At 38.1% G+C, this 288,358-nt stretch overlaps 2 protein-coding genes and 1 long non-coding RNA gene across 8 annotated transcripts; 2 read left to right on the plus strand and 1 right to left on the minus strand.

The window, feature by feature from the left end:
- Window positions 1–6,500: 6,500 nt before the first annotated feature.
- ATAD1 (ATPase family AAA domain containing 1) lies at window positions 6,501–70,843 on the minus strand. Of its 3 annotated transcripts, none has more exons than NM_001205581.1 (10): window positions 47,321–47,381; window positions 43,909–44,083; window positions 33,251–33,349; window positions 31,314–31,434; window positions 29,281–29,481; window positions 24,585–24,691; window positions 18,763–18,852; window positions 15,611–15,661; window positions 10,182–10,315; window positions 6,501–8,503 (listed from the first exon to the last, which is right to left on the minus strand). In NM_001205581.1, exons 2-10 carry the CDS (start codon window positions 44,068–44,070, stop codon window positions 8,383–8,385), a joined length of 1,086 nt encoding a protein of 361 aa, NP_001192510.1. In that variant the 5' UTR covers window positions 44,071–44,083; window positions 47,321–47,381; the 3' UTR covers window positions 6,501–8,382. The 3 variants fall into 3 exon arrangements, with proteins under 3 accessions (NP_001192510.1, XP_024841301.1, XP_024841302.1); XM_024985533.2 differs by lacking the exon at window positions 47,321–47,381 and adding an exon at window positions 70,684–70,843 and having other exon boundaries at window positions 6,856–8,503; XM_024985534.1 differs by lacking the exon at window positions 43,909–44,083 and having other exon boundaries at window positions 6,856–8,503; window positions 47,321–47,452.
- Window positions 47,478–63,210, plus strand: LOC101902784 (uncharacterized). Of its 2 annotated transcripts, XR_001495154.3 has the most exons (3): window positions 47,478–47,566; window positions 48,056–48,159; window positions 54,117–63,210. It is a non-coding gene; the product is annotated as an uncharacterized lncRNA (long non-coding RNA). The 2 variants fall into 2 exon arrangements; XR_003032767.2 differs by lacking the exon at window positions 54,117–63,210 and having other exon boundaries at window positions 48,056–48,948.
- Window positions 70,844–93,497: 22,654 nt separating the features above from the next.
- PTEN (phosphatase and tensin homolog) lies at window positions 93,498–194,710 on the plus strand. 3 transcript variants are annotated; one of them, NM_001319898.1, is made up of 9 exons: window positions 93,498–94,086; window positions 122,770–122,854; window positions 156,946–156,990; window positions 163,623–163,666; window positions 165,450–165,688; window positions 180,489–180,630; window positions 186,014–186,180; window positions 188,541–188,765; window positions 191,222–191,407. In NM_001319898.1, exons 1-9 carry the CDS (start codon window positions 93,498–93,500, stop codon window positions 191,405–191,407), a joined length of 1,722 nt encoding a protein of 573 aa, NP_001306827.1. The 3 variants fall into 3 exon arrangements, with proteins under 3 accessions (NP_001306827.1, XP_005225461.1, XP_015316082.1); XM_005225404.5 differs by lacking the exon at window positions 156,946–156,990 and having other exon boundaries at window positions 93,773–94,086; window positions 191,222–194,710; XM_015460596.3 differs by lacking the exons at window positions 93,498–94,086; window positions 122,770–122,854; window positions 156,946–156,990; window positions 163,623–163,666; window positions 165,450–165,688 and adding an exon at window positions 176,274–176,984 and having other exon boundaries at window positions 191,222–194,710.
- Window positions 194,711–288,358: the final 93,648 nt, after the last annotated feature.

Raw genomic sequence — 288,358 nt, forward strand, 5'->3', positions numbered from 1 at the left:
GCCAACTGAAAGGTGCCTTTGTTACCACTTTATCTTTCTCTCCAGATCTTTACTTGCTGGCTCCTGGACAAAGCAGAGCAGGGAATGTGTAAGTAGATAAAGACAGAAGTGGTATTGAGGGAGTAGGCCAGACCGTACAGGGCTGTGTGGAAGGCACATGTGAATCACTCATTTGTTCCGATCAGCATTTACATCAAGCCTACAAGACTCCTTTCCAACCCATCTTTCTTGCATGAAGAAACACATCTTAGTGATTTGAGAACAGTAAGTTCACTTCTGCTTTTTCCTCATCTTCCTCCTATTACCTTTTAGGTCTAGTATAGATCTTCAACATACTTTCCTAATAGGTAGGTAATCAGGAAATCAGGTGAGAACAAGAACAATCAATTGTTTTTGTGCAGCTTTTGTCTTTTGAGATTTTGAATGATACAGGTTTCTATTATATATGCATATTCCCATTACCAATAATGCATAAATTATCAAGAATTAACTATAGATTACTGAAAGAGTAAACCACTAATTTTTCCTTCCCCATGGCATGCATTTAATTTTTTGGTCAATATTAACTATTATTGGGCCATTCATTATACATACTCACCAATGGTTAAAGCGATGTATATAAGCAATTCACTCCAAAGGTGCCTATTTTAATGTTTTTTGCTTATATTTTAATTTTATTGAATTTATTACTAAAATAAATCGGCCACGGTCTAGAGTTTGGACATTTTTATTTGATAAAAAAAAAACCCAGACAAAATAAATACTTTTTTTATGGAGCTAGGCAAGAGTGATAATGCAAAGAAGTCTTGACAAACTGAGAAACAAATCTTTTACAGGTGAGTCTTCTATTAAATGGTTTTTCGATGCCTTATCTTTTGTTACTGAGGTACTCACCCCTCCTTGCCAAGCTATTACCGTTTCCATAGATTTACTAATTTGGATTAACTGTAGGGAAGACCACTTTCAATTAGAAATCTAAATTACAGAATGTTTTTTAAAAAATAATACAATTTTATTACGCTCAAATACATAAGCCACAAATGGGCACAGCTTTTTAAATGTCATAACATGTATTTGTAATTGCTGCCATCAGTAATACAGACTTTATTTGGTAAAGTTCTTCCATATGGTTGGCTTGTTTCAGAAACTCAAACCTGCTCCGCACTTATTTTACTAAATAACTTTTGTGAAAGTTCTTATATGCCATAAAACATATTATACACTTTATGGGAGGTAAAGAAAAACCTTGATTTATTGCATAAACCTGCTTTCCATAAACAGTTGAAAAGTACAGTTCAGATCAGGTTCAAATAATAATGGCCTGTGTGTCTGTGCTCAGTCACTTCTCTCTGCAGCCCATGGATTGTGGACCTCCAGGCTCCTCTGTCCAAGGAATTTTCCAGGCAAGAATACTGGAGTGATTTGCCATTTCTCCTCCAGACCCAGGGATTGAACCTAGGTTTCCTGCATTGCAGGCAGATTTTTTACCATCTGAGCCATGAGGGTAGCCCCAATAATGGCCTGCTGCTGCTGCTGCTAAGTCGCTTCAGTCGTGTCCGACTCTGTGCGACCCCATGGACTGCAGCCCACCAGGCTTCTCTGTCCATGGGATTCTCCAGGCAAGAACATTGGAGTGGGTTGCCATTTCCTTCTCTCAAGTAAATAACTCCAATACCGATCTGGTCTTTTAAGCTAGTTAAAAGAACAGCCTCTATGAATGTATTCACTGAGAAGAACCTACATTTATAGAGGATAATTCCATCAACTACTAAAGAGGTTGTACCTCACATCTTATCCTCAAATTATATTAAAAAAATTATATAAAGTACCAGATCTTTGGATATTCAAAGTAAACAACCAAGGAAGAGCTTACAGCTTCAAAAGAGTCAAAGAAACACGTTTAATAAGCAGAAACACCAAATACATGGAAGTGTCTATGACCTGTCTACCTAATGCCATGTTTTATAATTTAACAAGTCTATTTACAAGGCTGACACCTGTCAGTAGCTAACAAAGTAGCCAGTTTAAAGTTCCGATTATCAAGTCAGTATTGCTAAGTGCCCAAAATGTCTATCAACATGGGCACTGGTGCATCAGTGTGCTGTTCAGTGAAAACTGGAGTGGGAACTTACAGCACATCTATTTCAGCATCTCCATTATTGAACAGATAAGGAAATGGAGGCCCGGAAACGTGAGATGACTTCCCTAAGGACACGACAACCTACAGGCATATTCACTTTCTAGTTCCCAAAGCGTTTTCATTTGATGCCTAAAACCACCACAGAAGGTATCCATTATGATTTCCATTTACAGATAAGGGAACAGATGCCCACAAATGTAAAGAGACTTTGCCCAAGGCTACACTATGTGTATGCTCTCCACCACACTGTTAGTAAGAGTCCCACAACTGCGAATGGAAGCCATAAAGCTGCAAGTGGACTTTACATGACTTGTAATAAATATCTGCACAACTTCTTTTGCTAGAATGTAGAAAGATGCAAGACTTTCACTTCCATAGTAATAAGAAAAATCCAGACAAAAGAAAAATAATACTTTTCTATGAAACTAGCAAAGAACAGTGGACGCAGAGTCTTCTTCATGAACTGACTTCCAGGGAGAAATAAGCCCTTCCGAGGGAGCAGAGCGCCTTGGTCCTTTTTTATACCTTTTTTATACTCAGGGTAGACTCCTGAGTCTGGATATATTGTTTGGAAGAGCAGGCCTGGCTTAGATGGGAGTCTTTGCAGGCATGAGGAGAGTTCAGTTAACACTCAAGACAGTAGTGACTGAAATCAGGAAAAAAACATTTAAAAACAAACTGCTAGGCTAGGCAAGTACCCTTTCTGGATTGTATAGAGAAAATGGCAGAAGAGGGGTTGGAAGTCTTATACAGTCTCGTGGTGACTGGATGCCAGAACCCTGTCAAACTGAATACAAAGAACCACAAACATCTGACCATCAGAGGAACGGACTTGTACTTCCTGGAAATAAAACAAAAATCCATGTTATACTTCGGTGTCCACTGTTCTTTTTTACACCTACTATCTTGAAAAAAATAAATTACAAGTTAGAAAAACAATCATTGTGCTGAAGAGTTTGGCATGCCAAGTAGCATTCCATCCCTCATCAAGTGGTAAAACCTATGGGATTGCACCAAGCAGTTTCTGAAGGCCTGTCCACACAAACTGGAACGTGTGTTGCTCGTATGTCCAGCATGCCCACCTGAGTCGTAATACTGCCCTTTACTCAGCAGTACAGGTCTTGTGTGGCCAGCGGGTCATTTACCTGCTGTGTCTAGCCACAGTACAGGTCTTGTGTGGCCAGCGGGTCATTTACCTGCTGTGTCTAGCCACAGTACAGGTCTTGTGTGGCCAGCGGGTCATTTACCTGCTGTGTCTAGCCACAGTACAGGTCTTGTGTGGCCAGCGGGTCATTTACCTGCTGTGTCTAGCCACAGTACAGGTCTTGTGTGGCCAGCGGGTCATTTACCTGCTGTGTCTAGCCACAGTACAGGTCTTGTGTGGCCAGCGGGTCATTTACCTGCTGTGTCTAGCCACAGTACAGGTCTTGTGTGACCAGCGGGTCATTTACCTGTTGTGTCTAGCCACATTCCCCACAATATTCCTTCCAATGAAACTCCACTCCTTTTGTAGTTGACCAGTGAATCAAGGTAGAGTTAACCCTTGAATAAAGCAGGGGTTAGGAGTGCTAACACTCCGTATCCACAGTTCCCCTATACCCAAGATTCTAAACCTGCATTCAACCAAATGCAGGTAGACTGTGTAATACTGTAGTACTAACTGTTGAAAAAAATCTGAGGATAAATGGACCAATGCAGTTCCAAGCTGTGTCATTCAAGAGTCAACTGTATTTGTTCTCAAACCATTTAAGCCAAAGGAGTTCCTGAAAGGTCATTCTCTTAAAGCTCCAGGATTGCCAGGAGTGACTTTTTAGTTGGGTTTGCACACTTCTAGGATTCTGAAACTTGTGTAGGGCAATTTAAACATTTGGAGTTCATTTAATCTAGTAGAGGAATAAAAGCAACTTTCTTAAGCAATTCCTGTTTAAAAATAAACCTTCTGGAGCTTTCAGAGTTCCTAACCTAAGTCCACTTTCTTAGCCTCCTATGATCTTAAGAGGCTCCTCATATCCTTCAAATAAACCCTTTATTGCTTAGGTCAGCTCGAGTCGATTGCCTGCAACAGAACCCTAAGGGGCACTCTTCCTAAGACTGTGACTGTGGCCCAGTGGACAGTGCTCATCTCCCCAGACATGTCTGCAAAGAATTTTGCTTACTGGACGATATACTACCAACCCGTTTGAGTATCTTGGTCATTTTTACAATTTCTGGAAGCTGCGTATCCTCAGGGCAGTGAGGCATACACCACTATGTTCTATTCTCAGCTCCAAATCTTGCATGTCAGTAATTATTTCAATGTTTGGCTCTAGTTTTACCAACCTATTATGATGCGCAAACCTGTGTCCTGAATGCATTCCATACTGGCCCTAACATTCACTGAAACTATATCACAAAGCACACAAGCTCTTATCTAAAATTGTTCTCAAGTAGATTTATAACAGTAAATGTTAGACAATCACAAAAATATACTCCCAGTTGAGTATTTTGGTAATGAGACCCTTCTGTTCTGTTAGTATTAATAGTGTGTACACCAGTGTTAAGGAAGGATGTTGTGTTTTTACTCACATGCTAAATGGTTTCTTTTAGGTTTGATCTTGTTTGCATTTGGCATCTGTGCTACGCAGGCATACCTAGGACATTACTGTGCCTTTTGCTGCAGACCATTGCAATAAAGTAAATCTCTCAATAAAGTCACACAAATTTTGTTTTCCTAATGCATAAAAAAAGTTATGTTTACACCATACTGTAGTCTACTGAGTATGTAATAGCATTATATCTAAAAAAGCAACGTACATACCTTTAAAAGTACTTTGTTGCTAAAAAATGCTAACCATCATCGGACAATGCGGGGTTGCCACAAATCTTCAATTTGTAGAACACACACACAAGTAAAAGCACTATCTGTGAAGCACAATGAAACAATGCATGCACTTTTACCTTCTTCTCAATACAAGAGCCTACTGTATACCATAGGGAACTATATTCAATATCTAATAATAACATACAATGGAAAAGAATCTGAAAAAGATTTTATAGACCTATATATACTTATGTATATAAGACATATACGTATATGTTAAGTATATATAGATCTATAAAATCAAATGTGCATGTGTATATCTGCATCACTTTGCTGCACACCTGAAACTAACAAGAATGCAAATCAACTACACTTCAATTGAGAGAGCGAGCGAGCACTGTAACCTTTGAAATGATTAGTAAACTATCTTTGGTAACTAAGTTGATAATAATTCTGGTAAAATCATTCTGTCAGCTTTAAATGGAATGATTCTGTGGCTTTATCTGAGGCTTCTAATTGGTGTTGGGGTTTTAGTCTTGCAAGTTACATGCTTAGCATATTAGAATTCTAGTCAATATTCTGACATTGACCTTAAGAGAAACTAAAAAAGGAATTACAAAATATATACATAATCCAATTCCTTTCCTTTATCCAGAAGCTGTATTTGTCTACAAATAAAACAATTCCAGCTGAAAAACAAATTCCTACTGACGAATGTGTTTATTCAGGCACACTCAAGGCTTGAGACATCTGCAACACCAAATCTTCCAGTTATAGCTACTAAGTAATGTTAGGTTACTGTGATCATATAGGCTATTTAAATTACTCCAATACAGCTACTGATCACATGGTAAGTTCTGGATCACCCTATAAGTGGGGGACTGAATGAGAAAGGAGATAAACTGGACAAGAAACAATGAATTGATTCAAATATTGAGTTTCTAAACTCTATTTTAAAAAGGCCAAGGAATAGTTTGAGATACACCAGACTTACCAGAAGTCTTCCACCAATGAGGCTTTTAGAGAAACACCACAGCTGATCATTTCATCTCAATCGCTAGAATAAAGATCTAGGGAATGGAAATAGGTTAAGCATGAAGAATGCTCAAAACTGAGCCTGGCCAACAGATGTGTACATCAGTGTGTAAAAGTAGTAAAATGTGACAATGAACATTTGAACATACTATGCCAGGCTCCATGCTGAGTGTCTTACAGGCATCATCTCATCACATCACATCATCTCATCACATCATCACATCATCTCATCACACCGCCTGTGAGTGCCGCTGCCACGCCAGTTTACAAACGAGCGTTAGGTGACTAGTCCAAGGTACAGTTAATTAACGGACAGTCTGCATTTAAACTCAGGCAATCTAACTCTAGATCTAGTACTTCTAACTGTTACCCAAAGTGAAAATATACCTTAGAACTTAGAATCCAATGCATGCCAAAAGCTTATGTCAAATATGTCTATAGCAGAAGGATCTATTACATAACACTAAACATTCTTTAAAAGCACATAATAAGGTTTCCTCAGTTACTTTAAGACACTAAGATACCTAGATGAGTCATGTGGTAATGGCTTTGTGGTGTTGGTTAGTGTATTTTTCTAACTTCATCCGATGATTAAAAGTGTGATAAATTTAACTACTACTATTGGTTATTCTGAATTTAAAAGAAAATAAAAGAACATGAAGAGAGGTATATTACCCCTATTTTTGATCAATATGCCATCAGAATTAAAATTAAATGACTACTAAAATAAAATACTAAAACAAAGTAATAAGTTAGATACTAGAATGTATTCTATAAAAATTACACAGCAAGATGAAAATAGTCTAAGGGCAAGTTTTATAAACCAAAGCAACCCCAGAAAATTTTATGTAACTGAAATAAAGGAGTAAGTAGAGAAAACTCAATTAAGAGGGACCTCTTTATTGCATATTTATAAAATAATAGTATAATAGTTATTAAAAATGGAGATGAAATATTTTATTTTTGGTATCTTGTGTTTTGCATCAATTTTTCAATCATCTTCACAATTTTTCAAAACTTGAACCTCTGCCCCATCCACCATTCAAAGAACAAATGATGAACAAACTATCCAACGGGTTCTTGTGAGAGACTTATTATCGAAGAGATTAATTAATAACTCATAAATAAACATCAGAGTTTTCAAAGAATACAATAAAAACAAAAGGTCAGAAGGCACCTCAAGATCACATCGTGCCACTTTCCTCGTGCTTGTGTTTAAGTGCCTGTGACAGAATTCTGGTTAGTGACACTTTGGACAAAACGTGTCGTCTTTTGTGCACACAGCATCAGACTACAGATACAACAGGGGGATTCTGATGTGTGTATCCATACTAAGTAGGGCATAATTGATAATATGCTAAGAAAACAAAAAGTCAGGATTACAAAATGGGTATTTTTAGCACATTTAGTAACAGCTAGTTTTAAACTATCATTTTTGATGACCAAATTATATTTGACATAATTAAGGAACATATACTTTTAAAATATTGAAAACCCACGGTTACAACAGAACTGTTACATTAAACGAAGAAAGGAAAAGTCACATACATGGGGCTGAATGGCACTGAGGTTTTTCAAAGTCATTCTTTTGCGAGGCTTTCAGCCCACCTTTACATACATCAATAAAAAAAAAGTCTCTACTCAGCATGCTTGCAGCAAGAGGTGAAACAGGTGTCGATCACACAACTGCCTGACAACCATTCAGTGCTGATCACCGAACAAGCATGTTTATTTAATTATCCCAACAACCATAATTGAGCCACATCTAAGTTTCTGATGTCACTGACTTCAACTATTCAACTCCAGATAAATACTCAACTTAAAAAAAAAAAACCTGAAATAAGTGACAACTAGAAATGGCTGAATCATTGTACGTTTTAGACACAACCATTAATCTTAGTTTTGCTATATGCTATTTGGTACTTTTTGATTCAATAGTTGGGATTACAAAAAAAAGTTTCTGTATTCAAACCTATCTACAGAATGTCAATATAAAATGTGTGACTATATACATTTAATACACACATACACACATACACATACTCTCACATATCTAGAAACCAGCACTTAAGCACGTCTCCAATTCTCACTAATGACTCAATAAATCATTTGTTACCTTAAGACCAGCTTAGACACTATAAGGCTGCAACATATGGCTAAAGAGGTCAAACACAAGCACCCACAGTCAGGCTGATTAAATTGTTCCTCCTCATGATTTTTCACAAGTAGTAATACCATTTATATAACAACTATGTCTCAATAACTTAGAATTCAGAGTATAAAACCAGTGTCATGAACATAAAACTCTCTCGCTGTTGAAAGAACACTCCTCCTTCAGCTATTTCCACTGATGATAAGAGGGCACACCAAACTAGATCGTGTTGAGCTGTACAAATGATCTTTACTCTTAATCTAAACAAACGTGTGTTAGAACATTCTGAAATGCTGCATCCTTTGACTTCTTCATCTTTTCAATTGCCCGATGCAGGTCCTGTTGTTGTACAGGTCGAATTTCATCTTCATCATGGCTAAAATGTAAAAAAAAAAAAAGACAAAAACAGAACAACCCACCGATATTCACACAGCTTTAAAATACATCTCCCTAAAATATTTTACCAAGATTAAAAAATGAAGTCTCTTTCCCATCCAAAACAACCACAATTAACAGCTTAAGGAATTAATCTACACAGATAAGTATCTTAAAAATTTTTAGAAAACACGGACTGCCAAGAGGTAGGAAGCTTAAATGGCTGACTATAAACATTATAGCTTGGTTACAATCAAATACTTTACACTAAGAATATATAAGTGTGAAATTTGATCTAAATAGGATTATAATTCTAATGAATGAATAAAAAATTATTCCCATGAAAACTGGAATTAAAAAGTAGCAGTTGTACGTATCTATTACTCATGTATGTGTTTGCTTTTGACGAACTGAAAAAAAATTCACTGCTATTAATAAAAACCAACTACTCTAGGTTCTCCCCACTTCAGGAAGAAGGAAACACAATCCAATATACAATGTCTCCTCTGTCATTTACAAACACTTAGGGAAAAAAATTCAGGGAAAAAGTTATGATAACCTAAGTACATTACCCACATTTTTCATACTGAAATGTAACATTTTCAGGGCTTTAAGGACAGCAGAGAAACAATTTTCATTAATGTAATTTAGGCAATAAACAGATGGAGTGACCCTCTCCACGAAGGGGCCCACGGAAACACTGAAGATAGGTCCAGAACTAGCGCAAGGAAAAACCACAGGTTAAAAGGGCGGCTTTCATATGCGCCTCTCCACACCAAGAAACCTTTTTTGGCAAAGGTTGCTATGGCGATACAGTGTAATTAAGTGCATGAATAGGACAGGCAAATCCAGGTCACTTGGAGTGACAGCCTCAGGGGATGAATAAGGGAGACCGGGAAACAGCAGGGCAAGAGCTAGAGAATTCATTCCACACAAGCCCCCAGGGGACACTGGTTTGCTAAGAGTCACAGAAATTCTTCATTAGAAGGTTGATATTTTGAACAGGGGTTTAGAAATGGTCAGTGTTATACCAGTCTAGGGTGAATGACCTTATGGGAAACACAGGACACTGGTTTATCAGGGCTGAGCTATTCCAGTTCACTAATACAGCTGGTACAAAATTGGTTTCTTAAGCTCCAAATACTTTGAAACTGGATTCAAGTAAAGTTTGCTGCTGTCACAAATGACTTCTTTTTTTAGTAAATACATTATTAACAAGTTGAAGTCTAGTCAGCAGCACTGTCCCCATAAATGTGAAATTTCTGGAAGACATGGTACTCATTTCCATATGAAATGAAATTTAAAATTTTAAAAATAAAAATAAAAAGCAATCTAGGGATATCAGAGCAACAGTTTTCATGGTAGAAATGGGCAAGCCTCCATTTCTGTGAGCTTGATATAACCCAGTTCATGGATGTTCAGAGAAATTCACTTTTTACTTCTTTCTCTTCATTCCAGGTGCTCCCCATAACCACCCTCCCTTGCAAATTCATTTCCAGAACCCCCTTCAGAAAAAAGGCAATAAAGTTGGTGAATTTTTTATTTCAATTTATCTTTTTATTTCGTAAATAGAGCTGGTATTATAAAGCAAAACAGAAGACCTAGCCTAACCTGTTAATAACCTAAAAGCTCTAAAAGGGTTTGACAAATATTAAGAGATGAACTCTAAATATACATACCTTTCTTCCGATGTAGAATTAACATATTCTCTGACACAGAGGAGGGCAGCATCTCGACACATTTCTTTTAGGTCACTGCCTGAAAACCCATCAGTTTCCTGGGCAACTTCTAGCAGGTCCACATGCCTATCCACCTTAAACAAACATAAAACATACTTAAAAAATATATATATAAAATACATGGCAAGAGATATATCCAAACACTTCTTAGAATTAAAGAAAGTTAAAGCATACTGGAACAGCAGGGGAGGAGAATCATTAGAAATTTTCAGTTCTAGAAGTTTTCTTTTTTTAACCATAAAAGTTTAAGATTTGAAATCTACTTTTCAGTAATTGTCACTATGACCAAAACTGAAATAAGTCTCACGAGACACTTCACAGAGTGATGGGGAAGAACAGGCATTCAAATATTGTTGGGTTGACTTTGGTACCTCTTAGGAAGGTCCCACGTTCTATAGAAAAGGGGCACTTTTCTATAAAAAGTCAACATACGTGGCGAACAGCCCGGATCATTAAGTCCTGAGTCCATTACGAAAATCATATTCCACTGACACACTCTAACCCTCATTTGAACTGTCATGCTGTGGTATTCTATTCTAATTCCTCAACACTCATTAAGCACCTATGATTTTGCTCCCCAACTAAGCTTATATAGTGAAGCTAAGAAAGTGATCCTCCTGGGCACATAACAGACTTATAATTACGCTTATAAAAAGGTTAAGAAGAGAAAGTCAATAGTTAATTACAGTAACTAACAGTAATAAATGATTCTTATGTGTCATTTGCTGTCCTAAGTACTTTACATGGATTATGCTCATTTAATCCTGTCAGGGAAGCATTCTCATTTTTAATTTCAGATAACAGTAAAACCTGTAGAGGTTAAATAAATTGCCCAACGTCACACCACAGACAGAGCCAGCATTTGAACACTGTGCAGGGAGATCCAGCTGTGTTTCTCCCCCTACCTAGCTAACCATTTGTCTTAACATTTATTTTCCCCAAGTTGATATGAAATGCCATCTTTATCTGTTACTAAATTCCCACTTGTCTTTGTGGAAAACTCAGTGTAAGTTAAGAGTAGCAACTCTGCACAAGGACAAGAAGAGGCTTGGAGGTAAGACGACATGGAGTCTACTGTTAACTCTGCAACTGGGACTTCACATGCCAGTGTTCTCACTCCTAAATGTGGAGATTAAGTAGAGAGAAATCACATACTCATACACTCTCTGATAGAAAGAAAACTGAACCCAGAAGGGAGGTGTGAAGGAAAATGGTAAACTATATACAGATAAATGTAAATGAGTTCATATATAAACAGTAATAATAATCATTTAATTAAGGGTAGAGAACTAAGTGGGCTTCCCAGGTGGCACTCGTGGTAAAGAACCCGTCTGCCAATGCAGGAGCCATAAGAGACGTCTCACAGGGCAAGGGTCTCACAGAGTCAGACATAAATGAAGAGACTTAGTGTGCAGGCACCTAGAGAACTAAGTAGCACTAAAAAAGAACGCGTAACTTCCAAGTGACTAGAGGAAGAGGGGAAAAGAATGAGGAACACAAGAGCAACACTGAGAATGAAGGCCTGGGGCAGAGGTAAGTCAACTGGAAGGTGGGAGCGGATGGTCTGGGTGGGCTGAGGGTGCGGGGAGTCCAAGGAGAAAAAAGGCTCAATAAATGGGAAGCACTAAAATAAGAAAGAATGAATCCAAATTTATCAACAATCACCACAAACACAAACAAATCATTACATAATGATAAAAAATAATTCACCAGAAAAATATAACAAACGGACAAATCTACAATAACACTGGGAGGTTTGTCACTTAACGTCTTACGTACTGATACATCAGAGCGTGAGCTCCTAGGGCTAGTTATAGTAATAGCTAGATCCGTGATGCGCTGAACAAACGCACAAGTTGACAACCTGATTACAAGAGTTCTGTGTACTTAGGACATTAGTCTCCTGTTGGTTACAGGGTTGCAAGTATTTCCCCGGTGGCCTGTCCTTTCACTTTGTTCATTTTATCTTGTCATACTTCTAGAAGTCTTAAGTCTGATTACAGTCAGACTTTTCTAACTTTGCAGTTTAACTTTTCTGTGTGTCTCAGGAATTCTTTTTTACATGTGTACTTAAGAAATCAGACATATCAGGATGTAGTTTCTCTATAGTTTGTAAAAGTGAGGAAGAAAAAAAAACTATACAACTATACCTATACATGAATTATGTCTCTATCCACACATATTTATGGAAGTACACACTACCAACTTCAGGACAGTGCTGAGAGCTCTCCACAGCGCGCTACCAATGACGGTGTAGGGTGGAGAGAGAGGGGAGGGGGTGTGTGAAGCAAAATATGTCAAGATTAACCTTTTAAGTTCAGGTGCTAGATTTAAAGTTATCTGTGTATGTGTTTACAACAAAGGACCTTCCAAATTATTCTTCGAGATGTTAAATATTAGTTGTCTTCCTCCTTCAAACAATCAATACCTCCACCCCATCCTTTGCCCACTCCTTTGCTGAGAAACACTATGCTCTCACCACTCACAAATCTTGTTCATGGCAGGGTGAAAATGCCACAAAGATGAGCAGAACAAATATAAGAAAATAAGAAGAAGAAGATTCCATTCACTGAGAGAGCAAGATTACTAACATAGCCTTCCATAAAGGTTAAAAGAAAGGCTCTCTCACTACTCTATGTAAACCTGTGTAACTTATTATGTAACTTCTCTGGATTTTGGCTTCCTCAAGTGTAAAATGGTATTAATATGCACTGCTTAAAATGAGGATTAAATAAAACTATGTATCACCACAATACGTGGCACACAGTAAGCACTGTAGAAGTAGCCCTTTTTAAGATCATGGTTCTAGACAAACCATGTAGTGAGAATTATTTTCATTAGGCAAGTATGAAGGAAATTCCCAAGTTAAAAAAGGTTTTGAATAATAGGAGCAAAACAGGATATATAATAAATTAATGAACTGCCAAAATAGCTTGAACACTGGCTGTCCACTGCATGGTAATCCAAGCATCTTATATATATATATATATGTATATATATACACACACACATACATATATATATTCACACACATTTAATATAAATTATCAAACCAATTCTATGAGATTGTTGACATCTTCAATTTCTGAGTGAGAAAATGAGGCATAGAGATGCTAGTGGTATTTGCCCAAGGTCACACAGTAGGAAATGGTCAAGCCAGAATGGAATCCTCAAGTGTCTCTTCTAAACCCATGATTTTAAATTTCCACTGTTACAGAAAATATATACATTCAGGTTAGTCTGTATGGGGGAAAAAAAAAACAACATTCTTACTGTAGTGTCAGATGTGATACTTTATTAGGTATAATGTTATTAGTTCTAATTCTTTCATACTTAACATTAAGCCAGAACCAGTATATCTTTTTTAAGAGAGTGAGCTGTATTAAGGATCTATCAATAAGGAATGTGAAAGACTGGAAAACAGTATCATTACAAAAGCTTCATTTTTTCCTTCAGAGAAGAAAAAACTCAAAATATAAGTCTATTTGTATGTTTGCATCAAAAACTCTAATTCTGCTCAGGGATGAATAAGCATGATAGTGCTCATCTTATTAAATAAATTTGTGTGCTACTGATTTGAAGCATCTTTTCGCACAATTACTTTTTTTTCATATTCTATTAAACAATATGCCTCCAGCACAGTAATAGCAGCTAGTAGGAAATCAGACATTCCTATGTCAGCAATTATCCAGAGAGCATTCATATTCTGCATTATAAAACTGACTAAAGACTCATCTGTACTTTCATGAGTAAGAAACTGAATGCTAAAAATTCCCTGTACCAATGACAAACCTAATTCTAAAAGAATTTCCAAAGATACTACAGTTAAAAAAAGGCAGAATGCCCTATTATGTTGGCACAAAGTTCCATAACATTTGCTGGCAAGGCTACAGGGCATGAAGCACTCTATCTAACACCGCTGGCATAAAAGAGTAAATTGGCATGAACAAATTTGGCAACTACTACCAAAATTATAAGTGCTTCCCAGGTGGTGCTAGTGGTAAAGAACCTACTTGCCAATGCAGGAGACATAAGAGATGTGGGTTCAATCCCTGGGTCATGAAGATTCCCTGCAGGAGGGCATCCATGCCTGGAGAATCCTATGGACAGAGGAGCCTGGCAGGCTATAGTCCATAGGGTCGAAAAGAGCTGGACATGACTGAATTGACTTAGCACAGCCACACCAAAATTATAAATATCATACTCTTTGATCTGCTGCTGCTGCTGCTGCTAAGTCACTTCAGTCATGTCTGACTCTGTATGACCCGACTCCATAGCCAGCAGCCCACCAGGCTCCACTGTCCCTGGGATTCTCCAGGTGAGAACACTGGAGTGGGTTGCCATTTCCTTCTCCAATGGATCAAAGTGAAAAGTGAAAGTGAAGTCGCTCCGTTGTGTCAGACTCTTAGCGACCCCATGGACTGTAGCCCACCAGGCTTCTCCATCCATGGGATTCTCCAGGCAAGAGTACTGGACTGGGGTGCCAGTGCCTTCTCCGACACGCTTTGATCTAGTAACTTTTTTTCTAGGAAATTCACCCCACTAATGTTTCTGGCACAAGTGCCAAATGACACATGTACAAGGTTGTTCGATGCACCGTTTTTTTAAGAGTGAAAGACCAGAATCAACCCAAACGTCCTTCAGTGCGGCACTGATTAAAGAAACTATAGTATACCCATGCAATGGACCCTATGCAGTGCAAAGGAAAAAAAGAGAACAGAATGAGGAAACCATATGCTACTATGGAATCTCAAAGATTAAGTGAAAAAAAGCAACACACAGAACACTGGATAAGCTTTATTAATGTGGCTTATGTAGAAAAGGCGAGAGGAGTAATAGTATATTCTAATTTGCTTGTATAGGCATAATGCCATCTGAAAGGATACATAAGAAACATAAGAGAGAAATGAGACTTTTCCCTGTATATCATTTAATATATGTACTTTAACTTTTGAAACATGTGACTGCACTATTTTTAAAAACCTTAAATTATTAAAGATTATGATTATCATATATTTTTAATTCTAATTTTCAACTTCAAAAAGTATTCCAATTAAATGAAAAACAAAACCTCCCCATACTTCTCTGCAAAAACAAATGTATAAAACTTGAAACTGGTCTGAAAAATATCAGAGGATTTTAATCTACAGATATGAAAACACAAGGTTATTTAAAAAACCTTTAATTATCTTTAATTAGTTCAAATATGCCATGGTGATTGAGTTATACAAGCAGCCAAGAGTTCTACAGTAATTTACAAGTTCAAAACTATATTATTCTCAGGTTCCTTTTTCATTTCTAAAATGATTTTATGAACATAATTTTTTCTTTATTTATAGGATGGGGAAAAACTGTAATTTTCTACTTACATTTTCATTTTTCAAGATGAGTTTCAGGATTGCTTCTCTTTGTTTCAGAGCCTAAAAGCAGGATAATTCTCAATTAGCATTAAAAAAATAAGGATCAACTAATTTTCCTACTATTTCTTCCTTTCCTTGTAAACTACCCAATACCTACAGGAAATGACAGAAACTCTGACAGGTCATGGAAACTTTTGACTAAAGCAAGGTCTAATTCTAGACTCTAGACTAATCATTTATGGTTCTTGTACTGAACTGTAACTTCTTATTCTGAATCCCCAGTGCCTAGCACATGCCTTGAAATGAATGACCAATGTCTTTCCTCTATAGCTCTGCAAATCTCCTTTTCTACATTTAAGAAACTTCTGAAAACTCATTACTGCCATAAAATTTTTACCAGTAACTGGATGAGATGGCAAGAACACCTACTTGGTTCTTCCACTCAACATGTAACTTTCATGTCCACTGATTTGTGTTAGTGAATTTTATTTAGTGTTGATAGTGTATTTCTTTATATGCTTGTATGCTTTTGCCTCCAGTGATGCTGCCTAATACTGTACTAGGAACAGGAGTTTTTCAAAGAATATCTTGCTGCTGCTAAGTCGCTTCAGTCGTGTCTGATTCTGTGCAACCTCACAGACGGCAGCCCACCAGGCTCCCCATCCCTGGGATTCTCCAGGCAAGAACACTGGAGTGGGTTGCCATTTCCTTCTCCAGTGCATGAAAATGAAAAGTGAAAGTGAAGTCGCTCAGTCGTGTCTGACTCTTAGCGACCCCATGGACTGCAGCCCACCAGGCTCCTCCATCCATGCGATTCTCCAGGCAAGAGTACTGGAGTGGGGTGCCATTGCCTTCTCCGAAAAGAATATCTTACACATATAGTAAATACAAATGCTTTTAAAAATTATTGTGGGTGAACTCCTCCTGCCTATTCCCACAACTGCTAAAAAAAAAAAAAAGGAGAGCCAGTTACCAGGAGTATCAAATTAAATGATGTGAAAATCAAAACCAAACCAAACTGCTATTTCTGTAACTCAACTGTGTTAAGTATAAAGGTTAATTTGGTATGTTATGTGATCACCAATAAGTACTTGCTATTAATCAACATTTAACTTGGAAAGGAATTTTAAGGTAAGGTTTATCATATACTTCGATATCACAGTTATGCATAAGAAAAAAATCACCCTATAAAATGTGTGTGTGTTCACTAAAAACAGAATGAAAGGGAGATTAAAAAATCGTAGTTTCTGCATTAACAGTATACAAATTTATGGCAAACTTGATAAAATGTGTTACACAACCCATTCTGAACTCACACAATAAATATATTAAACTTACAACTTTAGCAAGGGCTAATTTACAGGCTGTTGTACCCTATGTTCTATTCTACTACCGTACATCAAAACCCTTTGTTTGCTATTAGACTACAAGCAGAGATTCTATCAATGTAATCTTTATTTTCAGAACCACTGAAGTGAACTAATTATTTCTAAAAATATTCTGATGTTCTGGTAATAAAATCACATATCTTGTATGAAGCATATAAAGGTCATCTAAACCTTCAGCAGTCAACCCTTTCCGCTCATAACCACTGATTTTCCTTGGCGCCTTGTAACTGAATATCCCCAAAAGTCTGCATTAAATATGGGCTTCCACACCTCCTTGCCTTTGTTCACTGTGGCAAAAAAGCATTTCCTTGCTTTAATTCAGTTCAGTTCAGTCGCTCAGTCGTGTTCGACTCTTTGCAACCCATGAACCGCAGCACACCAGGCCTCCCTGTCCATCACCAACTCCTGGAGTTCACTCAGACTCACGTCCATCGAGTCGGTGATGCCATCCAGCCATGTCATCCTCTGTTGTCCCCTTCTCCTCCCGCCTTCAATCTTTCCTAGCATCAGGATCTTTTCAAATGAGTCAGTTCCTACCATCCTTCATCCTTCAAGCCCAGCTGGATTCTGTAAGTTGCACTAACTCCTCGGATAGAATTATTAGTTTTCATCATCACCTCAGGTCCTTGCAGTTGGTTACACATATCTTTGTAAAGTACATATTGCATTATTTATTTTTGTGTCTGGCTCCCCCTGCAATACAGAGTTCTTTTAGGGCAGGGGCCATGTTCTATTCATCAGAACCTAGTGGGTATCTGACATACAAGCTCAATAAATATTAATCAAATTTTCCAGTCTCCCGTATCACATTAAAAAATCTCTCCACTGAATTATCAGGTAAATTCTCTAATAGACTGCCTAAGTAAATGTATACCCTCCAGAGGAATCAGAGGCTGTAGCTGTAGCAAACAGTCGACCAGAGTAATTTTACAGAGATCACAACTACCAATTTTACATAACCATGTTTACAGAGACAAACTGTTAGGTTAAAGAATATAAAATAGGGCAAAAGTTTCCGGCCAGAGATTTTAAATTTGAAAGGAGTGACAGTGGAAGTTCTAAACAGCGATCTGTGTAACATGATGTTTGCACGCTGCACAGTCTAGTACTAACCCTGTTTGTTTTTTCTTTTTTAATCTAAAAGCAGACAAAATTCAAGATTTGGGGATTCTGTGTAACAGAGTATCAGCAAGTTATCATCCTCTACTTGAGGGTACTTTTAACCAGCAAAAAAGAGTGCTGTAAGTTACAACTGGATCAACACCAATCTCAGATTTTCATTCTTATATTAAAGTGCAATATCGTACTTACTGGTTACTCATTAATCCTGTCAGAGGAAAGCACCAATTACAACTACTAATAATTAATCAAATAAATAGCAGATATTCTCCCTGTCCAGCCTTCTGAACAGAACAGTTCTTTAACCCTAAAACCCCTAATTTCATCCTATCCTAAAACAAATCGATAATTTACATTTTCTTGCTACATTCTAAAGAAAATCACTAACATGTCTAGGGAAACTTGAGGTAATTCTATACACTGAAGAGACGCAAATGTATACAGACGTAAACAACACTGATCTCAAAGACAGTACAAAGGCAAGAAAAGGAGTAGAAAGGACACCAGTAATTATGGGGTTCTTGCTCTATTCCTTCCCTGCCTGTGATAAATAATAAGTCTTATTTTTTTAATCATTCCCTTCCTGAAATCACAGATAAAGATCTGCAAAAAATGAATATATAACTGTTCATAATATCAATCAAACCCACTTACAGGCTGGTTGATATGGAATCTCGTGGGCATTCTCCTCATTATAGCTGAATCCAGATCCTGAGGACGATTAGTAGCTCCCATCACGATGACCTAAATATATAAAGAAAACAAAGCTATTAAATATACCAGTAATACTCCTTTTAAGTTGTTACTACTAGGGCTTAGAAGATATAGAAAATTAAGTGGGGCTTATACTAAATCTTCTATAAGAAATCTGTTTTAATCCAGTATTACTCAAATATTTATAGATACAAATCAAAGTTAATCCTAAATAGATCAAATGATAGCAGAGCTGGTAAGACTGTTGCATTTCACCAGACTTCTAGTAACTAAAAAAATATACTATTCAGTTATGAAGGAATTATAAAAATTTAAAAAAACCTCCTCTATTTTGCAAAATATGGTCACTTGATCGCTACATGTTGAATAACTGAAAGCTATTTATGTTATAACAGCTTGGCAGTATATGTGACAGAATAATTCAAGTCCTTTAATAATATTAAGGAGAGAATCGTTTCCCTACCAGAGTCTGAGGATTCTGGTAATAGTAATATACATACTGTGTATTTTTTCCTCTAGAGTTCACACCATCATTTCATGGTACTATCAGCACTGCAGGTAGAATCTTCTTAATAATAATAGAACCTCAAGCAATCCAACTTTACACAAGGGCAACAAAATAAAAGCAGACATCAAAATGCTGGGTAGAATATTAAAAAAATAGAAAAGAAAAAAAAATTGCTGGCGGCCCTACCAGCCTCTGAGTCTATGCCACTTATGTATAAAGGATATAGAGATGAAAAATCAACAAGAATAAAGACAAAGATACACAAAACAATTTAATTTCTGAAGGGCTTCAATATTACTATTATTGATATTTCTGTATAATACAATAAACATATACATCTGCTCTCTAAAATGAAATTCATTGGTATTCTAATGAAAACTTTTATTTCAGCCTGAGATGTCTTAGGTTTTTGAAATAGTCTGAAATCTAACTCCAGAACATGTTGAAAAATCCACTAAGTTTTATATTCTACTTCTACTCTTTACATTAAATGTCACTCAACAGCCAAATTACTTTCAATTAACCAGGAGAGACTGCCATCTACAGGGAAAAAATATAAATACAAATTTGAGAAAAAGTTCCAAAACATAATACAATTTTATAGTTGGTTTAACTGGTCCTCAAGTCAAAATATTAATGCTCTTACCTGTTTCTCTTTATTGACTTTCTACAACTCTGTAAAACTAATAAGGAAAATTTCTACCCAATGTAAAACAAAATTTATCTTTAGAAGTGATCAAATGAGTTCGTTTTTTATACGAGCAAATATCAACATTAAGTACGTTCTGAGATAGAGTATTCATAAGATATTGAAAGAGAGACTCTAAGTGACATGGAAGCTTGTTGAAGATGACTCTATTAGGTTGAGAATCACAAAAACCATTGTGGTTGAGGAAGTACCGAGAAAAAACTCAAAAGGGGGCTGAAATTTGAGAAATATTCTAGGTAAACAAACAGCCTAACACAAAAGCCCACTATGAAAGAGTAAACCCTAAAAATTAGGATCAAGGAATACAGACAGTTTAGCACAACATGGTCTAATGAATACATGTAAGGTAACAACAGATATCCATGATGAATAAGCAAAGCAAGAGTGACCAACATTACTTACAGAAGCAAATTTTAAGTGGCAAAACCGATAACATTTACATATATATTAACTCTAGTGCAGATAAGCTAAAATTAAAAATGGGAAGCAACAGTAATTTTTTTGTATTTATGTAGCAAAATTAACGCACATTTTAGGTATTAGTTAAGACTGAACTGACGATTTTAAAAAAATCTTTAAAACAAAATATTAAAAAATTTTTTTAAATTATTTTACATTTAAAACAATCAGATCTAAATATACATCTCAAAAGTTGAACTATGTCAATTAATCCCCTAAAAACAATGTTAGCTTTTGTGTCTCATGTATTTCAAGATGAATATGTCATCAGCCAACTTGGATTTCCAGTAGCAGTGACAGGCTTAATGGGGTCATGCAACTATTTCAGTTTCCTCTGTGGCAAGAACCCCACCATGGGGCTTTGGATGAAGCAGCTCTGAAGTATACTTCATTCAGATATTATTATTTCCTTGGTTTTAAAACTATACTCTGATAAGATATAATATTAAATTATTTTCTCTTACAGGCACTAACTAGTCAATTCTCTGCATACTATAAATACTATTGCTTAGGAGATAATTAGTTTTTGGAAACCTGCACACCAATCTCATTGAATAGATTTACCAGAACCAATTATTAATAAAAATCATTTCTATTAATTCACCTACATTTATCTCTGTTGTGCTTTCTTGTCTAATCATCCAACACTAAAGGCAATTTCTTCAAAATGAAATTATATTTTCATAAAAGGGACTTTCCTGGTGGCTCAGATGGTAAAGAATCTGCCTACAATGCAGGAGACCCAGGTTCAAACCCTGGGTTGGGCAGATCTCCTGGAGAAGAAACTAGCAACCCACTCCAGTATTCTTGCCTGCAGAATTTCATGGAAAGAGGAGCCTGGGGGACTATAGGAGTAGCCTATAGCTACTCCCTATAGGAGTTGATAGGGTCACAAAGAGTTGGACATGACCGAGCGATTAACAAAAGTGACGTAGAAGGAGGATATGAGGCTTAATTTTCTTCCTGAGAATTATGTCTCAGGACTTTTGATCTGTGGTAATGTGACAAAGGATATCCTTAAACTCTGGCTACAAAATATTTAAAAATTAATAATAAGGTATTAAAAAGAAAACCTCAAATTAAACAATAAGTCTGCAAAAAAGTAAAGGAATTAAACTGACAGGTTTATTTATCAGTAAAGCTTCTCCATATAATGGAGGTAAGCAGGGGCAGAAGTTGACTGCATAACATGGATGTGAACAGATCTTAGACAGTGGGGTGTGCTGGACATCTGACAGGCTAGAGGGCCTCATGAGAGCATTCTACATAAAGCTGGACTCATCAAGTACTATCACCTGAGAAACATGGTGAAAAATAAGGAAACCTACTCAGCAGAGTCAAGCCTTGGTTCCTGGTAAGACACAAACTTACACATATAAACATATGAACATAAACAGCTACAGTGATCAAAACAGTATGTTACTGGCACAAAGACAGATTTATAGATCAATGGAACAGGACAGAAAGCTCAGAAATAAATCCACACACCTATGATCAATTAATCTACAACAAAGGAAGCAAGAATACACAATGGAGAAAAGACAGTCTCTTCAATAAGTGGTGCTGGGAAAACTGGACAGCTTCATGTAGAAGAATGGAATGAGAACATTCTCTAACACTATACACAAAAATAAACTCAAAATGGATTAAAGAACCAGATGCATAAAACTCTTAGAGAAAAACATAGGCAGAACACTGACATAAACTACAGCAGTTTTTGGATCCACCTCCAAGACTAATGAAAATAAAAACAAAAATAAACACATGGGACCCAATTATTAATTTCCAAAATAAACAAACAGCTTATGTAGTTTAATATCAAAATAATAAACAACCTGATAAAAAAAATGGGCAGAAGACCTAAGTAGACATTTCTCTAAAGAAGACATACCGATGGCCAATAAGCACACAAAAAGATGCTCAAGATCGCTAATTATTTAAGAAATGGCAATCAAAACTACAATGAGGTATCTATCACTTACATGGGTCAGAATGGCCATCATCAAAAAATCTATAATCAATCAATGCTGGAGAGGGTGTACAGAAAAGGGAATGCTCCTACACTGTTGGTGGGAATATAATTCGGTGCAGCCACTAAGGAGAGCAGTACAGAGGTTCCTTAAAAACTAAAAATAGAGCTAACATATGATCCAGCAATCCCACTAGTGGGCATATATCTGGAGAAAACCATAATTTCACAAGATACATTAACCCCAATGATCACAGAAGGACTATTTACAATAGCCAAGACATGGAAGCAACCTAAATGCCCAATGAGAGAACAACAGACTGATTCAAACTTGGAAAGGGAGTATGTCAAGGCTGTACACTGTCACCATGGATATTTAAGTTATATGCAGAGTACATAATGTGAAATGTCGGGCTGCATGAATCACAAGCTGGAATCAAGACTGCCAGGAGAAACATCAACAACCTCAGATATGCAGATAATATCACTCTAATGGCAAAAAGCAAAGAGGAACTAGAGTCTCTTCATGAGGGTGAAAGAGGAGCTGGCTTAACCTCATCATTCAAAAAACTATGATCATGGCACCTGGTTGCATGACTTCATTTCAAATAGAAGGGGAAAAAGTGGAACCAGTGACAAGTTTTCTTTTCTTGGGCTCCAAAATCACTATGGACAGTGATAGCAGCCATGAAATTAAGACACTTGCTCCTTGGAAGAAAAGCCATAACAAACCTAGACAACATATTAAAAAGCAGAGACATCACTTTGCCGACAAAAGTCCAGACAGTCAAAGCTATGGTTTTTCCAGTAGTTACGTGTGGATGTGAGAGTTGGACTACAAAGAAGGCTGGGCACCAAAGAACTGATGCTTTTGAATTATGGTGCTGGAGAAGATTCCTGAGAGTCCCTTGGACTGCAAGCAGATCAAACCAGTCATTCCTAGAGATCAACCCTGAATATTCATTGGGCGGACTGATGCTGAAGTTGAAGCTTCAACACTTTGGCCACTTGATGCAAAGAGCTGATTCGTTGGAAAGCACTGGAGAAGGGGGCAGCAGAGGAAGAGATGGCTAGATAATATCACTGACTCAGTGGACATGAGTTTGAGCAAACTTCGGGAGATAGTGATAGACAGGGAAGCCTGGCGTGCTACAATCCAAGGGGTCACAAAGAGTCGGACATGGCTGAGCGACTTAACAACAACAGAGGAATGGATAAAGAAGATGTGGTACATACATACAATGGACTATTACTCAGCCATAAAAAGGAATAAAATAATGACAACTGCAGCAATACAGATCTAGAGATTATCATACTAAATGAAGTATTTCAGACAGAACGACAAATATCACATGATGTCACTTCTATGTGTAATCTGCAACAGAAACCGATTGACAGAACATAGAAAACAAACTTAAGGATACCAAAAGGGAGAAGTGTGGGAGAGGGATAACAGAGTTTGGGGTTACTACACTATTATACAAAAAAATTAAGTGACAGAAGAACTGAGAGTAAAGACTAGAAGGACTTAGGGTAAGAGTCAAAAGAAATGTACAGAATACTCAGAGCTAGTCACTTCCTTTTCTGTGACATAATACCTGGTTTTTCTCTCTCCTGTTGTATTTGTTTTGGGCGTTTGGGAAATCTTTTTTAACATTTTATTAATTATGAAGCCCTCAATGGATGAGGGAAAAGGCAACAGCACCCCACTCCAGTACTCTTGCCTGGAAAATCACATGGACGGAGGAGCCTGGTAGGCTGCAGTCCATGGGGTTGCTAAGAGTTGGGCACGACTGAGCGACTTCACTTTCACTTTTCACTTTCATGCATTGGAGAAGGAAATGGCAACCCACTCCAGTGTTCTTGCCTGGAGAATCCCAGGGACAGGGGAGCCTGGTGGGCTGTGGCCTATGGGGTCGCACAGAGTCGGATACGACTGAAGCGACTTAGCAGCAGCAAAATGGATGAAGACATAAATAAATCATACTCTTTCAGATTCTCACCATTTATGGATAAGTATAATTTATGAAAAAAAATTGTAAAAAAGCTTAACAAACAACTGGACACATTTTCTACCACCATCAACAATAACACAAAATAAGGCAGATTTCTAATACCTGGCAGCTATGATCAGTATCCAATCCATCCCAGAGACTCATAAACTGAGCTTTCATCATGGCTGTAGCTTCATGGTCAGAACTGGAACGGTTTCGTAGAAAGGAGTCTAGAAGAAAAAAAACGTTAACCTTAGAAATTAACAATAAATTATTTATTCTTTCAGTTCAGTTCAGTCGCTCAGTCGTGTCCGACTCTTTGCAACCCCATGAATCACAGCACGTCAGGCCTCCTTGTCCATCATCAACTTCCGGAGTTTACCCAAACTCATGTCTGAGTCCGTGATGTCATCTAGCCATCTCATCCTCTGTCGTCCCCTTCTCCTCCTGCTCCCAATCCCTCCCAGCATCAGGGTCTTTTCAAATGAGTCAACTCTTCGCATGAGGTGGCCAAAGTACTGGAGTTTCAGCCTCAGCATCAGTCATTCCAATGAACACCCACAACTAATCTCCTTTAGGATGGACTGTTTGGATCTCCTTGCAGTCCAAGGGACTCTCAAGAGTCTTCTCCAACACCACAGTTCAAAAGCATCAATTCTTTGGTGCTCAGCTTTCTTCACAGTCCAACTCTCACATCCATACATGACCACTGGAAAAACCATAGCCTTGACTAGATGGACCTTTGTTGGCAAAGTAATGTCTCTGCTTTTCAATATACTATCTAGGTTGTTCGTAACTTTCCTTCCAAGGAGTAAACATCTTTTAATTTCATGGCTACAATCATCATCTGCAGTCATTTTGGAGGCCCCCAAAACAAAGTCTGACACTGTTTCCCCATCTATTTCTATTATATAATCTCAAATCATTAATCAAACCCTGGGCTTGGTAACGAGTTTTTACATATAACACCATAAGCACAGTCCATCCAAGAAAAAAGTGTTAGTTGGATTTTATTCAAAATGAACTTCCTGTTTTGGGGAGGACATGGTTTAAGAGGAGACAAGCCTGAGAACACGAAAAAAATATTTATAAAACAGATTTGACAAAAGACTTGTATACAAAATATACAAAGGACTCTTTTAAAATTCAACAAGAAAATAACCCAGTTAAAAAATGAGCAAAAGATATGGATAAAGATCTTACCAAAGAAGACACACAGATGGCAAATAAGCATATGAAAAGATGTAGCCAGGAGTTTCGGACAGAGGAGTTTGAGAGGGATAAACATGTAGAGCACTGGGGATTTTTAGGGTGAGTGAAAGTATTCTGTCCGATATTGGGAAGATACATGATATTATATTTTTGTCGGACCATGGAACTGTACAACACAGAATAATGAACCTGGACTTCAGTTATTAATAATAATGTTTCATTAATTATAACAAATACATCACACTAACACAAAATATTGATAATAGGGAAACTGTCTGCTCAATTTTAAATTTGCTGCTGCTAAGTCGTTTCAGTCGTGTCTGAGTCTGTGCAACCCCATAGATGGCAGCGCCCCAAGCTCCCCCATCCCTGGGACTCTCCAGGCAAGAACACTGGAGTGAGTTGCCATTTCCTTCTCCAATGCATGAAAGTGAAAAGTGAAAATGAAGTCGCTCAGTCGTGTCCGACTCTTAGCGACCCCATGGACTGTAGCCCACCAGGCTCCTCCATCCATGGGATTTTTCCAGGCAAGAGTACTGGAGTGGGTTGCCATTGCCTTCTCCACTTTAAACTTGAAACTGTTCTAAAAAAATAATCTTTTAATTAAATAAAAAAAGAAGTGTTAATATCTGAGATTTTAAGAAGTAGAAAAAAAGGTGCCCAAAAGGATGTACACTTACAGAAAGTATAGACATGAAAAAAATTCTGCTCATCACTACAGGGAGTTAAGGAAGCTTGTTCTTCTGTGCCTGGGCTCTGGAGGGAAATATGTAGCCCGTGAAAAATTAAAAAACCAAGATCACAGGGGCTCTCTCTCAGGTTTGAAGTCTAAATTCGAACCATCTTTCAGTCTAAGAACATCCATATTAAGAAATTAGATCTTAAAAGCTCTAAGTGGAAGACACAGAACAACTCTGGATCATTTTAGGCAACACAGAATTCTCATACAAAACCAAGTCAAAAGCAACGTAAAGTGAGAAATGACACATGGAAACAAACTACTGTGAAAGAGTTAACAATATAAAGGACAAGTAGAATTTCAAACAGAACAATCCAAAAAACTGTATTATAATAGTATGCGTTAAATTCTGAAGACATAAAAAGGACTGAAATTCTAACAGAACAGCAAGCTATAGTGAAAACAGCTAAATCTGAAAAATAGAACTTCTACAGTTCACTTTTAATAGAATACAAACCCAATGCTTATGAGACTAAATATAGCCAAGCAAAGAAATGCTTTTTATAACTTACTCAATGACTGATATCATTTTATGCATCAAAAAATTTTTTAAATGTTGCCAAGTAAATTATAATACTAAAAGAAGAAAAAACTCAGGGCTTCCCTGGTGGCTCAGTAGGAAAGAATTCACGTGTCAATACAGGAGACATGGGTTCGATCCACATGCCGTGCAGTAGCCAAGCCCACGTGCCCCAACTGTTGAACCTGCGCTCTAGAGCCTGGGAGCTGTGACTACTGAGGACAGGCGTCACACCTACTGAAGCCCTGAGCCCTGGAGCCCCTGTTTCACAGCAACTGAAGCCACCACAATGAGAAGCCTGCACTCACAATTAGAGAATAGCCTCTGCCTTGCTGCAATTAAAGAAAAGCCCATGCAGCCATGAAGACCCAGCACAGCCAAAAATAAATAAAATTATTTTTTGAAAAAGAGGAAACAATTCTGCCAATTAAATTATAACATGCTATCCCAATTTCAGATATTAAAATATAAAAAACTAAAATAGTGTGTTTTAGAACTGATGAGATATGGTAGAGACCTAGATGCTAAAACTATGGAAATGACTCAAAGTTAAGAAAAGAGTTGAACAAGTGTGTGTGTACATACATATATATATATAATAGAAATCTTGTAATTTGAATAGCAAGTAACAGAAAATATATATTAAATTACAAAGAAATATTGGGCCATAAGCAGATTTCTCAAAAGCAACAAAAAGAATGATAGACAGTGGATTTCTAACTTTAAAATATTGAAAGGAAATATAATTCTGTTATCATTTAAAAATAAAAACACAGAATGAACACATTTCACACAAAGACAGAAGCTGCTATACTCACAATCTCTGCTGAAAGAATTTTTACTTCAGAAACAAGGAAATTAAATCCAGAAAAGGCAGGTTCAAGAAGTAATAGTGAACAAAAAAAGTGGCAAAGTAGATCTCTAAACAAGCAATGCCAATATAAAAATAACAACTCACATGGAAAGTAAAAAATAAGAGAAACTCTTATCAGAAACATGTAAGAGATGAGAGGAGTGATTGGTATTCAAGAGCTCTGAGATCCCTGTCTTATTTGGTAAGAGGGGAGAAATAATTAGCTTAGACTTTTAAGATGAGTAGCTATGCTAAGGGTCTTCCCTGGTGGCTCAGATAGTAAAGAATCTGCCGTGATGCAGGAGACCTGGGTTTGATCCCTGGGATAGGACAATCCCTTGGAGAAGGGGAAGGCTACTACAACAGGGGAAAGGGAATAAAAAGAAAAAGCACAAAAGTCCACTAGATTGGTAAATAAAAGGCACACAGTTAAGTGGTAAAAATAAATCTGTCAGCTATCAAAATAAAAGCAAACTGACCCTACTCCTTTATAAAAGAGTCTCATATTAAATATTTTAAAAATTTAGCAATATGTTCTCATGCAAAATTTAAAGCAAAAATCCAAAAAAAAAAAAAAAAAGGAATAAATTGGTAAGATATACAAGGCAAACATGTAACCAAAATACTTCTATCTATACCTATCTTTCTCTATGTATAATTCTATACAGCTTATTATATTACATATAATAGTAAAATTAATTCCAAGCCAGTTTTAACTAATGTAGCTTTATTTAACTTACTGTAACGAAAATGTAGATGATCCATAAAATGTTAAATAGAGAAAAGTTCACTAATATAAAAGTCACGACAGAGAAAGATGATCTATTTATGTTGACAGTCCATATGGCAAGGAATTAAACTAGATTCTTACTTCACATTATATATTTTAAAAACAAGAGCATTTAAGGAGGTAGTGAGGGATTTGTAAACCAGACACACAAAATATAAATCATAAAAGAAAAAGACTCACAAACGAAACTACATTTAAATATTCATAAAAGAAACTATCATAAAGTGAAAAGACAAGCCAGTCTAGAAAATATTTGTAATCATATTAAAACATTATCAAAGAATTACTAAGAAAAACACAAATAATCCCAAAGAAAAACTGGCAATTTACACATAAGGAAACCTAAATCGCTAATCAACTTGCTAAAAGATGCACAAACATACCAGTAAGCAGCAAACACAAAACAATGAGATGATTCTTGCTCTTTAAATTGACATAAATTAACGTTACTGCCTGAAAAGAGAAGTTTTGGGGAGGAGTATGTAAGGAAACAAACTATTTACTGATGAGAGTGAAAATGGGTATAACCACTTTGAAGAACTGGTGTAACACAGTAATTAACACTAGTGATCTTAATGAAGTTGAAGATGGACATATCACACAATCTGCTGGTTCAACTTCTAGGTGCCTACCCTGGACAAACATATAAGCAGAAGGAAACATGTACATGCAAGTCCACTGCACACTGTTTAGAAAACAGCATACCTATTTCATCTATAAAGATGATGGAAGGCTGTAGCTTTATGGCAAGGGAGAACACAGCAGCAGCCAGTTTCTGAGATTCCCCATACCACTTATCCGTCAGTGTTGAAGGCTGAAGGTTAATAAATCGACAGCCTGCTTCTTTGGCTGTGGCCTTGGCAATCAACGTTTTACCACAGCCTGGAGGCCCATAGAGAAGCACACCTGGAAATTAACATGTTATTTTATTATTATCTCTTTAAGATAATGAGATTTGCTAGTTTATGGGATAATCAACATAATATTAATTCTGTTCATACTAAAATGCTCCATAATATTCATTTCTATTTTTATTAATCTTTTCTCATAGTAGAAAGGAAGGTGCCACATCCTAAGTTTGTGTCAGTGCTGACATCTACTTGGGGTTACAGCACCCTCCTGCTTCCTCCCTTCATCAAACAGTCCAGTTCAGGAGTACGATCTTCCACTAAACTGGTCCCTGGTGCCAAAAAGGTTGGGGACTGCTGCTTTAGATCACATAATAAGGAAATACTTATGTAACTTAGAAAAATTTGGAACCACCCTTAGTTTCAGATGATGCATTTAAATAAAAACCAGATTTACAAAAGGCTGTTAAAGTACCCCTCATAATTTGGCATCTGCTATGCTAATTGGGATTTTAAACCAAGTCCAGTTGGTTAAGTCACCCAATTACCTAGCCTAAAATAAAAATCACTGATGCGAAAATTTCCTACATTCATTAGCATTGTGAAACTGAGACATAAAAATTCACAAAAGTTCATTCTTCATACTATAAACAATCTGCAAGAAGGTAGGGAAGAACTTAATAATCCAATTTCTACCTTACTCTTTTGATCTGGGCACAGATAAATCATTTGAAATTTTCTTTGGGGAAAACATTCTCTTAATCACAATAAACTAAATGCATTTTGTTAGGGGAAAAAAAAGCAGTTTTGCTGTTTCAGAAAAAAAAAGAAATACATAAAAAACAGATTTGTGGTTTTAGTTAATGAAAAAGTATGCGATTTTTTTATAACTGTCATCCTCTATTTACCAGAAACAAAACTTTTCTACTTCATAAAAATGTACAGCTATTTGTTTCAATTTAATGCACTTTTTGATACAGCTGTAAAATTAGTTAAGATTATAAACAACTACAATTTATACATGTTATTTTGATATTTTTAAAGATCCTACATTTTTGAGAAATGTTATTTATCTAATAATTTGATTTCAGTCTTGACTAACAACCTCGCTAGCTTTGATAACATAATAAAGAGAAGCTTCTACTAGATGGCAATAAATAAGCTACACTACAGAATTTGTATCTGAAAGCCAGGGCAACACACCTCTATAGATCTCACTGTCAATTATCAAGAAAGCTACATTTGAATTGCCTTCAATAAACCTTAAACATGATCAATATGTGAATGATTAATAATAGAAGTACTGCATTTAAGGATGCATTTATAAATACTGTCGATTCTTGAGTTACAAGGCTTCTTCAGTTATTACTAACTAGGAATATTAAAATATTCCCCTTAAAAATAAGTAACATTTAATTCCTTAATTTCTAGTTCATCCATTCACTATTCCTTCTAAAAAAACAAAAACAAAAACAAACAAAAAACACTACTGTAATCTAAAAGTAAACAGAAATACCAAAAGGGAAAAAAAAATCACTAGTATAGTGAAAAAACAAAAAAGAAGTCTTATCTTCTTTTTGACAAAGACCCATATTTTTACTTTGAATCTTTTTTATCACTGATTTCCCTAATTTCATTTTCTTGTAATAAATATGAATTTGAAATAAAGGGATTATTATAACATGTAATATCTATACAGGGGGAAAATTATCCAAATTTGGTAAGCTGAAGAATGAGCAATTATCTTAAAATTATTATTTATAAAATCATTCACTGGATCTCAGCAATCTCTTAAAAATCCAACTTCAAAAACGTCAGTTCTATAAAGGCAGAAAGTTTCTGTGTTCTCCAGATTTTTAATGTTTTCACAAATATAAACTTTTAACATACCTTTTGGAGGCTGTAGAAGCCTGGAATTTTCAAACAAATGCTTCTTTTTGATAGGTAAGATGACTGTGTCTTTCAGATCTGTAATGACATCATCCAAACCTGCTATATCACTCCAAGTAACCTGGTAAAAGGTAAAGTCAGCATGAAATTTTACCACTAATGTATATTCACTGAAGTAAAAAAACAAACAAAAAAATCCCAAATGATAAGACTTGATTATACCTAAATAATAAGTTTAAAATGATATATTAATGTAAGTATTCTTAAGCAACACTGAAATTATTCAACTACCGTGAGCTGCAAAAAAGCAATTTAATAGTCAACTACCTATTATTTAAACAAAAAAAGCACTAGGTCTGGCAGGGATCTAATAAGCTGAAGTCATTCTATTAAGAGGAGGAAATACTCCATGCCAAGACGATTGAGAGCTAGCTGAGACAGATAATTTAGCACTATCTAATAGGAAGAGCTCACCAGGAGTGTGCCTAATTCATACATGATGCCGTCAAACATAACAGGAAGGAGTTTAGAAACAAGGCCTAAACCCACCAAACTGGGCTTTCGAACTTTACTGATCAAAAGGAAACTGTGTCAAAATTTCTATATTTATAAAGAGTAACAGGGGATATATGTGTTCAAAATAGATACACCTTGTGTATTTTAAAGCCTTCTGACTCAGCTTTAAAAAAAAAAAAAAAATTGGAGGGAGTTGGGGGTGGGCAGTCAACAAACTAACTGAAAAATATCTGAAAAACAAACAAAAACAACCTAGATTTGATTTAGAAGAGTAAAGGGGCTGGAAGTGGGGCTGGTCAAAAGCAATGTTTACAACAGATTTATTTATTCTCCACCAATCATAGCCAGAACTGAAAAAAATCATCGCTTATTTTCATTGTAACTATAACAAAGGATCCTCATTTCAAATGGAGGATTAATTCTGGAAGGGCATGTATGTCTCTGTGCACAAAGATATTAATAGACCCTGTACATTTGTATTTCCTAAATTTGGAGATAAGCGTATCATATTTCATTCTATTTACTTATTTATACCTATGTTACAAAATATTCACCTAGGATTTCAGAATTTATAAATTACATTAATCTGATGCTCAAAATAATCCTTTAGAAGTAAAAAGAGCAGATATTACATTGTCCCTGGATTATTTATGAGGAAATTGAAACTCCAAAGAGGAAATAATTTGCCAAGGCCATAAATGGAAAAACTGGGATTCAGAATCTTGTGCTTTAGATCATAAAAATTTAGATTTCAACTCCAAGTCAAACATCAACTTACAGCAGTAATTTTACATGCCACAAAGGTGAATATATGAAAGTACAAGCTTAACTAAACAAATGTGTGCTAAAAAGGTTACTACAAGTGGGCCTGAGACTAGTATCCTTAGAGAGGCCTGCATGCACAGCTAGCCCTTGGCTGAGGTATGGGAGATTAAAGACTTCAGGAGCTTCCTCCATTCTCCAGATAAGAACAGCTTGCTGTGTCTAAACTGTGTAAACAATATGTTTATGGTGGACATCTATTTTCCTTATGAGAGTCTAGAATTTTGATACATGTTAGGGAAATGGGACCAATTCCAATTAAAACTCTGGGCCCTAAGTCTCTAATGAGCTTCTTTCATGGAAAGCATTTGATATGCGTTCTCACAACCTTCTGATGAAAGAATTAAGTGCATTCTGTGTGACTTCATTGGGAGAACTCCTGGGAGCTTGTCTGATTTCTTACAGACTTCTCTACATGTCCCCTCTTTCTTTGCTGATTTTGTCTTATATCCTTCTGCTGTAGTATTTTATATTCATAAATATGACTGCACTGAATTCTGTGATTCCTCCTAGAGAATCATTAAACCTAGTCACGGTCTTTGGGACTCTTGATAGAAAACGTTAAGACAAAAAAAAAAAATAAGATTAAGGATACATACATGCATGTTAAGAGGGTCTACTAGATGAGCAGCAATACTCATTTCATATTCTGAAAGCTTCACATTTTTCACACCAATTTGTTTCATTAATTTTTCTGCCTAGAAAGAAAAAACAAGCAACCTCCTTTAGTTTGATATTTAGACACTAGCACTTCATAACATGTATCTGTGAAGTCTACAGAGCAATGAATAGACATGCAAGATTTTCCAGATATTCTACACCAAAGGATTTCATCCTTCCCCATTGTTAAGTCCTTAGGTTTAAAAAAAAAAAGAAAAAGACTTGAAAGGCGACTCTACAGAAACCAGGGCAATTTAACTCAGATCTTGGGAAATGAGAAAATAGAGCACATGACTGAAGAAATATAATACACAGCCTCTCAGTGCTACAATGAGACTCTAAGGTCCAATCAGATTTCTCTTTCCTAGGAGGATTATTATGACAGATGCAGATGAAGCCTTAAGACGAAAGATCAAGGAGTTCAGGATATTAAGAAATGGACAACTGAAGTTTCTTTCCTTAAATTTGTAGAGTATCTGAAAACAGGTGTCTAACTTTCCTGAAATTACCTATATATCTACAACAGGTGTTCTGACCTACCTAATTTCAGATTGTTCTCTGATGCTACCCTTTTTAGTTAAAGTCAATTCTTGAGGCTAGGCAACCAGAGACAATAAAAGTAATTTTGAAGTAGGAGTATGCTTGCATGTATTTTTTGGAGAAGGGAATGGCAACCCACTCTGGTATTCTTGTCTGGAAAATTTCAGGGACAGAGCCACCTGGCAGGCTACAGTTCATGGAGCCGTGAAGAGTCCCACAAGACTGAGCAACTAACACTTTCACTTTCACATATTTTTAGAGCTGGGCAAAACCAGCCTTAAATTGTAAGCTCTAGTAAAGCAACAAAGCTTTCAATTAAAATAAGGATAAGGATAAACATTTACTGAATGTGCCATACATCATGCCAAAACACTCTAGATGGATTAACTCACTGAATTCTCAGAGAGATCCTATGAGGTAGGTACAATTTTTCCCCAAAACAGAAAAAGCAACTGAAGCTTAGGTCAGACTAAGTTATCTGTCTTAGTTTAAGTTAGCAAATGGAATAGACAACATGTGAATCCAGGCAGTCCCAACTTGAGCCTATATTCTAACCATCACATATATTATTTTGGTTTCCTCAATTATAAGATTAGAGTTTGTGGCCACTAGAGACAACATATTCACATTTCAATTAAGTGAATCTTTTTAGAAGTGAAGGTGCCCTGATAAATCACATTTACTTAGACTTTTGCTGTTACATTTTCCTAGAACACTTCTGATTACATATAATCTTGCTATTTGTCAGCAATATTGCTACTCTTAAAAATATTCATATCACACAGCATGGTTATAGATTAGCCACAGGATTAGGATGTGTGTTGATCATATCATAGTATTATGGCATTTTTTAAAAAGTGCTATGAACCACATCATTTTTCCTCATTAGCCACCCTCTATAAATTTACTGTATTAATGGATAAAGCAGCCTTTTCCAGATTCTTCTCTTTCTTACAAATAACTTCTCTTTCACTGACTTCAAATGTGTCAGCTGTAAAAGGTATCCTATTTTCTGCACCTATAACAGCATTTAACTCTTCTTTTTCACTGTACTTCTATAAATGTGAAGCCATTCCATATGTGTTCTTTTTAGGCCATGCTCTGAAACAGTGGTTCTCAATCAGGGGTGACTTTGTATCCCCTGGGGACATTTAGCAATGTCTGAAAATACCTTTGGCAATCACAACTTAGGTGCTAATATTTCATTTAAAATTTTTACATTCATTTTAAAGTTTTGGAATTGTTGTTACGCTACCCTCATAGAAAGGTTTGGTGTTTCCTTTTTTCCTACTCTCTAGAAAAGTTCATATAAAATTGTTATTATTGTTTCTTAAATCTTGCTAGAATTTGCCAGTAGAATTCTACGAGCTTGTAGTTTTCTTAATGGAAATATTTTTCCAATATCGATTTATTTCATAGTTATGGAACTATTCTAATTCTAATATGTATTCTAATTCCTAAGTCAGCTATGGTAATTCACAATTTTCTAAGTTTGTCTATGTCATTTAGGTTTTCAAATTTACTGATATAATTATTAACTGTCTTAGTTTTTAGTGCCTACAGCATCTGCCACTGCATTGTCTTTTATCATTCTTAGTTATTGGTAGCTTCATTTTTTTCTTGATTGGTCTTACAAAAGTGTCAATTTTATCAGTCTTTTCAAATAACCAACTTTCTGTAGTACTGAGTTTTTCTATTATATATTCATTTTCTATATTTCTATTCATTGTCTCATTATTCTACTTTTTACTCATTCATCCTATCTTTATTATCTCCATTTGTTCACTATCCATGGGTTTACTTTGTTAAAAACATTTTCCTCAGCCCAAGTTGGATACTTAATCCATTTTCTACCTTCTTTTCTAATAAAAATACTTAAGAGCATAAATTCTGCCTGTGCTGTGCTTAGTTGCTCAGTTGTGCCCAACACTTTGACTAGCCCGCCAGACTCCTGTCCATGGCATTCTCCAGGCCTAATACTGGAGTGGGTTGCCATGCCCTTTCCCAGGATATCTTTCCATCCCAGGGATCGAACACAGGTCTCTCACATTGCAGGCAAATTCTTTACCGACTGAGCCACCAGGGAAGCCCAAGAATATTGGAGTGGGTAGCCTATCCCTTCTCCAGAGGATATTCCTGACCTAGGAATGGAACCGGGTCTCCTTCATTACAGCCGGATTCTTTACCAGCTGAGTTACCAGGGAAGCCCCATATTCTCCCTAAATACTACCTAATACTTTAAGTTTAACTAAATTACAATATCATTTCTATGTGTTCTTTTATCTAAGAGTTATTTAGAAACGTCCCCTACTCCCCAAACTTATTGGATAGACCTAATGATCTTAGTGTACTGCAGTACAGCCAGTGTGTGTGTGTGTGCTTTGTCGCTCAGTCGTGTCTGACTCTTTGCAACCTCATGGACTGTAAGCCGCCGGGCTCCGCTGTCCATGGAATTTTCCAGGCAAGAATACTTAAGTGGCTTGCCATTTCCTACTCCAGGGGATCTTCCTGACCCAAGGATTGAACCCGTGTCTCCTGTGTCTCTTGCATTGCAGGCAGACTCTTTACCCACTGAGCCATCAGGGGAAGCCCTGTAATAAATATGCTACCAGTAAAATGAAACTTCGGATTTTGCTTTATAAACCAGCATTTGGTTTAATGTCACAAATCTTATAAGCATGCTTGGGAGATGCACTTAACATTTGTTTTGGGTACAATGTACAACATACAGGCACAGATAAAGCTTATTATTTGTTTAAATCTACATTCTCTAAAAATGTTTCATCTACCAATTACTGAAAGAAATGTTTAAAACCTTCCACCATGATGATGAATATGTTATTTCTCTCTGTAATTCCATATATTTTTGCTTTATGTATTTTAATGCTACATTAATAGATGCACATAATATAGAAATGTTATATTTCTTGGTGAATTGAATTTTTAATCATCCTGTAGGGAACCTCATTTTCTCAATTAATATTTTTACCTTAAAGTTAATTTTTGTTCAATCAGCTTTCTTGATGCTTTATGTGCATTTTTCAACTTATGTTAAATACAACTTAAATTTCTTTTTCTAAACCATAACTACAGCTTTGTCTTTAGTTAAATACATACAGTCTTTGGGGGTCAAAGAATATCATGTTTGAGGCCTTGATGGGAATATCATCTCTGGGACTCTCTACATCTTGGATTGGTACTATGCTTTGTACTCTGACCTCCTCTGGATCATAAAAGCAGAAGCTCAAATTATGTAGGTTTAGCAAATTCCACCAACTGTAAAAGTTAGCCATGAAACTCAATTTACCTTTCTGAATTTTTGCTTTACGTTTTTTATCTGCATATTTTACTTTCTTGCAAGCTCATGAATGCCTTTATATCATTTAAAATATGTAGATTGTTTAGTTATTTTCAGCAGGAAGGTCAGTCCAGGTACTTACCATACTGACCTATTCATTCTCCACTTGGTGTGCACCATCTTCCTATCCCCTAAATGAAGGTTTACTCTTCAGCCTATTATTTATATTATATAACATCTCCTCTAGAGACCTCCCAGTCACTAGTATCTACTGTAGTGACATATTACATATGCTCAACAGATATTTCAATGTATAAATCCTAATGGTTGAAGAAGCAAAGTGTAAGAGTAATTTGGTTAAAAAAACCCTCAAATTTTACTGTGGAAAATTCTTAAAGAGACGGGAATAACATATCACCTTCCCTGCCTCCTGAGAAACCTGTATACAGATCAAGAAGCAACAGCTATAACCAGAAATGGAAAAACGGGCTGGTTCAGAACTGGGAAACCAATAAGACAAGGCTGTATTGGCACCCTGCTTATTTAACTTATATGCAGAGTATATCATGTGAAATGTTGGGCTGGATGAATCACAAGCTGAAATCAAGACTGCCAGAAGAAATAACATCATCATATATGCAGATGATATTACTCTAATGGCAGAAAGCCAAGAGGAACTAAAGAGCTTCTTGATGAGGGTGAAAAAAGAAAGTGAAAAAGATGGCTTTAAACTCAACATTAAAAAAACTAAGATCATGGCATCCAGTCCCATCACTTGGTGGCAAATATAAGGGCAAAAAGTGGAACCAGTGACAGATTTTCTTTTCTTGGGCTCCAAAATCACTAATGGTGACCGCAGTGATGAAATTAAGACACCTGCTCCTCGGAAGGAAAGCTATGACAAACCTAGACAGTGTATTAAGAAGCAGAGACATCACTTTGCTGACAAAGATCCGTATGTATTGTCAAAGGTATGGTTTTTCCAGTAGTCATGTACAGATGTAAGAATTGGACTCTAAAGAAGGCTGAGAGCTAAAGAATTGATGCTTTCAAACTGTGGTGCTTGAGAAAACTGTTGAGAATCCCTCAGACAGCAAGGATATCAAACCAGTCAATCCTAAAGGAAATCAACCCTGAATATTCATTGGAAGGACTATACTGAAGCTGAAGCTCCAATACTACAGTCACCTGATGCAAAGAGCCGACTCACTGAAAAAGATCCTGATGCTGGGAAAGATCAAAGGTAAAAGAAGCGGGCGGCAAAGGATGAGACAGTTAGATAGCATCACTAACTCAATGGACATGAATCTGAATAAACTTTAGAAATGACAGTGAAGCCATGTGTGCTACAGTCCATGGGGTCACAAAGAGTAGGACACAACTTAGGGACTCAACAACAACAATACACCAACAGCTCAGGGGCCTACCTTATCTTACCAAGACTCACTGCTCTAATGAGTCCAATTACTTAAGGGCATCTGATAAGCAATCTCCAAAGACTGTTGGGATTCTCTGGTGGCTCAGACAATAAAGAATCTGCTGCAATGTGGGAGACCTGGGTCCGATCCCTGGGTTGGGAAGTTCCCCTGGAGAAAGGAATAACTACCCATTCCAGTATTCTTGCTGGAGAATTCCATGGACAGAGGAGCCTGGCAGGCTACAGTCCATGGGGCGGCAAAGAGTCAGACACAACTGAGCAACTTTCATTTTCTTTTTGGCTTCCCTGGTGGTTCAGGTGGCAAAGAGTCTGCCTGCAAGGTGGGAGACCCGGATTCGGTCCCTGGTTCAGGAAGATTCTCTGGAGCAGGAAGGAAATGGCAACTACTCCAGTATTCTTGCCTGGAGAATCCCATGGACAGAGGATCCTTGTGTACTATAGTCCAAGGGATCACAAAGAGTTGGACACAACTGAGTGACTAACACAAAGACTGATCCTGCCCCTGCCATTTAGACCTACAATTCAACAACTCCATGAATGTTTTCCCTTGGATTCCTACCACCAACACAATCTCAATATGCCCAAATCAAACGTCATCTTCTCAAGTACTTGCCCCATCTACAGATTCTAAAACTCTATAAAAGACACTATGAGTCTGAGGATTCCAGACAAACCTCATTTCACCTGTCCCTTTTCTCGTCATCACGAACTCCTCTGAACGTTTACCTACTTTACCCACTCCACTCCTTCTGTCACTCCTTTATTCTAGGTCTCTGCCAGCATTACTTGTCTGTAACCAACATATCTTGGTTCTAGTTTCCTTTGTCAGTGACATATTGGCACTTGCCAAGGGCATTTGCCTTCTGTCCTTGAGAGCACTGAATCCTGTGCTGCCATAGCTGTTGACCTTCGACATGCCCTGTAGGGAATCTAGGGTTGAGAATGAAGCATTTTGTGCTCCAGAGAAACTGCTGGAACAGGTCTTCAGACAGTTACTTTCAGGAACTGATATCTTCTTGGGCTCCAAAATCACTGCAGATGCTGACTGCAGCCATGAAATTAAGACACTTGCTCCTTGGAAGAAAAGTTATGACCAACCTAGACAGCATATTAAAAAGCAGAGACATTACTTTGCCAACAAAGGTCCATCTAGTCAAAGCTTTGGTTTTTCCAGTTGTCATGTATGGATGTGAGAACTGGACCATAAAGAAAGCTGAGGTGCCAAAGAATTGATACTTTTGACCTGTGGTGTTGGAGAGGACTCTTGAGAGTCCCTTGGACTGCAAGGAGATCCAACCAGTCCATTCTGAAGGAGATCAGTCCTGGGATTTCTTCGGAAGGAATGATGCTGAAGCTGAAACTCCAGTACTTTGGCCATCTGATGCGAAGAACTGACTCCTTGGAATAGACCCTGATGCTGGGAAAGATTCAAGGCAGGAGAAGGGGATGAAAGAGGATGAGATGGTTGGATGGTATCACCAACTCGATGGACATGAGTTTGAGCAAGCTCCAGGAGTTGGTGATGGACAGGGAAGCCTGGTGTGCTGCAGTCCATGGGGTCACAAAGAGTCCAACACAACTGAGCAACTGAACTGACCTGAACTGATTCTTGGATCTCCTCATATTTAGAAAAGCACTAAGTAAGTCCCCTCACGGTGACATCACCTCCTTGGAACCAGTAGGAAAACCTTTTTGTACAAAAAGTGCTTGACTGCATGAACACTCCTGCACCAAAATCATGTATATTGACCACCCTCAACCTTTATAAACAGCAGTTTCTCAGAGGTATCTGAGGTGCTGTCTCCTAGGCTGCAGTCCTCATTTTGTCCCAGATAAAACTTAACTGGCAACTCTCACGTTGTGCACCTTTTAAGTTGACAGTTATGGTGACTGATGAAAAGACCCAGGGTGGACTTCCTTCCTTTGCCTGAACTCTCTGAGAAACAGAGCCTTGGTACCAGCAGTGGCCCCTTCTACCCATCCACCTCCCCAGGTAAATAAGACATATTTCCTGTCCCCTTAACAAAATCAATCCCATTCCTCGTACCTTCTTTAATAGAAAATCACATCACACTTTCCTAAACAATCATGAACTAACTGTCCTTTATATTAGTATTCTGTAGATTGGCAAACATAAATACCAGTGATCATTTCTAAAAACAATTGCTTTCTTATAGAGGACATCTCAGGATGGCACTGAACATTATTTATCTGTAGTCCAAAATCTCTAGTTTCTTTGTAAGAGAAAGTGTTCAGTAATTCATATTTCTGAATCTTATTTTTTTTCCATAAAACAAAATTTTATATAACTGAAGGATCCTTCCTGAGACTAGTTAACTGCCTTTACAAAAAAAGAGAAAAGAATGAAATTCCAGTGTTCCAAACCAACTTGTTACACATTTATATAAACCTACAGTGTCCTGGCAAACAACATGCTTTCATTTTCTGTCTCAGAGCTAGAATCCTGATTCATTTCAGCAGAGACTCCACAGGCAACAGGAAAGATTGTGGCATTAAAATATTCATTTACACTTTTGTGGTAGTTCAACAGTAGTTCTGGGAAAGCTTGCAAACCATACAAGGTTGAAAGCATCATAAGTGGGTGCTAAGACTCAAATGAGAAAAAGGAAAAAAAGAAAAAAGTGGAAAGAAAAACCTCTGGGGATAGCCAGGGGTATTTAAATGAACCATAAGAATGGCAACAATATTTAAACCCCCTTTTTTAAAAAGGGGATTTTTCTTTTTTGACTTAAAATATTTCACTCTAAACAAACTTATGTCCACTGTCAATGAAAGCATCTCACTAATATACTGTGGACGTCTTTTGCCATGTATACCCATGTATATCCATGCCCTTTTCTTTTTCACGTGGGGAACTTCAACCTAGCAATTATTACAACATATGTTATAGTCTAAAGCTCAAAAAATTTTTAGCAATTTTGGAACTGAATTGCATACAAACCAAATAAAATTTACATTATAACAAGCATTTCCACCTAAGACTGTGGGGACACTGGAGCCTTCCGCATTGATCGCAGGGCCTTTTCACCAGGTGCTTTTCTAAGTCATCAAGGTTATCTTTAGCCTCACTTTCAGGCTCCTTTTTAGGCTCTGGCTCTGCCTCTGGTATTTCCTGTGCTGATGTGGTTGTGGGAGCAGCTACGAATGCAGGGGTTATAACACATGCAGTAGCGGCAGCTACAGCCTCCTTTCTGAATCTTTATTTTATTTGGAAATGACCTAGCTATTCAATAACTTCCATCGCAATCGTTTAGCACAACCCTAGTAATTTAGACATCAGCTCCTTGTGACCAGCAGAAAATCTTTTTGTAAGATAAGTGCTTGATTGCATGAACTCTCCCTTCACCAAAATCACAAACACTGACCTTGTCCCCACCTCTTTGGAGCACTTTCTCAGAGCTATCTGAGGTGCTGTCTGCTGGCCTGTAGTCCTCATTCTGCCCCCAATAAAACTTAACTCACAACTCTTATAGTACATCTTTTTTAAGTTGACACTGATTCTAATTCCTGTTATATGCTACAGTAAGGTGAATTATTCATAAAACATTGCTATGAACATCACCTAAAATCTTTAATATATGATGGAGAAAAAAATAGTCTCTTTGGCAAGTGGTGTTGAGAAAGCTAGACAGCTGCATGTAGATCAATCAAGTTAGAAAAGATGTTCACACCATACAAAAAATAAACTTAAAATGGCTTGAAGACCTAAATACGAGACATGATACCATAAAACGCCTAGAAGAAAGCATAGGCAAAACATTCTCTGACATAAATAATAGCAATGTTTTCTAAGGAAATAAATGGGACCTAGTCAAACTTATCAGGGTTTCCTTGATAGCTCAGTTGGTAAAGAATCTCCCTGCAATGTAGGAGACTCCAGTTTGATTTCTGGGTCGGGAAGGTCTGCTGGAGAAGGGATAGGCTACCCAGTCCAGTATTCTTGGGCTTCCCTTGTGGTTCAGCTGGTAAAGAATCCGCCTGCTATACGGGAAACCTGGGTTTGATCCCTGGGTTGGGAAGATACCCTGGAGAAGGGAACGGCTACCCACTCCAGTATTCTGGCCTGGAGAATTCTATGGACTATACAGTCTGTGGGGTTGCAGAGAGTCAGACACGACTTCTACAGTCAAACTTACAAGCGTCTGCATACCAAAGGAAACCATAAACAAAATGAAAAGACAACTTATGGACTGGGAGAAAATATTTGCAAACAATGCTACTGACAAGGGCCTAATTTCTAAAATATACAAACAGCTTATGTGATTCAGTAACAACAACAAAAACCAAACAATCCAATCCAAAAATACACAGAAGTCCTAAATAGACATTCCTTCAAAGACACACAGATGGCCAATAAGCAGATGAAAGGACATTCAACACTGCTAATTATTAAAGAAATGCAAATCAAAACTACAATGAGGTATCACTTCACACCAGTCAGAATGGTCATCATCTAAAAAGTCTACAAATAGTAAATGTTGGAGAGGGTGTGGAGAAAAGGGAACCTTCCAACACCGTTGGTGGAACTGTGCAACCACTATGGAGGACAGTATGGAGGTTCCTTAAAAAACTGAGAACAGAATTATCATAGGATCCAGCAAGCCCAGTTCTGGGGATGTATCAGGAGAAAACTATGATTCAAAAGATACATGCACCCCAATGTTCACAGCAGCACTATTTACAACAGCCAAGACCTGGAAGCAACCTAAAAGTCCTTGGACAGATGAATGAATAAAGAAGATGGGTGGAGTACATTCTTAACAATGGACTACTCCTCAGCCATAAAAAAAGAATGAAATAATGCCATTTGTAGCAACATGGATGAACCCACAGATTACGGTACTAAGTGAAATAAATCAGAGAAAGACAAATATCATATGATATCACTTATATGTGGAGTCTAAAATATGATATTTATTTATAAAACAGGAACATTTCACATGTTACACAAAGTAAAATGTATACCATTACTGAAGATAAATTTTTTTGTTTAGTGTGTTGAAAATGTTACCTAGATTCCTTCATTTATAAGCTGAAAAATTATTCTAACTAGGATATTCATTAAAAATACTGTAGTATTTTTATTCTTCACTTTTTCTCCTAAGTTGCCTACACAGCTGAAAAGGATTTAACAAAAAAAATACCTTTTTAGGAATAATGAAATTAAATATTATATAAAAACATTTCCACATGGGTCTTATAGAATTTTTCATTAATTTATAATTCTACTATATCCTCAGTTTTATGAAAAAGTATTTGTTAGCTACAAGAAAAATGATCCTCAAACATTTTAATCATACCTGTTTCTGGGCTTCTACTTTTTGCTTTCTGGTTGGATCAATTGCATCTACCATCCATTTAATTGTAAAGTATGTTACTGCACCAAATATTGTCAAACGGAAAATTAAACCAACAACTTCATTCCGACTCAAGGGACGAGAAAAGGTTTCAGCATGTACCATCTTGATTGTTAACCTTAAAAAACAAATAGAAATGTCAGTAGATAATAACTAGACTCATTAAAATTGGGAGACTGATAGGTAGCATAAACTAAACAAGAAAAACTGACTTTTAGTCAAAGTCAACATTACCTACCTTGTAAATGTTTTAGTTAAGGAGAAATGGATTTTTAAATGTTAAGTAAACAAACACATTTTAAGCTCCTCTTGGAAACAGGCTTATTTATTAAATTTTTTAATAAACTTTCCTAAAAGTTCATATAATTTTAAGTACAGAATAATTCTATTGAAAAATGCAGTACATGTTTTAAAGTATTTATTCTTTTAAAGAACTTTTAAATAACTATTTCAGGGAATCTAGATAAATGATGACTATAACACTTATACAACTGAAAAAAGGCAGCCAAACAATGAAATACTTTACTAATGTAATGGTATACGAGGTAATTTCTGAGTAAAATTCAAACTGTGAACTGACTCACGGTTCTCTCATACTTACTTTTAAAGGTTTCCAAAGCCTGCTAAAATTTATACATGCCATTTTCTCAATTCACAAGTGACATGAAATTGTTGGAGCCATTTTACTATTTCCAACAACCTACCTATGTATGAAACAAGCAGAATCTTCAAAATGTTTGAGCCACGAAAATACAGCTCTCACCCAAGATAAAGAGGAAAAAAGGAAGCAACGTGCCTATTTTTACACATATACCTAAGCAGTTACATCAACACAGCTTGGCCTACAGGAGGGATGCACACCTATGTCAAAGGCAATGACCACCTAATAAAATAAGCTTTAGGGGTGATGTGACCATCACTTTTTGAGAGAGACTCTTGGCCTCAAATAACGGCATTATACTCTCTCCACAAGGTGTGCTGAGTGCTATGTGATTTGGGGGGGTGGGGAATGTGTATTTTGCATTCGTGTGAAAAGGAATAATCCAAAATCTGTACTCAGAACAACAGGTGAAAATAGGTTCTTCATAGGCTAATTTATGGTCATTCCAGCTCTAAAATTATTGTTCCTATTCTCACTAGTACTATTTAGTTAAAGATTTTCTTCAGTCATTCCAACAGAATTGGTGTCAGACTACTGAACGATTTCCAAAAGAAAAGGCAAGGATTCCAACCTTCTGCATCACTCGGAGACATTCACTTCACAACAATACATTATTTAATTTAAACTTAACAATTGGGTTTAAATTAAGTAACTGAAAAACCTTTATTTTGGATAAAGACATTTTGGCCTAGGGATATTAAATGACTCAATTCATACAATAAAGCACTTATCAAGCATGTGTATATATTACCTACAGTATCTTGAGTATACAATAATGGCTAAGACACAATAACTTTACTCCAGGAATGCACAGTCCATTATTATCTTATTAAAAATTAAGCTAGAATAACCAACCCCCTCTGCAACAACAACAAAAAAAAGGAAGCTAGAGAGAAGCCATATAGTTAAAATCTCTTATGTAACAAATCAAAGGGTGCTTTCTATCATCAGCATGGATTTCTAAAATGGGTTAACAATACTCTTCTTATAGTAAGTGGAAAAACTGACTTCTCTAGTCTTTATTCCAACACAGTAAATTTGAAAATTCAGTTGGAACATGTGGGAGCATTATTCACAAATGAAAATAAAAGAACAGGCAAAATTAAGATTTATTAGCTTAAACTGCTGCTGCTAATGCTAAGTCGCTTCAGTAGTGTCCAACTCTGTACAACCCCATAGACGGCAGCCCACCAGGCTCCCCCATCCCTGGATTCTCCACGCAAGAACACTGGAGTGGGTTGCCATTTCCTTCTCCAATGCATGAAAGTGAAAAGTGAAAGTGAAGTCACTCAGTCGTGTCCGACTCCTAGCGACCCCATGGAATGCAGCCTACCATGCTCCTCCGTCCATGGGATTTCCCAGGCAAGAGTACTGGAGGGGGCTGCCATTGCCTTCTCCATTAGCTTAAACTAGTGATATTCAAATAAAATGTTTTCAAAAGTTTGAGTTAGTAGTGATAAAACTGCCATCTACTGGATGGTCACTGAAATACATGAACTAAGACTACTATCAGTATACCCCAGTCAACGAGGTAACAATTTTTAAACCTATCAGAAAAACCAAGACAAAGCCTTTGCTAACCATATATTTTCCTATAATTAAACTATTAACTGCAACAGAGTACTCTGGACCTAGTCACTTCTAAAAGGGATCCTTCTTCTAAAGTGACTTCAAAATCCTGAAATGAAAGTGAAACTTATACTTGTAGGTTTTAACTGTGTACTTGATTATACACTCATCTACTATTCATATGACATTGATATGCCTGCAGTGTAAGGCTGTTATGGTAACAATACCATCACAGCAGAATATATAATAAAAGTTTCACATGCATACAACACTATGGGCTGTATTTCAATTTTGTATGAACATTAGGATCAATACACAAATATACTCATAAACATGGATGATGCCATGGACAACTAAGAAATATGGCAAAACACCGTAATTCAGAGTTATTTGTTAGGCAAATGTAACAACATATAGCTTCATTATAGAGTTCTCCATTTCAGGGTAATAAACTTTAAAATCGTACCACCTCCTCAATAAGCAGGTTACTGGCAGGTTAAGGTACAAGAGTATGGTATTCATGCTACAGCATTTCTCTAATTCACTGCAGTGTTTTACAAAGTTTTTCTCAACCCCAGAGTCCCAGTTTCGCAGACATCAAGGCCCTATGAACACTGCCTGTGACAAAGAAAGCCTGCCAACATTCACATACAGGACGGATTATTAACAGCACCATCCTCTGCGAAAGCGCGCCCAGGCCTGAAGAATCACCTCCACTTTTGCAGTAGGTGGTAGCAGTGCCTGTGCGACAATCAGACCCGGTTCGTTCTGGCCGCCTTTCCCTAGGACTCCAGTTCTGAGGTCGCCCGGAACGATCTTCAAGGCACCGCAGCGACTAGGCTGCCTAGAGACTCCCTGGAAAGGGCCTACGTCTTGGGGGGCAGCGCTAACGGGGACTTAAGGGCCTAGGCCGGGCCGGGAGCCAATGCGAAGCCCGGGATGCCCTTGGAGGTTAATCCGGTGGATACGAAGGGCTGCGGGAAGCTGAGGGGCGACAATGAGGTGGGGCGTGGAAGGACGGCGAGGTGACCCGAGATTGGCTTCCCAGCCCCGCGAGGGTCCCTGAAGGAGCTCAGCGTGACCCATCGCCCGCCCTACGAAGCCCCGCGGAAACCCGCTACTCACCGCCTGGGTTGAAACAGCGGCCGCAGGAGCCCTTACCAGCCTTACACAGGAAGGAAACGCCGCCTGGGAAAGAACGCTTCCGGCCGGAGTAGCGCCCCGCCCCCTCGGACGGAGCATGCGCCGCCGTGGCCGAGTGCTTGAGGGGGTGTGTTTCCGGCTTTTAGAAGAGGTGGGCGGATTCGGCGGGTGCGAGGTCACCCACCAGATGTGTAACCTGCTGTCTGCTGAAGCGAACCTCTGAGTTGAGTTGAGTATCAGAGATAGAACTGGGGCAGGCGCTTGTCACGTAAAGTCCCTGCCCTGCTCGCAGCTCCGGTCGTAACACTGACAGATCCGGGAGCCTTCTTGAGAGTGCAAAGAAATGCTCAGTATTCTGAGTATTCAAAGAAGTTCTTTCTCGACTTCTACTTGGCCCTTACCTTGGCCCTTCACCGTCCCCCTGGCCTCCAAGCCCCGGTGCAAACCCACACGCTGCTGTTCTGTCCTTTAGCCAAAGCTCTAACGCGCATGGCCAACCCCCACCCCTCACCATCTGTCTTTCAGTTTTAGGGTGAGCTCACCCGCCTCCCCCTCGTCTGCGCAGACAAACACCTGGGGGTGGCGCCTTAAAATCTTGCTGCGAGAGGATTCTGTAGCCTATCCGGGCAGGCCTGATAGCAGGGACAAAATAGGGCATCTGTAACAGGTTTTGCATTTCGGTGACTTCCCTTTTTCTTTTCCCCTTCCCCTTTCCAGAATGAGACATGGTGAAAAAAGGTCCCCAGGGAGCAAATCTGAAAGCCGGCTTCTCCAGAACATAGACTGCCAGGGGACGAGACGACTTTAGACACCGTCCCCAGGTATACCAGCATCACTTCCTTCAGACTGAGGCGGTGAGACTAAGAAGTAATGGAACAGTTCCTCTTACTACCCTCCTCGGAAGGCAGTTTGTGCCTCTCTACTTTAGACAGCATCCTTGATGGCTAAAATTCTACAGCCTGATTGTTGAATCTAGGGAATAAAAGCTTGTGAGATTGTGAGGATAATAGGTACAGTTTACCGAATGTCTACTTATTGGCAGGCATATTGTCAGGCAGTTTGTTTCTATGGGAGCCTCTGGAGGGCTACAGTCCATGGGGTCTCAAAGAATCCGAAAGGACTGAACTCAGAGAGAGAGAGAGAGAGAGATTTCTATGCTTCACACCCATAACCTAAATTTCTCAAAATCCCCAATCCTCTAAAATAGCCATTATTTTATTTATTGTTTATAGATGAGCATATTTTAAAGCTTAGATATATTTTCCTAAGTTCATGCACCTAATAACGGACACAATTTCATTGGGACCTAGATCTGATTCAAATCCTACACTTTACAGCCTCTCTTTGAAATAGTAATTTAATATCAGTTAAATTTTAAAATCAAGGTGAACGAGATAAAACCATGACATGATGAAATCTTAATTAAGACTTTAAAGAATAACGAAGGGATGACAGGAATATAATGAATATTTTGAAACTATGATTGAATTTATTGATGAATCAGTGGGGGCCTTAGAATCTAATACTGTAGGTGGTTCATGCTTTACATCGATGCCTTTTTGTCTGTATTTTTGTTTAAAACCATAAATAAATTCTTAAAATGATATGAAGCTGGGTTTGGCAGTTCTCGACTGATTATTTAGAGAGGGTAATAAGACTCGGAGAACTACAGAATGGTTATGAGACCAAGATAATATTTACCAAAAAACACAAGCCATGTGTTCAGCAGTCTTGGAAGAGATTCTGCACTGGGTCCCTGGGATTATCCTCAATGTGAGTCATTGCTTGGGATGCTCATAGGAGAGTGCCTTGACAGAGCTTAAAGGTAGAAGTTATCAAAGGAAAGAACTTTAGATTTTGTGGCCCGTAAGGATAATCATACCCCCTGGTAAGGAAAATGAGCTGAGACATTCAAGGTGGTGATAGATTTCCATCGTCCACTGAATGAAACTGGGTTAACTAAGGCCCCCACTTGCCTTACTTTAAGAACCAGGATAACCAGCCTACCCAGTTGGTCTGACATTAAGGGGCTTTCTAGGACATAGAACTTTAAATGCTAGTACAGGGAAAGTCTCAGGCAAGCCATGAGGAGTTGGTCACCCTACTAGGGACATCTAAATGAAATCTAGAACCAGGTGGAGCTATCAGTATGGTTGCATCTAGACTCAAATCATCTGCTTATATTTGGGGTACGGTTATTACCATACACAGGTATTCCTATTGCACAGGAAAGGTAATTGTTGGATAAATTAATTAAGGCTGACTATAAAGAGTCTAGTCACTTCAGCTGAGTCCAACTCTTTGTGAACCCCTGGACTGTAGCCTCCCAGGCTTCTCTGTCCATGGGTTTCTCCAGGCAAGAATACTGGAGTGGGTTGCCATTCCCTTCTCCAAGGGATCTTCCCAACCCAGGGATGGAACCCAGGTCTCCTGCATCACAGGCAGATTCTTTACCACTGAGCCACCTGGGAAGCATCAAGAATCTACATGCCCCCAAATAAATATTGCTGCTCATGCCTTTTTCCAGTGGTTTAACTATAAATTAAGTACCTACATCTCTCCTTTTTTGGATCTAATTTTCATTTAGCAAATCCTTAGGAAGCCTTCTATGTCTGGGACGTAAGACATCAAATTACTGCCTTCCCTTATAATGCACATTCATTTCCAGCAATCATTAAATCAGCTATGTTCTTCCAGAATAGAACTGAGTGAACATATGCTTTTCATCCCAGGATAGCTTTATATAATCCCTGGCAGCACAAAGCACCATATTTGGCCCTCAGTAGGGGCTCAATAAATAATTCACTATGTGTAATATTAATCAGGAAATTATAACAACAGATTTCTGGTAGACCTTCTGAGCCTTCCCTCCGTGATTGTCAGAATCAAGATATTAAAAATAGTTATTATAGTTACTGTAAAAAGTTTTTGTTTATGTTTATCTTTTGTGATTGGTCATTAATATTTTCTATTTCTTTCTGTTTTAGTTTTGTAAAGTTATGCTTTTCTAAGAATTTCTCCATTTCTTCCAGGTTGTCCACTTTATGGGCATATAGTTGCCATAGTAGTAGTCTCATGATCCTTTGTATTTCTGCATCGTCTAGTGTAACTTTTCCTTTTTAATTTTATTGATTTGAGTCTTCTCCATTTGTTCTTGATAAGTCTGGCTGATGTTTGGTCAATTTTGTGTATCTTCTCAAAGAAACAGCCTTAAGTTTTATTTATCTTTGCTATTATCTCCTTCATTTCTTTTTCATTTATTTCTTCTATGATCTCCATGATTTCTTTGCATCTACTAACTTTGGGGGAATTTTTGTTCTTTTTCTAGTTGCTTTACATGTAAGGTTAGGTTGTATATGTGATGTTTCTCTTGTTTGTTGAGGTAGGCTTGTGTTGCTATAAACTTCCCTCTTAGCTCTCATCCCATAGGTTTTGAGCTGTCATATTTTCATTGTCATTTATTTCTAGGTATATTTTGATTTCTTCTTTGATTTCTTCAGTGTTCTCTTGGTTATTCAGAGACATATTGTTTTGCCTTCATGTGTTTGTGTTTTTTTTTTTTATATAGTTTTTTCCCCTGTAGTGATATCTAATCTTACATTGTTGTGGTCAGAAGATATATGAAATGACTTCAATTTTTTAAAATTTATCAAGGCTTGATCTGTGACCCAGATGTGATCTGTGCTGGAGAATGGTAAAATCTACTGTTTTTGTATGAAATGCCCTGTAGATATCAATTAGGTCCAACTTGTCCATTGTATGATTTAATGCTTGTGTTTCCTTATTAATTTTCTATCTGGATGATCTGTCTGTTGGTGTGAGTAGGGTGTTAAAGTCCCCCACTATTATTGTGTTACTGTTGACTTCCCCTTTAGCATTTGCCTTCTGTATTGAGATGCTCCTATGTTGGGTGCATATATATATATATATAAAATTGTTATATCTTCTTCTTGGATTGATCCTTTGATCATTGTGTAGTGTCCTTGTCTCTTGTAATGGTCTTTATTTTAAAGTCTATTTTATCTGACATGATATTGCTACTCTTGCTTTCTTTTGACTTCCATTTGCATGGAATATCTTTTTCCAGCCCCTTACTTTCAATCTGTATATGTCCCTAGGTCTGAAGAGTGTCTTTTGTAGACAGCATATATTAAAGGTCTTATTTTTGTATCCATTCAGCAGATCTGTATCTTTTGGTTGGAGCATTTAATCCATTTACATTTAAGGTAATTATTGATATGTATAATCCTATTGTTTTGGATTTGTTTTTATAGACTTTTCCTTCTCTTGTGTTTCCTGTCTAGAGCAGTTCCTTGATATTTGTTATATAGCTGATTTGGTGGTGCTGAATTCTCTTAACTGTTGCTTTTCTGAAAAGCTTTTGATTTCTCCTTCAAATCTGAATGAGATCCTTGCTGGATAGAATAGTTTTGGTTGTAGCTTTTTCCCTTTCATTGCTTTAAGTAAATCTGCCACTCCCTTCTGGCCTGCAGAGCTGATGTTGTTTGTTTATTTTTAAACTGTTTCCTGTTAAGACAGTTAATGGCAGTTCTCTCCTCAGGAAACTGAATTTTCCTTTGTTTTTGTTGGTTGGATGGAGGTGTGGTTTGTTTTCTCTGCAGCCAAGGTAAATCAATGCACTAGACCCTTGAAGTGGAGAAGGCAATGCAACCCACTCCAGTACTCTTGCTTGGAAAATCCCATGGACGGAGGAGCCTGGTAGGCTACAGTCCATGGGGTCGCTAAGGGTCGAACACGACTGAGCGACTTCACTTTCACTTTTCACTTTCATGCACTGGAAAAGAAAATGGCAACCCACTCCAGTGTTCTTGCCTGGAGAATCCCAGGGACAGAGGAGCCTGGTGGGCTGCCGTCTATGGGGTCACACAGAGTCGGACACAACTGACGCAGCTTAGCAGCAGCAGCAGCAGCAGCAGACCCTTGAAGAGGGAAGGGATTCCTTAGATTGGGAGCTGTAGAATTTCACTGTGAGTCTATTCACTTGAAAAACTTGGCAAAGTGCAGATTCCCAGGTCCCAGTCTTAAAAGGCTCCTATTTAACTGCTCTAGGTTTTGGTCCAAGTCTTTCTATTCTGAATAAGCATTTGAGATGATTTGGATATAGGTAGTTTGGGACCACACTTTGACAAACTTAGTATATAAAAGCGGAGAAGGCAATGGCAACCCGCTCCAGGACTCTTGCCTGGAAAATCCCATGGACGGAGGAGCTTGGTAGGCTGCAGTCCGTGGGGTCGCTAAGAGTCGGACACGACTGAGCGACTTCACTTTCACTTTTCACTTTCATGCATTGGAGAAGGAAATGGCAACCCACTCCAGTGTTCTTGCCTGGAGAATCCCAGGGACGGGGGAGCCTGGTGGGCTGCCGTCTATGGGGTTGCACAGAGTCGGACACGACTGAAGTGACTTAGCACTTAGCAGTATATAAAAGTCTTATATATAGTATATAAAGTATAAAAAAAAACTCAGTATATAAAACTCTTAGTATATAGAACTCTTAGTATATAAAACTCATATATAAAATTATTAGTGATAATTTTGTATATATTTTTGTACAAATCTCTTTTGTCTCAGACCCAAAAGCTTATTTGATTCACTGAACCATTAAGCTAGCTGGGATACATTAAGAAATCAAGGCCAGGAAGCCTCATGACGAGATTCAGAATAAAACAGTCTTTGGAAAGAAAAATCTGAAATATTGGATAAATAAACATGGTAAACATGGCTGTATTCATTGCTCATTAGAAATGATTCACTTGACAGTGATTTAGAAAGAGCAGAACTTCAAGAAATAGATAAAATTATATAGCAGTAGTTCTGTCAGTGTAAGAATCACTTGGTAACCTTGGTTCTTTTAAAAATATTTCATTGGAAAATAATGATCTTGATTATTACTTTGACAAGTTAAATAATAGAATGGGTGGAGGAAGAAAAGTAAAGCAAAGATATAAAGCTGTCTCTGAAGCCATGAAAGCACTGAGAAAGACTAATTTTGGGTGCTTGAAACTCTAGGAGAAAGAATAAGAGGGCATATCAAGGCAAAAATAATGGAAAATTAAAATTTCAACAGATTGTATCAAGTGGAAAGATGAATTGATAGCTTCATTCTATGAAAAGCACAGAGAGCCAAAAGACTCAATAGTAAGGTTCAAAGGATATTATAAATCTACCTTTCATGCCTTAATGTTTTTAAACTTTGTATATAATTTAAAATGAGTGTATACAGAAATTAGTGTATATGTAATTTTCTCATATCATACGGGTAGCAGTAATCCACATTCTTACATTGCTTCATAATCCTTTTTTGTCAAGGACTACTTCCAATTATCCATTTTTCTTTTTTACAGTTTATGCTACCAGAAAATGTTTTCTAGAATTTACTTTTTAAAAATGTGCAGTATTTTGTTGTTTATCTTTAATACAGTACTAAAAATAGACTATTTAAGTGATTGTTGTTCTGTCACCAAGTTGTGTTCAAGTGATACTCTGTGAAAGGTCAGAATTGATCAACCCAGGGAATTGGATGGGAAGGTGTCTAACCTTACTGTAGCCTTACTAGCAAGAGTTTTAAGGCATAAATGAAAGGGTAAACTCCCTAGAATTTATTTGGGCCCTTCCTAAATGCCCTTCCATATAATTTTTTTTTTTTTTAATGGGAGAGGAGAAGGGAGGGCTTGGGTAAGAATAACAAAGATATGAATTCATTAGCCAAAACAGAAGAAACTGTAGTTGAAACATTAATTCTCAATTCCTGTAACAGCAGATTGATAGATGAAGCATAAAACAAGACCAGATGCTGTGGTTTCCAGGATGCACTTGGCTTCCCATCCCTTATAACCTGGAGCATTTTTTGCTGTAAGTAGGTCATTTGCTTGCTCTCATTTACCTGATTCTAGGAAAATGCCCTTGAAAGTATTTGGAAAATAAGACTTTCATTAAGCTTTTGCTTTTGCTTAACATTTTAAAAGTTAAGATTGCATGAAACCTCTCCCAACCCCATTTCTCTATTAGCCAGAATAACCTGTAACCTTGAAGCATAAGTAAAACTGAAATAGACAAGAAAAATTCAAGATCTTTTATTTTTTAAGGACTTAAATTTATGTCCATAGCACTGGCATAGTACTCATCTCACAGAATTATAATTGAGGTTTGAGTTTCTCTGTTCTCCTATCAGTTGTGAACTTCTTGAGAAAAGAGGATGCCTAGGACATAGGAGGAAGTTAACGAATGTTTTAATTAGCTAATTCACCACCACCCCCCCCCCCCCAGTCTGACATTTTGAATGGGGCAGACACCATTCTAATAGATTTACGGTGACTGGGAAGGGAAAAAGAGGAAAGAAAGACAAATGGTCCAAAGAAAAGGACATGTGCAGGACTTCCCTCGTGGTCCAGTGATTAAGAATCTGCCTGACAGTGTAGGAGACATGAGTTCGATCCCTGGTCTGGGAAGATTCGACATGCCATGGGTTTACAGCCCGTGAGCCGCAACTACTGAGCCCCACTCTGGAGCCTGTTCTCAGCAGCAAGAGAAGACACTGCAATGACAAACACATGCACTGCAGTTAAGAGAATAGCCCCCTGCTCCCTGCCACCAGAGAAAGTTCATATGCAGCAACGAAAACCCAGCACAACCAAAAATAAATAAATAAATGAATAAAATCGTGACAAAGTTCAAATTTATAAAACAACAATAGCAGCAACAAAGAAAAGGACATGTGCAATCAAACCATTTTACTGATCATGATTATATTATCATCCTGTTGTGACAAATCTGTTCCTGATATGTCCACCAGAGACCAGTCTCATCAGGTATAGAGAGGTTTAAGAACATGGACCCTGCAGCCCAGCAGAGTTGGCTTTGGATGTAAGGTCTGTTCTTTACTAGTTCTGTGACTCAGGGCAAATTATTAAGCTCTCTAAACCTCAAGTTCCTCATCTCTCGTACACGGACAAAAGCAGTATGCACGCCATGGAGTTACACTGAGAATTAAAGGAGACAGTGCCCGAAAGCACTGCATACTATTCTTGATATTTAGCAAGTGCTCAATAAACATGCCACTGAACTAGCTCAGATGTTATTTTGATTATACCGTGAAGTGATATTCTCTCATTTCCAGAAGTTTATATGAACAAAGATTCTTTCATATCTCTTTAGAATTTGTGTGAGCACTGGTCAACCATGGCGTATTGTCTAGGAATGTTTATCTTCTCTGGCTTGTGAAGAGGCCTGGCCTCTGTCCCTTTGCCCTCTTAGTTCTCAGTTTTAATACACCCCTCTGGGTGAGTCTTACAGATTAGTATTCTATAAAGTATTAGTGATAGTTATGGAAAACCTGTAAGATTTCATCCTTGTGACTGCCCCATACAACTAAGTTATATTGATCAATCCATGAAAATGACTATCTGGATATTTCTCAGTTCACTGAAGACCATCATTAATATTGACTGTCATTCCCATCTGTCTAATAACAGCTGTTTATTGAGCTTACAGTTCTTACTCTCATAGAATTCTGAAGACTCATATATCTTGTGAAAATGCAAATCTTCATAGAACTGTTGATTTTTTTAAGTTAGAGATTTAACCTGTCTTTTATTCCCATTCATTATTTGTTTTGGGAAGACATCCTTACGTGGATTGCCTAGTGAGTTTTGTCCTGAAGAAAGAAATTAGTTCAATGGATGAAAGGGAGAAGCTGAACCAGATTTGAGATTTGAGGTCGATACTTTTCCATCTCTTATCATTTTGCAAATGGCAGCATTTTCATTACCCTTGAGGACTGTCATAACATGAGAGCTGCTATTTTTCAATGTAAAATTGAATTAATTTGAGCATAACATGTTTTTAAAAAATATTTACTATGTGCAACTCTTGGAAATGCTCCTAAAGTTGAGGGAGTTTTACTGAGCAAATACAATGGTATATCTGATTAGACACTGAGTACATGGCTTTCAAAGGCAAAAGCAACAGCAAAACTTGCTAATTTTAGATGTTTAGGGGTGAAATATCTACTAGGCCTTCTTTCATCTTAGGTCAAACAGTAGTGCACTAGCAAGCTAATGTTAGATTTGCCCTCCCCTCTAGTTTATGGCTAGTGTTTTTGGAACCAGAAAAACAAAACAAAGGGGTAAAAAAAGAAAGAAAGCAAAGTCTGTATGTAACTCGAGTTAGAGAAGTACAGGAACAAATATACCAAGTTGGCAGTGCTCAAAGTCCCATTCAACTTCAAAATAGTATACCTGATAGAGTTTCACAAACCTTTCTCCTTTCTAGCCTGCTCTTTATTAAGTTGAAATACCAAAACCATTCTGAGAGCTTTGAATACCCCTGTAAGGTCTAGAGCCAGAGGCATGCCCCACTCCCATTTCTTTATATTTTCTGAGTTCCCAACGTCAGAAGAAGGGTCAGTAAAGGAAAGGAGACAAGGAAGTCAACTCCCCAGCAGTGTTTTCTTCCCCTTTGGTGTTTTGCAGAAAAGTTGAAGAGATGCCAATGATTCTTAACCAACCAAAAGCAGCGTTAGAATTCTGTCTAGGTATTCTTAAACTCCTGACTGGGCAGTGTTCCACCTTCCACACTGCAGTCCATCTTTCAGTCAATACTGTGTGCGTGCTAAGTTCCTCAGTTGTGTCCGACTCTTTGCAACCATAAGGACTGTAGCCTGCCAGGCTCTTCTGTCCATGAGATTGTTCAGGCAAGAATACTGGAGTGGATTGCCATGTGATCCTCCAGATGATCTTCCTGACCCAGGGATCGAACCCATTTCCTGTTTTGGCAGGTGGGTTCTTTACCACTAGCACCACCTGGAAATCCTACTTACGCTAGATAAATAGGCTCGCCATAGTTTATTATTGTGTTGTCCTCACAAGCTAGTATTCAAGGAGCCTTCCCTGACCACTTCCTTGGGACTCTTGGAAATAAACATAAAAACAGTTTAAATGACTGGTTAAAAACCTATGAAATACAGTGATTATTCTGGATGGGAGGGATTGGGGGCAGGGGAGGGGAGAGTAAATAATCATATGTCTTCAGTTGAGAACATCACAAGAATTTCAAGGACATGAACTCACATTCATAGGCCAAGAACAGAAGACAACTAAAAAAACCTCTGCAGAGGCACAACATTTCCTCTTCATTCCCTTGGAAGGTAGAGATCTATGATATTCCTTTTTAATAATCATCCCCAAATTCTGTTTCTGTGCCCAACACAATAAAGTGTTTCCAAGTACAGAGTGTCAGATAGGTGAAGAACAAACAGCCTCTGCAAAATAGTTTGAAGCATGTAAAAGGTAGATTATTGAGGGCAGTACTTAGGAAATGCCAAGTTATTTGAAATTATTGTGTCCTACATGACAGCTCTGTGACCTGTCTCATGTTAGGGAGCCTTTCGGGGTTTCCTCCTCTGAAACTGAAGTAGTTCTACAAGCTTCATAATTTCATGACTTGTTCCTTCTGTCCTGTATGAGAGAACTGTCTCAGAAGACCTTGTGTAGTGAGTAATCCTTTGTCAGTTACGATTTTGCCAGTCATAGTTTTGTCACAATGTGGTTTTCTCTTTGTATGCCTAAATTTTACAGTCTGTGATCTCTGTGTATGTATGTATGGTTGAGTTTAGTTCCTTGAAACCAAAGAACTTCATCACAGTTATCCCTACCCTCATCTCCATTCCTACCGCAATCTTAAAGTCAGATGGCAAGGGACAGGAAGTCTGCCGTTCTCATCCCCTGTGTATATGATGAGGGGAGAATAACAGTTGGAGGCCAGGCCTAGAAAAACCATGCCCTTGTTTTCTGGAAAGACCAGATGGTTACTAAGAATGTTGCCAAGCTTGCAAAAATGATACCAGTGGGAAAAGCAAATACAGGAAAGTGTTGAATCTCAATAAAGGCTATATCAAGAACATTAAAAAAAGAAGTGTGGTTAACATAAACTCCATCTTCCACAGAAGATCATGGCTTTCAGAATATTAGCTCATGAACAACTAAGGAAAAAGATTCTTTTCTGCTTTTATAACCAATTTTGTTGTTTTATTCTCTTGAAAATTCCCTACCCTTGGACTCCCAATCAAGGTTTTATCTACATAGCACTTCTCTGGAATGTAATCATCTCCGTCACCAGTTGGTGAGAGATTACCGTAACAAATACTGAAAACACGCACATAGATCCTCATGAATAATGTTTTTGAGAGCTAGCCAAAAAGGAAGACATAGGTTTACCTTTATTTGTGTGTTTATTTGTAGTTTTATTAAGAGAAAAAACATTTTCAGTCAGTTCAGTCATTCAGTTGTGTCCAGCTCTTTGCGACCCCATGAACCGCAGCACGCCAGGCCTCCCTGTCCATCACAAACTCCTGGAGTTCACCCAAACCCATGTCTCTTGAGTCCGTGATGCCATCCAACCATCTCATCCTCTGTCATCCACTTCTCCTCCTGCCCTCAATCTTTCCCAGCATCAGGGTCTTTTCAAATGAGTCAGCTTTTCGCATCAGGTGCCCAAAGTATTGGAGTTTCAACTTCAACATCAGTCCCACCAATGAACACCCAGGACTGATCTACTTTAGGATGGACTGGTTGGATCTCCTTGCAGTCCAAGGAACTCTCAAGAGTCTTCACCAACACCACAGTTCAAAAACATCAATTCTTCGGGGCTCAGTTTTCTTTATAGGCCAACTCTCACATCCATACATGACCACTGGAAAAACCATAGCCTTGACTAGACGGACCTTTGTTGGCAAAGTAATGTCTCTGCTTTTCAATATGCTGTCTAGGTTGGTCATAACTTTCCTTCCAAGGAGTAAGCGTCTTTTAATTTCATGGCTGCAGTTACCATCTGTAGTGATTTTGGAGCCCCACAAAATAAAGTTAGCCACTGTTTCCACTGTTTCCCCAGCTATTTGCCATGAAATGATGGGACTGGATGCCATGATCTTCGTTTTCTGAATGTTGAGCTTTAAGCCAACTTTTCACTCTCCTCTTTGACTTTCATCAAGAGGCTCTTTAGTTCTTCACTTTCTGCCATAAGGGTGGTGTCATCTGCATATCTGAGGTTATTGATATTTCTCCTGGCAATCTTGATTCCAGCTTATGCTTCCTCCAGCCCAGCGTTTCTCATGATGTACTCTGCATATAAGTTAAATAAGCAGGGTGACAATATACAGCCTTGACGAACTCCTTTTCCTATTTGTTCCATGTCCAGTTCTAACTGTTGCTTCCTGACCTGCATACAGGTTTCTCAAGAGGCAGGTCAGATGGTCTGTTATTCCCATCTCTTTCAGAATTTTCCACAGTTTATTGTGATCCACACAGTCAAAGGCTTTAACATAGTCAATAAAGCAGAAATAGATGTTTTTCTGGAACTCTCTTGCTTTTTCCATGATCCAGTGGATGTTGGCAATTTGATCTCTGGTTACTCTGCCTTTTCTAAAACCAGCTTGAACATCTGGAAGTTCATGGTTCACGTATTGCTGAAGCCTGGCTTGAATAATTTTAAGCATTACTTTACTAGCGTGTGAGTTGAGTGCAATTGTGCGGTAGTTTGAGCATTCTTTGGCATTGCCTTTCCTTGGGACTGGAATGAAAACTGAGCTTTTCTAGTCCTGTGGCCACTGCTGAGTTTTCCAAATTTGCTGGCATATTGAATGCAGCACTTTAACAGCATCATCTTTCAGGATTTGAAATAGCTCAACTGGAATTTCATCACCTCCACTAGCTTTGTTCATAGTGATGATTCCTAAAGCCCACTTGACTTCACATTCCAGGATGTCTGGCTCTAGGTGAGTGATCACACCATCGTGATTATCTGGGTCGTGGAGATCTTTTTTGTACAGTTCTTCTGTGTATTCTTGCCATCTCTTCTTAATATCTTCTGCTTCTGTTAGATCTCTACCATTTCTGTCCTTTATCGAGCCCATCTTTGCATGAAATGTTCCCTCGGTATCTTTAATTTTCTTGAAGAGATCTCTAGTCTTTCCCATTCTATTGTTTTCCTCTATTTCTTTGCACTGGTTACTGAGGAAGGCTTTCTTATCTCTCCTTGCTATTCTTTGGAACTCTGCATTCAAATGGATATATCTTTCCTATTCTCCTTTGCTTTTTGCTTCCCTTCTTTTCACAGCTATTTGTAAGGCCTCCTCAGATAGCCATTTTGCTTTTTTGAATTTCTTTTTCTTGGGGATGGTCTTGATTCCTGTTTCCTGTACAATGTCACGAACCTCTGTCCATAGTTCATCAGGCACTCTGTCTTTCAGATCTAGTCCCTTAAATCTATTTCTCACTTCCACTATATAGTCATAAGGGATTTGATTTAGGTCATACCTGAATGGTCTAGTGGTTTTCTCCACTTTCTTAAATTTAAGTCTGAATTTGGCAATAGGGAGTTCAAAATCTCATTCTCTAGGTAGTGAATTCAGGAGTAAGTAACTCCACACTTGTTCTGCGTAGTCCAATTTATTGTTAATTTTGTTGTCTGTTAACATACTGGGAGTTATGTTATTCTAGAACACATCTCTGTCACAGATAACAAACCAGCATTCATATAGGTAAGACACATCATTTACCTTGATGAAGACAGTGTTATAGAAATAATTAGGAAGATCTAGTTATATTATCTAGAAAGATAGAATTTCAAGGAATCACACTCTTTCAGGATCAAAAGGAATATTAAAGTCATTGCATCTTCAACCAAAGACAGTATGGAGCTGTAGAAAGACTATATGCTCTGGAATCAGAGGACCTGGATCAAATCACAGCTTTGCAACTTAGCTGTGTGTTTGGGGTAATTTACTTAACATCCTTGAGCCTAGTTTCCTCACCTATAAAATGGGAATAGTGACTACATTATAGGGTTGTTGAAAGGATTGAAGATAATGTATGTAAAAGACAGACACAATAAACATTAGTAAATGACTGTGGTTGTTGTGAACATAAATGTCCCACCAGCTGGTCATTAAGCTTATTTGAATGTTCCCAGTGACAAGGAATTCACTAATTGTTCAGGTAGCCCATCTCTTAGTTACTCTTCAGAGTTAGTCCTTCCTTTTGCTGAGCCTAAATCTTTTCCCCTAGAATTTTTATCTATGGTTCTCAATCTTGCCTGTAAGGCTGAACAGAATAACCCTGTAAATCAATTAAGCATGTGATCTAGAAAGTAATATAGACTTTAAGAAAGGTGTGACCAGTATGGACACTAGAGGTTTGTCAACACAATTTAGGATCAAACTAGCTTCTTTTTTTCCTGAAACCCACTCTTTTATTATCTGTTAGTTAAAGTATGTCTGTCTTTTGCACTGGATAGAGCTGTAGCCATAGCTTGAGTCCTGCGTGCTGTACCTGTCAAGAGTTTTGAGAGAGACTCAAGTCCAGAAACTTACAATTAAATCTTTATTGTATTAATTAACAAACTGACAAAATTCCACTTGAGACATACAAATAGAATTTGAGTATTTAATCATATGTAATGTGGCATACCTGTAAGGTCACGTAGCCAAAAGTGGAAAAGAACATAGTGCTCTTTATTGAACAAACACCAAAATGGTATTTAATATATGTCAAGCACTGCTATAAGTGCTTTTCACATATTAAAGTATTTAATTCTCAACTAATAATAACCCTATGAATTAAATATTATTATCTTCAGAAAAGGAAAATGCGGCACAGAAAGATTAAGCAACTTATCCAGGTTGAATAGCTAGTAAGTAGCAGAATTTGAATCTGAATTCTAGCTAGTAAGAGCTAAAATTCGAACCAGGTTGTCTAGTTCCAGAGTCTGTGTTCATACAAATGCCCTGTTCCCAAATTTGTCAAAATTTAGAAAAATTCTATTACATGGATTATTCAGACTCCTTAAAAGCAAGAAAAACGCTGCTGGATTTACAACCTACTGTATAAAAGCACTATTAGAGTATACTTTTTGAGTGATATGGATTTGATTTATGAGAATACAAAACATTGACTGGAAACAATATCTAGCCTCATTCATTCTGATTCAGACTATGCTTCTAATGATTGATTTTATATTTTAGCTATATAATAAAGAGGGAATTGATGAATGCCTCTGAGTTTTGGTCTTCTGTTATATACTTATTCTGCTGAATATTGTTTTCAAATATTAAGACAGCAATACATCATGTAGAGTTTTATTTTTAAATTAACATGAAGTTGATGATGTGTACATACTTGCATGAGTGTACAGTTCTTTAATTTAATACAATAGATTCATATAACCACTGCCAAAATCAAGATATCTGACAGTTTCATTATCCTAAGAAGCTCCATTGTATTACCCCTTTGTAGTTCCCTCCTCAACCCTTGGCAGCCGTGGATCTAATCTCCATCACTATTAGTTTTTTCTTTTTGAGAATGTTATATGTAAATTCAGTCATACAGTATGTAACTTTTTGAGACTGACTTCTTTACTTAGCATGCCTTTGAGATTCATCTGAGATGTTGCATATGTCGATGCGTTATTCATTTTCATTGCTGAGTAGTATTCCATTGTAGAAATGCACTGCAGCTTGTCTACTCATTTGTTGAAGGATATTTAAGTTGTTTCCAGTTTTTGGTAATTGTGAATAGACCTGCTATAAACATTTGTGTGTAGATTCTTGTGTGAACAGAAGTTTTTATTTCCTTAAAGTGAATACCCAGTAGTGGGTTCTCTCGGAGAAGGCGATGGCTCCTCACTCCAGTACTTCTGCCTGGAAAATCCCGTGGACGGAGGGGCCTGGTGGGCTGCAGTCCATGGGGTCGCTAAGAGTCAGGCACGACTGAGAGACTTCACTTTCACTTCTCACTTTCATGCATTGGAGAAAGAGGCGGCAGCCCACTCCAGTACTCCTGCCTGGAAAATCCCGTGGACGGAGGAGCCTGGTGGGCTGCAGTCCATGGGGTCGCTAAGAGTCAGGCACGACTGAGCAACTTCACTTTCACTTCTCACTTTCATGCATTGGAGAAGGAGGTGGCAGCCCACTCCAGTGTTCTTGCCTGGAGAATCCCAGGGACGGAAGCCTGGTGGGCTGCCGTCTATGGGGCCGCACGGAGTCGGACACGACTGAAGCGACTTAGCAGCAGCAGCAGCAGCAGCAGCAGTAGGTTTGCTAGGTCATTGTTTTTATGAGAGACTCATGTGTTCAAGAGTATTTTTAACTTTATAAGAGAATGCCAAACTGTTTTCCCCAATCACTATTCCGTTTTGCATTTCCATGAGAATGTATGAGCATTCTATTTGTTTTGCATCCTCACCAGAACTTGTTATTATCAATATTTAAAATTTGAGGTGTTCTAAAAGGTACCTCATTATGATAATGTACTGTATAGTACATGGTCTGCACATACTATAGTAGTATTTACTACTGTAAAAAAAAAAAAAAAAACCTGTGAGTTAGTGGACCTGTGCAGTTCAAACTCGAATTGTTTAAGGGTCAACTGTGTTCAGTTTTATCTGTTGTGGTTTTCTATGCATGCATGCATGCGTGCTAAGTTGCTTCAGTTGTATCTGACTCTGTGACCCCATGGACTGCAGCCCACCAGGCTCCTCTGTCTATGGAATTTTTCAGGCAAGAATACTGGAGTGGGTTGCCATGCCCTCCTCCAAGGGATCTTCCCAACCCAGGGATCCGAGACTCTTTATGTTTACCTGCATTGGCAGGCAGGTTCTTTACCATAGTGCTATGTGGGAAGCCTGATTTGACAATATGTCTTTATTAAAATATAAATGTTTATTATTCACAATTTCCTTAGAATAAATATATTTTAGCACTTTAAGTACATGTAGAAGTGTTTGCATCATTTAGATACCTTTACACTCCCTTCTTTATGTTATAGTTGTCTTGTAGATTTCATTTGCATACACTGAAAACATACATTGGAACTCGAAAATAGTCTATTTTATTTACCTATTTACTATTTCTCTTCTTCATGTTCCAAGTTTCCTTCTGGTATACTTTGCCTTCTATCTAAAGATACTCCTTTATTAATTCTTCAGAGCAGGTCTTCTGGAAATGAATTATCTTTGTTTTCCTTCTCTGAGAATGTATTTATTTGAACTTCATGAAGGAATCTTTGCTGGATTTAGAAACTCCAGGTTGACAGGGTTGTTTTTATTTCCCTAGCACATCAAGTTGTCCCACTTAATCCTACCCTTCATGAATCCTGATAAGAATTTTCCAGTCATTTGAAATTGTTGTTCCCCCTGTAAGTAATGTGTCATTTTCTTTCTAGCTGCTTTAAAGATTTTTTTTTGTCTTCAATTTTCATCAGTTTGATTATGATATATTTGGGCATGAGCTTTTTGGGATTTATCCTGTCTTCTTGAATCTGTAAGTTTATGTTTTTCGCCAAACTTGAGAACTTTTCGGTCCTTTTTATCAAATGTATTTTACTGCATTGTATTTTTTTTTCTCCTCTTCTTCTGACCTCCAGTGGCAAATACTAGATCTTTCGGTTTTGTCCCACTCATCTTTGAGGTGCTGTTCATTCTTTTTCCCACCCTGTGTTTTTTACTTTGTTCAAATTGAGTGATTTTTGTTGTTATCTTCAAATTCACTGACTCTTTCCTGTGTCATCTCCATTCTGTGATTGAAGCCATTCAGTGGCTTCTCTTTTATTTTACTTACTGTAGTTTAAAATTTTTATTTGTTTATTTATATGGCTGCGTTGGGTCTTAGTTGTGACGAAGGAGATCTTTGCTGTGTCATGTGGGATCTTTCATTGTGGCACATGGACTGTACCATGCAGTTCTGCTCATTTTGCTTGCGGGTAGGTTATGCTCAAAATCCTTCAAGCTAGCCTTCAGCGATACATGAACTGAGAACTTCCAGATGTACAAGCTAGGTTTAGAAAAGACAAGAGGAACCAGAGATCCAGTTGCCAGCTGGTACACAGGCTTCATTGCTCTGCAGCATGTGAGATCCTAATATCCCAACCTGGTATCAAACCCATGTCCACCACATTGAAAGGCAAATTCCCAACCACTGGACAATCAAGGAAATTCTTATTTATTAAATTAAAATTATTCCATTTTGTTTTCCAAAGGGAACATCACATTTTCCTAAAAATTTTTCAGTTCTGAAATGTTAGTTTAGTTCTTCATATCTTCTACTTCTTTGCGTTCCTTTCAGGAGTGTTTTCTCTTACTTCCTGCTGCTGCTGCTAAGTCACTTCAGTTGTGTCCAACTCTGTGCGACCCCATAGACGGCAGCCCACCAGGCTGCCCCATTCCTGGGATTCTCCAGGCAAGAACACTGGAGTGGGTTGCCATTTCCTTCTCCAACGCATGAAAGTGAAAAGTGAAAGTGAAGTCGCTCAGTCGTGTCCGACTCTTAGCGACCCCATGGACTGCAGCCCACCAGGCTCCTCCGCCCATGGGATTTTCCAGGCAAGAGTACTGGAGTGGGGTGCCATTGCCTTCTCTGCTTACTTCCTAGTATGCTTTAATAATAACTGCATTAAAGCCTTCATTAGCTGATTTCAGCATCTGTGTTATCTAAGTGTTAGCCCCTGAATTGTCTTTCCCCAAAGAAAGGCAATGCCAAAGAACGCTCAAACTACTACACAATTGCACTCATCTCACACGCTAGTAAAGTAATGCTCAAAATTCTCCAAGCCAGGCTTCAGCAATATGTGAACCGTGAACTTCCTGATGTTCAAGCTGGTTTTAGAAAAGGCAGAAGAACCAGAGATCAAATTTCTAACATCCACTGGATCATGGAAAAAGCAAGAGAGTTCCAGAAAAACATCTATTTCTGCTTTATTGACTATGCCAAAGCCTTTGACTGTGTGGATCACAATAAACTGTGGAAAATTCTGAAAGACATGGGAATACCAGACCACCTGATCTGCCTCTTGAGAAATTTGTATGCAGGTCAGGAAGCAACAGTTAGAACTGGACATGGAACAACAGACTGGTTCCAAATAGGAAAAGGAGTTTGTCAAGGCTGTATATTGTCACCCTGTTTATTTAACTTATATGCAGAGTACATCAGGAGAAACGCTGGACTGGGAGAAACACAAGTTGGAATCAAGATTGCTGGGAGAAATATCAATAACCTCAGATATGCAGATGACACCACCCTTATGGCAGAAAGTGAAGAGGAACTCAAAAGCCTCTTGATGAAAGTGAAAGTGGAGAGTGAAAAAGTTGGCTTCAAGCTCAACATTCAGAAAACGAAGATCATGGCATCCGGTCCCACCACTTCATGGGAAATAGATGGGGAAACAGTGGAAACAGTGTCAGACTTTATTTTTCTGGGCTCCAAAATCACTACAGGTGGTGACTGCAGCCATGAAATTAAAAGACGCTTACTCCTTGGAAGGAAAGTTATGACCAACCTAGATAGCATATTAAAAAAGCAGAGACATTACTTTGCCAACAAAGGTTCATCTAGTCAAGGCTATGGTTTTTCCTGTGGTCATGTATGGATGTGAGAGTTGGACTGTGAAGAAGGCTGAGCCCTGAAGAATTGATGCTTTTGAACTGTGGTGTTGGAGAAGACTCTTGAGAGTCCCTTGGACTGCAAGGAGATCCAACCAGTCCATTCTGAAGGAGATCAGCCCTGAGATTTCTTTGGAAGGAATGATGCTAAAGCTGAAACTCGAGTACTTTGGCCACCTCATTCGAAGAGTTGACTCATTGGAAAAGACTCTGATGCTGGGAGGGATTGGAGGCGGGAGGAGAAGGGGACGACAGAGGATGAGATGGTTGGATGGCATCACTGACTCGATGGACGTGAGTCTGAGTGAACTCTGGGAGTTGGTGATGGACAGGGAGGCCTGGCGTGCTGCGATTCATGGGGTCGAAAAGAGTCGGACATGACTGAGCAACTGATCTGATCTGATCTGATCTGATGTGAGTTTAGATTTTCCTGGTTGTTTTTATGCTGAATGATCTTTTTAATTAATCTATTAATTAAGTTATTTTTGGCTGCGCTGGGTCACTGCTGTGCTGGGCTTTCTCTAGTTGTGGTGAGCAGAGGCTGCTCTAGTTGCGGTGCGCAGGTGTCTCACTGCAGTGACATCTCTTGTTGTGGCCTTCAGGCTCTAGATCATGGGCTTCAGTAGCTGTGGGTACATGGGCTTAGTTGCCGTGTGGCATGGGGAATCCTCCTGGAGCAGTGATCGAACCTGTGTGCCTGCATTGGCAGGTGGATTCTGCTGTATCTCCAGGGAAGTCCCATGAATAATTTTTAATTGTATCCTAGACATTTAAAATATTATAAGACTCTCAGTTTTGCTGAAATCCTGTGGAGAATATTGATTTTTTGTTTGTTTGTTTGTTTTAGCAGGCAATAGAGCTGGTTGTGTTCAGGCCACAAATTTCAACCAAACTTTTATAGTTTGCAGTTTCAAAGTCAATTTTGTTTTCAAAATATTTGCAGTACTATTAGGATCTATCTCCTATGTGTGCCACACCCATTTGGGGCCATGTGCAGTGGTAGATCCTTTAGTTTAATCGCAAAGTCTTTGTTATGCTGTTTAAGATCAGATCCACCTCTGTAGCTTGAAGGTGAGCCTAGGTGTTTACACTCACCTTCATTTACTTTCCTGAGCTCTCCCTGTCCATGATGTCTGGTGCTTTCTGGTTTCCTATGCTTCCTCACTTAGCCTTGCAGCCAGAAGGCTAGTGATTCAGTGATCTTGCTCTGATGCCTACTCTCTGGAACTGTGCCATGTCCAGGGCCATCAGTAAATGGACAGAGGGGGAAAAAGTCAACTGGCATTCTGCCCATTCTCCTGAGACCACAGTTTTTCCACAGAGGAAAGTTCCTCTCTCTAAGATTTTGGTGCCCGTTGTAGTCATTGCCACTGCTGGGCTGGCAGAATTTCCTGAGCTCTAGGGCACTAGAGAAAGTTGTTGTTGTTCACCTGCTAAGTAGTGTCCAACTCTTTGAGACCCAGTGGACTGCAGCACACCAGTCTTCCCCGTCCTTCACTATCTTTCCAGAGTTTGCTGAAACTCACGTCCATTGAGTAAGTGATGCCATCCAAGCATCTCATCTTCTGTTGTCCCCTTCTTCTCTTGCCCTCAATCTTTCCCAGCATCAGGGTCTTTTCCAATGAGTTGGCTATTCCCATCAGGTAGCCACAGTGTTGGAGCTTCACCTTCAGCATCAATCCTTCCAATGAATATTCAAGGCTGATTTCCTTTAGGATTGACTGGTTTGATTTTCCTTGCTGTCCAAGGGACTCTCAAGAGTCTTGTCCAACACCACAGTTTGAAAGCATCAACAGAGACAAGAACAAAAAATGGCAGATTTCTCATAATCTTTCTGAGCATTAGGAGATGCTTGTCCTGCTCTTTAAGCCAGAACTAGAGGGCTTTCCCCAAAACTAGACTGATACCTTTAAAGAGCAAAATTTTTTTTGTTTAGTTATAACATTCTACAAATATATGTATTTTGATAACTTTAATATGTCTGTATTTTGGTTTAATATACTCCTTGATTATTTGGTTCCTAGTCCCCTTAACTAAATTTGCTTAATGTTTCACTGTAAATAACCTCAAGGCTAAGTGACCTAGGTCCTGTTTGGGCCAATTTTAGGTCTTTGGGAAGCTTACTTCAAAGACGTATGAGTAGAAGCCCAAAGTTCATTTCTTTCACTTACAGCATAGGAAAATTTGAGAAATCGGAGTAATGCTGAATAAATATATGTAACTGAATATAAGGAAGATAAAGGAAATTTGCTTATCTTTTACAGATACTAGTTTTAAATAAATTCATGTAAGAAAATAAGATAAATCACTAATAATTCTTACCCATAAAAAAGAAGAACAAGGCCACCTAATTGGAGAGGAACTAGGCTAGAACGAGGCTATTGTCTCAAATGGGCTGAAGACTCTAGATCAATGAGCTTTGGTACTTGAGGCAATTTAATGTTATGCTCCATTGCTTCTCACCAGATGGACTTCTTTCTTTTCTTTCAGTCCCCTGCTAATCTTTTCCATCTCATCTGTTCCCTTTTCTTTTCCCCTTCTTCATAATTTTGTTCCGTCTATGAACTTGGTTAATCAGTAGAACAGGATTTAAAGAAGTAGCTGATCCTTGAAGGGAGGGCCTTTCCTTTATCCACCTTCATCCCCCATTTTTTCCTTGTACTCTATTTCATTCCCATCCCTCACCTACCTTCCCATAGGGTCCTTCCCCCCATGTTTGTGCTTTAGTTCTGCCACTGTTGGCTAGAAGACATGGCTTAACTCTGCTTGGATTACTTGGAATTAAAAAGGTTATTACTTATTCTAGAATAATAATACTGTAGTTTCCCTCTTCTACACTGCAGTTTTATTACAGCATTACATTGTTCCAGAGTTAATAAAGATAATTTGTGAAATCAAATCTCAGTTGTGATTTGGCCACTTCCATTTTAGAGACAAAAGGCAAATATGTTAAGACTTCCCTGGCGGTCCAGTGGTTGGGAACCTGCGTGCCAGTGCAGGGAACACAGGTTCAGTCTTTGGTCTGGGAAGACTGCCGCACATGCCGTGGGGCAGCGAAGCCGATGCACCACAACTATTGACTTCCACGCACCTGGAGCTAGTGCTGTACGACAGGAGAAGCCACCACAGTGAGAAGCCTGCACACCACAGAGAGAGAGGAAGCCCCACTCGCTGCAACTAGAAAAAGCCCACGTGCCGCAAGGAAGAGCCAGCGCAGCCAAAAATAAATAAATAATTTTAGAAGAGAAATGTTAGAAAATGATAATTTTGTTAGAACTTGGTGGAAAGAAACGTTAGCCTCTTGAATAAAATTAGGAGTCCACATTCTGGGGAATTTGGTTATTTTTATGCTGTAACTGAGGAAAAGATACATTACTATGTTTGCTTTATGATTAAAAAGGCCTCAGAGACCTTTTTTTCTTCTTTCCTTCAGGGCACAGATTATTAACTAAGTCTGACATCTGCTCTGTTAATGTTCCCTTTGGGAAACAAAATGGAAATAGTGATTAAGGTCTTTGCTGATAATGTTCCATACCAAAGTATAGAAAGAAAGGTTTATATAATGTGACATGGTAACAAAATATATGGATGATATTATTATCTGAGGATTGTACTATATCCAGCTGATAAGTTATATTTGTATGTTTAAGTATATATTTGAGACCATGTGCAGTCTTTTAGTCACTGAGTTTATAAATACTTAACTGAGAGTCTATCTGATACATAAAAAAAAACTATGCTAGGCATTGTGAGAAGTACAGAGATTTACACCTTTGTATAAAGAATTGTTTTTTTAACCTCCAAGAAACTCCAGTGGGAAATGGGACATTGAACCAAAGACTGAGGTGCAGTTAGGAGTTGACAGTGCTTCAACTAGAGAGACTAGAGGTATACTGTACCTTCTGACAACTGTCAAATGAGGCTGATTCTTGAGAAGCCCTGTGACTTTGCTCTTCGTAGAGTTCAACTGGGCCTGTCTTCGTAGAAGACATTTTTCAGGAAGCTATTCTAGTCCATGGAGGAGGTGACATCTCCTGAACCTGGTCCCCACAGAGAATTTTGAATGGGAGGAAAAGGAGATGGTGTGTATTCTTGCTTATGTCATAATGTTGGACACATGACTTAAGAATGTGGCAGGTCAATGTGACTGGATCATTTCATTACCGCACTTTAGAGTGACTCGGAGGCAAATGCAGCTTGTTTAAACTCTTAACTGAAGCATTGGTATGATGTAAGATTATAGCAGTAAAAGATATAAAATGACTACTTATTGGGGACATCCTGAAGGACTGGGGGAATCCTTATTTTCTTATCATCTCTCATCTTGCAGCTGTTGATAGTAATTCATCATGTCTCAAATAACAGGGAAGGCATCAGAGGTAGCAATAAGGAGAATACAACCAAATAACATATAGGATCTAAACTCAGTAAAAACAGCTAATAGTGATCACTTATATAGTGTTTACTATGTGCCAGACTTGTTCTAGGTAATATATGCATATATCCTCACCTAATTCTCATAACAACCCTGTGAAGTAGGTACTGTGTTTTTTTTTTTTTTTTTTTTACATGATTTATTTTTGGCTGTGCTGGGTCTTCATTGCTGCATGGGCTTTTCTCTAGTTGTGACGACTGAGGACTACTCTTCATTGCGGTGCCAGGGCTTCTCACTGTGGTGGCTGCTCTTATTGTGGAGCACAGGATTTAGGGCATGTGGGCTTCAGTAGTTGTGGCTGTACTGTGCTTGCCCCGTCGTGTCTGACTCTTTGCAACCCCATACACTGTAGCCCACCAGGCTTCTCTGTCCATGGGGATTCTCCAGGCAAGAATACTGGAGTGGGTTGCCATGCCCTCCTCCAGGGGATCTTCCTGACCCAGGGATTGAACCCTCATCTCTTATGTCTCCTGCATTAGCAATTGAGTTCTTTACCATTAGCGCCACCTGGGAAGCCCAAGTGTAATTGTGGCACTTGGGCTCAATAGTTGTGGTTCCCAGGCTCTAGAGCACAGTCTCAACAGTTACAGCCCACAGGCTTAGTTGTTCTGCAGCACGTGCGATCTTCCTGGACCAGCGATCAAACCCATGTCTCCTGCATTGGCAGGTGGGTTCTTTACCACTGAGCCACCAGGGAGGCCCTGAGGTAGGTACTATTATTATCCCCATTTTACAGATGAGGACGTGGGGATATGAGAGATTATGTAGCTCCCTGAAGATCCCACAACTGTTAAGTGGCAGGGTAATATTTGAGAGCAGACAGTCTGACTCCAGAAACGGTGCTTTTAACCTCCATGCTAACTAACCTTTCAAGGAATTTATAATCTCAGTATACAGAGTTCAGTACCTCCCCTTTCAGGGTAAGGCAGTGAGGAATGGTATATGCTGCTGCTGCTAAGTCACTTCAGTCGTGTCCGACTCTGTGCGACCCCATAGATGGCAGCCCACCAGGCTCCCACATCCCTGGGATTCTCCAGGCAAGAACACTGGAGTGGGTTGCCATTTCCTTCTCCAATGCATGAAAGTGAAAAGTGAAAGTGAAGTCGCTCAGTCGTGTCCGACTCTTAGCGACCCCATGGACTGCAGCCTTCCAGGCTCCTCTGTCCATGGGATTTTCCAGGCAAGAGTACTGGAGTGGGGTGCCATCGCCTTCTCCAGGAATGGTGTATAGGGAAGCAAAATTGACTCAGATTATGTGTTTCCTATAAACTAACACCAAGGGTGTCTGACTCAAGAAATGTTTTCTAGTTTGTGCTCCAGAGAGAATGGAGTTATTCTCTCCATTTAATACTCTCCAGAGAGTATTAAATGCAGCAGAATGTTGGATATGTTTACCAGTGGATATCCATTTAGTTTCATTTTATGGCCACAGCTACAATCCTGCATCTTCCTTTCATATATGCATTATGAGGATTAATGATTACATCAGCCTGATAACATTTTCTTTTCCCCCTTGCTGTGTCCTTTGGTGGAGGTACTTGTATGAAGGCTGCTTTACTATGGAGGTGTGGTTCTATATGGGCATGCTTGGGGAACTGAGGGGGTGGGCCTGCTGAGAGAGTACTTACAGAATACCAGAAACCTTAGGGAGAAAATTCCTGGGTGTTGGAAATTGCAGAAATGATAATAAAGCTTCAGTTATTTCAGGAGAGGGATGATTTCAGTACTTGTGATACAGAAACAATATAAGGTCAACTGATAAGAAAACCATGAGATATATTTCTGTAGATCGTACCTGTAGACCATTTAATAGTAATATGTAGTCAATAAATATTTCTAGGAGAAATATCAATAGCCTCAGACATGCAGATGACACCACCCTTATGTCAAAAAGCAAAGAAGAACTAAAGAACCTCTTAATGAAAGTGAAAGAGGAGAGTGAAAAAGTTGGCTTAAAACTCAACATTCAGAAAACTAAGATCATGGCATCTGGTCCCATCACTTCATGGGAAATAGATGGGGAAACAGTGGAAACAGCGACAGACTTTATTTTGGGGGGCTCCAAAATCATTGCAGATGGTGACTGCAGCCATGAAATTAAAAGACGCTTGCTCCTTGGAAGAAAAGTTATGACCAACGTAGACAGCATATTAAAAAGCAGACATTACTTTGCCAACAAAGGTCCATTTAGTCAAGGCTATGGTTTTCTCAGTCATGTATGGATGTGAGAGTTGGACTATAAAGAAAGCTGAGTGCCGGAGAATTGATGCTTTTGAACTGTGGTGTTGGAGAAGAGTCTTGAGAGTCCCTTGGACTTCAAGGAGATCCAACCAGTCCATCCTAAAGGAAATCAGTCCTGAATATTCATTGGAAGGACTGATGTTTAAGCTGAAACTCCAATACTTTGGCTACCTGATATGGAGAACTAACTTATTGGAAAAGACCCTGATGCTGGGAAAGATTGAAGGCGAGAGAAGAAGGGGACAACAGAGGATGAGATGGTTGGATGGCATCACCGACTCAATGGACATGAGTTTGAGTAAACTCCGGGAGTTGGTGATGGACAGGGAGGCCTGGCGTGCTGCGTTCCATGGGGTCTCAAAGAGTCGGACACAACTGAGTGACTGACTGAACTGAATCAATAAATACTAATCTTTATTTATATCACAATGCTCACCCCAGGCTGTCCTTATAGAAACGTATTTGCAGAGACCTAGAGGAGAAAATGTAAAGATGCCAGGGAGCTTCTTAAGACCTTTTGTTGTTGGTCAGTCACTCAGCTGTGTCCGACTCTGTATCTGTGTAGCCCCATGGACCTCTCTGTCCATGGAATTTTCCAGGCAAGAGTTTTGGAGCAGGTTGCCATTTCCCACTCCAGGGAATCTTCCCGACCCAGGGATTGAATCTGCGTCTCCTGCATCTCGTGCTTTGGCCAGCAGATTCCTTACCATTAGTGCCATCTGGGAAGTCCTTTTAAGAGCTTGTGTGTGCTAAGTTGCTTCAGTTGTGTCTGACTCTTTGCGAACCTATGGACCACCAGGCCCCTTTGTGCATGGGATTCTCCAGTTACGTATACCCTTTACTGACCCTATACATTTCTAATTGTTATCAACAAATTGTCAGTAATAATAGAATATTGGTAGTTATTATCATTATTACTCTTATTGTGTCCCCATTTTATGTTATCAGTAATTTTACCTTGGGGTAGTGAGAAAATAGGATCTAATTTTCAAAATATTCAAATATTTTAGTAGATTTCTCTAAAAAGGAAGAGAGGGATGGAATACGTATATATAGACAAGGAACTTAATTGTCACTCCTGGGTCTTACGGATTTTGCTTTCCTACAGAAATGAACTCTTGAACTATGATTTTCTTGTCATAGAATCAATGTCTAGCTAAGAGGTGCTTTCTACTTATCTCACCTTTGGATTTTTGCTAGACCACTAATATTTCTTCTTTCCGTCCTTCCTAAATAAATAAATACCTTACTCTTTCCAGGCAAGTAGAAATTTCAAAAAGATGATGAAATTCTTTTCTTTCTAATTAGTTCCTTGGCCATTTTAATCTCCTCTCCACTCCCAACAATGGAGAAGGAAATGGCAACCCATTCCAGTATTCTTGCCTGGAAAATCCCATGGACAGAGGAGCCTGGCAGGTACAGTTCATGGGGTCGCAAGAGTCCGGACACGATTTAGTGACTAAACCACCACCACTCCCAGCAAGGACTAGTCATTAAAATGCCTCAGACAACTGTGGAGCCTTCATGATCATAATTGTGATATGATCGTGTTACACACCCGTTCAAAGTTCTCTGCCTCAGGGCCAAGGTTTGGGTGATATCACATAGCCTGTGGATTTCCTTCTTCCTGGAATGGTTTCACTATTGTGAGGACAGGAAATGAGAGAAGGATGCTGCTGCTGCTAAGTCGCTTCGGTCGTGTTTGACTCTGTGCAACCCCATAGACGGCAGCCCACCAGGCTCCCCCGTCCCTGGGATTCTCCAGGCAAGAATACCGGAGTGGGTTGCCATTTCCTTCTCCAATGCATGAAAGTGAAAAGTCAAAGTGAAGTCACTCAGTCGTGTCCGACTCTTAGCGACCCTATGGACTGCAGCCTACCAGGCTCCTCCATCCATGGGATTTTCCAGGCAAGAGTACTGGAGTGGGATGAGCCTACAGTAATTCTGAGGATCAGATTTAACTAGGATCAGGTAAATCTTGAGATATTTCCATATGGATAAATTTATCTAATTTATTCCTTGTAGTGTATAAGATTCTATCATCTGAAAATATCACATTTTATTTATCTATATTGATGGATATTTATTTAGGATCTTCCTAACTTTTTTGTTTCAAATAATATTGAAATGAAAATCTCAGTATGTTTTCTTATGCACATATATGAAAATTATTCTAGAGTAAGGAATCTTTATTTTGTTAGCTTATCCCATAAACGATTTGGACAAACTTTTCTTTCTTAGAACTGGAATGAAACTTTTCATCTTGAGTTTAAGTAGTTACAAAGGAAGTGATTTGTAATGTAAACGTTGACATTTAAAAGTAGAATTCTTATGTGTATCCAATGGAATAGAAATGCCACAGGGATTCGATATATTCATCATTATCCATCAAAACATTAACAACATGAACAAGCTCTCCTCTTGTAGTGGGAAAGGTTGCATCACTTCTTTTTCTCTTTGCACATGAATTTTCTTTCTACTTCTGCCACAGATTTTTATCTGAACATAATATACATTGTGTGTAAATATATTGTCAGTCTATCATACTTCTCTGTAGCAAATTTTATACATAAATTTAAATTAAATTATGTTAAATTCCTTTGGCCATAATACTCTTAAGTTAAAAATTATCCTGAATTATTATTAATTCTTTTTAGTTCATAATTCATCAATTACATATTTTTTAATGTTATAATTGTTAAACATTAAAAAAGAAGTCAATGGGGTTTTAAAAATTAGTTTATATATCATAAATGAATTTTACTTTCCAGAAGGATACAGGTTCACACATTGGTTTATTTCTTGTTTTAATACTTTTATTTATTTACTTATTTTTGGCTGTGCTGGGTCTTCTTTGCTGTGAGGGTTACTCTCCGGTTTTGGAGAGTATACTATGTTGCCACATAGTAGCAACTATGTGGATTTACTTGCTCTGAATCATGTGGGATCTTCCTGGATCAGGGCTCGAACCCATGTCTCCTGCATTGGCAGGTAGATTCTTTACCCCGAGCCAAAGATTGAAGGCAGGAGGAGAAGGGGACAACAGAGGATAAGATGGTTGGATAGCATCACCGACTCTATGGACATGAGTTTGAGCAAACTCTGGGAGTTGGTGATGGACAGAGAAGCCTGGCATGTTGCAGTCCATGGAGTCACAAAGAGTCAGACTCAACTGAGTGACTGAACCGACTAATCAGGGAAACCCCACATCAGTTTATTTCTAGTGTTTGCCTTTATATAATTAACACTGAGGAATATTGTCCACGTAAGTATGTGACTGGAAGGAATTGTTTTAGTGATGTCACATTTATTGGAAAGCTTTCCAAGTTATATGCCACTCATCAGTGATCTTATTTTTAGTGATTTATCAGTGGACAGTATAAATAGGTCTTCCTTCAATTTATTAGAAAACAAGTAATGTTAAATAATCTTAACTTTTAAAAGGGTTTGTTACCCAGTAAAATTGTTCAGCTCTCAATACCAATATCATTATTTTAGAATGTCTTTTTAGCTCCTTGCAGTTTCTTACACTTGGAGCAAAACACCATTTTAGCATTTTGTTAGATATATGCCTTTCTCTTTTCAAGTGGGAGAAAGAGCTAATGTGAAAAGAGAGGTGGGGCTAGGAACCACAAGGCTGCTTGACTACACTGGTTCTCTCAGGTAGATCAGATTTAGGAGGGAGTATATATAAAAGTTAAAGATCTGGAATTGAGCTCCTTAAAACTATCTTGGATTCTCCAGGCCAGAATACTGGAGTGGGTAGCTGTTCCCTTTTCCAGGGGAATCTTCCCAACCCAGGTCTCCCACATTGCAGGCAGATTCTTTACCATCTGAGCCACCAGGGAAGCCCAAGAATACTGGAGTGGGTAGACTATCCCTTCTCCAGTGGATCTTCCCAACCCAGGAATTGAATCGGGGTCTCCTGCATTGCAGGTGGATTCTTTACCAGCTGAGCTACAAGGGAAGCCCGTATATAAAAGTTAAAGATCTGAAATTGATCTCCTTAAAACTATCTGAGTGTCTCAGTTCTCCAGTTTCTCTGGATTATACCCAGAAGTGAAATGACTACTGTTGGAATCTTCTACGCTGTATGACTTTCACCAAACCCACACCACTGAGGACATTGCAGTGCCTCTTAAGGACTTAGGAGAAGTCCCTCCAAAGTTCTCTACAGATGAGTCATACTATTCTAATTTGGGGAAAATCCCATGTTCAATTTATTCAAATAACTGGTGACCAAAGTATAGTAACCAGGGTTCTATGAGACACTTTATTCTATAATTTGCTTTGTAACTACCTCTGGAAGTATTTTTATTCATGATTTTCTTTCTTTTTATTTTATTTTTTAACTTTACAATATTGTATTGGTTTTGCCATACATCAAAATGAATCCGCCACAGGTATACATTTGTTCCCCATCCTGAACCCTCCTCCCTCCTTCCTCCCCATACCATCCCCCCCAGGTCGTCCCAGTGCACCAGCCCCAAGCATCCAGGATTTTCTTTCTTTAAAGGGGATCCTTAGTCTATGTTAATAAGGATGTGCACAAAGACAACACTATAGTTAGTATGCATTCTGTGCCCTGAAGCAGAAATGTTTTTAAGGCTCCTCTTACCCTTTGTTTACTGCAAAATAGAGAGATCTAGTAGAGAAGGTTATTAGAAATATTTTGTGCAGTTTGGGAGAACAAGAAGTTGGGATTGCTTGATCTAGCTTCCAATAGCAAACCCAGGACAAGTAAACTACCAAGGTAATTATACTACCAAAGTAGCTTACTCTGTGGGCAAAATTTTTCTGGTTTACAAATTCCTGCTGCTGCTGCTGCTAAGTTGCTTCAGTTGTGTCCGACTCTGTTCGACGCCATGGACTACAGCCTACTAGGCTTCTCCGTCCATGGGATTCTCCAGGCAAGAACACTGGAGTGGGTTGCCATTTCCTTCTCCAATGCATGAAAGTGGAAAGTGAAAGTGAAGTCGCTCAGTCGTGTCTGACTCTTAGCGACCCCATGGATTGCAGCCTACCAGGCTCCTCCATCCATGGGATTTTCCAGGCAACGGTACTGGAGTGGGGTGCCATTGCCTTCTCCCTTACAACTTCCTAGATGTAGGTGAAAAGGACCGTACATTTCAAAAATAGAATAATGGCCATTCTCAGGCAGGAACCAATTTAATTCTACTTTAAAGACTGAGAAGACTTAATGTGCTAAATTCTATTCATAAGAATAAGTTGACCAGTTAATAGGACAAATGTCTCAACATTATAAAATAAACAGAATATGAAATGCAGACAGTCTTATTTTACAGTTACAAGTTATTGTAAAAATCATCATAAAGACTGTAATATTTTATAGTTAACAAGTCCACAGGAACACATTAATAATAACACATATCTCAGTTAAGGGTTGCTTTGTACTTGCTTCTCAGGTAATACAGGAAAAAGGTGGTCTCTTGAGCTCTAGCAGCCAATGGCCTGGCCGTGCACCTTGGAGACATCCAACACAAAGCTGCTATGTCCAGGAAAATTTCAGATAAGACTTAGGGCTCAGAGCTGGTAAATGGGAGTGTTGGTTTTCTCAGAATGTAGACTGTTTCTACCCGTTAACTTTCTCTGGGTTTCTCAACTTCATGAAATTTATGTTAAGGATTTGAAATATTCCCAAATTAACTTATAAGTACCATGACCTTTGCTTACAGGCCTCCTTTTCCTGTAGAGTTTCCTGAAATTTAAAACCTGCACATCCTTTAAAAAATGCCACACATGCAAGTACAATTAATTAGCAGAAACTCACAAAAAGAGAATTGATCATCTTTGTATTTAGGAAAGAGAATATTTTCCATCTAAGTTAGGTCTGACAACATTAGACTTTTCTGTGGTATTCTTTCTGAAGTTCTGCAAGATAAAAAAAAAAAATCTAAATCACAGTGAGTATCTTTAGAACTTATTTTATTAACCCTAAGAAATTGTTAATTAAAAAAAAAAAAAAACTGTAACTGGGTAAGATCCAGAACTGTTTTATCATTAAATGAAACAATGGAATTAAACAGTGGCCTACCATTGAACCACTAAGGTTAGGTCTTAAAAAATTAAATATAAACTAAAGATTCTACATTCATGTGGTTGAAAAATAAAAAAGCATGAAATAACAGCATCACATACAGTGTGGATTGGGGGTTTCGGAGCTGTGTCACTTGGCAGGCCTGTACATGTCACCTTCCCACTTGGTCTCCTAGCTCTATCAGTTCCTTGTACATTAATAAAGAGAATCTTGGAAGGTGGAGGTTGGGATGGGGGGAATGGGCTAGGAAGAAAGAGAATGGCAAGAAAGAGGGCAGGAGGAGAGCAGAGAAGGGTGGTGGAAAGAGTCTGTTCAGGCTGCTATAGCAAAATGCCATAGAAACAACAGAAATTCGTTTCTCAGTTTTGGAGGCTGAATGTCCAAGATCAGAGTGCCCATATGATCAGGTCTGTGTCTATCAAGGGCCTGCTTCATAAATGCTGTCTTTAGGATGTGACCTCACCTGGCATGGCAGAGGGGAAGGGAGCTCTGTCAGACCTCTTTTCTAAGGGCATGAATCCCATTCAAGAGGGCTCTGCTTTTGCGATCTCATCACCTCCCAAAGGCCCTGCCTCCTAATACCCTCACCATGGGGTTGGGTTTCAATGTAAAAATTTAGAGAAGACACATTAAGACCATAGCAAAGAGAAAGACTGAGTCTTTGCACAGAAGATATGTAGCTTTCTCCCAGCCTCTCTTGCAGTTGTCCTCTGTGTGTATATCTGTATATGAATAGAAAAGGAAGGGAAAAAAAAAAGTCTCAGGAAGGGTTGTGTTGAGCCACGGAGGATTTTTAGCTTTGTATATGTATTATATGAATAAACTTCTTTGTATTGTTTTTTTACTCTCAGATCACTTTCATGTCTCAACCAAGTATATTTATTATCTTTTACAAATTATTTATTTATTTTTTGGCTGTGCTGGGTCTTCATTGCTTTGCATTTTTTTCCTCTAGTTTCCATGAACAGAAGCTATTCCCACAGTTGCTGTGTGCGGGCTTCTCATGGAGGTGGCTTCTCTTGTTGAAGAGCACAGGCTCTCAAGTGTGCAGGTTTTAGCAGCTGAAGCACATGGGCTCAGTAGTGGTTCCCGGGCTCCAGAGCGCAGGCTCAGTAGTTGTGGCGCACAGGCTTAGTTGCTCCATGGCATGTGGGATCTTCCCAGACTGGGGATCAACCTGTGTCTCCTGCACTGACAGGCAGATTCTTCATCACTGAGCCAACAAGGAATCCCTGTTTAATTATTTTGAGACTTAGGTTTTTAGGAAAAAATTTAGAGCTAATAGGCATAAATGTTCAATAAAGAAAGGGAAGCAGGAATGCAGTCCTCTTCCCTGGTGGCTCAGACGGTAAAGCGTCTGCCTACAGTGTGGGAGACCTGGGTTCAATCCCTGGGTCGTGAAGATCCCCTGGAGAAGGAAATGGCAACCCACTCCAGTATTCTTGCCTGGAAAATCCCATGGATGGAGGAGATTGGTTGGCTACTGTCCATGGGGTTGCAAAGAGTCGGACACGACTGAGCGACTTCACTTCACTATCACCATCCTCACAGTAGAGACAAACTGACCTTTCTCCATCACAGATTGGCCTGATGAAATCCAAAACTAAACTTTCTCTTGACACTGACCAGCTCAGACTGCAAATAGATTGGTTAATAAACTTTTGAACCCTATAGGAGATGTGGCCTCTAACCATGTCCGGCATCATTTTCATTGACTCCAACTCTTCAGCAGGTGGCAGTGTTTCCCTCTGTTACCGGAAGCTTTTGGTGTTTCCTTCCTTTCAAAAGAGCATGGTCCCTTTTCTTTTTCTCACTCCACTTATAACAGTTTCCTCATTTCCATCCTTGTTTGGAAGATATTTAGCCAATGATCTTAGGAACTGAGGAGGAAAACAAAGCTGTAACGTGCAACAGTTCATGTTTTCACGTCTCATCTTTAAGGTTCTAATTCTCATGGTCAAATTTCAGGACACTTCAGGGCAGAGAGTGAGCATCAGTCACCATCTTTCTTTATTCCAAACTCTGTTTACTGTTTCTGATTAATCTTATTGCTGCCCTCATTCTTCCCTGTCTAAGCTTGAAAATACCATTCAAAGCCTTCTCCAGTGAAATTTCTGGTAACTTGTTTAAGTCTCTAAAAGTGAGGTTTTCTTCCCATCTTTATTATTCATTAATAGGATATCAAGAAATTTCCCAAACTCCAATCCAGGATCCTTCATTGAGTAGCTATGTAATCTGGGCATACAAACTCCCTGGGCTTCAATTTTTTTCATCTGTAAAGTGGGATTGGTGAACTAAGGAATCTTTGAGATTCCTTGGATCATAGTCTGCCACTGTTTTGAATGGTGGTATTGCTGCGGTACCAGATGATTATTTCCAGAGCATACTTTCTTTGGGCAGCAAGTCATTAGATAGTACAAAGAGTGAAGAGTAGATCTTGTAGAGATGGTTGATCTAGGGGGAGAGGGTACACGGAGTAAGACACACCTGTCTATTATGTAGCATCTCCCACTAGACAGAGTTTATAGCAGGTATTCTCTTGTATTTCTGTTGTGCGACAGCCATCAAACAGACCCATAGGCTTAAATACCGAAAATTCCTTTGAGAGCTCATTTATTTAAAAATGAAATTAGAGTTGAGCTCTGTACCTTGGTTTATTTGATATTCTTTTGATGATAGGAATTTATTTTTAGTCTTAATTCTATTTGATGAAATGACTTATTTCAGAATGATAAATGATCGCTGTAAAGAACCCTCAAACTACACAAAAAGCAATAAATGAAAAGAGAAACTCCTTTCCCTCTGAAGCCCTCCCTCCCCATCTTAACCTCAGAAATAACTGTTGTCTTCTCTCTGGTTTATTCTTCTGTATATCAATATTTTCGATGTATTTATGTAAACATATATGTATACGTGTATTATCACTTTTGTTTTATTTTACCAAATTTTAATGAATGCTTTTGTGAAATATATTGATCCTAGAGTAGATTTATGCATGTGAAATAGATGAGTGAGCAAATGAAAAGATTACATGGTTAAGGAACAAAATAGATAACAAACTGAAAACATTCAGTTACTAATCAAATTGTCAGCTGATGGTGGTGATTCTTAAATCATAAGATTCTAGGCAGAATTGACCATGGAAAAGTATCTGTTTTGAAGACTCATTTATAAGGAAGAGAACAAGGCTCATTGTGGTAGATGACCATCAATAATTCTTCCATCTCTCTATAAGCTTGCTATGAGGAAGTAGAGTTTATTTCCCCTCTCTTGAATCTTGATGGGCCTGTTAGTTGCTTTGGTCAATAGAATGAGGCAAAAATGATGCCACTAAAGTTCTGGGCCTAGACCTGACAACTTTGGTTTTTACTCTCTTGGAAAATAATCACCATGTAAGATGTATTCTCTTAGCAACTTTCAAATCCTGTTTTCCTTTTTAGATTCTACATATAAGTGAATCATACAGTGTTTGTCTTTCTCTATCTGACTTATTTCACTTAACATAATGCCCTCAAGGTCCATAATGCCCTCAAGGTCCATTCCTGTTGCTGCCAATGGTAAAATTTCATTCTTTTTATGGCTGAATAGTATTCCACTGTGTGTGTGTATGTGTATTTAAATACATCTATTACACCTTCTTTATCCATTCATTCACCAAAAAACATTTAGATTGTTTCCATATCTTGACTTTGAAGTAATACCTGCTGCTGCTGCTGCTAAGTCGCTTCAGTTGTATCCGACTCTGTGCGACCCCCATAGACAGCAGCCCACCAGGCTCCCCCGTCCCTGGGATTCTCCAGGCAAGAACACTGGAGTGGGTTGCCATTTCCTTCTCCAACGCATGAAAGTGAAAAGTGAAAGCGAAGTCCTTCAGTCGTGTCTGACTCTTCGTGACCCCATGGACTGCAGCCTACCAGGCTCCTCCATCAATGGGATTTTCCAGGCAACACTACTGGAGTGGGGTGCCATTGCCTTCTCTGGAAGTAATACCTAGGGGTGCATATATCCTTTCAAATTAGTGTTTTAGCTTTCTTTGGCTTTGCTCAGCATGGTTAATATACTGAACATCTTTTCATGTGCCTGTTGCCATCTGTATGTCTTCTTTGGAAAAACGTTCTGACCATTTTTTTAAATTGAATATGTTTTTTTGCTATTGAGTTGTATAAATTCTTTATAGATAATATTTTTATATTAACCTTTTATCAGATATATGACTCCCAAATATTCTCTCCCATTCAGTAGGTTGACTCTTCATTCTGTTGACGACTTCCTTTGAGGTTCTTTCCTGTTTCGTTTGATATAGTCCTGCTTGTTCATGTTTGCTTTTGTTGCCTCTGCTTTTGGAGTCAGATGCAAAAAAATTGCCAAGACTAATGTCAAGGAGCTTACCATCTACATTTTCTTCTAGGATTTTTATTGTTTTAGGTTTTACAAGTCTTTAATTCATTTCAAGTTAATTTTCGCGTAGGTAAAACTCCAATACTCTGGTCACCTCATGTGAAGAGTTGACTTATTTGAAAAGACTCTGATGCTGGGAGGGATTGGGGGCAGGAGGAGAAGGGGACGACAGAGGATGAGATGGCTGGATGGCATCACCGACTCGATGGACATGGGTTTGGGTGAACTCCGGGAGTTGGTGATGGACAGGGAGGCCTGGCATGCTGCGATTCATGGGGTCACAAAGAGTTGGACACGACTGAGTGACTGAACTGAACTGAACTGAGGATGGTAGTCTAGTTTCAGTTTTTTGCATGTGACTGTCCAGTTTTCCCAACAACATTTGTTGAAGAGTTTGTCCTTCTCTCATTGTAAATTTTTACCTCTTTTGTAGTAAGTTCAGTTCAGTTCAGTCACTTAGTTGTGTCTGACTCCTTGCGACCCCATGAATCGCAGCACACCAGGCCTCCCTGTCCATCACCAACTCCCAGAGTTCACTCAGACTCACGTCCATTGAATCAGTGATGCCATCCAGCCATCTCATCCTCTGTCGTCCCCTTCTCCTCCTGCCCCCAATCCCTCCCAGCATCAGAGTCTTTTCCAATGAGTCAACTCTTCGCATGAGGTGGCCAAAGAACTGGAGTTTCAGCTTCAGCATCATTCCCTCCAAAGAAATCCCAGGGCTGATCTCCTTCAGAATGGACTGGTTGGATCCCCTTGCAGTCCAAGGGACTCTCAAGAGTCTTCTCCAACACCACAGTTCAAAAGCATCAATTCTTCGGTGCTCAGCCTTCTTCACAGTCCAACTCTCACATCCATACATGACCACTGGAAAAACCTTGACCACATATGCATAGTTGTGTGTGGGCTGTATATTCTGTTCCGTTGGTGTATGTGTATGTTTTTATGCCAATACCATACTGTTTTGATTACTATAACTTTGTAAGATATCTTGAAATGATGACTCCAGCTTTGTTCTTCTTTCTTAGATTGCTTTGCTATTTAGGGTATTTTGTGGTTCCATGCAATTTTTAGGATTATATGTTCTATTTCTATGAAAAATGCCTTTGGAATTTTGATAGAAATTTCATTGAATTTGTAGATTGTTTGGGGTAGTATGGACATTTAAACAATATTAATTCTTCTAAGCTAAGAGCACAGATTATCTTTCCATTTGTTTGTGCCCTCTTTGATTTCTTTCATCAGTGTTTTACAGTTTTCAGTGTAGAGGTCTTTTAAAACCTCTTTATTTATTACATTTTTTCCCCTAATTATTTTATTCTTGTCAATGCAATTGTAAATGGAATTGTTTTCTTAATTTTTTTTCTGATAGTTCATTGTTAGTGTAAGAAATGCAACCTATTTTCATATGTTGATTTTATATCTTACAGCTTTACTGAATTTATTTTTTGGTTGCCTCTTTAGGTTTTCTATGTATAATCTTATGTCATTTGCAAATAGTGACAGTTTAATTCTTCCTTTTTAATTTGAAAGCCTTTTTGTTCTCTTGCTTGCATAAATGCTTTGGCTAGGACTTCCAATACTGTGTTGAATAAAAGTGGTGAAAGTGAGCATCCTTTTCTAGTTCCTTCTCTTAGAAGAAAAGGTTTCAGATTTTTTGCTGTTAAGTATGGTTAGTGTGGGCTTGTCATGCATGGCCTTTATCATGTTGATGTATGTTCCCATTTTACAAACTTTGTGTGTTTTTTTTAAACCGTAAGTGGATATTGAATTTTATCAAATGCATGAATTGAGATGATTATATGATTTTTATCCTTCATTGTGTTAATGTGGTATGTCATGTTCAAAGTGCATGAATTGAGATGATTATATGATTTTTATCCTTCATTGTGTTAATGTGGTATATCATTTATTTGTAGATGTTTACCATCCTTGCATCCCTGGCATAAATCCTGCTTGATCATGGTGTATGATCCTTTTAATGTATTGTTGAATTTGTTTGCTAATGTTTTGTTGAGAGCTCTCAATGGAGGCTATAAGAGTAGTAAGGAAATTGCTATTAGAGGCTGGCTAAGTGGTGTTATGTAGTGGAAAATGTTTGGCAACATTTGCACTTGTGTGCAGTAAAACACAGAAAATGTACCTAATGAACTTACAGACCTGGCGAAGGAGATTTTGAATATGAATGTTTAAAGTGTCAGTTGGCTTCTTTTACTGATATATGATGTATCACAAGAGAGAAACGCATTTCTTTAAAAAAAAAAAAAAACAAGAACTATTCAGTTTTTAAGCAGATTGTAGAAGAAATATACAGGGCCTAGGAGAGTCTTTACAGTCAGCAAAAGGTCTCAATTAAGAAATGGCCTCAGGGACTGCCTATAAAATATGACCTCAAGGAAAAGATTTAATCAAAACTCTGTTAAGACCTCTAAAAAATGTAATACCTGCTTGAAAGATCCTCACATCTAGACAAAAAGGGCTTCTAAGAATCTTAAGGGTGGTCCAACCACAGCCACCTAGACAAGGCCCAATGTAGAGAGAAGTTTGTTTTTGAAAAAATTGTAGATGTTGCTTTGTGGTCAAGGAGTGAACTCCAATTAGAATCATAGAAAACCCACACAGTTTTAAAGAGAATTTTATTGGTAAAAGCACCAGAAGCTTGGACCAAAGAGGCAGGAGACAGTTCAAAATGGACCCCCCCAAAAAAAAAGCCTCTTGGTCTCCAACTTTCTATGGGCAAGAAGCAGGCTGAGGGAACTATTCAACTGTAAAGGCAGACAGTTTCTCATGAAAAAGGAAGATTGACTCAGAGGTCAACTAGACCCCAGAGCAGGGAGCCAAGAACAGTGGATTAGGAAACTACTCCAGGGAGAAAAACCAGGTCCTAGTGGAGAACTAGATCCTCAGAGTCAGGATGACAGTACCTGGCTGACTTTCAGAACTGCTACAGGTTGGTGACTGCTGTGTGTCTTCCATTTCCCGCCTTTTGAACACAAGTGTCTGTTGCACTTATCCTGTCCCTGGTTCAGCATTGTATGTCATGTATCATAACTTGTCTTTTTAGTTCATGGGTCTCCTGATGAAGAGGAGCAGCATCTGAAATGCCTCATTTCCATCTGGGTCTGGTGTATTATTACCAGATCCTAGACCGTAGAGCCAGTGCTATACAGAATGATAATCTGGGGGGAGGAAGTAAGTGTCTTTTGCGTGTCTGTGCATGGGCGTGTATGTGTGAACTGTTGGGGCCAAAGGATGGATTATGGTAGAGTGTTTCCAAATACGACTGCCCATAATTCCAACCATCCCAGACATTCCTTACATTAAGAAGTGGAGACTCCTCTTCCCTTGGATCTGGGCTGGCCATGTGACTCGCTTTGGCCAAGAGAATACAATGAAAGTGATATTCTGGGTCTTCTGAACCATGACTTTGAGAGGCCTTGAAGCCTCTGCTTTCTTCTGCTTGAGATTCAGTCACTGTGCAGAGATGCTTGGGCTGGACCTCAGAATGATGAGCAATCACATGAAGAGAAGAGGTGGGGGGTGGGCAGACATTTTAGGTGCTCCAGCTGTGGTGTCAGACGTGTGGGGAATGTCAGAGACATTCCAGCTCTAGCCAGACTCGTAGCTGGGCGTAACCACGTCTGACCCATCTGATACTACGGGGGAGCTGAAAAACTGTCTGGCTATGACCTTCCCAAATTGCAAAATTGTGAGAAAACAAATGGTGGCTGTTCTTTTAAGTCACCCAGGTTATGGTGGTTTGTTATGCAGCAATAGATGGTTGAAACAGCTATCAAATGTTAGGGTATTTTCTACAGCTTTAACTTTACTCCTAGACTGTAAAGAGGTTGCAACAATGTCAGACAAAGAAGCCCAAGTTTTCAACGAGACTAAATCCCATAAAGGCTGGACCCTATATACCATAGTCATTGTGGTGTCCACAGAACTTAGCATGATTAGTACTGGCACAGAAAAGACTTCCACATATTTGTTGATTGAATCATCAAACGACTGAATGGAGTTAAGACCCTATACTTAAAATAGAGTTTTAACCATGCATTTTCTCTTCCAAAAAGGTTTTCTGTTACTTTATTATCAGAAAAAGTGATACCTCAGAAGCCAGAAGGATGTTCTGAAGGGAAAGATTTGTAGGAGTGAGGTAATAGTTAACCTTGACTCCTTCTCAGTGTCCCACCTATACCTAGACAAACGAGGGCTACTCTGTGAAGCACTTGGTAAATGCCCAAATATCTACTGGTAACATAAAAGTTATTATCTTTTTCTATTACTGGAAGAGCTGAAAGACAAAGAATGTGTTCCATAGGGCTAGTCTTAGTATTAAGGGCACCAAAATGGAATGTCCCATAGCTGGTGTTAGATAAAGAGACTAAAACAATCAAAGCTGTCTTGTGATGTTAGGCCTTTCCTTACCATCACTCTCTAGTCCAAATCACAATTTCTAAATGTTACTTGGACATAGTGAGTGTCTAGTCTCCCCTATAGTTCTCCCAGAAGCACCCAGCCCAATCCTTATTTCTCCGAGGGTGATAATTTCTTACAGCACATCTCTCTACTGAGATGAGAAAGAAACACAAGTGCCATCTGAAATAGTTCCAGGAAACTGGGGCATGAAGAACTTGTAGAGATAATGGAGAATTTTCTTTTAGGATGTGGTTGGTTGTATGATCCATACTGATACCTTCTGGAGAAATGTGGTAAGCAAAATATCTTTATTTAAAACAATAGGAATATTTGTAATTAGGATAAATGAAATAAAGGAAAAGTCTTCAGACCATTGGAAGAATGGGATGGTTTAAATGAAAATCTATAATTATTGTATATGTTTTAGTCTTGTATTAGTTAGAAAACAGAGAAGGCAATGGCACCCCACTCCAGTACTCTTGCCTGGAAAATCCAATTGACGGAGGAGCCTGGTAGGCTGCGGTCCATGGGGTCGCTAAGAGTTGGACATGACTGAGTGACTTCACTTTGACTTTTCACTTTCATGCATTGGAGAAGGAAATGGCAACCCACTCCAGAGTTCTTGCCTGGAGAATCCCAGGGATGGGGGAGCCTGGTGGGCTGCCGTCTATGGGGTCGCACAGAGTCGGACACGACTGAAGTGACTTAGCAGCAGCAGCAGCAGTTAGAAAACAGTGGTTAAGCAGACAAAAATAGAGAAGATTGCTTAAAAATTAAAGCCATTGATTTAGATCTCTATTTGAAAGGTCAGTGTGTGGGAGATGAGAAAGGCACTATAGCAATCAGTGTTCTACAAAAGACATTTTAGCAGTGGGACCTACAAAGAGCACATCAACTATTTATATCATCCCCATCAAGTTGCTGGTCATTTCACTTATCAAAGAAAATAAGAAAGGAACTTTCTTTAGATATTCTCTGGATGCAGTAACAATAAAGTTTTGGAATCAGCTGTTAGAAACTATAATTAAAGCTAGTTTATCATGTTCACTAATTATTCTATATGGTTACTTTCCTTGAAGCTTTATAGAATTCTCCTTTTGTTACAAGCTTCTGTTTCTCCCAGGGCAATCTGAATCCAATCAGGTAGTGAACTGAAGTGTTTAGAAACCAACGTATTGTAATACCTATACAGCCAAAGGGATACTTGGCAGTTGAACTTGAAAAAAAAACAAAACAAAAACTTTCTGTATATTAGATAGGGTCAGCTATTTAGAGGTTTCAGCTCTACCACCTGGGTAAGGAGATCTCTGGGACTAGCAGGACAGAGTGAAGAAAGAAAGACAAAAAAAAAAGGATTTCCTCCAGGAACACACTTAATACTGAGAAAGGTAAGAAATTTTTACTCAGCAGCTTCTAATAACCACCCGATATTGCTGTCAGGTTGGTCAAATATCTGCCAACGTTGGTGGTTCTTTAACTCACCATGAAGATGAGTAGAGGGACCTGATGTTTAGAGTACCAGCAAAACTCATTTTCCAGTTTCTTCCTTCAGCAGACAGAAGTACTTGTGGGCCAGTCTCATATTCTAGCACATAAGTGCTGGTGATGTACACCCTCTCTGCTCCAGAATGGCTCTGTGCCACAGCAAGGAAAAGGATTCTCTCCTCATACCTAACACCCAACAGGGCAGGACTGAATCCATTTTCTTCCCAGGGAGTGGATTTCAGGGCTTCTCAGACGCTGTGAGACTGATCTTCACATGGGGAGTGGGTAAGGAAGAGCAGTGCTAATAACCGGAACTCTGGAGACAGATCAGAAACTGGAAAAACAAACATGGGACACTGTACCCCTCTGTAATCACGTGCCTTCATTTAACTTTATCTTCATTTTCCCTTTCTTCACCAAGCAGTAGTTGATAATCAATTGAATGCCACTCTCAGGATCTTGCCATGCAATCTAGTGGAACATCTAAAAATCAGGGACTTCTTTTTATTTATAAAATAGAGAAATCTCTGGTTTACATTAGGCTGTGTGGACAGGGCTTTTTAATCTTTGGAAACCAAATGGAGGCCTTTGTCTTGTTCTTCCTAGGTTGCTCTCCATTTCTTTTTTCACTTGTGGCGTCTCCTTCCCCCAAGCTGACCAGGACCATGCACAAAACCAGGCTTCAATAAATACCAACACTGAAGATTTAGCAGGTGGCTATCCCAGGGACGGCGGAGCCTGGTGGGCTGCCGTTTATGGGGTCGCACAGACTAGGACACGACTGAAGCGACTTAGCAGCAGTAGCAGCAACTCCTGAAGGGCTATCTTAAAAGGATGTTGCATATAAATTCAAAGTTTCATGAAGCCTCAGAGATCTCTTAAAAGCAGTGTAAATATCCCTGGTTTAATTAGTAGTGCTGGAGTTAGGTAATGGTCTGTGGCGTCTAAGCAAGCTCTCTTGAGGTTTCTAGTCTTCAGGGGCTGCCTGCAACTATGATGTGCTCATGTATCACTTTCTTTCTCAAACACTGAGTAAATTCTCTTTAGACCTTCCCTAGCCACATATTCACAATTACTGCAATACACATGCAAACTGATCCCAGTCTCAAGACCTAAAAAAACAACCAATGTCTCAACCTGGGTATCCGCTTAAATTCTTTTGGACTCAAATTCTTGAGTTTTGCTTCCCAGGGGAAAGAAAGAATTCCTAGGTTGGTATTGATGCCCTCTTTCTCTCCAAGCAGACGGTGGACAACTCACTTTACAGGCCGATCAATGTTGGGGTAAATGCACTCTAGTTCTCAGCATTTCTGAACCAGCTCTTTCGCGGTTTAGGTCAACCAATCCAAATTGTAAGCAGACTTGACAAGTTTGTTCTGGGCTGAAGGCCATGGACTAGGTTCTCCGACCAGATAAGTCACTTGGCTGAGTCTACAGTAGGTGGGGCGCGCTCATCAGCTCGAAAGTATTGACTGAAAGTTTGTCGCAACGTCGTTGAATTCACGCAGCGGGCTGCTGCAGGAGATACCCTTTTGCCCCGCGAGTACAGCACCAGAAAAGTTACGCCCTAAGGGGCAGGGCGCTAGCGAGAAAGATGCGACAGACCCCTGAAATCAGTCCCTTCTCCCACGGTTGGGAAGGCAGAGCTAGTGATTCCAGAGCTTGGAGTCTCAGGTTTCGGTCCTCTAGCTTGCTCTGTGGGTAGCGGGCAAAGGGTGCGACCAGCTTGGGAACCCTCGCTCCGAGATCTGTAAGAATCAGCGGCAGCAACCAAGGTGAGGGAAGGCGGGGGCACGTGCTTGGATGTGGGTGCTTGTGTAACCAGCTCCTCCGGCGCCAGCCCCGACAGCGCTCCAGTAGGAAGCTCGTCTGAGCCTGTTCTTCCACCGAGATCCCGGAGGCTCTGGGGTCCCGCTGCCCGTACAAGGCGGGAGCACTCTGGGAAAAAGAAGCGAAGCATTTGCCTCTACAGCTATCATATGGGAGTGGGAATTTGGAAAGTTCCCCAACTAGAAGTACACGTGACCTCCTCCTGAAAGTAGTTCCGACTGTGGCCCGCGTATCCCTCCACCTCCTTTTGAACCGTCCTCGGCTCCGCCCACTCACAGGGGCTGCAGCTTCCTACAATCACGTACTTCGCCCTCCCGCGCTGCAACAGGGGTCTGCGGCGCGCACTCCCCAGCTAGGGGGAACGCAGAACCTGGCTCCGGGGCGATTCACCCAGCGAGGTTTTCACAGCGGTCCAAAAGGGGCGGGTCGAGGAGCCTCTAAGGATCGAGCTTGAATTGGAAGCGGTGAACCCAGCTGGAAACCCGAGGGGAGAGATTGTCGGCTCTCCAGAGGGAATGCAGGGGCTGCAGGCTGCATTCCATCTTTGGGAATCCGCTTTCAGCCCACCTGGACAATTGCCTTTGGGGATCTAGAAATTCAGGGGCGATGTGCTCACACTCAACGCGCTCTGCTAGGAGCTTTCATTTTTAGGGCAAATGAATCGAGTAGCCGGGGGAGCGGGAGGTGGGGCGGTGAAAGGGAGCCGGGTGAGGTGATACACACTGGAGACACAATAGGGGGGTTGTTCTTTGTACTAAGACTGACACCTTGAGGACACGGGCGGGGATGGGTGGAGAGGTGGGATTTCTCGGCGAAGTCTCCTGCAGTCAAATCCCCGCGAACGCTTATGATCCGACATCGGTACAAAAGCAGAGGAAGGCTGCAGGCCGTGCCGGGGAAGTCTGGGGGTGGGGGGAGGGGTGTCCTCGCTGCACGGGCCGTCCCTGCGTTTCCCTGAACACTGACCAGCGCGGTCACCTGGTCTTTTCCACCTGTGCGCAGGTAGTCTCACACTCAAGTCAGTGACATAGATGAACAAACCTGCTTCAATCTTCACCGCGCCCCTTCCCTCCCCCCGCTCCCCGCCCCCGCCTGCCCACCTTCGCAATAGTTTACCCTGCCTCTGGCTGGGCACCGGCCGAGGCTCAGCTCGTTCCCCCCACCCTGCGTTGCTGCAGAAGAAGCCGCGGCAAGTGCAGTTACAGGCGGGCGCCTTGCAACAAGCCCGATCTAGCACTGGGCAGTCATACTGGGCATGCTCAGTGCGCCTGCAGGTTGGGGACTCGGCGCTTGCACCCGGAGCTGCACCTTCTGCCGCCTCCCTATAGTCTCGGCCCTGCCCTTCCCTCCCCTCCCCTGGCGCGGTCGGGTACGCCTCCCTCCTCCCCTCGGGCTCCCGAGGCGCCTGGACTCCCGGCGCGGCGGAGGCGGAGGGGGCGGGCAGGCCGGCGGGCGGTGATGTGGCGGGACTCTTTGTGCACTGCGGCAGGATACGCGCTGGGGCGCCGGGACGCGGCTGCGCTCAGATCTCTCCTCTCGGAAGCTGCAGCCATGATGGAAGTTTGAGAGTTGAGCCGCTGCGAGGCGAGGCCGGGCTCAGGCGAGGGAGATGAGAGACGGCGGCGGCCGCAGCCCAGACCCCCTCTCAGCGCCTGTGAGCAGCCGCGGGGGCAGCGCCCTCGGGGAGCCGGCCGGCCGGCGGCGGCGGCAGCGGCGGCGTTTCTCGCCCCCTCTTCGTCTTTTCTAACCGTGCAGCCTCTTTCTCGGCTTCTCCTGAAAGGGAAGGTGGAAGCCGTGGGCTCGGGCGGGAGCCGGCTGAGGCGCGGCGGCGGCACCTCCCGCTCCTGGAGCGGGGGGGAGAAGCGGCGGCGGCGGCGGCGGCCGCAGCTCCGGGGAGGGGGCCGGAGTCGCCTGTCACCATTTCCAGGGCTGGGAACGCCGGAGAGTTGGTCTCTCCCCTTCTACTGCCTCCAACACGGCGGCGGCGGCGGCGGCACATCCAGGGACCCGGGCCGGTTTTAAACCTCCCCTCCGCCGCCGCCGCACCCCCCCTGGCCCGGGCTCCGGAGGCCGCCGGAGGAGGCAGCCGTTCCGAGGATTATTCTTCTCCCCATTCCGCTGCCGCCGCTGCCAGACCCCTGGCTGCTGAGGAGAAGCAGGCCCAGTCGCTGCAACCATCCAGCAGCCGCCGCAGCAGCCATTACCCGGCTGCGGTCCAGAGCCAAGCGGCAGCAGAGCGAGGGGCATCAGCCACCGCCAAGTCCAGAGCCATTTCCATCCTGCAGAAGAAGCCCCGCCACCAGCAGCTTCTGCCATCTCTCTCCTCCTTTTTCTTCAGCCACAGGCTCCCAGACATGACAGCCATCATCAAAGAGATCGTTAGCAGAAACAAAAGGAGATATCAAGAGGATGGATTCGACTTAGACTTGACCTGTATCCATTTCTGTGGCTGCTGTTCCTCTTTGCCTTTCTGTCACTCTCTCTGATAACGTGGGAATAGACGGATGCGAAAAAATGTCCATAGTGTGGGTGACATTTAACCCCGGTCGGATTTCTAGATGTATATTTTGTGTCTCTTTTGAATGCATTCAGCCTAGGGTGTGTTCGGCTAGACGGAACTCTTGCCTGGTTGCAAGTGTCAAGGCACCGATGGATCTCTTTCTAAGGGCTATTGTCCGCAGAATCCAGTACACTGTTAGTGGATTAGTGAGCTCGGTAATCCGGTCTACTAAATGAACAGAAAAGTAGATGCTTTGAGCTTGAGCATATTTCGATTAAATCTTGGCTTTAGGCCCTAGATCAAGGGTATAGATCAGATTAAAAGGAAAATTAGTGTTGCACGTACGGCTTATTGCATCAGAATCTTGCAGTGATTGTTTTTAGTTTCCTGGGTTGCATTGATAGATTCTTTTAAAATGTGAGTTGTGAACTGATTTGCATAACTTTAGAGAGAATCATTTTAGCATGTATGGTGCTCATTTGAAGGCAAAAGTAGGTTTATGTGTTAAAACTAAGTTAATTACAACTTTGAATCGTGTTTAGAAGTTTTTGCAGTTTGAAATCAATAGTACCATGACACTTCTCAAAGACGCTCTTACTAGATTTTGTTAAATTTGCTTTTTTTTTTTTTGTCTCTTTGAGATGATGAAGGATAGGACATGAAATTTACAGTTCAGTAGCATTGTAGATTCAGTGCTCTTCTGACACGTAATAGAATGGAGATTGAGTGGTTTTTGATCTCAGATGATAATGTTATGTAGGTTCAAGGGTATTGTGTGTAGCAAATGGTGATTGCAGAGATTAAACTTCAGTTTCACTTGAAATTTAAGTATTGATTGTGATACTTGAATTGATACTCAACTTTAGTTAGGTTTCAGGTCCTGTGACACCTTTGGGTATCCGTTAATTTTACTCTGACTTGTGTAGAACATCAAATATAATTTACCAGCTGATAACCAGAAATGCTGGCAAGAGTGGATTACTCCATTTTTGGATTGTAGGTGTGTTCGTTTTTTTCATATGGTGTATTAAATTTACTGAGTCAGCTTGTTGAATAAGACAGAAACCCAAGAATTTCACTGGGGTACAGTTGGCTGTCTGAAAGTTAGGCTTTTGTATTTCAGAAGATAGTGGTTATTGAAAGGCATGAATCTTCACAGTTTCAGGTATAATGAACAAATTTTGATCAAGGATGGGGGATTGAGCCCTCCTTTTTTGCAGAATGGGAAATACGTTAGGAATTGAGACTCACTGGTAGGCCAGTGTGTAATGCATGAAAAATAGGATTAAGTTATTGGTCTGAGGTGACTGAATCATTTTATTAAGGTATCTATTAAGATAAAAAAATTTGGTGATGTGAATTGTAGCAGTGGATAATACTTAGTTAAAACTAAGCAGTTGTGTAGGTGTTAATAGAGTATACTAAAAAAAAAAAAAATGGTTTCTTAACAAGTATCATTAAACATTTTGCCTAATAGTAGAGTGACACTGAAGTGCCTGTATCTCTAGCTAAAAACTGTGAGGAAGATATTTTTGAAGAAAAATGTTACGTACATGAAGAAGGTTTTATTCCTTTGGATTATGTATCTGCACATACATAGTATTTGCAGCTGATGTTGCCCAAGTTTTTGATACGAAGTGAAGGTAAAAGTTACTGAAGAAGTAGCTTTACCACGCACATAACTTTTCTGTTAAGTTTAAAAATAGTATTTTAAAAGAATATTTGGACATTTTGGAGTTGCATTAATTGAAAAAGTACTAAAGCTGAACTTGACCTGTTTGCCCAGAAGATAATCATGAAAAATACTTAATTGGTTCTTCTCATTTGTAACCTATTTCAGAAGTAGTCTTTTGGTGTGACTTGACAGTCATCTAGATGTATAGGACCAAATTAATTAAATGTTTAACTTTTTAAAGTAAACCCCCATTCAAAAACTTTTCTAGAATGCTGTTTGTTAGGCAGATTGCTTTTAGTATTCAGAGTATGTTTGTGCTATTTTGGCATAAAAATGGTATTTTTGCTATTTTTGATTTAAAATTATCACAGTTATAAGAATATCATTATTCTACCAGATTTTTATATGTGAGCAGTGCGATGATTAGCCATTTCTCCTTTGATTTCAGGGTGCATGCCTCTGTGTGTGAAATTTATGTGACTTACAACTTTCTCTCAAACTGTCCTTTTAGTTATGGTATGCATAGAAAGCATTATCATATATTGCATCAAATGACTAATAACACTTAATTTCTAGAGTTGTGGTTTTATTGAGCCAAATGTTGATATGAAAAAAAATCATGTTAGGAAAGTTAGTAAAGGGTTTGCCTTTTTGATAGTTGCACTTCCAATAATTTTGATACACCAAGGCACTTTGGTTTGCTTGGTTTCACTTCAGTGTTTTGTGTTTATTGTGGTGGGGGAAAAATTAAAATGGCCATTGAAAGCTTTTTCTCTGACAAGTTGTAGTATCTATTTCAGCAGTTAGCCTTCTCAAAGTTAAATTCTTTAATGAAAGTAGTGATTGGAGTATTCTTATAAAAGTCAGTAATGAAGTGACTTCCTTAAAGGAAAATTGAGGACTATGGGTTTTTTTTGTTTGTTTTTTGCAAAATTGAATTATTCTAAAAATAATTTGTTGGTGGGGGTTTATCCTTAATATTAGTCTGGAAAGTAGTACTGAACATGAGACTATAAAAAATTCATTGTTTTTAGATTTCATGGACACTTTAGGCTTCTATTGAATTTTAATTGTTTGATAAGTTTGCATATTTTCAAATAATTAACGTTCATGGGGAAACTTTTTAATTCATAGTATAGTGACTGTTGAAGTTAGCTGTTATCTTTTAAGATGAGTGATTACTGAAATGACTGCATAGTGAAGATTTTTTTTTAGAAAAGATTCTACTCAAAAGTTTTTATTTTACACTTTTTATATCAGTTAAGTTGTATTTCTTTCCTGTGCAAAATGACTGGGCCACCTAATTGTTACAGGGTAATCTACAAACTTCATTTTCATAAAGCGTATTAAAGAATAAAGCACATCTGAGAAATTTACGGTTTATGCAATTCTTAATATAAGGAAAAAGGAATTTATTGCTGTTCATTGTAAAAGTTTTCACTGTAGTATAGTAGTCATCAGTGCAGATTTAACATTGCTTATTATACACTAAAGAAATAGTAAATATAAAATATGGTGAGACATAACCACGTTAATTTTAAATATAGTTTTAGATAGAGAAAGATGCATTTGTATGTATTACCTTTTAGAATTTTAACAACATTGAAGGTAACTGGTGATATTTTAATTCTTGTGTGGTACAGTATAATATCTGCTTTATTCCATAAACCACGAAAAAAAACAATACAGACCTCTTAACATCACAAAATACTTTTTGGAAGTCTGATTTTCAGAGGTCCTCATTTTGAGATTTGCCCCATTTGCTATTTGTTCATGTGGTGATAGCTTAATACTTTGTAATAATTTTTAAGCCACTTAAGTAATCACTTCAGTGACTTTTAGTGTAAGAGTATTTATTATGGGAAAATCAGTTCACAAAATTTTGACATTAAATCACTCTCAGACATTCTATTTTAAAATTTTTACCTCAACCTTTCTAGTGAGACAGCAGCGTAGGAAATGTTTTTATATTGTATGTGAAATTGGAGTTTGTAAAAAGAAATTTAGAAGTTTGCACGTTTATGACAGTTTTTCACTTAACTTGAAATGTTAGGCCTTGGCTGTACTATAAGAAGTTAGCTTTCAGAAAAATGTTATTAATGAAAGAAATTTATTTGGTATACTTTTTTTTTCTGTAGACACTCTTTGTTCCGAAGTTCTATTTGTATTTCATAGAACTGTCACTCTTTTTTCTGTTTTTCTGTTAGATAAACAAGATTTTAAGTAAAGTCAAGAGTCTTTTGTGGTTCGATTTCTGTTAGGATTTATTCTAAGGATAGTGACTTAAGATGTATCAGACTGTGAGATTCGGGTCAGAAATTATTTCAGTAAATATTCAGTTTTACTTAAAATACTTTCATTTGTCAGGAAAGGTGAAATTAGTATATTGGATTTGACTATTCACCTACTATTCCCTACTTTTTGGAATTTTTTCATTGGCTACAAAAAAGCTATTTGCAGTTTGGTACTTTTAAAATAATTTGCATTGGAATTAAAAAGACTGTTGGAAAAATACTGATTTAAAAAGAATAAACATAACTTAGGGGTGAATTAATTTCGTATGGAAAGTTTGAATTTAGTTCAGTATAGTTAAGGCAAATTCACTTCATTTGCAACAGTTTGCATTCAGAGATGAGTAGACATCTTCAGGGTATTAGGTGTGTACTTACTGGTCCTTTTGGCAGATTTGGATACTATGGCAATACCTTCCAGCAGAAAATTATTCTTAGCCTGTATGTAGTGTGGGAATAAACAGTATTTATGTATCATATTTTAAGTTGTTACACAGTTATTATAGTAGTCATCACTTCAGCTATGGACAGTGAATCTAACTTACTTTTATGTATGTAAATACAAAGTTAGGCAATCATAGTAATATTTCTAAAAGTTGAATTTCTCATTAAAGAAGAGTTCACCTGGTGGGTATGGTTTTATAGGTTTTAAATAAGGTTAAATCTGTTTTAAATTACATTAAAATATTGAGTATGAGTCTTTTCCACACATTGTACATTGTTTCATTTTAGATTTTAAGGTGGCAGTGTAGCCTCTGGAACCAACACTGCCTGTGTTGGAATCCTGACTCTTGACACTTATTAGCTGGATGACTTTGTGTAGATTGCTTAACTTTTCTCAATCTGTATTATCTGTGAAATGGGGATAATGGTACCCATCCATATAATGTTTATTTTGAAAAATAAATGAGATAAGTAATGGCATAGCACTTGCCACCTTGTAAATATTTAAATGGGCACTGCTGCTGTTAAAAATTATAATTCCAGGTTACCCATGTATGAGAAATTATTTGTCTTTTCATGTATGGGAGGAGCAGTGATTTTAACTGAATTTCCTCAGTTTGGATATGTTGCCATATTAATTGGTTCATGCTATGAGTGTTTTTTAAAATAGGGATATTCCTTTAGGAGCTCTGAGTATAAAATGTCTGTGATTTTGCTGTTTCATCACAAGTAATTTGACGCTCTGCTCCCTCATACTGTAGAAGCGTTAATCATACTAATCAAAGACTATTTGCTCTAAATACTAAGGTATGATGAAAACTTCCTCAATATGAAGTAGAAAAATAAAATTTTGTTATAACATTAAAAATTTGTTAAAATATTAAATTTTCTTTAGAGTTAAAGACAGGTCAACAAAAATATCATATATTTTATTCACAGAGTAATCTCTGTCCCAAAACATTTATTATGTGATACAGCAGTAACATAAACTATCAGTAAAGGTACTGTAGCATTTCTTTTTAAGTTCAGATTTTTGGAGGAGTCATGCAGCTTTGAATGCCAAGTTACATTTATTACATTATCATTTGCACTTAAAATAATCTGGCAGTGCATTAATATGGGAGTTTTATTTAGGTTAAACCTTTGTAGTATTTCCCATTTTCACTTTTGATCCAGTTTTAGGCCCTAGAAATGGGAAGAAGAACTAAAAGATTTTTTCTTAATTTATTCTTACCAGGTATGGGGAAAGATGGAATAAGCTTGAGACCTGCCTATTAGAGGCCATTTCTTGTGTATGGGGATCAGTCTTTTTTTTTCTTTCCCTGTTCTGGTCTCCTTGCTGTGTCACAGTGCCCTCAGTAGTGAAGCACTTCATTTCCAGGGAGGTTTTTGTTTTTTTCTTATTTGTTTTGTATTACAGAATGAATTGTGCTGTCTAATTATGTGTGCAACTATCTGATTACATGATTTCTACATGTTTTGTTATATGTTGGATAAACTAGCTGTATTTTTGGTGCAAGTCTGGGTTGCAGAATTGAACTGTGCATTTTGACAACTTCTAGGAAAACTTCATTGTCTAAAATTCCCTCACGTTCTCTATTTTATATTACATGCACCTAAATTTTGTTTTATATCACTACCCCAAACTTATAGTTGATTTAGTGTTATTAAAGCCCTTCAGAATAGCTTTCAATTTTATTTCTTTTGCTTTTTGTAGGTTTTTAGGCTGAATATAATAAGGTTCTCTCTTCTTTAGTATTAATTACTAATTAATCGACTAGATTATTAAATCATTAATACTTTAATAACAAAATAAACTAAATATTAACTAGTGTTAATTGCATTCTGCTAATTTTATGTATTTAGTATTTTTGATCTTTTAAGGAAGATGTAATTAAGGTGTTATGAAACGGGTTGTGATTTGAAGCAGGTAGTCCTTACAGCAGATATATATAGTTTTTTTCCTAAATTAAAAAAAAAAATCTTGGCTGTTCTGGGTGTTTGTTGCAGAGATTGGGCTTTCTCTAGTTGTGGTCCACGGGCTTCCCTTGTTGTGGAGCCAAGGCTCTAAAGCACATGGCTTAGTAATTGTGGTGCGTGGGTTCTCTAGTTGTGGCGCACATGCGCTCTCTCGTTGTGGCACGCAGGCTTAGTTGCCCTGTGGCTCGTATGACCTTAATTTCCTGGCCAGGAATTGAGCCTTTGTCTCCTGCATTGGAAGATGAATTCTTAAGTATTGGATCACCAGGGAAGTCCGGAATCAGATATATTCTTAAAGTGATTTATTAGTACAGCATACATGTTGAATTGCAAACAAGTCCTTTTTTAAAATATATAGTTTTTTTTTTTTTTTTTTCATTTAAAATTCTTTTGCTGTCATGAATTTAGTGAGATACTTCTGTTTGAGTATTCTATTTATTTGGAACTTACTGGAGATTAAATAAATAGAATGGAAATCTGTATTCTACTTTTAAAATGAAGTTTGGGGAATGTTACCAAGCTTGATATTTTTTAGGTGTTATTTTTTAAAATTGTATTTATCAGTGACTTTGAATCTATCAGAGTTAAAGTGAAATGGGTAGACTTTTTTTCTTTTATTATGTGAAAATGGTACTTTGTCAGGCTTAACTGAGCTTTGTTGTAAAATTTACTTAACATTTTCACTTATTCATTTATGAAATATGAAAGATGAAGAAATGATATAAGCCAGAAGGGATTTTTTTTTTGAAAAATGAAATAGAATTAGGTAGCATATACCCTGTGTCTTATATTTGTTTACCATTTTTCATTAACAAAGCCTTTAATAATTGTTAATGCACTTGATTTTGCAAGAAAAAAGGAGCAGCCTGAAAGATGGCACAAGCAATACTTTCCTCATTTTTTTATACAGGAATTGTAGCTCCAAAAAAAAAAATGAGTAACTTGTAAAGGCTACTAGAAGATTGAGTCCACAGAGGGTGCTGGGTTTTTAGGCACCTGGTGCGGTATTTTTCCCGTTATATACATCAGTGGTTCTCAAACTTTAGATGGGCATGTAAAAACTTGCAAGACTTAAGTCATAGATTACTTGCCCCACCTCCAGAGTTTCAGATTCGTTAACATCTGAGTTGGGGCCTGAGAATTTGTATTTCATTAAGTTCCCAGACGGTACTGATGATGGTAGTCTGGGGATCACACTTTGTGAACCACCATATTACATTATCTCCTGTCAGTTCAGTTCAGTTCAGTTGCTCAGTCGTGTCCGACTCTGCGACCCCATGGACTGCAGCACGCCAGGCCTCCCTGTGCTCCCGGAGTTTACTCAAACTCATGTCCATTGAGGCGGTGATGCCATTCAATCATCTCATCCTCTGTTCCCTTCTCCTCCCGCCTTCAGTCTCTCCCAGCATCAGGGGAATCTCCTGTCAAGCAAATCCTTAATATGTTATCTCCTTTAGTTTAAACTAGTTATCTCCTCTAGTTTAATAGAATTTACACATACATATCATTTTATTTGTAAATACGAAATAGCTCAGATGGCAGTTGTTATCCTAATTTTTGCAGACGAAGACAATGTGTTTTACAAAAGCATAGTGGAATGGAAGGAGTGTAGATTTGGGAGTTAGCTAGGTTTAAAGTCTAGCTGAAGTCCTTGCTTGGCTATTTATCGGTTATGTAATAAAAGACAAAATACTTAACCTTGGTGAACCTTTTCACATCTCTAACATGGTGGTAAAAACACTTGTGTGTACTTTTTTAGGTTTGTTGGAAGAATATATTTTCAGAATATTGGTTGCCAACTGGGGGTGATCCCCTCCTGCCTTGTCTGGGTATTTGGCAATGTCAGAGACACTTTTGGTGGTCACAGCTTGGGGACGAGGGGCAAAGGGCAGAAGCTATGGTCATCTGTCTCGGTGTAGAGGCAAGGAATGCTGCTAAACATCCTACAATGCGCAGAGCAGTCTCATCCACAACAAATAATTGTCTAGCTCAAATTGCCAGCACTGCTGAGGTTAAGAAACTCTTGATTTAGAGGTTTAAGTGTTTGGTATATAGTAAGTATGATACTTTATACAAGTCAGTACCTTTGCCCTTAGGTTGTAGTATTTAAGAAGGTCAAATTGCTAATAAATGATAGAGCTAGGCTTTTAACATCTGTATTTTTTGACTGCTGCTAGGCTAGTATTCTTTATAAGAACTTCTTCCACAAAAGTTCCCTGGTAACAAAAAAAGGTTTATTTGAAGAAGGCTCATGTGTTACTTGGCTGATTGTGAAAGTGTTGCTTTGAACTTCTGTCAGAAAAGGCTGAAGATATTTTCAAGTTAAGTATATTGCACTATATGAGGTATTCAGAAGGATGTTACATAAAACTTCTCTAACAGGATGGATATGCTTTATTAAAGCATTTTTTTTTTTCATTTTTATATTGCCAGTAGTTTTAAAAGTAGTCAGTTACGTAATTAGGAGATACTTTACTTACAGGATACTTGTTTTGTGGTGTTTAATGCATTCTTTACTCTTACACTTTTTTTAATTCTAAAGCTGCTTTTGTTATAATCAGATGTGGTGAAGTTAAATATACTGATGTAAAATGGCAAATTTCTGACAAGTTATAAAAATGTCTTGTTTCTTTCCAGATGAAGAAAGTAGGGCCAGCTAAGGTTCTCTGATGCATGTGTTACATTCTTTCTGAGACCCTAAATATGCTGTCAGCCCATTGAATAAGTGCTTTACTTATCTACATTTAAAAACTTGCATTAATGTGTGAAGTTTTTAGAAAAAATTGGGACAGAGTTTTAGTTGAGTCCGGAGACGAGAAGATGCCAAGGGAGTAGCTTAGTGGATTCTGAGTTTTGTTTTGTTTTTAGGACAAACATAATTACGAAAGTGTTCTAGGAATAGATTGTTTGCTATGATATTTTTCTGTTCGCTTGATAATACAATTTGCTTTGCTTCTCAACTTTGCACAGGCAGATGTCAAGGCCTGTTTTAAAAATCCTTATGAAATTTAAGTTTTGACTATTTTGATTCTTTATGATTATAGGAGCTAGTCAGAGATACTGATAAATATTTTAAAACCAGGGCTGCTAATCATGTGATAACTTCACATTTTAAGAAAAATAAATAGCACTTGTTGCTATAATTTAATTGAATAAGTATGGTGTTTATTTCAGTATATGAATAAAAAAACCCATTTTCTTTACTTAAGAAAATTTTATAAAAACTACTTAAAGAATTTTGAAAAAAGTACTTATTTTTCTACTTCTCTGGAACTTCATGTTTCCATGTTAGCTTTTAGTTTTTGTTGATATCAATCTATTTTAAAATATTATTCATCATAGTGAACTTAAAGGTGTGTGTGTTTAAACTGAAAGGTGTGTGTGTGTTTGAACTGAAAGGTGTGTGTGTATGTTTGAACTTAAAGGTGTGTGTGCGTTTTAACAATTTCCAAAGCACCTCATAATTTTGTTAATTATTTTAAATGGCAGAGTCATCAGAAATATTTGTTTCTCTAGTTACACGTTAAACATTTTTCTAATATTTGGCAAATTTTTTTTCCTGTTCTTTTCTGATTTTCCTTACTGTGAATTTAAGATGACCTAAATATTCGAAAAGGCTGTCATTATTTTGATTCACAAGATCATAACCTGTTACACAAAAGTAGCTGAAGTTTGACATTTAGCAGCTTTTTTTCCCCTTACTATATGATAGCTATTGCATATTTAAAATTTAAGAATATTTTAATAATATTGAAGTGAGGCAAAATAGAATTTAGCTACTTTTGATCTGTCAAATATTCTTTTGCTATGGTAGGAGTAGTACTTCTGTTGTGTTGAAAGTGGATACAGAAGTCATTTGATTAAACTATCACATCATTTTGTGTTAAAGTTATTATAACCCTGTTGCTTTCCTCTCTCTAATTAGAAAGGGTTTGACTTGTCGAGATGTTACTGTTCTCTAGAGTGGTGGTCCCCAACCTTTTTGGCACCAGGGACTGATTCCATGGAAGACAACTTTTGTATGGACCAGATAGGGGAGATGGTTTTGGGATGATCGAAGCACATTACATGTATTGTGCAGTTTATTTCTGTTATTTATTACATCAGTTCCACCTCAGATCATCAGCCATTGTATCCCTGAGCTTAGGGACCCCTGCCCTAGAGCATATTTTGAATGATAGCAATTTATATTTACTTGGTTGCCTTGGTCACAGTAATTGGTGATAGTAATTGATGCAGGTTTGTTGTGTATTTGCATTAATAATCTATTAATTTTTGTGATAGTCTATATCAAATTTTATTTTTAAGTATCAGTTACAAAAACATGGAAATGAGTTTAACCTTATTAGGTAAATGATAATTCTCAGTGAATTTATTAATTCCTGTAGTTAGAACAAAAATATTGCAAAAGAAACAGACTTTTTCTTTTTTAAACAAAATTACTTGTTAGTGTAACATTTTCCAAATGAGATATAATTGTTTCAGTTCCTTTTTGGGGGGTGTGTATAGTTGCTGTACAGTGTTGTGTTTCTGCTCTACAGCAAAGTGAATCAGCTACACATATCCGTATGTCCGTTTCCTTGGATTTCCTTCCTGTGTAGGTCACCATGGTGCACTGAGTAGAGTTCTCTGTGCTATGCTCTACAGTCAGTTCTCATTAGTCATCGATGTTATGCATAGTAGTGTATATATGCCAATCCCAGTGTCCCAATCCACCCCACCTCCACTTCCCCTTTGGTATTCTTACGTTTGTCCTCTTTCTCTACTTCTGTGTCTATTTGTGCTTTGCAAATAAGTTCATCTATACCATTTTTCTAAATTCCACATATATGCATTAATGTATAGTATGTGTTTTTCTGACTTACTTCACTCTGTATGACAGTCTCTGGGTCCATTCACTTATCTGCAAATAGCACAATTTCATTCCTTTTTATGACTGAGTAATATTCCCTTTGGAGAAGGCAATGGCACCCCACTCCAGTACTCTTGCCTGGAGAATCCCATGGATGGAGGAGCCTGGTAGGCTACAGTCCATGTGGTCGCGAAGAGTCGGACATGACTGAGCGACTTCACTTTCACTTTTCACTTTCCTGCATTGGAGAAGGAAATGGCAACCCACTCCAGTGTTCTTGCCTGGAGAATCCCAGGGACAGAGGAGCCTGTTGGGCTGCCATCTGTGGGGTCGCACAGAGTCAGACATGACTGATGCGACTTAGCAGCAGCAGCAGCAGCAGCAGCAATATTCCCTTGTTTATATGTATCATGTCTTTATCCATTCATCTGTTGATGGACATATAGGTTGCTTCCATGTCCTGGTTACTGTGAATAGTGCTGCAGTGAACATTGGGGCATGTGTGTCTTTTTGAATTACTATTTTCTCAGGTTATGTGCCCAGTAGTGGGATTGCTGTGTAATATGGTGGTTTTATTTTAAGTTTTTGGAGGAACTTCCATACTGTTCTCCATAGTGGCTATACCAATTTACACTCCCACCAACAGTGTAGGAGGATTCCCTTTTCTCCACACCCTCTCCAGCATTTATTGTTTGTAGAATTTTTGATCATGGCTGTTCTGACCAGTGTGAGGTAATACCTCACTGTAGTTTTGATTTGCATTAGCAGTGTTGAGCATCTTTTCATGTGTTTATTGGCCGTCTGTATGTCTTTGGAGAAATTCCTGTTTAGGTCTTCTTCCATTTTTTCTATTGGGTTGTTCATCTTTTTGATACTGAGTTGGCATGAGCTGTTTGTATATTTTGGAGACTAATCTGTTGTCAGTTGCTTTGCTGCAAATATTTTCTCCCATTCTGAGGACTGTCCTTTCATCTTATTTATGATTTCCTGTGCTCTGCAAAAGCTTTTAAGTTTCATTAGGTCCCATTTGTTTATTTTTGTTTTTATTTTCATTACTCTAGGGGTTGGTCAAAAAAGATCTTGCTGTGATTTATGTTAAAGAGTGTTCTGCCTGTTTTCCTTTAAGAGCTCTGTAGTGTCATGCCTTACATTTTGATCTTTAATCCATTTTGAGTTTACTTTAGTGTATTATGTTTGAGAGTGTTCTAATTTTATTGTTTTGCATGTAGCCATCCAGTTTTCCCAGCATCACCTATTGAGACTGTCTTTTCTTAGTTGTATATTCTTGTCGTTTTTAGTCATAGATTAATTAACCATAGGTGTATGGGTTTATTTCTGGGCTTTCTGTCGTGTTCCATTAATCTATATTTCTGTTTTTGTGCCAGTGCCATACTGTCTTGATTTCTGTAGCTTTGTGGTATAGTCTGAAATTAGGGAGCCTGATTTCTCCAGCTCTGTTTTTCTTTCTCAAGATTGCTTTGTCTGTTTGGAGTCTTTTGTGTTTCCATACAAACTGTAAGATTTTCTATTCTAGTTCTGTGGAAAATGCCATTGGTAATTTGATAGGGATTGCATTGAATATGTAGATTGCTTTGAGTTGTATAGTCATCTTCACAATATTGATTCTTCCAGTCCAAGAACATGGTATATCTCTTCATGTGTTTGTGTTGTCTTTGATTTCTTCAGTCAGTATCTTACAGTTTCTACATACAGTCTTTTGCCTCCTTAGGGTTGGATTTTATTTCTTTTTTTGTTGCAGTGGTAAATGGAATTGTTTCCTTAATTCCTCTTTCTGATCTTTCATTGTTACTGTATAGGAATGCAAGAGGTTTCTCTTTGTTTTGTATCCTGCAACTTTACTGAATTTATTGATTAGCTCTAATAGTTTTCTGATAGAATCTTTAGGATTTTGTAAGTATAGTATCATGTCATCTGTAAACAGTGACAGTTTTACTTCTTTTCCAATTTGAATTCCTTTAATTTCTTCTCTGATTGCTGTGGCTTGTACTTCCAAGACTATGTTGAGTAATAGTGATGAGAGTGGGCACCTTTGTCTTGTTCCTGATCTTAAAGGAAACGCTTTCAGTTTTTCACCATTGAAAATGTTTGCTGTGGGTTTGCCATATGTGACCTTTAATATGTTAAGATAGGTTTCATCTATGCCCACTTTCTAGAGAACCTTTTTTTTCTTTTTAAATCATAAATGGGTGTTGAATTTTGTCAAAAGTTTTTCTGCATCACTAGGATGACCATTTTTAAAAAATATTTAAAAAAAAATTTTTGCTGTGATGGGTCTTCATTGCTGCACATAAGCTTACTCTAGTTGTAGCAAGTGGGGGCTACTCTTCATTGCTGTGTGTGGGCTTCTCATTGCAGTGCCTTCTCTGGTTGTGGAGCACAGGCTCTAGGTGTGTAGTCTTCAGAATTGCTGTGCATGGGCTTAGTAATTGTAGCTCATGGAGCATGGGCTCAGTAGATGGGTGCACAGGCCTGGATGCTCCACGGCATATGGTATTAAACTGGTGTCCCTTGCATTGCAAGGTGGATTCTTAACCACTGGACTGCCAGCAACTGCCCCATGTGGTTTTTATTATTTGTTAATGTGGAATGTCACATTGATTGATTTGCATATATTGAAGAATCCTTGCATCCTTGAGATAAATTCCACTTGATCATGGTATATGATCCTTTTAAAGTGGATCTGAATTCAGTTTGCTAGTTTTGGGTTGGCCAAAGTGTTCAGATTATTCTGTATCCTTTTATGGAGAAACACAAAGGAACCCTTTGGCCAATCCAATGTTTTGTTGAGGATTTTTGCATCTATGTTCATCAGTGATGTTGGGCTGTAATTTTCTTTTCATTATCTTTGTCTGGTTTTAGTATCAGGGTGATGGTGGTCTCATAGAAAGAGTTCCAACAGTGTTTTTCCTCTTCAGTTTTTTGGAAGAGTTTGAGAAGGATAGGTATTAGCTCTTCTCTAAATGTTTGATAGAATTCTTTGTGTAGCCATATGGTCCTGGACTTTGGCAGATTTTTAATCACAGTTTCAATTTCATTACTTCTGATTGGTCTGTTAATATTTTCTGTTTCTTCCTGGTTCTTGGAAAGTTGTGCGTTTCTAAGAATTTGTTCATTTCTTCCAGGTTGTTCATTTTATTGGCATATGGGCTTGAAGTAATCTCTTCACATCCATTGTATTTCTGCAGTGTCAGTTGTTACTTCTCCTTTTTTATTTCTAGCTTTATTGATTTGAGTCCTCGCCCTCTTTTTTTCTTTTAAATTTTTAAAAGTTGTTATTTTATATTGGAATGTAGCTAGTTAACAATATTGTGATAGTTTCAGGTGGCAGCAGAGGGACTCAATACATATATATGTATCCATTTCCCCCCAAACACCCCTCCCCTTCAGGCTCCACATAACATTGAACTGAGTTCCCTGTGCTATAGAATATGTTCATGTTGATTATCCATTTTAAACATAGCGATGTGTACATGGTGATCTGAAACTCCCTAACTACTATCGCTTTTCCTTGCTTTCCCGCCCCACCTGAGCCATAAGTTTGTTCTCTTTAGTCTGTGAGGCAGATTCTGGCTTGTAAATAGGTTCATCTGTATCATTTCTTTTTAGACTCTGAATATAAGGGATGGCATATGAGATTTCTCTTTCTCTGGCTTTCCTCAGTGTGACAGTTTCTCAGTACGTTCATGTTGCTGCAGATGGCAGTATTTCATTCTTTTTAATGGCTGAGTAATATTCCATTGTGTATATGTGCCACATCTTCTTTATCCAGTCCTGTGTTGATGGACGTTTAGGTTCCTCCCATGTCTCAGCTACTGTAAACAGTGCTGCAGTGAACTTTGAGGTGCACGTATCCTTTTCGATCCTGTTTTTCTCCAGATACGTGACCAGGAATGGGATTGAATGATCATATGCTGCTGCTGCTGCTAAGTCGCTTCAGTCATGTCCGACTCTGTGCAACCCCACAGACGGCAGCCCACCAGGCTCCCCCATCCCTGGGATTCTCCAGGCAAGAACACTGGAGTGGGTTGCCATTCCCTTCTCCAGTGCAGGAAGGTGAGAAGTGAAAGTGAAGTCACTCAGTCGTGTCCGACTCTTAGCGACCCCATGGACTGCAGCCTACCAGGCTCCTCCGTCCATGGGATTTTCCAGGCAAGAGTACTGGAGTGGGGTGCCATTGCCTTATCATATGGTAACTCTATTTTTAGTTTTTAAGGAACCTCCATACTGTTAGTGGTTATTAGGCTATTTGGGTTCCTTTTGGTGCTGAAAAGGTCACGCAGATTGTGATTATTGTATAATGTCCAAGAAGTAAGGCTTGCCATCTGTTACACAAATATAGGAAAAAGTTAAGATAATCTAGTGATGTAAGTGGTTTTGAGACTTCTCCTTTTGGAATCATCTATTAATTATAAATTTTTAAAAGAAATATCAAATTTTAAGCTTTTGCAAAAATAAAACAATGGTTATGCCAGTGTTGATACTTTTCTACTAAAATTTGAAGATAGTGGTTGGGAACTAAATATTATGTAATGAAAGTCTGACTTTTATCATTTATTAAGGTTGTTTGGGTATATAAGTGGAAAAAAAATGTTTTAACTTGAGATATTATGTTAGACAAGATTTTGGTACTGTAGTTGTATAAGGTTTTTAAGCTTTAGGTTTCCTAAGAGTTGATTTATAGAAATTCATTATTCTAGAACTCAACCAGGAATTGGATAGAATAACTCTTCCTTAAAAATTTGCTTAAATATTTTTTAAGTGCTTTGCTTTCTTCTGTAAGCTCAGTTCTTGTCTGTATGCTAGTAAATGAGTTTCCTCTAAAATCTTGGTGTTACATTTTCAACCACAGCAGTAGTTGTTAATTTCTTATCATCCCTAAGAATTTATTTATTTATTTATTTTTTCTGAGGGCCTCCTTAATTATCTTTATTGCTTTTCTCTGAACTCTTCAATTTGCTGGCATATCACTTTTCGGGTAGAGATCCCTAAGAATTTAGTTGTTGTTTCTTAGACGTCTTTAAAATTGCATATTGGGCTTAATAGGATCTGATTAATTTTAATCTACTTTGTGGACATTGTTTTTTACTGAGAAGTTTGTTACCATGCCAAGTGTGATTAATATGATCAGATGTAATATTTAGATATGATTTTGAATTTATGTTCTCAAATGCAGCTTTGTGTCTGGGGTTTCTAGTTTGTGTAAGAAATGTCTTGCCAATTTAAAATTAATGTCTGATTAAATTGTTTTACTTGTATCAGTTTATAGAGTTTACATTCTTGAATTGTAGGCCGTGAAAAGAATGATGCCCTTTTTGGGGGGGGGGTGGTAGATAGATAGTACATACCTAAATTATAGCTCTTACATGGAGTGTGGTGCATGTGTAGGTGAGAGTTTCTGTCTAAATACTCGAGGTTTACAAGTCTTCACCTGTGCTGTTTATAGTATTTAAAGGGTGTGAGGTATTGATAAGAGCTTGTCTTCCTCTTCATTTCTCTCATTTCCATCTAACTGTTGGTATTTTTGTCTTCCTCTGTGTTAAATGTTGTGTTTTTAAAAGTTTATTTACTGGATGCAAAAGTTACTAAGTTTTTTTTTAATGTTTCAGCTTAATTTCCAAGGTTTTTTACTGTGTTCTCCTTTGGATATGAAGATTCCATAACTAATCATGGTCAGTAATTGTGTCTCTTCCCCTAGTTGCAATAATTGGGTTCATACTAAAATGAGACACGTCGTCTAGAGTTAAGAGTGATAACAGTTCAAAGCCAGCTATGTAGACTCATTCTTATAGCTGTTGCTGCTGCTGCTAAGTCTCGTCAGTCGTGTCCGACTCTTAGCGAGCCCATGGACTGTAGCCTACCAGGCTCCTCCGTCCATGGGATTCTCCAGGCAAGAGTACTGGAGTGGGGTGCCATTGCACCCGCTTATAGCTGTTAGTATATTCTAAAACTGTATCTTATTAAATCTTAAGATGAATTTTTTTTAGTATTTTAGCAAATATGTAATTTAAGATCTTTTGGATAATACACTTATTCAATCAGTTTTAAATTGGTATGGTTAAAATACCATCAGTGGGAATATGAATCATACAGTATTAGAACAAGGCACTTATCATAAGATCAGTAACATGATTCTTAGCAGTAGAGGAATGAATGCCAATATATTTGCCTTCATATTTTAAAATCTATCCGAATTTCTAGTTCATATTGTTCTTACCCAGATTAAAATACTGCACTGAGGCAACACTATTTTTGCTGGTTGAGGGAAAAAGTAAGTACTTTCTAAATGATTTTCTGACTCAAGCTATGAAATAAAGAGATTAGATTTTATAATATTAAAGCCAAATATAAAATGAAGCAGTAAGTACATACTTGTTTGGAGCTTTTTTTCCTTTAATATGGATCAAATTAATGACTTTCTTTAAAAGGTAGATTTGATTGTTAGAAGTTAGTTTAAAATTTTTGCAGTTTTGGCTGAATTAATAGGAGAAGGAAAATGCACTTGTTGAAGACACATTTGTATTAGAACTTTTTTTTTCTTAGCTTGTGTGTGGTAGTTTTGAATGTTAGAAAATTTGTTCATGATTGTATCTGAAAGGTCAATTCAGTTACAACTGTTGTAATCTTTTTTTCTTCCAGAATGCAGTTTGCTAATATTGAGTGAATTGGCGCTGAATGTTACTAGGCTTTTGTTGTCATACTACTGACAAATCCCTTGCCATCTTCTGTACCTTAACTCTTTGGATGTCTTGTTTTCTGTAAAAGTTAATGACCTTTTATCTTTTTGCATAGCTATAAAGTAGCCAAAACTAATGTTTTCGGTAGTTACTTCTATTAAATGATAAAAGAATGATTTTTATCATAGAATGATATTACAGAAGTAATGCATAAATCTTAACATTGAGTGTGAATATTAGAGCATAAAAGACACCCTCTTATGTTCTTTAGTGTAATAATGGATTGAAGTAATTTCAATTTTTATAGTCTTTAATATGTTTTATTAAGATTTTGTGGTAGAAAATTAGTATTTGGATTAGTTCAAGTTTATAGTGTTGATAAGTGTCTAATACATGTTGTTGAACTGATAATCTTTTTGAACATTATTTGTCATTAGTAGTCAATCTTAGATGTTTTTTAGTGGGAGCAACGCTGAAGGGAGGGGTATGTGTGCGTGTGTGTGTGTGTGTCTGTGTGTGTGTGTGTGTATTTTAACAGCAGCAGAGTTCTGAAACAGGAAATCAGTCTTATCGTATTCATCCAGAGACCTAGGAAGAAGGTAATTGTTCGGTGTACTCGTTAAAACCAGTTAGTTGAGCAACTTAAATTTTTAGAGGTTCACAGATGCAGGCTTGAACAGTTGTTAGATATATTATTTCATAGTTAACAACTACTCTGGAGAAAAACTGATTCAGTTAGTTGAGGGTACTAATACACTAAACACCTCAGCTCAATGCACTAATAAATTATGCTTTGGATTTTAAGAGTATTGCTCATACTATCAGTGACTTGATAAGATATTTTTTTGTGTTATAAGTTCATGGGGTTGCAAAGACTTGGACACGACTGAGCGACTAAGCATACACACATCAGTGACTTGATAACATATTTTTCTGTGGTTCTAATTTGCTTAAATTTAAATAGTTAAAAGTTCACAGTGCCTTGATTATTCCTTTAAAAAGATTTTTTTTTTTTAAAGCTCAGTGGAATCTTAATGTATCTGGCTTGAAATATTTTCAGAATTATTCTTAAATTTGAATGTTTTAATAGAAAAAAGTTAACTTCTGTTTTATATCAACTGGAATTTATCTTTCCCTGTTAATGTACATATGAACATAATTAGATCTTATGAATCAGTGTTTCCATACTGTTCTGTGATCTCTTTTATAAACATTTTTTATGTCATTGGGTACTTACTTTAAAAGCTATAATATTTCATCAGGCTAAATATTGTGATTTGCTGAACAGCACTACTGTACGTATCTTTGCATAGTTTACCTTCCCCTTTGGTTTGTGTTTTTAGAGTGTAGTGTTAGAGCAGGATTGCCAGAGTGAAAAGGCACAGCGGCTTCACAGCTCTGTGTTACAGCTTGCGAAAGAATTCTTGCCAAGTGAACCAATTTATAGGGTTGCTTCTAAGTGGAAGAATTACTAGCAGTTCTTAATATTACCTTTGAAGAATGTGGTGTTTTCATTTACAAAGTGAGATATAAATTTATGTAGACTTTTCTGTCAAGAAGAGTTGGTATAGTATAAAAACATCAAAGAAAGTTGAGAGGTTTAAATTGCTTGGAGAAATAGAAAACTTTAGTAGTTCCTCAGTTATTTGGCTTTCTGGTTTGGCAGTACTAGCAGAAAATTTAAAAGTGTTCAATGAAACTTAAAATTTATGCTAAAGTGAATTTAAGTGAATATATTGAACTTCCTTTTATAATTTGTTTTTGAAGACACTATATTGAGTTGCCTTGTAATGAGACATTTAAACTAAAAAAAACAGGATGTTTCTAACTTATGCAACTTCAAATAGTTACAGCCCCTTATTTACAACTGTAGACCCCTTTGCAGTTTTATAATTTAAAGATAATTCCGCATTTCTCATTTGATATTTGAAACAACCAGTGAAGAATTTGCAGCAAGTCTTATTATTTTATAGAAAAACAAAAGTATTTGAGGTTTAGAGATTCAGTAACTTAATTGAAGTCTAGGCTTTTAAGTTGCAAAGCTAAGGATAGAATTCTGGTATTCTATATTAAAAAACAGTATATACATTAAGTGCTTAGAACAGGGCCTTTCACCTAGAAAATATTTCCAGTGTTCCTGTTCATATCTCCTTTATTCTTAAAATTCCCATCTTTTTGAGCAATTCTTTCTCATTATTTCTGTAGTTCATGCTTTTGTACCTTTGTGCCCTTTTCACTTTAGAAAATGAAATTTTAGGCTGCATTAATTTGGTTTGTAGAGGGATGATTATATGACATGTATTAGGGCAGATGTTCTTAAGTAATAAATAATTAACACTTTATCAACTGGGAAATTCAAGCACTTTCTATTTCTGCTTTCCTCCCAATGTGAATCATCAGTTTAGAAACGAGATCCAAACATTTAACACACTTTTTAAGGAAAAAAAAATCTAGTAAGAAATGTAAAATCTTTTATTAAATGAGAAAGTCATAGAAGTCTATGAGCATGGCTGGTATTTAAAGCATAATTGATTATAAAAGTTGATAATGTGGATATAACTGTGACATATTTGGAAAGTATTTGTTAAATTTAGACCTGTTAAAATTTGTTGAAAGGAATGTAAAGCTGATGTAATAACTAATGAATCAGTGGCTGAATTTTTCTTCTCACCTGAGCCTTAAGTGCCTGTGAGTTGAAAGACTCCCAGATAGTCGAGAAAAGCTCCAGATATTCCTAGAAAATGAAATTAAATGGTGAAGTTCTGGTATTTGCTAACTTGTTTTTGATTGTTGTCTTCTCTTGTCAGTCTGACTTGATTCCTTTACTCCTGCTGCCAGTTTAGCTCAGTGTTCCTTTTGTGATCTGGGCAACTTCAGATTTGCTCTGGATACTTTTTGAGACTCGCTGAATCTTTGTGTCACTTTTATTTGACCTATCAATGTCCCATATTCTAGCTTCATATGGCACACCTTTCAGTTAACTAGAATTCTAAAAATAACTCTTATGTGACTTATGGAAATAATTTTCCTAGAAATAATTATAGCAGGAAAAATAAGTAGTTAGTGATTTGTAATTTAAGACTGCATTTCAGTTTGTAAGTTGTAAAGGGATAAGCATATCTGTATATATACTATATGGAGTACTACAGAGAAACTTTTCAGAACTGCTTTACTGTTAGTAATTATGCTTCAAATAAGATTCAGCTTTTGTGTCAGGAACACATTGTTAGAAAATAAGTCTCAGGGGGCCTGTTTTTCCCTCCCTTACCATTTTAATAAAATATGCAATAGAATGGAAAGTAGTAAAACAAAGTATCTTAGGGAGCTATATTTGATTGTTATCCTCTGTTTGAAAATTCAAGGTAAATGTATCATTTGAACCGCATTAATTTAGGCTCAAATTTCTGAGGTAAGGTAGACTCATGAGATCTCAACCCACATTTTTTTAAGCCTTTTATAATTTCTCATTTATTTCTTATTTATTTTCGGCAGTGCTGGGTCTCCATTGCCGTGGGAGCCTCTCATGGTGGTGGCTTCCCTTGTTGTGGAGCACGGTCTCCAGGGCGCGCAGGCTCAGTAGTGGTGGCACACGGGCTTAGTTGCTCTACAGCATGTGGGATCTTCCCCGACCCGGGATCGAACCTGTGTCTCCTGCATTGGCAAGTGGATTCTTTACCACTGAGCCACCAGGGAAGCCCCCACAAGTTTTTTCTTTGAAAGAGGTTTTGTTAATTGGGGGTAACCTGGAACATAGTTTTTTCAGTTATGCTTAGATGCTTAGAACAGCCAATAAAGAATTGTTTAGCTTTTATCATAGCCACATTGTAAGAATAATAGGTCAGTTATGGGTTGAATCAACTTCTGTGGACGTATTTTTAAAATTATTGTATTTTAAAACTTAATTATTATTAAGTTTTTCTCTTTATGTGAGAAGGATTGTGGGAGCACTTGACTCAAATATGATATACTGTGTATAATTATCAGAACTCAAAAACCAGCCACTTAAGATCTGTGTATTTAATTGTATTAAGTTATACCTCTATTAAAGCGAAACAAAACAAATTTAGCATGTTTGTTTCAGGGAGGGGGAGTGGGAGTGTATATACACTGGTATATACACTGATATACCAGTGTATATCAGATCGCCTGTAGCTATGGTGGTGTTCATCCTGGGCAAGAGAGGACCATGTATGCATTTCTTACCTGTCTCCACTGATGTGGGGAATAAAGGCTTTCTCCACCCCCTCCCCTTTTTGGAGTTACATTTTGCATATGTTCTTAAGTTAAATAAAAAAGCAATATACTAAATATTTTAAAGAGTTAAAGTTTCTGTTAGGCTTTGATGTTCTTTAGAAGGGTTAGGTTATTCAGCAAGTCAGTGTCTGAAAAACGACTGAACAGTTACAGTGGGCTCTTAAGATCTAGTATTATACCATTTGTTCAATTGATAGACAAACATTATGTTCTAGGCATTGTTCATATGTTAAATCATTTAATCCTTAAAACAACCCTATATGATAGGTACTTTTATTAGCCCCTTCTACTTATTATTCAAAATAATATCCAGTAAGTGTTATTCAAAGTAATATCCAGTTAAGTCTATTCTAATATTTCCTCCCTTGGTTATTCCTGTTTGGTTGAAATTATCTAAAAAAAGTATGTCATAAAAATTTTAACGAGAAGCAACAATGTTGTATGTAAGAAACATTTTATTTTATACAGTTCTTGGCTTGAGAAATGTTTGCCTCAAAATTGAGTACTCATTAGTTGCTGACATCAGTTTTGGAAATACCAGTAGATTTTTCTGTTGTCTTTTAGAAGTTTTTTAATGTTTGATTAGTAAATTACTTCCATTTGAAGTTACATACATAGAGTATTTGAATTGTAACTTAACTACTGATGGCTTTGGGACCATTCTTTTTGATCCACAGTTTCATCATCTTTGGACTTTCCTTGTGGCTCAGCTGGTAAAGAATTCTGCAGTGTGGTAGATCGGGGTTCGATTCCTGGGTTGGGAAGATCCCCTGGAGAAGGGAAAGTTCTGGCCTGGAGAATTCCATGGACTGTATAGTCCTTGGGCTTGCAAAGAGCAAGACACTTTCATCATCTGTGAAGTGGTAATGTTACTTCAAAGGATTGTTAGGATTAAATGAGAATGTATTTGGCATACTGTCTGAAACATGGTCTCTGTTTTTCTAATTTATGATGGATGCCAGAGTATTGGGTAGAATTTCATACTGTATGAATAAAGAAGGTGTAAGTCTGAGGAAAATGAAACTTTAAGAAGGCTAGATTGCTCAATTCTGTTTAAAGGAAGAATTGGATTGTTGCTTAGTAAGACATTGCAGAACCATGGGTTGTTGCTGTGCTAGAAACTCCCGTGTTGATCCTGGCCTTTGACTCCTTATCTGTCTGATTGACTTGAACTTCCTGTCACAGCATCCTTAAACCTAGACCTAATCTTCATCAGTCCTGCCACCTTCTGCATAAAGCTTTGTGTGTGAGCTGTACTGGACTGCTTGCTTCTTCTGAATATTTTATGTGTTGGGTTGGCCAAAAAGTTCTTTGGAGTTTTTCCATGGATGGTATGGAAAACCCTGAATGAACTTTTTGACCAACTCAGTATTTCCATGTATTTGTTCTACCCTCTGTTTAGAATGTTGTAATTGCTTTTGTTTCTTCTTTTTTCTGATGTATGACTTATTTCTTAAGGATTTCTAACATATTACCTATCTACTTTGTGATTTCTAACATATTACCTACTTTATCGCTACCTCTGCAGAATTAATCCTTCTTTCTCTTGCTCTTAAAACATCTTGATCTTCTGTATATGTAGTGGGGCCTTTGGCGTAGTTGTGGGTTTGTGTGTCTGTCTTCCTTGATAGAATAGGAACTCCTAGAGTGTGGTAGTCTTTGCTTACTTAGACTTATGTTCTCAGTGTCCTGTGCACAATGTTCAGTATGCAAATGTTCAGTGTGTGTTTGGATAATTGAGTAAAGGAGGGAGCCGATGAGTATCCCCATTCATGTGTAGTTACTGACAAGTATTTTTCTTAAGTTAACCAAGCCCTTTGCAACCTTATTTACTTTATTTGTTAATATTCATAGTACAAGGATAAATCTAAATTTAGTCTTTGTTAAAATGACTGCATTTCAAGGGGCTTTATATTTCTGTGCTTTTTAAAAAATTTATTGATGTGCAGTTGGTTTACAGTGTTTCAGGAGTACAGCAGAGTAATTCAGTTATGTATGTGTGTGTGTGTGTGTGTGTGTGTGTGTATATATTCTTTTTCAGGTTCTTTTCCATTATAGGATATTCAAGATGAATATGATTCCCTGTGCTGTACAGTAGGTCCTTGTTGATTTTGTATATAGTAGTGTGTATGTATAAACCCCAAATCCCTAACTTATCCCTTCCCTCACCTATATGCTTTCCTGTAAGGCTGGAAGCTTACTAGCATTCCCACTGAAATTAATGGTTAAGTCAGATAAGTTTGTTAGTAGTAATAAAATTTTTTTACATGAAAAATTTCTGTTGCATTGCTCAGAAAACCTTGGCATAATTTCAGTTTATATTTTTTAGTAAAATGTGTTTATAATTAGTTAGTTAGAAATTCCAGATTTGTGTTAGTTGCCACTGCTTGGGGTTCCCTACTGCTGCCTCATTTTTTTTTTTTTTTTTTTTCCTGTTAGTTTCCATTTTCTTATGTTTGTATTCTATAAGACAGTTAAAAAGTAAAGATTATTCATATTCAGGAATTGTAGTGCTTCAGGCTTGATTTGAGTCTCTTGTCTCTTCTTTTTTTTTTTTTTGGTGAGTGGATACCTAAAGCATTTTGGTAATTAGGAATTACATTTTTTAAGTGGGGCTGCTTTCTTATGTGAGAATAATAGATGATGGCTAATATTTGTGATGTTAAAAATGATGATCCTAATGGAACCTTTTGAAGTTGAGGGTGAATTTATGTATTCTTAAAGTGACAAAAATTATTCCTGGCCTATATACTTTTATTATTATTATTTTTTTTTTTAAGAAATTCAGCTTTTTAAAAAATTACATACAAAGCTGATTGTAAGTCATACAGGGCAAGACAATATTTTGTTAAGACAAATATCTTAGGAAATAGATTTGGAGATAATTATAAACAACATTTTAAACCTGTTATAGAAACAGTATAGGTGATCATATTAAAACAAGCAAAAATGAGAAAAAATATATATTCCTACTACCTAGATATTATTACTTTTAGTACTTTAGTTTGTAATCTTTCTGTCTACATATTTTAATTATACTGGTATGCTGTATATGTTTTCTTTTATTAAAATAGTATCACATTGTACCTTCTCTTTTGAAACCTTTTTTTTTTTTCCCCCAGTCAGTAATATCTACTTTTCCATTTCTGTAAATTTTCATCTAGCCAATACTTAGATCGTATTTAAAATTTCTCTAGTTGGTTCAAAAATATCCTTAATGGCTGGTTGGTCTGAAGCAGTAACCAGAACAGGATTGTACCAGTGAATTTGACTTTTAGAACCCTAAGTCTTTCTAAATCAAGGACAGCTACCCATTTCTCCCTTCTTCAGCTTTGAAATGATGCTCGATTTTTTTTTAAAAGATAATTTGAAAGATACTGGGTCATGACCTACAGATGTTTTGAATTGTCCAGTTTATACACATAATGTCATTTAGCTTGTTCTATCTCATATCTGTTAAGTTAAAATTTATATGTAAGTGCTTCATGGATTCTCAGATTGAAGATAATTTGGCTCTCATAGATGATGCTGTGTCCTTCATATTGTATCACATCAAAAGTTATGTGATCTCTACTTAACTTGCTTGGTAATGCTGAGATTGGCCACTGAAATTGGGTGATAACAGTCTTTTCTGTGCATTATTCAATTATGTTTGTCTTCTTACATTAGAAGATCTATTATGTGGTGTTTTCTTACATTAGAAGATACATTATGTGGTATTACTTTGGCTCTGTTAGAAAGTTCAGTTCGTTATTATCCACTCACCTATTGATTTAGTACCATTTGTTGATCCTTGCCTAAGTCAGTAATTTTATTAGGGCTTTCAAAGTTTGATTTTTCTGATTCTAATTGATTTTTCTAAAATTTTTATTTTTATTAACTGGTGTTTTCTGTTGTGTTTGCTTTATGAAATGGAGCTATTGAGTTGCCCTGAAATAGAGTTCCTACAGGAAAAGTAGGATAAATCCTTTATCTTCCCCTTTACCAATTTCAGAGTAAAGAAAATAACTATTCCAGTAGACACTTATCAAAGCTTAAAAGTGAAAATAATTTTTTGTTGTAACTTTTTCTGTATTGAGTATCTTTATAGACTTGGGGATTTATTTCTATTTTATTCAGGATTCTTTGATTTACTACCATTTACATTTTTTCTCTGATGCTCAGTTTGTCACAAATTTAGCCATGCTTCATGCTAGCTCCTGTGTTTGATATAGGCCACTAATGTATGTATGCTTTCCTTGCTTTCTGGCACAGAACATTACCTGTATCTTCCCTGCCCCAGATCTGACATCAACTGTTTTTTCAAGGAGTTGATACCTTTGGCAACCCACTCCAGTATTCTTGCCTGGCAAATCCCATGGACGGAGGAGCCTGGTAGGCTGCAGTCCATCGGGTCGCTAGGAGTCAGACACGACTTAGCGACTTCGCTTTCACTTTTCACTTTTATGCACTGGAGAAGGAAATGGCAACCCACTCCAGTGTTCTTGCCTGGAGAATCCCAGGGACGGCGGAGCCTGGTGGGCTGCCGTCGATGGGGTCGCACAGAGTCGGACACGACTGAAGCGACTTAGCAGCAGCAGCAGCAGCAATATAGTATGATATTAAGGATGAAATCAGGGTTCTAGAAGTGTTTACTACTGCTCAGGTGACATACTTTTAGGCTGTTTCTTTGGAAAGACCTAAACAATATAAATGTCTGCAAGGATGAGTTCATGTGAATATTTTCAGTTATTACTTGATTTCTTGATTTTATAATGTTATCTCTTTTCTCTTACAGTAATCACAAACCTTCAAGTCATTAACATAACTTCATTGATTTTTCCTATAATGTAAAGAAAAAGTTTGAAGATACTAATACTGATGTCATTAGAAATTACTGGAAAAGTTTAAAATTTCTTTGTAGCTCTTTTTTCTTAGAAAACTTCCTGCCCAGAAATACAGTAAAATTACAGTGCCTAGATAACCCTTGAAATAAATCCTTTCTCCTGGTTACCAATTTGATATTTAATCAGATTTGTTTCAGTGTGTGCTTGCCTCCTCCCCTCTACTTCTCTATGAAGCAACCATTTTTATTAGTCTCTCAGTTATCTGTATGTGTGTTGGAGCATTCCAATTCAGGCAAATATACATGTAAAAAATTAGTTTATAAAGTATTTCTTTTATACGAAGGTAGCATACTATATACTCTGTTATGCACATTTTTTTCCTCAAAATATTTTGTAGATCTGTCCAAGCAGTACTAATAATTATATAGAACATATAGTCAATAGGTAATCTTTTCTTAAATTACAATGTCAAAATGAAAGGTTTTAGTAATTTAAGTAGTTATTTTGGATTGAAAATAATACTGGAATAAGCTCACTAATGTTAATGCAGCAGAAATTAAAAAGATCTCTAAAAAGGCACTGGATTTGATGAATTTTGTATTGTATTTGGAAGATAAATGGGTCCAATAGATGAGCATAGAGCTTTGGAGATAGTCTTGAGTGGTTTAAAGCAGTTAAGATTGGCTGGTTTGAAACATCTGTGTCAGAAAATCATGAGATTAGAGAGAATTGATGGAGCTCAAGAATGAGAGCCAGTCTGATGGACAAAATCCACAGATATGTGGATTATCTGTGCTGCTTTATAGTTTTATATAAATTTTTCTTGAGTATAGAAGTTTGTTTTATGCAGGTGTTGTATATAAGTTAATAGAATGGGCATGCTAAGTTTTGATACCTCAGTTCAGTATTATCATCATAAATACCAAGGGTTAAGATAGATCATTGTGGTTTTCTCAACCTCCTCACCATGTAGAATAGGAAATTGAAGTCTAAAAAGGTTGAGTTGTCCAATTTATGCATCTGATTAGAGCAATAACCTGTTCTTAAATCTAATTTTCTAACTCTTAACTGTTTCTACTTTTCTCTGAAAAAGGAGAAATTATGCAGCTGTTTCTTGTTTCATTTTTATTTTGATTTTTGGATTTTGTCTGAATATTTTAGTATGTAAATATGAAAGTTACCTTTTACCTTAGATGCATTTTAAACATACTGGGTAGGATTTAATAATCACTGTCGTATGATTGTTTGTGTGTTAGTTGTTCAGTCATTTCAGACTCTTTGGGACCCCATAGACCGTAGCCCACCAGCCTCCTCCATCCATGGGATTTTCCAGGCCAGAATACTGGAGTGCGTTGCCATTGGTATTTTTTGGAATCAGTGTATTTACCTGTATTTCTTAATTACACATGATGGCTTATAAATAAATACATTTGACAGCCTTATTATTAACATGGTTTGTAGTGGGGAAAGCTTTTTATAATCAGCTAATGTTTTAAAACATTTACATGTAGTTTGCATTGTATATTTCAGTAAGCTAATGTTTTAAAGTGTGTACATGTGGTTTGCATTGTTGCATATTTCCTTAACTTAAGCACTCAGATATTTATCCAAACATTATTGCTATGGGCTTTCCTGCAGAAAGACTTGAAGGTGTATACAGGAACAATATAGATGATGTAGTAAGGTAAGAACTTTTTAATTTTCTGTTTCAATTATTGATGTATATTCATGTTGTATTTTCATTTAGGAAAATTTCTAAACCACAGAAAAAGATGTACTTTTTGATGTTGTTTATTTTTATTATGTTGATGATCTATAACTGCTTTCTTTATTTTGCTCCATGTACCTACTGAGCATCAGTGGGATAAAACTCATTAGATAAGAACTGACTTTTTACATAATCAGGTATATGTGTTATGATTTCATGGACTCCATAAAATGCCCCTCACCAGTTTAATATCTGGGTTCCATTGCACTATGGTTTTTGTCTTTTATTTCACAATTGGGTATTAGCCTTAAAATCCTTGAGTGGATTTATTCATAAATTTATTTATGCTAAGGTATACATAAATGATGTAATTTTACATAGAACAATTTATAATGGGGCATAAATGCACAAAGGACCTGGAGAAGTGTTTAGCACAGGGGATCTGGAAAGGAATTTGTTAGACACCAAAGCCTAGGTGTCTGCTTTTCAATTTTGCATCATTTTTAAGAGGAATTATCATTCATATCTTAATAATAGTTCTGAAGGCTCATTTAAATAACCTTAAATACATTATGACCTAAGCTTACATAGTATATTTTATGAGAGAAGGAATTTGTGTCTGCTTTGTAAATAGTCAACATGTTTTCTAATTTCAGAACACAAAATTTGTGTATAAATAAACTGTAAAATGTCAGTAGGAAGTATAATTGGCTTTAAAAGTTTAAATTTTCTATCATTTCTTGTACTCTCTTTCAGAAGTATCCTTTTTGGAGACTTCCAGTTTAAATATGTGGTGGTTATGAGAACTAAATGTTATAATGGGCAGGAAAGCACTTTGTAAAGCATTATGCAGATATAGGATTCTTTTTAAATGGTTATCTTAGTATTTAAAACTATCTATATACTCTTATATGAGCCAACCATAGTTGTTTTTTTCAGTGGTTAATTTTTAGCAATTTGCTTTGAACCAAAGTCTGTTTACATTTTTTGCAGTATAGAGTTGTACCCAGTTGGGTTTTTGTAGTGCTTATATTGTGTTCAGAATTAAACTTCAGTATTGACAGAAAAACTCCCAGACTGCTTTGTGGTTGGTACATGAGCTGTCAGAGGAATGAGTTAAGAGCTTGCGATTCAGAAATGAGTTTGCCTTCTAGTAGTTGGGCAGGACACAGTGGAAGAATGGAAGCAGCAGCTTGATATGGCTTAGTCAGTGTTAATACCAATTTACAGAAATATAGTGAGTGATAGAAAAAAGATTAAGAGAAGTAAATTTTGACTCTAGAGATGGAGAATCTTGGAAACGAGCAGTGCTGTCATGAAACATGTTTGCTGCTACGGTGAAGGAGTGTTTATCAGGCCTCTTTGTGGCCTAGAAGAAACATTTCTAAAGTCGATCTACTTAACATTACTGTAATTCTGCATTCAACCAACTACTAATTCAAACAAGTCAGATTGATACTCATACATAAAAAGAGTATGAATACTCTTGAGTAGAGGATACATTTTCCAGTCACTGTAAGAATATCCTTTTGGTAAATTAATTTGATGTGCTAATTTCTACATTTTTCTCTTCTGAATGTGAATTTGTTTCTTCTGACTGCGGATTAATACTGAGGCTGATTGATCATCTTTCCGGTTACTGATAAATCCAGTTTCTGGTTCTGTATATATGATTTACATATGATCATCAGATCTTTGATGGTGGTGGTGTATTGTTTTGTCACTATGACATGTTTGACCCATGGACTGCAGCATACCAGGCTTCCCTGTCCACCATCTCGCAGAGTTTGTTCAAATTCATGCCCAGTGAGTCAGTGATACTACTTAACCATATCTCATCCTCTGCCCACTTCTCCTCCTGGCTTCAGTCTTTTGCAGTAACAGGGTCTTTCCCAGTGAGCCAATTCTTCACGTCAGGTAGCCAAGTACTGGAGCTTCAGCTTCAGCATCAGTACTTCCAGTGAATATTCAGGGTTGATTTCCTTTAGGATTGACTGGTTTGATCTCCTTGAAGTCCAAGGGAGTCTCAAGAGTCTTCTCCGACACCACAGTTCAAAAGCATCAGTTCTTTGGCACTCAACCTTCTTTATGGTCCAACTCTCACATCCATACATGACTACTGGAAAACCACAGCTTTGACTACACAGACCTTTCTCAGCAAAATGGTGTCTTTGCTTTTGAATATACTGTTTAGGTTTCTCATAGCTTTCCTTCCAAAGAGCAAGCATCTTTTAATTTCATGGCTGCAGACACCATCCATAGTAATTTTGGAGCCCAAGACAGTAAAATCTGTCACTGCTTCCACATTTTCCCTTTCTATTTGCCATGAAGTGATGGGACTAGATGCTATGATCTTAGTTGTTTTTTTTCCCCCTCGTTTCTTTATTATTTCTAAAACAAAAAGTTAATAGAGAAGTTACAAATCTTCAAATAATCTTTTAGTTTTTTGAATGTTGAGTTTTAAGCCAGCTCTTTTACTCTCATCAAGAGTCTCTTTAGTTCCTCTTTGTTTTCAGCCATTAGGGTGGCTGCATCTGAGGTTGTTAATATTTCTCCCTGCACACTTGATTTTAGTTTGTGATTGATCCAGTCCAGCGTTTTGCATGATATATACTCTGCATATAAGTTAAATTAACAATATACAGCCTTGTCATACTCCTTTCCCAATTTTGAACCAGCCTGTTGTTCCATATAAGATTCTAATGGTTGTTTCTTGACAACAGACTTACCTTCTTTACAATAGGTAAACCTGTCAGGAGACAGGTAAGGTGTTTTGGTATTCCCATCTTTTTAAGAACTTTCTGCAGTTTGTTGTGATCCACACAAAGGCTTTAATGTAGTCAATGAATCAGAAGTATATGTTTTTCTGGAATTCTCTTGCTTTTTCTATGATCCAGCAAATGTTGGCAATTTGATCTCTGGTTCCTCTGCCTTTTCTAAACCCAGCTTATACATCTGGAACTTCTTGGCTCACATACTACTGAAGCCTAGCTTGAATGATTTTGAGCATAACCTCACTAGCATGTGAAATGAGCAAAATTGTATGATGGTTTGAACATTCTTTGGCATTGCCTTTGATTGCAGTTGGAATGAAAACTGTTCTTTTCCAGTCCTGTGGCCATGCTGAGTTTTCCAAATTTGCTGTCATATTTAGTGCAGCACTTTAACAGCATCATCTTTTAGGATTTGAAATAGTTCTGCTGGAATTTGTTTGTAGTAATGCTTCTTAGGCCCACTTAACTTCACATTCTAGGATATCTGGCTCTGGGTGAGTGTCCATACCATCATGGGTATCCAGATCATTAAGACATTTTTGGTATAGTTCTGTGTATTCTTTCCACCTCTTCTTAATCTCTTCTGCTTCTGTTGTCCTTGCCATTTCTGTCCTTTATTGTACTCATCTTTGTTTGAAATGTTCCCTTGATCTCTCCATTTTCTTTAAGAAATCTCTAGTCTTTCCTATTCTATTGTTTTTCTCTACTTCTTTGCAGTGTTCATTTAGGAAACCCTCCTTATCTTTCTTTGCTATTCTGTGAAACTCTGTGTTCAGTTGGATATAACTTTCCCTTTGTACCTTGCTTTACACTTCTCCTCTTTCCTTAGCTATTTGTAAGACCTTCTCAGACAACCTTCTTGCATTTCTTTTCATTTGGGATGGTTTTAGTCACTGCCTCCTATACAATGTTAAGTTATAATAACTCCATCAAGAAAATACTGTGCTGGGAAGTATTTTGATCTGTCATCTTCTGACTTCAGAAACCTCTGCCTTTATGCCTCTGAATTAAGATTCGTATACATTTGGCTTGTAATCAGGAACAGCGGTTGAGGTTTATTCTGTCTCCTTTAATGTATCTAGTTTATTTTATCTAGCTTTAAAATTTTTCAGATGTCACTCTTAGAAAAAGGTTAGCCAACTGATAGTTGTTAGTTACTTTAGCCAACTGATCTTGTCACCAACTGGTCTTGTCACCCTAGTGAATAATGGTTATAGCACATGAAAATGAAGAATCATCAACTGAAGATAATAACTATGCTGTACTTGTTTTCTTTTTTTTTTTCTTTTTTTTTCCTTTTTTTTTTTGTTTGATGGATAAATGGCCAGTAATGCTTTGCTGTTATCAGTTTACCCCTCCCCCTTAGTTTATGAGAAAGGGTGAACAGTGATCATGAAGGAAGATGTATCTTTTCCTATGAGCTAAAATGAAAATGAATAATTCTTAAGTAGTTTGTGTGTTGTGATTAACCTCTCCATGAAAATGACCTTCTCTAGTACCTAGATAATTGATTTCCTTGAATGGCTTGCACGATATTGGAGTTCAGTTCAGTCGCTCGGTCGTGTCCGACTCTTTGCGACCCCATGAACTGCAGCACGCCAGGCCTCGCTGTCCATCACCAACTCCCGGAGTTTGCTCAAGCACATGTCCATTGAGTTGGTGATACCATCCAACCATCTCGTCCTCTGTCATCCCCTTCTCCTGCCCTCAATCTTTCCCAGCATCAGGGTCTTTTCCAAGGAGTCAGCTCTTCATATCAGGTGGCCAAAGTATTGGAGTTTCAGCTTCAACATCAGTCCTTCCAATGAACACCCAGGACGGATCTCCTTTAGGATGGACTGGTTAGATCTTCTTGCAGTCCAAGGGACTCTCAAGAGTCTTCTCCAACACCACAGTTTAAAAGCATCAATTCTTTGGTGCTCAGCTTTCTTTATAGTCCAACTCTCACATCCATACATGACTACTGGAAAAACCACAGCTTTAACTGGGTGGAACTTTGTTGGCAAAGTAATGTCTCTACTTTTTAATATGCTGTCTAGGTTGGTCATAACTTTTCTTCCAAGAAGCAAGCATCTTTTAATTTCATGGCTGCAGTCACCATCTGCAGTGATTTTGGAACCCCCCAAAATAGTATGTCACTGTTTCCATTGTTTTCCCATCTGTTTGCCATGAAGTGATGGGACCAGATGCCATAATCTTAGTTTTCTGAAAGTTGAGTTTTAAGCCAACTTTTTCACTCTCCTCTTTCATTTTCATCAAGAGGCTCTTTAGTTCTTCTTTGCTTTCTGCCATAAGGGTGGTGTCATCTGCATATCTGAGGTTATTGATATTTCTCCCAGCAGTCTTGACTCCAGCTTGTGCTTCATCCAGTCCAGCATTTCTCATGATGTTGGAGACACTAGTACTAATTGGTAGTGATTTTTTTTTTTTTTGGTTCAAAGATGGTAACACCTCAGTGAAAAAATGTCTTTATTTTCTTATATCTTTTCTTTTAACAGTAAACTTTGGGATTTAGAAACTGGGATATCTAAACAGTATTTAAAATTACCTTTTCCTCTTTAAGCCCATGTGTTTCCTATGATTCCTATGATTTTTCCCCCCTAAACAAGAAATATTGTGCAGAATTCAGACTTTGTTGTTGTACATTACTGCTTTGAGTAAAACTCATATTCCAGATACCTTCATGCTTAAAGTATTAACTGTTTATGGATATAATTCATTACAGCAATGTAAGATTTTTTACTTGAGGTATTCAAATATTTAACTTCTCCTTTTGAGGTTACCTCCTGGGATCAGGAATTAATGTAAAGAATAAGAGCAGAGGAAAAGTGAACTAAGTTGAATTTTTTTTTTTTACTATCTTTACTGCAGGTGTTTTCTTTAATAAGCAGTTAGAATTGACAGGGCAAGACAGGGTCATTTCATAGAATGGAAATGGAAAAACTAGCTCTTCGCAGATCGTTTTTTCTTCATCTTAATACTGCCTTCTCTCTCCTTTCTTTCTTGCCTCTAAAATTCTTGCTGTAACCAGCTGATAATAGGAAGCAGTGTTTTATTTGGGTGATTTATTGTTCTTTGATATGTATATTAATCTTATTTCTCAGGTTAATATTGAAGTTATCTGTTAATAATTTATATGTTACCTGTATAAATCTAGGCAATCTTTAACAAATTGATGATGCTTCATAGGTTTAGCAGACATAGTTTGAGAATTGTTCTGTATGTAATAAATCATAGAAGTGTAAGTTTAATAGAGGTGAACTGGCTTTCTTACTGAAGAACCTTTAATGTGCTATTATGCATTGTAATTCTCCTAGGAATGAAATTCTAATATGTTCCTTTCCTTATTTTTTTTTCATTTCTTTCCCTTTCTCTTCCCCTCCTTCCTTTCCCCTTTATCTCTTTCTTTTCTTTTGTAGTATAGTAAATAAGATTTCTCTCAACAGTGCTCCATGGAGCACAATTTTGGAAATTTTGAAATGAAAAAGTTGTATATAACAATATTTTCCTCTTTGTCTGTCATTAGGAAATACAGTACTTCCTCCTCTTTTATTGGAAAGATCAGCTTTTTCACCCGTGTATAAGCAGCCATATTGCAGATTCAAAAGTCCGTCTTCCCTTTTCGTGTTTTATGCATTTTCTTCCTGAAGAAACTTTTCAAATATTTTTCTCTTAATCATATAATGATCTCTCAATCAACCTTATGTTAATTTTCAATTAAAAAAAAAGGACATGTTTGTTTTCTCAACATTACCATTATTGGTTATTCAGTTTAAAAAGGTTGAAAAGAGATTATTTATAGGAAAGCTTCAAAAATAATTTAGGAGGATATCAATTCCCTTCTCCCTTTCCAACAACTTTTGACTTCTTCCCTCATTGCCTCTGTTTCTTGCTTCCTTTTTTTCTTTATTCAGATGTAAATCATATAACATGAAATTGCCCACTTCAGAGTGTACAGTTCAGGGACATTTAGTGTTTTCCAATATTTTATAACCACCACCTCTGTCAAGTTCCGAAACATTTTTTCACCCCAGAAGAAAACCCTGTCCCCAGAGACTCCTCCTACTTCTTTCATTAGTCTTTATTCTTTACAAATTGCAGAGCCATGATGGATTTGACAATGATTAAATTATCTGTACCAATCCAATTATTGATATTTTAGTATGATGTTTACTTGCATTTATATATATGTGTTACTGTTGTATAAGCAGTTTGCATGTGTTCTCTTACTAAATTGCTACAGTAAACCTATCTCCATTTCATAGATGGTTTAAAAGAAGCTAACTTCCCCAAGTGCCACAGCTGGTAAGAACAGGCTGAGGACTGAGTCCAGGTCTGTCAGATTCCAAAGCTGATTTGCTTAATAACCGTAAAATCTTGTATATCAGAGGACAAAAACTAGAAACTCCTGCTCATTTAGCCTGTTGATACACAGTGTTGTTCCCCACTCAGTGTGGGAAATCATCTAGGAAAGTCTTTTCTAGTATCATACTAGAACATTTCTCAAGGATTTGAGTATCTAGATTGAAAAGACCTACATCGTGCCAAGCACAGTAAGTGAAAACAGGTCAATACCAGGCAAATTATTAAGAAGTTAAAAAAAATATATTAAGAAGAATGAGAATTTCTCAAAAGCTTTCAGGGTCATTTAGAAAGGATTAGGAATGTGGCTTTTCCAGTGGTCATGTATGGATGTGAGAGTTGGACTATAAAGAAAGCTGAGCATTGAAGAATTGATGCTTTTGAACTGTGGTGTTGAAGAGTCTTGAGAGTCCCTTGGACTGCAAGGAGATCCAACCAGTCCATCCTAAAGGAGATCAGTCCTGGGTGTTCATTGGAAGGACTGATGTTGAAGCTGAAACTGCAATATTTTGGCCACCTGATATGAAGAGCTGACTCCTTGGAAAAGACCCTGCTGCTGAGAAAGATAGAGGGCAGGAGGAGAAGGGGACGACAGAGGACAAGATGGTTGGATGGCATCACCAACTCAGTGGACATGGGTTTGGGTGGACTCGGGGAGTTGGTGATGGACAGGGAGGCCTGGCGTGCTACAGTTCGTGGGGTCACAAAGAGTCGGACATGACTGAGCGATTGAACTGAACTGAACTGAGAAATGTCAGTAGCATCTAACTTCTCAGTAGTAGAATTAAAGATGGAAGATTGAGGAACAGCACTTCAGATGTTCTGCAGTCAACCTGGAATTCTATATCCAGCCAAACCATCAATGAGGTGCAAGAGTAGGAAAAAAAGACACTCAATGGACTGAACAAAAAAAAAATTTGTCCTTGTAACATTTCTTAGGCGATTACTAGAAGATGTACCCTAGGAAAACAGGGAGAGAAACTGTGAAAGAAAAGAAAAAGGCTTTGACAAACAGAGAATCCAACTCAGAAACCACAGTCAAGTCCCAGGGTGACAACAGTGCCACAAAGCTAAAGAGCAGCCAGTTCTGATTAGAGCAGTAGGACGGAAGGCTTTCGGGAAGAACGCTATAGGTGGATAATGAAATAAGATTATCTGGGAGAAAATATAAGAAGATTCTTAGGAAATTTGGTGAATTAGAATCAAGAAGCAATTTTAACATCTGTTGATTTAACCCAAAGTTGTGATGTTTAAGGGAAATTAAGAGAAGTGAAGCGTGTGTTGGGGATACTACTGGTTTTGTTAGTCTTCTCTACCAAGGCATAAAATATGTAGGTAATTGATAAATCTACAAGAAGCATTGTTATTTGTCTTATATAGAAATGCTGACTTAAATACCAGGAAAAAGAATTCTAATACTTGAGGGTAGTTACTTTTGGGGAAAAAACATGCGTTTGAAGATGAAGAGTGATGGGAGATGAGTATTTTTTTTTTTAATGGTATATATATAGGGTATTATCATTTAAACTTTTTTTAACTGTCCAGTTTAGTAGCATGAAGTATATTCACATTCTTGTATACTTATCACCACTGTCCATCTCTAAAACTGTTTTATCCATACTGAAACGTTGTACTGTTTAAATAGTAACTTCCCATTCCCCCCGAATTCCAGCCCCTGAACCACTGTTATATTTTCTATGTATTTGACCATTCTGGGTACCTTATATAAGTGGAAACATATAATATTTATCTTTTTGTGACTTATTTTACTTCGTTTCACCCATGTTGTGGCATGTGTCCTTCTATTATATGTATATACCACATTCTGTTTATCTATTCCTCTGTCGGTTGACACCTGGGTTACTTCCACATATTGACTATTGTAGATAACGTTAATATGAACATGGGTGTCCCAGTATCTATTTGAGTCTCTACTTCTAACTAACTCAGAAGTGGGATTGCTGGGTCAGATGATCATTCTATGCTTGCTTTTTCTGAGGCTCTATCATACTGTTTTCTACAGTGTCTGTCTCATTTTACATTCCTACCAGCAATGCACAAGTGTTGCAACTTCTCCAAACCCTCACTGCCAACACTTGATATTTTCCGGGGTTTTTTATTTTGTTTGTTTGGGGTTTTTTGGATAACAGCTCTCCTAATGGTTATAAAGTGATATCCCATTGTGGTTTTGATTTGCATTTCTCTAATGATAAATGATGCTGAGCATCTTTTCATGTGCTTAGTCACCATTTGTTTATCTTCTTTGGCAATATGTCTGTTTGAGCCCTTTGCTAGTTTATGAATTGGATTTTTTGTTTTTGAGTTCTATATATGATGGATGTTAATCATTTACTAGATAATGTGATTTGCAAATATTTTTTTCCATCCTATCGATTGCCTTCTTACTATGTTGATATTGTTCTTTGATACATAAAAGTTTCAAATTTTGATGCAGTTCAGTATTATCTTTTTTTGTTGCCTGTATCTTTGGTGTTGAATCCAAGAAATCATTGCTAAATTCAATGTCATGAATTTTTCCTATCTTTCCCTTTAAGAATTTTATAGTTTTAGGTCTTTGGTGTAGTCTTTGATCCATTTTGAGTTAATTTTTGTATATGATAAAAGATAAAGGTCCAACTTAGTGCTTTGGCAAGTGGATATCCAGCTTTCCTTTCCCATCACCATTTGTTGAAAAGCCTCTCCTTTCCCTATTGAGTGGTTTTAGCACACTAGTCAAAATCATTTGACCATATATGCACAGTTTTATTTTTGTGCTCTCTAGTCTATTCCATTGGTATATGTCTGTCTTTATGCCAGTACCATACATTGTTGCGTGTGTGCTCAGTTGTGTCCGACTCTTTTGCAGCCCCATGGACTGTAGCTCACCAGGCTCCTCTGTCCATGGACTTCTCCAGCCGAGAATACTGGAGTGGATTGCCGATTGTAGCATTGTACAAAGCACATTTTGAAATCGGGAATTGAGTCCTACAACATTGCTCTTCTATTTCAAGGTTAATTTGGCTACTTAGAGTCCTATGAGAGTCCCTGAGTTTTAGGATGGAAGTTTTTATTCAGGCAAAAAGTTGTTGCAATTTTGATAGGAATTGCATAATGTGGTATTGAAACCTTAATAATATAAAGTCTTCTAATCCAGGAATATGGGATATCTTTCTATTTATTTAGGTCTTTGATTTTCTTCAGCAGTATTTTTTAGCTTTCTATGTATAAGTATTTCACCTCCTTGGTTAAGATAATTCCTAGGTATTTTATCCTTTTTGGTGCTATCATAAATAGCATTGTTTTCTTAATTTCCCTTTTTGGATTGTTTATTATTATATAAAAATGCATCTGATTTTTGCATGTTAATTTTGTATGCTGCTACTTTGCTGAATTTATTCTAACAGGTTTTTTTTGTATGTTTGTGTGTGGCATCTTAAGAATTTTCTTTGTATAAGATCATGTCATCTGGAAACAGGTAATTGTACTTCTTTCCGATTTGAATGCGTTTTTCCTTCTTGCTTAATTACTCTGGGAACATTCAATACTTTGTTTGAATAGAAGTGGCAAAAGTAGGCCTCCTGCTTTGTCATTTACTTCAGAAGAAAAAACTTTGTCTTTTATCTTAGCATATCATTAGCTGTGGAGTGGATTTTTTTTTTTTTAAGAGCCATGTTATGTTCACAGCTGTATTGAGCAGAAAGTACAGAGATTTCTTGTATACCCCCTACTCTATGTGCATAGCTTCCTCATTATCAGTGTCCTCAACCAGAGTGGTGCATTTGTTAAGTTGATGAACCAACACTGACTCATCATTATGCAGAGAATATAGTTTATGTTACGGCTCACTCTTGGTATTGTGCAGTCTGTGGATTTGTGCAGATTGTGTAAGTATACATCCACTACTGTAGTAACATACAGAGCAGTTTCCCTGCCCTAAAAGTAGTCTGTGTTTTGCCTGTTCATCCGTCTCTGTCCCCAGCCTCTGGCAACCACTGATGTTTTTATGGTCTCCACAATTTCAGCTTTTCCAGAATGTTACATAGGTAGAATTATCCAGCATGTAGCACACAGAAACTCTGTTCCTATTCAGTATGGCAGTATATGAAAAGGCCACAGCACACGGTATAAGATAGCTACTGTGGGAAGATTGTGGTTTCTTACAAAGCTACACATAATTTCTGTAATCAAGCAGTACACCTCTTTGGCTATTTACCCAAAGGAGTTGAAGACTAATGTTCACATTGAAAGACTTAATTCATCCTATGCATGGATGTCATACTTCTTAAATGCCTGGCTCCTGGACAAAGAAAAGGGAAAAGAAAATAGGCTGTGGATCTTTAAATCCCCTGGAAGCCATTTCTGTTGTTGGGGATTGCAGCAATGGCAGCCTGCTTGTGTGTGCACATCCATAATCATAATCAGAAGCAGCCGTCAAGGATCAAGACACAGATCTCTAATATTTGGAGGATGGAGTCCCACAAGCTGCATCAGACTGCTCTAGGAATACATGTGTGGCTGCCTGCTGGGAGGGGACAATGGGTGGCTAACTACTGCCACACCAGGAGTTGAAATTGAAATTAATTGTGATTTACTGTCTAGGCCGTCTCCTGAAAACTGCAAACTTTTGAATAGACTCCAGAGTTCTAAAATAGTTACACCAGACAGATTATGCCAGTAAAATGAAAATTTTTTACATGTTAGAAGCTTATTTAGGACTATTCCATGGAATGAGGAAAGTAAAGACTTACTTAATAAGACTGTTTATTCTCACAACTAATTCATATATATATATATATATCTGAAATTATTTGAAATAAGGTAAAAAATTAGAAGGTTTGAATTCTAGTATTTTTTTTTTCCTTTGGACAAAGCTGCAAGGCTTTATTGAATTTTTTGTTTCAAACTTTTAAAATGTTATACTATTTTTAAGTTTTGAGAGTATTACTCTCTGCTCTCGTTCAAGTTCTCAGTCTCAACTTTCCAAGTATCCACAGTTAAATTTTCCCATTTCCCTTTGGAAAGTGCTGTTTTCTTGCTTTTTTCCGCCTTTCCATTGTATCAAACTTAGAAGGCAGTGAGCCAATTGTGGGCATGAAATCCTTGGGAGGAGAGAGGAGGAAGTGGGAGGGGCAGTCATGCTGAATGTTTCCCTAAGTAATATTCAAGTTCTTTGAGAGAACTTACCCCTGCTCCTTGAAAAAAATGCTGTGATATTTTCTTTTAAATAGATTGTTTATTCTCCTGCCTGTCTCAATGTTGCCCACAGTGCTAGATAAGAAATTACAGTAAAGTTCACATATTAAAGGGAACACACACAAAAAGTATGATTTCACCAACCCTCACTTATAAAAAAAACTATAGGAAAATAAAAGAAGTCAAGGTTCTTGATTGCACATGACAAAAAGTAACTCTTATTAACTTAATTAGAAGAGACTTCTAAAAAAAAAAAATTAGCTCACAGAGAACCAGGCTTTGAAGACTGTCAGAAGCTAAGAGAAGCAGATCATAGTCAAGAGGTTATAAAGAAGAGCACCCCCAGCTGAGGACATTGCTGCTTAGATATTTGCTGTCCCAGGTACTACCACCATGACTAAATATTGTTGACTGGATTCATAAACTTTAAGCTCTGCTGGAGATCTCTCTGAATAATTCCTTGACTCATCTGTACCTTGTTCTTACTACCTGGGATTCAGTGTCCAGAACATGAGGACCTAATTGATCTTAGACCTTGCACATGTAATATGAGAAAGATGGGGAAGGGAGTATTTGTTTATTTCTTGAAATTCTCTCCAGATTGGAATAGTTTTGGATGCTAAACAGCCTAGAGATGGCAAATATCCCTTATAAATTTCTCCTGTTTTTCACGTCACACACATCCTCAGACTCTCTTACCTACAATTAAAAATATCATATATTCTTTAAAAAATTGTTTTCATGTTATACTCACCCTTTAAAAAATACAAATGAGAACATACTTCATATTATTCTTTTTGCATTTAACATACTTTGGAATTTTCCATATTGGTGTGGAGATGAAATTGATTCTCTTATTGGTTGTCTTTCATTTTATGATCATACCATGATAAACAGCCCACTCAGATACATGTTTTAGGGTGCTTCCAGTTATTGCTACTGGAAACAGTGCTCTAAACAAATATCACACATTTGTCTTGGTGTCCTTTTGCAAGTACTTATATCCTTAAGGTAAATTTCTTTGCAGTGAGTCCATGGTTTAAACTCAAAAATGGTATCATTTTATATTCTCACCAACATGTATGCATCTTCCCCCCAAGATGTCTTCACAATCTTGGTGAAATAAATATTACCAAGCTTAAAACTTTTTGCAGTTTGTTGTAATGTGATTTTTGATTGTATTTCTTTGTGAGTTTAAGCAACTTGGTGATCTTTATTGGTTTACATGTTTTTCCTTGGTTTGTTTGTGTGTGCTGACCTTGCTGTGATTATTAATGATTTTTACAAACTCTTTGGAAATTGGTACTATTTTTTCAGACAATTTTTATAATGCTATGCCACTCTTCCCATTTGAATTTTATAAGATTCAGATAAAGCAGTGATAAGAAGCTTGGTGGTTTATCTCTGTTTTGAATCATTGATTGCTCTCTGCTTTACTAATATGTATAGTCATGGAATATGAAAAGATTTTTGTTTGTAGCCGTTTGTTAAGAAATGTTCTTTAAGAAATAGCCTTGTTTAAATTGCAAATAAAACTTTTAATCCGGAAAATATCATGCATCTATCACTCTTGAGTTATTCATTCAGAGCAATATTTTCTTGGACAGAGAAAATAGAAGTGAAAAGGAAATTTAGGAGTCCTGCTTTTTTTCTGCCTCTAGCATTATATAGCTAGCTAACTTGTGGGATTCTGTCTTATTTATTGTTCTTTTTGGTTTAAACATTGCTTTGCACTCCAAGCCTTTTCTTTTGTCTTTACCGTTTTTATTTTCCTTTATATATGCTACTGTTTTATGTTCATCTGTAAATATTTACCCCTTTTTTCTGGAGAGGTATATATATATATATATATATATATATATATATTTTTTTTTTAATCTAATCTGAGTAAATTCTCTGTAGCTGTATTTATTGGTCTTAAATAATTTTTGTTTTTCCTCTTTTGTCTTTTTTAAACTACGGTCATTTGTAATTGTTTATACAGAAGTTTAGTTTTTAAAACCTCTCTGTGGTCTTTCCTTTTAGATATTGAGTTATGAATTCATAGCCTGTTATTTAAATGAAGCTTTTGAAATCCGTTTTACTGATCTGTATCATATCTAACTATGCCAGTATTTCCTTCCTTGTCTGACGTGAATTCTAAAATTATATGAATACTTTCTCCCTGTTTCCTGGCATTTCCACTCAAACTTGTTCCTCATTCTTGGTTAGAAATACATCCAAAATTATAGTTCGTTTCTTTATTAGTTTACTGATAAAAGAAAATCAAGCATATCAAAAATTTGTTAGAAAATTGCATGTACTTGAAAATATTTTTCAGTAGGTATTTTAACAGTTGTGAAGTCCCTAGTTATTAATGTGTCGTTCTTCTGTTTCAATTTTATGCTCTCTCCCAAGAATATACTTTCTAAGAAGCACGTATAGTATGTTCCATTGGATTTTTTTCACCGATACATCTTTTAGACTTGTGCTAACCAACATGGTAGCCACTAGCTACATGTAGCTATTTATTAAGTTTGCAGTAATTAAAAATAAATTTACTTATTCATTTTCATTTGCAACAGTCACATTTCAAGTGTTCGGTAGCCACATGTGGCTAGTGTCTACTGTGTTGGATAGCCCAGATATAGAACATTTCCATCATTGTGGAAAGTTCTGTTGTAGATGGTGCCATTTTGCATTTCATTCTAAAAAGTTCTAATTCCTGAATATGATGTGCTTCTTCTGTTGCTGTTTCTGCTGTTAAAGTAAATTTGAGACTTTTTTGAGGTAAGTTGCATTTTACAAGTTGATAATTATAATCATATACTCTTAAAAACCAACTTTTTAAAGGTATAATTTGCATGCAACAACATTTACCTATTTTAAGTATACAGTTGACTGAGTTTTGACGTATATACATCCATGTAAAAACATTACCACAATCAAGATTTAGAACATTTCTATCACCATAAAAAGTTTCTTAATGCCCCTTTGCAGTCAGTCCCCAGCCCTGCTTCTGGGGCTGCCCTGCAGGCAGTCTGTAAATTTATCACTCTGTAGATAAGTTTTGCTTGTTCTAGAATTTTACATAAATGCAGTCATGTAATATGTACTCTTTTGGGTCTGGCTTCTTTGTTTTAGCATAGTATTTTTGAAATTCATCCCTGTTGCTTTTATTAGTAATTTGGTTCTTTTTATTGCTGAGTGATATTCCATTTTATAGATATGATATAGTTTATCCATTTACCTGTGGTGGATATTTGTTTTCAGTTTGGGTCTATTATGAACAAAGCTGCTGTGAGTATTCACGTACAAGATTTTTGTGGATGTATGTTTTCATTTCTCTTGGCTATCTGTGAGTGGAATGGCTGGCTCGTGTATTTATAGATCAGTAGAGCAGACTAGAGATTGCAGAAAAACACACATATCGTTTATTGACAAAGGAACAGAGATAATTCACTGGGGAAAGAATACTCTTGTTAACAGAATGATACAGAAGCAACTGTAAGTCAGTATAAAAGTAAAATGAACCTTTCTTATGCCACGACATACCTCATTTTATGGTGCTTCACTTTATTGCACTTCACAGATACTGCTTTTTTTTTTTTTTTTTTTTTAACAAATTGAAGGTTTATGGAAGCTACTCATTGTCAAGTGATGGTTAGCATTTTTTGGCAATAAGGTATTTTTAAGTTAAGATATGTACATTATTTCTTTAGACATATAATGCCTTTGCACACTTAATAGACTATAGTATAGTGTAAACATAACTTTTATATTCACTGGGAAGCCAGAATGGTATAGCCATTTTATTGCCATATTCTAGTGTGTGTGATAGTTGTTCAGTTGTGTCCGACTCCTTGCGACCCTGTGGACTGTAGCCCACCACCTCCTCTGTACATGGAATTCTCCAGGCAAGAACACTGGAGTGGGTTGCCATTCCCTTCTTCAGGGAATCTTCTTGAGCCAGGGGTCGAACCCAGGTCTCCTGCATTCCAGGCAGATTCTTTACTATCTAAGCCACCAGGGAGCCAAACTCAAAACACCTCTGAGATATGCCTGTGGACAAAAATTAACTTCAAATGGATTATAGATAGAACCCTAAAGTGTTGTCATGCAGTCGTGTACAACTCTTTGTGGTCTGTAGCCTGTCAGGCTTTTCTGTCCATGGAATTCTCTAGACAAGAATACTGGAGTGGGTTGCCATTCCCTTCTCCAGGGGATCTTCCCAACCCAGGGATTGAACCTGGATCTCCTGCATCGCAGGCAGATTCCTTACTGTCTGAACTACCCAGTAAGCCCTAAAAACCTCTTTTCCTTTGAATCTTATACCTCTTTAGATACAATAGATTTCCTTTAGTTCTGGAGATCACTATTTTTCACCTGAATTTAATATAAAGCTCTTATTTTTGCCTTTCTGTTTAACTTGAGATAATGTACTACTGTTCAGGCAAGAGTTAAAAAGTACATTTTCAACAAGATACTTTTCTTTTATCAGATATATAACTAATTTTGATTGTGACAATCTGAAGATGACTAGGAGAAAATAGTTAAGGACTATTAGATTGGTGTAAAAGCATTTGTGGTTTTACATTGTTGAACTTGGCCATTGATATTAGAAATACATTCTTAAATAAATGTAGTTACATTATACATCATTTTAATGCACATTTCTTGCTTTGTGTTTTTTTGCTAAAGACATATATTGTAGTTTAGTCATTAAGTCTGAAGAAACTGAACAGTTCTATGAAGACCTACAAGATCTTCTAAAACTAACACCCAAAAAAGATGTCCTTTTCATTATAGGGGACTGGAATGCAAAAGTAGGAAGTCAAGAAACACCTGGGGTAATAGGCAAATTTGGCCTTGGAGTACAGAATGAAACAGTACAAAGGCTAATAGAGTTCTGCAAAGAGAACGCACTGGTCATAGCAAACACCCTCTTCCAACAACACAAGAGAGGACTCTACACATGGACATCACTAGGTGGTCAACACCGAAATCAGATTGATTATATTGTTTGCAGCCAAATACGGAGAAGCTCCATAGCAAAAACAAGACTGGGAGCTGACTGTGGCTCAGATCATAAACTCCTTATTGCCAAATTCAGACTGAAATTGAGGAAAGTGGAGAAAACCACTAAAACATTCAGGTATGACCTTAATCAAATCCCTTATGACTATACAGTGGAAGTGAGAAATAGATTTAAGGGACTAGATCTGATAGATAGAGTGCCTGATGAACTATGGATGGAGGTCTGTGACATTGTACAGGAGATAGGAATCAAGACCATTCCCCAAGAAAAAGAAATGCAAAAAAACAAAATGGCTGGCTGAGGAGGCCTTACACATAGCTGTGAAAAGAAGGGAAGCAAAAGGCAAAGGAGAAAAGGAAAGATATAAACATCTGAATGCAGAGTTCCAAAGAATAGATAAGAAAGCCTTCCTGAGCGGTCAATGCAAAGAAATAGAGGAAAACAATAGAATGGGAAAGACTAGAGATCTCTTCAAGAAAATTAGAGATACCAAGGGAACATTTCATGCAAAGATGGGCTCGATAAAGGACAGAAATGGTAGGAATCTAATAGAGGAGAATATATTAAAAAAAGGTGGCAAAAATACATAGAAGAACTGTACAAAAAAGATCTTCATGACCCAGATAATCACGATGGTGTGATCACTCACCTAGAGGCAGACATCCTGGAATGTGAATTCAAAGGGGCCTTATGAAGCATCACTACAAACAAAGCTAGTGGAGGTGATAGAATTCCAGTGGAGCTATTTCAAATCCTAAAAGACAATGCTGTGAAAGTGCTGCACTCAATGTGCCAGCAAATTTGGAAAACTTAGCAGTTGCCACAGGACTGGAAAAGGTCAGTTTTCATTCCATTCCCAAGGAAAGGCAATGCCAAAGAATGCTCAAACTACTGCACAATTGCACTCATCTCACACGCTAGTAAAGTAATGCTCAAAATTCTCCAAGCCAGGCTTCAGCAATACCTGAACTGTGAACTTCTGATGTTCAAGCTGGTTTTAGAAAAGGCAGAGTAACCAGAGATCAAATTGCCAACATCCACTGGATCATCGAAAAAGAGTTCCAGAAAAACATCTATTTCTGCTTTATTGACTACGCCAAAGCCTTTGACTGTGTGGATCACAATAAACTGTGGAAAATTCTTCAAGAGATGGGAATACCAGGCCACCTGACCTGCCTCTTGAAAAATCTGTATGCAGGTCAGGGAGCAACAGTTAGAACTGGACATGGAACAACAGACTGGTTCCAAATAGGAAAAGGAGTACGTCAAGGCTGTATATTGTCACCCTACTTATTTAACTTATATGCAGAGTACATCATGAGAAATGCTAGGCTGGAGGAAGCAGAAGCTGGAATCAAGATTGCCAGGAGAAATATTAATAACCTCAGATATGCATATGACACCACCCTTATGGCAGAAAGTGGAGAAGAACTGAAGAGCCTCTTGATGAAAGTGAAAGAGGAGAGTGAAAAAGTTGGCTTAAAGCTTAACATTCAGAAAACGAAGATCATGGCATCCGGTCCCATCATTTCATGGCAAATAGATGGGGAAACAGTGGAAACGGTGGCTGACTTTATTTTTCTGGGCTCCAAAATCACTGCAGATGGTGACTGCAGCCATGAAATTAAAAGACGCTTACTCCTTGGAAGGAAAGTTATGACCAACCTAGATAGATCGCATATTAAATAGCAGAGACATTACTTTGCCAACAAAGGTCCGTCTAGTCAAGGCTATGGTTTTTCCAGTGGTCATGTATGGATGTGAGAGTTGGACTATAAAGAAAGCTGAGCTCCGAAGAACTGATGCTTTTGAACTGTGGTTGGAGAAGACTCTTGCAAGTCCCTTGGACTGCAAGGAGATCCAACCAGTCCATCCTAAAGGAGATCAGTTCTGGGTGTTCATTGGTGGAACTGATGCTGAAGCTGAAACTCCAGTACTTTGGCCACCTGATATGAAGAGCTGACTCCTTGGAAAAGACCCTGATGCAGGGAAAGATTGAGGGCAGGAGAAAGGGACAGCAGAGGACGAGATGGTTGGATGGCGTCACCAACTCAATGGATATGGGTTTGGGTGGACTCCAGGAGTTGGTGATAGACAGGGAGGCCTGGCGTGCTGCAGTTCATGGGGTCGCATGGAGTCGGACATGACTGAGCTATTGAACTGAACTGAGTCATTAAGTCGTGTCTGACTCTCTGCAAGCCCATGTACTACAGCATGCCAGCCTTCCCTATTTTTCACTATCTCCGAGAGTTTGCTCAAACTCATGTCCATTGAATCAGTGATACAATCCAAATAGCTCATCCTCTGTTGCCCCCTTCTCCTCCTGCCTTCCATCTTTCCAAGCAATTGGGTCTTTTCCAGTGAATTGGCTCTTTGCACCAGGTGGCCAAAGTATTGGAGCTTCAGCTTCAGCATCAGGCCTTCCAGTGAATATTCAGGGTTTTCCTTTAGATTTGACTGGTTTGGTCTCCTTGCTGTCTGAGGGACTCTCGAGTCTTCTCCAGCAGCACAATTCGAAAGCATCAGTTCTTTGCTGCTCAGCCTTTTCCATGATCCAGCTCTCACATCTGTAAATGACTGCTGGAAAAACCATAGCTTTGACCAGATGGACCTTTGTTAGTAAAGTTATGTCTCTGCTTTTTAATTTGCTGTCTAGGTTTGTTATAGCTTTTCTATAACAAGTGGATTTTATATGACAGGCAACAACAGCTAGCTCAGTGGTTGAACTGAAAAGAAGCTCCAAAGCACTTCCCCAAAGACTGATTTCCACCAAATAAAGGTCATGGTCACTGCTGGTGGTCTGTTGCCAGTCTGATCCACTATCGCTTTCTGAAGCCTGGCAAAACCATTTCATCTAACAAGTATGCTCAGCAAATCAATGAGATGCAGTGAATACTGCATTGCCTGCAGCTGCTCTTGGTCAACAGAAAGGGCCCGGTTTTCCTCCACAACAGCACCCAACCACACATCAGACAGCCAGCACTTCAAAAGTTGAATGACCTGTACCACAAAGTTTTGCCTCATCTACCATATTCACCTGCCCTCTCACCAGCCAACTACCGTTTCTTCAAGCATCTCAGCTTTTTGCAGGTAAAACACTTCTACAACCAGCAGGAGGCAGAAAATATTCTCCAAGGGTTCATGGAATCCTGAAGCTCGGATTTTTATGCTACAGGAATAAACAAACTTACTTCTTATTGACACAAATGTATTTATTATAATGGTTCCTATTTTGATTAATAAAGATGTGTTTGAGCCTAGTTCTAATGATTTAAAATTCACAGTCTGAAACAGCAATTACATTTCCACCAACCTAATGACGTATTTGAAGTTTACCTTTGTTTAATGGGATTAAGCATGGTATGATTTATGTGTTAAAAAGAAAAACAGCAATCCAATTTCACGTTTCAGTAAAAGCAGTAGCAGCTGTAGGTATGTTAGGGTTGTAAGGGCAAATATTGATTCAACGTGGATACAGCAGATGACTTAAATATGGTTACCAAATAGCTGTAGAAAAATGTAGCATATAAAGTAATTATTTTTCTTTTTAGCCTACGCTGGATTGGTAAGAATTGTCTAGTGTCTGTTTTCTGAATGGGACACCTTTTTAAAAAACGGGTATGCTGGGTTTCTGTCACGCTGCTGGGAGCAGTTGTTATTAATGATTGTGGTTGTTCATACTTGGAGTTTTGTTACCAGTGTATCTACAGTAGTGTTTGTCACTTTGCAAGTTTTCAAGAAATATTTTTTGGATTATATTTATTTTATCAGTTGTCCAGGCACTTGCAAATGATAGAATACTCTAATCTATAAATACTGGCACAGAGCAGAAATATACTAGTTCACCTTTAAGAAACAGAAGGACTCTTAGAACTTTAAGACTTCAGATTAATCCAATGGAATATGTTTACTTCATCTACATAAAGCCTTTCAGTGTAAAGAAAGACCAGTTGGCTATTGAAATATAGGAAAAACGCTGCCAAGAGAAAGGAAGCCTTAGCCAATGAACTTCAGATATTTTTGGCAAAACTGTTCCTTTTGTGGAGATGGAAACATCAGAATATTTTAGGCTATTAAAAATTGCTTCATTTTACTAACTTCTCGTGTTTGAGTTCACACTTATTCAGCAACATTCTGATTATACTTCTCAGATCTCCTTACGGTGAGATATGATCTTAAATGAATAATTTAGTTCTTATGGCAGTTGGATTTTTCAATAAATTAACATATTGCCGTTATGATCGCTATAATAATTATACATCAGTCATACAATACAGGTTCTAATTTCCTGGGGGGAAAAACACTGCTCAATATGTTGACATGATCAAGTTTAATTCTGAAAGATAGAAGATCAGACTCTGGGCCACCAGTAACTTCACCAAAATAATAACTAACTGAATTTCTGATACCTTCTAAGAGTCAGTAAAAGCTTATCTTGCTACCTAGATTCTTTCTCCTCTCTTGGAATGAATTCAGTAGCAAGGTGTTAATGTATAGAGCCTCTAGAGTTAGTTGCATCTAGATTTAGTTTTGCATTTGATTTATGTAATCTGGCTTCTTTCAGTTTTTAACATTGCATAGTGTATTCATTGCTTGTAGAGTGTGCCAACTTATATAGCAAGTATTTGTAATTTTGAACTTGCCTTATAATCACTGGCTTTTTTAATTGGAGTGTTTAGTCCATTTATATTTAATATGATGATTAATATGTTTTCTTTTAGTCTAACACCTTCCTATTTGTGTTTAATTGTTCATTCATTCCTATTTCAGTCTCATTCTCCCTCATTCCTTTTTTTCTGTCCTCTTTGGGGTTAATAGAATATTTTGAAGTATTCCATTTAAATTCTTCTATTTTTTAGCTGTGTGTGTGTGTGTGTGTGTATCTGTATATATTTAGAGTTTGTTACAGGAATTATAGAACACAGCTTGTTATAGTTCTCCTAGAGTTGTTATTGTAAGCATGAAAATATAAGAGCCCTACAACAGTAAAATTCTGTTTTCCTCCATTTCTTTTGTATTATTTTGTCGTGTATTTTATGTCTACGTATGTAGTAAACCCCAGAATACAGTGTTTTTTATTTGCTTTAAGCAGTTATCTTTCAGTGAAATCAAGAAAAAAGATGTCCTTTTATACTCCTGTATTTACTATTTTTGATGCTTTTTTGTTTCTTTCTTTAGAGTCAAAGTTTTCATCTGGAATTAGTTCCTTCAGCCTAGGAACAAGTTTGCTGGTGACAGATCCTCTGTATTTGTTGACTGTTTTTGAAAGGCATTTTGCTGGATATAGACTTCTGTGATGGCTTTGTTTTTGTTTTTGAATGCTACATTAGATCTGATGAGAAGTCTGCCATTATTCATGCTTGTATTCTCCTAGATATATAATGTATCTTTTTCCTGACTCCTTTTGTTTTTTCCCTTTGGTTTTCAGTGGTTTTGATTATGATAGGCATAGTTTGGTTCTTTTTATATTTGTCTTATTTGAAGTTTATTGAGCTTTTAGAGTCTCTAAGTTGTTTTATATACCGTGGGTGGGAAATTTTTAGCCATGATGTCTTTAAATTTTTGTTTTTCAATTTCTTTCTTCTGTTCTCTAGGTTAAATAAATAACTACTATGTGTTATCAAATTCATATCTTTATTTTCCAGCTGATATCTATGCATAACAAACCTCCCTCCAAACATAAATTGCATAGAACATTTATTTATTTTGTACTCACAGATTAAGTGAGTCAGAAATCTGGACAAGGCATGATGGAAATGACTTGTTTCTGCTCCAGAATATTTGGGGCCTTAGTTGGAAAAACTCAGTGACAGGAGATGAGTTTTGGCAGATTGAGGGCTGAATCATCTATTTGTATTTTCACTCATGTGTCTGGTATAGGCTGTTTGTTATCTGGGTCTTTAGTTGGGCTGTTGGCCAGAGCCCCTACACTTGGCCTTTCTTTGTATGCTGTTTTGAGCTTCCTCATAGCATGGCATCTTCTTGAAAGTGAAGATCCAGAGTCCAGGGTAGAAGTATATGGCATTTTTTATGACCTAGTGTTAGAAATCGGAGAAGGCAATTGGCACCCCACTCCAGTACTCTTGCCTAGAAAATCTCATGGACAGAGGAGCCTGGTGGGCTGCAGTCCATGGGGTCACTGAGGGTTGGACACGACTGAGTGACTTCACTTTCACTTTTCACTTTGATGCATTGGAGAAGGAAATGGCAACCCACTCCAGTGTTCTTGCCTGGAGAATCCCAGGGACTGGGGAGCCTGGTGGGCTTCTGTCTATGGGGTCGCACAGAGTCAGACACGACTGAAGTGACTTAGCAGCAGCAGTGTTAGAAATAGCTTTATCTCACTTCTGCCAGTACTCAGTTGGTGGAGGTAATCATAGAAGTGTGCCCAGATTCAAGGGGGATGGACCATAGACTCCACCACTTAAAAGAGACCATTGTTAAGGTTATGTTTATGAGGAGCATGTGGAATGGGGAATATGTCATTCTTAGAAAACTCAATCTCCCACATCTTCTGAAGTCCTCAGTATTGCAAGTAGATTTGTCTTTTCAGATATTGTACTTTTGAGACCTAGAATTTCTGTCTCTTATAGTCTCTATGCCTTTGCTAAGATTTTTCATCTTGTCACTTAAGCTGTAATCATTTTCTTTTACATTCTTGTATATTTTTATAATAGCTGCTTCAAAGTCCATGTCTGCTAATTCCAACATCTGGTTCATCTTGGAATTGGTTTCTGTTGGCTGCTTTTTTTTTCCTTCTTGGTCATAGATCATATTTCCCTGCTTTGCATGTCTAATAAGTTTTAATTGCGTGATGAATGTTTTGGATGATATGTTGTAGGAAGTCTGAATTGTTACTTTAAGTGTGCTGAGTTTCATTTTGGCAGGCATTTAAATTAATGGCTAATCTCCTTATATTATCAGACTTGATTTTCTTTGTTAAGGTAGGCCTGTTTCAGTTTTGTCTTTTGCTTCATGTCATGGTCCTTATTCCTCAGGTGTGGCTTTCTAGGGTCTCAGCTGAATACCTGAGGTCTCTCCATTCTGGCTGGACAGAACTCTTTCTCCCAGTACTGTGCTTTCTCTGATGTTATCTCCATTATGCTTCCAGAACCTGCAGATATGCAGCCTAACCCATGCCAAGGCCCTGAGGTTACTTTCCACACAAACTTAGAAGTCCCTCCATCTCTTCATCCTCCTTTTTCTGCTATTGTGTTCCACAAACTCTAGCTGCTTTACCATCCAGAACTCCAATTTCTGTCTGTTTACCTCAGTGAAACCTTTGTTCCATTTCCTTCTGCTCTGTCAAAAAAGAGTCTTCAAGCTGAAAACAAGGCAGGCTTGGGGTTGTTGTTCAGTCGCTTAGTTGGTCTGACTATTTGCGACCCCATGGACTGCAAGACACCAGGCTTCCCTGTCCTTCACCATCTCCTGGTGCTTGCTCAAACTCATGTCCATTGAGTCGGTGATGCGATCCCGACCATCTCATCCTCTGTCGTCCCCTTTTCCTCCTGCCTTCCATCTTTCACAGCATCTAGGTCTTTTCCAATGAGTTGGCTCTTTGCATCAGGTAGCCAAAGTATTGGAGCTTCAGTTTCAGCATCAGTCCTTCCAATGAATATTCAGGGTTGATTTCCTTTAGGATTGACTGATATGATCTCCTTGCTCTCCAAGGGACTCTGAAGAGTCTTCTCCAACACTGTAGTTCAAAAGCATCAATTCTTTGGCACTCAACCTTCTTTATGGTCCAACTCTCACATCCATACATGACTGCTGGAAAAACCGTGGCTTTGACTATTCAGACCTTTGTCGGCAAAGTAATGTCTCTGATTTTTAGTATGCTGTCTTGGTTTGTAATAGTTTTTCTTCTAAGGAGCAAGCATCTTTTAATTTCATGGCTGCAGTCACCATCCTCAGTGATTTTGGAGCCCAAGAAAATAGTCTATCAGTGTTTCCATTTTTTCCCCATCTATTTGCTATGAAGTGATGGGACCAGATGCCATGATCTTAGTTTTTTGAATGTTGAGTTTTAAGCCAGCTTTTTCACTCTTCTCTTTCAACTTCATCAAGAGCTCTTTAGTTCCTCTTCACTTTCTGCCACTGGTGGTGTCATCTGCATACCTGAAGTTATTGGTATCTCTCCCGGCAATCTTGATTCCAGCTTGTGCCTGCATCTACCCTGGCATTTCGCATGATGTACTCTGCATAGAAGTTAAATAAGCAGTGTGACAAAATACAGCCTTGATGTACTCCTTTCCCAGTTTTGAACCAGTCCATTGTTCCAAGTCTGAGTCTAACTGTTGCTTCTTGACTACTTTGTTTATAATGTATATTCAAAGATAATTGTTATCCTTTTTTAATGTTCAAGGATTATTTATTATGGGCACAACCGCTACAAATTTCTGCTTCCTGTTCTTCTATTTTTCTACATTCCATTCAGGAATGACAAAAGCTTACTACATAAATAATCTCATTTGATTCCTTATAACACACACTTAAAAATAAAATCACTTCAGTTCTAAAAAAGAAAAGTATCTATAAGGGTAAACTTATAGAAAAACCTGCGTACAGGTTTTGCACGAGGCAGGTAAGGTTTCTTTTTCCTTGAAGATCATAGGCCTCTGCTGCCTTTTGTTTAGTTCCTTATATGTTTTTCCCTAATTTTGCAGTTATTTACAAAGGAAAAATGCCTATACCAGTACTCTATAATGGTCAAAGTATATACATGCTCCTGTAAGAGAAATTTTAAGAGATGGCCCCTTTATATTGAATGCCAGTGTGAAAAAACATTTTTAGAACAAAGCTTTTAAAGGCTTATTCATAATAGACTTTTATCTGGTTACAGTAACTTTGCCTACTCTATAATAATTTATAATGTTCAAATTTTCTTTTTTTAAATTGATAGTGAAAGACAGGGAAGCCTGGCATGCTGCATTCTGTGAGGTTGCAAAGTTGGACACAACTTAGTGACTGAATAACAACAACCCATAAGTTTGTATTGATGTCCTCTAGAGATGGCAGAGTGAACATTTTTATTTTATTCTCTCTCCCTCACTAATGGCAGACATTGGTAATCAATCATCATATTCTTTCTCAGTCTCCAACCTGGGTATTGTTCTAATAGCCTTAACATTGCACCTCATTAAGCCACCACCAGTTTGGCACCTATTTGCCATCTCAAATCTATTTTCATTTTACTAGCTTAATCATTATTTGTGGAATATATAATTTAATGAAAGTTTCAGAGCAGTTCAGTTCAGTGCTCAGTCGTGTCCGACTCTTTGCGACCCCATGAATCGCAGCACGCCAGGCCTTCCTGTCCATCACCAACTCCTGGAGTTCACTCAGACTCACATCCATCGAGTCGGTGATGCCATCCAGCCATCTCATCCTCTGTCGTCCCCTTTTCCTCTTGCCCCCAATCCCTCCCAGCATCAGAGTCTTTTCCAATGAGTCAACTCTTCACGTGAGGTGGCCAGAGTACTGGAGTTTCAGCTTTAGCATCATTCCTTCCAAAGAACACCCAGGGCTGATCTCTTTCAGAATGGACTGGTTGGATCTCTTTGCAGTCCAAGGGACTCTCAAGAGTCTTCTCCAACACCACAGTTCAAAAAGCATCAATTCTTCGGTGCTCAGCTTTCTTCACAGTCCAACTCTCACATCCATAAATGACCGCTGGAAAAACCATAGCCTTGACTAGACGGACCTTTGTTGGCAAAGTAATGTCTCTGCTTTTCAATATGCTACCTAGGTTGGTCGTAACTTTTCTTCCAAGGAGTAAGCGTTTTTTAATTTCATGGCTGCAGTCACCATCTACCCTTATAGATACTTTTCTTTTTTAGAACTAAAGTGATTTTATTTTTAAGTATGTGTTATGAAGAATCAAATGAGACTATTTAGTAAGACTTTGTCCTTCCTGAAAGGAATGTAGAAAAAAGAATGGAAAGCAGAAATTCTTAGCAATTGTGCCCATAATAAATAATCCTTGAACATTAAAAAAAGATAACAGTTATCTTTGAATATACACTATAAACAAAGTAGTTGCTAGCTAAAGTAACATAAAAAGTATGTTGATGAAATTGAAGAAAAAGCTTTTCATGTCTGGAACGTCTAGGAGGGGTTTAAAGGAATAACACATTACCAGCATTTTAATGAATCGTTCATTCTGTTTTGCTGACATCATTTCTCACTGATGTCAGATTTGTGATTTGGCACCAAGTGTGTGCTAGTAAATTTTTTTTTTAATATCCTCAGGACAGGCTCAGTATGAATGAAAATACAATTAAGAAAAACCTCCCGAGTCTTTATAAATAAGGATTGCATGAATCTTATTAAAACTAATTATTTCTCAAAGAGGACTGTTGTCACATAAAAAACCTTTCTTGTCTTTTGTACTTCAAAACAGTATATAAAAATAATAATTTTATGTAAACTCTAAAAAATACTGTTTAAAAAAAGAACCTAGACTTTCATGAAGCCCACTCTTTGTAGGTAAAACAGTGTGATGTAACTTGATCAGTTCTTACTTATTTGGGGAAAGACATTAGAACAGAAAACTTTTTTCTTTTGAAAGTAGTACGTGCTTATATTTTAACAACAAAATTGTAGAAGTGTTGAAAGTAAATCATGAAAGGCCCATCTTTCCCTGTAAACCCAGGATAACCACTGTGACCATTTTGGTATGTGTTCTGGCACTCCTTTGGGCTCCAGTTGAAGTGTACAGGACTATCGCATTTGAATAGTATTCCCTGGAGCTGGGCAATGGGATGTGTACATTCCTATTAATATAGTGTAGGTTTATGTATTTGGATTCAAATCATAAAGTTACCAAACTCAGAATGAACTAAAAATGCAATGTTAATCCTCCATAATACCTACTCTCCCCTCCTCTGCTCACATTTACATTGTAGGCTTTCTGAGAGAATATTGTATTTTGTAGAGTATTTTTTGCTTATTCATTTTCTGTCATAAGCAACCCATGGTGGAAGATACTGCAGGTAGCAGTGAGTTGTTGTTTATTAAATTTTATGATCACTGTCCTTGAAATCATTTGTCCGTGTTTTAGATATTCTAATTATCCTTGCTGCTGCTGCTGCTAAGTCGCTTCAGTCGTGTCTGATTCTGTGCGACCCCATAGACGGCAGCCCACCAGGCTCTGCCATCCCTGGGATTCTCCAGGCAAGAACACTGGAGTGGGTTGCCATTTCCTTCTCCAATGCTAATTATCCTTAGCATTATCTATATTTACAACCAAATTAAAATAGAAACTGAGAAAAGTCTAAAAGTATGTATACAGCTTCTAGAACAAAAGAAAGAGAATATCTTTATGAACTGTTTTTGTGTATGGAAAGATTTCTCAGAGAAACTACAAGGTTCTAAACTAAAGAAAAATATGATATATTGGATTTTATAAAAATTTAAAGTTGTTGATTATCAAAGCACGTTATTAAGGAAATGGAAAGGCAAGTTGTACACAGGGAGCAAATATCAGACAAAGGACTTATACCCAGAATATATAGAAGACTCCTTTAGATCAGTAATAAAAAAGACAATCCAGTTGGGGGATAAAATGAGCCAGTAACTTAGATATTTCACAAAAGGAAGTAGAAAACTGACTAATAAACAAATGAAGGATTAGAATTTTTTAAAAAAACCAACAGTGCCAAATGTTGATAAGACTGTGGAGCAACTGAAACTCTTGAAATGTGGTAGATCTGTGGAAGAGAACAGCCACTCTGGAAAGGTGTTCAGTAGTTTCTCACAGAGATAAGTATGCACCCACCCCTATCTACTCTGTGACCCAGCAGTTCTGCTCCTAGCTATTATTTACTCAAGGGAGTGAAAGCATATGTCCCCATAAAAGACTTGCTCAAGAATGTTTATGCACTTTGTTCATAATAACCCCAAAACTGTAAAATCCAAGATTTCCATCAAAGAAGAATGGATCAGTGCTGGTATGTTCATACAACAGAATAATAATTGGAATAAAAAGAATGAACTAGTGATACATGTTACACCATGGATAAATTTAAAAAGTAAGTGAAGGAAGTCAGTTAAAAAAGAATGCATACTTCATGAAATAGTAGTAGCTACCTGAGAGCTTGGTGGGGCTTCGCTGCAAATGGGCATGAGGGAATTTTCTGGGATGGAAGAAGTGTCCTATATTTTGATTGGAGTGGTTGTTACAGAATTCATAGAATTGTATACCTGAGATCTGTGTATTTCACTATATGTAAATTTTACCTAATTTTAAAGAAAAATCCAAAAGTACAAATTGAGAAATATCCAAGAATACAGAAGATAAAGAGGGTACAAGAGATAGGAGTGGAAGAGTCTGTAACATACCACTTTTTCCTGTAATATTATTTATAGTTCAATAGAAGTCTTCATAGCAAAATCAATGCTTCCTGGGTTGGTTGAAGTAGTGGGTTAAAAAAAAGAAATAGGAAGTTACACATACCTTAAATATTTACATATGAATTACTAGAATCAGATAGATTTATAGGGTTTATTAACAACCACTGCCCCATGGCAAGAGTTCATAATCTTATGCCGTGTATCTTGTAGACAGTCTGTTGAAGTTTATGAACTGTTTCTTAGAATGATTTAAATTGTTAAAATTCATAGGATTACAAATATGCCTATTATATTAGTTTTGATTATAGTGGTTTATAAAATATTTTAAAATATCTATATAATAATAGTTATAAACACATTTAAATCTATTGGCAGGTCTAATGTTAATTCTGCAGTGTTGATTGTAAATAATATTTTGGTATCTTCAAAAACTGTAATGTGACATCAGTTAGTGATAAAGTTTTAAGTGCTGCTTGACTGACTGCATAACATACTTTTTCACATTCAAGTTTATGGACTTTTTTTTTCCCCCCTTAATCCAGCCACATGTTTTCATTCTCCCATACTTCCAGAAGTTATATTGTAATTTTGATTTTATCAATATTGAGTTTTTATGTCATAACTAGATAAATGTCGTTTACAGTTAAACCCATTTGCCTGCAGTGTTCCAAAGAATAGGAAGGAGAGATAAGAAAGCCTTCCTCAGTAATCAGTGCAAAGAAATAGAGGAAAACAATAAATTGGAAAGACTAGAGATCTCAAGAAAATTAGAGATACCGAGGGAACATTTCATGCAAAGATGGGCTCAATAAAGGACAGAAATGGTAAAGACCCAACAGAAGCAGAAGATATTAAGAAGAGGTGGCAAGAATACACAGAAGAACTGTACAAAAAAGATCCTCACGACCCAGATAATCACAATGGTGTGATCACTCACCTAGAGCCAGACATCCTGAGATGTGAAGTCAAGTGGGCCTTAGAAAGCATCACTACGAACAAAGCTAGTGGAGGTGATCGAATTCCAGTTGAGCTATTTCAAATCCTAAAAGACGACACTTTGAAAGTGCTGCACTCAGTATGCCGGCAGATTTGGGAAACAGTGGCCACAGGACTGGAAAAGGTCAGTTTTCATTCCAATCCCAAAGAAAGGCAATTGCAAAGAATGCTCAAACTACCACACAATTGCTCTCATCTCACACAGTAACAAAGTAATGCTCAAAATTCTCCAAGCCAGGCTCCAACAACATGTGAACTGTAAGCTTCAGATGTTCAAACTGGTTTTAGAAAAGGCAGAGGAACCAGAGACCAAATTACCAACATTCGTTGCATCATCAAAAAAGCAAGAGAGTTTCAGAAAGCATCTACTTCTGCTTTACTGACTATGCCAAAGCCTTTGACTATGTGGATCACAATAAACTGTTGAAAATTCTGAAAGAGATGTAAATATCAGACTACCTGACCTGTCTCTTGAGAAACCTATATGCAGGTCAGGAAGCAACAGTTAGAACTGGACATGGAACAACAGACTGGTTCCAAATAGGAAAAGGAGTACGTCAAGGCTGTATATTGTCACCCTGTTTATTTAACTTATATGCAGAGTACATCATGAGAAACGCTGGGCTGGATGAAGCACAAGCTGGAATCAAGATTGCTGGGAGAAGTATCAGTAACCTCAGATATGCAGATGACACCACCCTAATGGCAGAAAGTGAAGAAGAACTAAAGAGCCTCTTGATGAAAGTCAAAGAGGAGAGTGAAAAAGTTGGCTTAAAACTCAACATTCAGAAAACTAAGATCATGGCATCCAGTCCCATCATATCATGGCAAATAGATGGGGAAACAGTGCCTGACTTTATTTTTTGGAGCTCCAAAATCACTGCAGATGGTGATTGCAGCCATGAAATTAAAAGATGCTTAACTCCTTGGAAGAAAAGCTGTGACCAACGTAGATAGCATATTAAAAAGCAGAGACATTACGTTGCCGACAAAGGTCCATCTAGTCAAGCCTATGGTTTTTCCAGTGGTCATGTATGGATGTGAGAGTTGGCCTATAAAGAAAGCTGAGCATTGAAGAATTGCTGCTTTTGAACTGTGGTGTTGGAGAAGACTCTTGAGAGTCCCTTGGACTGCAAGGAGATCCAACCAGTCCATCCTAAAGGAGACCAGTCCTGGGTGTTCATTGGAAGGACTGATGTTGAAGCTGAAACTCCAATACTTTGGCCACCTGATGCAAAGAACTGACTCATTGGAAAAGACCTTGATGCTGGGAAAAGTTGAAGGCAGGAGGAGAAGGGATCGATAGAGGATGAGATGGTCCATTGCAATGGACATGAGTTTGGACATGAGTTTGGAGTTTGTTGCCCATCAGCAACTCTGGGAGTTGTTGATGGACAGGGAAGCCCGCCATGCTGCAGTCCATGGGTTCACAAAGAGTCAGAGATGACTGAGCGACTGAACTCAATATAAACTGAGCAACTGAACTCAATATAAACAATATAGTATATTATAGCTGGTTTTTCCTACACATTTTGTTTTCCCTTCTTTCTCCCTTTCTCCTCCTTTCTCGCTCTCTTATTTAGTCTCTGCCTTCTTAACTTTAATTTGTCTCTAAACTTGCCTCTAAGTTTGAGTCTCTGGAAATGTTTAAGCACATTTGGCATTGTATCAATTTCATCTTCTTCAGGAACCTTTTGTTCGTCCCTAAATTGGCTTAGTTTTTCTCTGAGCTTGCTGTATGACTTTCTTCTTGAGGTGTTCCTTCACTATTCATTCAGGGGTTCTCTGTTTTCTGTTTTCTTCTCATGAGTTGAGTTCTTCAGTTTCTGAAACTTGTCATCTTTTTCCATAGGTTTCCCACGCTTGTCTTGGTGGAACACATTTTCTCATAATTTTCTCATAATTTCCTGAGCGAGAGAATATGTGGAAATCAAAATTATTTGGGACTTTGCTTATTTAAAAATGTCTTTATTATAAATTCGCACTTGTTTTATAGTGTATCTTGCTGTGGAATTCTGGAGAAGGAAATGGCAACCCACTCCAGTGTTCTTGCCTGGAGAATCCCAGGGACTGGGGAGCCTGGTGGGCTGCTGTCTGTGCGGTTACACAGAGTCGGACGCAACTGAAGCGACTTAGCAGCAGCAGCTGTGGAATTCTAGACTAGGAATAATGTAAAGTCAGAAGGTTTTGTCTAATTATTTTCTAGCTGCTGGTGTTGCCATTAAAAAGGATGAAGTTATTCTGATTCCAGATTTCTTTTATGAAACCTGATTCAGGCAGTTTCTAAGATCTTAACGTTTATCTCTTCAATATTCTGAAACTTCGCTAAAATATGTATGCCTTTGTTTGGATCTCTCTCTCTTTTTTTTTTTTAATATTCATTATACCCTTTTAGTTTGGAAATTCATGATCTTCAGTTTGGGGTCTTTTTCTTGAATTATATCATGGATTTCTTCTCCTGTATTTTCCATCCTTTTCTCTGGGATACCTATTCATATGTTGCATCTCCTAGATTTTAGGTCTTTTAAACTCGTCTCTTCTGTTTTCCATTTGTTCTTCTATTTATTCTGTTTCCTCAGCCTTACACATTTCTAATCCCTCTGTTACTTACCTCACAGGATTTGGTAAGTTTACATGCATAAACTTACAGTCGTGCCCGGCATAGCCTGGCATATAAAGTGTTGGCTGTGAGTGTTGTTTAGCTTCTTCACTAGTTGTTGAGAGCGAGGTCTTTGGTGTGGATTTTTGGCATAGCAGCTGTGTGACCTCGGGCAAGCCCTGTAATTTCTTTTACCTACTTCCCTCATCTGTAAAATGCGAATAAGCTCTACCTCTTAGATGTTGGTGAGCATCAAATAAGAATATGTATGTGAAAACGTTTTATACACTGTACAAAACTAGTAGTTATTACTTGCAGCTTTCAAATATCAAATGTTTTTAGTTTGAAAGAAATGATGACTGAGTTACTAAGATTATTTTTAAGATTATTTGATTGCATGTGACTCAGAAAAATGTATAAGCTAGGTAACGAGCTAAATGCTAATAATGCTTTTTAAAGAAGTTATTTCTTAATGCTCAACTTCATTATGTTAGGCTGAAGAGAGATTATGAAAATATTCATTTTATGAAAAGCTATGGCTTTACTTCAGATTGTATAAATCTGTGTAATATAATTATATAAGAAGGAACTGCTTACTAGTTTAAACCAATGGAGGGAATATTTATTGAAGTTTATTTTTCTTAAATTACATTTGAGATTAGGAAAAATAGAATCTGTCTTTTGGTTTTTCTCAATAGTATTAATGTAATTTCAAATGTTAGCTCATTTTTGTTAATGGTGGCTTTTTGTTTGTTTGTTTTGTTTTAAGGTTTTTGGATTCAAAGCATAAAAACCATTACAAGATATACAATCTGTAAGTATGTTTTCTTGTTTGTATGCTTGCAAATATCTTCTAAAACAACTATTGAGTGAAAGTTGTTTCCTTGTTAGAGTGAAGTAGAGTTAAAGTTAAAATTTAACAGAATTGTATTCCTAAAACAATTAGTTCAAGAATTCTGATTGAGAGCATTGTTAGGTCATTTAGAAAGTGTAGTGATGAGGTAAAACAGTGTCAGCACAGATTCATGTTGCTTGATCTGCTTCAAATGACTTGGCATCTAGCCCATCTTTGCGCCCATAACCATGTGGAAACTGGAAGTGTAATTCACACAGAGCTTCTATTAAAGCATCAATGCCATCTTCTATGGAGGGAAGCTTCTAATATAATTTTATTCTGTGTCTCTAGGTCAATTGATTGAAAAAGTTATTAGTATATTCTCTAACTGTATATAAGATAAATAAATTACCTAAATTGTTAAAATGGGTGGTTCTTCTTGTTTGAGGCAGGGGTGTAAGGATTGCCTCTTGATTCAGCTAGCTGACCTTATCTTTAACTTTTCCTTTTTTCTTTTGACTTTGTGAGTAGAGATGTGGAAAAAAAAGAAAGGCAAGAAAAATGTGAGGAAAATATTAATATCTTACCATTTTGCCCTTGACCATTTTTTCTTCTCCAAATATTGACCATTTTCTAATTCTAAAAAATGATACATAAAATGTGTTATGTTTCTACATGGCTTTTATTTTTTCCTGTGTGATATGTATAAATTGTGCGTTGAAAAAATTTTTAATCCCAAGTTATGTTTACTATCTACTATTTAATTTCTGTAGAGTTTATCAGATATAAGAAGAAGATTCTTTTCTAGAGTGGGCTTTCAAATATTCACCAAAAAATTAAAGCGTCTCTGTGCCTTATTGGGAGAAGGCAGTGGCACCCCACTCCAGTACTCTTGTCTGGAAAATCCCATGGATGGAGGAGCCTGGTAGGCTGCAGTCCATGGGGTCACAAAGAGTCGGACACGACTGAGCGACTTCACTTTCACTTTTCACTTTCACGCATTGGAGAAGGAAATGCAACCCACTCCAGTGTTCTTGCCTGGAGAATCCCAGGGACGGGGGAGCCTGGTGGGCTGCCGTCTATGGGGTCGCACAGAGTCGGACACGACTGAAGCGACTTAGCAGCAGCAGCAGTGCCTTATTGGTTTATGGGATGTTGCTTTTTTATCTTTAATTTAGTGATCTTTGTGCTCTGTTAAGACTTCAGAAGATCTGAGAGTGACATAGGCGCAGGTGTTGTTTCTTAGTTGTAAAATGATTTCCTCAGATCCACAAAGAAGCAGACATTTACTGAGTGCCTGTTACATGTTGGACATTCTAAAATGTTAGTGCAGAGGTGAGTAAGATGTCATTCCAGCCCTCAAGTAATTAGTCTAATGTAAAAAGTAGACAAAGTATTATAGAAGAGGTAACTCTTGTATAGAAGAGAGCTACATGGACAACAGTCAAAATAATGATTGCCTGTTATAAGGAAGATTTCATAAAGAACAGAATGCTTGAGCTGAGGTGAAAAGAATCATGAAGGTTTACCTACAGGCTTAGGAGGAGGGAAAATGGTGTTGTAGACCTAGAGAATGGCATGTGAGAAGCTTGGTGGCCAGATTTGGTCCATTATGGTCAGATTATGGTGTGTGGAGGGAGCAGTGGTATAATCAAATGAAGGAGAGTAACAAACAGGTGCTGCAGAAACTTAGTTTAGGTGGCACCTGACTCCAGTACTCTTGCCTGGAAAATCCCATGGACAGAGGAGCCTGGTGGGCTGCAGTCCATGGGGTCACCAAGAGTCGGACATGACTGAGCGACTTCACTTTCACTTTTCACTTTCATGCATTGGAGAAGGAAATGGCAACCTACTCCAGTGTTCTTGCCTGGAGAATCCCAGGGATGGGGGAGCCTGGTGGGCTGCCGTCCATGGGGTCACCAAGAGTCGGACATGACTGAGCGACTTCACTTTCACTTTTCACTTTCATGCATTGGAGAAGGAAATGGCAACCTACTCCAGTGTTCTTGCCTGGAGAATCCCAGGGATGGGGGAGCCTGGTGGGCTGCCGTCTATGGGGTCGCACAGAGTCGGACACAACTGAAGTGTCTTAGCAGCAGCAGCAGCAGCTGTTTACAAATGATCTGTGCATGTATCTTTCTCTTTTCTGGATTAACCTCTTCTGCAACAACTTTTGTTGCAGGTGCCACAGGTTTATGTGGAGGAAAATAAGTCACAGAGTTTTGTAGTTTTTGAACAAATGGATTCAGAATTTAAGTTTAAAAAAAAAAAGAGGTCATGAACTAACTGCAAAAGCTGGAGTCCACTAAATGAGTCACTTTGGACTTAGACTCTGAGGATTGAGCATGTAGAGCCCCAGAAGGAAGGCTTTAACATTATATCCAAAGAAAAGAAAGGAAATACTTTTCATTCCTGTATGCAGTGGCTTCCTGCTTCCAGAATTTAAAACTTAGGTTTGTACTGTCAGTATTGTGGGTCACTTGTGTTATTTGGTTAAAATCAGCATTGGGATCTAGCCTGGAAACTTGATTGCCTGTTTGTATATCCAAACATTGGACTCTCAAGTTAATGAATTGTCTCATTATTAGTTGAGAGTAGCTTTTGGTGCACATATTTTAACTCGCTTATTCCCCCATCCATTTAATGGAATCATAGAACTGGAAAGTATCTGAAAGAGATCATTTAGTCCAACCTTCTCATTTTACAGATGGGGAATCTGAGGCCTAGAGAAGTTAAGTGAGTTAAACAAGGTCACACAGGTACATATGTTAGCAGACCATCCACTGTTGATACCAGTATTCCCTTTCTGGTTTTTTTGTTTGTTTTAATCTCCCCAAATTTTACTTACTTCAGAAATTCCTAGAACTACCAAGTTGTAGAATGTTTTGATTTCTGACATCATTTTTCAGTCTTCTTTACCTATCCCTGTTTATATTTTTGGCTCTGGGTAAGTGAGTCTGATAAGTAGCAGATGTTTCTGTTTTGTTTCTTTTATTTTTAGGATATTAATAACATGTGATATATGTCTTTGAAGCCATATGTAAGTGGAAAGACCTTAAAATACTTGGACTTAACATACCTATATTCAATAGTATATTAAAATTTTTATGGCAACTATGACATATGTGGATGAAGAGTTCTTAACATAGACTTTCTAATTGACTATCTGTTTATATCTCTATATTATTGGGCATTCAGTAAGGTTATTTTAAGAAAGGACAGAATTAGCTTCAAATCATTAACCAAATTCAGATATACTTGGTGAATTAGTACATTAATCAATTTGTTTTGTGCAAGTGTGTGTATTTCATCTTTGTATGTTCCTCTATAATCTTATCTTCTGAGGAGGGTAAGGTGAGGAGGGGGAAGATAGGGTATAAAGATATAATATAGTTCTTGCCTTTGAGGAAGCTAAATGTTCCTTAGAGACTAATTTTTAAAAGATTGACTATTTCATCATATATTCTCCTTAACATACAACTCTCCATCCTTTTGTGGTAAACCTTTAGCTGTTATTAATTTTTATCTGTTAAGTTTTCTTTTGTAAGATAGGGATAGTTCCATTGAAGAAAGTAAAGAAGAGACCTACATGCCTAGCTGAATCTATGGCAAGTCTCACTTCTCTGGAAGCTTTTTCTATTAATCTTATCCCTTTCTTCATTTTCTGCTGCTTCATAAAAACTCTTTCAGTGTATCTTCATTTTTCTTATCTCTTGAAAGCCAAAGGAGATGATGATTTTTAAAAGATGTCTTTTGAGTTCTCTGTATAAGGAAGCAAAAATGGTTAAATCTTCCTAACACTTGTCTTGGTCAAATCCCATTTCCCATTCATGTCAATTTTGGTTTGTTTTTAAAAACTTGTCCTATCACTAATATACCACAAAAAATTTATAAGGAATAGTATGTGTGTGTATTTGTGCAGTTATCAGAGAAGGTTTTAATTGAGGATCTTCTTTTTTACCCTAACCTCTCCCCAGATCACTTTTATCCCTACCAGACCCAGTATATGTTTTCACATACTCCCTATCCATACTTGTAGAGATTTTTGCTATTTTTTGGTCATGTTTTCATTATCACTGTTTGTTGGTTCTGTTATGCCAAATAATGCTCTTGTAGGAATGCTGACTTTGACTAAAATTTGTTATTGTTTTCTAAACCGTTTTATATTCTTTATGTGAAAGTGTGAAACAGTACTGAAAAAAGTTCAGCTTTTGTAATCAGAAGTGCTGGGCTTTTCCATTTATATATTGTGGTTTGGGGCAAGTTTTGTAATGCTCTTGTAAATCTTAGCATTCTCATATATAATATGGAGATAATATTAACTGATTGTGAGGATGAATTTGAAAACAAGGAATCTTGGTTGTAAGGTATGCACATCTAGTAGACATTTAGTAGCTCATTGTTTTCACTTTCCCTCTGTTTTTTTCCTGTTAACAATATTTCTTGAGAGTCAAAGTATGAAGGTAGTCATAGTGTTTGAGCTGCTAAAAAAGTATGGGAATTTTATAGATAACTGAAGCTGTATAAAATTCAAAATGTTTATTTTTGTTTTGCTGTGATGAGACCAGTTTCTTAGAATTGTTTCCTGGCATATAGTGCTCCCCTTGTCTCCTAAGCTCTATCTTTACATGATTCCTTATAAAATATTCCATTATGGACTCTTTGGCTTTGCTGGTAGCTCAGATGGTAAAGGACTGCCTACAATGTAGGAGACCTGGATTTGATCCCTGGGTCAGGAAGATCCCCTGGAAAAGGAAATGGCAACCCACTCTAGTATTCTTGCCTGGAGGAGTCCATGGACAGAGGAGCCTGGCAGGCTGCAGTCCATGGGTTCACAGAGTCAGACAGAACTGAGCGACTAACACTAACTTTCATTTTTCACAGATTCTTCACTATTGACCATACTCCTCTTTAATCTGTACCAAAGACAGTGTAAAATGATAGTATTTTCATGGTTACTTCTCTTCTTTATGTCATTTTTTAAAAATTTAAGTGAATATGAAATTATTTAGCAAAGATGTGTATATATGCATCTCATTATTAAGTAAATTTTCTTTCTAGCAAACTCAATATACTTAATTATAATATCCTAAAAGGGGAAAACTTGGTTTTCAGTGGTAGTATAAAAGCTGATTTGTTTCAGATCTGACCAGTTAAAAATTAGTGGATTGCAGTTTACTTAGAGTTATTTCAACTTTCATGTGGAATTTTTTTTTTTTTTTTTTTTTTGGCCACAACCACAAGGCTTGTGGGATATTAGTTCCCCAACGAAGGATTGAACCTGGGCCCTCAGCAGTGAGAGCGCCATCCTAACCATTTGACTGCCAGGGGATTCCCTATCTTCATGTGGATTTCAAAAACTGTTTAAAATAAAAGAACTTTACAGATATTCTAAGGATTTTTAAATGTAAAACACTGGTCCATAATTGCTTATTTGAAACTCTTTGAACTAGTTTTGTTTCAGCATTCAGAATTTTTCAGTTTTTTTAGAACGTTAACATGGAAACATATATTCTGTATTACATAACACCCCAGCAGGATTTGGAACAGTACCTAGAATAGATTGTTTCACTCTTCGTTCTAAATGTATTTCTATTAATTAAAGACTACACATTTTTATAAACTCAGATCTAGTTCTCTTGCAGTTGAGTTTACCATACAGTTAAGAGAAAATTTCAGATGTTTAAAAATTTGGGGATTTTGCAGTGATGGATTAAGAGTCTTTATTTGTTTTAAAGTGCTAAATTTTTGAAAATACCTGGTTTGGCTAGTAGTTGGAGTTATCAGGATGCTGCTGACCACAAACTAATGTATGGAATCCCTTTCTGAGCCTATAAATGTGGCCTGTTAATCATGAGTCAGCCAGTGCATGATAGCAAATGTGTGACTACTGGTAAAAAGACAGATTTTAGCATGCTTTAAATATGCTAAGTCAATGTTTTTCTGTATTGATTTTACTTACTACTCTTTGCTTACTCTCAGACTTTAATTAAAACCTACGACCTGAGAGATTATTGAAAAAGATGACCTTTGGTTTATCTATGGAGGGAAAGATCAGGTTTAAAATAACTGAGTTAATGTTGTGTTTGAGTAGATTAGCATCATTCACTTTCATTCTTTGCTTTAAATTTTCCCCTACTTTTTTTTTTTAACTGTTTTAACATACATCTTTTATAATAATAGTTTGAGAAAACTATGTATGCTCAATTGTAAGGCAAAGATAAAATTGAAACTAGTTAGTTATTTACACATACTTGTGAAATAACAAGTCCTTTCGCGTGTATAATTTTCATAAAGGGAATGGTGACGGTGTGGATGCAGGTGAATTTGTCCTGTTTTATATTAGTGACATTACAAATTTTGCAACCAAATGTATAAGCTCTGATTGTGTATACTTAGCATTTTAAACCTAGATTTCCGTAATTGTAAAATGTGGATTGAAGAATGGGACCTACTTCATAGGATTCTTAGGATTAAAAGAAGTAGTTAATGTAAGATATTTAACATAATGCCTGGTATATTATAAAGGTTCAGAAATGTTTGTTACTGTTGCACTTTTTTTCCTCAAGTGCACAAGATAATTTTATATCAAATTAAAATTTTTCTTTTAGATGTGCTGAAAGACATTATGATACCGCCAAATTTAATTGCAGAGGTAAGTATAGGTACACATATTATGTTAGATAACTTGAAGCCAACAGTCTAAATTTTACTGTCATACCAATAATGAATAATCTCAAGTATTAAGTGATATATTTATCTTAAAGATGGTCTGAGAAAATTTGAAATTAATTTTGCTGTTGTGTTTTTGGAAATAAGTATCATGTAAATGAGGAAGACTAAATTGAATTAACTGAAAACTAGGAGAAATTTATAGACTAACAGAATAAATAGAGGGTTATATCTGTGATTTGAGGCATTTGGCATGATAGTAAGAGATTACAGGGAGAAAGGAGAATGGCTTAATTCTGTAATGGAACATGACCTGTACAGTGGAAAAGGGTATAATGAAATATGGATAAAAGGAGCCTGATAGATGAGAGCAAAAATTGCTTTAAGTGAGTTATTCTCCAGGTGTAGCATATTTTATCTCAGAGTCCACAAAAAACTTTCATTTGTGTTTGTGGAACTCTTTGAACCATGAGAGACCTAGAACGTTGAGAAGCTTGGCAAGATGCTGCTGTGATAGTCACAAAGAGAAAGTTGATGCCGTGAGCTACAGATTTGCCATTGTTCCTTCCTAAATATTTATAAGGACAGACTTTCAAACTTGGTTTAAGAATTCAGAAGTGCTGAAATAACTGAGAGCTAGGATAGATTTATTACTAAGAATGTTTCATTTTTAGTGGATTTTTGCTGTTTACTGGTCAAAGAGTGTCTTAATTGAGCTTTATCCACCTTCAAATAGACATTTAACAGGTTTTCCTGGGTATTTTTGTATGCCACTGGGGAAATGAAGATGAAATGATGGTTCAGCTAGGCAGATGACTAAATCAAAGCTGTCCTGATGACTGCCTGTAGTAGTAGTCATTGTCTGAAGAGCTGTTCTGTCAGACCAAAGGCTTAATTGAGTGTATCTTGTGTCACATTATGAATGATTTGGTTGAAGATATAAAAGACACACTTTTCACATATTTAAGTGACACAGAGGATAATTATTTGAATGTTAGTCAGGATTTTTATAGAGTGGAACCTAGGCACAGACCAATAAGATAAAATTTAAGTGACATATTTAAAGTGTTATTTCTAGAAAAAAAAATTTTTAAAACCTCAACCCCAACTATGGGGAACAGAGAAGTTTTGAGTTCTTACAACTTATGTGAAAAGTCCTAAAACTTTGCTTGATAAACTTTGCTGCAGTTGTATACATTATAAACAAAAATTTTTTAAGTGTCTTTTGTAAATGTGTTTAGAGTTGTGTGTATGCAACAGTTACATTTTTGAGACCATCTTTAAAATAATATGCTTGGCCTTTCTGTTATATATAGCATAAAATGCAGTCTTTTGCATTGTTGATTTATTAGTGATCTTTGCTTTCTTTGGAATACATATTTTGTGATAATGCAATATTATAGATATTACAGTTCCTTTTGCTAGAAAATGTATTGAGAGCCCTGATAAGAGGCTCTTGTGATGTATCATTTTGAGTTTACCTCTCCCTCTGTTATGTTGTGACCTCTGATATGTTGCTACTCCATTGCCTCCATCATAAAGTGAGGAAAATAATACTTGACGTACCTGTCTAATGGATAAATTTGAGTTAATGAGAGATTATTTTCTGTTCAAAAATTAGAAAATTATCAGACAATAAATTCTTTTTCTCTATAGTTCAGATATTTTTAAACTATTTGTATGCAACATTTCTAAAGTTAACCTACTTGTAATAAGCAATTCAAGTGAGATTATTTTCTTATTCTGAGGTTATTTTTTTATCACAGTTGCACAGTATCCCTTTGAAGACCATAATCCACCACAGTTAGAACTTATCAAACCCTTTTGTGAAGATCTTGACCAATGGCTAAGTGAAGATGACAATCATGTTGCAGCAATTCACTGTAAAGCTGGAAAGGGACGAACTGGTGTAATGATTTGTGCATATTTGTTACATCGGGGCAAATTTTTAAAGGCACAAGAGGCCCTAGATTTCTATGGGGAAGTAAGGACCAGAGACAAAAAGGTAAGTTATGTTTGATTTTTTTTTTCTGTCTACTTAGATCTGAGAATTTATTGGAAAATAAATTTTTACAAAGATAATTGGTAACCCTTATTTTCCTTCCTCTAAACATTTAAGTCAGTATGCTACCTTAACTTTCATATGAGCAAATGGCAGATTCACTGAAGTTTTTCTCTTCATGCCATGCTGGCAGATCTTACCTATTAACAGGATTGCAAAGTTTGGTCTCATGAAATCTTTACAAAGCATTTTAAAAAGTAACACACACTGATCAAAAGTAAGATTTATATTCCTGAAGCTTACTTGAAAATAAAATGTCTGTGGATAATAACTTGGATGCCATTACTTAGTAAAGTGTGATCTTTACTTTTATAATACATATTGTTTTTTGATTTGAATATTTGTAAGTGAAATTATAATTAAGATTAGTCAAAGGTTCTTCTCTTATTCAGAAAACTAAAGACTGCTAAAAATCATTGACAAATTTGTGTAATACATGTGAAAGCAAAAAGTGAACTCTTGCGAGAATTTTTACAGTGATTTTCAAGGAATTTATTTCTTTGGATAGTAAGTATGACAAAACATGTTTACATTTCTTGCAAAGGGAGTTTGTTCATTTCTGTCTCCAAGAAAGAAAAAAAAAACCAAACAACTGGAGTTAGGGGGAAGAGAGCTCTGTTGAGGAAGATATCTGAACTTTATGTGAAAATTTATTATAGTTTTAATAATTTTTGCAATGAAGAGGGCTTTCTTTGAGTTTAATTTCTTTTTAATTTAACTTCAAAACAGAAACATAGGTGATCGTAACTATCATTTTCAGCTGTATAGTTGCACTGATTTTTGTTCCTTTACGTCCTCCTCACTTGTTTTATTTGTTGTTACTTTTTTGAAGTATATCTAAAGATACCAAAGCATGGTTTGTTGATGATAGTTTATAAAATTGAATCTTACTGTTGATGCATGATTTGGTAAATATTGATTATAACAACTTGCTGTACATTTCTGTATGCTATGTGTACCATGGAACTATAGCACTAAAATGAATTCCAGAGCAGAGGACCTGAGATGTTTATTTTGGTTCATTCTTTTCTTCATGTAGAGGGAAACAGCTGCTTTTACTGACTGAAAATATAGAAGGTAAATTTTTCTGTACTTAAGTGAATAAATGTAGGACAGCACAAGGAAAAGTGACTCAATGAGAAGAAAAACTAGAGAGATGGATCAAATTAAAGTACAGTCACCGAAGCAGTGGTAGAAATTTAAAACAGGGTTGATGAGCACATCACAGTTCGGTCATGGAAAAGAAAGAAGGTAAAAAGAATTTAAAATAAAAATAGAAAACTTGTGTAACGTGAAGCCAGAACTAGCTTTCAGTTCAGTCATTCAGCCGTGTCTGACTCTTTGCGACCCCATGGACCACAGCACACGAGGCTTCCCTGTCCATCGCCATCTCCCGGAGTTTACCCAAACTCATGTCCATTGAGTCGGTGATGCCATCCAACCATCTCATCCTCTGTCGTCCCCTTCTATTCCCGCCTTCAGTCTTCCCCAGCATCAGGGTCTTTTCAAATGAGTCAGCTCTTCACATCAGGTGGCCAAAGTATTGGAGTTTCAGCTTCAACATCAGTCCTTCCAGTGAACACCCAGGACTGATCTCCTTGGAGTCCAAGGGACTCTGAAGAGTCTTCTCCCAACACCACAGTTCAAAAGTGTCCATTCTTCGGTGCTCAGCTTTCTTTATAGTCCAACTCTCACATCCATACATGACCACTGGAAAAACCATAGCCTTGACTAGATGGACCTTTGTTGGCAAAGTAATGTCTCTGCTTTTGAATATGCTATCTAGGTTGATCATAACTTTCCTTCCAAGGAGTAAGCGTCTTTAATTTCATGGCTGCAGTCACCATCTGCAGTGATTTTGGAGCCCCAAAAAATAAAGTCTGACACTGTTTCCACTGTTTTCCCATCTGTTTGCCATGAAGTGATGGGAGCGGATGCCATGATCTTAGTTTTCTGAATGTTGAGCTTTAAGTCAACTTTTTCACTCTCCTCTTTCACTTTCATCAAGAGGCTGTTTAGTTCTTCTTCACTTTGTGCCATAAGGGTGGTGTCATCTGCATATCTGAGGTTACTGATACTTTTCCAGGCAGTCTTGATTCCAGCTTGTGCTTCATAGAACTAGCTTTAAGTTAGGGACTTTTAAACTATTTATGTTATATACCTTTTAAAAAATATGAAAAAACTATAAATATTCCCCAAATTTTGTTTCACTTTTTTATGCCAGAATCAGTGGCCTCTGCTTGAGAGTAATAAATCCAAGTGGTACAGATTAACCAAAATTAAACTTTGGTGTTCTCCTCAGTAGTAAATTTTGTGAAAGAGTCCTACTATTTAGTCTTTAACACATTGAAACTATGCCATTGTCTTTGACTTGGCAATTTTTATGTCATATTTGATATCCAGTCAGCTTTGACTTTGTTCTTGGTGAAAACAACTGCCCAGAACCCTATCATGTAAGAATGAAAGAGCAAACTGGAATCTTTTTTTTTTGGCCAGATGAAAGTAGGCTTGTGTTAGCAAATAAGAATTCTCTAAGACTCTTCAGATAAATTCATGTTGCGTCATTTTCTTTGCCTTCTAGTTATTGAGATCATTTTTGGCAAGATCCTGCATGTGTTAGGAAGGAAAGGATTATAACTCCACAGTTTTGTTTCAATATTGAAGAGTTAAACTGTGTTAATGAATTTGTATATTATGCTATAGTATTTGTCTTCCTAAAGCCAGTGAACTTAATGTGTAGCAAAGAATTGCATAGATGGTACCACTCCTTGACAAAAACCTGCTGCTGCTGCTAAGTTGCTTCAGTCGTGTCCGACTCTGTGCGACCCCACAGATGGCAGCCCACCAGGCTTCCCCATCTCTGGGATTCTCCAGGCAAGAACACTGGAGTGGGTTGCCATTTCCTTCTCCAATGCATGAAAGTGAAAAGTCAAAGTGAAGTCGCTCAGTCGTGTCCGACTCTTTGCAACCCCATGGACTGTAGCCCACCAGGCTCCTCCGTCCATGGGATTTTCCAGGCAAGAGTACTGGAGTGGGGTGCCATTGCCTTCTCCGCAAAAACCTGCTAAGAATCCTTTATTTAAAGTCCTGACTTTACTGAATTTGGCACCTCTCTCAACAGTAGATTTTTTTGTGACAGATCCTCTTGCACAGTCTGTGATTCAAAACTTGGCTCTTATGAAGCAGTAGGATACTTTCACAACAATAGATAAGCTTTCTCTTGGAATTAATGATAGAGTCTTATACACTGGTACATTCTGGTGAACACAGGATGGAGTCACAGTGACAGGTAGAACTTCTGATTTTACCAGAGCCATAAAACCAAGTTTTGCTCGTCATTAAGGTGTACTCTCTGTCGACAGAATAATGAGATTGCTTCAGAAGCCTTTTTCTGGGCCAAGAAACGTCACTGTTTTGAAAATGTTAATGTCCTCTGAAGTTTCCAAAAAGGACTCCAAATCAGGAGTTACCGTTTGTGTCACCATGCATGTATTTGATGAAAACTAGTAGCTGGCTAAGCTGAGATGTCATATGCTGAAGAGAAGTGGCACCTCCAGTCCTTTCATGACCTGCTTCATAGTTTTCAGTTTTTTTTGGAATGGAAAAAATTGATTGATAGAGGTACTACAACAGTCTTACTTTTTGTGTTGCAAACTACAAGTATGACTTCATCTAATGGTTAGAAATAATAATATATATAATAATATATTTTTAACTTTTAAAAATAATGTCTTTCTCTTATCATAAGAAAACTTAATGGAAAATAAAAATAAGAAAGCTTAGAAAAATAAACTTTCTCTTATCATAAGAAAACTTAGTGGAGCATATTAAAGCTGATGTTATATAACTGTGGAATTTTTCCAGAGAAATAAGTATCTTATAATAAGTATAATTGATTATCCAAAGTAGTTTTATTTTTGAAACATCTGCTAAGAGATTTATCCTCTTACCAGTATTTTAGGTTGAGTCTATGAATTTGCATTTTTGAAATTGTGAACCACAATTATAGAAGATACATGCATTTTATCAGTTTTGTAGTGTAGGATTAATTTTATTAGAACTGTATTTAATGTTCTTTTGCTTGTATCCTTAACCGTCTGAGCCATCAGGGAAGCCCAACTTTATAGATAAACACTAAGATACTGAAGAAAGTTATGTTCTTGTGACATTTTTATAGGAGCAAAATGTTTCTTCTCCTCCTCTTCCGCCTTCCCCTTCCGCTCCCCTACCCTCTCTACCATCTTGCTCCTCCCCAGTCCTCCCCCTTGATTTGAAGAAAGAGGAGCTAGTTGTCCTGTTTTTGTTTTAAGATTTATAGACTTGGCAGAGACTCTCCTCAGATTAGTCTAGTGCAGTCTTGCCATTTTTCTCGGTATACTTGGTACAAATTAGATGGCAGAGTGGTGGGTGCCTCTTCACCATAAAATGTGCAGTTCAGTTCATTCGCTCAGTCATGTCCGACTCTTTGTGACCCCATGAATTGCAGCATGCCAGGCTTCCCTGTCCATCACCAACTCCTGGAGTTCACTCAAACTCACGTCCATCGAGTCGGTGATGCCATCCAGCCATCTCATTCTCTGTCGTCCCCTTCTCCTCCTGCCCCCAATCCCTCCCAGCATCAGAGTCTTTTCCAGTGAGTCAACTCTTCGCATGAGGTGGCCAAAGTCCTGGAGTTGCAGCTTCAGCATCATTCCTTCCAAAGAACACCCAGGACTGATCTTTAGAATGGGCTGGTTGGATCTCCTTGCAGTCCAAGGGACTCTCAAGAGTCTTCTCCAACACCACAGTTCAAAAGCATCATTTCTTTGGCGCTCAGCTTTCTTCACAGTCCAACTCTCACATCCATACATGACCACTTGAAAACAATGTGCAGTTAGTAATACCCAAATAAGACTTCAGGGTTTGATTGTTGCAGAGAAGTCAAAGTACAACTGATAACCTCTTACTCAAAAAAAGTTTTCTGAGAGTAGGATAACTACTTGAGGGAAGACTCTTTTATTCAGTAATTTATAAGAAAGCAATCATGTTATTACTTTTCTAGGAATCATTTCTTTGCATATTTGGTCTTTACCTTATGAGCACATGGCAAAAAGTCTAAAATGAACTGTTGATGGTTCCCACTCAAATAAAGCTTCTAGGGTTGCTTCCCATCTAGTTTATGACTTACCCTATCTGCATTTGTATTTACATTTACATTTCAGAATTAAAATAGATAACCATATTTATTACCAACTATGAATTGAATTAAAATGCCCTACCAATACTGGTATTGGTATATATTGGAAAGATGTGTATTGGAATATATTGGAAAGTGTATATTTTGGAAAGATGCCCCACATTTCCAAATTTAGAGAGACAAACTTATATTCCTGACAAACATATGCAAAATCTCTGCTGTTTCTCTCTTTTGTCTTCTCCCTTCTAGAATGGTGGCAGATTAAGTATGCATTAATACTTACTTTCTTTAACTTTTAGGAAAAAATTTTGAGATTTTTATTTTCTTTTTGAGAAGGTTTGTTTTCAAAGCAGTTATTAAAGTTCTTGTGTGTTATGATCTCTATACATGAATTCATTAGCTTATCTTTAATGAAGACTTCTGTCTTCTAGAAGTAATAGACACTTTATTCTGAGTGACCCCAAGAAGAGGAAATTTTCTAGTTTCTTTGAGGAATGAATTTAAGTGCTAGTATAATCAGATTATTTTTTTCTGGTCTATTTATTAAGTTTCCCCATATGGTAACCTAATGAAAATTTCTCATCTTTTCATTTCAAGCAAAGTAAGCTGTAATTATCCTTTTTTTTGGCTTAATAAAGCTCTGACTATAAGGTTTTTATTTTTTCTAACAGTAATTCTCCTGGGCTAAACTGTGTTTCGCTAATACATGGTATTTAAACCTGTTATCCAATCTATATATGCATAAAGTTGTTATTATACCTTGAAGAATCTTTTGTTGTTTAGTCACTAAGTCATGTCTGACTCTTTTGCAACCTCATGGACCAGGGCCCCCTAGGCTCCTCTGTCTATGGGATTTCCCAGGCAAGAATACCGGAGTAGGTTGCCATTTCCTTCTCCAGAGGATCTTACTGACCAGGGATCAAACCCTTGTCTCATGCGTTGGCAGGTGGTTTCTTTACCACTGAGCCGTGAAGAATCTTAGCAGTTATTTAATTCAGAACCCATTTAATATAAATGGTAAAACAGATTTGCAAAGATCATTTTCCCCTGGTCATTTATTCTATGTAATAACTGAAAACCATGTCTCCTAACCTCAAATCCAGTATTTTTTCTACTGTACTATGTTATGTTCTCCTATCTAAATTGGTTTTATTATTTTAATCCCCAAAGCCAAAATAAAAACAGAAAATTTTAAAAAGGAAAAAAGAAGTGTATTTTAATGTATTAGAACTCTTTCAGTTTCAAGTCACAGAAGCCCAACTCAAAATAGCTTAAACATAAGGAGACATTTATTGGCTTGTATAAACCTAAAAACTCTGACCTGGATCTAGATGTTTAACATATGTCAGAAATCTGTCTCTCAACTCTGTATTTTCATCTTTCTGTACTTTATTTTAGGCAGACTTTTCACAAGTAATGGCAAGGTAGTAGCTCTGGGTTTATGTGCTACTTTAGCAACTCCAATGGGACAAGAGCTACAATTCAAGCAAAAATTTCTAGATTAGGTTCTAGTTTACCTGAATTAGGATATGTTCTGATCCTTAACCAGACATTCTAGCCAGAGGCTTGGGGCATATATCCGAACCTGAAGACTAGGCCCTGCCTCTTTCTCCCTGGAAGTCACAGGGAGAGAGAGAGCATCCCAAAGAGGAAAGGATGCTACATAGCATTGTTGCTCTCTTCCCACTGCAGTTGCCAAAGTAGACAGCATATAAACCTGTAGCTACACAAAGAGAAAAATAGCAGTTTTCTGTTTCATATTATTCTCAAGGATTCTGTGGTTAATGTACCACTATTCAGCACACTGTTTATAATTAGTTTCATAGAACTGAAGCACAGTAATACTCTAAACTTTGGAGGTCTTTTGTCAGTGGGAAAAACAAGAGTTCTGAGAGGTTGTGAAGTCCTTCATTTTACATAGTTAGTATGCATACTGTTAGAAAACCCAGGACATAGGAGTAAAAAAAAATTAGAGTCTTATTGAGGTTCAGATCTTGTTTTTGAACAAAGTGATTATGTACATTAGGACTGTTTTCTTATCCTTAGAAAAGATCTATCTTGTAAAGTGGTTGTAGTTTTAGGGATATATGTAAAATGTCTGGCATGTAGCTTAATATACAATAACTTGTGTCCATGGGGTTGCACAGAGTTGGACACGACTGAGCATCTGAGCATACACTGTTATATGATGTCATTGTAATAATCACCATTCTTAAGAACCATATTTCTTCCTTTGTTGAATTACTTTCTTGTAATAATCTTATTGTGATCACTCTGAAACATGGGTTTCCAAATTTTCAAAAAACGGTGTCATGTTAAAACATTTACATTGTTTCTGAGTTTAGATGTGCCAGTGAGTAGTTTACTGAGGAAGAAAATTACTTTTTAAACTGAGGAATCTAGATTATAAGTTCATCTTGAAGAAGATGATATAAGAGGGTTAATGCACAGCAAAATGTGTAAAACTGGACCAAGAATACCATTTTATATTAACACAGGGCACACTCCACAATGCAGACTTAGCAATAATAGAGTGTTAAACATAACATCACAATATATTAAGCAAAAACTGGAAGAAATTAGAAAAATTGATAGCAGTGCTAGTAGAAATCTTTTTAACGTACTTTAAGGTACGTACTTTAACGTATGTGCATGCTCCTTTGCTCAGTCGTGTCCGAGTCTTTGTAACCCCGTGTACTGCAGCCCACCAGGCTTCTCTATCCATGGGATACACCAGGTGAGAATACTGGAGTGCATTGCTGTTTCCTCTTCCAGGGGATCCTCTGGACCCAGGGATCAAACCTGTGTCTCCTGCATTGGCAAGCAGATTCTTTACCACTGAGCAAGCTGGGAAGCCCTCACTTGAAGATCAGAAAGATACAAAATAAGAAGATATGTAGATTCCTTGAATAATATAATAAAATCCCATAAAATATATTTGTTTTCTCATTTTAAAAAGTCATAAATATTAATAATTCATTAGGCCAACCATAAAAATCTCACCTCCAAGTAGAAATATCTAAGCCCCATACCTTTGTTATAATTCAGTAGAATGAGAAAATTTGTTAAAATGTTTAATCAAACTAAATCAACTATTTGGAAACTTAAAAACTCTTTAAATTTTGGGTCATTGAAGAAATAGAAATTCATATTAGGTATTATTAAAATAATAGCAAATTGGAGAGAGATGGATTAATAAAGATGAAAATATAAATTTATGAGTTAGCAAACAGTAAGCCATTTGAACTAATAAATCCAAACACTCATTGTATAAAAATGCCATTAAAATCAATACATCTTTTTGGAAGCCAATCAAAGGAAAGAGAGAAAACAGAAAGATGTTAGGTTTGAGAAAGGAGATAGAACTACAGTGTGAAAGTGATATTAAAATTGTATTCAAATCTATGTTAATGAATTTGAAAATGTCAATGGAAAATGGACAGTGTTTTAAAAATTATCTTAATTGGAGGCTAATTACTTTACAATCTTGTGGTTTTTGCCATACATTGACATGAATGAGCCATGGGTGTACATGTGTCCCCCATCCCGAAGCCCCCTCCCGTCTCCCTCCTCGTCCCATCCCTCAGGGTTGTCCCAGTGCACCGGCTTTGAGTGCCCTGTTTCATGCGTTGAACTTGCACTGGTCATCTGTTTCACATATGGTAATATACATGCTTCAGTGCTATTCTCTCCAATCATCCCACCCTCGCCTTCTCCCACAGAGTCCAAAAAAGCCTGTTCTTTACATCTGTGTCTCTTTCACTGTCTCACCTATAGGGTCATCATTACCATCTTTCTAAACTCCATATATATGCGTTAATATACTGTATTGATGTTTTTCTTTCTGACTTCCTCTGTATAATAGGCTCCAGTTTCATCCACGTCATTAGAACTGATTCAAATGTGTTCTTTTTCATAGCTGAGTAATAGTCCATTGTGTATATGTACCATGACTTTCTTAATAAGTATGTTATCATAAATGTTTCAAGGTGAAATACAAAGTCTGAATAGACCATCTAAGAATGAAAATGTGTAGGAGCCTTCAAGAAGTAAGTAACAGATTTGTATTTCAGCCTGCTATAATACCTTGAAGCATCAAATGATTATGTTATTTAAATTCGTCCAGGTATTGGAAGGGATGTAACTTCCCAGAGGATTGCTCACATTGCCCTCCTACCTCAGTGTGATAAGGATAACATTTTTAAAACCAGAAAGCATAATACAGGGGAGATTAAATAGTTTGGCCAAAAGTAAGAGTAAGTGGAAGGGAGTTGTGAGAAATAAGAGTAGAAAATGAAGTTGGACTGTATTTTTATGTTTGTTAAAAAATTACGGGCTTCTCTGGTGTTGCTCAGTGGTTAAGAATCTGCCTGTCAAGCAGGAGACGCAGGTTTGATCCCTGGGTTAGGAAGATTCCCTGGACAAGGAAATGGCAACCCACTCCAGTATCCTTGCCCGGGAAATCCCATGGACAGAGGAGCCTGGGGTTGTGAAAGAGTTGGACAAGACTTAGCAACTAAACAACAAACATGAGGAATTATAGTATTTAATAAACTTGTTCTTATTGGGGTAGACACTGGGAAGCCATTTAACATTTTGTTTATGTGATTAATCTTATATTTTTGTCACATTAAAAGTGTGTTTCCTTTGCTCTATGATAGTGATGGTATTAGAAGAGATTTGGCCCTCAGATGCTGGAGAAAATAGTAAGTGAGTAATTAAAAGAGGTTGGTCCATGCAAAAATATGAAAGCTTCAGCTCTGATATATTGTTTTTTACGCACTTGTAAGATTTCCAGCTCAAAATGTCCAGCCATGTAAGTTCTGGACTGGGAGTGAGGAGTGAAGTCATATTGAGAGACACAGTTTTGGGAGTTAATGTGTAAGATTTATAATTAAACTACTGAAGTAGATGGGGAAACAGTGGAAACAGTGGCTGACTTTATTTTTCTGGACTCCAAAATCACTGCAGATGGTGACTGCAGTCATGAAATTAAAAGACCCTTACTCCTTGGAAGGAAAGTTATGACCAACCTAGACAGCATATTAAAAAGCAGAGACATGACTTTGCCAACAAATGTCCGTCTAGTCAAGGCTATGGTTTTTCCAGTGGTCATGTATGGATGTGAGAGTTGGACTATAAAGAAAGCTGAGCACCGAAGAATTGATGGTTTTGAACTGTGGTGTTGGAGAAGACTCTTCAGAGCCCCTTGGACTGCAAGGAGATCCAACCAGTCTATCCTAAAGGAGATCAGTCCTGAGTGTTCATTGGAAGGACTGATGTTGAAGCTGAAACTCCAATACTTTGGCCACCTGATATGAAGAGCTGACTCATTTGAAAAGACCCTGATGCTGGGAAAGATTGAGGGCAGGAGGAGAAGGGGACGACAGAGGATGATATTGTTGGATGGCATCACTGACTCAATGGACGTGGGTTTGGGTGAACTCTGGGAGTTGGTGATGGACAGGGAGGCGTGGTGTGCTGCAGTTCATGGCATCGCAAAGAGTCGGACACGACTGAGTGACTGAACTGAGACTGAAGTAGATAGGATTGATATAAAGAGGGGATAGCTGAGATCGATTTTGGGGGGAACAAGAAGAGAAGAATGGCCATAAAGATAAGAGAATATCTTTAGAAAGTGTATCCTGTGAAAGAAGCAGGGAGTTTTCAAAATGGCAGCCAAAAAAATGAGCCACAATGATAGTAGGAAACAGTAGAATGACCACTATGCCCATTAGAACTAAAGACTTTTAAGAAATCAGCCTTATGCTAACAGACTTCCAGGAGTTAAGGAGACTTCTCTTCAAGAGTTTATAGAGAGAGAGAAGATGGAAGTTTGAGAGGGATATAAGATTTTGGGAGAGAATAGGTTTTTGGTCTTAGAGTTGTTTGCTTGTTTTGGATAAAGAATGAGTTACCTGAGCTTTTTATTAGGATGGACAGGTGGAGAGAATAAAGGCCGATGTCAGAGAGGCGATAATTAATAGAACACTTGCAAAAATGGAACCAGTGTGAACATGAAGAGACACTTCTATAAAATATCAGCACTAAAAAGATTTTAAGGTGAGAGAAAATAATTCTGAGGGTGCTCACATTGGGTTACCTCAGGGTTCCCAGTAAAATGAGAACTTAGTTCTTAGACGGTGATGTTTGCGACTGGACAGAGAGGTGGATAAACAAAATGCTGAAAACATTGTAGTCAGGTGTTAATAAGTGTATACCAGAGGAAAGAGTTATTGAATGATACAGATTTGGAATTGGTGAGGCTAAGTAAAGACAGTAGAAATGTAAGCTAGAAGGAATAGTGGGAGGAACACTAAACATCCTCCTGGCCGGTGAATTAAAAGGGAATTGAAGAAGCAGTGGCTGCCTTTTGAGATGATGGCCAGAAATGTGATGCTAAGTCAACCTGTAGAATGCTAAGTGTAGCTAAAATTAAAGTGGTTTTAATGTTTTACTTGAGGAAAAAAAGTTAAGAATATAAGTAATTTTCTAGGAGAATATTTAATGGTAGAGAGTAGAACTACATTTTGGAGATGTAGTTAGAGACCAGTTTAGCTTAAAAATTATTAATTCAAGAATAGAATTGATTTTTATTAGTCTGAATTTAATGAAAAATGGAAATTTTTGAACATGTAATTTTTAATCTTCAACAGCTTTTAAAGGTCAGCCCTCTTCATATATGTAGAATTTTTGAAGATCAGTAAGTTCATTTCTTAGATTTTTTAAAAAAGATATATATTTAAATTTAATCTTAATATTCAAGATGCTGTAGGTAAAACATGCACATGAATCATTGTTTTCAGTGAATGCATTCAGGATATATGATGTTTAAAGTGTTATAAATCACATTGTCAACTTAGTGTGGAAGTTTTAGTCATTTTACTTCAAATCCTAGATTACATTGTGATTCATTGTACTGTTATTTAAATTTTAGTTAGGTGCATCACGGCTGTGAGAGACAAGAATAGAGTGAGAACAACATTTCAAGGGCTTATAGTACACATTTGGACCTTCCAACTTTTTTTTTTTTAAACAAAGCTAGAGCTTATTTATTATCAAATATAGAGATCTAACATAAAACTAAAACTGATTTGGTGGTGCCGAACTCTTAGCATTTGCTTGTCTGTATCTGTAAAGCTTCTGATTTCTCCACAAGTTTTAAATTTCTTTTAATTTGGGCACATTGAATTTGAGATGCTGGTTAGCTAACAGATAAGGATTGCAAAGTTAAGATACAGAAGACTAATTTTACATAATTTGGTAGTAAAATAATACATTTAAAGTTACATTTTCCAGCATTTTTCTTTGAATTGTGTCAATAATTTTGATTCTTGTAATTACACATTAATTACTCATTGCTAGCAGCTATTAGATTCATATAGTATTTTTTCTCTATGCATTTGCCTTTTTGTTAAGGATTAACTGGGTTTCTAAAACCTGTACTACAGATAAACTACCAATCACTTGCTACTTGAATAAAATTAAAACTTTGAAAATCTTCTAGTTATTTCATGCACACTTATACCAAGAATGAAGATAAGGACAAAAAAGATCATCTTTCATTCCACTAAACCCCAATAAATAACTTGACAACTTGGTCAGTTTCCATTGATTTAATTTTAAAATTTTAATTTGATTTTAATTTTAGACTAGATTATAAATATACATGGTTTAAAAAAGATTCCCCCCCCCCAATCCATCTTGTGTGTGCTGTTTCCCCCAACCTGCTTTGCAATTCTGTATTTTATCTTGATAAACATGAGGGTTTTTTGGGGGGACAGGGTTAAGTGGCAATAAGTAATGTGATTTAGAGAATAATTTTAAGCTTAACAGTTTTTAAAATTTAATGATAATTTTTACATTGGTATTTGTAGTAGCTCTTAAAATAACACAGCTTTAGTTCTGTTTGTTTAAGATAATATGTAGAACTAAAAATACTGCAGTTCCAAAAATTATACCTTAAATATTTGGTAGAATTTCTAAAATCACTGATTTGGATTTCTGTAACATTTTGTTGTTTTAGCATGGTTTTGTGTTAACTTCATTTAGTGTTTAATCCCTATGAGAATCTTGTGAAGGTAGTATTATTGTCTTCATTTTCCTGAAGAAACAAAATTTGTGTTTTGACTATCAGCATTCACATCCAAGTCTCCTGATTGAATGATCTTTGTACTATAGCCGTAATCTTAGATTTTGAAGTGACTTTTATCCATTATTTGGCACTTTATATATTTTTTTAATCGTAATAAAATCATACTAACCTTTGTGAAAGTACTGAAATGAATACCTGTATACCTGCCATTCAACATACTTATCTTTAAACTTATATAAATGTACTTTCTATTATTCATTGGGGAAGGAAAGCATAAAAGTCCAGAGATTTTAATACATAGGGCAATTTAGATGCTGATATAACATCTAGAAGAGAAATACTGCAAATTCTAGGTTGAATGTTTAAATTTTCCTGAAGTAATATTGTGTAACAGGAAAAGAAACCTTCAGTAAGTTCCCTAATACCTCATTTATTCAGCCCATTAGTGAATGCATTGCTGCACACATTAGATTTTTTTTTCTTGAGGTAAGTCAGGGTCTCCATTTAAACACTACATGAATTGTATATATTTTTAGCATTTGTATATTTGAGAGTCCCTTGGACAGCAAGGAGATCAAACCAGTCAATCCTAAAGGAAATCAACCCTGAATATTCATTAGAAGGACAGATGCTAAAGCTGCAGCTCCAATACTTTGGCCACTTGATACGAAGAGCTAACTCATTGGAAAAGACCCTGATGCTGGGAAAGTTTGAGGGCAAGAGAAGAAGGGGACGACAGAGGATGAGATGGTTGGATGGCCTTACCAACTCAGTGGACATGAGTTTGAACAAGCTCCAGGATATAGTGAAAGACAGAGAAGCGTGGCATGCTGCAGTTTCATGGGATTGCAAAGAGTCAGACATGACTTCGCAATTGAACAACAGCAAGAACATACATAACTTTTCTAAAACATTATGTGTTTCCAAGGTAACACAGTAGCTCAGGGACACCTAAGTACCTTTGTTTTCAGGTTATAGCATACAAGCATATGTGTCAGCCACATACTCTTGTTTTTGTTGGGTTCTAAAGCCAACATCTTTTTTGCTGCTGCTATTTCTGTCTCATAAAGGCAATATGCCTTTATTTAGTTTGCTGATTCTTTTGCCTGGAAAATAAGTATCCAGGTTTGTGAGGAATTTTGTTCTATAAATCCTTGTGGGGAACCCTATGTGTGAAGGCTTTTGACAGTTATTTTGGATATGCACTGGCCTTTGCTTATTGGGTGCATGGTTCAAAGATTGTTGTGACCATTGAATAGATGGGAGTGTTATGATAATTGTATTTTAAGGGAGAAGAGTTTATTATGATATTTCCTTCATATTGATGTTGCTTTGATTTACTCTATTACCGAGCTAGATTTAAATGTTAGATCATTTAAGGTCAAATTTTTAATGTATATATATTCTTCAGCAGATACAATGAAACTTTTCTTTTGACTTTGCCTTTTTGTCTTTTTTTGTCTGTTCACCAGGGAGTAACTATTCCCAGTCAGAGGCGCTATGTGTATTATTATAGCTACCTGTTAAAGAATCATCTGGATTATAGACCAGTGGCACTGTTGTTTCACAAGATGATGTTTGAAACTATTCCAATGTTCAGTGGTGGAACTTGCAGTAAGTGCTCTAAATTCCCATCCTTTCATTTACTGTAACCCTTTTCTTAACATATGTAGAAGTTTATAAAAAATCTAGAAAGAAATTTACCACACTTAAACTTTATTCAAGTTTGTGTATTTCTGAGGTGTCCAAACTGATTACTTAAACTCAGCTCTTCAGCACACATTGGCCTAAGGAAGGCAAGACCATTGGGTCTGAAAGTCTTGAAGTAATATTACATTTATGAAAGAAGTATTCTGTGCCACAACCACCAAATGCAGCCTATATTCTGACTTGGTGACTTAAAGCCTGTCCTGTCAGTGATTCAGTATGAGTGATTGAGCATTGAGATTCACCACTTCAGTGGTGTTAGGGTAGGAACCAATTCCTCAGTATCTTAGGAAGATCAGATATTAATAGAAATGGTGATAAGAAGGTTAAAAAGAAAACAGTTAAAAGACGTGGCAACATGCTGAAGTATATTGATTGAGTGTGGAGTATTAGAGAAAACCTAGATTTAGATCTGAGTTCCAGTGCTAAAGAGGCTTCCCAAATGGCTCAGTAGTAAAGAATCACCTACTAGTACAGGAGACATGGATTTGATCCATGGGTGCCCTCTCGGGTGATTCCTTTGGAGGAGGAAATGGCAACCCTTTCCAGTATTCTTGCCCAGCAAATCCCATAGACAGAAGAGCCTGACGGGCTGCAGTCCATGGGGTCAAAAAGAGTTGGACGTGACTAAGTGACTGGGACCCCTCTGTCCCCCCGCCCCCACCCCAGTGCTAGAGTCGTCATTAATGTGCTATGTAACCAAGGGCACATCATCTACCTCACCTCTCTTTGTTTATCAATAATATGAGGATATTTTGAAATCTGAAACTTCCTAGAAAAGTGCTAAATGAAGATCATGTCATTGATGTCTGCCTTTAATTTATCTCTCCCATCCTAACCTCTGTAAGCCTACCTCAGTCCTCCTGGTCCTTTTCTGCTTTTCTCCTATTTTTTGCCAGAGTTCTTAAGCTAGACTGATAGGAACCTTAAAACTTTGACCCTAAGCAGGTGGTCACGAGAGAACACGTGGAAGTGTTAATGCGGACCTATAAAAGAACAGACTGTGCTGCTTTTTTCTGTTAGAGTTTCTTGTATTAGTTTCTGTCTTGGAAGTGGTTAGTTGTTTTTTTTGTTTTTTTTTGTTTTTTTTTAATTTTATTTTATTTTTAAACTTTACATAATTGTATTAGTTTTGCCAAATATCAAAATGAATCTATCACAGGTATGGTTAGTTGTATTTTCACGTTTGTGTCTGTGTCTGCTCAGTTGTGTCTGACTCTTTGTGACGCCATGGACTGTAGCCCGCCAGGCTCCTCTGTCTATGGGATTTTCCTGGCAAGAATACTGGAGTGGGTTGCCATTTCCTATTCCATTTCATGTTTAAGAACTGTGTTTTGTTTATTTAGAATACAATTTTGTAGTTTCTAGATAAGATGTAACTGTATTATTTTTCTAATACCTCTAACAGTATTTCAGTGATGCTTTGCAATTTGTTGGTGGTTTTATTTTTTAGCTTAAAGTTTTCTTCTTGACAGTATTTATGTAATTTAAAGGCTTTCTGACCCTGAATTAATTTATACCTAGGGAATTAATTTCTTTATGTTGTTTGTCAGGTGTGATCACCTTCATTAGATCTTTCCCGTATTCTTAGGGCAAGTTAACTTTATTTATCAAAGACCTTAACATAGCATGTGGAAGACTTCAAAGAGACCCCATTGATGTTTTTGTCATCTCAGTACAGTTTTAAAAACTGCTGAGTACAAGATACTATGCTGTCAAGAGGTGATTGACATAGGAATTTAGATTTATAGCAGAGAAGGGAAAGGAAAAAAACACGCAAAAAACTCATGCTCTTCCTATAGTGTTAGAGATCAGTGTAAGAGCCAAATGGCAAGATATAAAATATTACAGAAATAAACATTTAGTTCAGTAATTTTATCTACTCTAATTTTTTTTTCCGTATTGGTCCCTAGCAAACATCTGTCAACTCTCCCAGTTGTGCTCTACCTTTAAACCTGTGTGTTGTGTATGTCTGTGTATATTGGACCTCTCAGTATTATGTTTAAACTTAGCAAGTGACTACTGAGATCTGTTTAATCTTTACTAATTTTCTAGTTCTTTGTTTACATACTATGATTCAATACTGTCTAGTAAAGCTGTAATATATAACTAAATGTGTGGTTGTACGTGTAAATTACAAATAGTATATTCAGAAAAATCAAGTTGGGGGGAGTTGTCAAATAGTTTCGTGAAGGAAGTCCAGATCTTTATTGAACATTGGAGAAAGCATACAATTTAGATTGGCCTTTAAACCAAAGAAAATTACAGGCAGTAGGAAATAGCTTGAATTGAAGCACAGCAGAAGGAAATGAGCTGGACAAGAAATATAGAGATGGAGAATAGAATAGGAATAAAATGTGTGGCTGACTGTTAGAAGACTCCAGATAGGCATATCAGGCTTGATTTGATAAATACTAGTTGTCAGTGATCATAGCTTAAGCTGTAGTTGGGTACAGTTTTGTAGAAAGTAGTGATTGCACGAGGGAAGAAAAAACAGTGAAATTTAAACAGTTGAATTAACATGACTTTCTTTAAGCCAGGTATGCTTTGCTAGGGCAGTCAAATGATTAGTTTTTCTTTTGCCATTTATATCTAAATATTTTACTCTGGTCAGGTGAATAAGTCACAGGAAAGGGAAGAAAGAAAAGGGAATCTGAGACTTGGAGACATGAATGTTGATATTTTGGTTTTAAACATATGTTTTAAATCAGGTAAAGGTGAGCTGTTTACATGAACATATTCACTTGGTACTTGAAAGTATGGATTTGAACTTATGTGAAAGATATGTCATATTTTGAGAAGCATCAGGAACAAGACATGGTAGTTAAGCCTTTCATATAAATTTGGAATAGGGCTAGAATATGAAATCAGTCCTGGGTGTTCTTTGGAAGGAATGATGCTAAAGCTGAAACTCCAGTACTTTGGCCACCTCATGGAAGAGTTGACTCATTGGAAAAGACTCTGATGCTGGGAGGGTTTGGGGGCAGGAGGAGAAGGGGACGACAGAGGATGAGATGGCTGGATGGCATCACCGACTCGATGGATGTGAGTTTGAGTGAACTCACGGGAGTTGGTGATGAACAGGGAGGCATGGCGTGCTGCGATTCATGGGGTTGCAAAGAGTCGGACACGACTGAGCGACTGAACTGAGAATATGGGAAGGCTCAGACGGAAATAGTGTGAGGACTGAGACAAACAGGATTCATAATGGTTTCGGTTTAGGAGGAGGAAGAGGAATCAGTGAAGAAAACGAAACGTAAAAATAAAGTATCTTCTGCAAAGTTGTCAGGGGTTAACGACCTTTTTCTTATTTGATTATTGTCTTAATATTTCTAAATAAAGAAAAAGTTGCTATCTTCTATATATCTAAAAGGGTTAAAAAAGTTAATAAAAGATGATCACTGTGATTTTTCTCATAGTATATCAATATATGTCCATCCAAAAAAAAATTCTAAGTTTTATTTCATTTCTGTTCTATTAGAGCACCATTTATCCTATCAAAGACATATATATATATATATCAGTTGTGTCTTAGTCAAAAGAACCATACTAATGTTGGACTTCTGTTAAGTTTGGTCTTATCTATCTAAAATGTGAAATTTATACTTTAAAGAAAATTGTCTTCTTTAGGGATTTGAGGGAATATTTTTCACTTATTAAAACTTTAGCTTAGTTTTTTGAGGAAATATCTAAGTAACACTAATTTCTAATAAGATTATTTATTTATATAATTCTAAAAGTCTTGAAGGCGCACATTTTAGATGTAGTTTAATTAAAATCTGTTAATTCAGATTTCACAGTTAATTTGCTTTTTAAACTCCTGAGATTAAGATGATCAGATTCTGAATTAGTGGAGTTTGAATTAATATAATTACAAGGCATTTTCATCCTGATTGGTTTTTATCAGTTTTAAAATCATACTTTGTTCACTTCTTCAAGCTGGACTTCTCAGTGAAATTTTCAGTGTCAAATTAAGTCTTGTAAAATAGCTCATTGTACTTTGAATCTTTAGTCAAGGAAGTGAAGATTATTGATAGGTTGTTAGTGTAACATTTCTCTTTTTAGAGTTCCTTTTTCTCATCAATGTCTCACAAATCCATATTGCAGTAAACACTCATGCTTTTTATCAAGCTTACTATTTATTTATTATGTGATTGATGATATTGCATTAAGTATTGTATAGATGAGCCAGTAGGTGTTTATTATAGTGGAAAATTTATTTAGCTTGAATAAGCTTTTTGCCTTTAGAGTTGTGGTCACATTGATAAAGAATGTGATACATTTTCCCCCCCATATTTAAGGATGATGTCTTTTGGTGCTGAGAACTTTATGTCTATGTATTTATGTATTTCTCATTTACTTTACGCAAGCTTATGTTTTTATTTCTTAATTATCTTGGTATGTTTTGAAACTTTAAAAACCCACTTCTTCCCTCCTCAGTTTAATTACTTTCTTTCTTAACTGCTAGGATCTTAATGTTCGTAACTTGAAGCCAAATTCTGTCATCAGTGTCATTAGTATAAATGTATTTATGAGCAGATTTAAAAAATAAAACACATAAGCCTTTCTTTTCACACTTAGCTGCCTTTTAATTGCATTGCTAATATAAACAATATATTTTGAGATTATTTTATTTTTATTATTATTATTTTTTTTTTACCATTTATTTTAAAACAGACATGGACCAAAGTCAAAATACTTGTTAATGAAACTGGAATGTGCTTTGAAGAGAGGGAGATTGTGCTATAATTTGTACTTGATGTCTGTTGCATTTCTTTGCAGACACTTCAAATCTCTTCCTGTTTCTTGTGGTGGCTTTATATACCTTTAAAAATAAAATATGAATTATAGGTAAAATGAAATATGGTTAATATTTTTATAATTGTTGAAACTTGTGTTTATGGAATGTATTATAACTTTGTTATAGGTTATATTTTCTTCTTCTAAATGTGTAAGGATTGGTATTTTGTGGTTTTTATTCTGTGTTACAGACTTTAAAATACTGCAGCAAATACCTGTTTTAAAAGTTCCTTTTAATGTTACCTCATATTGACGGTACAAATTAGGGAAAATCTGGTATTGATTATATTTTGCTGTAGTTTATTTCCACTGATTTATTTCTATCTATCTACCTGTTTGTTATTTTCTATCTATTGATTTGTTTTAGTTGGGGCATTAAAGATGCAAAATTACTACTTTGTGTCTGTTGCTAATACTAATCATCAAAATAGCTTTTGACAGTTAAAGACATTTCCTGTGAAGTGATACTAGTATGTATTTGACCATGCAGATCCTCAGTTTGTGGTCTGCCAGCTAAAGGTGAAGATATATTCCTCCAATTCAGGACCCACACGACGGGAAGACAAGTTCATGTACTTTGAGTTCCCTCAGCCATTGCCTGTGTGTGGTGACATCAAAGTAGAGTTCTTCCACAAACAGAACAAGATGCTAAAAAAGGTTTGCTCTTTACTTTTTTGGGGAAAAATATCCAAAATAACCATACCTTGAATAGTAACCTCAGATCTTTTGCTTAAAGCATTTAGTTGGGCAGAAATCATTCTGAAAGGAGAGACTAAAAGATGTGTTTTCTGTCTGACATCTAATAAATCATGAATAGTTTTCTACTAAATCTGCACAGGCTTTGCTTACTATGGCATCAGTGAGCCATTATAGTGGTACATAGTCCTAGGAGAAGGAAAAGGCCATCTGACATTGTAATTTGAGATGAATTTTTCTTAACTTGGGTTATGCAGATAAATTCTGTAAAAATATTAAAGATTGCATATGTACCCCATTCAATCAGTTACAGTCCTTTTAGAAGAGATGATTGATGAAACCGAGAAGTAAGCATGGGGCACAAGTTTGAAAAAAAATTTTGGTCTGTTTGTAAAAATAAAATCTGTTTCCCCCATTTTGGTTAATGTTTGTTGAGACTGGGTCATTTTATATTTAGCTTCTTCAGATTTACTGAGTATTTCAATTTTTAGCTAGGCGAGGAATAAATATGAAGAGGAAGTAATAAAGAATGAAAAAATGTGGTATTTAAATATACACGTTTAGAAAGTCAGTGAGGTTTGCATCTCACTGAGCTATGTTTAGAGAATATAGGAGCTCATTTTAAAACAGTCTTGGTTTAAAATACTGAGTGTGAACATTTAAGGTGAGCCTAAGGTGCAGAATATTTAGATAGTAACGAGCAGAAACAGTGGTTGTGTGTATTGTTCCTGCCTCCTAAACATACCAGCTAGTAGTGTATCACTAATCTTTAGACAGTCTCCATAGTCAGATTGATTTCCTTTTCCTGAATTTTAGCTTTTTATTGTTGTTGTTGAGAGAAAATAAGGAAGCTTCATTTACTACAAAAATTTTGACTTGTATTTTGCTTATCAGAAGAAATATATTTTTCTTTATCCAGAATCCAAGTAGCTAGAAAATCACAAGATGTAAAACTGATTTTTTTTCACCAGAAACCCATTTCCTATGTGTACTATATAAATAAAAGTTAAGTATATCTCCATAACTTTGAAAATATATTTTTCAATAATCCAAGAGGTATTAATAAATGTTTTGCAGTTAAGGTAAACTTTTTCTTTTATTCATTGTAAGAATAGCACACATAAAAATTTTATATTTTGCTTTTAAAAGTAAGCACCTGTATCACATTTTCAATACTTTTAGGAGTGCACTAATTCTTATTCTTCCAATTTACATTAACACATGTAAAATTGAAGGTTAAGTTAAATATTTATAATAATTTGTGTATCTTGAATTACCTTACATTTATTTCCATTTTATGTGATATTCCTTGCATGTTGTAAGAGTTTGGTGTGTTTTAAACAAAGCAGTTTTTCTATAATTAGTGCTTTAGCACAATCCACAGTTTTTAAAGTTTTAAATTTTACTAGTTTATTTTCTTCTGACTCTTTAAGTGAAGTATGTGTGTAGTTACTAACTCAGTAACTTTGCTAAAATAATTGAAATTAATAAGACATTTTAAAAAGACTTCTACCACATTATAAAATTGCTGTGCTAGGTGCTGTTAAAAGATACAAAAACATTTAAGACATAAGTTCCTTAAGGTTCTTACCATCTTCCCAGGAAAATAAACTTGAAGATAAATTAGAATAAAAGGTTTAAATGGCAGGTTAAGGTACCAGATAAGATGTCACAGGGCTGTACATCATTAATTGTCAAATGATGCATACAGGCCAGTTCCACTAATCAAGAGAGAACAGTTTCTATGTTGATCAGGAAAGGTTTGAAGTAGTGAATTTCTGATGTGATTTTTGTTTTAATTTACAAGACCTTGTTATTAGTAAGAAGTTTTTTTTTTTTTTTTAAGTGGGCATTTTGTAACAATGAAAAGTTGAAGTTCGTAACACCTTTCAGTGCTTCATTGGAAAGTTGTACTGACATTTCAGGAGCTTTTGTTAAAGTAAATTTTGTAATAGCTTGTTGAAACACAGAGGAAATTAAATCCATTTCTGAATTTTTTTAGTATATAATATAAACTCAACACTTTAAAAAACTAACATTAGACTAGAAAAGATACTTTACTTAAGGTATTAAAGTAAGTTTATTTTAGCACTTGTGGAACTACATTTTGGTCTAGATTTGAATTAAAGGAAACTTCCTATGGGAGTTAGATGCTGTAGACAGATAACCCATAGATTGCCCAGTATTAGTTTTTGTGTTTACCTTTGTTGGGAATATTAAATAGCACATGGCATGATGTGTTCACTTCCTAGGACAAATGTTGAATAAATTAGCATTGTTTTTAAAAAAAAAATTCAAATATGCTTTTTTTTTTTTTAAAGGACAAAATGTTTCACTTTTGGGTAAACACATTCTTCATACCAGGACCAGAGGAAACCTCAGAAAAAGTAGAAAATGGAAGTCTATGTGATCAAGAAATTGATAGTATTTGCAGTATAGAGCGTGCAGATAATGACAAGGAATATCTAGTACTCACTTTAACAAAAAATGATCTCGACAAAGCAAATAAAGACAAGGCCAACCGATACTTTTCTCCAAATTTTAAGGTCAGTTAAAAACATATTGACAAGTTGATGAGTGGCTCTGTGTGTTTGTTTTATTCTAGGTATATAGCTGGTGAAAGACTTGGACGGTTAATTTTTAAACTAAGTAAATCATAAGCATTGTTCACGTAGCAGTAACCTAAAACTTTCTAATGAAATCCAGGATGCACAGAGAGTCAAAAGGCTACCTTTTCCTTACCCTGTTCTTTGCAATTTGGTGAAATACGGGGCATAGGTTGGGGAGGGGATTTAAGTTGAATATGAAGTAAGAATAGGTGAAGAAGGAAGTGGGAAGGAACTCAGCCCTTTAGGAATGATTCATATGGAATGTTTTCACTGCTTCTACCCTTCTCCCTCTCCATTTTGTTCTCAACTCCTTAGAGCGATCTTAAAAATGACTTGATTGTATCAGTCTTGTTTATACTTTTTAAAGATCTGTGGTTTTTTGATGGGACCTGCAGGAAACTGTATAATTTAGCATGGGACTACTTTCTACACCTAGTCTAGCCACATTCTCTTCCTGCAGTTCATTCAGGATGGTCTCTTGTCAGTTCTTCAGTTGCTTCAGGTCTTTCCAGTTCGTTTCCTTCTCCCCATAGCTCTCCAGCCCTTGGCCTTTCCCTGCCCTTCACTTGGCTGTCCTCCTTACATCCTAACCTTCGCTTCAATCTCATGTGCTCCGAAAGGCCTTCTCTGATCATCCTCTCCTCTTCTTCCTTTTTTTTAAACTCTGCCTACCTCCTCTTGTTACGGAATTATTTGATTCATTTTACTTTTATCTATGTCACACGTATTTGTGTACTTTTGTTTATATTTATAGATGAGAATTCAAATCAGGTTAAAAATCTGACTTGTGAACATTCCCTAATGGTTGTTTGCCATTTTTTTCTTCTTCTCATTTCTTCTTCTGTATTGTACCTGATTTTTCTCTCTCCCTTTCTCCACACCCTCTTCCTTTCTTTTTTAAAATTCTCTCTTCATTCCATTTTTATAACATGTAGCAAACTTAATCATATAAGTTTAAGGATATTGCTAGTAGTAATAAAAATAAAGAGGGGCTACCTGTTTCAAGTGAAAATGGAGCTAATAAGTGCCTTCAGATCTTATATTTAAAGTGTTTTGAAGTGTCTTGTAGAATTTGTAAGTTTGTTTACTTTCTTTTCTCTGTCTACATTTTCCTCAGTTACTAGCTTTTAAAGTGTGACTTACTCTAATTTTATTTTTTTTGTTTTAATGTTACAAGAGGTTTTATATTTGTTATTACAAATAAAGCTATTGCAGTTATCAGTAAACACATATAATATCATATAATGGTAAGTGCTTTGGAAAAATAAAGCAGAGATAGGAGAGAGAGTGGCCTTGGTGTATTTTTTAGTGGGATGATTAGAGAAGGCCTCGCCAAGAAATTGACTTTAATTAGAGGCCTAAGTGAAATGAGGGAGCTATAAAATATCTGGGAAAAGAGGAAAGAGCAGATGTAGAAACCCTGAGACAAGAGTGAGCTTAGTGTATTTGAAGAGCAATAGATAAGAAATCATTTTGACTCACACACATCAGTCCAAGTGTGAATACATTGAGTGTGTTCTCCACAGGAAAGATGTAACCTGATTTTTGTCTTTAAAAGTTTCCTCTGTCCTCTCCTTTAAAATGAAGGCTAGAGGAGGGCAAGAGTGAAGCTAGGACACTAGTTGAAGGTGGAACTAAAAGGCTTTCCTGATGGAGTGGTTATTGAATGTAAGAAAAAGAAGAGTGCATAATGACTCTTGGATCATGTGGGCAGGGCTGTAGATACAATAGACTGATCAAAGAATTGGATGTCAGATCTAATTTAAATCCCACATCCACTGCCTACTAGATACGTGGCCTTTAGCAAGTGTCCTAGCCTTTCTGAACTATAGCTTTCTCTCTTTTAAAAGAGAAAGACCTATCTTGTAGAGTTGTTTTGACAGTTATTCCAGCTCTGCTTGTAAAGGTCGTTGGTTCACTGTTTAGAGCGCTGTATGATATTAACTTTTTTATTACTCCCTTTCAGTGAAGTTTTTAGGGCGAATGGAATCCTAAACATCATTGTTAATGTTATCTGTATTAGAAAATACGTTGAATTTCAGACAGGCTGTAAGTGAAATATTCTTTTGAAACTCAACTCTTTGTGAGTTGAATTTTGTGATTGAAAAAATATTATGTGGACTATTGAAATCAGTACATTTCTTTTGTAGAATTATTTCATTAATGCCTGTAGTTTATGCTTATTTAAAAAAACGCGTAGTATATTAACATCCCAGTTTCTTTTCAGTGTATACCAAGAAAGAAAATGTAGGAAATCTTGAGAATGTCATTTAAAAGGCTCTTTAAAGATTATATATGTCATAGTACTTGAAAATGAATCTGATAAAGATATGTATCTTTGAGGGTGGTCAGATTTATTGATTTTTCATTTACACTTTCTCTTCTTTCTCTAGGTGAAGCTGTACTTCACAAAAACAGTAGAGGAGTCATCAAATCCAGAGGCTAGCAGTTCAACTTCTGTAACACCAGATGTTAGTGACAATGAACCTGATCATTATAGATATTCTGACACCACTGACTCTGATCCAGAGAATGAACCTTTTGATGAAGATCAGCATACACAAATTACAAAAGTCTGATTTTTTTTTTTTATCAAGAGGGATAAAACACCATGAAAACAAACTTGAATAAACTGAAAATGGACCTTTTTTTTTTTTTTTTAATGGCAATAGGACATTGTGTCAGATTACCAGTTATAGGAACAATTCTCTTTTCCTGACCAATCTTGTTTTACCCTATACATCCACAGGGTTTTGACACTTGTTGTCCAGTTGAAAAAAGATTGTGTAGTGTCATGTATATACCTTTTTGTGTCAAAAGGACATTTAAAATTCAATTAGGATGAATAAAGATGGCACTTTCCCATTTTATTCCAGTTTTATAAAAAGTGGAGACAGACTGATGTGTATACGTAGGAATTTCTCATTTTGTGTTCTGTCACCAACTGAAGTGGCTAAAGAGCTTTGTGATACACAGGTTCACATCCTACCCCTTTGCACTTGTGGCAACAGATAAGTTTGCAGTTGGCTAAGAGGAGTTTCTAAAAGGTTTTGCTACATTCTAATGCATGTATTCGGGTTAGGGGAATGGAGGGAATGCTCAGAAAGGCATTTGTTGTGTGCTGGACTCTGGACCATATACCATCTCCAGCTATTTACACGCACCTTTCTTTAGCATGCTACAGTTATTAATCTGGACGTTTGAGGAATTGGCCGCTGTCACTGCTTGTTATTTGTGCATTTTATTTTTTTTAAGCATATTGGTGCTAGAAAAGGCAGCTAGAGGGAGTGAATCTGTATTGGGGTACAGGAATGAACCTTCCACAACATCTTCAGAATCCACAAATGAAGGGATTTAAAAGTAATGTGGTCATAGATAAGAAACACAGCAACAATGACTTAACCATACAAATGTGGAGGCTATCAACAAAGAATGGGCTTGAAACATTATAAAAATCGACAATGATTTATTAAATATGTTTTCTCAGTTGTAATGACTGCTCCATCTCCTGTGTAATCAAGGCCAGTGCTAAAAGTCAGATGCTATTAGTACCTACATCAGTCAACAACTTACACTTAACGTTATTAGTTTTCAATCGTGTACCTGCTGTGGATGCTTCATGTGCTGCCTACAAGCTTCTTTTTTCTCATTAAATATACAATATTTTGTAATGCTGCACAGGAAATTTCAATTTGAGATTCTACAGTAAGCGGTTTTTTTTTCTTTAAAAATTTATGATGCACTTATTCAATCCAATAGATGTCAGCCGTTCCACCCTTTTGACCTTACACATTCTATTACAATGAGTTTTGCAGTTTTGCACATTTTTTAAATGTCATTAACTGTTAGGGAATTTTACTTGAATATTGAATACATATAATGTTTATATTTAAAAGGACGTTATTTGTGTTAAAAAGGAAATTAGAGTTGCAGTAAATTTTCAACACTGCACAAATAATAAGTCATTTACTTTTTCAGTAGAAATTGTCCCACATAATGCTTTTATCAATTTGCTATTGAAAGAATAGATTTTTTTAAATGTGCAGTGTTGAATCATTTTTCATAGTGCTAGAGTTAGGATTAGGGCTTCAATTTCACTTCTTAAATATCATATATTTGATATGCCCAGACTGCATATGATTTTAAGCAGAGTACAACTACTATTGTAAAGTTAATGTGAAGATATGATTAAAAATCATTTTTTTCCCAGAAATTTGATATCTTTCAAATTACACCTTGACCTTGAAACATTTGACTATCCAGCCAATTTATTTCTTATTGGTGTAAAATCTCATTTTCAATAACTTATTGGTGCTGAAATTGTTCACTAGCTGTGGTCTGACCTAGTTAATTTACAAATACAGATTGCATAGGACCTACTAGAGCAGCATTTATAGAGTTTGATGGTAAATAGATTAGGCAGAACTTCATCTAAAATATTCTTTAGTAAATAATCTTGACATGTTTTCCATACCTCGTCAGTTTCATTCAAAAAATAAGGTTTTAAAATTTTTTAACAAAGCGGTTAGTATTTACACATTTATATTTAAACACTGATATGTAGAGAATTGATTGACTGCTCATAAGTTAAATTGGTAAAGTTAGAGACACCTATTCCTCAGCCCTTATCATTGAAATTTATCTCACCTTGTCTTTCATAAAAGCTGAAAACTGTTGACTAAAATGAAAATCAACTATTTGTGTTTTGAAGATAGTTATTAATACTGTTGTTTGTTACAGTTTTGGGCACAGTATATTAAAGCATAACTTGTATTGTTCCAATATGTAACATGGAGGGCCAGGTCATAAATAATGACATTATAATGGGCTTTTGCACTGTTATTATTTTTCCTTTGGAATGTGAAGGTCTGAATGAGGGTTTTGATTTTGAATGTTTCGATGTTTTTGAGAAGCCTTGCTTACATTTTATGGTGTAGTCATTGGAAATGGAAAAATGGCATTATATATATTATATATATATAAATATATATTATACATACTACTCTCCTTTATTTCAGTTACCATGCCCATAGAATTTGACAAGAATTGCTATGACTGAAAGGTTTCCGAGTCCTAATTAAAACTTTATTTATGACAGTATTCATGATTAGCCTGAAATGCATTCTGTAGGTAAATCTCTGAGTTTCTGGAATGTTTTCTTAGACTTTTTGGATGTGCAGCCGCTTACTTGTCTGAAGTTACTTGAAGGCATCACTTTTAAGAAAGCTTACAACTGGGGCCCTGTACCATCCCAAGTCCTCTGTAGCTCCTCTTGAACATTTTTCTGCCATTATTATTAAAGGGTAGTTGAGTAAATAGCATCACCATTTTTCACTGTGGCACAGGTTATAAACTTGAGTGGAGTTTACCGGCAGCATCAAATGTTTCAGCTTTAAAAAATAAAAGTAGGGTACAAGTTAATGTTTAGTTCTAGAAAATTTGTGCAATATGTTCATAACGATGGCTGTGGTTGCCACAAAGTGCCTCGTTTACCTTTAAATACTGTTAATGTGTCATGCATGCAGATGGAAGGGGTGGAACTGTGCACTAAAGTGGGGGCTTTAACTGCAGTGTTTGGCAGAGTTGCCTTCTACCCTGCCAGTTCAAAAGTTCAATCTGTTTTCATATAGAATATATATACTAAAAAATTTCAGTCTGTTCAACAGCCTTACTCTGATTCAGCCTCTTCAGATACTCTTGTGCTGTGCAGCAGTGGCTCTGTGTGTAAATGCTATGCACTGAGGATACACAAAAAATACGATGTGTACAGGATAATGCCTCCTACCAATCAGATGTCCATTTGTTATTGTGTTTGTTAACAGCCCTTTATCTCTTAGTGTTATAAACTCCACTTAAAACTGATTAAAGTCTCATTCTTGTCATTGTGTGGGTGTTTTATTAAATGAGAATATTTATAATTTAAATTGCTTAGGTTCATTGACATTTTAATGATGGGCAGCCAAATGTAATTAATAAGTTTTTTGTAAGGTTTTTTTTTAACCCCCTGCTGTCCTTCAACGCCTGCAGTTACATAAAAACATGGGCCCTTATCAGTTTGGGAGTAGAGTACCAATCTACTCATGTTTGAGAGGCATTTAGCTTTTTTAGGATCTTAGTCTAATACTTAGTAAATTGTTTCAAGCACAATTTAAATTGCACATATTAAATAATACGCTAATCCCAAAATGTTCACGATTTTTGAAAAATCATGCATATATCTATATATATATATATTCTACTAAGTGGGGTGTCTGAAGGTAATTGCCCAGAATGGATTTGATATCTCAGATTTCAATTTTGTGGCTTTTCCATTCTTTGATTCTGTAATACGCCATCAACATGGGAAGCTTCATCTGTTCATTGTGACTTATACTCTTTAAAAATTGATATTCCACAATAGTCTAAAGACTTCATGTTCCTGAACTTAATCTTATTTCTCATATTTTTAAGAGCGCAAAAACTAAGTAAGGCATATCCTTTCACAAAGCATAGTAAGGTAATAAGTGAAAGTGTAGCTTATACGAATGTTAAAGCAGATCATTTATGTAACAATTTAATGTTATTTCAAGTTTACATTTTCTCTAACTTTGAAAAAGTGAATAATATATAAAGTATGAAAAGTGTGTGTGTGTGTGAGTACACACATTTTTTTTCTTTTTAGATATCTTAAGTATGGATGAAAACCATCCTGGAGTCTAAGATCATTCTGATTTATAAGATGATCTTGGTGGTGTCTGGAAAATAGGAATTTACTGTTTTTTTTTTTTCTTAATTGCATGTTCTCACTACCCTTAATTTGAGCTAGCTTGGTTAAGTGAATGCCATCACCATTTCCATTGAGAATTTAAAAATCACCGGTGTTTAATATGCAGGCTTCCAAAGGCTCACAACAAATCAAGACCCTTAAATCTAGTTAATTTGCTGCTAATGTGAAACTTTTCTTATTCTTTTATTCTTGCCAGATAATTAGCCACAGATCTAAAACTTAGTCTTAAATGGCTAGATGGTAAGTTTTGATAAGCAGGAATGTTTGTGAATGGAAATAGTGTAAATATTCAGTCCAAACTGGTATAAATACGTAAAAAACTAGCAAAAAAGATAATAGAGAAAAACATTTAAAAACTTCTAAAGATGAGATGAAAGAGACTGATTTTCCTATGGAATTATGTATCTGTAGGAAACCTAATGATTATCAATGGCTTTTAATTTTAGAGTAAATATATTCTTTTATGATCTTGCTATTTTTCCATCTTTTAAGAGATCTTCCAAGTGTATCAGAATATATGTAGCCACTCTGACAAATACATATGTTGGTAGCTTTAAAAGTTTGTAATGTGAAGTCAGTAAAGGACAGTAGTTTCATTGGTTGAGAATACCCTTTGGTTTTTAAGTTAGCTATGTTGAGAACAGTTTCCCATAAAAAAATCTTCACTCATAATCCCACCACCTGGAAATAGCCATTAATACTTCAGTGACTATACAATCATGTTTTTTTTCTTGTATATTCATGTATATGTTTTCTTTAAATAGTGAAATTTGTACTGTGCATACTCTAAAAGCCTTTAAGCTTAGTATTTCTCTCATGGATTTGTAGAATGTTAAATTGCATCAGAAAATGGACATTGATTGGATTCTTTCTAGTGCTGCAGATGCAGATTATGTGTGTACTGGAGAGCCCTTTCCAATTCAGTGGGTCAGTCATAGATGTTTAAATATTGTTGGCATCACAATAATACATGTCTAGGTAAATAAGACAGTTACATTTATTTAGAATAGACAGGCTTAAGATTGTAGATATTTCTCTTCAAAAACTATTTCAAACATTTGCATTTTGGGATTATGTGTTAAACAGAATGTATGAAACACTATTAGTTAATTTCATCATCACCTTTCTATTTCCCTTATAAGTTGGAAAAGAAGGATGAGCTTTTCACTCTTTATAATTCCCAAACAGTTGCTCAATTTAGAGTGAATTAAACACCTGCAAAAAAGAAAGTTACTGCTGGTTTATCACTTAGCTGTCTCTATATCTGTGCTCATGAGACTTCTGTCACATCAAAACCTATTTCTTGAATGGTTCGCATTTAGCTCTGGAACTTAACCATGTTTGATAATGGTGGGCTTAGGACATAAGACTTTTCCTGACAGTTAAGAATTTTGGTGGAAAAAATTTAGCTGGAGGGCAATACATAACTTACAAACCAATGTATTGATACTTTACCAACATTTTTACATATATGAGTGAAGTCAACTGCCATTTTTGAGCATTACCACATTTTAAAATAAAGCTGCATATTTTTAAATGAAATGTTTAACAAGGATTTATATTTTTCATTTTTTCAATTAAAAATATTTATATCTCCTTTGTTGCATGTGGATTCTCATCTGTTCTTAAAGTGGTTAGAGATTTTGTTTGTTCTGGAGTGGAGCAAAGCTCATAGTCATGGCTCTAGTGTTTCAGTTTGTCAAATCTGTTCACTGTTGTGAAATTCTTAAAATGGTTAAATGTGGCTTTCTGTAGCTTATCATTTATCAGCTTTCATGTACACTTTTAGGATTTTTCTGCCTAGTCTGTTGTCTTAGTGATATCCCATGTTTACAAATGCTCTTTCAGTTTCTATTTGTGTGTGTGTGTGTGTGTGTGTGTGTGTGTGTGTGTGTGTGTGTGTGTGTGTGTGTGTGTGTGTAGTGAGGTCTGGGTGGCTGGGTGAACTTCGTGTTTGAGAGTGCTAGATTCCAGTTTTAGAGATGAAATAGTTTAATTCAGGCAACCAGTTTTCACTGGAATTTTACAGCTCATCATAATGAAAATAATCTTGACCTTGCTTGACTTTGACACTCAGTAATGAGTCTTGGATATTAATGAATTTGTTGGTAGTATCTTGATACGTGCATTATTGAATTATTTTCTGAGTTGTGCATTTATCCAAAGTTGGTATGTTGGAAATGTTTATATCAAAATTCCATTTGGCTACTGATGGACATGAAAACAGAGATGCTTTCTTATGGACAGTATTTGTTTTCTTTAAAAAATTAAAAAGGTTAATTATTTTTAATACTTGGTTTTAAACTTTTTATTCAACAAGTGTTTGTCAAGTCCGTAGATGTTTGGATTATATTAGAGATCCAACCAACATCCTCTGGCCCTTCAGGAGTTTCCATTCTAATAGAGAAAATAGACTTTATTAAAATAGTTATAATATTGATATGTGACACCATGATGATTACCACACCTTCCATATGCTCCTCTGAATTTCCACCCCCGTTAAGTTAGAAGGGGCTGTTCTGACTATTCCAGTGAGTTAGCAGTGAAAAGTGGTATGACGCTTCCAAGGAAAAGCAATGAAAATAAAATCCCTTGTACAATCCTGAGGCTTCTCTACTACAGTGACCAAGGACATGATGTGTTCCAGATGGTGCAGCTCTGTCTGCCTGTCTCTTGAGTGACTGTATGGAGCAAAACTTCCTCAAATCCTCCCCCTGTATTGAATGTTAGGTATTAGCATGAGCAAGCGGTTAAGATTACCTTACACTGAGATTTGGGGACAATTTGTTACATTGCATCATTAATTGTATTCTAGCTTATGCTTTGGAAGGACAAGACCCTGATGCTGGGAAAGATTGAAGTAAAAAAGAGAAGCGGGCAGCAGAGGATGAGATGGTTAGATAGCATCACCGACTTCATGGACATGAATTTGAGCAAACTGGGAGACAGTGAATGAAGGACGTGAGAGCCTCGCGTGCTGTAGTCCATGGGGTTGCAAAGAGTCGGATAGGACGTAGCGACTGAACAACAACAAAACCGGGAAGGCTTTGTTGAGCAAAGAAGAGGAAGTTAAGAACAAAGCAAACTGAGAAAAAAAAAAAAAGCAAAATGGCAACAAAACAACATGATGCAATAAAGAAACTAAATTGTAAGTCACTCAGTTGTTATAGAGCATTTGATATGTATCAGGTACTGATCTAGATATGTGGGATACAAATGAGTGAACAATAGATCCCTGTCCTCATAGATCTTACATTCTAGTAAAGGATAATATCAGTAGATAAGGAATGAGCACCACACCATTTATAAGTTAATAAATGCTGTGTGGGGGAGGGGTGGGGAATGTGAACAGGGTAAGGAAGAACCAGGTACACAGAAACAGAGATTGCACTGAGAAGTCCAGATAGGCCTCCCCTGAAACAGTGGTTAGAATTTTTCATCCTTTTAATTAGCAAGATGCACTCATCCTGTATAAAATTTTGTTCTTGCCTTTTACAACTATTGATTTCTGAGTTTTCAGGGTTACTGTTGGTATATCTGAGACTTGCCCAAGCAGTAAAGAATTCACTTGCAATGCAGGAGACATAGGAGACACGGGTTCCATCCCTGGGTTGGGAAGATCCCCTGGAGAAGCAAATGGCGACCCACTCCAGTATTTTTGCCTGGAAAATCCCATGGACAGAGGGGCGTGATGGGCTACAGTCCATGGGGTCATGAAGAGCCGGACATTACTGAGGATGCAGGTGCTCACATTGGTATATCTAGGGAGAATTTTTAAGACTACTACTCAAAATAGTTACAATGTTCTAAGGTATGTTATTTTCTAAATTGGTTTGGCAAAATCTGTATAAATAATCTGTTTCTCTTCTTTGTCAGAGTTGTGTTCATTTTTAAATTTGCAGTCTTACTAAATGTGTGTGTTTGTATTTTGGCAATATTTGATACCACTTTTCAGTAGTCGTTAAAGTTCTGTTATGGCCTTAAACACTTCTGTAAAGCTGAAAGGAAATGTCAGTTACAATTTATTAATAGGAAACAAGTTGTAAATTTTGAGTTACTCAAGAAAAGTGAAATTTATGGCCTAGTGCTTTATATTCTTAACTCATAAGCAAAAGCCTGAGGAACTGTATAATAGTGAAAGAAACGTCTTTTCACAAAGAGGGACCTCCCCCCAACACACACACACTCTTCTCTTACTCCATTCAAGAAACAAGAAGTTTAACTTTGTGATTAAAGGGAAATAGTACATTTAAGTCAATACAATAGAAATTTGCAACTATTTATTAGGACATTGTTTAACTGGTATTTGCTAGTGACCAGTTTCTTTTCCTAGCAAGGCAGTTATGTATAACTGGACATAAAATTTTGAAAGAAAATGTTATCTATTAGCTTTTTTAAAAATAGGATTTTAAGTGGTTTAAAAGATTTCCTTGACAGTCTTGCTTTTTGTTTTTATTCTGAGTCCACGGCTATTTTTTCCTACTGCATTTTACTTTAGAAAGAATTTAAGGTATCTGAATGGGCTTCCCTAACATGCAAACTGCCAAGTCAGTTTAGAAAACCATATTGCATATATCCATTGGTCTTGGCTGAACGGTTAAACTTACTGGGAATATCTCCTGAACCTCTCATTGGAATATTTTTGTGACTTGCTCCTTTAAGCTTTGATAAATAAGTCTCCAACCTAATTTTCAAGGAAATAAGCTACGCTTTTACCATAGTGTTTATTCTTGAAATAATTGAGACTTGGGAAAAATATAGCTAGTCATATTTTTCTATTTAATATTTTCCAGGTAAACATGATCTATCAGTTCAGTCACTCTGTTGTGTCCGACTCTTTGTGACTGTAGCACACCAGGCTTCCCAGTCCATCACCAGCTCCTGGAGCTTGCTCTAACTCATCCATTGCGTCAGTGATGCCGTCCAACCATCTCATCCTCTGCGGTCCCCTTCTCCTCCTGCCTTCAACCTTTCGCATGAGTTTCACATGAGTTTCACAATCTTTTCCAGTGAGTCAGTTCTTTGCATCAGATGGCCAAAGGTATTAGAGCTTCAGCTTCAGCATCAGTCCTTCCAATGAATATTCAGGACTGATTTCCGTTAGGATTGACTGGTTTGATTTCCTTGCAGTCCAATGGACTCTCAAGAGTCTTCTCCAACACCACAATTCAAAAGCATCAATTCCTCGGTGCTCAACTTTATGGTCAAACTCTCACATCCATACAGGACTACGGGAAAAACCATAGTTTTGACTAGGCAAACCTTTGTTGGCATGTCCCTGCTTTTTAATATACTGTCTAGGTTTGTCATGACTTTTCTTCCAATGAGCAAGTGTCTTTTAATTTCATGGCTGCAGTGATTTTGGAGCCCAAGAAAATAAAGTCTGTCACTGTTTCCCCATCTATTTGCCATGAAGTGATGGGACCAGATGCCATGATCTTAGTTTTTTGAATGTTGAGTTTTAAGCTAAGCCTTTTCACTCTCTTTCACTTTCATCAAGAGGCTCTCTAGTTCCTCTTCGCTTTCTGCCTTAAGGGTGGTGTCATCTGCATATCTGAGGTTATTGATATTTCTTCCAGCAATCTTGATCCCAGCTTGTGCTTCATCCAGCCTGGCATATCACATGATGTGCTCTGCATATAAGTTAGATAACCAAGGTGACAGTATATAGCCTTGATGTATTCCTGTCCCAATTTGGAATCAGTCTGTTGTTCCATGTCCGATTCTAACTGTTGCTCCATGACCTGCATACAGATTTCTCAGAAGGCAGGTAAGGTGATCTGGTATTTTCATCTCTTGAAGAATTTTCCACAGTTTGTTGTGATCCACACAGTCAAAGGCTTTAGCGTAGTCAGTGAACAGTATGCAAAGGCAAAAATATGACCTATAGATACTGTGAAACTCATGCTTTCCTTTTTTATTATCATATTTTTGAAATTAAAGATTTCCTAGTTTTCTAATTCTTATCTGTAAGGAAGATAAATGTATTTAAATTTTATGGATATGAAAATCATCAAACTTTCCAGTTTTATTCAATATTTCCATGAAAGTATATTTGGTGGGAAAACATTTTGCATGGTTATATTCAACAAGGGAACCGCAAGTGTTCTTTAAGTAATTAGTTGGCTAATTGTTTACTGTGTACAGCTATCACAATTCATATGAATAATGCATGGGTTTGTTATGATTATTAGTACTGTATATTAATGAGTATTTGAAGGAGAAAATAAATCTTAGTCTTTTTATAAAATAGTAGGTGCATATAAGGTAAAATTTCCCTTTTGCCAGACCCAGCAGATACTTAATGTGTTTTAGCTGTCCTTGGAGAAGACTGAAGCCATTGTTTCTATAAAAAATCCAATAAGATTAAAACAAAATTATCACTATGAACACGATTTATTGAGGTAAATTCTTGACTAGGAGGTCCTTGAAAACCTCAAGCAACTTGAATCTTTTTCAGGAAAATCAAACACAGTTCTACATCAGAAAACCTGAAGGCACATATTTAAAATTCATGGGAATTCTGTGATGATACGTCTGGTACCTAGAGACTGAAATAAAAGAAACACAGAGAGAGGAAGCTGAAGTAAGAGAAGAAGGGAAAGCAGGAAGTAGCGCATGGGAGAGCTCAAACTGACTTTTAGTACTGGGGGCTGGTGGAGGGGTGGGAAAATAAAAAATGTTCTTTTGAGTCTGCAGTATGTGCCAGACGCTGTGGTAGATATTTCACGCACTTTACCTACCCTTCAGGGTAGATAGTTGTATATCGTTTTCTGCACAAAAACTGAAGTTCAGAGTCCTTACATTTCCCATCTGACAACTAGTAAGTAGATCTAGATTTTAACAGGGTTGTCTCCTACCTGTTAAACAGAATCGAATTTACAAAGCAAACAAAACAGCCTCAACAACTAGCGGATAATGAAGTCATGCCTATATTGTTTATTACTGACGGGAGAAAAGCAAGCTTAAGCTCAGGGTATGTCATGCAAAATGAATTACAAAGAGAAATCCTTAATTGTTTGAGCCATAAAAGAGGAAAATATTATCTTGCAAACTTCTTGACAGGTATGATAGTAAGCTGTTGACACACATTTTCATATCGAGATGCAGAATGAGAGCTCTTTCTGTTTACTAGTTTATTATTAAATTGATCAACTACACTCACATTTTATTTTTGCTTGGACCAGAATACCTGGACTGTTCAAAGTAACTGGTTATCAGTTTAGCAGAACAGCTAGCCATCCAACAAGGACATGTTGCATGCTTTCCATGTCCAGTTGGCATTATGGTAGTGTAGAAGTCAGAAAGCTTCCCTGGTGCCTCAGACAGTAAAGAATCCGCCTGCAGACCTGGGTTTGATCCCTGGGTTGGGAAGATCCCCGGGAGGAGGGCATGGCAATCCACTCCAGTATTCTTGCCTAGAGAATCCCCATGGACAGAGGAACCTGGCAGGGTACAGTCCGTGAGTCGCTAAGAGTTGGGCACAACTTAACAACTAAGCACGCACAGAAGTCAGAAAAGGTCATAGAGTGTTTATTTAAGAGCGGGGAAACAGATTTTAGGTAGAGGGAAGAGCAAGCTCCATGGCTTGTAGGTGCAAACTTGGTCATTTAGGAACCTGTAAGAAGAAAAAGGCTGGTGTAGAGTAAATGACAGTGGAGACTGGTGGAAGAGAGCATTTGGAGAAGTAGGCAGGGAACTCACAGATCCAGTCAAGGTTTACCAAAAGCACTCAATTCTTGCTAATGACAACCTCTGAAGCAAATGTGAAAATCAAGTATAGTACCTAAGAACCCTGAAAAGTAAACAAAAGCAAGCAGACTGTGAAGGAGTGTCAAAACTTGGAAAAGCAACTTGTATGAGGATTTCCCATGATTTCTCTTTTCTCTTACAGCTCGGCCTTAAGGGTGGAGCTGTACATGGTTGGAGACATCCAGCTTTCTGGCCAGAGGAACCAGAAAAAAGAGTTTCATCTGAGTCAGAGAGCATGGGGTTGGGGAGAGTGGGGAAATCTTGAAGATATCCTGAGGAAAATCCAGAGTTGGAAAACCTTCTAATTCTTTGGGTGACATTCCACATGTCCTGGGCTCACTACTGAGCTGGCATGCATAGGACAGACCTGAGGCATCATAGCAGCCTTCACAAATGAAACTGAGATCGGAGCCCCCCCTCACAAAAAGTGAGACAGAATTTGCAGTCTGAGCCTTATTGGGTTGATTGCTTAACTAAACAATCAAACAAAATGTTTTCCCATCCACCCGAGTTCCAACAAGATCAGAGGTGGTATAAGCCAATATCCAACTTTACATAACCAGGAAGACCCAAGAATACTTTTTCTAAAGAAAAAAATGTCGAGAAGCCAGCCTCCAGATAACCCAGATGTTAGAATTATCAGATGTAAATGCAACTATTATACTTCAAGAGATAAACACACTTGAACTGAATGGAAAAAGTTCTCAGCAGAGAAATTATGAAGAGAATCACATAGAAATCTTACAACAAAAAGTATACCATCTGATATTAAAAATAAAAACCACTACATGGACAACAGAAAAATGGAAGTGATAGGAGTCAGCAAACTTGAAGGTAAATTAATAAATATCTGATTTTCATGCTGACTTTAAAGCCTTAAAGGTGGATGAGAGCTTGAAAAGCAAAATATATCTGATTGCAATTAGCTACAAGTACCTTAATAAGATATTAAACCAAGAACATTCATGGGACTCCCTCAGCTATATATAAAGTTCCTGCTGTTTGTCAACAACACTGAGTGAAAAATTAGCATTATCATAGGTCCAAACATGATTATGTCAATTGTATATTACAGTGTTTTATGCAGGTTTAATATGTAAATGGTTCCTCTGGTGGCTCAGACTTTAAAGAATTCACATGCAATGCAAGAGACCGGAGTTCGATCCCTGGGTCAGAAAGATCCCCTGGAGAAGAGAATGGCTATCCATTCCAGTATTCTTGCCAGGAGAACTCCGTGGGCAGAGGAGCCTGGTGGGCTAAAGTCCAGGTGGTCTCAAAGAGTCAGATGTGACTGAGTGACTAAGCATGCGTGCAATATGTAAAAACCCGTTTCAAATGCTCTGTGACTTACAGTATCCAAAGTGGCATTGACAAAAAATAGTATTCTGATTAGGTCTATTGTCTTGTATATGCACAATAAAAGCGGTTTTGAAACATGGGAGAGTCGTCACCAGATACATAATGGTTAAGTTCATTCTCAGAGTCAGTACTGGGTTATCACTTTGTCACCTGCTCATGTTAACTCTTTGATTTAACCTTTGTAATTGGGCCTTTTCCTAGATATGGATGTTATTACAGAGACATCCTCAGAAAACTGACCAATCATGTAGGCATGACACATGCTTTTCAGTTTTCCAACAGAAAAGATTTGATGTTTAAAGTTTCTAGCACCCAGAAATCTTAACAAGTTTCTAGGTTGGTTTGGAGAAAAACTGAACTGGTATTGCACTCATTTGGGAAAATGACTTCCTGATGAAGGAAGAGAATTTCAAGGCTTTAGAATACCTCCCATTATTACAGTAGCACCATATTACTTTCAACTGTTAGTATAAAACTCTGTGATGACAATGATTATTCTGGATTAAAAAGTGCAACAAGTTTTGCCATTTAATTCTCATAAGGTAGGAAGTACGATTATATCCATCTGATACATGAGAAATTGAGGTACAGAAAAGTTCAAAAACTTGTTGAACATAGCAAAATTAGTAAGTAGTAGAACCAGGACTTAAATCCAGGTCAATTTGATTGCTGACCCGAGGCCATTAATTATCATGTTATACATACTACTTCCTGTAACAACTTGAGGAAACCTTTAATTTCTTTAAGAGAACATGGTCTTCAATCTGGAATGGGTAGAACAGTGGTGTAAGGAGCACATTTCAAGTGTTTGGTTTCAGAATTCCTTTATACTCTTAACATTTATGGAGGATCTCAAAGAGCTTTTGTTTGTGTGCTTTACCTATTGATATTTACCATATGAGAAACTAAAATTCAGTACTAGTTTTGGCATTACATATATTAAAAGTGGAATCATACAGAGATTAGCATGGCTTCTGCAAATTTGTGAAGCATTCCAGGGTCTGGAATTAACATAGTGCTGTGGGTCAATATTGTTGTTTAGTCACTAAGCATGTCTGACTCTCTTGTGACCCCATGGACTGTGTAGCCTACCAAGCTCTTCTGTCTATGGGATTCTCCAGGCATGAATACTGGAGTGGGTTGCCATTTCCTTCTCCAGGGGATCTTCCCCACCCAGGGATTGAACCCATCTCCTAAACTGTCAGGTAGACTTTACAACTGAGCCACATGCTGCTGCTGCTAAGTCGCTTCAGTCATGTCTGACTCTCTGCGACCCCACAGACGGCAGCCCACCAGGCTGTGCTGTCCCTGGGATTCTCCAGGCAAGAGCACTGGAGTGGGTTGCCATTTCCTCCTCCAATGCATGAAAGTGAAAAGTGAAAGTGAAGTCGCTCAGTAAGTGTCCGACTCTTCGGGACCCCATGGACTGCAACCTACAAGGCTCCTCCATCCATGGGATTTTCCAGGCAAGAGTACTGGAGTGAGGTGCCATTGCCTTCTCCGGATGGAGAAAGCTAGTAGACGGTAAAGATAGTAGACGGTAAAGAAGTCACGCCAGTCAGAATGGCTACGATCTAAAAGTCTACAAGCAATAAATGCTGGAGAAGGGGTGGAGAAAAGGGAACCCTCTTACACTGTTGGTGGGAATGCAAACTAGTACAGCCACTATGGAGAACAGTGTGGAGATTCCTTAAAAAACTGGAAATAGAACTGCCTTATGATCCAGCAATCCCACTGCTGGGCATACACACTGAGGAAACCAGAATTGAAAGAGACACGTGTACCCCAATATTCATCGCAGCACTGTTTATAATAGCCAGGACATGGAAGCAACCTAGATGTCCATCAGCAGATGAATGGATAAGAAAGCTGTGGCACATATACACAATGGAGTATTACTCAGCCATTAAAAAGAATACATTTGAATCAGTTCTAATGAGGTGGATGAAACTGGAGCCTATTATACAGAGTGAAGTAAGCCAGAAAGAAAAACACCAATACAATATACTAACGCATATATATGGAATTTAGAAAGATGGTAACAATAACCCTGTGTACGAGACAGCAAAAGAGACACTGATGGATAGAACAGTCTTTTGGACTCTGTGGGAGAGGGAGAGGGTGGGATGATTTGGGAGAATGGCATTGAAACATGTATAATATCATGTATGAAACCAGTCGCCAGTCCAGGTTCAATGCACGATACTAGATGCTTGGGGCTGGTGCACTGGGTCGACCCAGAGGGATGGTGCGGGGAGGGAGGAGGGAGGAGGGTTCAGGATGGGGAACACATGTATACCTGTGGCAGATTCATTTTGATATATGGCAAAACCAATACAATATTGTAAAGTTAAATAAAATTAAAATAAAAAAATAAATAAAAAATGATAGTTACAATAAAAAAAAGAGAAAAATATGTGAATAACTTAAAAAGAAAAAAGAAGTAAATGACGTAATTACAGAACCAAGCCAAATATTCTGATTGAAACAGACAGGAGATAAGACTGAGTAGAACCAGGGAGGCCTCTTTAGACGAGGTATGAGGGTCAGGTCTACACGTGTAGTTCATTGCTGTTTAGTCCCTAAGCGGTGCCTGACACTTCTGTGGTCCCATGGACTGTAGCTCGCCAGGCTCCTTTGTCCATGGAATTTCCCAGCTAAGAATACTCGAGTGGGTTGCCGTTTCCTTCTCCAGGGGATCTTCCTGACCCTAAGATCAAACCTGCATTTCCTGCAATGGCAGGCAGTAGGTTCTTTACCACTGACCCATCAGGGAAGCCCAAAAAGAAAGATGCTTTATAGCTAAAAAAAAAAAGGGAATTAAAACTCAAGCCTTATTACCTAATATATGTTTACTAATTTAAAAAGTAACAATAAATAAACTCATTACATATTAAGATAACATTTTTGATGAAGATGATATGCTTTCCAAAACAGAAATTTAGTGATAAGGGTAGCTTTTATTTTTTTGTTTTGTTTTTGCAGACTTAAAAAAATATTTTTTTTAACTTTACAATATTGTATTGGTTTTGCCATATATCAACATGAATCCACCACAGATATACATGTGTTCCCCATCCTGAACCGTCCTCCCTCCTCCCTCCCCATACCATCCCTCTGGATCGACCAAGTGCACCAGCCCCAAGCACCCAGTATCGTGCATTGAACCTGGACTGGCGACTCGTTTCATATATGATATTATACATGTTTCAATGCCATTCTCCCAAATCATCCCACCCTCTCCCTCTCCCACAGAGTCCAAAAGACTGTTTGTTCTATACATCAGTGTCTCTTTTGCTGTCTCGTACACAGGGTTATTGTTACCATCTTTCTAAATTCCATATATATGCATTAGTATATTGTATTGGTGTTTTTCTTTCTGGCTTACTTTACTCTGTATAATAGGCTGCAGTTTCATCAAAGGAAACTATAAGCAAGGTGAAAAGACAGCCTTCAGAATGGGAGAAAATAATAGCAAATGAAGCAACTGACAAACAACTAATCTTAAAAATATACAAGGATAGCTTAAAAAAACATTTTTTCATATCTTTTTTTACTTGCCTTAATAGAATGAGTTGGACTTTCATACATGCTTTTGCATTTGATCTATTATGGTATGGTTTTTGGTGGTAATATGTGAGGAAAATATGGCCTCACATAAGTATGTAGTTAGGAAAAGAAGTATGTTAACAGCCTTTTCAGATAATTGTTAAGTGGAGTTAAGTGAAGTGAAAGTTACTCGGTCATGTCTGACTCCTTGTGACCCCACAGATTGTAGCCTGTCAAGCTCCTCTATCCGTGGAATTCTACAGGCAAGAATACTGGAGTGGGTTGCCATGCTCTTTTCCAGGGGATCTTCCCAACCCAAGGATTGAACCTGGGTCTCCTGCATTGCAGGTAGATTCTTTACTGTCTGGGCTACCAGGGTAGATGTTTTTATTTGGCACTACCAACCCACCAAGTTGTAATTTCCTTAAAGTTAGGCACAATGTGGAATTGGAAACCTTCAGTGAACTTTTTGTATTGTATATTAATGCAAACACATTGATTCATCCTGTTCCTTGAATGGATCTTTTATCCATGCATGATTTTGTAACATCATACATGGATTATTTGGAAAATATTGGTTCATTGAGTTGTGTAGATCTTCCAAATGTTGACACATTTCCTTACACAATGTTAAAAAAAAAAAGTCATGGTTGCTAATATCACTCTGGGCTCATCAGAAAAGTCTTTAAATATTGGAAAGCTGTCAAGTTAATGGTGGCAGATGCAAGTTTTTAAAAATATTAATTGTTATTCAAAAGCTTGAAATTTATTACTGACAGGAAATATATTCATTTGCTTTGCTGAAAGGATCTCAATATTCTGCAGGGGGCTGGAGGCCACACTTTGAGGATCACTGACATAAGAGCTTTGATTGGGAATAGGCAAGTAAGAGGACATTCACCTAAAACAAAGCTCCAAACAAATTAATTTTCAGAGTGATGAAGGAACTTGAAAATGAGGTCTCAGAATCATTCGCAGTAATCTGTGCCAAATTAGGGGAAATGGGGGAAAGTTCTGTCACATAGAAATGAGAAAAGATTGCCTTAACTCTACAGAGGGATACATTCTGGGTAATGAAGACCAGTGTGTTTAACACTGATTCCCAGAAAAAGACTATACCATATTCTGTAGCATGGAATTCAAGAACACTAGAAAATAATCCAGTGATTATCAGATGTCATGAGGGCGAATTAGGTCATCTCAAGTTTCATTTTTCCTTTATGATCATCTGACCCAGTGCTTTTTACATGCTGTACATGTGACAATGTTTGAGTAACTACATAATGGCAGTTGAATAATAATTTCTATATGTACTGCTTGTACAATGCACAAATGATTAAAACCCATTTTTATAGTGCTTACAATATGCAAAATACCCTATTAGTCAAGGCGCAGGTCTGAGAGGCACATATGGAGGTCAACTACAAGAGGTTTCCTTGAGAACAGAAGTCCAAGGGTATTTCCAAACGTTGTAAAACATGTGAAGTCTGCCATGTGAGAGAAAGTATTAACGGCATGGTGTTTTCCAAAGAGCACAGCCCTGGGAGTTAGAACATCTGAGTGCTCATCCTGGGTTTCCTACCACTCAGTGGATGACCTTGGGCAAGCTGCTTCAATTCGAGATCTATACTCTGTAGCCGTAATACGAAAGAGGCTAAGGCCTCTGAAAGGGGTGAGTTGTACTCTCTCACTCCATGGAGTATAACCAGAATTTATGAATGGAATATTCGAAGGCCAAGTTTGCCTCCCAATAAGTAACTTGCAGCTCTTTACTGTTCAATATCATCGCCACTGGCCACATGTGACTGTCGAGCACTTGAAATTCATGACTCGTCCAAATTGAGATTTGCTGGAAGTACAAATTACGTACCATATTTTGGAGACTTAGTGTGAGAAATGGAATGTAAAATATCTCCTCAGTAATTTTTATATTGATCAAATGTTAAAATGACTTTCAGGTATACTGGGCTAAATTAATGTATTATTATAAATATTTCACCTATTTTAAAAACACATGGCTACTGGAGAACTAAAAATTACTTGTAAGGTTTGCATTTTATTTCTATCGGACAGTGCCGTTCTAGCTAACAGAATTTCCAACAGAAGAATTATAGTTTGAAGAAGAACTTAGTTTTGCTTTTAGCTGTATGTTTTAAGATACATCAGAGAAGACAATGGCACCCCACTCCAGTACTCGTGCCTGGAAAATCCCATGGACAGAGGAGCCTGGTGGGCTGCAGTCCATGGGGTCACTAACAGTCGGACACGACTGTGCGACTTCACTGTCACTTTTCACTTTCATGCATTGGAGAAGGAAATGGCAACCCACTCCAGTGTTCTTGCATGGAGAATCCCAGGGACAGGGGAGCCTGGTGGGCTGCCATCTATGAGTCACACAGAATCGGACTCGACTAAAGCGACTTAGCAGTAGCAATTTGAGATACATAAGCAGAGGCTGGGTCACAGTTTTTACAAGGGAGCCTCAAAGAAGGCTCCATTTGCTGTGCATTTGGTTTATATTGTGTTATCAGCTTGTTCTCAGATGGATGCTAGGGCTCTACCAGCTCTTTGTCTATGGTGGACTTGAGACACTTTCTCTTCTCCCGTCCTCTTTGTCTCCTCCCTTCCTCTCTCCAAGTATACAACTCTTCAATATGTAATAACTGAGTGGATGCTTGAATGTACAAAATATGTGTATATACTTCAGGTGAAACGGTAATAGAGTTCATGATTTGGACCAAGTCACACCACCACATTGATTCTCAATGCCACTGCTTACTAGCTCTTTGACCTTACTCACCCACTCTGTGCCTCAGTTTCTTCATCTGAAAAAAAAATGCACGTTTTTGCATTTACAGCTTTGAATACAGTATAGTAGATTTCCCTGGAAACAGGGCATGTTGCTAAACATATTTGGCAGTGCTTTGCATAAATCATATCTTGTGAGAGAAAATGACACGTAACAACAAAAAGCCCTGTAAACAAGTTATTAAACATGTTCTCACTTCCTTGGCTCTGTCACCACCTGTGCAGCACGTTTTTGAAGCAATTCCACAGCGCTTGTGATTCAGGCAGCTCGGTACATTGCCTGGACACCCTTAGCAACTTGATCTTAGGGTGGGAGAGTCACTTGTGGGGAAGTGGGAACTTCATATTCAGTAAAGACCTGTTAGGCACAAGGAGATCCAACATATTCTCTCTCTACTTCTGGCTTTCCCATTCAAAGCTGACCCTGATCATCCTGGCAGCATGGAAAGGGAACTCAAAGTGTTTGGCTTGGACACCTCCTCTCTGACTCTTGTTGTTCAGTCACTAAATCATGTCTCTTTTGTGACCTTATGAACTGCAGCACACCAGGCTCCTCTGTCCTCTGTCCTCTCAGAGTTTGCTCAAACTCATGTCCACTGAATTAGTGACGCTATCTAACCATCTCACCTTCCACTGCCCTCTTCTCATTTTGCCTTCAATCTTTCCTAGCATCAGGGTCTTTTCCAATGAGGCTAACTCTTACAATTCTAAAATACAGAGCAAGATGGTGAGTAGCAATTATTTTTGTAACTCAGCTACTTGGCAATCCTTTTATACTTTGCTATCCAGCTTTATTATACTCTGCTATCCTTCTCAGTGCAAAGAAATAGAAGAAAACAATAGAATGGGAAAGAATGCTGCTGCTGCTAAGTCGCTTCAGTCGTGTCTGACTCTGTGCGACCCCATAGACCGCAGCCCAGGCTCCGCCGTCCCTGGGATTCTCCAGGCAAGAACAGTGGAGTGGACTTCGATTTCCTTCTCCGATGCATGAAAGTGAAAAGTGAAAGTGAAGTCGCTCAGTCGTGTCTGACTCTTAGCGACCCCATGGACTACAGCCTACCAGGCTCCTCTGTCCATGGGATTTTCCAGGCAAGAGTACTGGAGTGGGGTGCCATTGCTTTCTCCATTAGAAAGACTAGAGATCTCTTAAAGAAAATTGGAGATACCAAGGGAACATTTCATGCAAAGATGGGCACAATAAAGGACAGAAATGGTATGGACCTAACAGAAGCAGAAGATATTAAGAAGAGGTGACAAGAATACTTAGAAGAACTATACAAAAAGATCTTAATGACCCAGATAATCATGATGGTGTGATCACTCACCTAGAGTCAGAGATCCTGGAATGTGAAGTCAAGTACGCCTTAGGAAGCATCACTACAAACAAAGCTAGTGGAGGTGATGGAATTCCAGTTGAGCTATTTCAAATCCTAAAAGATGATGCTGTGAAAGTGCTGCACTCAATATGCCAGCAAATTTGGAAAACTCAGCAATGGCCACAGGACTGGAAAAGGTCAGTTTTCATACCAATCCCAAAGAAAGGTAATGGCAAAGAATGTTCAAACTACCGCACAATTGCACTCATCTCACACACTAACAAAATAATGCTCAAAATTCTCCAAGCCAGGCTTCAACAGTACATGAACCGTGCACTTACTTCCAGACGTTCAAACTGGATTTAGAAAAGGCAGAGGAACCAGAGATCAAATTGCCAACATCTGTTGCATCATCAAAAAAGCAAAAGAGTTCCAGAAAAACATCTACTTCTGCTTAACTGACTATGCCAAAGCCTTTGTGTGGATCACAACAAACTGGAAAATTCTGAAAGAGATGGGACTACCAGACCATCTTACCTGCCTCCTGAGAAATCTGTATGCAGGTCAAGAAACAAGTTAGAACTGGACATGGAACAACAGACTGGTTCCAAATCGGGAAAGGAGTACGTCAAGGTTTTCACCCTGCTTATTTAACTTATATGCGTAGTACATCATGAGAAATGCTGGACTGGATGAAGCACAAGCTGGAATCAAGATTGCTGGGAGAAATATCAATAACCTCAGATATGCAGATGACACCACCCTTACAGCAGAAAGTGAACAAGAACTAAAGAGCATCTTGCTGAAAGTAAAAGAGGAGAGTGAAAAAGTTGGCTTAAAAGTCAACATTCAGAAAACGAAGATCATGGCATCTGGTCCCATCACTTCATGGCAAATAGATGGGGAAACAATGGAAATAGTGACAGTTTATTTTGGGGGGCTCCCAAATCACTGCATATGGTGACTACTGCTATGAAATTAAAAGACGCTCCTTGGAAGAAAAGCTATGACCAACCTAGAGAGCATATTAAAAAGCAAAGACATTACTTTGCCAACAAAGGTCCATCTAGTCAAAGCTGTGGTTTTTCCAGTAGTCATGTATGGATGTGAGAGTTGGACTATAAAGAAAGCTGAGTGGCAAAGAATTGATGCTTTTGAACTATGGTGTGGGAGAAGACTCTTGAGAGTCCCTTGGACATCAAGGGGATCCAACCAGTCCATCCTAAAGGAAATCAGTCCTGAATATTCATTGGAAGGACTGATGCTGAAGCTGAAACTCCAACACTTTGGCCACCTGATGCGAAGAACTGACTCATTGGAAAAGACCCTAATGCTGGGAAAGATTGAAGGCAGGAGGAGAAGGGGACAACAGAGGATGAGATGGTTGGATGGCATCACCGATTCAATGGGCATGAGTTTGAGTAAGCTGCGGGAGTTGTTGATGGACAGGGAAGCCTGGCGTGCTGCAGTCCATGTGGTCGCAAAGAGTTGGACACGACTGAGTGAGTGAATTGAACTCAACTGATCCAGCTTTCTCCCATCCCTAAACTTCTGCTTCCCTACTCAGTCTATTGCTCCCATCTTCTCTATTCTCTCTCTCAGAACCCATGCATGCCTCTACTGAAGAGAGAAAATTAAGGTCATTGTGCTGTGTGGACTGCCTCAACATCCTGACCTTCTTATGGCTGTCATCAATGAACCCTCCACCTCCCTCAATCTGCCTTCCTCTAATTTTAGAGGAAAAAATACTTTTCTTCTTGTTTAAGGCTAACTTTTCAACCATGCCTTTATTCTTCTCTTTCCTAGGGCAAAGATCATGTTTTATTAGATTCTCTTTCTCTTCTTATTTCGTCTCCTTTGAAATCTATGTTGTTGTTGTTTAGTCACTAAGTCATGCCTGACTCTTCTGAGACCTCTTGGACTATGTAGCCTGCCAGGCTCCTCTGTCCATGGGATTTCCTAGGCAAGAATACAGGAGTGACTTGCCATTTCCTTCTGCAGGAGATATTTCTGATCCAGGAATCGAAACCATATCTCCTGCATTGACAGGTGGATTCTTTACCACTGAGCCACCTGGGGAGCCCTTTTGAAATCCACAAATATTATTAAACTCCTTCATATTTTATATTGTGAAGGAATAAAAAAACTCTCTCTTGCACCCTATTTAGTTATCTCTCTTCTCTTGCATTTTAAAGTGAAGTCTCTCAGTCATGTCCGACTCTTTGCGACCCCATGGACTGTAGCCTACCAGGCTCCTCTGTCCATGGGATTTTCCAGTCAATAGTCCTGGAGTGGATTGCCATTTCCTTCTCCAGGGGATCTTCCCAACCCAGGGATCAAACCTGGGTCTCCCGCATTGTAGACAGACGCTTTACTGTCTGAGCCACCAGGGAAGTTCCAAGCTCAAAAAGGACATCTGCCCTTGTCTCTACTTCCTCACATCTCATTTTTCTATTTATAATATCTAATGTATTAATTCTGTTATAAATCCACATTCAAAAATCATGTATGTAAAATAATATATCAAATTCTATACCTCATCAAATTATCAATCAAGTATATTTGATTGTATACCTTCTACAAAGGTAGAATATACAAATTTTCAGGAGTTTAAGGTTTCAGAAACTATATCTCCCATGCAACTTCTCTTAGGAAGGTATATGAGAATACGTTCAGCAAAAATGCAGAAGTAAACCAAGAAAGAGGAAGACATGGGATCTGGAAAAGGGGAGGGAAAGCAGCAAAGAGAAGTCCTAAAAATAAGAGCTGTGCAGCATGCCTAGAGAAACACCAGCCAAGAAGCAGAAACATGGAGTCTTCAGGGAGAAAGATCTCCAGGGGAAATAAATGGGACTGATGTGTTTGAGTATATGCAGTGAGTTATTGATGGCAGATGACAGAGATGTTAGAACATTTGGGCAAAAAAATGTTAGAAGTACACTGAAAATCAAACAAATGAAAACATAGGATATTTATCGATTCTGTGAAAAATGAAGGGTTGAATAATACAGGAAGAACATATGATAGCAAAGGTTCCTCAGAAGCATTAACATGCATTACTAGAATATAAACACTGATCAGTGATTTTATCAAAAATTACTAAGATGTTGGCTGAGGTGTGATGGTGGTGTGTGGAGAAAGAAGATGTTATGGAAGAGTTAAGCCCTCGTCCACCATAATGGAAAGGCAATGGTTAATACCTAAAGTCTAACATTGATGAATCAAGAGATAGAAGCATAGTGGTTAGTTAAATATATGGAGGCAAATACCAAGCAAAACAGGAATAGTTGACAATGGATTTGAGATATTTCCTCTGGAGAGTAGGGTCAGGGCATGAAGAAAGGTCCAGGTAGGAATCTGTCCCTTTTCAGTATAAGCCTTTTAGCTTAAATTATTCAAAGTTTAAGATTATGTACACATGGAACTTCCCTGGAGGTCCAGTGGTTGGGACTCTGCTCTGTATTGCAGTGCAGGGGGCACAGATTCAGTCCTTGGTGGGAGAACTAAGGTCCTGCAAGCTTCACAGCATGGCCAAAAAATTATATATATGTGTATTTTTAATTCAAAATAATTAAAAATTCAGTGTGGGATTTTGATACCCATGTTTCCCAGGGTTCTGACCTTTCCCTCTTCCCTTCTTCTACACCAACAGCTTGCTTGGGTGGTTCTTTTCTATTTCATGATATTAACCGTCATTAGTAATCTATAACTCATGTCTGACCTCCCTCCAAGGCACTGCTTTCCCTGCGACCTCCTCAAGGGGAAGTGGACTTCACTTTTACATTTCAGATAACTCAAGGTTTGGTAGGGATGGAGTGACAGGATAGGCATGGTCCTTGCTCCTCACTGTTACTTCTCTCGTCCTGAAAAACCAAAACCAAAAAACACATCCCCTCTGAAGTCTATAGCATTAGACTTTACAATTTAGTACATCTTGCAATTTCCTGGTCATCTGTTCTTCTTCACTGATGACTAGTACCTTACTTTCTGATTTCCTGTGTGCTCAGTCACTCAGATGTGTCTAATTCTTTGCAGCCCCATGGACTGTAGCCTGCCAGGTTCATCTGTCCATGGAATTTTTCAGGCCTACCCCTTAATCTTAGGATTCCTGGTAGGTTATCATCTGATAGACCCACAGTTCCTTGACATGATCACTTTCATCGATCTTTTCTTTCCCTCCACTTCAACTAGGAAGCTATCATTCTCTTAGACTTGATCCTTCCATTTCCAATTTACAAATGTCTCCCAAATCTCTGGTTTTGAGCATCCCACTCTCTGTTGCTTCATTATTTTTACTCATTTAGTCTTATACTTTTCCTCTGTGTGCTTAGTCGCTCAGTCATGTCCCACTCTTTGCAACCCCATGGACTGTAGCCCTCCAGGGGGATTCTCCAGGCAAGAATACTATAGTGGGTTGCCATGCCTTCCTCCAGGGGATCTTCCCAACCCAGGGATGGAACCCAGGTCTCCCACATTGCAGTGGATTCTTTACCATCTGAGCCACCAGGGAAGCCCTAATACCTTTCCTATTCAACCTCATAAGATTTCTAGGCTTATCTCTACACAAAAACCTGCATGCAGATGTTTACAGCAGCTTTATTCACTATTGCCAAACCTCGGAAGCAACCAAGATGTCCTTCAGTAGGTGAATAGGTAAATAAACTGTGAAATGTTCAGACAACAGAATATTATTCAGCACTAAAGAGAATGAGCTATCAAGTCTTGAAAAAACATGGAAGAAACTTAAATGTGTATTCCTAAGTGAAAGAAGCCAGTCTGCAAAGGTTATATATTGTGATTCCAATTATATGGCATTCTGGAAAAGGCAAAATTATGGAGACAGTTAAAAAAAACCAGTGGTTGCCAAAGGTTGAAGGGAGAAAGGGATGAATGGGTGGAACAAAGAATTTTAGGGCAGTGAAACCATTTTGTATGAACTTATAATAGCAATTAAACATTTGTTAAAATCCATAGAATATACAACACAAAAAGTGAACCCTGATTTAAACTATGGACTTTGGGTGATAATGATGTGTCAAGGTTTATTAAATGTAACAGATTTTCCACTCTGGTGTGGAATGTTAATAATGGGAAGACTATGCATTTGTTAGGGCAGGATGTATATGGGAACTTTCCCTTCAATTTTGCTGTGAACCTAAAATTGCTTTTTTAAAAAGTCTATTACCAAAATAATTGACCGATAAAACAGACCTGGAAATAACAATGATGAAATTAGTAGAAAATAATCTTAAAATAGTTATTGAAAATATTATAATCTATTAAAAGATAGAAAAGAAAGCATGATTGTCAAGTTAGATAACTCATTTTTCATATAAAGACAGGTTTAAAGTGAAAGGATAGGGAAAAATATACTATACAAATACTAATAAAAAGAAACCTGGCTATACTGATATCAGACAATATAAACTTATAAACAAGAAATATTACAAAATATAGCAGGATGTTTCTTTTTTTAATTTTTTTTAAATTGAAGGATAATTGCTTTACAGAATTTTGTTTTCTGTCAAACCTCAACATGAATCAGCCATAGATATACATATGTTCTCTCCCTCTTAAACCTCCCTACCACCCCCCTTGCCATCCCACCCCTCTGAGTTGTCACAGAGCACCGGTTTGAGCTCCCACATCATACAGCAACTTCCCACTGGCAATCTGTTTTACAAATGGTAATGTATATGTTTCCATGCTGCTCTCTCCATTTGTCTCACCCTCTCCTGCCCTGGTGGCTCAGACAGTAAAGAATCCGCCTGCAATGCAGGAGACTAAGGTTTGATCCCTGGGTCAGGAAGATCCCCTAGAGAAGGAAATGGCAACCCACTCTAGTATTCTTGCCTGGAGAATTCATGGGCAGAGGAGCCTGATGGGCCACAGTTCATAGGGTTGCAAAAAGTTGAACACCATGGAACAACTAACACTTTCACTTCTGCTCCTTCCCCCACTGTTTGTTCTCTATGTCTGCGAGAGAGGGACATTTCTTAGTATAAAATAGGTCAACTCATTAAGAAGCCATAATTGCTTTAATTGTGTGTACACCTGACGTCAGAATTTCAACTATATGAAAGCAAAGCTAATACAACTGAAAGGAGAAATAGACAAATCCACAATTCTAGTTGGAGACTGCATTTGTAATATGAAGTATAATTAGGCAAGAATAACTTTGATTTATTTTGAATGATTATTCCATTCACATGGTTTGCCCAGTTGTGACCGATGCTTTGTGACCCCATGGACTGCAGCAGCCTAGGCCTCTCCGTCCCTCACCGTCTCCTGAAGTTTGAATACTGTAGTATAAAGTATATAGCGAAAAGTCTCACCACCTTGTTATACTCTCCTTAGCCAGTTCTTTTTGGAGGTAACCACTGTAACCAACTTTTATGTTTTGCCAAAGGTTTTTTATGTATATATAAAATCATTTATATAGCCTCTATTTTCTTTTTTTTATACAAATGATAGCATGCAATATGCATTTCAGAAATTCCATTTTGTTTTAACATTTAATAATATTTTTGATTCTATTATTGGTACATAAAACTCTACCTTAGGTAATTTAAGGCTTGGGATTTTCTCCATAGTACTGTGTTTTGTTTTTTTTTTTTTGCATTCAATTGTGTATGCTATCACTTGAAATTTTTCAACAGGTCTCAAGCCCCCAGGGAGATTGCAATAGATATTTTTTATTGAGTTGTAATTCACATACCATAAAATTCACACTTTTAAAGTATATACTTCAGTAGTTTCAGTGTATTCAGAAAGTTGTGCAAACATCACCACTTTTTAATTCCAAAACATTTTCATCACTCGTATCTGTTAGCAGTCACTCCCCATTTTCCTTCCCCACATCTCCTGGGAAACACTAACGTACTTTATGTCTCTACAGATTTGTCTAGTTTGGACATTTCGTGTAAATGAAAGCATACGGCATATGGCCGCTTGTAACTGGCTTCTTTCACACTTTATTCATGATGTGCTTCATTCGTTTTTGTGGTCAAATAATATTCCATTGTGTGGGTATACCACCTCTTGTTTGCATTAGAATTTTAAACATCCTTGCTAACAATGTATAATTGAATCAATACAGGACTAAGTGGTGTGAAGTAATATACGTTGAAGCATACGTCCTTTTTAGGTTATGCATTTGAAAAGGTCTATTTTTAATACATTTTGTAAAAATATTTAGATATGTGTTAAACACATTTAGGAGAATCAGGAAACCTTGCCAGTTGCCACAGATTTCTGGGAAAGATGGTAGCTTAAGTACAAAATTCTGAAGCTTTCTCAGAATTAGAAATGGATAAGACATTGAAGAAACAAAACCAAAATATCCCCAACTAATTTGTTTTGAAACCAGGGAATGGTGCCAAGTACATTCCACAAAATTCAAAGACTTTATATTAGCTATAGGGCAATGGAACCAGACTGAAGTGACAGAGAAGGTAAATCCTGGAAACTATTGACACACCTTAATTTAAAATGATTAAGGTTATGAGCGAGGATGGGAGGTGTGGCTATAATAATAATATGAAGTGAAAGTGTTAGTCGTTCAGTCGTGTCTGACTCTTTGCTACACCATGGACTATAGCCCATCAGTCCTCTGTCCACAGAATTCTCCAGGCAATAATACTGGCTGCTGCTGCTGCTGCTAAGTCGCTTCAGTCGTGTCCGACTCTGTGCGACCCCATAGACGGCAGCCCGTCAGGCTCCCCCGTCCCTGGGATTCTCCAGGCAAGAACACTGGAGCGGGTTGCCATTTCCTTCTCCAATGCATGAAAGTGAAAAGTCAAAGTGAAGTCGCTCAGTCGTGTCTGACTCTCAGCAACCCCATGGACTGCAGCCTACGAGGCTCCTCCGTCCATGGGATTTTCCAGGCAAGAGTACTGGAGTGGGGTGCCATTGGAGTGGGTAGCTATTCCCTTCTCCAGGGGATCTCTCAAGGGAAAATTGGGAATTTTCTTTGATCCTTCTTCTCAGTAGTCTTCCCTGGTGGCTCAGGTGGTAAAGAATCTGCCTGCAATGGAGGAGACCTGGATTCGATTCCTGGATTGGGAAGATCCTTCTGGAGGAGGGCATGGCAGTCCACTCCAGTATTCTTGCCTGGAGAAACCCCCATGGACAGAGGAGTCTGGTAAGCTACAGTCCATGGGGTCGCAAGGAGTAGGACATGACTGAGCGACTAAGCACACGGAAAATTGCTTTCCTGTGACAAGAGAATGAAATATGCAAGTCCAACAACAGAGAAAAATTCCCCCATCCCAATCTGACCCTGGGGCGGGCTCTGGTCTCTGCTCTCTCCAGCCTTCTGTAAACTTCTTTTGGAGTGGTTATGAGAACACCCATCGTCAGCCTTCCAGTTGGATCTAAAAGGTGGTGTTGGGGGTGCTCAAGGTTAGCAAGAAGAATCTATACACACTATTTGGAGGAGAATACCCAATCTGATAATTACTTCCATGTGTCTAAATGATGTGTCAATATGCACTCTCTTTATTTTTTAATTTTGAAGTTTATATTGATTTACTATTTGGAAGATGCCATTTAGCACACATATTCCCATATTTTTACCCCTTGTCAATCCTCTTGGTGTTGATATATCACATTTTTCAGTTAAATCACTATTAAATATTTGTATCACTGGACTAAATAAAGATTGCTCTCTTTGCCAAGCACTGTCCTGATTGTTTCTTAAATAACTTGGTTTTTCTGTAGTTAGTAATTGCCTGATCTGCTTCCATTTGCCCATTTCCTTGTGCCTTTTACCCTTTGCTATTTTTCCTCCTTTCTTTCAAGTAGTGTTCCACATGGGCAAATCCAACTGTAACACATTCATTCCATTTATTTTCCTGGAGCCATCTCTTGGATTGTCAGTGGTTGCCCTCGTGGCCTGATATGATCCTGGGACTTCCCTTTTCTCTTGTGTTACATTCCTCCCCCCCACCCCAACCTTTATCTTCCAGTCCTTTCCTGACTGCTGTATCTTTCTCTTTCTTGGTTTAATTCTTGTTTTAGTGATGCTTATAATTCTGGAACATCCTAAGGAAAGGTACAGAGGAAGTAAATCCTTTTCTTTGCTATCTTGCACATCTGTAAAGACTTTTTTCTATTTTCATATTTGTTTAAGAGTTTTAGTTATGACTTTTTGGTAGCAACTCATCCTTAGAATTTAAATAAAAAATTTACTTATTTATTTGACTGTGTGTGGTCTTGGCTGTGGCACACTGGCTTAGCTGCCCCATGGCATGTAAGATCTCAGTTCCCTGACCAGGCATTGAACCCTTGTCCCACGAATTATAAGGTGAATTCTTAACCACTGGACCACCATGGAAGTCCCTAGCCATAGAATTTTGAAGTCCTGTTCAATTTGTCTTCTTTAAATTTACGTAGGAGATACTTAAATTGGGAATATTGGGTTCCAGACAATATTCTGAGCACTTTACAAATATTAACTCATCTAGTCCTCATAATGGGCTTCCCCAGTGGCTCAGAACCCACCTGCCAAAGCAGGAGATGCAGGAGATGCCGGTATGATCTCTGGGTCAGGAAAATCCCGTGGAGAAGGAAATGGCAAACCCCTTCAGTATTCTTGCCTGGGAAATCCCATGGACAGAGGAGCCTGGCGGGCTGTAGACCACCAGGTTGCGGAAGAGTCAGACACGACTTATCAACTAAAAAACAACAAAGTCCTTATAACAACCCTATGCTGCTGCTGCTAAGTTGCTTCAGTCGTGTCAGACTCCACTCGACCCCAGAGACGGCAGCCCACCAGGCTCCCCGTCCCTGGGATTCTCCAGGCAAGAATACTGGAGTGGCTTGCCATTTCCTTCTCCAATGTGTGAAAGTGAAAGTGAAGTCTCCCAGTTGTGTCCGACTCTATGAGGTAATGCTATCGTTAGTGCCATTTTTCAGATGCGGAAACTGAGGCATAAATAGTAATTAACTGTGCAATATTACATCATTAATTAGTAGGATGTACGTCAAAGTCAGGATTCTAACCCAGGCAGCCAGGTTCCCAACTTTTACATGATGGTGCCACCTCTGATGTAAAGTTCAATAGCATTTGGATTTCTGTTTCTTTTATGAAACCCCCCCCCCCTTTTTTTTTTCTATCTCTCTTTGGAAGCTTTCAGAATCTTTTTATTTTTGGTGCTCTAAAATTTTATAATCATGTGCCCTAGGGATTTTTTTAAAAATTCATTTTCTGTGATAGTAGATCTTTTAAATTTATAGTTTCATGTCCTTTAACTTCTGGAAATTGTTGTGTGTGTGTCTTTGATAATTTTCCTCCCACCGCTTTCTCTGTTCTCTCTTTCTGGAACTCCTCTTAGTCATATGTGAATTTTGGGATTTTTAAACATCTTTTCTCTCCTTGTTCTACTTTCTGATGAATTTTCTTGACTTTATCTTCCAGTCCTATTGATTTTTAAAAAAGAATTTAAGTCACATTTTCATTTCCAGTATCTCTTTCTTGTTCTCTGAATTTCTCTTCTGTGTGGCTTCCTGTTGCTGATTTATAGACACACATATTCTCATTATTCTGAGGGAAGTACTTACAGTTTTTAAAATTTCAAGTTTTCACCTGCTCTTTACATTGTCTTTTTCTTCTTCAACTTTTTAAAATTTGTTTGGTTATTTTTGTTCACATTAATGGAAATGTCTTTCCAGATATTGCTTGGAAATATTTCTTGGCTCTCCATTCATAATGAGAAGCAAGAGATCCAAATCTCAAAGCTCTGTTTTCAGTTTTAGCCCTCTGTCTATAACGCTCTGCTTTCTGCACCCCTTTTTTTGGGGTTTGGCAGAATAAATTGACTTTCTTCTCATCAGTATCTTTCCTGGCAGGCATTTAAGTTTTACTTTCTACTGTTTTCTGATAGGTTGTTACTATTCATCCGTATCTTTTCCATTCTTCATATTTTTATGATTTGCAGATGTCTCCAGGATTCATTAAAGTTGAATTTGTGTTTCTGTTCCCATTGTTCTTGTGGTTTGGAGGAAAGTCCTGAGAGAAAAAGTGTGAAGAATTATCTTTACTTTGCAATTTTAAATGAAAGTCAACCACTTTTTCTTCTTAAAATATTTTCCTTTCCTTGCTTCTGTGGCTCCGCAGTCCTTGGATTCTGTTCTTACTTTTTTCTTCTTTACCAGGTGTTGGAGAAGACTCTTGAGAATCCCTTAGACTGCAAGGAGGTCCAACCAGTCCATCCTAAAGGAGATCAGTCCTGGTGTTCATTGGAAGGACTGATGTTGAAGCTGAAACTCCAATACTTTGGCCACCTGATGCAAGTAGAGCTGACTCATTGGAAAAGACCCTGATGCTGGGAAAGATTGACGGCAGGAGAAGGGGATGACAGAGGATGAGATGATTGGATGGCATCACTGACTCAATAGACATGGGTTTGGGTGGACTCCGGGAGTTGGTAATGGACAGGGAGGCCTGGCATGCTGTGGTTCATGGGGTCGCAAAGAGTCAGACACCACTGAGCAACTGAACTGAACTGATACATCTAGACTGTGGCGGCCCCACACTATGGTACATGACCATCTCTCTCTGTACTTTACCTGAGATGCTCTAATGCATTTATGAGATATTAAATCCCGCTGGATCCCAACTCCCAAATTTATATTTCTCTCCCAGATCTCTCCTTAGAATCTCAATTTTATCTATTTTTCAAGTGAATCACAAATGTAACATGTCCCAAACTCTTGCCTTTCAGCCTTAAACCTGTTCCTCCACTAGCCTCTCACATCTCAGTAAACAGCAGCACTGTCAAGCCAGTTGCTCAAGCCTCAAGCCGTGTTATTTCTCTCTCTCGTTGAATAAGCCCTTCCTTGCCACATTTAACCCAGTCCATTTACTCCAAAGTTCTAATTCCAAAATATAGTTGTAATTCCAAAATGAATCCCTCTGCCATGATCCAAACGACTATAATTTCTCATCCGGATTCCCAACCCAGCCTCCTAACTGGTCCCCAGCTTCTACTTTGGTCTTTCTACTCCATGCTTCAGACAGCAGCCTTAGTGCATTCACAATGTCAATCGGATCATACACTCCTTTTCCTTACAGATCCTAGTAATTCATTTTAACATTTCCAAGAAAAGCCAAGCTTGTATAAGGCTGGGCATGACCTGGTTTTTACCGACCTCTTGAACTTTGTCTCCTACAGAGTGCTGAGGGTAGAGGAGTGGCAATGACTCTGGCCTCAGGGCTTTCACATGTGCTGGGTTTTTTAAACTTTGTTCACTCTTACACTCTTTCTTCATATAGATTGCTCATTTCCATTCTCCACATCTCATCTTAAATGTCACTTCTCAGTGTGTGTATCAGCAAAACTGTATATTATGCAGTGTTTCACATAGGAACATTTTAGTAAAATCTGTATTGTTTACAAAAAAAGAGGTCTCTTGGATCACCCAATCTAAGGTAGGTTCTCCCAGGTTTTCTCTCATAAGACTCCTTTCTTTTTCTTTGATAATTTGTCCCAATTCGTTTTGGATATTTCTTTTCTTTTTTCAAAAACAACAACTTTATTTACAGTTGAAAGCTTAAATGTGAAATCTTGGGTTCTGAATCTGTGAGGCTTCCAAGGTCTCTTGAGCAAATGGGGCGGCAGTCAGCAGTGTAGCCAACAAGGGGCCAGTCCAGCTTATCCTACTGAAGAGCATCACCCTGAGCAAGGGAAGGCCTATAGTGGCGGAGGTGGAGGGTCTGATGCAGTCTCCCTCTGGTCTACATCTCCCTTCATTGTGAGATCATCACAGGCAGCTTGGGTTTACTCTTGGGGCCTTGGAGAACATTCTCAATCTTTCTCATCGCCAGAAGTCTCTCAGTGATTTTTCCAAATACCACGTGCTTCCCATCTAGCTAATCATACTTATAGCTGGTGATGAAAAACTGGCAGCCAATTGTACTGGGACCACTGTTTACCATGGAAAGCAGGCCTGGAGCTATGTCTAAACTGAAAATTTTCATCTGCAAATTGCCCTTGGAAAATACAGGCAACTCCAGTACCATCTCCATTAACAAAATTTCCATCCTGAAATCTTTTACGACTTTGTGGAAGATGCTCCCTTTGTATCTTATTGGAACCCCATCTTTTCTGAATTCTCCATTTCAGAACTGCCTAAAATTCTCAGTTATCTTAGGTACAACATCTGCAAAGAGGTCCATCTTCATGTGGCCAACTTCCTATAACCAGTTAGAAGGCCCAGTCCAAGCCCATGAAGGCTTCCGCGGTGGCTCAGATGATAAAGAATCTGCCTGCAGTGCAGGAGACCTGGGTTTGATCCCTGGGTTGGGAAGATCCCCTGGAGAAGGGAATGGCAACCCACTCCAGTATTCTTACCTGGGAAATCCCATGGACAGAGGAGCCTGGAGGGCTACAGTCAGTAGGGTTGCAAAAAGCCAGACAGGACTGAGCCAGATAGGCTTTTCATTGCAAGCCAATGAAAGCCTCACCCCAGACAGGGAGCACTCCCTCCCCCCCCCATGTTGCTTGGTCCCTCCCACCTCCGCCTCTCATTTTGGATATTTACTTTCTCACCTACTTAAAGTCTGTCTTTCACACTAGAGGATGAAACTATAAGCTAGTGCTAGTAAGTTAGGATTTTTTTTTTCTTTTCACCATTTTTCTTCCAGGGCCAAGCCTGTGGAGATCTTCCACTAATGTATATATAATACATTATATATATTCCACTAATATATATATTTTCAGTTAAATGAATAGTTTCAAAAATGACTAAAGAGCAATGAAACAAAATTGAGATATGTGAAAAAATTCTGCCACGTAAATTAGAGGATTACCATAGTATTTCCAAACATAGAATGAGCATACTTTAAGAAAGGCAATTAAATTTTAGGGAATATTTGCTCAGTGTTTTCAGGGTACTTAAGGAAATTGTGAATTCTTTGAATAAGCTATAAAAGATGTTATGGTGAGACAACAAGATGAAAAGAAGATGGAAATGTGAGACTGATATGTGAGGAAACAAGGAAGAAATTATGGTGGCATTAGACACAATAAAGAGCAGAATCAATACTGCAGAGAATTAATTCAATGAAAGACAAGTAAGAAGCTCTTTAAGAACACAGGAAAAGGGCAAAGTGATTAGAGAACTAGAAAGAATATAATAGATTAAGGAGATAAATAACAATAACGTATCTCGCTACCCCAAAAGGGGTTAAATGGCAGCTGGAAGGGAGGATGTAAGAGGGTAAATATATATATTTTGTTGTTTTACTTGCTAAGTTGTGTCTGACTCTTTGCAACCCCATGGACTGTGGCCTGCCAGGCTCCTCCATCCATGGAATTTCCCAGGCAAAAACATTAGAGTAGATTGCCATTTCCTTCTCCAGGGGATCTTCCCCACCCAGAGATTGAACCCACATCACCTTCATGAAGGCGGATTCTTTACCAATGAGCCACCAATATATATATATATATATATATATACACACATGCTGATTTCCATAACTTTTATAGGAGACACCAATGGATACCATTCATTTGTGACCAGAGACATTTGAGAATATAGAAGAGAAGCATGGATTTAAGTAGTTTTCTAAAAAAGATAACCACTGGCAGAACTAAAATATTTCAAATTCCTAACTGGAGGAAAAATTATTAGAGCATCAGCTGAAAGTTAGAAAATGGTAATGAAATATTTAAAAACATACAAGATAACAGAAGTAGATCCAAATGTATATAACCTAAAAATAAATATGAGTGAGATAAAATCACCAATAAAGGTAAAAATTATTCAGTTCAGTTCAGTCTCTCAGTCGTGTCTGACTCTTTGCGACCCCATGGACTGCAGCACCCAAGGCCTCCCTGTCCATCACCAACTCCGGGAGTTCACTCAAACTCATGTCCATTGAGTCGGTGTTGCCATCCAATCATCTCATCCTCTGTTGTCCCCTTCTCCTTCTGCCTTCAATCTTTCCCAGCATCAGGTTTTTTCCAATGAGTCAGTTCTTCCCATCAGGTGGCCAAAGTACTGGAGTTTCAGCTTCAACATCAGTCCTTCCAGTGAACATTCAGGGCTGATTTCCTTTAAGATGGACTGGTTGGACCTCTTTGCAGTCCAAGGGACTCTCAAGAGTCTTCTCCAACAGCACAGTTCAAAAGCATCAGTTCTTTGGCACTCAGCTTCCTTTATAGTCCAACTCTCACGTCCATACATGACCACTGGAAAAACCATAGCCTCGACTAGATGAACCTTTGTTGGCAAAATAATGTCTCTGCTTTTTAATACGCTGTCTAGGTGGGTCATAACTTTCCTTCCAAGGGGTAAGCGTCTTTTAATTTAATGGCTGCAGTCAGTCAAAAAACAAAATCAAATAAGATCCTGTTTACAACAGACTTCTAAGATGAGGTAACAAAGGTTAATTAGCATTTATTGATTCAGTCAATCCTTGGATCAAATTACTGAATTCCTACCACATGCCAGAAGCTGTTATAAATGTTGGATTAAAAATGCAAAAACTGGCAAAAATATGCCATTCAAGAGCTTCCCAGGTGACAGTAGTGTTAAAGAATCTGCCTGCCACTTCAGAAGGTTCAGGTTTGATCTGTGGCTGGGGAAGATCCCCTGGAGGAGGGCATGGCATCCCACTCCAATATTCTTGCCTGGAGAATCCCATGGACAAGGGAGCCTGGCCGGCTACAGTCCATAGAGTCTCAAAGAGTTGGACACGACTGAAGCAACTTTTCATGCATACCATACAAATACAAGCAAAACTAAAGCAGGACTCCCAATTTACATAGAAAGTTTTTGTATTCCTATAAAATCAACAGATAGGACAAAGAGATTTTTTTATTGTTGACGGTTTCAAACCTCAGTAAATACTTAAGTGCAATCAAATGATATGCGTTGAAGAACACAATGACAAAATACACATTACTAAATCTATTTGTTATGTGTGAAAAAAAAGTTCAAAGCAATAGTGTAGGGAAACATTAGCATATTCCTCTGAGTCTTTACCTAACCAAATAAACAGAAATATATATGATTATTAAAAACTGATAATGTAAATTGATAATATATATTTAAATATGTAACAAATCTTATTTCTTAGAAAACAAAACTCTTATATTTTTAATGTCCATAGAACACTAAAAGAAACTTTTTAAATTAAAACTGACTCAGGTGTATAATACAATTTTATTTTTAAAAATCTGTATATGAATATGTATATAAATATATTTAAATAGATAAAACTAAAGCAAGATGAAGACTGCTGCAGTAATAGGGTTTTTCCCTAGGTAGTGGAATTTCTACTTATTAATATTTTCCTTTTATTTATATGTATTTTGTAGCATTTCTACAATGAGGATGTATTGCTTATTAAATGAAGTGGAGAGTGAGCTAATTAATGATAAAATGAAATACATATTATTCGAAAAGAGTTGGACCATAATAAGAAAGAGGTCATCAATAGGAAGGAGGAAGTGTGACCAGAGGGGGAAAACTTTAGTGTGTTTTGGGAAGCTTTATTAAACTACAAGAATTGAGAGAAGTCCAAGAAAAAGACATTATTATTTCACTTCATATACAGAAAAGGGAGCCAAGACAGCATAGCACTAGAATGAAAGCTCTTATCATTGGAGAACACTTTCCCAAGCAGAGTGTACCACAAAGTAAAGAACAGAGAGAGAAATAGATCCCAAAGGAGTGTAGATATTAAAATTAATGCTAATCCTGGAAGGATTGTATTACTATGCTGTTGATTTTGGAAAGTGAAGAAAATTGTAAGTCTCATGAAATGATAAGAGACACTGTGGTGCAGCATAAAGAACCGTACGGAATTAGACCTATTCAAATTGGAATTCAAGGTCTGCCACTCAGTTTGTTGCCTGATTATTTAAAGATCTCTAACTCTGAGTTTTCTCATTAATAAAAAGGGAATAATAATGTTTTCTTTGGATGATTGTTATATTGGATTGCTTAAAGAAAGGATATATACATGCATACATGTATGTATGTATGTATACAAATATACATGTGTCTGTATATATGAATGTATCTACGTATGCATGATACCACTCTAATGGCAGAAAGTGAAGAGGAATCAAATAGCCTCTTGATGAAGATGAAAGAAGGGAGTGAAAAAAAACTAAGATCATGGTTTCTAGTCCCATCACTTCATGGCAAATAGAAGGGGAAAAAGTGGAAGCAATGACAGGTTTTATTTTCTTGGGCTCCAAAATCATTGCAGACGGTGACTGCAGCCATCAAATTAAAAGAGATTTGCTCCTGAGGGAAAATTATGACAAACATAGATAGCGTATTAAAAAGCAGAGGCATCACTTGGCCAACAAAGTTCTGTATAGTCAAAGCTATGGTTTTTCCAGTAGTCATGTATGGATGTAAGAGCTGTACCATAAAGGACACAGGAAGAGGGGAGGAGAGGGTGAGATGTACGGAGAGAGTAACATGGAAACTTACATTCCTATATGTAAAATAGATAGCCAATGGGAATTTTCTGTATGTCTCAGGGAATGCAAACATGGGCTCTGTATCAACCTAGATGGGTGGGATGGGGAAAGAGATGGGAGGGAGGTTCAAAAGGGAGGGGATAAATGTACCCCTATGGCTGATTCATGTTGATGTTTGACAACAAACAACAAAATTCTGTAAAGCAATTATCCTTCAATTTAAAAATAAATAAATAAAAAGGCTGAGCACCGAAGAACTGATGCTTTCAAACTCTGGTGTTGGAGAAGATTCTTGAGAGTCCCTCAGACAGCAAGGAGATCAAGCCAGTCAATCCTAAAGGAAATCAACCCTGAATATTCATTGGAAGGACTGGTGCTGAAGCTGAAGCTCCAATACTTTGGCCACCTGATGGGAAGAGTTGACTCATTGGGAAAGACCCTGATGCTGGGAAAGATTGAGGGCAGGAGGAGAAGGGGACAACAGAGGATGAGATGATTAGATAGTATCACCGGCTCCGTGGACATGAATTTGTGCAAACTCCAGGAGATAATGAAGGACAGAGAAGCCTGGTGTGCTCATGTCTATGGGATTGTGAAGAGTCGGACATGATGTAGTGACTGAAGAACAACAACATATACACACATACATGTAGCATCAGGCATAAATGAAACCGGAGTTGGCTAGAAAAGCTTTTGAAAGAAATCGAGCTGAATCTAGAAGGATAAATTTGGTGTTTTTGTGTTGAGTACTGACTACATACCAGGCACACAGAGGGAAACAATAGCAACATCCTTTCTCTCCTCAAGAAGCTTATATACCAGCCACGACTAAGAGTCTTCTAAGCAAAGACGGTGAATCTTTAGAATAGTGGAACTTGGGTCACAAGTATGTATCAAATACTGTACAAATAATTATAAAACCTTCTTCCAAATCTGTTTGAATTACTCACTAAAACTTTTTACAGTGACAATTTTAACTAGGACAACCATTTATATCCAGGGAAAATGTATTCCTTCAACAAATGCTTAATGAAAATCTATAAACCCAATACTCTTGATAGACCCTGTAAAGATAACATAGTAAGAGCATGTGTATTCTTTTCTTAAGGATCTTGCAGTGAAGTAGGGGAGTTAAGACTATAAATAATGTCTATAAATGCAGTACTAGATGTTAGAACGGGGACTGCATTGGGGACAGAAAGATTATGCTGGGCAGGATAGCATCATGGAAATTTCATAGAGGAGATGTTGGCATTTGGGAATGTTACATCAAAGCTAAAATCTGGATATACTAACCTATGGGTAGGAGGAAGTATGATAAAACATACTCCTAGGGTACAAAAAAAAGGATGAAAAAAGGCCAGAGAGAAAAGATAACAACAGTGAGTATTTTGATGTGATTAGATCAACAATGCAGCATGATATATTTTTTTTAATCTGGACAGTTTCAAAGATTATTGTTTGGGACAACAATGCAGGCATATAGAACCGAATAGGTGATGATGGGAAGAATTCTCAAGTATTTACTTCTACCTGCTTGCCTCTGATGAGTATTTCTCAAAATGAGTGAAGCATTAGTACGCACATGCTGAGTAAGATGTTCAAGAGAATGTCAGAGAGCTTGTTTGTCGACCTTAATTGGCAACTGATGTTCAGAAGACAATAACGTAATTTTCATGATTTACTGGGAATATGTTGCTATTTAATGCCAGAGGAGGAGGAATTAATACATGCAAAAGCCCATAGAAATGAGAAATGTGGACAAAATAATCCCCTTTTTGTTTCAGGAAAATGTAAAGCAGTGTGCCCCAGGGACTGTTGGCAAATATTATCATCTCTGACAGCCACTACTTAACATAAATTCTGGGAAACCAGAGGCTTCTGGGTAGTACGAGTCAGAAGGAAAGAATGCCCCATGATGTGGTTGAAACTTTTTAATGGAATACTGGTTGACCTTAGTGAAAAAGGCCAGGGGTCAGTGTCAGTTTGGAAGAATTTTTGTCCGTTCCTGTGTAGTGTGTGGTTGTGTGGTTTAGTTGCTAAGTCGTTTCCGACTCTTTGTGACTCCATGGGCTGCAGCCCACCAGGCTCCTCTGTCCATGGGATTTCCCAAGCAAGAATACTGGAGTGGGTTGCCATTTCCTCCTCCAGGGGTTCTTCCCGACCCAGGCATTGAACCCAAATCTCCTGTATCACCTTCACTGGCTGGTGGATTCTTTAAAGCCGAGCTGGGAAGTCCAGGGACTGGTGAGAGTGTCATGGAAATTTCCAGACCTGCACTAGCATGAAAACTTGGTGTAGAATGAAGGGGAGTTCCTTTAGGAGAAGGGAAGAGTAGGGAGAAGGGCTGAACTTGCCAAGGTGGAACTCACAGAGAGGAAGGGAACTCGGTGATATTAAGAATGTAGAATGTATAAGATTTGAGGATTTAAATGTATATGATGAGGGAAGATAAGGCAATCCCCATCAGATTGTATATACAGACATACGTACATGGACTGGGTAATTGTGGGTGATGGTGATGGTGCCATTTACCCAACAGGAGGAGGAAATTTTGTATTTATCTATCTAATGTATTTGTCTATTTAATGTGTGTGTGTGTGTGTGTGTGTGTGTGTGTGTGTATGTTTGGCTGTACTTCTACAAGCTGGTGGAATTTGAAAAGGAGAAAGTTAAAACTGCCTCAGTGGTTGCCACCCTGTCACTGATAGGAAGAGAACAGGTAGCACACCCACGGCTTCCCATTGGCTAGCTCACTACCTAGAGGAGAGACAGGTCCGACAAGCACAGAATAGGGGTCAGTACAAGGCGCTGAAGTGCTGAAGGCGAAGCCAGCCTCTTATTTCGCCTGGCGTGGAAGTGGAGGTGGGGTGCTGTTGAAGGCTTCCAAGAGGAAATGGCTCTTGAATTGAGGGTTGAGGGATGAGAGGGAGTTTCGCGGATGGAAAAGGGAGAAGAAACGTGTACGTAACATATGTGAGAACACGGCTAGTTTGGGCAATGGCAAATGGTCCAATCTGGCTGAATACAAGCATGAGAAGGGGTGAATGATGTGAAATGAGGCTGGAAGGATATCAGAAGCAGAGAAGTATGGGCCTTGATGCAGTGGTAAGTGACAGTTTTTACCCTGCGATGGATGGAGAGCTGTTGGAGAATTTTGAGGAGAATCTTTATAGCTTCTTAATAGCTTCTTGCTTACTCACAGCCTCACTCACCCACTCAACAAATATTACCTAGCTTTCATGTTGGAACACTCTGGTGGCAATGTGAAAGATGAATAAGTAAAAGGTATTCTGCAAAGAAGATCAGCTGTTTTCCCAAATGGGCTTCTTTGGCCTAGATACACAGCTGGACCACATTTCTCAGTCTCTGTGTGGCTGTGTGTCCTTATTCTGTGAAATATGTGTGGAAGTGAATTGTGCGACGTTTTGGTCAGGTCCACTAAAGGCCGACTTATCTTGGGTTTTATGGTTTTCTTCTTCCTGACTGACTGGGTTGAGACTTTGGAAACCAAGTCATGAAGATTTTGGTGCTGCCATCGTTACAGGCCTCCCTATGATCTTAAAATACACTCTTGGGCTGTCCTGTGAGCCAGAAATAAGCTTTTATGATGCTGAGTCATTGTGTCTTTGGCTCTATTACCATAACTTGGTCTATGCTAATAATACAGAGTGAGATAAAAAAAAAAACTTGGCGTGAGAAGATGAAATTCTCAACTAAGAACACAGCATAGAAGAGGAGGAGATATTATATAGAGATTTTATATAGAGAGATATTATATAGAGATTTATATTATATATAAATTTTAAATATAAATTTTATATATATATAAAAAATATATATATATAAAATATATATATAATATAAATATTATAAATATATAAATATTATATATATTATATATAGGGAGATATTATATAGAGATTTAGGACATGGAGCAAACTGGACTTGCCAAGTGATGGACTCAGTGGACGAGAGTAGAGACAAGGTCCAGCAGAAGTCCTGGGCTTGTGACGATGGTGACATTAGTGAAGATAAAACATGCTATAAGAGGAGCAAAGTTTGGTAGAAGATATATTTGGCTTTCAAAAAAGAGATGTTTGAATTTAATCTTAAAAAAAATGGTACCGATGAACCTATTTACAGGGAAAGAATAGAGGTGCAGACGCAGAAAACAGACTTGTGAACATGGAGGGGCGAGGAGAGGAAGGGACAGATCGAGAGAGTGCCACTGACGTATACACTACCACGTATAAAATAGACAGCTGGCGGGAAGCTGCTACACAGCACAGTGAGCTCAGCTGGGTGCTCTGTGATGCCCTAGAGGGGTGGAATAGGGGCTGGTCACGCTATCGTACAGCAGAAACTAACAACACTGTAAAGCAATTATATTCCAATAAAAAAAAGATATTTGACTTGTCATGAGCATTAGGAATATGAAACTGGCTTATTGTAGCAGTATGAGATTTAGATAAATATTTGGGAGACTAAGGTTATAAAGCTATGAAATGATTCATTTACATGTAAAAATACAGTGTAGAGAAGAGGGTAGATAATTGATTTCTATGAAACACTTGCAAGTCCTGTTTGCTCCACTTCCTAAATCTCTATTATCACCCCTTTCTCCCTCTCACTAGGTCACTCAGCAAACTTGTCGGTTCATAAATCCTCTTTCTCTTATGAACCCTTAAATGTTGATGTCTCTATGGGAAATACAGAGAGGAAAAAGACATGTAAATAACACTGCAGTGATCAAAAAGCAGCCCATGAAACAAAACAATAACCTATTTTCCTCAACAATTAAATGCAATCCTTAATTTAAAAAAAATTGAAACAGAAGAGTGAACCCACACATTGAGACTTAATTGTTATATCAACTAATTGTAAAATATATATCTTAGTAGGATCATGACTCAAATAAACAAATTATAAAATAAATAAACATATATGTATATATATGAACATTTGAGTATACAAAACAGGCAAGAGAATCTGTATGCTGATTAGATCCTGAACTCTATTAAGAAGATATTGTTAACGTTTTAGATGTGAAAATATTGAGTCCTTATTATTATTTTTAGAGAGCTTATTTAACTTAATGCACAGAACATCATGAGAAACGCTGGGCTGGAGGAAGCACAAACTGGAATCAAGACTGTTGGGAGAAATATCAATAACCTCAGATATGCAGATGACACCACCCTTATGGCAGAAAGTGAAGAACTAAAAAGCCTCTTGATGAAAGTGAAAGAGGAGAGTGAAAAAGTTGGCTTAAAGCTCAACATTCAGAAAACGAAGATCATGGCATTTGATCCCATCACTTCATGGCAAATAGATGGGGAAACAGTGGAAACAATGGCTGACTTTGTTTTTCTGGGCTCCAAAATCACTGCAGATGGTGATTGCAGCCATGAAATTAAAAGATGCTTACTCCTTGGGAGAAAAGTTATGACCAATCTAGACAGCATATTAAAAAACAGAGACATTACTTTGCCAACAAAGGCCCATCTAGTCAAGGCTATGGTTTTTCCAGTGGTCATGTATGGATGTGAGAGTTGGACTATAAAGAAAGCTGAGCACCGAAGAATTGATGGTTTTGAACTGTGGTGTTGGATAAGACTCATCAGAGTCCCTTGGACTGCAAGGAGATCCAACCAGTCCATTTTAAAGGAGATCTGTCCTGGGTGTTCATCGAAAGGGCTGATGTTGAAGCTGAAACTCCAATACTTTAGCCACCTAATGGCGAAGAGCTGACTCATTTGAAAAGACCCTGATGCTGGGAAAGATTGAGGGCAGGAGGAGAAGGGGATGACAGAGGATGAGATGGTTGGATGGCATCACCGACTCAATGGACATGGTTGGGTGAACTCCAGAAGTTGGTGATGGACAGGGAGGCCTGGCATGCTGCAGTTCATAGGGTCGCAAAGATTTGGGCACGACTGCGTGACTGAACTGAACTGAACTGATTGATATATTTCTTAATAAAATGATAAAATGTTGAAGATTTGTTTCAAAACACTCCAGGCAGAGGGAAATGGGATTAGGGTATCAGAGAAAGACGGTTTATAAATAGACAATTTTCCTGAGTCATCTAGTGTTAAGATCAGTATTTGACCAAAGCTAACGCGCTATCACCAGAGAAGGCAATGGCACCCTACTCCAGTACTCTTGCCTGGAAAATCCCATGGACGGAGGAGCCTGATGGGCTGCAGTACATGGGGTCGCTAAGAGTCGGACACGACTGAACGACTTCACTTTCACTTTTCACTTTCATGCATTGGAGAAGGAAATGGCAACCCACTCCAGTGTTCTTGCCTGGAGAATCCCAGGGACTGGTGAGCCTGGTGGGCTGCCGTCTATGGGGTCGCACAGAGTCAGACACGACTGAAGCAAGTTAGCAGCAGCAGCAGCAGCAGCAGCAGCAGCAGCAGCAGCAGCAACGCACTATCACAGAATAGAATTCTGGCATATAAGAATAAATTTGGATTCTTATTTTTAAGGGTAACTGTTATTACTATTTTTTTATTTAAAAATTGAGTAGTCAAATTTGAAAACTTTGACATCCTGGGATAGAAACCATCATTCCTTAGTGCTGTCTCTACCTGGACTTCTTTGGTCAAACATCTGTACATTCCCAATAGTGAATCATTGTTTTCTTTCAGTTGAGGTCAGTGGAGGAGCAAGATATTTGGGGTACCCCATTGTTCTGTAACATGTTTTTCTTTTAATTATATCCTTTATATCCTTTCTTATGTTTGCTCCAAATGTAGTTACTGTTGTGTCCAGATTTTGGAGACCATCCTACTCATGAAACTTGTAGATGACAAAGGTGATATTTTTCTTTTTATTTAGTGTCTCAAGGTATGAAAGGTTTTCCAAATAGGACTTTTCCTTGAAAGACTCATGGCCTAATTCGATTAAATATTTGAATGTTAAATAAAGTTCTTGAAAGTGATTTTATTTTATTAATTTTCATGAATGTTACAAACCAAGAAATTCAACAAAGACTAAAAATTATGATATCTTATCTTTATTAGTTTACTTGTATTATTATCAGATCAAATCAGATCAGTCGCTCAGTCGTGTCCGACTCTTTGCGACCCCATGAATCACAGCATGCCAGGCCTCCCTGTCCATCACCAACTCCCGGAGTTCACTCAGACTCATGTCCATCGAGTCAGTGATGCCATCCAACCATCTCATCCTCTGTCGTCCCCTTCTCCTCCTGCCCCCAATCCCTCCCAGCATCAGAGTCTTTTCCAAGGAGTCAACTCTTCGCATGAGGTGGCCAAAGTACTGGAGTTTCAGCTTTAGCATCATTCCTTCCAAAGAAATCCCAGGGCTGATCTCCTTTAGAATGGACTGGTTGGATCTCCTTGCAGTCCAAGGGACTCTCAAGAGTCTTCTCCAACACCACAGTTCAAAAGCATCAATTCTTCGGTGCTCAGCCTTCTTCACAGTCCAACTCTCACATCCATACATGACCACAGGAAAAACCATAGCCTTGACTACATGGACCTTTGTTGGCAAAGTAATGTCTGTGCTTTTGAATATGCTATCTAGGTTGGTCATAACTTTCCTTTCAAGGAGTAAGCGTCTTTTAATTTCATGGCTGCAATCACCATCTGCAGTGATTTTGGAGCCCCAAAAAATAAAGTCTGACACTGTTTCCCCTGTTTCCCCATCTATTTCCCATGAAGTGGTGGGGCCGGATGCCATGATCTTCGTTTTCTGAATGTTGAGCTTGAAGCCAACTTTTTCACTCTCCACTTTCACTTTCATCAAGAGGCTTTTGAGTTCCTCTTCACTTTCTGCCATAAGGGTGGTGTCATCTGCATATCTGAGGTTATTGATATTTCTCCAGGCAATCTTGATTCCAGCTTGTGTTTCTCCCAGTCCAGCGTTTCTCCTGATGTACTCTGCATATAAGTTAAATAAACAGGGTGACAATATACAGCCTTGACGAACTCCTTTTCCTATTTGGAACCAGTCTGTTGTTTCATGTCCAGTTCTAACTGTTGCTTCCTGACCTGCATACAAATTTCTCAAGAGGCAGATCCAGTGGTCTGGTATTCCCATGTCTTTCAGAATTTTCCACAGTTTATTGTGATCCACACGGTCAAAGGCTTTGGCATAGTCAATAAAGCAGAAATAGATGCTTTTCTGGAACTCTCTTGCTTTTTCCATGATCCAGGGGATGTTGGCAATTTGATCTCTGGTTCCTCTGCCTTTTCTAAAACCAGCTTGAACATCAGGACGTTCACGGTTCACATATCGCTGAAGCCTGGCTTGGAGAATTTTGAGCATTACTTTACTAGTGTGTGAGATGAGTGCAATTGTGCAGTAGTTTGAGCATTCTTTGGCATTGCCTTTCTTTGGGATTGGAATGAAAACTGACTTTTTCCAGTCCTGTGGCCACTGCTGAGTTTTCCAAATTTGCTGGCATATTGAGTGCAGCACTTTCACAGCATCATCTTTCAGGATTTGGAATAGCTCAACTGGAATTCCTTGTGTTGTATTATTACATGTTTACTTGTACTTAGAACTTTGTAAACATTTTTGATTCAAAGTATGTCATATTCTTGTTTAAAGTTACTTAGGTAGCATTCTGTCTACAAATGTTTATATTAACTGATGTATTTATTTCCTTATTGAACTATTTGAAAGGTTTTAATAATTGTTTTTGTACATGAAATAGTTTTCACAGTTTTCACAAATTATTCTAGCACTTTACTCTTAGTGATATTTATTTTTCAAGGTACTGATACTGTTTCTAGATACACAACACTTAAGGTTTTCACTGCAAGTTACATCTAGAATATTTACTCATATTTTTTAAATTTATTTTTTGTTGAAGGATAATTGCTTTACAGAATTTTGTTGTTTTCTGTCATACTTCAACATGAATCAACCATAGGTCTACATATGTCCCCTCCCTTTTGAACCTACCTCCCATCTCCCGCCCCATCCCACCGTTCTAGATTGATACAGAGCCCTTGTTTGAGTTTCCTGAGCCATATAGCAAATTCCTATTGGCTAGCTATTTTACATATGGTAATGTAAGTTTCCATGTTACTCTTTCCGTACATCTCAACTTCTCCCCTCTCCCCATGTCCATAAGCCTGTTCTCTATTTTTGTTTCTCCACTGATGCCCTGTAAATAAATTCTTCGGTACCATTTTTCTAGATTCTGTATATATATATGTGTTAGAATATGATATTTATTTTTCTCTTTCTGACTCACTTCACTCTGTATAATAGGTTCTAGGTTCATCCACATCATCAGAGCTGATTCAAATGCATTCCTTTTTATGGCTGAGTAATATTCTTGGACTGTGAAGAAGGCTGAGCACCGAAGAATTGATGCTTTTGAACTGTGGTGTTGGAGAAGACTCTTGAGAGTCCCTTGGACTGCAAGGAGATCCAACCAGTCCATTCTAAAGGAGATCAGCCCTGGGATTTCTTTGGAAGGAATGATGCTAAAGCTGAAACTCCAGTACTTTGGCCACCTCATGCGAAGAGTTGACTCATTGGAAAAGACTCTGATGCTGGGAGGGATTGAGGGCAGGAGGAGAAGGGGATGACAGAGGATGAGATGGCTGGATGGCATCACTGACTCGATGGACATGAGTCTGAGTGAACTCCGGGAGTTGGTGTTGGACAGGGAGGCCTGGCGTGCTGTGATTCATGGGGTCACAAAGGTCAGACACGACTGAGCGCCTGATCTGATCTGAATATTCCATTGTGTATATGTACCACAAAGTTATCCATTTATCTGTTGATGGACATCTAGGTTGCTTCCATGTTCTAGCTATTGTAAATAGTGCTGCCATGAACAATGGGATACATGTGTCCTTTTCAATTTTGGTTTCCTCAGGGTATATGCCTAGGAGTGGGATTGCTGGGTCTTATGGTAGTGTTATTCCTAGCTTTCTAAGGAATCTCCATACTGTCTTCCATAGTGGCTGTATCAATTTACATTCCCACCAACAGTGCAAGAGTGTTCCCTTTTCTCCACACCCTCTCCAGCATTTATTGTTTGTAGACTTTTTGATGATGGCCATTCTGACTGGTGTGAGGTGATATCTCATTATAGTTTTGATTTGCATTTCTGTAATAATGAGTGATGTTGGGCATCTTTTCATGTGTTCATTAGCCATTTGTATGTCTTCTTTGGAGAAATGCCTGTTTACGTCTTTTTCCCATCCTTTGACTGGGCTGTTTGTTTCTCTGGCGTTGACTTGTGTGAGCTCCATGTACGTTTTGGAAACTAATCCTTCGTCAGTTGTTTCATTTGCTATTATTTTCTCCCATCCTGAGGGTTGTCTTTTCATCTTGCTTATAGTTTCCTTTGCTGTGCAAAAGCTTTTAAGTTTAATCAGGTCCCACTTGTTTACTTTTGTTTTTATTTCCATTACTCTAGGAGGTGGGTCATAGAGGATCTTGCTTTAATTTATGTTGTTGTGTGTTCTGCCTATGTTTTCCTCCAAGAGTTTTATAGTTTCTGGTCTTATATTCAGGTCTTTAATCCATTTTGAGTTTATCTTTGTGTCTGGTGTTAGAAAGTGTTCTAATTTCACTCTTTTACATGTAGCTGTCCAGCTTTCACAGCACCGTTTATTGAAGAGGTTGTCTTTGCCCCATTGTATATTCTTGCCTCCTTTGTCAAAAATAAGGTACCCATAGGTGGATGGGTTTATTTCTGGGCTTTCTATCTTGTTCCATTGGTCTATAGTTCTGTTTTTGTGCCAGTACCATACTGTCTTGATGACTGTAGCTTTGTAGTATAATCTGAAGTCAGGAAGGTTGATTCCTCCTGCTCTACTTTTCTTTCTCAAGACTGCTTTGGCTATTCAGGGTCTTTTGTTTTTCCATTTGAATTGTGAACTTTTTTGTTCTAGTTCTGTGAAAAATGCCATTGGTAATTTGATATGGATCACATTAAATCTGTAGATTGGTTTTGCTAGTATAGTCATTTTCACAATATTGGTTCTTCCTACCCAGGAACATGGAATATCTCTTCATCTGTTTAGGTTGTCTTTGATTTCTTTCATTAGTGTCTCATAATTTTCTGTGTAGAGTTCTTTTGTCTCCTTAGGTAAGTTTATTCCTAGATATTTAATTCTCTTTGTTGCAATAGTGAATGGGATTGATTCCTTAATTTCTCTTTCTGATTTTTCATTGTTAGTATATAGAAATGCAAGTGATTTCTGTGTATTAATTTTGTATCCTAAAAGTTTGCTAAATTCACTAATTAGCTCTAGAAATTTTCTGATATTATCTTTAGGGTTTTCTATGTACAGTATCATGTCATCTGCAAACAGTGAGAGCTTTACTTCTTCTTTCCCGATATGGATTCCTATTTCTTTTTCTTCTCTGATTGCTGTAGCTAGGACTTTCAAAACTATGTTGAATAATAGTGGTGAAAGTGGACACCCTTGTATTGTTCCTGATCTTAGGGGAATGCTTTCAGTTTTTCACCATTAAGAATGTTTGCTGTAGGCTTATCATAGGTAGCCTTTACTATGTTGAGGTAGGTTCCTTCTATGCCCATTTTTTGAAGAGTTTTAATCATAAATGGGTGCTGAGTTTTCTCAAAGGCTTTCTCCACGTCTATTGAGATGATCATATGGTTTTTATCTTTCAGTTTGTTAATACGGTGTATCACACTGATTGATTTGCATATATTGAAGTATCCTTGCATTCCTGGAATAAACCCAACTTGATCATGGTGTATGAGCTTTTTGATGTGTTGCTGAACTCTGTTTGCTAAAATTTTGTTGAGAATTTTTGCCTCTATGTTCATCAGTGATATTGGCCTTTAGTTTTCTTTTTCTGTATGTTGTCTTTGTCTGGTTTTGGTGTCAGGATGATGGTGGCTTCATAGAATGAGTTTGGAAGTGTTCCTTCCTCTGCAATTTTTTGAAAGAGTTTCAGAAGGATAGGCATTATCTCTTCTCTAAATGTTTGATAGAATTCTCCTGTGAAGGCATCTGGTCCTGAGCTTTTGTTTTTTGGGAGATTTTTGATCACAGCTTCAATTTCAGTGCTTGTAATTGGGTTGTTCATAATTTCTACTTCTTCCTGGTTCAGTCTTGGAACATTGAACTTTTCTAAGAATCTGTCCATTTGTTCCAGGTTATCCATTTTTTGCCATATAGTTATTCATAATAGTCTCTTATAATCCTTTGTATTTCTGCATTGTCTGTTGTAACCTCTCCTTTTTCATTTCTAATTTTGTTGATTTGATTCTTCTTTTTTTCTGGATGAGTCTAGCTAAAGGCTTGCCAGTTTTGTTTATCTTCCCAAAGAACCAGCTTTTAGTTTTATTAATCTTTACTGTTGTTTCTTTCATTTCTTTTTCATTTATTTCTGCTCAGATCTTTATGATTTCTTCTATTAATTTTTTTTTTGGGTTGTTGTTCTGTTTCCAGTTGTTTTATGTGTAAAGTTAGGTTCTCTATTCGATGTTTTTCTTGTATCTTGAGGTAGGATTGTATTGCTATAAACTTCCTTCTTAGAACTGCTTTTGTTGTATCCCAAAGGTTTTGAGTTGTCGTGTTTTCATTGTCATTTGTTTCTAGAAATTTTTTGTTTTCCCTTTTGATTTCTTCAGTAACCTGTTGGTTATTTGGAAATGTATTGTTTAATCTCCATATGTTTGTGTTTCTTACAGTTTATTTTCTTGTAATTGATATATAATCTCATAGGTTTGTGGTCAGAGAAGATACTTGATATGATTTCAATTTTCTTAAATTTACTGAGATTTGATCTCTGACCCAAGATGTGGTCTATCCTGGAGAATGTTCCATGTGCACTTGAGAAGAAGGTGTATTCTTCTGCATTTGGATGGAATGTCCTGAGGACATCAATGAGATCCATCTCATCTAATGTATCATTTAAGACTTGTGTTTCCTTATTAATTTTCTGTTTTGATAATCTGTCCTTTGGTGTGAGTGGGGTGTTAAAGTCTCCTACTATTATTGTGTTCCTGTCAATTTCTCCTTTTATGTCTGTTAGTGTTTGTCTTATGTATCGAGATGCTCCTATGTTGGGTGCATAGATATTTATGATTGTTATGTCTTCCTCTTGGATTGATCCCTTGATCATTATGTAGTGTCCTTCCTTATCTCTTGTAATCTTCTTTATTTTAAGGTCTATTTCGTCTGATATGAGGATTGCTACTCCAACATTCTTTTGCTTCCCATTTGCATGGAATATATTTTTCCATCCTCTCACTTTCAGTCTATATGTGTCTTTAGGTCTGAAGTGGGTTTCTTGTAGATAGCGTATATATGGGTCTTGCTTTTGTATCCATTCAGGCAGTCTCTGTCTTTTGGTTGGAGCATTTAATCCATTTATATTTAAAGTAATTATTGATATACGTGTTCCTATTGCCATTTTCTTAATTGTTTGGGGCTGCTTTTGTAGATCTGTCTTCTTTTCTTGTATTTCTTGACTGTATCAGTTCAGTTCAGTCACTCAGTTGTGTCCGACTCTTTGCGACCCCATGAACCGCAGCACACCAGGCCTCCCTGTCCATCACCAACTCCCAGAGTCCACCCAAACCCATGTCCATTGAGTCAGTGATGCCATCCAACCATCTCATCGTCCCTTTAAAGTTTGTTGTAAAGTTGGTTTGGTGGCACTGAATTCTCTTAACTTTTGCTTGTCTGAAAAGCTTTTTTTTCAATTTTGAATGAGATCCTTGCCAGGGACAGTAATCTTGGTTGTAGATTTTTCCCTTTCAATACTTTAAATATATCCTGCCATTCCCTTCTGGCCTGCAGAGTTTCTGCTGAAAGATCAGTTGTTAAGCATATGGGGTTTCCCATGTATGTTACTTGTTGCTTCTGTCTTGCTGACTTTAATATCCTTTCTTTGTGTTTAGTCTTTGTTAGTTTGATTAGTATGTTTCTCTTTGGGTTTATTCTGTATGGGACTCTTTGTGCTTCTTGGACTTGATTGACTATTTCCTTTTCCATGTTGGGGAAATTTTAAACTATAATCTCTTCAAAATTTTTCTCATACCCTTTCTTTTTCTCTTCTTCTTCTGGGACCCCTATAATTTGAATGTTGGTACATTTGATATTGTCCCAGAGGTCTCTGAGACTATCCTCAGTTCTTTTCATATTTTTACTTTATTCTGCTCTTCAGAAGTTATTTCCACCATTTTATCTTCCAGCTTACTGTTTTGTTCTTCTGTTTCAGATATTCTGCTATTGATTTCTTCTGGAGTATTTTTAATTTCAGTAATTGTGTTGTTTGTCTCTGTATGTTTATTCTTTAATTCTTCTAGGTCTTTGTTAATTGATTCTTGCATTTTCTCCATTTTGTTTTCAAGGTTTTTGATCATCTTTACTATCACTAATCTGAATTATTTTTCAGGTACTTTGCCTATTTCCTTTTCATTTATTTGACTTCTGTTTCTAGTTTGTTCCTTCATTTGTGTAGTATTTCTCTGCCTTTTCATGATTTTTTTTTTAAGTTATGATGTTTGAGATCTCCTTTTCCCAGGCTTCAAGGTTGAATTCTTTCTTCCTTTTGGTTTCTGCCCTCCTAAGATTGGCCCAGTGGTTTCTGTAAGCTTCGTATAGGGTGAGATTTGTACAGAGTTTTTGTTTGTTTGATTTTCCTCTGATGGGCAAAGATGAGTGGGATGGTTATGCTGTCTGCTGATGATTGGGTGTATATTTGTTTTGGTTTGTTGTTTAGATGAGGCATCGTGCACAGGGTGCTCCTGGTGGTTGGGTGATGTCCGGTCTTATATTCAAGTGTTTCCTTTGTGTGAGTTCTCACTATTTGATACTCCCTAGAGTTAGTTCTCTGGTAGTCTAGGGTCTTGAAGTCAGTGCTCCCACTCCAAAGGCTCAGGGCTTGATCTCTGACAGGATTGCTGATTACAGAAACCCTCAGATTCTAGGCAGTTAAGAAGTTTCTTATCAGGAATACCAGATTGTAATTCATGAACATATCCTTGTGAAGACAGGGTTCATTCATGTTTGCTGTTTTTCAGGTCTCCTTCATTGAGGGATGGTGATAAAACTGAGAAGGACCCTATGAGGGCCCACCTGGGCACAAATCCTTTCCAGGTCTCCAGTTTCTACTTTGTCACATCTAGAATATTTATTCATATTTGAGATGAATATTTTGATACTAACTATAAATCTGGGTAATGAGACTCATCATGGTGAACATTTCATAGTGTATAAAAATATCAAATCATTTTTGTTGCACACCATTATTTAGTTGTACACTTTAAAGTAATGTTATAAGCCAATTATACCTTAAAACACAGCAAAAGCAAAAGAAAGCCCCATAATTCTTTTTCTGTATTGGTATACAGTCCGATGTAATGGAACCTGGGCGGTCATATGATTATTGGTATACACAAGTTCAAGGATTCCAGAAATAACAATGAAGTTGCATTCAGTTATTTGGTCTTTCAGAGCTGAAGCTGAATATCAGCTGAATACTGAGGTGGAAGGACATTGAAAGACAATATTCAGATAAGCAGGAGAGACCAGGCAAGAATAACTAATTCAAAAAATATTTATTTAGAGTCTATTATAGGCCAAGCAGTATTATACACTCTTGGGATACATTAGTGAAAACACTGTTTGTATGGAGCATATACATACTCATATTATGGAATCAAGGAAACTGAGGGAAGAATTTCAAAGACCAACAATTTGTCTAGGTCAGTTAAAAAAGAAACGGAGAAATGTCCATAGGGTTCAGCAGTTCAAGAGTTAAGCTGGTAGCCTTGGTAAGAAGTGTTCTAGAGGAATTGTTGGCTTAGAGGCTAATAGTGAATGAGAGGTAGAGACTATTGCTTAGGATTTCTTTAGAAGTTCAGCTGTCAAAGAAAGAGAAAGAATAGTAGCTGGAGGATGGGCTAAGTGGAGGAAAGGATTTTTCTTTCTTTTTTGTCATTATTATTATTTTTTACAAAAGTTTATTCTTAAATGTACAATAGGTTCCAGAACAACACTTCATTCTAGCTGTAGGTGACAACAGATACTATGGCAGGGAATCCTGTTAAACAGGGATGAAATTAAGGGGCAAGGAACCGCTTACTTTTTGCCAGATTTCTTTCTTCCTTTTTTTTAAATTTTGGCTTCCCTGGTGGCTCAGTGGTAAAGAACCTGCCTGCAATGCAGGAGCTGCAGGAGACATCAGTTTGATCCCTGGCTCGGGAAGATACCTGGAGGAGGGCATGGCAACCCACCCCAGTATTCTTGCCTGGAGAATCCTGTGGATAGAGCCTGACAGGCTACAGTTCATGGGATCACAAAGAGTTGGACATGACTGAAGTGACTTAACACGCACATACATAGCCACTTATGGAATAGGAAATGGCAACCCGTTCTTGTAATCTTGCCTGGAAAATTCTACGGACAGAGGAGCCTAGCGGGCTAGAGTCCATGAGGTCACAAAGAGTTGGACATGACTGAGTTACTGAGGACACAGCACGTAGCCAAGTAACAATTTTGTGAGTTTCATTTAAGCTAGGGGAGGCTTGTGCACATTAGGCTGATGGTAAACAGGAGTGTCAACATCTGGAAGAATAAGAACAGTTAGTAAGATGTCAGTGGTCAGGGGTGAAGCAAGATAGAGATGGAGAGTTTTTTGAACACACTAGAGCTGATGGGAAGGAGAACTCCTTAGACTCTAGAGAAATGGCCTTTGCAATATGCTGTCCCTTCCCACTGATGGAAACAGTGACACACAGCACTTCCTTTCAAGGGCCATGGCAGGAGGCGTCCTGCAGCTCCTGGGTCCTCATTAGTGTGCCCAACCTGCTTAAACACAGGGCTTCCTCCCAAACCACAGAAAAGACAACTAGAAGTGGTGGGGCAACTTCTCAAACCTGAAGCCACCAAGAAGAAGCTGAGGCCATAGGAATGAGGAAATGGCAGGATCCCTCCTGCCTCGTTCTGGTTTTAAGAAAATCAGGAGTTTCACATAGGAACTCGAAGTGACATGCTCAGGGTGGTAGGATAAGTAGATTGTTCTCTGTTCCAGTGTACCTGAGCTAGGGAGACAATGGAGACGAAACCCTCTGTTTGTCAAGGCTCATTCCCAGGGCCAGGGAATGGACAGCAACCCCAAGAGGGACATTTTTTTTCCCGCTAATTTACACAGACTCCGTATGAGTAACAGCAGCCCTGGAAAAATTCAAAAAGATACTTCTAATCAAAGCTCTACCAATGGCTCAGATGAGGGGTTCCTTATCTTTAAGATGTGTAATTCCACACTCTCATATATTTGGAGTATACCTAGAAACATGATTCTGTTTCCTGAGTCCAGTAAGAACTTCTTTAGTGAGTATTTTTTAAAGCAATGTCTCTGATAACCAAGAAAGAATCCACATTTGAGTGACACAAGAGTCAATGGGAATATGAAAGAAACAGATGGGAAAAACCTCCCATCTCACTAGAAAACAAAGAAAGTAGAATAGAGAAGCCTTGAGGCAACATTTTAAACCCATAAAAAAGGAATGACTATGTCTGTGTGGGGAAGTTGGTGACGAAACTTGCATTCACAGGACAGCTGACATCATTTGAGGACAGACCATTTGGAAAACAACATGGCAACATGTATTGAGAGCTTTAAAGTTGTTTCTATTCTTTTCTTTCCCACATGGTTATCCCATACCTGAAAATTTATCCCATGGAATTAATCAGGAAAAAAATGCTGCCTGAAGTTGTTCATTGCAATATTATTTGTAGTGTCGGATAAACAATAGGAGATCAAGAAATAATCATGTATTGATCTAGCAGTAAATGAATATATATGTTTCTGCTACAGGAACATTCTATATATGGATAACTCTATGATAAAGGGATATTTTCAGAAATCATACGTGCAAAATATGTACCATCATTTTATACCAGAAAGCTTATACAAATGATACAGGGGTTTCTTTTGTATTCACTAGTTATCTTATGCAAATTTTTATTTATTTTTTTTTTTGGCTGTGCTAGGTCTTCATTGGTGCATGGGCTTTTCTCTAGTCATGGAAAAGGGGGGCTACTCTCTAACTGTGATGCGAGGGTTTCTCATTGCAGTGACTTCCTTTGTTGCAGAGCGCAGGCTGAGGGTGTGTGGGCTTCAGTAGTCGCTGCACATGGGTTCAGTGTTTGTGGCTCCCAAGGTCTAGAGCAGAGGCTCAGTAGTTGTGGCACACTGGGCTTAGTTGCTCATTGGCATGTGGGGTCTTCCCGGATCAGGGATAGAACCCCTGTCTCCTGATTTGACAGGCAGATTCTTTACCACTGAGCCACCAGGGAAGCCCTTGCAAAATTTTTACAAGGAAAATAATCTGGACATTGTTCAGTACTTAATGTAGAGGAATAGTTTGGTAACTTAGGTGTACATCTGAATCACTGGAAGGACCCCACACTCAGGGATTTTGATTATGGTCTGGAGGAGGGCCCAAGAAAATCTGCATTTCAAGTACGTTTCTAGGAGAGGTTGCTGCTGCTGGTCCCAGGGCCTCACTTGGGAAAACCTCTGGTTTTTGAGTCACTAGCTTTTGCCCAGGGAATCATAATGATAATTAGGAATCTGGAGTAGGAAACAAAAAACAGATATAAATTCCTAGAAGTTATGCATTGTGTGTTACTCGTCTATATGTCCCCCACCCCTAGCCTCATGTGACATCTAGGTAAATGCTTGTTAAACTGAGTTGACTCACAGCCAGGGATTTCACCAGGCAGTGCAGATCTTCACTTGCCAATTTCTCACCCTCCACAGCAAATAGGACTGACAGAACCACCCACCCGGTCATCGTAGCCTTTATGTTGAAGCCAGCAGGTTGGCACAGGTTTTCTGATATGACCTCTGTAATATTCAACCTGCTACCGAATCTGGACGATGGGGCAGGTGGTGAGGTCAGCTCTTGCTGTTTCCTATGCCTCTTAGATCCTAGACCCTTAGCAATGGAAACTGAAAAATTGACCCCCTGGCCTGGGATGAACTCCATCCATTTTTAGCCACAAGGAACAGTAAAAAAAAGTCCTGATAAAGTCAGCTGTCTTGAGTCTATTGAATTGATGCACTATAATTTAAAAAACCCTCCAATTAATATCTCTAGTCCAGCTTCTTTGTGTTTTCACCAACTGTGGAAATACTAGTCACAAGTTTCCAAATTGCTCTGCAAAAGGATTTTGTCGTGATTTTTAAATTTTACTTCCAATAATAAGGTTTCTTCACAGTTTGGCTGATATTGGATGTTGTTAATCTTTTAAATTCTTTCTATCTGAGGGAAATAATTCTATTTTTATTGTTTTATGTTTCATTGTGTGACACCTGGTGCGGTTGAGTAAATTTATATGTTTGTTCTTTGTTTTACTTCTCATGTGACTGCTTATTCTAATCTTTTTCTTGTGTTCAAACGACTTGTCTGTCTTTTCCTTACTTATTTGTGATTGCTTTTTCTGAATTGTGAGGAGTAGTTCATTGTTGGTCATGTGATCTCCAGTCTTCTGAATGTCTTTTAACATTTTTATGCTATTGGTATTATACATGTTTAAATTTTTTATACCATTATTTTTGGCCTCTGGGGTTTTCTCTTATAATATTATAAAAAAGATCCTTTCTTGTTTTTAAACTTAAATTTTATTTTTCATAAAATCTACCTGAAATTTGTTTTTAGCATGGCAAGAGGTAGGAATCTAATGAATATCCATTTTTTTTCACAATATCATGACTATATTTACCCCATTGATCTCAAATGCTGCCTTTATAATATTTTAAATTCCCACATACACAACATTTTTAAACATTTTAGTTCAGTGAGGCATCTCTCTATTCATTAGCTAATACTAACTTATCTTAGCTTTTTAGTTTATCCCTCATTGTTATTTTAAAAATGTCTTGGCTTCTCTCATTCATTTTCCTTTACATAAAATTTGGAATCAGTTTGTCAAGTTCCAGAAAAGTTTTTGTTGGAATTTTAATTAACTTTAAAAACTATGTATTTGCATTTAAATCAATGGTGTATTTCCATTTATTTATACTTTTTTTCATCTTATTCATACAATTCTTAAATGTTTCTTGTTAGGCTTTTTGTGTGCTTCTGTTATGAATAGTGCCCTTTTTCTTTTAACTTTCTAAACTGATTATTACAGATGATTAGAGATTCTGATGAATTTTGTGTGTTGATCTTGTGCTAGCCATATCTATTTTCATATGAGTTCTGGCCATTTAGTTTATCCCCTTGGGTTTTATGTAGACAATCATATTATCTGCAAATAATGATTATATGTTTTGTCCTTTCCCATATATATGTTTCTTTAAAAATTTCTCCTATCTTGTTTAACTCATTAATAGTGCTAATGAAATATTTAATAATTACAGTGATTAATATTCTGCTGTATTCAATTTTCAGATACTTTCTTTGTAACAGTTCATAAGTGAAATTTGCCTATAAATTATTAACCACATATTGGTTGATCCAAGACCCCCTTTGCAATTGTGTTTATTTGATCTGAGTTGAGGTTTATGTGATCTGTTCTACTCTTTATAGTGTTTTATCCTGTGTTCTATTTTCAAAGAATTACAATTTCTCTATTCACTGATGAGTTATCCCAGTGCTCATCAGGCTTATCCTTGTTATATTAAAAAAGAATTGGTGGAAGGATCAATAGTCATCAAGATGGGACAAGAGAGGTCTTAAGAAGCCAAGTACCAGTTAAAATAATGAGACAGGAAATAGAGGACAATGAATGGCAAAAAGAGAGACAAAGAACAGATGTGCTGAGAAAAGCAGGGAAGTCCCAAGAAATAAACCTTGGTTTATTAGACCTTGGTTCCTAACGGTTTTCAGTTCTGCTTCTTATGAGGCACCAGGTTGTGCTGTGGAGTTTCCTGTTCTTGGGTTTCTATGAGATCCCCATGTATTCTCATGATACCCACCATTTATAGGCATTAGGTATACGATTCTTGCAATCAAAAGACCTGGCCCAGACCACTGACCATGTGGGAAGTCTGCCTGTAGGCAGGCAGTAGAACCTTTAAAACTCTTTCACCCTGAAGAGTTGCTCCTAATTTGCCCACCTTGTAGGAAATATGTAGGGTTGGAGAATAAATTTCTTGGTGCAGGCTGAGACTGTCTAGACCTTAAGGATTATGGTTTACTGCCTGGGCTGAGACCTGTCCAAAGTCCTACCCACAAGGCCTATTGTTGTTCAGTTGCCCAGTCGTGTCCCACTCTTTGTGACCCCATGGAGTGCAGCACGCCCACAAGTCCTAGTGGTCTTTTATTCTCTTAAGGAGGTAGCATCTAATGTTTTCATGTCATGAATGCACTTACAGATGAAACTGGGCAGACTGGGCACCCACCTTCAGCCCAGAACTGTTCATTGTGACAGTGCCACTCAGTTCTTTGGTAGGCACAGAACAAAAAGAACAAAAGGTGATAATTTTATGGAGTGGGCATATGTGCTGTGCTTAGTTGCTCAGTTGTGTTCAACTCTTTGTGAACCTATGGACTGACGGTAGCCTGCCTGGCCCCTCTGTCCATGGGAATTCTCCAGGCAAGAATACTGGAGTGAGTTGCCATGCCCTCCTCCAGGGGATCTTCCCAACCCAGGGATCGAACCCAGGTCTCCCGCATTGCAGTCAGATTCTTTACCATCTGAACCACCAGGGAAGCACATGAATACTGGAGTGGGTTGCCTATCCCTTCTTCAGGGGATCTTCCTAATCCAGGAATTGAACCAGGGTCTCCTGCATTGCAGGTGGATTCTTTTTCAGCAAAATTAGCGGGGAATCCCATGGGCATATTCATTCAGTTCAGTTCAGACACTCAGTCGTGTCTGACTCTTTGCAACCCCATGAACCACAGCACGCCAGGCTTTCCTGTCCATCACCAACTCCCAGAGCTTGCTCAAACTCACGTCCATTGAGCTGCTGATGCCATCCAACCATCTCATCCTCTGTCGTCCCCTTCTGCCCTCAATCTTTCCCAGCATCAGGGTCTTTTCCATTGAGTTGGCTTTTCACATCAGGTGGCCAAAGTATTGGAGCTTTCAGCTTCAGCATCAGTCCTTCCAATGAATATTCAGGACTGATTTCCTTTAGGATGGACTGATTGGATCTCCTTGCAGTCCAAGGGACTCTCAAGAGTCTTCTCCAACACCACAGTTCAAAAGCATCAATTCTTCGGTGCTCAGCTTTCTTTATGGTCCAACTTTCACATCCATACATGACCACTGGAAAAACCATAGCTTTGACTAGACAGACCTTTGTTGTTAAAGTAATGTCTCTACTTTTGAATATGCTGTCTAGGTTTGTTGTAGCTTTTCTTCCAAGGAGCAAGCATCTTTTAATTTCATGGCAGCAGTCACAATTTTCAGTGATTTTGGAGCCCAAGAAAATAAAGTCTGTTACTGTTTCTGTCATTTCTCCTTCTATTTCCCATGAAGTGATGGGACTGGATGCCATGATCTTAATTTTTTGAATGTGAGTTTTAAGCCAGATTTTCACTCTCCTCTTTCACTTTCATCAAGAGACTCTTTAGCTCCTCCTCGCTTTCTGCCATAAGGGTGGTGTCATTTGCATATCTGAGGTTATTGATATTTCTCCATGTGATCTTGATTCCAGCTTGTGCTTCACCCAGCCTGGCATTTCACAAGATATACTCTGTGTATAAGCTAAATAAGTAAGGTGACAATATGCCTCCTTGACATACTCCGTTCCCAATTTTGAACCAGTCTCTTGTTCCATGTCTGATTCTAACTGTTGCTTCTTGACCTGCATACATATTTCTCAGGAGGCAGGTAAGGTGGTCTGTTATTCCCATCTCTTTAAGAATTTTCACCAGTTTGTTGTGATCCACATAGTCAAAGGCTTTAATAAGAAGCTAAAAACTCTAATTTTAACTTAGCAGAGAGAAAGAAGGGATGAACATGATAGCAGTCAGCACCAGGAATTTTCTGAACACTCTAGGATTCCTACAGGGCCTGCAGTTATCCCTTGAGGCCCAATTCATGGTGTAGCTTTTCTTGAACTGGAATTCGAAGGGTGGATAGGATTTGGACATGCAGGTGAATGCCATTTTGTGGAGAAAATAGTGTGATTGAAGATGTGGAGAGGGTCCAGTATGCTCTGTATATTTGAAACTAAGGACAACTTTGTTCACCTGGGTGCTAAGGGTACATGAAAGGGGAAGATGCATTTGCACCAGGAGTGTAAGTTGACACTAAATCCTGCAATATGCCCTAAACAGGCACAGCTAGCATTAGTTTTCATTCACAGGAGAGCCATTCATCAGCTGCTCTTAGGGATATTAACTTGGAAGCACTGTGCGACTGGCATGAAGAGAAAGTGGACGTCAGGAGATCCGGTAAAAGACAGTAAGAAAATGATGTAGTTTTAATAACATGAGAATAAGAAGTGAGTGGATGAGAAAAAAAATTAGAGACCAGTGGCTCAAATGCGGCTTGAAAAGAAGCAATCTTGCTCTTGGAAGTTGCCTCTGTTTGTGGTTGGAAGGACGATGGTGCCTTTTAGGAAAGTGGGAGATGCTAGAGCAGGGGGGATTGGGGAAGAGGAGGAAATAATGGGGAGGGAGGGACATTTGTAAATCTCTTTAAGAAGCTTCAGACTCAAGAGAAAAGTTAACATCAAATTTGAACACACCCTGTCTCAGGGAAAGACTCAGAATGATACACTTATGTCATGGCTAAATTAGACTGCTTCGTGTCTGCATGGGGAAAGCCCATGTTTGTAATGTACATTTCACTAAATTCTTCAGTTTGTAATATGTATAAAAATGCCAAAAGAAAAAATTTTTTTAAGAGAGTTAAGCTATCTTATGATCTATAGCCTTAGATTTTTATTTTACTGTGATGATTTTCAAATTACTTAAAAGGTTCTTGTGTATTTATGACTTGAAACATGAAAAATCTAAGGCTTTCTGTCTCAGCACATGATTGTATTTCATTTTTTAAAAAAATCTGTTTTTGATGTGGACCATTTTAAAAATCTTTATTGAATATATTCCAATATTGATTATGTTTTATGTTTTGGTTTGGGGGCTTTGAAGCATGTGGGATTGTAGCTCCCCAACCAGGGATCAAACCCACACCCCCTGCATTGGAGGGCAAAGTCTTAACCACTGGATTGCCGGGAAAGTCCCTGATTGCATTTCTGATAAGACATTCTTTCCACAATGACATTTGAAGGATCTCTGAAGGTGACCAATGGGACAGTAATTTTAAGTGAATTTAGAGTTTTAATTGCAAGTGGGGACTGTGGGGGGGAAAAGAAGCATCAACAAAGGCAATAATTGTTCCCAAGAATTACATCTGCACTGCATTCTCTGTCAAAAACTTCTCGTTAAAAATGTGTTTCTTTAAAAGTAACTCAAAGCAGCTGATGAAACACAAGAGCATGGAAAGTTTCAAATCCCAGTGCAAATTTGGATTCATCAAGGATCATTTGCCAGAGACCTGACTCAATGGCAAAAGGGCTTCTTACCACTTCTCACATCCTTTAATGGGGTTTCATACTTAAGTTCAGATGCCTCCAGTTTTATTTCCAAAGCTTAGTATTTTCCATTTAAACACTTCCTTTTCATAATACTTTTGGTGTCTCTCGAGCATCATTACTGTTTGATTTTCCCCTTTAATCATGACTCTGATGGTTGTGTTTCTATATTTTAAAAGAGTGGATAAAAGAGAGACTAAGCCATAGGCAGCACTCCTAAACAAGAGACGGTCCTGAAAACCATCCTGGGTGCCTGAGCCATAGTCAAAGACCAGGGTCCAAGCATCGGCAGTTACCAAGACTATTCCCAACATCCTGTAGCTTTTTAAAAAGTATTTTAATCTGTTACTTATTCATGTCTATCCCTAATACTTTTCTGAAGAATATATATTTTTTCAATGTGGTATTTTTCTAAAAATTGGAATATAATTGCTTTAAAATCTTGTGTTAGTTTCTGCTGTATAACAAGATGAGTCAGCTATATGTTACACATACATCCCCTCCTTCTTGGGGCAGGTGGGCGGGAGGGTCTTGTAACTTTATGGATATCTCAGAGATCAGGCTTGTCTGAGAGGCCATAGGGGCAAATCTTACAAAAGAATAGGAACTTAGAAAAATATGAGCATCTCCTTGAAGCTTGCTCTGTTGATGAACAGAAGGCAGTAGATGGGCAGAGGGAGAGAAGTAAAGAGGTCAAAACTCAGATTTGGGCTCATTATCTCTAAAAAAGGAAAAGGCTCATTTTTAAATTCAATGAACACCTGTTGTGCACAGGGACATTGCCAAGGGCTGTGGGAATCCCTGTCTCAAGGGGATTGGCAGGCTATTGAGGAGGCAGGGCACAGAAACCACAGTGATTTAATTATCATCTTCTTAGGCAGGGTGATCTCTCTAAATGGAGTCCCTTTTGTTCTTCCCCATCAGAACATCATGATTTCCTTGTTCATGTTTAGAGCACTTTTCTGTGTAATTAGACATTTGTTTGTTTTGCTATATTTGTTTTGCCATTGCTGTATATCTGGTAGCTGACACTGTGCCTGCCACATGGTAGGTGCTCAATCAGTGTTTCTTGAATGAATGAGTGAATAAACAGATGACAAGACTAACTGCAGAAAGCCTCAAATGCTGGTAGAGTGCACTGAACACAGACAGCTAGAGATAAAGCTTGTTGAACAGGGAAGAGTCACGTTACTTACCAGAATTGACTCCAAACTGCAGGTGGGAGTGGGTCCCTGTGGACATCATGGAAACAATAAGGGAATCAGATGAGGATGATGGAGTCATGCTATTTAGACATATATTTTATTAAAATATATACATTTATATGTGTAAAAATATGGAAATTTTAAATATATTAGCAGTTATTATATATCTGAGTTAGAATTTTGATGATGATGGCCACTTCCTCCTCCCTGAAGACCTGCTGAGAACCACTGCTCAGTGGGGCTCAGGGGAGCACTTTCTGTTCTGGCTTGATCCCGATTCCTCTTCTCCCAGCTCCTGCTGACCTCCTTCTGAGTCTGACATTGGTCCTTGACCTATGACTCCTGCTCAGAATCTGTCACTTCCTAGTTTCAGGATCTTTATTACTATTTGCAGATTATTCTCAGTCCCTGAAAATGTGATTGCTCGAATTTCACTTTAAATACAGTCTGTATCAGTTGATATTTATAGAAGTTTTACTTCCTTCTACTATAAGCTGCAAAATCCTCCTGCCAGTTAGAATTCTGTATCTGCATTCTTAGCCTCAGCTCTGACAGTGACAGTATCAACAATAATAATAGCATAGTCTCTATTTACTTAGTTCTTACTGTGTGGTATGAATTGTATTAAGTTCTTTAAGTAACAAATTTAATCTCTGCTATGCAGGAGGGTCCTGAGGAATACATCATATGTTAAACAGAGTGGGATAGCTACTGTAACACACAAAGCCTGATGTTCTGTTCATGTCATTTCCATGCAATTTGACAATCAAGGGTGTCTACTCCACAGTTATTCAGGGATTCAGCCTCCTTCCATATGGAGGTGCCATCTTCCTCTAGGGTGTCAGAATCCTCTCTTAGGTCCCCTGAATCTGGTGGCAATTGATACGAGAAAGGAGAGGATGTGAAGGATTGAATAGAAAAAATTTGACGCCAGGCCTAGAAGTCATATATCACTTTTGCTCAAATTCCATTTGGTGTATCAATTACATGCCCTCATCTAAATGCAAAGGACCTGGGTTATATGCCCAGGAAGAAGAGGAAATGATTTTAGTGATTATCTAGCAATCTCTTCCACACAGAGGTTAAGTGACTTATACAATAAATAAGAGCAGATCAGGGATTCAAATCCATGTCAGTTGAATTCCAAGGCTGAAGACGTCTATGCTTCCTTTTACTCCCTTTACCCATCACTTTACTTGTTTGTTTGTTTTTGTATACTCTGCTCAGCCATACCATAAATGGAAGGTTATAATCTACTCTTTAAAAAAAATTTAAACTTTTTATTTTGTTTTGGGGTACAGCCAATTAACAATGTAGTTGTAGTTTGAGGTGAACAGCAAAGGGACTCCGTCATACATATACATGTATTCATTCTCCCCCAAACTCCCCTCCCATCTAGGCTGCCACATAGCATTGAGCAGAGTTGCATGTGCTGTACAGTAGGTCCTTGTTGGTTATTCATTTTAAATATAGTAGTGTGTACAGGTAACAGTAAATTTGTTCTCTAAGTCTGTGAGTCTCTCTGTTTTATAAGTAAGTTCATTTGTATCATTTCTTCTTAGATTCCAAGTATAAGGGATGTCACACAATGTTCTCCTTCCCTGTCTGACTTACTTCACTCAGTATGACAATCTCTAGATCCATCCATGTTGCTTCAAATGGCATTATCTATTCTTTTTAACGGCCGAGTAATATTCCATTGTATATATATACTTTATCCATTCCTCTGTCAATGGACTGTTAGATTGCTTCCATGTCTTGGCTTATAATCTGCTCTTTTTCAGGAAGACTCATGGCCTAATTAAAGGTTTGGCTGCAAATGTATTATCTGAAGGTACAACGAAATGGATGCTGTGACAAAGTGTGAAACCATAAAAACTCTCTCTCCCTGCCAGTAGTTCAGAGGCACAGTTCCTGCTAAACCAATTCTTGCCAGTTATCATAAGGCCACATTGTATTAAGGACTTTGGACCTTGCCCTGCAGCATGCTTGTGAATTCTTAGCTGGATGCCTTGAAACTGCAAGTATAATACCCATTGCTGTGTGGGAGGGCCTTGCATCCGTGTAATGGGCAAACCTTGATTTACAAGCGTACTTCATTAACTCTCATATACGCTTTTCATATGTTCACAACTCTGAAATCAAAATCTTACAATTGATAATATCTTTGAATCACTATTGGCTGGGTGACAGTGCTGACCTAATTGCTGTGGCCTGTGCATGTTCGAGCTTGCTCATAGGTATTTATATTATTATCCGTTCAGTTGAATTATATACATTATTGGTATTACTCAAGTTGAGTTTAGCTGCTCTTTGAAATGTTTCAGAAAGATCATCCAAAGCTTCGATATGGAAATGAAAAGTTAGTTAACATAAAGGTTAACATAACAGTTAACATAAAGGTTTGGAAATAGAGCAGTGGGGTAAAAATACAGTATTAGTAAATTGAATAGATATTTTCAAGGAGTCACTGTGAAGCAACAACCTCATACAGGGTAACAGAGGGAGATTACTGTGAGTTTATGAAACTCTTGATATATTTTGTTCCTTAGTTGTATAAAAAGGTGCTGCCTGTTAGTACATGCTAAGCAAGAAGGTACCCACATTAGGAACAATGGATAAATGTATATGTATGACTGAGTCCCTTTGCTGTTCGCCTGAAACTGTCACAACATTGTTAACTGGCTATACACCAATATAAAGTAAAAAGTTAAAAAAAAAAAAAGAGAGAGAGAATGCACCCACATTAAACATTTTAGAATGGCTGGCAACATCTTGGAAGAAACCTGGAGCCAGTAGTGGGGGCATTTGTAAGAAATGTTTCGTCATCAACACCAGGAAAAATATGCACATTGACTCGGGAGAGTTAGACTCTGAATGTGAAGATCATTTCATGAATTTCTTAACCAATTTATTTTCTTTTTTTATATATACACTAGCATGATGCATAGTAAAAGTATATGTCCCAACAACTCTAGAGGAGCTTTTTCAGCAAGTATAAAATAAAAATTCTAAGTGATGAGAAAGCACTCTTTCGTAGATTAATTGGCATCTTTCTTTCTTTGTGATACAGAAATTAATGGTACCTTTTACAATTGATGGCTTCTTGGTGTCAGTGAAATAACGACTTTCTCATTCCTTTGGGTATTGGAAATTAAATTTCATTCAGTTTAGCCGTCCCCTCCCCAAGACTACGCTGCATTTCCTGGGGGCTTTCATGTGGTCACCATCTAGATGGGGGCAGTGTATTTACTGAGCATGATTTTCTATCTGTGCTCACAGCCACCAAGCTGTCCACTCTGTCTAGTCATAGTCATCAGGCTGCACAGGTCATTGCTGGGTCCTTTTCATTCTCATCTCAGGGTCCTTTAAGAGCCAGGTGGCTCTTCCTGCTGGTTCAGGAGGGCTTGGGCCACACCTCCTCTTGGCACACAGAAACTCTCTGAGGCTGGAGGGGCCCTGGCTCTGCAGTGGGCTCTCTGAAGCAAGAAGGCTATTCTGCCCTTCATGTCCTGCTGAGTGGTGAGGTTCTGGGGAGACTTTGCTGCTCCTCAGCTTCTCTTAGACATGCAGGAATCCGCCTTCCCTTCAGCATCACTTCACAGTGAGGAAAGTCAGCAGGTGCTTTGCTTACCTGCCCCGTCACGTTATGCATCCCAGCATTTTGCAGCTTCCCCAGCTCTACCTGGGAAAAGCACACAAACACCCTCAAGCCTGTGTAGTCTTCGTGGCCTTTCCTTACCCACTCCTGCACAACTCTGGAAGATGCCGGGGCTGCGGGACCCACTGCTGGGGAACTGCCAGTGTCTCAGCTTCCTAGCTTCCGCTCCAACTGCTCCTTTGTTCTGGTCTGGGCGATGCTTTCCAGTCTTGAGGGCCAACAAGCTTCTCTCACTTCATGCCCTAGACTCTTCCTGCTCCTCAGAGGCTTTGGGCTCTAGTGAACCAAGCCTAGAACAGATGTGTGGTTTTCCCTACTTTCTGAACAAGTATCTCAGAACACACAGCTGACCGAATGGAAGAAAAGTCTAGCATGGAAACATAAGAAAATAGCATCAGTTAACATTTCCAAATATCATCCTAATACTGTGTCCTTTTAGGTTCATTTCTTTTCTTCTTAAAAAATTACTTATTTATTTGGCTGTGCCAGGTCTTAGTGGTGGCACATGGGAGCTTTGATCTTCGTGTTGGCAAGTGGGATATTTCATTTGCGATATGAGGGATCTTATTTCCCCGACCGGGGATCAAACCTGGGCTGTCTGCATTGAGAACGCAGAGTCTTAGCTGCTGCACCAGGGAAGTCCCTTTAGGTTCATTTCTGACCTTGCTGATTTTCTACCCTCCATCTCATTAACTTAGTGCCTGATTTTAATGATGCCTCAGAGATGTTTTCCCTAATCACTTCAGAAACCAAAATGCAGGGATAACTAACTACTCTCCCCTACCTGGTGATCCAATGGTTAAGACTCTGTGCTTCCAATGCAGGGGGCAATGGTTCAATCCCTGGTTGGGGAACGAAGATTCCACATGCTGTGCAGCAGGGTCAAAAATTAAATAAAATAAAATTTGGGCTTCTCTGGTGGCTCAGACAGTAAAGAATCTGCCTGGGTTCAGTCCTTGGGTTGGCAAGATCCCCTGGAGGAAGGCATGGCAACCCACAACAGTGTTTTCGCCTGGAGAATCCCCATGCACAGAATGGCCTGGTGGGACAGAGGAACCCATTGAGGTCACAAAGAGTCGGACATGACTGAACAACCAAGCAAACTCCCACTCCCCCTTTCTTTCCATCATTATAAAGTTGATAATTTTTGTCCCATTATAGTCAGTAACATGCAGATACGTTAGAGAAAAGAAAAAACATCATGTATAACCTCACTATCCTAAGACTCCACTCACAAAATGATGCCATTTTGTTGTTTCTCCTTTAAGTCAGCTTTTACTGCTTATTTTGCTTGTGTAGATTTTTCACGAAGTTTACACCACATCTGACATAAAACTATATACTTGGTTTGTTCCATACTATGGCTATTTTTCCTGATTGTTATAAAGTCTTCAGAAACATTGTTAAATACAGCAGTATTTCCCTGGTATTAAGGATTTAGCTTATTCCCACGGCTCAGAGGTAAAACGTCTGCCTGCAATGTGAGAGACCCTGGGTTGATCCCTGGGTCGGGAAGATCCCCTGGAGAAGGAAATGGCAACCCACTCCAGTATTCCTGCCTGGAGAATCCCATGGATGGAGGAGCCTGGTAGGCTATAGTCCACGGGGTTGCAAAGAGTCGGACACGACTGGGCGACTTTACTTTCACTTTCATTGTTATTATAAATAAATAATAGTACTGTGATAACATCTCTGTGCGTGAAGATTTTCCTATATTTCTGATTATTTTCTTGAGCTAGACTCCCAGAATTGGGATCACTAGAAAGACTACCACTTAAAAAACAAGCTATATTCCTAGACTTCAAGTAAGGTCTCCTCTCTAAATATGGAAAGTCTTTTGCCTGGATAGACTGTGTTACATTGGTCTGTACCTGATGTTTCTGGCGGGAAAAAAAATGATCTGATTCCTACTGATGCAAGAACATTGTACATGTTCCTGAAAGTAAAACTGATGGCACAAAAAATGTAAAGCCCAAAGCTTTGCCTGTTCTTTCCCTGCTTATCAGTCATAGTAACGCTTATCTGAGAGTTGCATCTTGTTATTGGGCTGGAAGTTTTCCACAAGCTGCTGTCTTTCTTTCTCTCCAGTTTCTATGGATCTTGATGGTTTTTCTGGGCCTCATTACAACAGTTTGGCATTTATCCATAGGAGGACATATATTGTATCAACAAGCACAAAGTCTGACTCAAACGCCTACCTCTAAAGTTTTATTATTATTTTTTAAACCAAGCTGTTGATAGGCACCCTGCACTATCAGAACTACAGGATTACACTGAATCTAAAAGTGACTCTACAAGTTCTGTGGAGGATTATTACCTGAAGTTGATACATTCAAAGCATTGTGCCCTCCTAGGAGCTGCTCTCGATGGCTGAGCACTTCTTCCAAGGATGTATTATCAAGATATTTTAAGACCTCTTCTTTTGACTGCTATAAGAGTCTCTGGGACCTTCATTTGAATATCCTCAATGAAGGGAAAAAAATCCTTTGAAGAAGAATTGCATCTTTCAAGCTTTTCAGTGGTATTCAGAACTGTCACGTGAGTGTATGTTCCTTGGTTCTTTGTTTCGTCACAACAAAGATTTGGAGTGACGGACATTAAGCCCCCTCAGCGTGTCACAGCTCTCAGGTCTTGGACAGACTGTGTTATAGTTCTCAGGTCTCAGGACCATGTTATAGCTCTTAGACAAATCAGTGCTACAGCTCAGTGTTACAGCTCTATTTAATTTAGAAGATAGCAGGAAAATCCATCTTCGAGGCGTGTTGGCATGTCGATCCAAAGACACGAGGAAAAGAGCGCCCCAGCGCGTGGGGGAGAGAGAGAGAGAGCGAGCTTTGCCTCCTCTTTTTATGTTTACCTCTCCCTGGGCCGGTCCTATGTAAATTGGGCCAGCCAGGAGTGTTGTTTGTCTTACCTGAGGTCCTCACTCCGGTCCTCGGTCCTCCAACCTTCTTTTGTTCTATTTTCGCGGGCTTTTCTCTTCTTTGTCTTTTAGCCACTGCCATTTTGGACTCTTTTCCCCTATTCTACCTACCTAACAGAATCAAATCTGAGTTGATAGTGGGGGTGAGTGAGTGGGCAGATGGACAAGATTAATAAAAGTAAAACACCAGTGTATAAAGCAGGCAGGCTGATTCTTCTCCGTGACCAGTAAATAGCACAATATATGAAAGCAGTTCTTTAAGTAAAAGGAGCTACATCTGAAGCCATAGCCCACATGGCTCAGTGGTAAAGAATCTGCCTGCCAATGCTGGAGACTCGGGTTTGATCCCTGGGTTGGGAAGATTCCCAGGAGTAGGAAATAGCAACCCACTCCAGTATTCTTGCCTGGGAAATCCCATGGACAGAGGATCCTGGTGGGCTACAGTCCATGGGGTTGCAAAAAAGTCAGGCATGACAGTGACTAAAGAACAACAGCAAGCGTCCCAGGACATATGGGCCAACCACCTTGTTGGCCGGGCTGAGGCACTATATACTCCAAAGTATGTGCCTATGTATTTAACCTAAACTCATTACTTACAAATGATATCTTTTAAATGAAAATACCTACAAATTTTTAAAAGACAAGCCAAGTCTTTAGATAGAGAGAAAAAAAATAAAATCTCTGCATTGAAATTCATGGGTTTAATTAATTAACACTCCAGGGAGGAACTTGCCTCTTTTAAAAGTGTTATTCATTTAAAAGGAGTAATATGGATTTATCATAGAGAATTTGGAAAATCCAGTAATTTCATCACTCTGAGATATTCCTTCATAATATTTTGATGTGAAAATATCTTACACAGGGTTCTCCGGAAACAGATTCTGAAAAAAAGCTACATAAATGTTCATTGGGCAGATGTCCTCAAGAGACACCCGTGTAAGAAAGTGCGGGCCTAGCCCAGGGAATTCTACTTAATGCACTGTGGTGACCTGAAGGGGAAGGAAATCCGAAAGGGAAGGGATATCTGTATGTGTGTGGCTGATTCATTTTGCTGTACAGTAGAAACTAACACAACATTGTAAAGCAACTAGAGTCCAATAGAATTAATTAAAGAAATAAAAAATAGGCACAGTACAAAAGAGCAAAAAAAAAAAAAAGAATTAAAAAAAAAATCAGTGAATCACCATATACATGAATCGGTCTTGCAGTAAATCACTGCAAGAAGTATAATCTAGAGTAACGATTCCTGGTCAGTTTTAGCACCATTAAACACACTGAAAATTTTTAGGAAAAAGAAAAAAGAGAGGGCGAACCCTGCAGAGGCAAAATCTGAGGCCAAATGCAGGTGCCACTGAGACTCAGCTGACTATGCAGGGGAGCTGGAAGGCCCTTTCAGGGCAGTTTCGAGTGTAGGTAAGTGGGTGGGCTTTGTAGCCTGGTATCAGCAAGTCATTGGCCCCCCGGAGGGGGCTAATTTTGTATGAGTCGATTTCCCAGGGCCAAGAACAATTACCAGCGAGGGCTGCAGCTGTGAGCTATCAGCGGGGATATTTGCTGCAGCTGGTGAGGGCTACGTGCTCCAAAGAAGGGATTTGGGTGAAGGCTGCCTTATCCACAACCACATCCCGTCAAAACTGGGATCAGACCGTATGTACAACTTCACAGCCCCCTTTTCCACTCAACGTTATTGGCTGAATTTTTCCCATTTCCTTATTCTTTAGGGAGAAAGCATTTTGAATAGCTGTCGATTTTATTATACGGAGATATTTATTTAAACATTCTCTTAATATATATCTGTATTATTTTGGCAATAAATGGCAAAAAGATTCACATTTCCATAGCCCTACTAGGTTTTTTTTTTTTAATTTTATTTTATTTTTAAATTTTACAATATTGTATTAGTTTTGCCAAATATCGAAATGAATCCGCCACAGGTATACCCATGGTGGGTATTTTGTTTTTGTTGTAATAAAGCAACATGAACAGACAAAAAAATAAATAAAAAAAAATAAACATTCTCTTAATGCTGAACGTTTAATTTTTGATAAATTTTCACTCTAGTAAATAATATTGTGATGAACATCTTTGTGTCTTTATAATGTACAAGGTAATAAAAAGAAGAATTTATATTTAAGTTGCATGCTTTTTACTGACCAGGAGAGGCCGACTTTTTTTTTTTTTTTTTTCACCTTCCTTGTGGTGCTTTTATGAGGAATAAATGAGAATATATGTGTAAAGGAGGCTATAATTTATACCTCATTTAATTCTTGTAAAGACTCCATAATGCAGAGCCCATCATTATCTTCATTTTGCAGATGAGGAACCCAAGGCATAGAGAAGTTCTGAAGTTCCATAAGCTCATCTAAAATTCCATAGCTGGTGAGCATTCCAACACAGGCACTGTATATCCAGAGATTAAGCAATACATTATACTATTCACTCAGCCTGCTTTTCTGGTGATTTTCCTAAATTTATTCCCTTGGAAGGAGAATCCTGCAATTAAAAGGTCCTGGTGGCTCAGATGGTAAAGAATCTGCCTGCAATGCAAGAGACTGGGATTCAATCCCTGGGTCAGGAAGATCCCCTGGAGAAGGGAATGGCAACCCACTCCTGTATTCTTGCCTGCATAATGCCATGGACAGAGGAGCCTGGTGGGCTACAGTCCACTGGGTTGCAAAGAGTTGGACACAACTGAGCAACTAAAACTTTCACTTTCACAGCTCATGATAAGAATTGCCAGGTTACTTTCCAGAAGCAGTGAGTTACTTTCCAACAGAGCAGAGGGTTTTATTTCACCATAGTCAAAAATGCAGAACCTAAATCCTTAATCAGAACCATGGTCAATAAACAAGGAACCTATTTCCTTGTCTTCCATAAGGCACTATGAACATTGATTGTTCTTAAGCAGCAGGTTTTCCTTTCGTTTTTAAGCAGACTCAATTATTTCAAGATCATCTATGTGTTGACTAAAATGTACCACCTACGTTTCAGAGAAGGATTATTTTGTTTGTGGAATGAATGGTTGAATGAGGGCAGAGATAAGGCAATAGACCAGCAATTTTGTGCTGCATTGAGAGCTGAATAAAGCAGTGAGTGAAAACCTTGTAGAATAAAATCCTTCAAAAACAGGGAAGGAACTTTTGATAATTGAAAGGGTTTCCAGAAATAGTTTCCTAGGGTCTTCCTTAGACTCAGTTGAATTGCCTGTTTAATAAACATTGACTAATTGTTTAGTCAGATGCTATCATGTGCTCGGAAACACTGACTTTTAATGTTGGAAGGAACTTTAGGGTCATGAGACTCCACCCCTTATTTCAAGAAGGAGGAGCAGCCACTACAGCATTTTTGGGTCATTTCCCTCTTCTGGGTGTGGGGCTGCAGGAGCTGGGGTTCTGCTACCCTTCATTATTAGAGAAGCCCTTCAGAAATGTACTAGCAGTCACTTGTAGGTATCTTATTTTCACATTGACTTAGACCGTTCTTACCTTCAAATAGCTCAATAAATAATTTATTTCTGAATTCTGAAGGATTCCTTTGTAAAATCAAGATTTTCACTCAGTTTTGTCCTGTGGCACTGTATTGAACCTCTCCGAGTTCAGTACCTTGCCATCTCCTCTTCCACATAGGTCATTGTAAAGCTTAAAGGAGCCAAAGTATGCAAAATTCTTAATAAAATAGTTCCATGGACTAAGCACTCTTAGTCCGTGCTTATCCTCAACTACAAGACTCTACTGTATATTCACCGCATAGGGTTTCGGTGGAGATCAAATGAGGTAGTCCTTGTAGAGTAACTGGCACAGCACCCAGCACAGAGCAGGTGAGTCATTTGTAGCCGTGATTACTTTAATACCTGTTGCCACGTTTAAGTCATTGTCACATTGACTGGGCTGACTAAAGGCATGGCTACTAGGCACCTCATCAGCTTTCAGTCCTGTTGAATTTAAATAAAGGGTAAAATCTATATAGAGAGATAGCAACATTTAGATTTTATGGAATAATTTCAGCCTATTTATCTTCAATGTCTATAATTTTCTCAACTCTTTTACTTCTTTCCTTTTCTCAACATTTTTTTTTTTTTTGATGTGGACCAGTTTTTACAGTCGTTATTGAATTTCTTACAATATTGCTGCGGTTTTATGTTTTAGTGTTTTTTTTGGCCCCAAGGCATGTGAGATCTTAGCTCCCCAACCAGGGATCAAACTTGAACCCCCTTGCGTTGGAAGGTGAAGTCTTATCCACTGGATCACCAGAGAAGTCCCTTTTCTCTCTTGACAATAACTGAAGTGTGCTCATCTTTGTGATTCAGTCTGAAGATAACTGGGCCAGTGATGAGCGATTTAAGTGACTGCCACGGTCCATGTGTCCTGTTAGTTGCTAAGTTGGATGGATTGGTCCTTCTGGCCTTGGGCAGCATTTAACACTGCTGACTCCTCCCTTCCCTGGACCTTAGGGACACAGCTTCCCTTGTGCTTCCTGTTTTCCTTCTCAAATCCTTTAGGATCTCTTTCTTCTTTTGCCTGGCACTTATGTTCCAAAGTTCCCCTGAATTTCATGTGCAATCACTTTTCCCCGTCACGTCCCATTCTTTTTCTGAGTGATTGTCTTTCCGCCAATGATGACTTCATCTTTATCATATTGAGTTGGACTGAAATCTGTGTCTCTGACCTAAACTGTTTAGAAGTGTCCAGTGGTTGGTTTCATACCTGTGTTTGTTTTTTTTTAATGTTACTAATTCAAAGAGGCATTTATTTCTTTGAAAAATAAATTTAAACGGATGAATGGTAAACCTCCTCTTGGCAAGTCAAGCTCAATGTGTAGAGAATAGAGTCCATCACAATTTCCCCCAGACTAGCTCCAAATCCAGCCCTAACCCTTAACCACGATGCAGCTACCAGTGCAAAAACGATCATCCAGGCAGCCCAGTAGAGCGAAGAAATTAAGTTTTTTGCCTTTTCTGAGTAAAATCTCTCTCACATTTTAAATGTCACCTTGTTTACGAAGACTTTGAGTCCATCCATCATTTTCTTTTCTGTACGATCTGCCTTATTCTAGCAGTTACTTTATCCCCTTACTATTTTCATTTATGTTTCCTTTCTTCTAGACTAGGGGTCAAGAAACTTTTTGGGTAAAAAGCCAGAAAGTAAATATTTTAGGCTCTGTGGACCATATGGTCTCTGTTATAACTACTCAACTCTGTGGTTATAGTGTGAAATCGGCTTTAGACAAAACATCAGCGAACGAGCATGGCTGTGTTCCAATAAAACTTTATTTACCAAGATAGGCAGCAGGCTGGATTTGACCCATGAGCCGTGGTTTGCTGCGCACCGTTCTAGACTGTAGATTCTTTTTTTTTTTTCTTTTAGCAATTTTGATTTTTAAGAAACATTTATTTAGTTTTGGCTGCTACAGGTCTTAGCTGTGGCGTGTGGGATCTTACTTTCCAGACCAGGGTTTGAACCTGTGTCCTTTCATTGGAAGGCAGATTCTTAACCACTGGACCACCAAGGAACCCCTTGTAGATTTCTGAAGTGTTACTTCTACCTGCCAGATACTGTAAGAGTCCTGAGGATCCAAAGTCAAATAGGGTACAGTCCCTGACCTCAAAGAGACCAACTGAAAACCAAGTCTACCTGCTTTGGTGGAGGTGGGGATTAGTCTCCTCGGGCTGCCATAACAAAGTACCAGAAATTGGGCAACTTATTGTCTCACAGTCTTGGAGGCTGGTAGTCCAAAATCAAGGCATTGGCAGGGTTGGCTCCTTTAGGAGCTGCAAGGGAGAATCTGTTCCATGCCTCTCTTCCTGCTTCTGGTGGTGTGCTGGCAGTCTTCGGCAGTCCTTGGCTTCTCGATGCATCACTTTAGCCCTTTGCCTTCACATGACATCCTCCTCCCACCTCTTTCTTCACATAATCTTCCTTCTTTGCAAGTCTGTCTCTCTGTTTAAATTTCCGTTTTTTATAAGGAAACCAGTCATATTGGATTAGAGCCCACCCTAAGGATCTCCCTTCAGCTTGATTACCTCTATAAAGACCACTATTTCAAGCAAGGTCATACATCCCAAGGCACTGAAAGTTAGGACTTTGGGGGAACACAGTTCAACCCACAACAAGGTAAATGTATCTGTGGTGTGCCTGAGGTGAGAGAGAGTTAACCTGCTGAACAGTGGGAGAGAAGAAAAAGGAAGACACACAAACCCCCCACAACATTTGACCTGGAAGGATAACTAGTATCTTGCTAGACTGAACGAAAAGGGAAGAGAAATCCAGGTTGAGCAAATGCACAGGGGGAGGATTGTAAAGCATGTAGATTGAATAATTATCTTGGTACAGCTACAAAATGGTGAGCTTGGGGGAAGGAGCTCACAACTGGTGCTAGAAAGATAAGCTGGGGCAAGGCCAACTGTACGCAGCCTTCAAAAGATGTTTGCATAGTGTTTGTTGAGCGAATGAATCAAGGAAGTTGACAGGAATGGCAGTGACTCATTGGCAACCATGAATTCCTTGGTGGTCAATCTCAAAGGTCCCCTTACTCTTCCAAGCACTCATTCACATCTGAGTTGTTATCCTGAAGCTTTTCCTTTCACCAACACTTGCTTGGGTTCACAGTTCCCTCATAATTTTTGTGCCTCTGTGTCCACTAGAAGAGTTCAAGGACAATATAACTGGAGGTCTAACACATAAGCAAATGTTCTCGGATGTAAATATGTCACACGTTTTCCTTTCACTAATAAAAGTGCCAACCGTTGTTGAATGTCTACTCAGCATCAAGCACTTTTCCAAGTTATCTTAGAAAGAATACACAGAAGGACTGTACAAAAAAGATCTTCACGACCCAGATAATCACGATGGTGTGATCACTGACCTAGAGCCAGACATCCTGGAATGTGAAGTCAAGTGGGCCTTAGGAAGCATCACTACGAACAAAGCTAGTGGGGGTGATGGAATACCAGTTGAGCTATTTCAAATCCTGAAAGATGATGCTGTGAAAGTGCTGCACTCAATATGCCAGCAAATTTGGAAAACGCAGCAGCAGCCACAGGACTGGAAAAGGTCAGTTTTCATTCCAATCCCTAAGAAAGGCAATGCCAAAGAATGCTCAAACTACTGCACAATTGCATTCATCTCACATGCTAGTAAAGTAATGCTTAAAATTCTCCAAGCCAGGCTTCCGCAATACGTGAACCATGAACTTCCAGATGTTCAAGCTGGTTTTAGAAAAGGCAGAGGAACCAGAGATCAAATTGCCAACATCCGCTGGATCATCAAAAAAGCAAGAGAGTTCCAGAAAAACATCTATTTCTGCTTTATTGACTATGTCAAAGCCTTTGACTGTGTGGATCACAATAAACTGTGGAAAATTCTGAAAGATATGGGAATCCAGACCACCCGACCTGCCTCTTGAGAAACCTGTATGCAGGTCAGGAAGCAACAGTTAGAACTGGACATGGAACAACAGACTGGTTCCAAATAGGAAAAGGAGTACATCAAGGCTGTATATTGTCACCCTGCTTATTTAACTTATATGCAGAGTACATCATGAGAAACACTGGACTGGAAGAAGCACAAGCTGGAATCAAGATTGCCAGGAGAAATATCAGTAACCTCAGATATGCAGATGGCACCACCCTTATGCCAGAAAGCAAAGAAGAACTAAAGAGCCTCTTGATGAAAGTGAAAGAGGAGAGTGAAAAAGTTGGCTTAAAGCTCAACATTCAGAAAACGAAGATCATGGCATCCGGTCCCACCACTTCATGGCAAATAGATGGGGAAACAGTGTCAGACTTTGTTTTTGGGGGCTCCAAAATCACTGCAGATGGTGATTGCAGCCATGAAATTAAAAGATGCTTACTCCTTGGAAGGAAAGTTATGAGCAACCCAGACAGCATATTAAAAAGTAGAGATATTACTTTGCCAACAAACGTCCATCTAGTCAAGGCTATGGTTTTTCCAGTGGTCATGTATGGATGCGAGAGTTAGACTGTAAAGAAAGCTGAGCACAGAAGAATTGATGCTTTTGAACTATGGTGTTGGAGAAGACTCTTGAGAGTCCCTTGGACTTCAAGGAGTCCATCCTAAAGGAGATGAGTCCTGGGTGTTCATTGGAAGGGCTGATGTTGAAGCTGAAACTAATATTTTGGCCAACTGATGCGAAGAGCTGACTCATTGGAAAAGACCCTGATGCTGGGAAAGACTGAGGGTAGGAGGATAAGGGGACGATGGAGGATGAGATGGTTGGATGGCATCACTGACTCGATGGACGTGGGTTTGGGTGAACTCTGGGGGTTGGTGATGGACAGGGAGGCCTGGCGTGCTGCAGTTAATGGGGTCACAAAGAGTTGGACACAACCGAGCGACTGAACTGAAGTTATCTTAATCTGCATTTTATCTCCATGAGATGCTATCATTTAAGATATGAAGTAATTGAGGCTCAGAGGGATGAACTGGCATAATGTAGTCCAGCTGGTAAATCACTGACCTTTAACCATGAGGCAACACTACCTCCCTTTCCTGCTCGTTTTCCCATGCTCTCTCTTGCTGTGCTTGTCTCTCCATGGTCCATCTTGGATACATTACTGTTACTGTTTGTCCCCACCCACTAACAGTTAATATTTGACATTCTGATTCTTCTCTGATTCCCCATTCCTCTTCTCCTCCCATTGGTTGTGGTTGTGTTGTGTTAGTCGCTCAGTCACCCCTTTGCAACCCCATGGGCTGTAGCCCACCAGGCTTCTCTGTCCATGGGATTTCCTAGCCAAGAATACTGGAGCGGGTTGCCATTCCCTTCTCCACGGGGTCTTACTGACCCAGGAATCGAACCCAGGTTTCTTGTATTGTAGACTGATTCTCTACCATCTGTCAGGGAAGCCCCTTCTCCTCTTGTATTTCATGCTTTTCCCCTCGCCTTGGTCTCTCTTTCACTCTTGCTACATTGATTTACTGGCTTTCCTACTTTGGGTATCAGCCATAGATTATTATTTTAAAGGACTCTTTTTTTTTTTTCCCTCAATGGTAACCAAATGCTTACCAGCTGTATATAAAAATGTAGCCCCTGCAGATCTGATAGCTAACCTACTCCCTGTTTAGGAGGGGCTGGTGGCTGGAGGGATACAGCAGGTTTACATGTTCAAGTATAAAAATACGAAATGTTGTTGGAGCCATGTAAATTCCATTAAGGAGGATTATAGTGATGCTGAGGATAACAAACTTTGAGAACAGCACCGTATTTTGTGCTGGTAGCATAATTTTCTGGATTACTGTTATTCTGACATTATCCACATCTGACTCTACCAGCACATATTGTTCAGTAGTGAAGCTTGAGCATATTTTCCTAAATTTACCCTTTCTGATTCTATCCCAGGAATAACTTTAGAGAGAGCTTGCAGCTGATCCTCCAACAGTGGCTGGCTAGAATAAAGGCCGTGAACTTTGTTCTGAGGCAAGCTTTGGAATTTTAGGCAAGTCAGTCTTGAGAGGAGTTCTGAGATGATGGTGGGCGGGAGGAGGAGTGGACAATGGGGCCATTTTCAACATCATTACACTGGATGAAGTAAGACTTTTCCTATAAAGCGTCCTTGAGGTGCCCTAGCACTCTTTTCTGGTAACTTTCTTGGATAGAAAATAAACAGAGGACTTCTGGCTCCTGACCGCCACAGCACCTACAGAAAGCAGCTTTTTAGAACTTGCGAGCTAGTAGCTTATGTGTGTCTGAGTGTGCGTGTTTGGCAGGAATTTTCTGGAGAGGCATGAAGCCCTACTTTAATTCCCATGGATGCTGCTTGTTCCTCAGAATGGAAAATGTTCTATTTTTGGCCACAAGAATATTTCTGAGGAAAAAAAAATTAAACAAAGCATGGTAACAAGTTCATTTGTGTAGTCTTTCGAGTTTGAAGACGTTTAATGCATTTTGACGGGGGTGGGGGGTGGGGGAAGAGCAGCTTCTTGGAGGTGCTGGTCTCTGAGTGATATGAGGAACTATTCAATTTGGATTCCTGGATCCGGGCAGGAGGGTTCTGGGTAGCAGACTGGCTGCACAAGTGGGTCCTGGTTGAAGCTGTGAAGGCTACGGCTTGGCCTTTGCTCGTAGGCAGGCTGGCTGGTGTGGAGAAAAATGCCTTTTGTACCTGAAAAAGGAAAATACTGAAGAAAAAAAAAAAAAGGCGTTCTCCTCCCATCATAAATCTATCTTGGATCATAAGGTAACACTCCCCCCAAAATGAGGCAGTCCTGTTGGCATGCCTGCCTTAGTGATACAGTTGGCCCTGAGCCTTTTGGCTAAAGGACATCCAGGGGCAGGTTTCCAGCAGAGTCTGATCTCAAGGCAAATCTGAGGGGGCCAGCTCCATGGCAAACCAAATCTTTTTTGGCCCTTCCACCAGCAGATACCTGGTGGAAAAGGAAATAGCTTTTTGCTGCCATGACCTCTTTGGCTGCAGTTTAATATCCTTGATACGAAAAGTGAGACAGCGAACCAGCACGTCATCCATTAGCACATTGTAAGGAGGCTTGAAGGCTGTGTCTTCCCAGTAGCCCAGCCAGCACAGCCTAGGGGCCAATAGAGGATCTTGAAAGAGAAGGTGCCATTTTGCAGAAGTGGTTGGAGTGCCTGGCAAGAGTGATCACGGAATTTGTAAAATCCTGGTTTACCCTGGGAATGGATCTGTGCCTTTTGGCTCCCATTAAGAAAGACAGGCTTGTTTAGAGGGAGCTGTGTAATCTGATACCCTGAAGCAAACATGGGATGGGGGAGTTTTGGGAGGCAGGCTGGGATTTTCTCTCCCCATCCTGCTGTTGAAATATTCTTGAATTCCAGTTGGTTCTTTCATCTGCTTTAAGCCTAGCCTTTACAGATGCAGCCATGTTTCTGGGTAACATTTAATTCTTGGTAGGAAGTGCTGTTCCCTTCCCAAGAAGAGATTTGAAACCTACTGGAGCTAAGAAATGAAGTGCTGGTGAGAAGACATATTATTACAAGTTCCCGAAGCAAAGCATTTCTGGGGAGTGCCGTTCTTGAAAGAAGCTCTGAGTCGATGCGACGATGCAACCCGTTGTGAGCTTGGGAGTTTTTCTTTGTGGATACAGTCTTGAAATACGTGCTCAATATTGAGGAACTTGCATTGCGCTGGTTCAGAAATGTATACAGGCGGTGCGGGGCAGGCACTCTTTCTTGGAGCCAGCTGGATTTCTCATGCCTTTAGGCTCGTTTATTCTACATATAAGTACTGAGCACCTAGTACCTGCCAGGCACGAGGGCAAACACAAAAGACTCAGTCTCTCTGATTAGTATGTATGCTCTGGTGGGGGAGACAGAGAGTATACATAGGCATAGTCATATCCCGGGATGTGCTGTGGAAAGAAAGAACAGGACATTGGGAAAGAACGATGGGAGATATACTTTAGAAAGGGTGGGCAGCGTGACGTTTCAGGTGACGTTTCTGGAAGGGTGACATAAAGTTAACATCAAAAGAAGAAGCCAGTAATGGGGAGAAAGGAAGATGGGAATGAGATTTTCCAGCGGGAGAAATGGCAAGTGTGAAGGTCCTGGGGTGAGAAAGCTAAGTATGTCTGAAGAGGCAAATAACATCTGAGATGAGTGAGCACAAAGCGAGTGAGGATGAGAAAGGCCTAAGATGAATCTGCAGGGTTAGCCATTGGGCTGGATCACGTAATACCTTTAGGTCAAGAAAAGGAGTGTAAAATTTATTCTGAGTGTTGGAAAGCCACTGGGAAGCATGAAGCAGGGGTATGACTGGATCTTTCTCAGTTTTTTTTTTTTTAATATATTTATTTATTTATTTGGATACACCTGATCTTAGTTGCAGCATGTGTGATCTAGTTTCATGACCAGGGAATTGAACCTGGGCCCCCTGATCTGGAAGCGTGGAGTCTTAGCCACCGGACTGCCAGGAAGGTCACCTCTCTTATAGCTTCGAAAGAGCACCAGCTGCTGTGTGGAGACTGGATGAGGATCCAGGCAAGAGTCAAAAATGGGAGTTCCCAGGAGCTTCAGGGCGTTCCCAGTAGAGCCAGGTTCTCACACTCCCAGTTCCACTTGCCCTGGTACCCTTGCAGCTTATCCTGTTGACCTTTTTGTTTTACACTGTCAGTCTGCTTTACACCCTGGGTTCAAAAATCATTTTCAAAAAGGTAAAATTTTGACTCTTGGGAAACATAAAAGGAACATAAGTCAGAGATTTTATTTAACTCATTGATTAATGAGGGGACCAGTAAGATACTATGGCCTGCTCAAAAACTGTCCAAGAAGCAAGGATACTTACAGGTGATTTAATAAAGAAATGTTAGGAGTAGTTTATTAAGGTAGATATAAACTGGTTGATGCTCCACAAGTCATTAATCTCCTGGGATTATCCACTGGACAGAAATTATTTGCATCTCCACCAGACAAAAATCTGTAAGATAACAAGTAACTTCACAAAGTCAGGGACCTTTAGTCAACAGCAAATCTTGAGATGAACTGAGCTCATTCTCCTAGAAAAGGGGCTTGGAAAAGATGTGCCACCCTCCTTTTTGGGGGTCTTATTTCTATTTTTATGACACTATTTCTTGGAGCAGTGATCACTAGGCCTTTATTAAGATGTTTACAGAAAACCTGGGGAGAGAGAGCAAAATGAGTAAGGTATGAGTCAATTAAATGCGACCTACCTCTCCCAGAATGAGCTGGAATTTAGCCATTTATCAAATGTATATGGAGCTCTGACCATGGGTACGTAGAACCCTGTGTGGAGCTGTGGGAACACAGAGCTTCACACAAAACAGTTCCTGCCCTGTGGACCTCACAGTCTAGACAGGGCGACAGACACATAAATGGATACATTCCAACCCATTGCAATTAGGGCCAAGTAGGGACCTGGGGATTGTGTGGGCGCCAGAGAAGGGAGCAGCACCCTCACCCTGGGAGAGTCACGGGGACTTCCCAGAGAAGGTGCATTTGAGCTGTGTCTCACTGGATGGGAAATAGTTGCCAGGTTGAGAAGTGGTGGGAACAGAGAAAGCCATTCAGGCAGGATGTCAACTATCCACTTGAGAAATGCACATAAAGAGATGCGCCACTTGGCAGACTTAAACATTTCTCCTCCATTCTCACTGCTTGTGGCAGAATTTTAAGATTCTATGGGGTGGGGTAGAAAAGGGAAGAAGAAGTGGAGTCTCTTGGGCAAGCTTGCAAAATTTTCTTTAAATATTAGGTCAATTTCTCTATAAAAACCCTATTTAAAACTTTTGGAAAGACTTTGAAGTCCCAGAGAAGCAGGAAGTTAATTAGAGTGGCTTTGATATCTTAGGGTATGTTTTAACAGCTGCTTAAGACAGTTTAAACAATAAGAACTTATGTGGTTTGGGATGCATCTCTGATAGTCAGCTCTGGCCAGAGTGAAATATCACAGCATCTGAGAACAAGAGCAGTTGGCTTTAATTTTAGAAAGAGTTCAAGCCAAAAAGTTCTCTAAAACCCAAGAGAGGAACTTCTAAAGAGGAAGACTGCTCTTAGAGAACGTGTTGGGGGTAAAGGATGAATTGACTAGGGGACAAATGATCTTAACTTGGTTCTTGGAGAAGCACAGGGGTTGTCCATTCCTGAATACTTCTCTTAAGGTGGATTTAACCAAGGCTATTTGTTGGCACCTGCCATTTGTAAAGGGGTCTCAATGGGGTGGATTAGCATCTCTAAGGAACACTTGAAAAACACAAAGGGAGTCCAAGTCATTTAAATTTTCTGGGGATTGTCACTGTGCTTCAATTAACACTTCATTTGTTCCCCTGTGGACGCCTTCAGACTTCTTAATTATTTCCTTTCACCCTGACCCAGATTGGATCTTCTCCATGTTGAGGAGTCCTAGGACAGGCAATTGAGGAGCTGCCTGTGGATCAGATTTCCAGAGATTCTGGGAAGGCCTGCTCAGGAGGCCCTATGTGGGCAGCATGCCAACTTGCTGCTGTAGCTGCTGGTGATGATGGGGCTGGTGGTGCTGCTGCTGCTGGTGGTGGTAATGTGATATTAGCTAACATTTGGAGAATAGCACTTATATGACAGGCACCCCACTGAGCATTTTACACCCATCCTCAGGTGGTAGGCATTTCACTCCCATTTTACAGATGAAGAAACTGAGGCTCAGAGGCTTCAGCAATTTGCCCATTCATCCGTCCACTCATGCCCTAAGTCTTTGGCTTTCATCAAGGTCCCCACCTCTTAGCAATTTGTACAACAGTGTTTTGCATCTCTTTCCCCAAATGCAAAAATTGACCAAAAGACATAGAAGTGGTTATAGAGAGCTACTTTTGGTAATGGGCCAACAGCTGCCTGGCCGATGACTGTATCATCCCAGTCAAAAGACAAATTTATCTTCCCAAAGTATTGCCTTGGACATGCTATCCCAATCTTCCAAGGGCTTCCCACTCTCCACAGAATAAATACCACATTTTTCTGCCTGGGTGATACATGCCAGGCCACTCTGCATCTCACTCTTGGGCAGGAGGGTTTGAGTCCTTGCTTGCTACTGTGGTTGGGGATTGTCTGTGAAGAATGTTGTTTCTTTAAAAAAGTGCCACCGCTACATCTTTTCTAAAGGAATGCTTGGATTCATTAATAAAATGAAATGAAAAGAAGATTGCAGGAGACGGCATGTTGACAGCACATACACGCAGACTGAAGGGTGTGAGAAAATACTGGCACGGATCCTCACATAGAGATAACCTGATGGGTTTTATATGTTCATTTTTGGTGTGGCATCCACGTGAAGTACTTCGAAACAGTTAGCTCTGTGAGTGAGGTGCGTTTGTAAAGAAGGAAATTTGACAAAATGTCTGTGCACAGACAATAGCTTTCTGCAATAGTGAACTTTTCTTGATAAACTGTTTTCCTCAAACTGCTTAAATTTTTTTGCAATATGTACATATTTTCATGTCTATATGTATATATGTATACATATATATACATGCATTTTTTTTACCTCTATATACAAATACACAAGTGAGTGGGTGGGCTGCCCAAATCCCCTTGAGGAAAAGGTACAAATGGTGCCTAAAGAAAGTTCAGATAGCAAACATGAAGGGAGTAGTCTCTTTTTTAAATGACAGGTGTTCTCCATGCTCAGGAGAGGGCACAAGGGGTTGTCGTGAACACGTATGCCACCAATAAGAGGGAGGTACAAAAACAAGGAAGAAGAGAATATCAGCTTCTCTTTTGTCCTGTACTCATTTGATTGTTCTCCAGGAGCCTTTTGTGCTCACTATCTGTGGGATGGCCTTTGGGGTCTCCACCTTGGAATTTACAGCTCCTTCTTTCTTTCTTTGTGCCATCTATTGGGATAGATTTTTCTCCAGATTGGCTGCTCAAATTTGGGTGGAAATTTTTGTCTGAGTTTCACATGTTGTCTTGGGAAAATAAAGCTTGTTCATTGCTTTGGATTTAGGTTTCTTTCTTTCTTTATTTTTTTAAATCAGTTGTTGAAGTGCCGCCAATAATCTGGATGAATGTTAAAGACAGTATGACCTCACTCCATCAAAAGCAGACTGAACTCTGTGCAGAGCAGTGAGCACTATGGAGTTCACAGCTGATCCCAAGTCTCTTGCTTGAGAGCTCAAGCCAACCTGAGTTGTTAGCTATCAGCTAGTGGGATGATGGGAGGAGGCAATGGCACCCCACTCCAGTACTCTTGCTGAAAAAACCCCTAGATGGAGGAGCCTGGTAGTCTGCAGTCCATGGGGTCGCTAAGAGTCGGACACGACTGAGCGACTTCACTTTGACTTTTCACTTTCATGCATTGGAGAAGGAAATGGCAACCCACTCCAGTATTCTTGCCTAGAGAATCCCAGGGATGGGGGAGCCTGGTGGGCTGCTGTCTATGGGTTGCACAACGTCGGACACGACTGAAGCGACTTAGCAGCAGCAGCAGCAGTGGGATGATGTGGGTAGGGGGCTGCCTCTGCTGCTTCCAGGAGCTGAAAAGAATAGACTCCTGAGCACATTAAAGGTTATTCCATCTTTCCCACTTCAACCATCTTGTTTAAGAATTCTAATGTTTCCAAATTTTCAATAGATATTAATCTTCAAGATTCAGGGATGAGAAACTAGAGCTCCCAGGAATTCTTAGGAATTCCCCAAATCCTAAGTTAGTTTTAAAATACTTGAACATTTTTCATATTCTTTGTTGTTTTTGTTTAGTCAAAGTTATGTCTGACTCTTTTGCGACCCATGGACTGCAGCATGCCAGGATCCTCTGTCCATGGAATTTCCCAGGCAAGAATACTGGAGTGGGTTGCCATTCCCTTCTGCAGAGGATATTCCTGACCCAGGGGCTGACCCCACATCTCCTGCATAGCACACACATTCTTTACCTCTGAGCCACCTGGAAGCCCTTCATATTCTTTACTTCCTATCATAGATATCTAGGAAAATGTATTTAATAAATAAGAAACATAATGTTTAGCCATATTTTCAAGGAACTATAGCCTATAGCAAATATTCAAATGCTTGAAAGTGCTGGCAGATATTATTGGGCTCAATTCAGTTCAATTGCTCAGTCATGTCCAACTCTTTGCGACCCCATGAATTAAAGCACACCAGGCTTCCCTGTCCAGCATTAACTCCCAGAGTTTGCTCAAACTCATGTCCATCGAGTCAGTGATACCATCCAACCATCTCATCCTGTGTCATCCCCTTCTCCATCTGCCTTTACTCTTTCTCAGCATTAGGGTCTTTTCCAATGAGTTGGTTCTTCGCATCAGGTGGCCAAAGTATTGGAATTTCAGCTTCAGCATCAGTCCTTCCAATGAATATTCAGAATTGATTTCCTTTAGGATGGACTGGTTGGATCTCTGTGCTGTCCAAAGGACTCTCAAGGATCTTCTCCAACACCATGGTTCAAAAGCATCAATTCTTCGGCACTCAGGTTCCTTTATTGTCCAGCTCTCACATCCATACATGACTACTGGAAAAACCATAGCTTTGACTAGATGGACCTTTGTTAGCAAAGTGATGTTTCTGCTTTTTAATACTCTGTCTAGGTTGGTCACAGCTTTTCTTCCAAGGAGCAAGCATCTTTTAATTTCATGGCTGCAGTCAGAATCTGCAGTGGTTTGGAGACCAAGAAAATAAAGCAAGATGACAGAGAAGCAGGACATTCATTCACCTTCTCCTGCGAGAACTCCAGAATTGCAACTCGTTGCTGAACACCCATCAACAGAAGAATGTTGGATTCCACCAAAAAAAGATATACAGTGTCCAAAAGCAAAGGAGAAGCCCCAACAAGATGGTAGGAGGGGCAAAGTCATGTTTAGAATCAAACCCCATACCCACCAGAGATGCTCAGAGGGCTCAAACAAAACCTTGTGTGCACCAGGACCCAGAAGCCCCACAGAGGCTGAGCCAGACCTGCCTTTGAGTGTCTGAGTGTCTCCTGTGGAGGCACGCGTCAGCAGTGGCCTGCCATGGGGACAGGGGCTCTGGCTGAAGCAGACCTGAGACACATAGTGTGTGACACATAGTGTGTGACACATAGTGTGTGGCAAAAGCCCTCTTGGAGGAGGTCATCATTAGCCCCAGCATAAAGCTGCCGAGCACATGACCCACACACTGCAGAACAATTACTGGATAGTATTTGAATAATGTATGGGCTTCCCAGGTGGCCCAGTGGTAAAGAATCTACCTGTGGTGCAGGAGACACAAGAGAGTTTGATCCCTGGGTCAGGAAGATTCCCATGGAGGAGGGCATGGCAACCCACTCCAGTGTTCTTGCCTAGAGAATCCCCTGGACAGAGGAACCTGGCAGGCTACAGTCCATGGGGTCACCAAGAATTGGACATGACTGAAGCGACTAAGCATGCACACACGTTTGAATAATGTCACTGGGATCTCCCAGCAAGTTTAATAATACAACAGAATTTCATGTTGAAACTGCCTATTTAAGGACTTATTTTACTTGAGAAACTTTTTATTCTTTGGCATACTAATAGAATTTTAATACCATATATATGCATATAAGTTTATTAATATTATTGCCCCCCCCCCCCCCCCCACCACAGTAACTCACCATTGACAGCTAACAGGACCTTGAACACACACTTATAACAGGGCAATAGCTACAAATAAAGACCAACTGGCTGGATGGGACAGTCTCCCTCCAATATGAAACTGCTCCCTCCAGTTTCCTGAAATGTTAGCCCTAACCTTTGGCTGCGCATGTCAGCTGTTCTGCTCAGGCTTTCCATTTGATGTCAGTGGATTCCCTCAAACCATTAATGTCTCTTAGAAAATGAACTTATGATTACCAGGGGCGAGGGTAGAGGGAAAGATATAGAGTCTGAGATGGACATGTACACACTTGTCTGTCTATCATGTACATGTTATCAATCATTGTTAGATAACTAACAATGACCTACTGATATACCTACCTGTATATTACAGAGAACTCTGCTCAATATTATGAGATGGGACGGGAGTTTGGTGGAGAACAGATACATTTGTATGTATGGCTGAGTCCCTTTGTTGTTCTGAAACTATTACAGCATTGTTAATCGGTTATACTCCAATAAAAAAAAAAAAAAAGCCAGTAAGGCCTCTTAGTTCATTGCGAGGTTTTAGTTTTCTCAATCTAATTATAACATTTTCCCCATTTTCTCAATTTCTTGATCAACTTTTTTTGGGGTTTGGAATTCAGAAAAAACAGCAATTTCTAAATATATGCTGGGAAGGAATTCCTTCATGGAAACACTGAAGATTTCCAATGTTAGTTTCTCTCTTCTGTCTGCTTCCGTTTTATATGTCCAGTCTTGGAAAGGATCACTGTTTCTGGAAGTAATCTAGGACATCACCATCCTTTAAAATGGGGACCAAAGAACTGTCAGTTCTAAAAATCTCCAGGAGTTGATCTTGGATACCCACCACTGCCATTACTCAGTGGTGTTCATGGGGTCTTCCTGCAGCAAAAATGTAAAAGCTGAACCACAACAGGCAGGGGAAATTCATAACTGGAATAGGTTGGTGTATAACATCCATGTGGGTCTTTGATGCAAATGGCTGTATTCAGGCCATGTTGAAAACCTTGATGTTGGTTAACTCATTTTCTCATGGGGTATGGAATAAAGATATGGTGAACAGTAAGAGCGTCAGATCACCTGAGATGAAATCCTGGCGCCAACTTGTTGTGAGAGACTGAGCAAGTTGCCTAACTTCTCTAGACTTTAGTTTCCTGTCTGTATCAATCTCACAGATCTTTGGGTGTATAAAGATTTAATGAGATAATCCTTACAGTGGATGTAAGGATGAAATGAGACAATGCATGTTACAATGCCCTGGCACATGCTAACTATGAACTCAGAAGAACCTGTTGTTACACTTTTTTTTTTTTTTCCGGAAAAGAGTACATGGGGTTACTGAGAGTGCATCTTACCAGCACTTTCATTTATTATTCAGAGGTCTAGGTGCCTGCAGCAAGGTAACAGGCAGGGCTGGTTATAGTTCAGAGCCCCACGGTCTGTCTTGGCTCTGTACATTTCTCCAATGGTGTTGCTATGCTCAGGTTGAAGTCCTCAAACCAAGTCCAAAAAAGGGTGTCAGGAAAGGATCTTATGTTTGATAACTTTTCATCTTTACACATTAGCAGGTGTCCCCAACTTCTGGGCCATGGACTGGTGCCTCCTGTCAGATCAGAGGAGGCATTAGATTAGAAATAAAGTACACAATAAGTGTAATTGTGCTTGAATTATCCTGAAACCATCCCCTCCTACCCCAGCCCATGGAAAAATTGTCTTTCACAAAACCGGTCCCTGGTGCTAAAATGGTTTGCGACTGCTGCAGTACAGGGCTTCAAGGTGCACGGTTGGACTCAAGCATCGTCATGAAGACAACAGCAGGGGATGGGCTGATGAAGTAAAATCCTGGGCAACCTTGAAGCCAACTACAGAGCAGTGCAGACCCGCACACTCAGGGCACATCACTGGGGTCTTCTGCTTATGCTGTTCCTGTACATTTTAGGCTGTTGGTATGGGTTTTATAAGAGAAAGGGCCACTTGGAAAGAGTTTGTCTTCCTGAATTTATCTTAAAAGATACAGGCCTCTCAGATATGGTCACATAATCTGACATCAGAGCTCCGCGAGTAGCTTTGTTACAGGGCAGTCAGTAAACAGTTTGCACGGGAGTATAGTAGAAGGTTCTAAGTTAACAGTGTTAATATAGAGACTTTAGCATTTTTCAGTTTAAAAAGCACTTCATTTACTGCCTGAGTTACTTATTATCTCTCAGGTTCTGTTTCCTTCGTAATAAAACGGGGATAATAATTGTACCCACCTCATGAGGTTATTTTGAGGATTATATAAAATACCTTAAAAGCTCTCAACACAGATCCTGGAACACAGTAAACACTCAAGGAATATTAGCTCTTTAAAATTATTACAGTTGAGTCAAGGAGGTATATGAATGCTCCTTGATGTACTCAAATGTTGCATTCTTGAATGGAATTTTATTAAAAAAATATGGTAAAGCAGGAAGTGAGATATCCCTTGGGGACAAAGTTTTCTATTGTCCTGGCCTATGTTCATTCATACATCGTGGTGTCCTGGATGTGGGCAGCAGGAGGGGAGACTGAACGAGAAGTTGGGAGGATCAGAAGGACCCTCTGTGCAGGATGTAGGTGAGTGGGCCCTAGGTGGTGGGACTCCCTGCCAGCAGCCCCAGAAGCTGCCATTTGGGTGATCTTCCTTTCCCAACAGTTCTTTAACTTATTCCAACCTGTTTAACTTATTCCAGTCCTGGTTTAGTTAAGGTTTTCAGAAAAGACACTTGAGTAGTTGTTTACAAGTAAGGTTTTTAAGCAGACCCCAATTCATCACCTGCAGTGCCTTGTTAGCAGTTTTGCAAAGACACAGTTTATCAGCAGTTGATCAAATAAATCCCAGTGAGGAGGTTTCAGGGGATGCAAACATTGACTTTCTCAAGGGCAAGATGGAGCATTCTTCTTCAAGGATGTTCTGACCAGATTCTGGAAGAGATGGAAAGTCCCTAAAGACCTCATTTTCTGATCCATTAGCTTTTAAAATGAAATCAAAAAGGATGTGACACTGGACGCTTCCAGAGCCTTTTTCTCAGATTACATCATGGATACTGCTGAGCTGTTTCCACCACTCTTGAAGAACATGCAATCAACACTCTGGCTGTAAACAACTCTGAGGATGTCTTCACAGATCACACTGGACCCGCACCCCCAGAGAAAGGGCTGGATTCCCAGCACCCATGTATATGGATAGGGCTTTCTTGGTGGCTCAGACAGTAAAGAATCTGCCTGCAATCCAGGAGACCTGGATTTGATCCCTCAGTCAGGAAGATCCCCTGGAGAAGGGAATGGCAATCCACTCCAGTATTCTTGCCTGGAGAATCCAGTGGTGGGCTATAGTCCGTGGAATTGCAAAGAGTTGGACATGACAAGCAACAAACACACACACACAAACCCACACATACACACATGTATATTGTGTGACCTCCCCCTTCCTGGAATGATTTCCTTTCTTTCTTTTTGGCTGTGCAGGATGTGAAATCTTAGTTCCCCCACAAGGGATTGAACCGATGTTCCTGCAGTGGCAGTGGGAAGTCTTAACCACTGGACCGCCAGGAAAGTCCCTCTGGAATGATTTCTGATTTGGCGCTTGCATAATAATAGTAAAGATCACAATAATAACAGCAGCTATTTTGAGTGCCTTCTCTGTGTCAGGCACATCACTAGATACTTAACATTATTTCCTTTAAACCTCAAAACCAGTTAGGTCTCAATATCTCTAGTTCACAGATGAGGATAGCAGCTTGGAGAAGATTATTCACTTGCTGCTAAAAATTGATGGAACTGAGATTGCAACCTTGGGCTCTTTGACTCCAGGGCCTTTCCTTTTAACTGCTAAACAGCGGCTTAAATGGATGTGGCCACAGTATCAACTTGTTTTCGAGAATGGGAACTACATATAGGTGTGTAGGCCAGGTGACCCTCTTCTTGACACCAGCCATGCCCTGATAGCTTATGCTGATTATAAATCTCTCTTGGTTCTCTTTCTAAGACAGATATTACGCCCTTGTTTTTGCCTCCTGTATGCAGCAGTGGCAGCTCTTGCCTTGAGTTTATGATAGATGCTTTTGGTTGGCTTTATAACCTTGTCATTACTGGTTGAGAATTGACCCTAGAATCAGGTTGAAACCACTTGCCTACTACATTCTAGGTCCATGACCCTAGGAAATGGCTTAATTTCTCTCAGCTCTTGCTTCTATAACGTGGGGACAGTAATGACATCTAATTCATAAGACTATCCTGAAAATGAAATGAGACACAGTGCTTTGAAGTCCAAATGGTTCATAGACTTATGGTTGCCAAAGGAAAGACGGGTGGGGGATAGATTGAGAGTTTGGGATTAGCAGATGCAAACTGTTATATATAGAATGCATAAACAACAAGGTCCTATTGCATAGCACAGGAAACTATATTCAATATCCCGTGACAAACAATAATGGAAAAGAATATGAAAAAGAATGTATTTATATGCATAGTTGAATCACTTTGCTATACAGCAGAAATTAACACAACATTGTAAATCAACTAGACTTTAATAAAATAAATTAAAAAACCTTTATTAATAAAAAACGAAGAAAGCAAATGGCTCACATTAGCTACTTGGTAGAATTATTCAAACTTAGGAGCATTTACTGAGTATTAATTATAACAAAATGCTAACAAAATGCTACAAGGTTACACATGGCCCATTACAATGTCTCATTCCCTGACTTTGGTTTGATTTTTAAATAAATATTTATGTCATGTTTACCATATGCACAGTCTGTGCTGAGGGTCATGGACACAGAGAGGAATAAAAGATTGCTGTGGCTGCCTTCAGGAAATGGATGGTATGGTGGGGCATGCAGACTATAAACAGATAACCTGCAACTTCATGTGCTGAGAACACAGGATTCACTAGGAGCCTAGCAGAGAGGAGTGTGTATTAACCTGGCTCTACAGGAAAAGCAAGGATTAGTTACATGCAGAGAGAACATGTAAAAAGACAGAAAGGTGGGAAATGACAATATGAGTGATTTTTGCTATTAGAATAAATATTTTAGGCTAGGAAATGAGGCTAGAGACCAATGTGAAGGGATGGACTTTATATTCTGTAGGTCTCGGAGAAGCCATTTAATGGGGAAATTGCAGTATGGAGGGTGGGTTTAAGAGGAATAGGAAAGAGGTCAGGGTTGGAGCAAGGGAATTAGGAGGCTATTAAGAGACAAATGGCTCAGATTAAAGCAGTAGGATGGAAGGGAAGGGAGGAATTAAAGACATATTCAGGAGGTAAGATTGCAGGACCCACAATCGGATGGTGATGGAGGGTGGGAGGGAAAAAGGTCTTGGATAATTGCCCTTCGATGTGGTAAATCCCAAGTGAATGCACCCCCTCTACTGGGAGTTCTCATTTTAGAGGATAATTCTTATCCCATGCTTTCAGAAGGATCAATTAGACAATTGTATATGCTTCTGATGTCTAGAAGAGAAACTACCTGAGGAATTGAAAAGCCGGTTCTAAACAATCAACTTAAAAAAGTCAGTAGAGAGATAGTAGCACTTACGGTCTCTGCCTGTCAGTCCCTCAGTCTGTAAAAGCAGGGTTTGCTTTAGATTGATCTGAGGATTAAATGAGTCAAAGTTTTAATATCAGTGGCTACCATTAAGCCAGCACTCAAACTATGAGTTGTGGTTAATATTGTTGCTGTGCAGTGATTCATTTAATAACACAGCCTCGTGAATCTCACTACCTATGTTCAAACCCAAGTTCTGTGCAAAATTGATAAAAGAATTACTTAACTTCATTAAGTCTCAGTTTCTATTGTGGGGGCAATAATAGACAATAAAAAAGTGCCTATCTCATAGGCCTGTGTGCAAATTGAACAATGATCTGTGTCCTTGATATATAACATGGGTCCTGGCATATAGAAAGAAGTCAGGAAATATATGTAAGCTACTGTTATATTTCTTGGTATGTGTTAGGCATTTTTGTGTAAGTGCTATAATTTCATTTTCCATGTATCCAGTACAATCGGTAGGTGACATGATCCCTATCTTATAGATGAGGTGATTGACACATGGGGAGGTTAAGTACTTTGTCCAAATTCATTTACTGCTGTAGCTGAGCTGGTATACGCTATTCCTTGAGGAAGGAAGTTCCTTGAGGCCCATAGCAAAAGGAGTTTTCAGTTGCACCCAGTTCACACCTGTATTGATTGCTACCAGAAGGGAATTAGAATCACCATGAAAAGTTAGAGCTGGAAGTAACTTATCTAGAAAAGTGAACTGCAACCTTGTATTAGTCCCCCGTCTCTCATGTTAAAAGTAAAACAAAATAAACAATGTGTGCTTAGTCACTCAGTGGTGCCTGACTCTTTTCAACCCCACAGACTATAGCCTGCCAGGCTCCTCTGTCCATGGGGATTATCCAGGAACAGTACTGGAGTGGGTTGCCATGCTCTCCTCCAGGGGATCTTCCCAACCCAGGGATCAAACCCAGGTCTCCTGCATTGCAAGCAGACTCTTTACCGTCTGAGCTACCAGGAAAGCCTGCTACAACAACAACAAAAATCCAATATATAAAACGTACTCCAAAATCCGATATGAGAACTAGATGATTGTGGATTTCTGCCGCTGGAAGGAGAGGTAGAGGAGCTCAGATCTTTGTCCCCACCTTTTCTAAAGAGCTCCACAAAGCTCCAAGAAACACACTTTGAAAACCACTGAGTAGCTAATGTGAGAGTCAGAAAACTTTGATTGATGAAGAAACCAAAGATATGGGATAAAGTGACTTTTCAATGTCAGGCACCAGGACTCACTGAATCCAAAGTTAGCAGTTCCTTCTGTGATTGCTTCAGCTGCAACACCCCCAGACCCAATCCAAAGTCACAGCAACAAACCTCTCAGAGAAATCAAAGACAAGAAAAGCCCACAAGCTTGGCATTACCCCATGGCTGGCATACAAATTGCCTCTTACCCTTTTAACCAACTTAATATTAATATTAACCAACCAAATATTAAACTTAATATTTTAGAATTATTGTTTTCTAATTATGAAAGCAATACATGTTTATTATAGAAAATTTGGAAAGCACAGAAAATTATAAAAGTGAAATGAAGCATTTATATAGGCTTTCACCAACAAAGAAGTTGTGGGGAGACTCTATTATGGTTCTGCAGAGTATACTGGGGGAGGGGACAGTGGCTGGGGGTGGGGCATGCAAGTTAAATATTATTTATACATTACTAAATTTTTAATAAATTACTAAACTTCTAACTGATGCAGTTTGGATGTAGGGGAAGCATGAAAGGAGAATAAAGACAATTTTAATTATTTTGTTTTCCTGAACAGCTATTTAAATAGAAAACTAGGTGAAGAATAGAATTTAATTGAGGCTGATATTCATCAGTATGTGTGTGAGAGAGAGAGAGAGTTGGAATTCAAGATTTCAGTTTTGATATGTTAAATTCGAGATATTGGTAAAACATCAATGTGGTTCTATTAAGCAAATAGTTGATTGTACAACCCAGTTGTTCAAAGAAGAGTCTGGGATAGAGATAGAAATCTGGCAGTTGGCAGTATAGAGATAGTACTTAAAGTCATGTAAGCGGCTGAGATTTCCCAGAGCAGGAAAGTATACAGATGGAACAGAAAATGCCCGTAGCTAAACCCAGAGCATTTCAACATTGAGAGGCAAGGAAGGCAAGACTTGCTGTAAAACGACTGAGAAGGCATGGTCAGTGGGAAGAACGAGAAGGGCAAAGCAGTGTCCACAAAGTGGGCTTGCTGGGCCCATCTCCCTTCTGCAAGGCACACTGGTGTCCTGTACCGCCCATCTGGCTCTTGATACATGTTGCATTGGGATGCTGCTTCCCTTTGTGTGTGTAGGCTGCCTTCCTCTGTGATGAGATGAGATCTATGGTCTCCAGGGACTGAAGTCATGTCTGCCTCTGGAATTCCCCATACCAGGCCTGGCTCTTGACCTTGAGGGGATGCTCCAAAATGCTGTGCCCACTGGAGTCAGGAAGAAAAATGAGGGGGTTGAGAGAAAGGAATCTAGTTTGAAAAAATGAAAATTTAGAAAGTTTGCTCAATCTTTCATTGAAAGTCTCCTTGAGCAGCAGAATGAGATTCATTATCTGACCACAGGGAAGTTTTTTAAAGAGTACCATCAGAGCATAGGTTGGTTGTCAGTCCAGGAC

This window comes from Bos taurus, chromosome 26, assembly GCF_002263795.3.
Source record: "Bos taurus isolate L1 Dominette 01449 registration number 42190680 breed Hereford chromosome 26, ARS-UCD2.0, whole genome shotgun sequence".
NCBI lineage: Eukaryota > Metazoa > Chordata > Mammalia > Artiodactyla > Bovidae > Bos > Bos taurus.

Coding starts and splice junctions, on each gene's coding strand:
- ATAD1 (NM_001205581.1), bottom strand. CDS start 44,070: ATGGTACATGCTGAAACCTTTTCTCGTCCCTTGAGTCGGAATGAAGTT. Junction 15,662..18,762: donor GATTCCATATCAACCAGCCT/GTAAGTGGGTTT, acceptor TCCTGCTTTTAG/GCTCTGAAACAAAGAGAAGC. Junction 8,504..10,181: donor AATTCTACATCGGAAGAAAG/GTATGTATATTT, acceptor TTTACATTTTAG/CCATGATGAAGATGAAATTC.